Raw genomic sequence first — 288,358 nt, forward strand, 5'->3', positions numbered from 1 at the left:
GGTAACAGATTTTTGCGGTTAATTTTCATCAGCCAAATGCCACCTATATTCTTTCATATAATTTTGTTTGTAGAGAAAATAGTCTTTGAAGTAGAGGAATTTCTATAATAAGTGATTATGAGAAATTTTTAAGCTACCAAGCAATGGTAATTTCATCTAGTTGTTACTTACTACTGCTAGAACAAGAGAAGAGACTGCCTTAAAAATTCTGTGTACTCTACAGTGGATCCAAGAAGAGGGAGGAAGAAGCAAGAGTTTGGATTCCACCCAGTCACTGAGCCACACAATTACAGAGTTTGAGCCCTACCAATCCATTCTAGTCTGAGATACTGACAATGTAAAAAATTGTCACCTTGTATATGGTAGCCATCAGAATTTCTATTCAGATTATTCTGCCCTCTGAAATCAATGAAAAAGGCTAATTAAAATATTTTAATACATTACTTTAAAGGTTTCAAAGAATTATCTTAGTATAAAATTACTCAGAAGCAAGCAGAGCACATCACCTATGTTTTCCCTAAAGATAATTTTCAATCATGATAATATTGCACTGATGCTATTTTGATCTCATAAGACATTGAAACAGAACCCAAAGCTCTAGGCTTTCCCATGATAGGGAGTCTACTGGGAGACATCTACATCTCTCCATCAAGAAAGGTAGGACTTCAAAGCCTAATTTCAGTGCAAATGTGAGTAAGATTAAACTCACCTCCAGTGCCCCATTCCCAAGGAACTTTAAAAAAAATGATTTGACAATAGCAGAGTTGGGAGTGTGTAGAGTATGTGTATGTGTGTGTATGATAAATCTCAGTCTCACTATATCAATACAAACACAAAAATACTGCCTACCACCACAGAAAGACATCACATCTAATCAACATCACCATAGAATGCTTGCCAGTTTTACATGTACCTAAAACTGAAGAATCTGCCTGCAGTGCAGGAGACCTGGGTTCAATCCCTGGGTGGGGAAGATCCCCTGGAGAAGGAAATGGCAAACCACTCCAGTGTTCTTGCCATGGGAAAATCCCATGGACAGAGGAGACTGATGGACTATAGTTCATGGGATCGCAAGTCAGACACGACTTAGCAACTAAACCACTGACACCAAAACTAGAGCTAGACAGATGAGGTACAAGAGCCAGATGTACATAAATCACACCAAGAGTTAACAATTTAAAGTTGAATAATTTACATACTAGACATGAATTTGAGCAAACCTTGAGCAAACTCTGGGAAATAGTGGAGCACAGAGGAATCTGGCATGCTACAGTCCATGGGGTCTCAAAGAGTTGGACACAACTTAGCGACTGAACAATAGCAATTTATAGGCAGGTGAATCTCAGAACCAGTTGGGTAGTATTAACAAGCACGTACACTTATAGCTAGGACCACATTATTGTGACTCACTAAGTAAATAAACCCCAAATATTCATAACTCAATAATACTTGTTTCCACTAGATGGATTTCTCCTCATTCACAAGAGTGGAAGCTCACAACTTTTGTGAAAATCTGAAAACTTTTTTCAAGTATGAAAGGCAAAATGAATACACTTTTGGACAAAATTAAGAAACTTAATCACAAGTGGAGTTGCACTGAAAGTGTCAGTGTTGATTTCTCCTTTTATGTCCATTAATATTTGCTTTATATATTTGGGTGATCCTACATTGGATACAATATATAGTTCAGATCAGTCACTCAGTCGTGTCCGACTCTTTGAGACCTCATGAATTGCAGCACGCCAGGCCTCCCTGTCCATCACCAACAACCGGAGTCTACCCAAACCCATGTCCATTGAGTCGGTGATGCCATCCAGCCATCTCATCCTCTGTAGTCCCCTTCTCCTCCTGCCTTCAATCTTTCCCGGCATCAGGGTCTTTTGAAATGAGTCAACTCTTCTCATGAGGTGGCCAAATTATTGGAGTTTTAGCTTCAACTTCACTCCTTCCAATGAACACCCAGGACTGATCTCCTTTAGGATGGACTGCTTGGATCTTCTTGCAGTCCAAGGGACTCTCAAGAGTCTTCGCCAACACCACAGTTCAAAAGCATCAATTCTTCGGCGCTCAGATTTCTTCACCATCCAACTCTCACATCCATACATGACCACTGGAAAAACCATTGACTGATGTTGAAGCTGAAACTCCAATACTTTGGCCACCTCATGCGAAGAGTTGACTCATTGGAAAAGACCCTAATTCTGGGAAGGATTGGGGGCAGGAGGAGAAGGGGATGACAGAGGATGAGATGGTTGGATGGCATCACTGACTCGATGGACATGGGTTTGGGTAAACTCCAGGGGTTGGTGATGGACAGGGAGGCCTGGTGTGCTGTGATTCATGGGGTCACAAAGAGTCGGACATGACTGAGCGACTGAACTGAACTGAACTAAACTGTCTAGATGGACCTTTGTTGGCAGAGTAATGACTCTGCTTTTAAATATGCTATCTAGGTTGGCCATACCTTCCTTCCAAGGAGTAAGCGTCTTTTAATTTCATGGCTACAATCACTATCTGCAGTGATTTTGGAGTCCAAAAAAATAAAGTCTGACACTGTTTGCACTGTTTCCCCATCTACTTCGCATGAGGTGTTAGGACCGGATGCCATGATCTTAGTTTTCTGAATGTTGAGCTTTAAGCCAACTTTTTCACTCTCCTCTTTCACTTTCATCAAGAGGCTCTTTAGTTCTTCTTTGCTTTCTGCCATAAGGGTGGTGTTATCTGCATATCTGAGGTTATTGGTATTTCTCCCAGTAATCTTGACTCCAGCTTGTGTTTCTTCCAGCCCAGCGTTTCTCATGATGTACTCTGCATTTAAGCTAAATAAGCAGGGTGACAATATACAGCCTTGACATACTCCTTTTCCTGTTTGGAACCAGTCTGTTGTTCCATTCCAGTTCTAACTGTTGTTTCCTGACCTGCATACAGGTTTCTCAAGAGACAGGTCAGGTGGTCTGGTATTCCCATCTCTTTCAGAATTTTCCACAGTTGACTGTGATCCACACAGTCAAAGGCTTTGGCATAGTCAATAAAGCAGAAATAGATGTTTTTCTGGAACTCTCTTGCTTTTTTGATGATCCAGCAGATGTTGGCAATTTGATCTCTGGTTCCTCTGCCTTTTCTAAAACCAGCTTGAACATCTGGAAGTTCACGGTTCACATATTGTTGAAGCCTGGCTTGGAGAATTTTGAGCATTACTTTACTAGCATGTGAGACGAGTGCAATTGTGCGGTAGTTTGAGCATTCTTTGGCATTGCCTTTCTTTGGGATTTGAATAAAAACTGACCTTTTCCAGTCCTGTGGCCACTGCTGAGTTTTCCAGATTTGCTGGCATATTGTAACAATATATAGTTACAATTGCTCTATCTACTTGGTTGAATTCTTCTTTATCTGTTAGTACAGTCTTTGTTTTAAAGTATATTTCAGTTCAGTTCAGTAGCTCAGTCATGTCCGTCACTTTGCAATCCCTATAGACTGCAGCTCGCCAAGCCTCCCAGTCCATACCAACTCCCGAAGTTTACTCAAACTCATGTCCACTAAGTCGGTGATGCCATCCAACCATCTCATCCTCTGTTGTCCCCTCTTCCTCCTGCCTTCAATCTTCCCCAGCATCAGGGTCTTTTCAAATTAACCAGCTCTTTGTATCAGGTGGCCAAAGCATTGGAGTTTCAGCTTCAACATTAGTCCTTCTAATGAATATGAAGGACTGATTTCCTTTAGGATGGACTGGTTGGCTCTCCTTGCAGTCCAAGGGACTATCAAGAGTCTTCTCCAACACCACTGTTCAAAAGTATCAATTCTTCAGCATTCAGCTTTCTTTATAGTCCAACTCTCACATCCATACATGACTACTGGAAAAACCATAGCCTTGACTAGACGGACTTTTGTTGGCTAAGTAATGTCTCTGCTTTTTCATATGCTGTCTAGTTTTGTCATAACTTTCCTTCCAAGGAGTAAGCGTCTTTTAATTTCATGGCTGCAGTCACTGTCTGCAGTGATTTTGGAGCCTAAAAGTCTATTTGGTCTGATATAAATATGGTAACCTGGCTTTGTGTTCATTTCCATCTACCTAGAATATTTTTTTCCATTCCCTTTCAGTATGTCTGTATATTGAGATTTGAAGCGAGTGTCTTCTAGGCACCATGTATATATATGGATCATATTTTTGTGTCCATTCATCTACTCTCTGTTTCTTGATTGAAGCATTTTCCCATGTACATGTAATGAAATTATTGATAGATATATGCTTATTGCCAATTTGTTGACTGACTTTATATTTGTAGCTTTTTGTTCCTTTCTTCTTTTGTTTTTTTCCCATTGTTATTTGAGGAGTATCTTTAATGTTATATTTTGATTTCTTCCTTTTTTGTGTATCTATTATTGATGTTTTGTCTGTGGCTACAATAAGGCTTTTATATGGCAAAATATAAAGGATTGTTTTAAGTTACTGATCTCAATTTTGAAAACACTTTAACAACCCTATATTTTTTACTGCCCCCTACAAATATTTACTGCTTTGACATGACATTTACATTCTTTTGTTTTGTGTATCCCCTAACTGCTTATAGTGGATATAGGTGACTTTACTACTTTTGTTTTTCAATCTTCCTACTAGATTTATAAGTGGTTGAGCTATTACTGTTACTGTATACTTGTCTTATCAACAAATTTTTCCATTTTAAATGTTCACATTGTGGCTCAGTTCAGTTCAGTTGCTCAGTCGTATGCAACTCTTTGTGACCCCATGAACTGCAGCACGCCAGGCCTCTCTGTCCATCACCAACTCCTGGTGTTCACCCAAACCCATGTCCATTGAGTCGGTGATGCCATCCAACCATCTCATTCTCTGTCATCCTCTTCTCCTCCTGCCTTCAATCTTTTCCAACATCAGGGTCTTTTCAAATGAGTCAGCTCTTCACATCAGGTGGCCAAAGTATTAGTTTCAGCTTCAACATCAGTCCTTCCAATGAACACACAGGACTGATGTTCTTTAGGTTGGCTTTTTATCTTCCATTTAGAGAAGAAGCCTCTTTAACATTTCTTCTGAAGCTTATTTTGTGATGTTGAATGCTTTTGGCTTTTTCTTATCTGTTAAACATTTTTAAAAAGTTTATTTATTTTTTAATTGAAGGATAATTGCTTTACAGAATTTTGTTGTTTTCTGCCAAACCTCAACATGAATCAACCATAGGTATACTTATATACCCACCTTTCTAAACCTCCCTCCCATCTCGCCGTTTTAGGTTGATACAGAGCCCCTGTTTGAGTTTCCTGAGACATACAGCAAATTCCCCTTGGCTATCTATTTTATATATGGTAATGTAAGTTTCCATGTTACTCTCTCCATATATCTCACCCTCTCCTCCCCTCTCCCCATGTCCATAAGTCTATTATCTATGTTTGTTTCTCCACTGCTGCCATGCAAGTAAATTCTTCACTACCGTTTTTTTTAGATTCCATGCATATGCATTGCTGCCGCTGCTGCTGCTGCTGCTAAGTCACTTCAGTCGTGCCCCACTCTGTGCGACCCCATAGATGGCAGCCCACCAGGCTCCACTGTCCCTGGGATTCTCCAGGCAAGAATACTGGAATGGGTTGCCATTTCCTTCTCCAGTTCATGAAACGGAAAAGTGAAAGTGAAGTCACCCAGCTGTGTCTGACTCTTAGCGATCCCATGGGCTGTAGCCTACCAGGCTCCTCCGTCCATGGGATTTTCCAGGCAAGAGTACTGGACTGGGGTGCCATTGCCTTCTCCTTGTATATGCATTAGTATATGTGATATTTATCTTTCTCTTTCTGACTTACTTCACTCTGTATAATAGGCTCTAGGTTCATATACCTCATTAGAATTGACTCAAATGTATTCCTTTTTATGGCTGAGTAATATTCCAAACCCTAAAGATACTATCAGAAAATTACTGGAGCTAATCAGTGAATTTAACAAAGTTGGCAGGATATAAAATCATACACAGAAATCACTTGCATTTCTATGTACTAACAATGAAAAATCAGAGAGAGAAATTAAGGAATCAATCCCATTCACCACTGCAACTAAAAGAATATAATATCTGGGAATAAACTTACCTAAGGAGACAAAAGAACTGTACAGAGAAAACTATGACACTGATGGAAGAAGTCAAAGACGACATAAACAGATGGAGATATATTCCATGTTCCTGGGTAGGAAGAATCAATATTGTGAAAATGACTATACTACCAAATGCAATCTACAGACTCAATGCAATCCCTATCAAATTACCAATGGCATTTTTCACAGAACTAGAACAAAAAATTTCACAATTCATATGGAAACACAAAAGACCCTGAATAGCCAAAGCAGTCTTGGGAAAGAAGAATGGAGCTGGAGGAATCAACCTTCCTGACTTCAGATTGTACAACAAAGCTACAGTCATTAAGACAGTATAGTACTGGCACAAAAACTGAAATAATAGACCAGTGGAAAAAGATAGAAAACCCATGCACATATGGATACCTTATTTTTGACAAAGGAGGCAAGAATATACAATGGGGCAAAGGCAGCCTCTTCAATAAGTGGTGCTGGGAAAACTGGACAACTATATGTAAAAAAAATGAAATTAGAACACTTCCTAACACTGTATACAAAGGTAAACTCAAAATAGATTGAAGACCTAAATGTAAGACCAGGAACTATAAAACTCTTAGAGGAAAACATAGGCAGAGCACTAGATGGCATAAATCAAAGCAAGATCCTCTATGACCCACCTCCTAGAGTAATGGAAATAAAAACAAAAGTAAACAAGTGAGACCTGATTAAACTTAAAAGCTTTTGCACAGCAAAGGAAACTATAAGCAAGGTGAAAAGACAACCCTCAGAATGGGAGAAAATAATAGCAAATGAAACAACTGACAAAGGATTAATTTCCAAAATATATAAGCAGCTCATACAATTCAACACCAGAAAAAACAAACAACCCAATCAAAAAGTGGAGAAAAGACCTAAACAGACATTTTTCCAAAGAAGACATACAGATGGCTAACAAACACATGAAAAGATGCTCAACATCACTCAATATTAGAGAAATGCAAATCAAAACTACAATGAGATATCAACTCACACTGGTCAGAATGGCCATCATCAAAAAGTCTACAAACAATAAACGCTGGAGAGGGTCTGGAGAAAAGGGAACTCTCTTGCACTGTTGGTGGGAATGTAAATTGATACATACACTATGGAAGACAGTATGGAGATTCCCTAAAAAATTAGGAATAGAAGCACCATATGACCCAGCAATCCCACTCTTAGACCTATTTATGAGGGAACCAAAATTGAAAAAGATATTTTTCAATTTTATATCCCATTGTTCATTGCAGCACTATTTACAATAGCTGGAACTTGGAAGCAACCTAGATGTCCATCAACAGATGAATGTCTGTTAAACTTTTGATCTCTCCTTCAAATCTGAATGAAAACTTTGCTGGCTAGAGGACTGTTGATTATAGGTTTTTTCATTTCATCCCTTTAAATACATTGTGACACTTTCTTCTCGTCTGCAGAGTTTCTGTTTAAGAGCCATCTGATGGTCACATTGGAGATCCCTGGTATGTAATGTTTCTTTTCTTTTTAATATTATCTATTTATATTCATTTTTGGGTTGATACTGATTGGGATTCTTCAAGTTTCCCCAACCTGAATGTTTGTTTCCTTTCTCAGATTAGGGGTGTTTTAAGCTTGTAGGTGTGTCTAACATTAGGGGTGTCTTCAAACATGTTCTGTACCCATTTCTCTCTTGCTTCTCCTTCTGGGACTCCTATAGTAAGAGTTAAATTGTCCTCATTTTTTTGTTTTTGTTGGCCACTTTATTTTTTAATTGAAGGATATTTGCTTTACAGAATTTTGTGGTTTTCTCTTGTACATCAATAAGAGCCAGCCATTGTCCTCATTTTCCAAAAATTCTTTTTCCTTTTTTTCTGCTCTGCTTCAGTGATTTCCACTACTGTCTCTTCTAGTACGCTGCACTGATAAATTTGGTAAAGTTGCAGAAAACAAAATTAATTTATGGAAATCTGTAGTAACACTAAACTGTCAAAAAGAGGAATTAAGAAAAAAATCCCATTTATAATTGCATCAAAAAGAATAAAATATCCAGGAATAAATCTAATTAAGGAGGTAAAGTCCAACACTCAGAAAACTATAAGATACTTATGAGAGAAACTGAGACAACACAAACAGATAAAAAAATTATCATGATAATGGATTGGGAGAAATCAATATTGTTAAAATGACCATACCACCCAAGACAATCTATAGATTCAGTGCAATCCATATCTAAATATGAATGGTATTTTTCACAGACATTAAACAAAACATTGTAAAGTTTGTAAGGAGAAACAAAGGTTCTGGATAACCAAGCACTCTTGAGAAAAAAGAACAAAGTTGGAGGCATCATGCTTCCTGGTTCCAGATTATAATACAATGCTATACTAATCAAAACAGAATGGTACCAGCACAAAAACAGATTAATAGAACAGAAGAGAGACTCCAGAAAGAAATCCACACATATATCAGAATTAAGCTACAACAAAGGAGGCAGGGACAAACAATGTGGAAAATATAGCCTCTTCAATAGTGTTGGAAAAATCAGACAGTTATATGCAGAAGCATCACAGTGGACTACTTTCTCACATCACATAGAAAATTAAATTCAGAATAAAGATATTTTTGTAAGACCTGAAACCATAAAATTTCTAGTAGGAAACATTGGCAGTATGATCTTTGATACTGAGCTTAATAATACTCTTTGGATCTGTCTCCTCAGACAGGGGAAGCAAAGGCAAAAAGAAAAAAATGGAATTACATCAAACCAAAAGGCACAGTGAATAAAAATATCACAATTACCATGCCAATACTGATTGGTGGGTTGTACATGTGGTCTGACACAAGGAGTCATACAGGAATTACTGGGAATGATACTCTCCCTCCATCTGGAGTTATGGGCATGCAAGATGATGTAATCCTGGGGGAACCAGTTGCCTTTCTTATCTCACTGCTAGAACCAGACTGAAAATGTAGTCATCAGGGAGCACAATGGCATCAGTAAGCAAAAAACCAAAGAAACAGATTTATGATGAATGCTAGAACAAATAATGTGAGCATTGACTTCCCACTTTTTGTTTGTTTAAAGAAATTTGAGTTGGTTTCTGCCACCTGTGATTCAGAAGTATTGACTATCTCAGTTCTTCTAAAATCTTAAATCCAGTATTGAAACCAAAAGGCCTAGAGGAGCCAGGCAAGCAAATGGGTTAAGCAAGGAAGGTAAACAGTTGTCACCCCTTTACTGCCTTATTTCTTTTTTTTATAATTTTTTATTTTTTTTATTATTTATTTATTTTTTTACTTCCTTATTTCTTAAACCCCTTAAAACTATTTTGTCTCTGCAAAAGAATAAAAATATTACTGTTAAAAAATAAGAATTTCTAACTTTTCTTTTGTCTTAGCCAAATGCTGTAAGCAATAGAACACTTGACATTAATGGGTCTGGAGAATTCATTCCCCATCAGAAGGGGCAGCTACTATTAGGCTCCAGCAGATATTTGTCATTCAAGCATGTTGGCTCAGTGTGGATATATTTTATGATTTTTCAAGAGAGGATAGATTTTTTTTTCATTAAATTCCTCTGTTTTTAATTGAGAAAATTAATTCAAGTTTGTTTTAGACAATGGTATGCCAAACAAAACACATCTGGAGACAAGATTCATCTGGGGAGCCAGCAGTTTGGAACATTTCTCTCATTGTAATCATCTTGCCATGACGTTTCAGATAGTTCTCAAGAGTTCTTCTTTTTCTCTCTGCTTCCTTCCCTTCCTCTCTTCCTCTGTCCCATCCTCTCCCCTGCATATCTGCATGTCTACTTGGTACTTAGAAAATCTGACTTGTTAGTGAAGTTAAACAGAAAAAAATAAGTTTTACATGCTGTAAGGAAAAGATACATTCATGGCTTATTTAAGTTAATGACTATTCATTGTTAGTCTTTTTGATTAAAAGAGTAGATGAAGAATAATAGGTTTAAATAACAGAGATATATTGTTAAATATAGAGAAAATATCTTATCTATTAATAGATAAAATGTTGTAATTCTATTATGTGGTCAGGCATATTTTGGAATAGACACAGATACATACATTCATCATCACTTCTGAAATAAGAGAACAGCACACGGAATTAGAATTAAGGAATATTGATTTAGTTCACAAAGGGAATGTCTTTGTTGAGAAATATTGATGAAGGCTTCAACGAGGTGTCAATATTTTGACACTCTGTAAAAATTTTGGCATTCTCAGTATCATAAACAGAAGGGAAAACTGGATAGAGTTTGGAAATAGATGATTTAAGGAGAAAATGTCTGAGCTTATCTGGTTTAAAAACAAAATGGATAAAAGGGGATGTGCGAGCTTATTATTCAAAGAATATTTTAGCAAAAGCACATGCCTCTTTCTCAATGGCATTAATGTAAGGATTGTAATCAAAATAAATATGTGCAAATGTATTTAATATCTTTCAATTCAGGGTGAAGGCCCAGGATATTATCATTACAGCATTTATAACGTGATTTGTATTACTAGTCATAACACTTCAGTACAAAAATTGGAGATATGATTAAGAGTGACTAAATAAATCAAGAAGCTATGATTCATGGACTCGAACTGTTCAAGATACAATCAACCTATAAAGTCACAGTAATCTCACCCACCTAAAAGATGCTGCTAAGATGGTACCTCTGTACTTCTGGCACATAAAGACCTTCATCAATCAGCTACTGTTGCAGTATAAATCACCCCAGAAGTTGGTGGCATAACATAATCTCTGTGTTTTATTGCTTACGAGTATATCCTGTGGGTGGCAGTTCTGGTCTTATCTGGGCTTCCTCATGCATCTGCACTTAGTTGTGGGACAGATATGCAGCTGTGCTAATTTTGTCTAGACTCACATATTTGGAGTTGGCCTATCATTGGCTGTGCAGATCAGCTCCCCTCCATGTGTCTTCTCATGCCCCAGGAGGCTGATCTAGGCTTATGCTCATAGCAGAGGCATAAAAGCAAGAGGGAGATCAAAAGTGTTCAAGGACTCTTGAGTCTCAGGTTCTGAACCGGCACATTGTCACTCCAGAACATTCTTCTGGTCTAGGCAAGTAACTCCCCTGATTCAAAGACCAGGGGAATAAACTCCAGCTTATAATGAAATGAACTGCAAATTCACATTGCAAAATTTGTGAAAACAAGGGAGTTTAGAAATTTTATACCATCATTGCAATAAATCCACCAAAAGATACCCAGCAGAGATAACAGACATGGAAGGTCTTTGAATTTTGTTTGAAAGAGAAAACGTAATTTATAAGCACCTTACATAGTCCATCTCACCCAAACACAAACATACATATACACAGACACATACACACACATCCACTCACTCACTCCCCCTCCCTCCTCTCTCACATTCCTCTTAAGACTGGCGCCTTTTACTATAGCTCAAAAATATCTGAGAAAAGTTTTAGCTAAATTCTACTTTTAATGCAAAATCAAAGAGAACATAAAGAGCAGTGGTGGATCAGTTATAGAAAGGTGCTTCCTATGAACTCAAGCTGCAATGGTAGAACATTGCCCATGGCAGACAGCATCCCACAGTGAAGAGAATGACATGCCTGGGGCCTTGAGAGGGCTGAAAGAACCAGAAATTCAGGTCTGTACCGTAACTAGACTAACTTCATGCATAGGAAATGATGTGTCATTGTCAGGGCACATTGTCTAAGTGTCTGTGGCTTTTGCTTCTATAGCAATACCTGATGGATGTTCAGGGAAATACTAGGTTTCAGATATGCAGATTCCACATCAAGCTTTGTTTAAACAGACAATTTCAGCATTTAATCTTCAGAGACTCTTTGAATGCTAGCTTCACTAATTATGTTATCTGTGAATAAAAACTGAGTCAAATATTTTCCTTACATTTCAGGGTATCAATTATTTACCAAACATGTTTGGAAAAGTCATAGAGGTATTCTGAAACTTACTTGATACTTATCTATGGGAATGTCATCATCACATCCATTATCCCTGTTCTCAAACCTTGGTACCAATTTTGTTTCCCAACTCACCCTCCTAATTCCTACCTTTCTCTCATAGAATCAATCTCTATGTTCTGTTTTCTTAATACGTCTTTAATTTTTCTCCAATTCATCCTTTTCTCTCATTTCTAGTATCAAAAACCCTAATAAAATTACATATTTTCTTGCCCAGAATAGCTCTCCCAACTTTATTTATAGTTAATCCCTTCCAATTTACCTGCATTATTTTACCTACATGTTCTCTCAAAAATACAGATCTTAACAGATCTTTTCACTGTTTTGAGTCTTTCCAATATTTCTTGGAAAAATCATTATCGAGACATTAAAAGTTTCCGTAGCATATTTCTAGCCTGCCTCTACATTCTATCTCCCTCACTTTGTTCTATATTCTTCACCTAGTTTGAAATCTTTGCAGATCTACAACACTAGTATCCACCATTGCCTATGCTAATAGCCTATGCTTTTTTTCTTTTTATGAATTCTAATATATCTTCCTGGTTTCATCTGCAGAGTCATTTCTCCAAAGAACCTTTCTTTGACTCACTGAGTCTGTGTTAGAGTTCCTCTGCTTAGTACCCTACATAACTGCCCCAGTCATCAATAGACTATGTACTGCTCAGGAAAGTTTTCTTGTTGTGTTTGGATGTGTGCATTTATAGCTTTAATATGGTTGTCATTTCACCAGCAGAAGGCAAGACAGAAGTTAAGATTCTCCTTACCTCATATTTTATTTTCAAAAAGTAAATAAAATGTGAATATCTGCATGTCTTTTTTGAGTGTGTTCTTAATTGAGTTTTATGAAGCATCATTTAGAGAATTGTTCAATATATCCATCTTTATTAGATGATTATTCTTATACTGTTTAAGCAATGAGTATTATTTTTAGAACCTCCTTGAAGTTGCTATTTCTTTGTTAACTTCACTATAAACAAAACTAAAATCAAGTTGTCCTGAGCAAGCTTATTCTGTCTGTTTAACAGATTACAATATGCCTTAAATTGACTTTTAATAAAAAAGCATTATTATTCATTTGAATGTGAAGAAAATGAAGCCATGAAAGAAGTAAAATAGCCTCTTTTATTATAAACTTGACACTATGAAAACTCATCTCTGTTTACTACTTATGTTAGAATGTTATAAATTGGATCATAGCCTTAATCCATGTGACATTACAGTAATTAAAAGAGTACTTCAATCATAGACTAAGGGAAAATGATAACCACTCAATTTTTAATCACTTTAGAAAGCCCTAAACACATGATATTGAAATATAAAATACTAGTGCCTACACAATAATAGCAGTGTTCTTCTATTGTTAAAGCAACTTCCAATCAGTCTTAGGAGATATTTCAACAGAAATTAACCTACTGTTATTGAAATAACAAACAGTAATTTCTGAACTTGAAATATTTTGTTATTTTTTTCTCCAAAGCAGATTCTGTACTTCTTGGAAATTTTTATTAATTTATTTTTTAACGTTATTTACCTATTTACACATATATACAGACCACTTATTTGTTGCAGTTTACATACTGTCCCTTCCTCCCATCTCTCACCTGTATGTCCAGCTCTCCGATAGAACATTATATCCTTGTCTTCTAACCTACCCCAGGAACTCCCTAGTGTCTTCGGGAGAGATAGGCAATTGGTGCATTCTCCAAATAAAATTAGTTGTCCAAAGACAGGATGACACATATTCTCCAAAGAACTGCATACAATGCATTTTTTAATTGAAGATTTTGCAGGAGAGACTATGCAGTGAATACAGGTCATATAAAAAGCAAGACAATATTCTTGAGCAGTACCAGGAATTACAGAATATGTGCAGGCAGAAAAGTTGCAGAGGCCAAGTGTAGGCACCTGTATATGAGCTTTGAGCACAGCTAATAAATGCTGGAATCGTTTTTTGTAGTGTCTACCTGTGAAAACAATTTCACTGAAGACATCTTTGATTTATGCCTACAGCTTTGGGTGAGTACATTGCCTGATAGCAGAAAATTCTACCTACTTAAGCGATTAGGAAATATATAACCTCAAAAATAAAAGACACAACAGTCAATGGAGCTCCAGGCAGTATCTGCTGGTGCAGGGTTCCCGCTTCACCGCGCTCCTCTCGGTCTATACTTCTCCTGGTGTGTGGCCATTTTATCAGGTTAGTAGTGAAATGACCATGGGACTCCAAGCTGGACATTTTTGTCAGTGTCGTTTTTTTTGTCAGTATCCTTATGAAAAAATGTACATTTCTTTTTCACCTCTCCTTTTCAGAAGCACATAAACCTTTCCTAGAAACCCTTGGTAGATTTCCCCTTAGTTCTCATCAGTCAGAGTTGAATCATGCATATAACCTGGTTGGATCATGTGACAATTATTATCAATAAAATAGTCATGCCAGGATGGGCTTTGATTAATCACTAGGGATGACATGGATATTAGGAGATTAACAGGAACACACTATAGCAGCATATATTTAGTAATTTTGTGATCTAATTATGAGAGTAAACTTTAAAAAAAAAAAAGAATTTGCCTTTGTTGCTTATCATTGAATGTTCATCACTAAGACCAAAGTGTGTGTATGTGTTTCTCTAAATGATTATGAGAATGGATATTGCAAATGACTGCAACATTCAACCCATTACTGCATGGTGAGAAACAAAACACACACTTTCCATATTGAGTATTTGAGATTTTTTATCATTTCAGATATTTTCCAAAAGCAATGATACTTTAGGGTAAATAGAATTCTCTTTGTAAAGATCTGAGATGACTAAATAAGGAATGAGTGCATCTAAAACTCTGGGTACATTCATTTTATATTCCTGTTAACTATTCGAGGTGGGTGTAACTCAAATCATGAAGGTGAGAGGGGGGAAAACAAGATTTCCGAGGGGAGGCTGGACACACTTCCTCAGTGATGTCATTAATCTACCTTCTCTGAAATTTCTTCAAATGTTAGACTATTTTGGACTGTTTCCTTTTTAAAATTACAAATTTAATAGTAAGCTAAGGCCTTATTCATACCTTCAAGTACATACTGAGTTCTTAATTTTATGTCTTATCCTATTAGAATAGGAGCCTATCTTTAAACCCTATCTGGTTTTCTGAGGCTGGCTGTCCTTAGTCTGGGAAGCTGGAATTGTTTCCTTAGTCACTAAAAGCTTTTCTGATATAATGCTGCAGGTTACGCTATGGCCACAACATTGCCACCCATGACTCTCACACATATACTTCTTCAGTACAGGCATCCTGATTCTCCAAAACACCATATTCATGTCCAAAACAAAATCTTTGTTATATCCTTCTTCATATCTACCATGATTCTTGTTACACTGTCTGCCTCAGAAGATGCCCAGTGAATAAATGTAATGTGTGTACACGAAGAAAGAATTGTAGAAAAATTTCCCCAATATAAAACTAACTAGTGCAGTGTTCTGGCTTTGGATTCAGAGCAGAAGTCATATCCTAAATTCCCACTTACAATCTAATAATTAAAAATAAGCTAATCTCATCAAACACCAGTTCCTGAACCACAAAATTGGCACAATAGTACCTAACAATGCATACACAGCAATAGAATTGCTTGACGATCAAATTAGACAATAAATGAAGTAAATTTGAAATATGCTTGACATGTGTGCTCAGTCACTTCAGTCGTGTGCAACTCTGCAACCCAATGGACTGTAGCCCTCCAGGCTCCTCTGTCCATGGGATTTCCCAGGCAAGAATACTGGAGTGGGTTGCCATGCCCTCCTCCAGAGATCTTCCTGACCCAGGGGTTGAACCCACATCTCCTGCATTGCAGGCAGATTAAATTACCTGCTGAGCCATGAGGGAAACCTGTGCTTGACATATAGGACATACTCAATATATTAATAACATAGTTCCTTACTGTGCAAATCCTAAGTAGTAAAACTTTAAGGTGTACTTGAAAATAATTCTACTATCAAAATCTGGACAGTTTTTTCTTCCTAAAAAATCTGCTTCATACTTATAAAAACGCATTAAGTTCTAAGCAGTTATTCTAAAATGAGAGTGTATGTGGTATCTTAAACTTTGTATGTGCTCTCAACTCTCTTAAACCTCCCCCTCTGGTCTGTGAGTCACATTTGTAAGAGCCATATTAGCAAGCGTCCATATCTTTTGGTTTCAGGTTGGATTTAGTCAACAAGAAACCCTAATAGGAAAACAAAGGAAGACAAAAAACAAAGTGGCCACATTATTTCCCCCTGGTCCTTTGCTGCAGGGAACTGGCTATTTAACATGAACTGAAGGTCCATGTTAAATCTATGCAATTATTTACTTCCAGGTTCCCAAAACCACTACCCTTACTTTCCCCTTTTACCAATGGTACTAGGAATGGTAAGAGGCGTGGTGCTACTAAGTCCAGAAATAAGCCTCTTGGTTCTTCTAAATGCAGACTTTTATAAATAGTCTCCTTCAAAGTGAACTATTCTCAGATGATCCTGTCTTGAGTGTGCAACTACAGTAAGTCTCCTACACATGAGTTAGTTTCATCCTGAGAGCACATTCATAACTCCAATTTGTTCGTAAATCCAGCAAAGTGAGTCCAACAGTTAGAACCATAAAGGGAAAAATGGACTGGTTCAAAGTTGGGAAAGGAATATGCCAAGGCTGTATATTGTCACCCTGATTATTTAACTTACATGCAGAGTACATCATGTGAAATGTCAGGCTGGATGAAGCATGAGCTGGAATCAAGATTGCCAGGAGAAATATCAATAACCTCAGATATGCAGATAATACTGCCTTTATTGTAGAAAATGAAGAGAAACTGAATAGCTTCTTGATGAAGGTGAAAGAGGAGAGTGAAAAAGCTGACTTAAAACTCAATGTTCAAAAAATGAAGATAATGGCATCCAGTCCCATCATTTCATGGCAAATAGATGGGGAAACAATGGAAACCATGGCAGACTTCATTTTCTTGGGCTCCAAAATCACTGCAGATGGTAACTGCAGCCATGAAATTAAAAGATGCTTGTGGAGAGTGAAAAAGTTGGCTTAAAGCTCAACATTCGGAAAACTAAGATCATGGCATCTGGTCCCATCACTTCATGGGAAACAGATGGGGAAAAAGTGGAAACAGTGTCAGACTTTATTTTTTTGGGCTCCAAAATCACTGCTGATGGTGATTGCAGAGATGAAATTAAAAGACGCTTACTCCTTGGAAGGAAGGTTATGGCCAACCTAGATAGCATATTTAAAAGCAGAGACATTACTTTGCCAACAAAAGTACGTCTAGTCAAGGCTATGGTTTTTCCAGTAGTCATGTATGGATGTGAGAGTTGGACGGTGAAGAAAGCTGAGCACTGAAGAATTGATGCTTTTGAACTGTGGTGTTGGAGAAGACTCTTGAGAGTCCCTTGGACTGCAAGGAGACCAAATCAATCCATCCTAAAAGACATCAATCCTGGGTGTTCATTGGAATGTCTGATGTTGAAGCTGAAACTCCAATACTTTGGGCACCTCATGCGAAGGGTTGACTCATTGGAAAAGACCCTAATGCTGGGTAGGATTGGGGGCGGGAGGAGAAGGGGACAACAGAGGATGAGATGGTTGGATGGCATCACCGACTCGATGGACATGGGTTTGGGTAGACTCCAGGAGTTGGTGATGGACAGAGAGGCCTGGCGTGCTGCAATTCATGGAGTCGCAAAGAGTCGGACACGACTGAGCGACTGAACTGAACTGTGCCTTGGAAGAAAAGCTATGACAAACTAGACAACATATTAAAAAAGCAGAGACATTACTTTGCCAACAAAGTTCCATCTAGTCAAACCTATGGTTTTTCCAGTAGTCATGTATGGATGTGCGTGTTGGACAATAAAGAAGGCTGAATGCCAAAGAATTGATGCACTTGATCTGTGGCTTTGGAGAAGACTCTTGAGGGTCCCTTGGACTACAAGGAGATGAAACTAGTCCATCCTAAAGGAAATCAGTCTGAATATTCATTGGAAGGACTGGTGCTGAAGCTGAAGCTCCAATACTTTGGCCACCTGATGTGAAGAACTGATTCATCAGAAAAGACCCTGAGGCTGGGGAAGATTGAAGGCAGGAGCAGAAGGGGATGACAGAGGATGAGATGACTGGATGGTATCACTGACTTGATGGACATGAGTTTGAGCAATCTCCAGGAGATGGTGAAGGACAAGGAAGCCTGGTGAGCTGCTCTCCATGGGGTCACAATGAGTAGAGAGCCTAGATACCCAACTAACACAATCAGCTATATATGCTGTGTTTTAAAATATTTATAATACTTTTCACACACATAATACATAAAAAACAAATGTAAAAAAGAAAACCTTTTTAATCTTATGTTACAGTACCTTGAAAAGCATAGTAGTACCAGCTACATCACTACTGTTTTTACACTTGTTTCTGAACATCCTGGACTTGAAATAAATATACTGTACTTATATAGACTGTACAGTAAAGCATGAAACAGCACAATCACTTGTAGAGGTTGCATGCATGTGACATTGTATGCCAGAAGAAGTGAAGTGAAGTGAAGTCGCTCAATCGTGTCCGACTCTTTGCGACCCCATGGACTATAACCTACCAGGCTCCTCCGTCCATAGGATTTTCCAGGCAAGAGTACTGGAGTGTGTTGCCACGTGAACTAACTTACATGACTGCACAAGTGAACGCATGTTTGCATATTTGAAAGTTTGCAACTTGAAGGTTTGTATGTAGGGGACTTACTGTATTTCCTATTGAGGCCTTTATTGGTAGGATTAAACAGACACTTGTAAAGATATTCCAGGATTGGATTGATTACAGAGTAAGTATATATAGGGATAATTTCACTGTTAGTAGGGGACAGGGTGGAGAAAAGGGCCATGGAAAATCTACATCAAGAAGTGACATCACATCCAATTAAATTATTATCTCTTGTGACATGACTGAAATGCAGGTGAAAGAAAGAGGGTTGGGAGAACAAGTCCCAGTTGGTACAGGCAGTAATGGTTATAAAGATTGGGTGTTCCCCATGGCTCTAGAGAGGACAGAGGAGCCTGATGGGCAATTATCCGTGGGGTTGCAAGAGTCGGACAGGGCTTAGCAAATAAAGCACTCTGAGAAAGATACCTTATGTGCTAATGCCAAATCTTCTCAAGATAATCTCTTTCCACAGTATTGCTTCCAGGACTATATACAGACTTAAAGTACATTTCAATTCAAATAGCTATGGTTTCCTACATGGAAAGAGATAGCTATTATACCAAAAATGTTCTCACTTCTAAGCATCTGTGTCTTCAGGAAATTGGGGAGTATTTTGGAGCTCAATCTAAAAGGGTTGAACTATATAGAAGGAAATATATGTGTGATATAATCATGCATCATAATCATGTATCATGACTTGATCACACTGAATTCATTAACTTGTTGAGCATTCACTGAGAATTTGGGTTTTAGTGTATTGCTGTAAGCGCGTATGACTGATGTTACCATTAAAGATCTTTTGGATTAGTGATCAAAACTTGGACTAAGTACTTACTTACAATCAATGCAGTTAAAATGTAGCAACTTCAAAAGCACAGGATTGAGAAAGAAGTTCATAGGCTGCTGAAAGAGCAGCCTTTTAGAAGCAATATGCTTCTACATCTCTAAGAAGGTCTAGAAAGCACCTCCTTATCAAAAGCATTAAGAGATACCTTGGATTGGGTTATCGGCGTATTTGAAGAGCTCTGTGCCAGTTCACCCCACTCCAAGGTATGACAGTGGGAAATATTTAAATAGATTGGGTTTCCCTATCTGAAGAGGAAAAAGGGGATCCCAGAAGAGAAGAAATCAGGCATCATGATTCAACGCTTAGCATTAAAGAGGGTGTATGTGCATGATAAAACACAAAGACAAAAGGATAATCCAGTGGTTTCCAAATTTCTCTGGACATTAGGATCACCTAGTGAGTTGAAAAAAAAAATCTAATTCCCAGGTCACCCTCCATACAAACTAAATTACAATGTATGCAGTGAGAGATAGGAATCAGTATTTTAAAAATATTTCCCAGGTGATTACAATGTGAAGCTGACCTTGGAAAACAATGGATTAATCTGTTTTTGATCCTAGGAATCGGCGGCAAGAGCCTATTGATCACAGTCTCTCTAGAATTTAAAATTAAACAGGTTGGCAGCCTACTAAGGTATTATTTGATATGCACTGATAATTAGAAGAAAAAAATCTGCATCTCCTGGGCTGAAACCTAAGTTAACATTATCAAAGTGAGAATTTACAAATTATAAATTGGACAGAAGTCAAAGGAGACTCAGGAAATGAAGGAAAACACCAAACATTATATGAAGATGTAGGATTGAAAGTAGCAATAGCGTTTGAAGGGGTTAAATTGTCACAGTTATTAAAGGCTGGTTGGGGATTTACACAGCACGTACTTCAAGTTACGTCCAGTTCTCTTTCATTAAAACACCTTTGGCTATATATTTTTTGTTTACATCAGTAACCTTATGCCATAATTTCAGACTCTTGTTGACTATGAGAGCTACTCCATTTCTTCTAAGGAATTCTTGCCCAAAGTGCTGTGTGTAGTTGCTCAGTCATGTCCTACTCTTTGGAACCCCATGGACTGCAGCCCGCCAGGCTGTTCTGCCATGGGAATTCTTCAGGCAAGAATAGTGGAGGGGGTTGCCATGCTGTCAGAGACCTTCCCAACCCAGGGATTGAATCCAGGTCTCCTGCATTGCAGGAGGATTCTTTATCTTCTGAGCCACCAGGAAGCCCTTTGCACACAGCAGTGGATATAAAGGTCATCTGAATTAAGTTTGCCCATTCCCATCCATTTTAGTTCACTGATTCCTAAAATGTTGATATTTATTCTTGACCACATCCAATTTATCTTGATTCATAGACCTAACATTGCAGGTTCCTAGGCAATATTGTTGTTTACAATATCGGACTTTACTTTCACCATCAGACATAATTAGACATGACAATATATATTAAATCTTATGTATTGTAATAAAGGATATTATCTAAATGTCAGAGTGGTATAAAACTAACTGCTACAGCAGACTTTAGAAACTGCAGACATCATAGGCGAGTAAAAAGAGCCCAGGAACTTTCCTGGAGAGTGTCATACACAGTAGTGAAGCTCTGCACAGATAGTCTGGGCAGGCCTGCTTTTCCCTCAGCTAACCAATATGCTATGTGTCCTCTCTTCCATTTATCCTGGGGATGGTGGAAGTATCAAAAGTTGAGTGACTCTATCCAGTCCCCAAACTTTAAGATAAATTTGTAAAAAAATAAACTGATAAATAAGATTTTATCCTGGCTAATTTCTGATTTCAAATTTACTCATTTCCAAAACAAACAAACAAACAAAAACCTTTCTGACTAGCTGATATGACAGCTCTCTTTCCTTCTTTTAAATAGTCACCCTTTTAGGCTGAGTGAAGGTATTTATTGAATTTTATTATTCTCCTCAATCTGCAGTCTGAGTCCAGCCTCCCATATGTTGCCTGACACTACCTTTTTGAAATCACTGCAGGAACTCTTTGTCAAATACAATAGCTTTTCTAGTTCTCATTATTTTATTCCTTTCTATAATTTGATACCATTGCCCAATCCTAGCTGCTTTTGCTTTCTTTTTCTTCTCTTCTTGGTTACTTCTTCCTCTTGACTTCCTTACTGTGGGCATTTCCTCCATGTACATTTCAAACTTATGCTATTCACTCCTATTCTTTTTTCCTTAGCTTTTTCTTCTTCAAGGCTCCAACATTGCAGGTAACTTTTGTACAGTTAAATTCACTTGTTACTTATCCAGAACTGCAACACAGATTCTTTTATTATACTCCAAATAGCCACAATTTGAGTTGGAGTTTTGCCATAGCTTCAAATTTCCTGTTCAAAACTAAGGTAATGTTTGTTTTTCCTCTCGGATCAGAGGGACTCGGTTGTATGACATTGTTACTCAAAATGTTACTCTTAACCTGCCTCTTTCTTTCCATTCCGTATGACATCCCTTTCATCTCTTGCTGGGATTAATACCGTAACCACTTTACACGTCTGCTTGTCTGCAGTCTCTCCTCACTCCAATCCCGTAACATATGGCCACTCGATTAAACTTCCAGAAACATTGATTTTATTAAGGTATGCCTCTGTATACAAACATGCCCTCAGGATAAAATGTGAACTCTAAGTGTGGCTTTCAGAGTCCTTTATCTAACTCTCCCCACATAAGGAATGCCTCCTCCCACTAGCTTAAGCTAATCACTGTCACATAGGAATAGTATGGTCATTTTGTCCTCATTTTGCCTTTAGTATCTTTGTTTCATTCGGAGATGATTTCTTAGCTAACTGCTCTGTACACTACTATGTCACTGTCTACCATCCAATAACTTTAAGTGATATTTTCTCAGTATTAAGAAATAAATTATGACATAGACATAAAATTGACTTACATGAAGATAAATGGATTACTTACTAATACAGGAAAATGCTCATAGTTAATTGGTAATTTTTGTCAGGCTATGGTTTTTCCAGTGGTCATGTATGGATGTGACAGCTGGACTATAAAGAAAGCTGAGCGCCGAAGAATTGATGTTTTGAACTGTGGTGTTGGAGAAGACTCTTGAGAGTCCCTTGGACTGCAAGGAGATCCAACCAGTCCATCCTAAAGGAGATCAGTCCTGGGTGTTCATTGGAAGGACTGATGTTGAAGCTGAAACTCCAATATTTTGGCCACCTGATGTGAAGAGCTGACTCATTTGAAAAGACCCTGAAGCTGGGAAAGATTGAGGGCAGGAGGAGAAGGGGATGACACAGGATGAGATGGTTGGATGGCATCACTGACTAAATGGACATGGGTTTGGGTAAACTTCAGCAGTTGGTGATGGACAGGGAGGCCGGCATGCTGTGGTCCATGGGGTTGCAAAGAGTCGGACACGACTGAGTGACTGAACTGAACTGAACTGACATATGATAATATATATAGCTATAGTTTAGATACCTAAATATTTGTAGAGCTCTTCCTTTAATACTGAGGTGAAGAGTGACTAATTTAACTTTTTATGCTTTTCTGTAATTCCAGAATTTTTAGCAAAAATATTAATATACTCATATAATGATAAAAAGAATATGTTGGATGAGTAAAAACATTAAAATGTACATGTCACATTTCTTTAACTATATTGAAATATTTCTATGTTACATAAAATTTAGTTTTTGAAAGTTTTTATAATTTCATCTTTATTACTGTTTATTTCAAATTCTCTCTCTACACATATTATTAATTGTGGTTTCCATCCTGAGATTTACGATAGTGTTATAGTTAACATCTGGCTTTGAGGTAGTTAGTATGTGGAATATTAGAAAAGGTTTTATGTCTTCTGTTCTGAACGTCTACGCTATTATGTTGACATTCTTGAGGAAGCACTCCTTAAAATTTTCCTGCAAATGGTTTCTGGGTCTCATAATGCTAATCCTCAAATTGATCATCAGACATCTAGTTACAAAAAGCTAATTTTTTCCTTCAGTGGTTACTTCGATACTTGTAATGAAAAAGCCTGTTTTTGCACCTTCATTACATCTTTAAAAGTCTACATTTACTTAATACAAAGAGCAACTGGAAAAGTAGCCTGAAGGTCTCTACAGTTTAGTCATACAAGCAAATGTTCATTATCCACACTGTCCCAGTATACGAGATTTAATTCAAAAGGAAGCAGCAAGGAGGAGAAAGACAAAATGTGGCCTCTGAATCAATGAACTGAATCAATGGCCTCTGAATAAAGAGACAATTGTCTAATACGTATTCCATATTCAGCTTAGGATATTTTGCAATACTTATTCTAATGGAAACATTTTTCACACTCTTTAGTTTCTCTGAGAAAACTTTAATCAATTTACAGTCCTACAATAATATATAAAAGTGCCTGTCTTACCCTGAGTTATATTTTCCAAAATACATTCTTGATAACTACAAAATCTATGTTTCTATCTCCTCTTCTTCTCATGTTGAGAGCCATATTTCAAAGTACCCAGATGTACCAAAGCCACCTCAGATCTGGTTACAACTAAACTGAACTTATTACCCTCCCTTTAGATTTTATGCAGTTTTCTGTTTGTGTCTCCATAATTGATGTAAGAGATGTCTATTTCCCCAAACTTAAAGCTTCACACTCACCATCAAACACAATCTCACCCATTTCTCCCTGAGACAATCAAGGGAGTCCTATCATTTTGATACGATGCCTTTCAAATATTCTTTTTTCTCCAACTAACATTACTGCTTTATATCTGTTTTTTTTTTTTTTTGTAAACCTTCAAATAGTACATGTTACTGGTATCCTTCCTACCCCAAGTACCTTTTATCCAGTAGCTAAAATTAGCTTCATAAAGAAAATAAAGACATCATAATAGCATGAAAACTTGTACAATACCAGATGTAAAATAGATAGCCAGTGGGAATTTGCTGTATGACTCAGGAAACTCAAACCAGGGCTCTTGACAACCTAGAGGGATGAGATGAGGTGGGAGGTGAGAGGGAGGTTCAAGAGGGAGGGACACATGTATACCTATGGCTGATTCATGTTGATGTCTAGCAGAAAACAACAGTATTGTAAAGCAATTGTCCTTCAATTAAAAAGAAAGAAAAAAAGTCAATCTTCTGCCTAGTAAATTTCATCACTTTCCAATGATTATTAAAATTATGAAAAGTCAAATGCCTGAACATGGCATTCAAGCTGTTTACGATCTAATTTTTTAAACAAGATTTTCTTATTTACCCATCTTACATTATACTGTGTAAGTCAAAGCTGTCTTATAGAAACCATACCCGAACCCTCAGTCCATGCCAGAATCAATTGTAATTTACATGAGTAAGTCATCTAGAATGTTCCCGCCCTCATTAAGCCACTAGATGAAAGCAGTCCAGATGGTAGTAAAGATCTTTCTAGATTTTCAATGAGGATACATCCTGATAAACTCATCTTAAATTGAAAATTTTGTCAAACGAAAACTCATTTAATATGCATAACCTACTGAATGTCAGTGTTTAAGCCCATAGACGGTAAAAGAATCTGCCTGCAATGTGGGAGACCCAGATTCAATCCTTGGGTCGGGAAGATCCCCTGGAGAAGGAAATGGTTACCCATTCTAGTATTCTTGCCTGGAGAATTCCATGGGCAGAGGAGCTAGGCAGGCTACAGTTCATGGGATTGCAAAGAGTCAGACACGACTGAGTGACTAACACTTTAAACGTGCTCAGAACACTCACATTAGTTTACAGTTGGGTAAAATTATCTACAAAAAATCTATTTTATAATAAAGTGTTAAATATCTCATGTAACACATTGCCTACTCTACTGAAAGTGAAAAGCAGAATGTCTGCATTGGTATAACCATTGCCATTACTAAGTGTATTGGTTATTCATCTTGTTTGACTGGAAGTTGTGGCTCATTGCCACTACCCAGTATTATGAGAAAATATTTACCTCACATTGCTAGTCTGGAAAAAGTATCAAAATTTGAAGTATGGTTTCCACTGAATGTATACTACTTTCCCAGCCTCATGAAGTCAATAAATTGTAAGTCAAACCATTATAAGTTGGGGACCTTTTGTATATGCAACAAACAAGAGTAGACCAGCTAAGCCAAGTCAACCCCAGAGAATTATGACAGATAATAAATGGAAGTTATTTCAAACAACACACCAATAAATAGATAGCTAAAATAGTAAGACTCCAAAAATTTTTCATTACCATGCATTTATGAATGATGAACTTATATACGATGCATTTATGTTGAAACCAAACAACCTTCTAATTTATAAGTATTCCTCATCTCATTCAACATTCCACCTCTAAAGATCTGTTTACATTTCTCACCTTAAAGATCTATTTCACATTCAGAATAAAGGAAATATTTTCTATGCACTTTGCCTGGAAATTTTTAAACCTACAATTTAAACCTGCATCATGTAACAGAACTAAGATTTATTTTGTTAGAGGAAATGAGCTTTCCAAGTATTGTCATATATTTACTACTGTTATTCAGCTTTTACTTGCTGAAAAAAATAAAAAAGACAAATTGAAATGAAACCAAATAAAAACAGCAAATATTAACTGAGTCCAGAGAATACACCTTCTAGATGGAGATTGAGACAAGTTAGCAAACATTTGTGGTACAGTGTTAATCCAGCAGAAACATACATGAGTTCTATAGGAGCAAAGTAAGCAAGCATTTAAGTCCCAAAAGGAGGGGAACACTTGTAGGAAAAATTTCTTATAAGGAGGAAACTATTTCATTCTGAAGGACAAGGAAGAAATAGGTAGGAGGGAAAATGTAAATAAGTATATTTCCTGACAGAGTGATTAAAATATAAAACCTAAGGATCCAATCTATAAAATATTTAGTATAACTTTAATATAGGCATGACATATGTTTATCCATGACGAGGATCAGCAATGTGAACAGGGAGCTGGGTGGTAAGATATGTATGCCACAAGAGGAGCTAACTATTGCTATTGTCAGGGTTCTATTTGACAGATAGAAACAAATTGGGAAGCTGTTATAGGGTAGCAGAGATAAAGGTTGGTATCAATATAATAGCTGGGTAAGTAATATAGTAAAATGAAAAAAAAAAAATGTTGGTCCCTCAGTCAAGCCCGACTCTTTGTGAACCCATGGACTACAGCCTACCAGACTCCTCTGTCCAAGGGATTTTCCAGGCAAGGATACTGGAGTGGTTTGCCATTTCCTTCTCCAGGGGATCATCCCAACCCAGGGATCCAACCCAGGTCTTCTGCACTGCAGGCAGATTCTTTGCTGACTGAGTTGGGAAGCCAGGTTAAAATACTATATATAAAATCTGACATATATATATATTATTTCATATATATATAGTATATATATAGTATTACATATATAGTATTATATTTATACATTATTTATAGCATTATATGTAAGTATTATATATATGTGTGTGTGTGTATATGTATATGTGGGTGTATGTGTGTGTGTATGTATATATATATATATATATATATATATATGTATTCAAACAGTGACATTGGGCATGGAGAGAAACATTGCATGACAGTTTTTTTGGGAGGTAGAATTTAAGGACCTTTGGGCCTGGAATTGTGAGTCTAAGAAATTAAGAGTGGTTCCTAAGTTCCTGAAAGGCATTATGGAGACAATTGTGGTTCTTGTCCCTAAGAAGCTGAATTTAATGGGGGTACCCTTGGTGTAGGTGGAAACAGTTTGAAGTGCCCGTGGGATATTTGGTAGATTTTAAAAAGAGTAAATAAGACTTTCACTGGATTTTTCTTTTTTCCATTTCACTATCATCAACCAAAAAAAACACACAAGATATTAGTATTTAGTATGTATTGGACAAACTTTCTGTCTGGGCTAAAAGATTCATTATACATTTATTTCTGCCCTACAAGAATCATATTTTTAATCTCTTGTCCACCTCCATGGTTTACTATTATTGGAAGAAATTACATTAGCCATTACAGATTGTTCTTTGCTTTTCCCTTCAGGGTGATTTTTTAATAAAAGGAATACAACTAATTGAATACATTGCACATATACATTGATGCAATGGAAGCATACATTAAAGTTAGTATTGTATGTATTAGGTGGCAGGGAAAAGAGGCATGCTGGTCTCTCTTAAATAGAAAACATCTATCCAAAATTTTGTTCTCCTTTTATGGACTGAATTGTGTTACAGTCCTTAAATTCATATGGTGAAGTCATAACCCCCAGTTCCTTAGAATGTGGCTATAGTTGAAGACAGGGTCTTTAAAGAGGTAATAACAGTTGAAAGAGGACAGATGGATTGTCCTTAATCCAACATTATTACTGTCCTTATAAAAAGATGAAGAGGTATCAGTGATGTCCACAAATAGAGACAGTCCATGTGAAGACAGAGAGAGAAGACAACTCTCTGAAAGCCAAGAAGAGAAGCCTCAGGAGAAGCTAAATCTTCCATCATCTCAGTCTTGGGCTTCCAGCCTCTAGAACTGTGAGGAAACAAATGTATAGTTAAGTCCTCTACACAATACCAATATAATAGCTCAAGTTCTGTTCTGAGAGGGCATTCATAAGTCCAATTTGTGCACAAGTCCAACAAAGTTGGGCTTCCCTGGTGGCTCAGATGAAAGAATCTGACTGCAATGCAGGAGACCTGCAATGGGTTTGATGCCTGGGTGGGGAAGATCCCCTGGAGAAGGGAATGGCAACCCACTCCAGTATTCTTGCCTGGAGAATGCCATGGACAGAGGAGCCTAGTGGGTATAGTCCATGGGCTCACAATGAGTCAAACATGACTGAGCAACAAACACTTTCACTTTTCCAACAAAGTTAGCCAAGGTTCCCAACTGATGCAATCAGCTATATAGTACTGTACTATAATAAGTCTTTAATACTTTTCACACAAATAACAGGAAAAAAAACACATTTAAAAATCATTTTTAATCTTACAGTTCAATACCTTGAAAAGTAAAGGTAGGACAGTACAACAGCTGGCATCCGGGGACTGGCATCAAGTGAACAGGCTAGAAGTGTTACTGACTGGAGGAGGGAGAGATGGTGGGAGATGGTAGAGCTGAAGGATCTTCAGCAATAGGAGGTGGAGGGCAAGTTGCAACTTCATTCACACCTGACGCTGATGGCAGAGGTTCTGGTTCCTTGCTAGATTCAGTTCTAGCAACCCTCTGAAAAAAGTGACCCAGTGACGTCTAAGTAGCTGCTCTTCTTTTTTCCTCTCTCATCATAGATGACATGGCAGCACTGGATTAAATTCTGAACAGTTGCTGTAATCTCCATGTAATGTTCTACATTCAGTCCTGTGCATCAAAAACAAACACTGCCTCCTCAAACAAAGAACATCCCCTCCCATTTCCTGCATCATGGATCTCTTCAGTTCTTCACTGACTACTTCTTCCCGTCTCCCTTCATCCTTACTCTGGGTTTCCAGTTCCACCAGGTCTTCATTAATAAACTACTCATGTTACATAGCAAAGAGTTCAGTGAAGTCTCCCTCTTGTGGATCTAGCTCCAGCTTCTTGCTGAGGGTCACTAGGTTGCTGAAGACCTCTTTGGACTCCTCATTTGCCTTCTTAAATCCACAAAAATTGTAAGAAAACTGCAAGAAAATGTTCTTCCAAACCCCATTCGTGGTGACTTCAGTTCAGTTCAGTCGCTCAGTTGTGTCCGACTCTTTGCGACCCCATGAATTGCAGCACGCCAGGCCTCCCTGTCCATCAACAGCTCCGGGAGTCCATCCAAACCCATGTCCGTCGAGTCGGTGATGCCATCCAGCCATCTCATCCTCTGTCATCCCCTTCTCCTCCTGCCTCCAATCCTTGCCAGCATCAGGGTCTTTTCCTATGAGTCAACTCTTTGCATCAGGTGGCCAAAGTATTGGAGTTTCAGCTTCAACATCAGTCCTTCCAATGAACACCCAGGACTGATCTCCTTTAGGATGGACTGGTTGGATCTCCCTGCAGTCCAAGGGACTCTCAAGAGTCTTCTCCAACAACACAGTTCAAAAGCATCAATTCTTCGGCCCTCAGCTTTCTTCACAGTCCAACTCTCACATCCATACATGACTACTGGAAAAACCACAGCCTTGACTGGATGGACCTTTGTTGGCAAAGTAATGTCTCTGCTTTTTAATATGCTGTCTAGGTTGGTCATAACTTTCCTTCCAAGGAGTAAGCGTTTTTTAATTTCATGGCTACAGTCACCATCTACAGTGATTTTGGAGTCCAGAAAAAGTCTGACACTGTTTCCACTGTTTCCCCATCTATTTCCCATGAAGTGATGGGACCAGATGCCATGATCTTAGTTTTCTGAATGTTGAGTTTTAAGCCAAATTTTTCACTCTTCTCTTTCACTTTCATCAAGAGGCTCTTTAGTTCTTCTTCACTTTCTGCCATAAGGGTGGTGTCATCTGCATATCTGCGGTTACTGATATTTCTCCCAGCAATCTTGATTCCAGCTTCTGCTTCTTCCAGCCCAGCGTTTCTCATGATGTACTCTGCATATAAGTTAAATAAGCAGGGTGACAATATACAGCCTTGATGTACTCCTTTTCCTAGTTGGAACCAGTATGGTGTTCCATGTCCAGTTTTAACTGTTGCTTCCTGACCTGCATACAGGTTTCTCAAGAGGCAGGTCAGGTGGTCTGGTATTCCCATCTCTTTCAGAATTTTCCACAGTTGATTGTGATCCACACAGTCAAAGGCTTTGGCGTAGTCAATAAAGCAGAAATAGATGTTTTTTTCTGGAACTCTCTTGCTTTTTCGATGATCCAGTGGATGTTGGCAATTTGATCTCTGGTTCCTCTGCCTTTTCTAAATCCAGCTTGAACATCTGGAAGTTCATGGTTCACGTATTGCTGAAGCCTGGCTTGGAGAATTTTGAGGATTACTTTACTAGTGTGTGAGATGAGTGCAATTGTGCGGTAGTCTGAGCATTCTTAAGTGACTTATGCAAAGTCAAAGTATTTTCTGGCCTCATAGATGTTACAGTCCTTCCAAATTGCTGCAAGGTTGTTCGTGATTTGTCATTCACCTTTACAGCCTGACATAAAGTGTGATATAAATAATATTTCTTGAAAGTCGCTGTAACTCCTTGGTCCATAGGTTGGATAAGCAATGTAGTATTTGGTGACAGATCACTACTTTGATGTTGGAATGAAAGTTGTCCATGAATGGGGGGTAGCCCATAGAATTGTTGAGCAGTAAAACAATGCTGTTGGCATATCCTTCTCCAAGCAATATTTCTCTATCTCCAGGTTAAAGTGTTGGAAAAACTAGTTCTGGAAAATGGTACATCTAACCCATGTTTTGGGGTTACTCTTCCACGCAACAGGAAGAGAGCCTTTGGCTATGTTTTTAAGGGCTCTTAGGTTCTTTGAACGATAAACTAACAGAGGCTTCAGCTTCAGTTGTTGGAATCATTGTCACCAAACAACAGATTTATCCTATCCTTTGCTGCTTTATAGTCCGGCATCAACTTTTCCTCCACACTGGTGTTACTTCAGACTGGCATCCTCTGCCAGTACCGTTCTTTCTCATCCACATTAAAAACCTATTCAGGTAAATACTCACCTTCATCACTAATTTCTTGAAGCATTTCAGGAAATCTCTGGGTAGCTAGCGTTATTTGCACTCAATGCCTCACCACTTACTTTCGCATTATAAATGTTGGCTCTAGCCTTGAAATGATGAAACCAACCATGGCTGGCATTAAAAGTTGTGCTCTAGATTCTTCACTGTGTTTCTTCCTCAGGTCCTCATAAAGGCCTTTAGCTTTCTCTTGAATCAAAATTAAGCTGAGTGGGCCTCAACGCTGATGCTGATCCTGCATCAACACACTGAGAAGTTTCTCCATCTCCTCCATCACTTTTCCACGTTTCTTTGATATTATCATTGACATTATTAGCACAACAGATATCACATGTTCCATGATCTTTTCCTTGTTCTTTAGAATAACGCCAGTGGTTGAATGATTCATGTTATAAGAATGAGCAGTGTCTTCCATCTTTTCACCTGTCTCCATTCTCTCAATCAATTTTACTTTTATTTACATTGTTATCATTTGGCGTTTCTTAGTAGTACTAGCTACATCACTGCTGCTTTTACATTTGTTTCTGGACATCCTGGTCTTGAAATAAAAATACTGTACTACTATAATTTATACAGGTGAGCTTCTAAAGCACACAGAAGCACAACCAGTTTTGGAGGATGCACGCACATGACAGGGTACACCAGACACATGAACTAACTTATGTGATTGGATCTGCAAACACACATTTACAACTTTGAAAAAGTTCGCAACTTGAAGGCTGGTATGCAAGGGACTTAGTATATGTTGTTTAAGCTACCCAGACTCTGGAATTTTGTTACTGCAGCCTAAGCAAATGAGTATACCCTTTTTTATTTGGAAGAAACCACTGAAAGAACTTCTGGTGTTTTATTCATTGCTGTGCTTAGTCTCTCAGTCATGTTGACTCTTCGTGACCCCAAGGACTGTAGCCTGTCAGGCTCTTCTGTCCATGGGGATTCTCCAGGCAAGAATACTGGAGTGGGTTGCCATGCCCTCCTTCAGGGGATCTTCCCAACCCAGGGATCGAACCCAAGTCTCCCACATTACAGGCAGATTCTTTACCATCTGAGCCACCAGGGAAGTTCAAGAATACCAGAGTAGGTAGCTTATCCCTCCTCCAGGGAACTTCCCCACCCAGGAATCAAACCACTGAGGTCTCCTGCATTGCAGGCAGATGTTTTTACCAGCTGAGCTACCAGGGAAGCTCTATTCATTCCTATCCTCCAGGAAATAAAATTAATGAATTTGTCCTCAATTTCAGTATATTCTGTGTTTTTCTAGTAAGCTATATCACTCTAGTCAAAGCCAGTATTCATGTATCCAGTTTCCTCTTTTTTTTCTCCCCATATAATAAGCATGCATGTTTTATCCCTTAAAAAGTCTGCTCATACTTGTTCTGCTGCTCAGAAAAATGAACTCATGTCTGTCTTTCACATGCATTTACTCTTATTTTAAATCAGAATAAATTAAGAAACCCTGCTTAGGTCTCTTCCCTGAACTGTAGTCCAAGTTTACACTTGGAATATTGGATATTGGGAAATTGCTTGGTGACTTACAAAAGCATTATATTATTTGCTATATTTGGTTGTTTATTGACTCAGAGAAATTTGGAAAAATAGGGATTTTGGAAATTTGGAAAAAGTAGTATCTTAGCTTCAATACTTTACTGAAATCCCCTATATTTGTTACTAAAGTGTGTGCTAAAGAAGGCTTCCTATTAAAAAAAATAATCTATTTTCCATGTGCTCATGAATAAGGAAAACTTCATGGCTAGATAGAATTTAAGATATCTTAAAAAACATTACTGGGAAGTACTTAAAACTGAGTTTTATTAAAATGTCAAAATGATTTGTTTACCATGGCCAATTACCTGATTGCTTTGTTCACTCACCAGAAAGTTTTATTGTCACAGTAAAGACAATACATTTTAAAACTAAAAGGATCATAAATTGTTATACAATATGGCCTTCAAAAGTAGGCTCTTAAATCAGATCTAATTTAACTGGAATATCATAGATCAAGAAATCATTTTATTTGTGTTAAAGTTATTGACTCAATATACTACATTTGTATGACCAGAGAAGTGAGCCTGAAGGACTGCACTGTATTGTAAGTATGTTAAATTTAGCAAGAAAAAATGTGGCATTATCAAGTTCTAGATTTCCTGAATTTAAAGTATTGCTACAATTTTATTGTATATATTGGGGGAAAATGCACATAGACTAAAATAAGTTTAAGATAATATAGAGTAGTAAAATATAGTGAGTTAAATTACTTCTACCAAATATAATGTACTTTCTAGAGCAAGAGAAGAAAGGTATATTTAATGTTAAGTATTTCCTTGAAAAAAAAGTATTCCATTTAAGAATTATACTACATAGTTTTTAGGGTAAGTGCATTTTATTGCATCTTTTTTTTTTATCTGAAAATTGACTAGTGGATATCTAATGATTGACAGGTTGTGTACATACACTTAACTCCATCACTTACCAAAATCAAAGTCAAAGTCAAGTCGCTCAGTCATGTCTGACTCTTTTCGACCCCATGGATTGTAGCCTATCAGTCTCCTCAGTCCATGGAATTTTCCAGTCAAGAGTACTGCAGTGGGCTGCCATTTCCTTCCCCATTAAAGACGTAGAATTATTAAAAAATGACAGGTGTCTGGTTGCTGTTCTAAGCACATATATTCAGAAATAGCAGCCAAAGGGCAAGCTAGGTATATCCCAGTATGCTTTCAGGACCCTTGGATAAGCTGTAGGTTCTATGTAATGACTCTAGAGGGGGCAACTAAGGAAGACAAAACAACAAAAATTCACCAGAGATAGGGTGGGAGAATAGTCTGAGGCAGTAAGGTGAAGTAAATCTGTTTGGAAGTCAGACCACCTAGATTTTGGTAGTAAAACTCTGCCACCAAGAGCAAATAGGAGTTTCAGATACAAAACCATGATATACCCCCTCATTGAATCTACTGTATTTTATACTAGCATTCTTTTCAAAACCGTCTTTCCAAATTTCATCCCAGGAAAGCTTCTCTAATGCACTGGACACTTTCCAACCCACCATTCTTCCTTTCTTTATTATACCAGAATCAGACATTATGTAGACTATAATGAGTATTTACTAATTTTTTAAGTGTTTATTATAGCTCTGAAGAATGACCACCTGCCATCATGCACTCATATCACTGGGCTATAGTCTATGATTTAGCTTGTCAATTACAATGAAGTGAAGTGAAGTGAAGGGAAAGTAGCTCAGTAACAGTAAAGAAGTTTTTTTTTTTTAATGATGGGTAATGGAACATAGATATGGCAGAAAACAAACATGAAAACAAAGAAACAAAACAAAACTGAGAAATTGGATCAACATGGCAGAAGATTAAAAAAAAGTTAAATTGTACAGTTAAATAAATACAGTAGACTGGCTAATATGACAAAGAAAAAATTAAAAATACCAAGTTTGTACCAGAATGTGGAAAAACAGGATATCATATGTTGCTGGTGAAAGTGTTCAATGCAGTTCAGTTCAGTCGCTAAGTCATGTCCGAGTCTTTGCGACCCCATGAGCTGCAGCACATCAGGCCTCCCTGTCCATCAAAAACTGCCAGAGCCCACCCAAACTCATGCCCATTGAATCGGTGATGCCATCCAACCATCTAATCCTCTGTCATCCCCTTCTCCTCCTGCCATCAATCAATCTTTCCTAGCATTGGGGTCTTTTCAAATGAGTCAGCTCTTCACATCAGGTGGCCAAAGTATTGGAGTTTCATCTTCAACATCAGTCCTTCCAATGAACACCCAGGACTGATCTTCCTTAGGATGGACTGGTTGGATCTCCTTGCAGTCCAAGGGACTCTCAAGAATCTTCTCCAACAACACAGTTCAAAAGCATCAATTCTTCGGTGCTCAGCTTTCTTTATGGTCTAACTCTCACATCCATACATGACTACTGGAAAAACCATAGCCTTGACTAGACGGACCTTTGTTGGCAAAGTAATGTCTCTGCTTTTTAATATGCTGTCTAGGTTGGTCATAACTTTCCCTCCAAGGAGTAAACATCTTTTAATTTCATGGCTGCAATCACCATCTGCAGTGATTTTGGAGCCCAAAAAATAAAGTCTCTCATTGTTTTCACTGTTTCTGCATCTATTTCCCATGAAGTGATGGGACTGGATGCCATGATCTTAGTCTTCTGAATGTGGAGCTTTAAGCCAAATTTTTCACTCTCCTCTTTCACTTTCATCAAGAGGCTCTTTAGTTCCTCTTCACTTTCTGCCATAAGGGTGGTGTCATCTGCATATTTGAGGTTATTGATATTTTTCCCGGCAATCTTGATTCCAGCTTGTCCTTCCTCCAGCCCAGCGTTTCCCATGATGTACTCTGCATATAAGTTAAATAAGCAGGGTGACAATATACAGCCTTGATGTACTCCTTTTCCTATTTGAAACCAGTCTGTTGTTCCATGTCCAGTTCTAACTGTTGCTTCCTGACCTGCATACAGGTTTCTCAAGAGGCAGGTCAGGTGGTCTGGTATTCCCATCTCTCAGAATTTTCCACAGTTGATTGTGATCCACACAGTCAAAGGCTTTGGCATAGTCAATAAAGCAGAAATACATGTTTTTTCTGGAACTCTCTTGTTTTTTCAATGATCCAGCAGATGTTGACAATTTGATCTCTGGTTCCTCTGCCTTTTCTAAAACCAGCTTGAATACCTGGAAGTTCACGGTTCACATATTGCTGAAGCCTGGCTTGGAGAATTTTGAGTATTACATTACTAGCGTGTGTGATGAGTGCAATTGTGTGGTAGTTTGAGCATTCTTTGGCACGGCCTTTCTTTGGGATTGGAATGAAAACTGACCTTTTCCAGTCCTGTGGCCACTGCTGAGTTTTCCAAATTTGGTGACATATTGAGTACAGCACTTTCACAGCATCAACTTTCAGGATTTGAAATAGCTCAACTGGAATTCCATCACCTCCACTAGCTTTGTTTGTAGTGATGCTTCCTAAGGCCCACTTGACTTCACATTCCGGGATGTCTGGTTCTAGGTGAGTGATCACACCATCATGAGTAACTGGGTTATGAAGATCTTTTTTGTACTTCTGTGTATTCTTGCCACCACTTCTTAATATGAAGGTGTATATATCTACAAACATTCTGGAAAAGTTTCATTCTCTGTTAAGTCTGAACTTATCAGTATCTTTTAATCCAGAAATCTTACTTCTTGTATTCTCAACAGAAGCCTCTCTTTCAACAACTCGGCAGGAGACCCCACCTCTGACAGGACAGTGATAATCAACAGAGCAACCAGGAGGCCCTGTGCAGTATCCAGTGCAGGCTCAGGTACCAAAACATCAGTCAACCTCCTATCAAGGGCATAACAGTCACCATATACTGGAGGAAAGAATTTGCAGATATTGGCAGTAAAAATAGCTCTTCCAGCAAAAAATATTAAACCCACACAGGCTACACACACAGGGATATTCCCAGGTAGAAATAGTATGCCTCTAGGATAGATCACATCTTAAGCCAAAAAGCAAGCCTCAGTCAATTTAAGAAAATTGAAGTCATATCAAACATCTTTTCTGACCACAACTCCATGAGGTTAAAAATCGATTATAGGGAAAAAAATGTAAAAAAAAAAAAAAATAAACTCAAGGAAGCTAAATGATGTACTACTAAATAACCAAAGATTCACTGAAGAAATCAAAAAGGAAATAAAAATATCTAGATAAAAATAACAACAAAAATAAGCTGATTTAAGACTTAACAGATACACGAAAACAGTTCTAAGAGGAAAGTTTATAGCAATACTATTTTACATCAAGAAACAAGGAAAGGCTCAAATAAACAACTTCAACTTATACCTAAGGTAGCCAGAGAGAAAAAAGAAGAAACAGAATCCAAAGTTAGTAAAAGGAAAGAAACCATAAAGATCAGAGAAAAAATAAATGAGAAGAAGATGAAGAAAACAATGAAAAAGATCAATGAAATTAAAAACTGGTTCTTTGAGAGCATAAACAAAATTGACAAAACTTTACTAGACTCATAAAGAAAAACGAGAGGGTACAAATCAACAAAAATTGAAATGAAAAGGGAGACATTACAGTGAACACCACAGAAACACAAAAGATCTTAAGAGGCTACTACAAACAACTATATACCAATAAAATGGACAACTTAGGAGAAAAAGACAAAGTCTTAGGATGGTACGACCTTTTAAGGATGAACTAGAAAGAAACAGAACATATGAACAGACCAATAATAAATACTGAAATTGAAACTACCACAAAAAGGAAAAAAAGAAAAAAAAAAAACTTCCAACAAACAAAAGTCCAGGCAAATTCACAGGCAAATTCCATGAAACATTTACAGAAGAGTTACACCTGTTCTTCTGAAACTCTTCCCAAAAATTGCAGAAAAAGGAATCTTCCCATGGTCTTTCTATGAGACAACCATCACCCTGATAACAAAGTCAGACAAAGATACCACAAGTTAAGAAAATGATAGGTCAGTATCACTGATGAAGAAAGAAGCAAAAATCCTCAACAAAATTCTTGCAAATGGAATCGAACAACACATTAAGAGGATCATGCACCATGATGAAATGGAATTTATCCCAGAGATGCAAGGATATTAAAATATCTGCCAATCAGTGTAATAGGGCTTCCCTGGTGGCTCAGACAGTAAAGAATCTGCCTGCAATGTGGGAGATCTAGGTTCAGTCCTTGGGTTGGGAAGATCCCCTGAGAAGGGAATGGCAACCCTCTCCAGTATTCTTGCCTGGAGAATTCCATGGACAGAGGAGCCTGGCAGGCTACAGTCCATGGGGTCACAAAGATTTGGACACAACTGAGCAACTAACAACCAGTGTGATATACCACATCAACAAATTGAAGAACCAAAACCATATTATCATCTTAATGGAGGCAGAAAAACATTCTGATAAAATTCAACACCCATATACAATAAAAATTCTCCAGAAAATGGGCATAGAGGGACCATATCTCAACATAATAAAGGACATATGTCACAAACCCACAGCTAATATCATTCTTGGTGGACACTGAAAGCATTCCCTCTTGATCAGGAACGAGACAAGGATATCCACTCTTACCACTTTTATTCAACATAGTCTTGAAGTTTTAGCCATGGCAATCACAGAAGAAAAAGAAATAAAAGGAACACAAAATTGGAAAGCAAGTAAAACTATCACTGTTTGCAAATAACATGATACTATACATAGAAAAGATGCAAACAGAAAACTAGTAGAAATCATCAATGAATTTGGTAAAGTTGCAAGATACAAAACTGATACACAGAAATCTCTTGTATTACTGTATACTAACATGAAAGATCAGAAGGAAATTAAGGAAATGAACCCATTTACAATCATATCAAAAATAATAAAATACCTAAGAATAAACCTCCTTAAGGAAGCAAAAGATTTGTATTCAGATAATTATGAAATGCTAGTGAAAAAAATCAAAGATGACCCAGAGACACGGAGAGATATACCACATTCTTGAATTGAAAGAATCAACAGTGTCAAAATGACTATACTGTCCAAAGCAGTCTACAGATTCAATGTAATACCTATCAAATTACCAAGGGCATTTTTCACAGAATTAGAACAAAAAAATTTGCAATTTGTATGGAAACACCAAAGACCCCAAGTAGCCAAAGCCATCTTGAGGGGGAAAAAAAAATGGAGCTGGAAGAATCAGGATCCTTGACTTCAGATTATACTGTAAAGCTGCAGTCATCAAAACAGTATGGTATTGGCAGGAAAAAAAAAAACAGAAATATAGAACAGTATAGAAATTCTAGAGATAAACCCATGTACCTATTGTCAACTAATCTATGACAAAGGAGGTAACAATGTACAATGGAGAAAAGACAATCTCTTCACTATGTGGTGCCAGGAAAAGTGGACAGCTACATGCAAAAGAATGAAATTAGAGCACTCTCTAACACCAAACACAAAAATAAACTCAAAATGGATTAAACACCTAAATGTAACACTAATGCTAAGTTGCATCAGTCATGTCTGACTCTGTGCGACCCCACAGACAGCAGCCCACCAGGCTCCGCCATCCCTGGGATTCTCCAGGCAAGAACACTGGAGTGGGTTGCCATTTCCTTCACCAACGCATGAAAGTGAAAAGTGAAAGTGAAATCGCTCAGTCGTGTCCAACTCTTCGTGACCCCATGGACTGCAGCCCACCAGGCTCCTCCGTCCATGGGGTTTTCAAGGCAAGAGTACTGGAAGGGGTTACCATTGCCTTCTCCGAAAGTAACACTGGATACTTTAAAACTCTTGGAAGAAAATGTAGGTAGAACCCTCTGAGACGCAAATTGTAGTAATATCTTTTTTGATCTACCTCCTAGAATAATAAAAATAAACATAAACAAATGGGACCTTATTAAACTTAAAAACTTGCACAACAAAGGAAACCACAAAATAAGAGAACCCACAGAATGGGAGAAAATATTTGCAAATGGTGTAACTGACAAGGGATTAATCTCTAAAATATAAAAGAAACTCATGTAGCTCAGTAAAAAAAAAAAAAATCCCAATCACAACATAGGCAGAAAATCTAAATAGACATTTCTTCAAAGAAGACATACATATGGCCAAAAAGCACATAAAAATATGCTCAACATCACTAATTATTGGAGAAATGCAAATCAAAACCACAGTGAAGTCTCACTTCACACCTGCCAGAATGGCCATCATCAAAGTCTACCAACAATAAATGCTGCCCTGGGGGTGAAGGAAAGCAAACCCTTCTACAGTGTTGGTGGGAATATAAATTGGTACAAACATTATGGAGAAAAGTATGGAGGTTCCTTTAAAAAAAATAAATATCGAACTACCATATGATCCAGAAATCCCACTTCTGGGCATATATCTGGAGAAAACCATAATTCAAAAGGGTACATGCACCCCACTGTTCATTGCAGCAATATTTACAATAGCTAAAACATGGAGGAAGCCTAAATGTCCATCAACATAAGAGTGGATGAAAAAATGGAGTGGACACACACTCACAATGGAATATTACTCAGTCATATGAAAGGAAAAATAATGCCATTTCAGCAACATAGATGGACTTAGTATCATACTAAGTGAAGTAAGTCAAACTGACAAAGATAAATATCATAATATACCACTTATATGTGGAATCTAAAAAACGATAGAAGTGAACTCTTTTACAAGATAGAAATAAATTCACAGATATAGGAAGCAACTTTATGACTAGGAGAGGGGATAGAGAAGGGATAAATTGGGAGACTGGGATTGACAATATACACACTACTATTTATGAAATACTATAGGCAACTAATAAGGATCTACTGTACAGCACAGGGAACTCTACTTAATATTCTGTAATTATTTATTTGGGAAAGAATCTAAAAATGAGTGGATATATGTGTATGTATAACTGATTTACTTTGTGTACAGCAGAAACTAACACAGTGATGTAAATCAACTGTACTCGAATAAATTTTCTTTTAAAAAGTCAGTGGGTATTACCTCCAGGGAAACAGACAAATAGGCAAGGAATTTGAGTATAGATGCTAGTATGAGAGCAGATTAAGTACAATGCAGATCAGGGAGTTTATTTTGTCTGTCAGCTTTACCTGTGAGCTAAGAGGAGTGGGAGTTAAAGGAGGATGAGGCAAGATGAGAGGGATTTGTAATGTTCATTTTGGAAAGAAAACGGGAATGTTGCAATCATGGGCAGTAACATAGTTTTATCACTATTACATAAATTCAAACAATGTTAAGTAATTTTTAGAAATTAAAAGGAACAAAAGACATTGCTCTTGTTTATGAAAAATTATCAATTTATTTAGAAGTGCTTTATTTCTAAAATTAGTATCTGATTAGGAGTAGGTAGGGGCTCCCCTAGTGGCTCAGATGGTAATGAACCTGTCTGCAGCGCAGGAGACCCAGGTTTGATCAGTGAGTGCATCAGCAAGATTCCCTGGAGAAGGGAATAGCTACCCACTCCACTATTCTTGCCTGGAGAATTCCCTGGACACAGGAGCCTGGTGGGCTATAGTTTACAGAGTCACAAAGAGTCGGACAAGACTGAACAACGAATAGGAGTGGCTAGAGATGGTCTTCAAGCTATATCTTAAACTGGACTAAACAAATAACTGAAAGAAAAATGAGGTCACACAGTCATCTAGGTAGATCAGTATAAAATCATTCTGAGATTAAAAAATATGTTGCTAAAATTAAATGGAATTGGTATCACTTCAGCTATATATACAACGCAATTATTGATTGTCTTGTCAGATATTAAAGTACAACTGGAGATTTAAAAGTTATAATTAGGAAAGGAAGTATGAGCATCATATCATTAGGAAGTTTTCTACCAAGTAGAAAAGATATACTTGTAAAGAAATCATAGCACGTACTATAAAGAATATGATAAAACAAGTGGTGCAATGCACAATGCTGGTTGATGGCAACTGTACCAAACTAACTAACTCTTATTTGAGGCAGCTATATATTTCAGAGGCTTACTACAAAAATGACAAGCATCACACTTTGCTCAGTTGGTTTCTAATTAATTTATCTGTTCAACATATATTGATTGAGCATAAACTATACACTGGGAATTTTTTACATGCTGAGGTAAAACAGTGAATAAGATAGATATCCTTGTCCTTGGGTTGCTTATATTCTAGTAGTACGAAGAGACTATAAACACACAATTCATTTCATCTAGAGATAAGAAATATAAAAAAGTTATTAACTGACATACAAAGTTGGGAAGTCAAAGGAACCCATGCGGCATTTATAAATGCAAATAACAAGATGCAAGGAAAAGAAAGGGAGTGGAATAAGATTAAAGATTTAATGAAACCTGTTAAATCTTTTGAATGTTGTATAAAAAATGGATTTTATTCTGATGGCATTGTGAAACTACTAAAGGGTATCAAGCAACAGAGTGACTTAGATTTTTATTTCAAAGTAATTGCTTGGACAGTGGTGTAGTGTTTCATATTTTTATTTCTGGCTGCACTGCACAGCATGCATATTTTAGTTCCCTGACCAGGGATTGAACGTGCGCCCCCTTGCAGTGGAAGCACAGAGTCTTCACAGTTGTGTAGCATTTGAATCACACTAGAGAGAGACTAAAATAGCCTTTTAGGTAAAAAAGTAAGGATGAAAATAAAAAAGAATGAAGGAAAAAGAATGGGGAAAGGGGGAAATAGAAGAAGAAAAAGAGAGAAAGACAGAATTAAGGGCAGAAAAAAAACAACAAAATTCAGCTTAGAAAAGCAAGAAACTATTTTCTGAATGAAATAAAGGGTGAATTCAAGAGCTAATAGCATAGCATAGTATGACTCAAGGGTCTCAAATGCAGGCTCTGTAACAACCTAGAGGGGTGGGATGGGGTGGAAGTGGGAGGGAGGGTCAAGAGGGAGGGGCCATACATATACTTATGGCTTATGTATGGCAGACACCAACACAATATTGTAAAGCAATTATCCTTAAATTAAAAATAAATTTTTGAAGAGAGAGATAATAGCACAGCACAATTATTTACTCATAGGCCCTACTACAGCCAGGCTCTCTGCTTCCTAATTGCATCTTGTCTAGTCACTTCTGCATGATCTTGGGTAATGTCTTCCTTTGTCTCAGATTAGTTGTAAAATAAGGAGAATAGAATATACTTCATTTGATTGTTATTGGGACTGAAATAATTAATATATGTGTTTTTGTTTGAAAAATTATACCCAGCACATAATAAGTGATCAATAACTATTAGAAAATTAAAAAGCAGAATCTGTTGGCTTAAAGGATATAAAGAGAGTCATAGAATAATATGTAGCAGATAACCTCAATTTTCTTGTTCCATTAATTGGACTCATGACAGTAGCACCAGTTTAGAGAGGGAAGCATATTTAAAAGGTAGTAATAAGGTCATTAAAAAAATAATATATTTATTTTACATTTTGATTTTGAATTACCTCTTATTTTGAATTACATCTTATTATGTTTGCTTATTAGGCAATTGGATTCTCAATCGGGAGGTCAGTGAGGACTTCCATATGGAAGACAAATATTTTTGAATCATTTCTGTGTAGGAGCAGTTGAAGTCATTCATCACAGACACCATCTAGGGAGACTATGTAGATTTACAAAATATAAAATTGTGCCCAATACACACAGAATTAAACAAGAAAATAAAAATGGTATAATCAGGTTTGACAAATAAGAATGAAACATGTAAAGACATAAAGGTAATAAAGATTTTCTCGAATAAGAATATTCCATATTATCAAATTCTCCCATAGAAAATAAGACAATATAAAATCTTCCCACTTTTTATAAGTCATTAGTAGCAGAGTCACAAAAATCTATATTTCTCCTATAGGTCTGTTCAAGGCAATTTAGGATTTTTTATTACATTCCTCAAAATTCAAGAGCCAGTTGCTTAATCCAAAAGACACACATTGTTAGGTATTTTTTACGACAGCTCCCCACTTTCAGAAAACAAGATTTATATTGGTTTCCTATTGCTGCAATATTAGTTCCTTACAAATACAGTCACTTGGAACAACACAAAATTATTATGTTACGGTTTTAGAGGTCAGAAATCCAAAAGGAGTTCATTGGATTAAAGTTAAGATATTGTTATGACTGCATTCACTTCTGGAAGCTGTTTGAGAGTACTTAATTTCCTTGCCTTAAACCAGCTTCTACAGATTTCTCGTCTCCCTAGGCTTGTGGTCTCCCTCCATCTTCAAAGCCAGCAATGGTGGCCACTCAAGTTTTCTTATGATGTCATCTCTCTAGTTCTAATCCTTTTCCCCTCTTCCCTTTGGAGGGCCCTTATGATGACACTGGCCCCACCCTGATGGTGGTAGTTTAGTCCCTCAGTCGTGTCCAATTCTTTGACACCACAGGCTCCTCTGTCCATGGTATTTCCCAGGCAAGAATACTAGAGTGGGTTGAGATTTCCTTCTCCAGGGGATCTTCCTGACTCAGGGATTGAACCCAGGTCGCCTGCATTGCAGGCAGATTCTTTATTGACTAAGCCACCAGGGAAGCCCCCACCCTGGTAATTCAGGATAATCTCTTACTTTCAGGTAATTGATTGGCAAGCTTAATTCCACTTGCAATTTTGATTACCTCTTGCTATGTAACACAACATATTGACAAGTTCTAAGAGTAATGATGTGGATATTTTGCGGGGCCATTATTCTACCTACCACAGTATCATTCATGACATAGCTGAATGTAGTTCGAGGAATATGTTTGTGACATAAACCAGATTATATTGTGTCCATGAATGGAAGGATATTCTAGAAGGGAAGATAACCACTTATAAGGAATATGGTGAAGAGAACATGGGAGAAATGGGAGAAACAAATAAAACAACTTTCTTTTTGTTGTTTATTACTAAGATAATTGATACTTCAAAACATGTCCATAGGATGATACACAGTAGTTGGCTACAGCCTTGTAAATATGATTGGCGTCCAGAATTTTAACTAAAAGGTTGAATTGTTTTTAAAAATTGCAGCAAGAATCAATATATGTATCATATAGCATGCCGGCCAGCTTCCTTGCCTTTATTTTAACTAAGTTTCTTTGCTTTTGTGAATTAGAAGTGAAAGTGGTAAAGATTTAAGATTTGACCTGTGTTGAACATGAGAAAATTATCACAGCACAGCAGGTAAGAGAATGTTCTCTGCAATAATATTCTTTCCAAAGTGATATCACAACACATTCACCACAAAGATTGGAATTTAAAAGACTAATATTATCAAGTATTGGCGTAGATGTGGAGCTACCAGAACTCACACACTGCTCATGGAAAAGTAAATTGGTTCAACCATATTTGAAAGTGAATTAGAACTCTTTCAAATAATTCAGAAAATCAGTTTTCCGGACAAATATAGAACCTTTGAAGAACTCTACTCTGGTATATATTACTAACATAAATGCATATATATCTGTCAACCAAACACATGAAAGATGGTTTTATCAGTCTCATTTGAAATAATCTGGAAGCAATACAAATGTATATCAAAAGAGAAATTGTTTTACATTCATACCATGGAATACTACACAAAATTAATTACTGTTATACACAACAGCATGAATAAATCTCACAAATATAATATTGAGTGAAAGTAGATGGATTCAAAATAATGCCCACTTTATAATTCCATTTATATAGAAAGTTGTAATTCAAAGCAATTGATAATTTAAGTCTTGATAGTAAACTTTGGAAAGGAGAGGAATAGTGACTGGGATGGAATGTAAGAGAGATCCTGTGAAGCACTCCTTAGGAAGCTATCTCTAGTATAAAATAGAAAAAATTACAAATCTCTAGTTTGCAACATGATTACGCTAGTGTATTCACTTTGTTAAAATTTGCCAAGGTATATACTTATGATTTGTACACTTTAAATGTTTGCTACATGAATTAAAAAATGTCATGAAATTTTATAATACATAAATTCAGAAGTAGTGAGGAGGTAAGACATATTAATGCCAGTTTGACTTGAAAATATTCAGGGCATTTGGTAATGGGGAAAATGCAAAGAATCACTTATTTTTAAAAATTCCTAAATTCAAGATTAAAAAGAATTGGCAATAATCAAAGAATATCTTCCAAGTCAATCTGTAGCTGATTGCTCATATACTCTGTTGAAATCAGAGACAATAAATGAGAAAACCAATTTCCTTGGAAAATAAATGTTATTTTAGCCTACAAACTAGTAAGATTTCACAATGGTCATTAGAACTCTAAAGAAGTTTTGATACAACTAAGTATATATTGTCATGTGCACAGATGTTACTATAGTTTACCCTATATTAACTAAAATTTTAGCTTGTGATAGTTCTCCTCTTCGAGCAAAGGCTATGATCCCAAATGAAATGCCAGATGGCAAAAAGGTTGTTTCATTCACTCAGGAAACCAAATCCAAAAATTTTGAGGGCTGTATTCAATAGGCCCTTGTTATATTTGGCCTGGATTATTTAAATATTCAGTAGGATGTAAAATGCAGACAAGAATTTATTTAAAAGTCATCTGACGTTTTGTATTACATAATTTCTACACTTGCAATCATTTAAAAAAATTCTCTACTTGTTTTCCTTTTAATTTACTGAGATTGCCATATAACCATTTCATCCCTTTTCTCAGACATGAATGCTGGAATATTCATTGAGCTAAGCTCTGGATCATTTCATAGTATCTACCTTTTGATTTCAAGCGGCTCTAGCAAGTATTGGGTTTAAGTATATTTTGTTAAGGAATTTGGCAAATGAAGAATATAAAAGTTTTTCTGGAATCACCATGTGAAGCCAAATTTTAGCTCTGCTAAGTAAAAGTGATGAATTAATTTAGAAATTTAAATAAGCCTCCCAATTTAAAATAATAAATCCCTTCTACTTCCTAGCAGGAGGGAACCAACCATTTGTAAAGACTTTGATAACTGAGAACATATACAAATGTAATTGGTTCAATTTAAGATGAGTGCGTGAGTGCATGAGAACATGAGTGCATCCATGTTCGATGCATGAGACAAGGGCTCAGGGCCGGGGCAATGGGATGACCCAGAGGGATGGGATGGGGAGGGAGGTGGGTGGGGGGTCCAGGAAGGGGAACACATGTAAACCCATGGCTGATTCATGTCAATGTATGGCAAAAACTATTACAATATTGTAAAGTAATTAGCCCCCAACTAAAATAAATAAATTTATAAAAAAAAAAAATAAGATGAGTGCTTATTTTTATTGAAAGTGTATCAGAGAAAACCATCCTGAACAACATTTTCTCCTGTGAAGTCAAAATAAAGAAATTCAATCACAAATGTTTTGCTTTAGGAGTTTCTTCTGTAAAAGTAAACATGCAAAGTAATAAAATGGTACTGACCAAAGACCAGTTCATTATTTAAGAAACTATGATTCCTATAGACAGAAGCATTATTGTATTTTGAAAAGAACATCATTAGAAAATTTGGGTTCTAATCCTTAATTTAACATTATAAAACACAGCTAAAATTTTGGCTATTTCTTCCTCTTATAGGAATTTTCATTTGATGTTAATAATCTCTGTAATCCTATTATATCTGAAAGTCCATAAATTAACATAAAATATATGAACATATGCTTTTGTGTATTGTTTTTAAATTTATCCTTTATAATATTTATACACTGCAAATAACCAGATCATTGGTTTTTCAAGTGTATTGGTATTAGATACCATCTTTCAAGGGCTTCCCAGGTGGCACAGTGCTAAAAGAATCTGCCTGCCATTGCAAGAGACGTGGATTTGATCCCTGGGTTGGGAAGATCCCCTGAAGTAGGAAATGGCAACACACTCTGGTATTCTTACCTGGAAAATTCCATGGACAGAGGAGCCTGGTGGGCTACAGTTCATGGGGTCACAGAAAGTCGGACAATACTGTACGACTGAGCACAGACACCATCTTTCAAATGAAATCTTAGTACAGAAGGAAAAACAAAGAAAACGGATATAAACTGAAGTGTTCCTGTTGGTGTTCGGGAGATGTAGGTCTCAATCTCTGCTGGACCTTTCTCTTTTGACTCCTAAGGAGAACTTTCCAGAGTTGCAAAAGATTTTTTAAATGCAGCTCAAAAGTTTCTAGTCTATGACAATACATACTTGAAGAAGTGAAAATACCACATTTGAAAATGAGATTTGTTACAGTTGAAGTTAATTAAGCTGAAAGCTAATTTAGGCATCTCGTTTGTGAAATTATTAGAGAGGCTTTCTTTCCTTAATAAATGATAGCTAATTTGATGGTTAGTGTTAAGTGAAGCATAAGAAAGACACGTATTATTGTTCTGTAGAAATTGTAAAGTTTAAAATAGGTAATAGCATGTCCAAGTTTCCAAACCATAATCCTAGAGCTCAAAACTTTCATAGTTAGGAGTTGTCTAGGACACCAGTCATATTGGATTAGGGACTCATTACCTCTTTATGACCTCATCTTAACTAATTATGTTTGCAATGACCCAGGCACAATTCAATCCATTGCACTGGTAGAGGTTCAGTCAGGCATAGCTATGATAGAATTATGAGGGCAAATAGAAGAAGAAACTAATGAGTGTTAGAGCAAAATACTTTCTAAGACATTTAATCTTCCTGGTAGTAGTATTGTTTGCAATTGCCAATCACAAGGATAATGTTCTTGGAGAAATGCAATGTAATTAGTGATCAGAAAAGAAAAGTAAAAATGGGACTTAAAGAGGAGCGTCTAGCCCAGACAAGACAGATGAAGCGTTCAGCACAATTTGAAAGGGGGTATAACTATCATCTATTATGACCAGTGAAAAGGAGCTGGACAATGCAACCACATCATTGAAAAAACTCATACCAGAAGGATGTGAGCGTGAAATCACTACCTCTTGACCATGAGACCACAGTGGAATTCTACAGAAAACTCAATAACCTGAGGCTTATCATTTAGGGAAACAAATCATCAAGAGAAAACTTGAACTTGAGCACAGATGTCTAACGCACAAAATGAAACCAGAGGGAATTTAACTCATTATAAGGTATTCAATGACCAAAGATTTGCAGTGACTAAGAGAAAGCAATTCAAATAAAATAGAGTATCGTTCACAGCAAAAGCTGAAGCATGCTTAAATATCTTGTCTCTGAGAAAATATTTAAAACACCTGAGTGTACCATAGAAATTGAGAAAAGACAAAGTGCAGAAAATATAGCCTAATCAGAACTGATATTTAATTGCTACAAAAATTATAAATCCATTTATGGCATTTATAATGAGCGCACAGAATGAGCCATATAATTTAACAGATGAAATTAAATATTTAGTTCAGCTTACATCAATTGGTTACACTCCCATATCTTTTATATTTCTGAGTTATTTACTATTCATTAATTAGTGTGTTTAGTTTTTCGATACCAAGAGTTGATTATGTCAGTTACTATAATAAGTGCTACAATACAACGATGAATAAAAATTCCTGTCCTCCAAATGCTTATAGTCTAGTAGAAGAGAACCACTTATGTTTCAATATTTAAATTCTGAGACCAAAAGGTTTAAGGAATCCTAGGAAATAACAGCTTACAGAGTAGATCTCATTTAGTTTCCCTCTCCTCAGAACAGTATTTTTCAAGCCAAAGAAGAAACTCTTTTAGTTGCTGGAAACCAATATAGATGACATACCTGGGCCTGCTAATGAGATCAATAGCAAACTAAGATACATCCTGGTACATCCTGTGTACAACCTGGTGCTATGTCTGACAGTTCATGGATTACTTAAATAATTTACTTAACCAAATGTTCAGAAAGGGATCTAGCCCCAGTAAGGAATAAAGACTTACAAAGGACTCAGAATCTACACAGGGTGCATCTTTCCCAGATGATAAGTGACCAATTTTCATTGTTATCACTTACATAGGAAATAACAGTTTCTTTGGGCAAATTCATTAAGCAAATATTTGTATTAATTCAGTAATTCTCTAGATAAGCCCCAAACTTGCGCTCCTGTAGACTATAGGAGAGAAAATGTAACTGCTAATTAGACAAACTAAATGTGCTATGACGTATTCCTTAAAATTCCATGCTTTCTTTTATAGTGAAAATTTAAGAGTGGCTATTTCCTTCCTATTACCAGTAAATGAAAGTGGGAAGGCTGTTAAAGATAGTGCAGTTTTGTAAGAGTTCTAAATGCTAAATATTTAAAAAACTTATCAGACACTCTTAACCTAAAACCATTCACATTTCTGCATAAAATGGGAACGACAATAATATAACACAAAGTGTTACAGTGAAAATTACATGAAATAACCTGCATAAAGCTTTCAGAACAACGTCTGGCACAAAGGAAGTATTATAGAAGAATTAAAATTTTATTCTTTAAATTACCAAGTAAATGATACTATATAATAAAGGATAAAGATCAAAGCCTGATTTCTTATGAGTATCAACTTCAAAAACATGCTAAAAGTGATATCCAGGGTAGAATACATGGATATGGGAACCTTACTTTTAATTCAACTAATTCATGCTTCTAAATTAATTTCACTTTGGTCACGTGGTCACGGTCTGGGTACGCAAAATGGTTATTTAAATATTGTTAAAAATCAGTAGCAAGATATTATATACTTCCTAAATATAATAATATTATATATGATTCATAACCAAACTAAAAAACTAACAAAAATTTTATGTGTAATTTATATAGTCATGCCTCAGAGATATTGTACATTCAGTTCCAGATCACTGCAATAAAGTGAATCTTGCAATAAAGTGAGCCACACAAATTTTTGGAGATGTTTCCCAATGCTCACAGTTATCCTATACTATATTCTATTAAATATGGAATAGCAATATGTCTAAAAAACAATGTGCCTACCTTAATTTAAAAATACATTATTGCTAAAACATGCTAATCATATTTCAAGCCTGTAACAAGTAGTAGTAGTTACATCAAAGCTCACAGATCTCCATGACAAATATAGTAATGAAAAAGTTTCAAGTATTGTGAGAATTACCAAAATGTGACACAGAGACACAAAGTGAGCAAATGCTGTTGGAAAAATTGTGCCAATAGATTTGGTTGATGTGGGTTGCCACAAGCCTTTGTTTAAAAAAAAAAAAAAGGCAAGCTCTGCAAAGATCAGTAAAGCAAAATATAGTAAAATGAGTTATGCGTGGATAGTAAAACCACTATTGTTGATAAGGAAAAAGGCAGGTATGACTGCAAATCTTAATGGCAGGTCATCAACTTCCTTAAGGCATCTATTTCTTTAAGCCCTCAGAGTACATTAGTTTCCCTATGTGTGACACACAAAAATAGCACTTAGGAACACCTTATAGTTTAAATGAATAAAAGTGGATTTATATATCAAAAGGTTCTACTGTCAAAATGCTTTGATTTAAAATTTGTCTTTTGTTAATCTTCATCAAATTATATAAGTTCTCTGAAATCGAGCCTTTACAACAGTAAAGAAAATTATTTAAGCAAAGTAAGGGAAAGAGACAAGCCTTGGCTTACAGTGTCACTGTGGGAGTTGAGAGATGAAATTTAAATTCATTATTACTCAGTAAATACTACTCTTACTCATTGTTATTGAAAGTTAGAAAACAATAAATGACAGAGATAATCACTATCCTCACCAAGCTTATAAAAGTGTTTTAAAAGACATGTGTTTTTTTCCCTCTCATGAATAGAATATATTATCTGTTTGCCCTGTACAAAATTTTAAGATGTCTTTGACTCAAGTTAATTTTGCAAAGGAGAAAAAGATGAATATTAGAAAAAATATAATTACATCCAAGGGAAATTTCCCCATATGCTGTAGTATTTTTTTTGTTATGAAACCCGAATCATCTTATTATTGCAGGCTTTCTGGATATTTGTTTTGCATTTCATCTAAAATACATGACAGGATTAATTTATTATCCTCTCAAATACGAAATGATTACAAAACTACTTTTCAAAACTTTGAAGCTGAAGACAATGCAAACTAAAAGATGAAAAATATGGAATCTTATAGTCAAGATAAAGTGTGACTACTTATCACAACTAGTAAGCATTGTTCTTGATGCATTAGTCTGATTTTTTTATCTGGTAATTCAGAAGGAGTGGAATATTTTTGCATGAGTACTATTGCAGGTTGGTTACTTCATTTCACAACCTATCTTTTGACAGTTCAACAACTCTTTGGGTTTTTTTATTTTCTTATAATTTCTAATGCATCAAGACATTAAGCAAGTCCGGGCTGTTGGGTGCTATTTGTGATTTGCTTTTCTCTTCCTGTGAACAGAGGGAACAATATGGTAGAGCACTTGCTTACATCAATACTTGAAACTAATGAACACCATCTGGAGGAAGAGAAACCTGAATATTTGCATACATCTGGGCATACATAACATATTGCTGCAAAACTGATTAATAATTGTATTTAACAGGCCACAATAAGCTGTATTTACATTTTGGTGCCAGTGGGAAAGTAGAAAATGAATACTTATCATTGCACCCTTGCCTTAGTTTGAACAGGCTGTTAACCAGTGTAGTGTAGTTAACCTGTGTGATCAATATTTCTGAAAACTCTAATGTAAAAATGAATAATTTCCTTCTTTTCATTCTCTGTAGCAGAGGGTACAAAAGCACACTAGATGATTTATTTTTAAAATGGTTTAAACACTGTTTTATTTATATATTTTATAAAAGGAAAATAAACACTTTTTATGGTGAAAGGAGTCAACATGTTACGTATTAAGATCTGTAAAATCCTATTTTCAATTTTAAGCTTTATTTCAGAATAACAAGTATATATTATTTTCTATAATTACATACCAAAGTGTGAACACTTTGCTTTAAATAATGTACCCACACCAGAAACATCAGGTGAAACCTTTTGATTTCACACAACTGACAAAATAGAGAAATGATGCTTCTTTTGAAAGTACCTCAGGCAGAATTTTAAAGGGCAATTTAAGACACTCATTCACTAATCCTTTTTCTAAAGAGAAGAACTGAAATCAATACATTTTTTTTCCTTTACCAACTATAATGTCTTATATTTTCCCCTTCCCTGTCTCCCTCTCTCTCCTCCTATGTCTTAAACACATATACATGTATGTGCGTGTGTGCACACTCACAACCCAAACCCTAAGCTGTAGGACTCAGTGTACATAACAAGATAGTGGATAAGAAAATGAATTTGAACAAATCCATTTCTATTAATAATAACACACTTTTCTTCTATCCATATTTCTGTAAGTATGTTAAGAACAGCACTTAGCGAGGACACATTATATGTAAACAGTCATGTTTTATGTATACTATGCAGTACAACTCACAATTTAACATATATACAAATCACCTGGGGATTGAGTGAAAATGGAGATGCTGATTCAGCAGGTCTGTAGAGAGTTCTTTACTAACATACCCTCAGTGTTTCAGATGTGTCGTCTAAGGACTGTGTTAGAATAGGAAAATTTGAGCCCATTTACAGGAAACTTAAGCACAAGACAATTTAAGCAACTTTCCCAGAGAAGCAAATAAAGTTAAACTAAAAATTAGCAAGGGATGTAATGTGTATTCACATCCAGGAAGTTCCTCTCCAGGCCCTCACACTTTTTTTCCCAACCCTATACTCTCTGGGAGGCAGTTAAGGCTAAGCATCAGAATGTGCACTCACAAGGGTAAGGCAAAGAGAATCTGGGACAAAGGGGCGAAGCGGGAGGCAGACTGAGCTAGAGGGGAGGCAGAAATGAGGGGAAGAGAAAAGGCAAAACAAAGACCAAGTTTATGACAAAACATATGTGCTAATTGCTTCCTTTCCATTCCAAGAAACTGAAATCCATGATTCAATCACCCAGTAATGATAAGCAGAATCATTTGCTTGATAATCCCTGAAAAACAATAACTGGTAACCACTTCAACTAGGTTATCAAATTTGTGATCATAGAGTTGTTCATAATATTAATTTATTCTTCTTTTAATTTCCATAAGATGCCCCCCTCTTATTTCTGATACCAGCAATTTGCTTTTTTCTCTAGTAGAGGCTCATTTATTTTATTGATCTTCTCAAAAATCAAGCTTTTGTTTCGTTTTCATTTTCCCACTTTCAAATTCATTGATTTCTTCTCTATTTTTTTTTTCTTCCTACTTTGGATTTAATTTGCTCGTATTTTCCTAGCTTTCTAAGGTGGAAACTTAGATGATTGAATTTAGATTTTTCTTCTTTTCTAATATAAGTATGCAATGTTATACATTTCCCTCTAAGCACTGCTTTTGCTGCACCCCACAGATTTTGATTATTGTATTTTTATTTTAACTCAAAATATTTTACAATTTTCCTTGAGATTTCTTTTATGACTCATATATTATTTAGAAGTGTGTATAATCTCTACATATTTGGAATTTTTTTTTTCTTATTGGCCTCTAGTTTAATTCCATTGTGATCTAAGATCCGACACTACTCAAGTTCTATTTTTTTTTTTTATTTAAGTGTTTTATGGCCCAGAATGTGTTGTACCTTGGTGAATGTCCCATGAAAACTTGATACAAGTGCGTTTTCTGCTGTTGTTGGATGACATAATCTACAGATGTTAATTATATACAGCTGATAAATGGTGTTGTTGAGTTCAACTATGTCTTACTGATTTTCTGCATGCTGAATCTATTCATTTCTGAGAGAGCAGTGTTGAAGTCTCCAACTATGAAAATCAATTCTATTTCTCCTGGAAATTCCAGCAGTATTTCTACCATGTAGTCTGATGTTCTGTTGTTAGACACATTTAAGATTGTTAAGTCTTTTTGGAGAACTGATCTCTTTGTTATTATGTAATACATTTCTTTGATTACTTTCTCTGCTTTGAAGTCAGCTCTGTCTTAAAATAATATCACCACTCCTGTTTTTATTTTTGTCTGAAAGTGAAAGTCACTCAGTTGTGTCCGACTCTTTGCAACCACATGGACTATACAGTCCATGGAATTCTCCAGGCCAGAATACTGGAGTGGGTAGCCTTTTCCTTCTCCAGGGGATCTTCCCAAGCCAGGGATTTAACCCAGGTCTTCTGCATTGCCATGGTGGCTCAGACAGTAAAGTGTCTGCCTACAATGAGGGAGACCTGGGTTCAATCCTTGGGTTGGGAAGATTCCCTGGAGAAGGAAATGGCACCCCACTCCAGTACTCTTGCCTGGAAAATCCCATGGACAGAGAATCCTGGTAGGCTACAGTCCATGGGGTCGCAAAGAGTAGGACATGACTGAGCAACTTCACTTTCTTTCTTTCTTTCTTCCTGCATTGCAGGCAGATTCTCTACTGCCTGAACCACCAGGGAAGTATATTATTTTTCCTCTACCTATTTACTTTTAACCCATGTCTTTATATTCAAAGTGAGTTTCTTTTAGACAACATACAATTGAGGTCTAATTTTTTTAATCCATTTGACAATCTTTGTCTTTTAATCAGCACATTTACCTCATGGCATAAAAAGCAAATTATTGATATAGTTTGATTAATATATTCATGACTGATGTCTATTTGTTCCCCTTATTCTTTTTCCTATTTTGGTCTTTCACTGTTTACTTCCTTTTTTTGGTTTGAATTGATAATTCTGATAATTACATTTTCTCTCATCACTTAGTGTATCAGTTATACCTAAAAAATGTTTTTTCAGTGTTTGCTCTAGAATTTGGATTCTTCACCAGGTAAGGTACTAGGGAAGGCACATGCACACTAAAATTTGAAATATACATTTTTGACTACTTCAGGTACACTTTTAAATAACACTATACCACTTCATGAATGATGTGAGTACCTTACAGTAGCAAAATAATCCTAACTCTTTCCTCCCATTTCTTGTTTCATTGCTCTCATTCATTTCACTTTTGAATAAGCCTACATAAATATACATATATGCATATGTATACACAAAAGACATGCATAAATCTACATAACTGAAAAAATTTTTCTGTTAGGTCAATTAAGAGTAAGAAAAACAAACATTTTACTTTACTTTTCTACTTATTCAGTGTTCTTCCTTTGTTTAATTAGATCCATATTTCTGATATGTATTATTTTCCTTCACTCTAAAGAACTTTAGCAAGACAAGTCTACTGGTAACATATTCTGTCAGTTTTTATTTGCTAAGGAAGTCTCTATTTCTTCATCATTTTTGAAGGATAATTTTGTAGTCTACAGAATTCTAGGTTGGTGGTTTTCTTTTTCTGTCAATACTTTAAATATTTTACTACACTTCCTTCTTGCTTGACTGTTTTCTAAAGAGAAGATGGATGGCTTATTTGAAAAGATAAAGGTGTTTTTACCTTCTGGGTTCTTTAGGATTGTTTAAGTCTGATTTTCTGTAGTTTAAAGATGATATACCTGAGGCCTTTTTTTGGAGAGGTACTTATCCTGCTTGGTGTTCTCTCAGATTTGTTGATCTGTGATTAGTGGCTATAATTTGGGGAGATTCTCAAGCATTATGGTTTCAAATATTTCTGTTCTTTTCTCTGCTTCTGGTGTTGCCATTATGTGTATTTTATATATTTTTCTGTAGTTACTTCACAGTCCTTGGATACTCTGATCTGGTTAGTTTTAGTCTTTGCCCTCTTGGCTTTTCAGTCTGAGGATTCTTCTGCTATATCCCCTATTTCATAAATTTTTTCTTATCCAATGTCCAGTCTACTAATAAGTTCATTAAAAGCATTCTCAATTTCTGTTAAGTTTTTAAATTCTAACATTTTGTTTAAGATCTTCATCTCTTTTCTTATATTGCTCATCTCTTCTTACCTGCCATCTAAGGTAAGATTATTGTAAGACAGAGCTTCTTACCTGCCATTATTGCTAGGAGCCCTTAGTGTATTAATCATAGTTGCTTAAAATTCTTGGTTTGAAAAATCCATCATTCCTACTGTGTCTGCTTCCAATGCTTCATCTTTCTCTCTAATTTTTTTTTTTTTTGGCCTTTTGGTATGCTTTGTACTTTTGATAAGTGGACATGATGTACTGTGTAAAAGGAGCTCTGTAAATAAGTCCTTACTAATGTGGTAGTGTGGTGTGTGTGTGTGTGTGTTGGAGATATGTGTTCTACAGTCCTTGGTTACGTCTTAGTTTTACTGAGCTTGTGCCTCTAAACTATGAATTTCAAAAGCGTTTCAGTTTTTACTCCCCACTTAGGCAGGGTGGCAGGAGTAGGGTATTCCTCTTCATCGCAGGTAGGCTCTGATAACACCTCAGTAGGTTAGACTCTGGTCAACTTGCTACTCTTAAGGCAGGCCTTATTAAAGAGAACAGAGTGCTCTGGCTTACTTCAAAATGTTTTGTTGTTCTGTTTTGCTTTTCGTTTTTCTCTTCTGGAAGGTTGAAGGCATTTATTTCTAATATTTACTATGAGAAAAAGGTAAAGCTCCTACAGGTCGTTCTCAATATACTGTGGACCGTCTGAGAATGGGGCCCCCTCTGGAGTTCTGAAATCTCACTGCGGTCTGCCCTGAGCCTTGAGCAATTTGTCAGTTACAGTTCCTGCTTTCCTATCCTGGTACTGGTTCCCCAGGGCATTTCCAATCAAGAGACTGCTCTGGTAAGAAGGACTCCTGTACAATCCTGGGGGCAGTAAACTCACTTTTCCTATGGATCTAAGAAGAGTTGTTGATTTTTCAGTCTCTTCAGCTAATGATTACAACAGAGTGGCAAGTTCGTTGGAACCAGAAACTAGAAGTCCCTATTCACTATTTTGAATAGTTACAGTGTTTTGTTTTAAAACTCAACCTAATAGCAGTTAGCTTAATGAAAACTCAATATAAGAAATAACTTAAATGGAGCAATATAAGGAAGGCAGGCCATTCTAAGTGAGTGATGGTTTTTATCTCTAGAATTTCTCAAGCCAAAGTTAACTACCTATCAGTGATCCTGTGAAGAGTTTTCTGACATGTGAGAGAAGAGGGAAAACATAAAATAAATAGCCAAATAAATTTTCATTCAAATTTGGAAAAGTGAAAAAGAGTAAATGGGAGCACAATAATAGTTACGATGAGCAGCAATTGTAAATCCGGACCGACTCAAATGAAAAATGGTCACCCAAATTTGTAAGTCTCTTTTAATGTTATGATTTAGACATTAAGACATGGCAATGTGTAACAACAATATTTACAGAAAGTTTTAATTAGCTTTTATGGAGCTAGATATAGTATTAATTCCTTCTCCAATGAATAGAAAAGTCATAGCCCTGGCAACAAGAATATAAGTTCCAAGATTTAAGTCAGATGGACCAAATCTAAAAACCAATTCTGAATCTTTGTCTTCGATATCATTACTGAAAACTAAAAAGCTGATACAAGAAAATAAAATCACTAAGTCAGAAACACATCAGTGTTCAAAAAACTAAAATGATACCTAGCTTCAAATATCCTATCAGAAAATTGCAAATCATATCCAGAATTAAATTGTAAAATTAGGATAATTATAGATATTTCTGAATACATGAGGAAAATCAAATCTGTGTAGCTAAGAAACAACATATATACAGCAGACAGGTAGAGAAACTAGGGAAACAGAGGAAAAATGCAAAGAATGAGAAGATTCTAATTGCTTAAGGTGAATTATTGCTTTGTGCTGTCAGCTAGAAAGAGAGCTTCAGGTTACCCAATTTCATCTTGATTAATTGGTCTCAGAAAGTTATCCTGCTTACTGTTCTCATCACCTTGTAAGAGGTGTAGGCTTATAAAGCAGAGATTCCTTTAGGCCAATCCCAGTACTGTCTACATTTAAGAAAACACCTAAGAAGAATGCATACTTATTGAAGCTGCTCTAAAATGTAAGTGCAGAGCAGAGGCAGAAATGGAAAGATATCAAAAAGAAGTGATGTATTAGAAATGAATCTCTTTTACAGCTGTCCTTTTCACTTTAATCATAAAAGGACAAGATCAAAATTCAAGGCCTTTGTTTTCCAGTATTTTAGTCCTGAGTAGCAGGCAAGAGAATGGGTTAAACTTTTTTATTCTTCAGTTCAGTTCAGTCTCTCAGTCATGTCCGACTCTCTGTGACCCCATGGACTGCAGCTTTTTATCCTTAGATGCTCTAAATTTAAATCATTCCAAAAGCTTCTACTTTGAGCATGTTTGCTTCTCTGAAAAATGTAGCAATACATGTAATAACAGTACCAATAAGAAATTATAAAATAATTGAAACAATGATTTCCTTTGGAATGATCATGGAATCTGAAATCGGTACTATTACAAGAATTTGCAACCAACTATAGTGGTTACATAAAATGCTGATACAGTTCCAAAGTAAGTTCCATAGTCACATTCTTTATAATATACTCACTTTTAGCAGGTTAATTACTTTTAAAAGGCTAGCATCAACCAAATAATCCAATTGTTTCTTATTTCTCTTTATTTTTTATAGTTTACTTCAACAGAGTTCAAGGAGAATGCTATACCTCCAACTTCTTATTCCTGAAATTCTAGTCCTTTTTCATACTCTCAAATTTAATTTTATATCTCTGACATTTCCCCAACTGCCTGGTTTCCATGCATCTTTATCTGCAGCTGAGGGTATTAGGTTTTTGCTTATGAGGCCAACTACAGACTTCCACTGTATCTTTTTTAGGGCAGGGTTACAGAATTCACTAATGACACTACTTTACCTCCACAGTAAGGATTTTCTGGTGGCTCAGGTGGTAAGCGGAGAAGGCAATGGCAACCCACTCCTGTACTCTTGCCTGGGAAATCCCATGGACGGAGGAGCCTGGTAGGCTGCAGTCCATGGGGTCGCGAAGAGTCGGACACGACTGAGCAACTTCACTTTCACTTTTCACTTTCATGCGCTGGAGGAGGAAATGGCAACCCACTCCAGTGTTCTTGCCAGGAGAATCCCAGGGATGGAGGAGCCTGGTGGGCTGCCATCTATGGGGTCGCACAGAGTCAGACACGACTGACGCGACTTAGCAGGAGCAGGTGGTAAGGGATCTGCCTACAGTATGGCAGACCCAGGTTTGATCCCTGGATTGGGGATATCCTCTGGAGAAGGAAATGGCTACCCATTCCAATATTCTTGCTTGGAGAATTCCATGGACAGAGGAGCCTGGCAAACTAAAGTCCATGAGGTTGACACAACTGAGTGACTAACACTTTCACTTCTTTCAACTGATTATCACAGCCAAAACATCTCTTCTCAGTGTTGTCACTAACCTCCTATTACTAGGAATTAAGTGTTTGTCCATTGGAAATGGTGAGGTTACTCATCCGTTATTTCTGTCCAGGGAAAAATTAAATATATAAGATTGGCAGGTGCATATCTAAACCTCTTCAGCTCTATTTTTACTTCCTAATTAATAAAGCTGGAAACAAGCAGAAAATAAGCAATCTCAGAGTCACAGATTTTTTTTTTAACCTTCAGTTCTAGGACATCAAATGCTGGCCTCCACAGAGAGAGAAGTGGGGCTGTGTAGACGTCATTGACGTGGTTATTTACTCCCTTGACTGACTGCCTCCTCATGGAGAGTAACACTTCACCTAATATCCATTCATTCAACTGCTCAAACATAGGGACTTTCCTGGTGGTCCAGTGGTTAAGAATCTGCCTGCCAATGCAGGAGATAAGGGTGTGGTCCCTGGTCCAGGAGCATCCTACATGCTGCAGAGCAACTAAGCCCATGTGCTACAACTACTGAGCCTGTGCTCTAGAGCCTGGGAGCTGAAACTACCGAAGTCTACATGCCTAGAGCCTGCGATCTGCAACAAGAGAAGCCCACAATGAGAAGCCTATGCACTATATATAGCTAGAGTAACCCCCACTCACCACTAAAGAAAGTCCAAGCACAGCAATGAAGACCCAGAACAGTCAAAAACAAATACATTAAAAATTTAAAAAAAAACACAAAAATATAGTTAGCATACACGGGCATTATAAAAATAAAAATATATAACAGGTAATAGATCAGGCCCTGAGAAAAGGGCAAAGAGAAAAACATGTAGTGACCTCATGAAGATGACAATCCAGTGAATACAGGACATTAACTTCTTACATAGTTACTTATTAGGATGTGTCTGAATGAAAAATAAAAGATGTTTCTATAAAGTAAAAAATGAGTTCCCGAGAAAGTCAGAAAGTAACAAAGTGTGATCTGGAGGATAAATCAATGTTACACAAATAGAGAGAGGAGAGTTGTAGAAAAGCCTAGCAAAAATTCCAAGTTAGGACGTGGATGGCGAGGTGGATACATGTACCAAAGTTCAGTGGGCAATTAATGATTTGTAAATTTATGTTGTTATTCATGTACTCCTATTATCTCTATTATTTTTTACAAACTATGACATCTTTGTAGAGTAAAATGTCTTATATATTATTATCTTTAACTGCATGTAATTGCTGTGGTCTTATGGACTATAGCCCCCGGCCCCTGCCGCCCCCAACCCAGGCTCCTCTATCCATGGGATTTTCCAGGCAAGAATAGTAGAATGGGTTGCCATTTCCTTCTCCAGGGGATCTTCCCAACCCAGGTATCGAAACTGCAACCCTTGCATCTCCTGTCTTGTCAGGCAGATTCTTTACCAACTGTGCCAACTGGGAAGCCATTATTTGCATAATAATTCTCAATTGTTCTCAAAATTAATTCTTAAAAATATTTCAATTTAACAATTTAAAACTTACTTTTTGTAAAATACGCTTATTATTCAAATTGAATATAACTGCATTGCATTTTAAGATTAAAAGAAAGCAGATTTTAAGAGATTATGGAGGAAGTATGACATAGAAATAGATGTCACATGCGAAAATCCATTGAATTTTATAAACATATGAAAAGGCCAGAGAGGTGAGTGTGGAAACTAAAAGGTGATATTGATTTAACCGATGACAAGATTTCCAAAAATGTAAATAATGTTTTGAGGTGAATATTTGAGTGCCAGATTTATTTGACGTATCTTTGTATAAATTGCTTTCCATAAGATGAGGAAAAGAAATATGTATTTCTAGGATTCAGAAGCCAGATATTTTGGCATCTCCTGTAATGTTTGCTATCTTTTATAATTTGCTTCTGAATCCTCAATCTAAAGTTAGAAAAATACCTTTAGTCAAACATGCATTTGCTTTAACCAAAATCTTCTCATAGTCTATAAGTATTGTGAGTTATCTTAAAGAATGTTTATCTTTTTCAATAGGCATGTTTCTAAATAAAATTTGCTTTTTAATCTGGAAGCAATTGATTATCTACTATCAATATTTTTTGAGCTCTTGAGCACATTGAAATTCAACAAGCCATCTGTTTCTGAAGACATCATCTTTGTTTCCTCTTACTGTATTTCTATTAAAGGAGACCTCTCCTTATCTTCTAACTAGAGAGTAGGCAGCGGTAAAGCACTATTCTACTGAAGTAAAAGAGTCAATAAAATTTCTTTGTGCCAAGTTTAAAAAAAAACTGCTTTTAAAATTTTAGACTGTAAGCAAAGCACATCATATGTGAGATATAAACTGATATTCACAGAAAGTGTCATTTTCTATTCTTACCCTACAAGGCAAGTTACAACTTGCTCTGCTTTTTAGGTCTCTTCAGAACAACAATACAAAGCGGAAAGAGTGACTCTCTTGTGATTACAATTCCTTTAAAAATAAGATAGCATATTAAAAAAAAAAGGAAAGAAATCAGGAGAAAAAAATCAGAAGATTAATAAGAAAAAAATCATATCACAAGATCTCCTAGTTTCTTTTTTTTTGGTCTTGTTCAACACTTCAGCATTACTCAGTGCCTGTACATTGCTCCCCTTTGGAACAAGCACTTAAGAAACATATACAAATAAGATATTGATCCTGCCGTCAATGTTTCCTGTCTAGTGAGGAGATTGTGCAGCAGGTTTTGTGGCTCATTTTGAACATGGTAATAGCTCATGAGAAGCACAGATCTCTCAGAAAATTGTCAATCAATCTCAACAACCATTTTTCAATGTAAGAAGCAAAACGTCAGTGTGATTTCAAAGGAAGCTACAATTTAGAGGTAATTATAATTAAATAAAATGTTGAGGTTTTACAGAAAACAACAAAATTCTGTAAGGCAATTTTCTTTTAATTAAAAAATATTTAGGTAAATCATGTTTTAAATAAAGATATCAAAGTATAAAAGTAAGAACATTTACTCACTTAAAGGCTTTTAAAGTATAAATAGAATTTTAGATCATGGAAATATCAGTGAAGAACCACTTTTAATCTACATTCTTGACTCTATAATAGATTAAATATCCTTCTTCATTCTCTCTAAGATACTGACTATACCTTTAGTGCCTTGAGCAGACCTGTGGGAGTGGCTCTCCAGCCTGTCCACACAACTGGGCTGCCTCCAGTGGACTTGAAAGCAATTAATAGACTGTCATGTGTGTTCCTCAAACTATTTTATATTAGATAAACATGTTATCCTAATTACATAACGTAATCAATACTATAACAAAAAAAGTTACATCTATGGTAACTAGGTTGAAAGTTTTGGAAAGTTTTAATAATGAGCTAATTTTAAAATTGCTGTCTAATTAGGATAACAGTAAAAGTTGGAGGAAGAATAAAATATTCAAATATTTCCACATGTGCTCTGTGCAAGGATAACATGTAAATTTGTGATCTTCCATTGTGTAATAAAATAATTCTGCATGCAAACTATTTTATTGTTTAAGTTTTGGGTCTGCTGAGCAAAATCCTAAAAGGGTGCATCACAGATGTAGTTTACATATCAAAAATGATAAAATCTTTTAATCAGACTCAGTTTTTTAAAGTTTTTACCATTAATAAAGCAGCTGATAGAAAATGTGTACTTTTACATTTTAAGATCAAATAACATATTTGAACAATCATGAATATTTTTATCCTGTATTTTAATATCCTTAATTAGTTGATCATTAAACCTAAAGACACCACCCAAAAGAGCTTATTGATGAAGTCTATAAAGTTGCAGGATATATAACTAAGAGAAATCTGTTGCATTTCTGTACACTAACAATGACCTATCAGAAAGAGAAATTAAGAAAACAATCCCATTATTCAAAAGTAATGAAATATCTAGGAATAAATCTAAGAAGGCAAAAGACTTGTAACTGGAAAACTGTAAAACATTAATTTTTTAAAAATTGAAGACAACATGGAGAGAAACAAAATGAATTAATGTTTTTAAAATGATCATACTATTCAAGGCAATCTATAGAGTTAAGGCAATCTCTACTGAAATACCAATGACATTTTTCACAAAACTAGAACAAATAATTCTATTACTTGTATAGACACACGAAAGACCCTGAATAGTCCAAAGCAATCTTCAGAAAGAATAGAGCTGGAGTCGGACTCTCTGACTTCTGAATATATTCTAACGTTATTCAAAAAAGTTTGGTACTGACACAAAAACAGACACATAGATAAGTGAGAGAGAGTCAAGAAATAAATACATACACTTATGGTCAAAGAAACAGAGGAAAACAATAGAATATGAAAGACTAGAGATCTTTTCAAGAATATTAGAGGTACCAAGGGAATATTTCATGCAAAGATGGGCTCAATAAAGGACAGAAATGGTATGGACCTAACAGAAGCAGAAGATATTCAGAAGAGGTGGCAAGAATACACAGAAGAACTATACAAAAAAGATCTTCACGACCCAGATAATCAAGATGGTGTGATCACTCACCGAGAGCCAGACATCCTGGAATGTGAAGTCAAGGGGGCCTTGGGAAGCATCACTATGAACAAAGCTAGCGGAGGTGATGGAATTCCAGTTGAGCTATTTCAAATCCTTAAAAATGACGCTGTGAAAGTGCTGCACTCAATATGCCAGCAAATTTGGGAAACTCAGCAGTGGCCACAGGACTGGAAAAGGTCAATTTTCATTCCAATCCCAAAGAAAGGCAATGACAAAGAATGCCCAAACTATGGCACAATTCCACTGATCTCATAAGCTAGTAAAGTAATGCTCAAAATTATCCAAACCAGGCTCAACAATACATGAACCATGAACTTCAGATGTTCTAGCTGGTTTCAGAAAAGGGAGAGAAACCAGAGATCAAATTGCCAACATCTGCTGGATCATCGAAAAAGCAAGAGAGTTCCAGAAAAACATCTATTTCTGCTTTATTGACTATGCCAAAGCCTTTGACTGTGTGGATCGCAATCAACTGTGGAAAATTCTGAAAGAGATGGGAATACCAAACCACCTGACCTGCCTCTTGAGAAAACCTGTATGCAGGTCAGGAAGCAATAGTTAGAACTGGACATGGAACAACAGACTGGTTCCAAATCAGGAAAGTTATATGTCAAGGCTGTATATTGGCACCCTGGTTATTTAACTTACATGCAGAGTACATCATGAGAAACACTGGGCTGGATGAAGCACAAGCTGGAATCAAGATTTTTGGGAGAAATATCAATAACCTCAGATATGCAGATGACACCACCCTTATGGCAGAAAGTGAAGAAGAACTAAAGAGCCTCTTGATGAAAGTGAAAGAGGAGAGTGAAAAAGTTGGCTTAAAGCTCCACATTCAGAAAACAAAGATCATGGTGTCTGTTCTCATCACTTCATGGCAAATAGATGGGGAAACAGTGACACTTTATTTTTTGGGGTTCCAAAATCACTGCAGATGGTGATTGAAGCCATGAAATTAAAAGACGTTTACTCCTTGGAAGGAAAGTTATGACCAACCTAGACAGCATATTAAAAAGCAGAGACATTACTTTGCCAACAAAGGTCTGTCTAGTCAAGGCTATGGTTTTTCCAGTAGTCAGGTGTGGATGATAGCTGGACCATAAAGAAAGCTGAGCACCAAAGTATTGATGCTTTTGAACTGTGTTGTTGGAAAAGACTGTTGAGAGTCCCTTGGACAGCAAGGAGATCCAACCAGTTTATCCTACAGGAAATCAATCCTGAATATTCATTGGAAAGACTGATGCTAAAGCTGAAACTCCAATACTTTGGCCAGCTGATGCGAAGAACTGACTCATTTGAAAAGACCCTTTTGCTGGGAAAGATTGAAGGCGGGAGGAGAAGGGGACGACAGAGGATGAGATGGTTGGATGGCATCTCCAACTCAATGGACATGAGTTTGAGTAACCTCTGGGGGTTCTTGATGGACAGGGAGGCCTGGTGTGCTGCAGTCCGTGGGTTGTAAAGTGTTGGATACGGCTGAGCGACTGAGCTGAATTGATGTTCAATTAATCTATGACAAAAATGGCAAGAATATACTATGATTAAAAGACAGTCTCTTCAATTAGTGATGCTGGGAAAACTAGACAGATGTTTGCATAATTATGAAAAGAAAGCATTTTCTCATATATATAAAAATAAAACTCAAATAGATTAAAAACCCAAATGTAAGACTTGAAACTGTAAAATTCCTAGAGAAAACATAGGCAGATCACTCTTTGACATGAAAAACAGCAACATGTCTTTTGATCTCTCTCCTAAGGCAAAGGAAACAAAAACAAAAATTAAGAAACTGGACCTAATTAAACTTAAAAGCTTTTGTACAGCAAAATAAATCATTAACAAAAAGGGAAAAATTAACCTACTGAATGTGGTAAATATTTGCAAATGATATGATCTATAAGGGGTTAATATCAAAATCATATAAATAGCTCATACTATATATATATATATATGCTGCTAAGTCACTTCAGTAGTGTCTGACTCTGTGCCACCCCATAGACGGCAGCCCACCAAGCTCCCCTGTCCCTGGGATTCTCCAGGCAAGAACACTGGAGTGGGTTGCCATTTCCTTCTCCAATGCATGAAAGTGAAAAGTGAAAGTGAAGTCGTTCAGTCGTGTCTGACTCTTAGCGATCCCATGGACTGCAGCCTACCAGGCTCCTCGGTCCATGGGATTTTCCAGGCAAGAGTAATGGAGTGGGGTGTCATTGCCTTCTCCAATATATATATATATATATATATATATATATATATATACACACACACACACACACACAATTAAAAAATGGGTAGAAGACATGAACAGACATTTTCCAAAAAAGACAAAGATGAGCAACAGGCACATGAAAATATGCTCAACAGCGCTAATCATAGAAATTTAAATCAAACCCACAATGAGATTTCACCTGGCTATCATCAAAAGGCCACAAATGACAAATGTTGGTTAGGATGTGTAGAAAAGGGAACCCTTACACACTGTAGGACTGTAAATTGGCACAGCTACTATTGAAAACAGTATGGAGATTCTTTAAAAATCTAAAAGTAGAACTACTATATGATTTAGCAGTTCCACTTCTGAATATACATCCAAAGAACGCAAAAACACTCTTTCAAAGAGATACATGCATCCTGATATTCATGGTTTAGTTGCTAAGTCATGTCTGACTCTCGCGACCCCATGGACTGTAACCTGCCAGGCTCCTCTGTTCATGGGATACTCCAGGCAAGAATACTGGAGTGGGTTGCCATGTCCTTCTCCAGGGAATCTTCTCAAGCCAGGGATTGAACTGGGGTCTCCCACATTGCAGGCAGATTCTTTACTAACTGAGCTACAAGGAGACCCCATGGCAATATTTAGGACATAGTTATTAGTTATACTTAAATATTACTCATTGTTTAATGGGCCCTATTTATACTTATATTATTTGTTGTTTATCTGAAATTCAAATTTGATGAGGGTGTCATGTATGTATTTATGGGCTTCCAAGTTGGTGCTAGTGGTAAAGAACTTGTCTGCCATGCATAAGACATGAAATGCAGGTTGGATTCCTGGGTTGGTAAGATACCCTGGAGGAGGGCTTGGCAACCTATTCTAGCTTTCCTGACTGGAGCATCCCATGGACAGAGGAGTCTGGTGGGCTACAGTCCATTGGGTTGCAAAAAGTTGGATACAACTGAAGTGACTTAGCAGGCAGGTATTTATATTTGCTAAGTCTTGCAACCCTGAATTGGCAGGAAAAAGTAAAATCCAGTGATTGTGGACAATTACTGTTATGGAATCAACAGGTGCTTGAGGACCAAGAATCAGGTCTCATAGTGAACCTGCTATGGACCTCAGAGAATTCCTGGTGGGACACTGTGGAAAACCCAAGGGTCATGTAGAGGTCTTCATGAAGTTTATATTTAGCTGTAGGAATGTGGATAGCAGATATCAAATATCCCAGACTTCATTAAGCCAGATATAGTTACCTACCTCAGATACTAAAAATGAAACTCTAATTTTTAAAGTCACATTGGACCTTTCATTTCAAATCCTTTTGAAATAGTTAGGCTTGGGTGGGAGATGATCTTACTTAATTGCGTATAGGGAACAGAAATAAAATCTAGAGGGTCTTTCTGGGTTAAGAAGCACTTAATGAATTCATGACTTTACAGGATGAAATACTTTGCTTTTCAATTGCCTGAGAATACCCAAGATGATTGGGTACCAGGTTATTTTATTAACGTCATAAGTTCACCTATAGAGCACAAATTAGAGTTATCTAAGTTAACTTTGCGGAGAAGGCAATGGCACCCCACTCCAGTACTCTTGCCTGGAAAATCCCATGGACCGAGGAGCCTGGTAGGCTACAGTCCATGGGTTCACTAAGAGTCGGACACGACTGAGCGACTTCACTTTCACTTTTCCCTTTCATGCACTGGAGAAGGAAATGGCAACCCACTCCAGTATTCTTGTCTGGAGAATCCTAGGGATGGCAGAGCCTGGTGGGCTGCCGTCTATGGGGTCGCACAGAGTCGGACACGACTGAAGCGACTTAGCAGCAGCAGCAAGTTAACTTTGAATACCCTTCCCAACTTAAATTGAGTAATTCCAGGATAAACATCACTATGAACACCTGATGTTCATAGCAGCATTATTTAAAATATCCAAGATATGGAAGCAACACAAGTGTCCATCAATAACTAATTGGATAAACAAAATGAATGATATACATACAATGGAATAGTACTCAGCCACAAAAATGAAAAATGTAAGTTTTGCCATTTGCAACAACACAAATGGAGATAGACCTGGAGGGTATTATGCTTAGTGAAATAAGTCAAACAGAGAAACATAAATACTTTGTGTACCACTTATATGAAATCTAAAAAATAGACAGATGAATATAACAAAACAAACAGACTATAGGTATAGAAAACAAAGTAATGGTTACCAGTGCAAGAGGGAAAAGGAAAGGAGTAAGATATGTAGGGGATTAAGACATACAAACTCTCATGCATAAAATAAATAACTTCAAGGGTACTTTGTACAGAACAGGGAATATAGCCAGCATTTTATAATAACCTTAAAAGGAGTAAAAACTATAACAATTTTACATCACCATATTGTACACCTGAAACTAATATATCATAAATCAATAAAAAATAAAGTTTATAGTTTCTGAAAAAATAAATTGGTCATTTACTCGTCCTAATAGCATCACAGTATTTTCATAGAAATTGTTTATTTCTAGATTTATACAGAGATGAAATATTAGAGTATGACATTTTAAAGCATTTTCTTGTCTAAAATATACAATTCATCCAAACCTTTAAGGTAGTTTTAACTGACTTAAAATTGAATGCATGTTACTGTTTGCACAAAGTTAGAAAGGTATGGATCTTAAAACATTAAAATAAACCTAAAATATTTCTCAAAAGATGTTTCCAGCTTGTTATGGTAGACAATATAGGAGCTAATAGACATGTTGAAACCTCTCCTTGATAAAAATCATCCAGTACTATTAGAAGTTTTCCCACCAATATTGTATACACAATAAAAGAATTATTAGCATGGAATAGGAACAGTTTTCTATTTTAAAAATACAATCAAAAGCTAGAGTCAGCCTCTCTCTTAAATTTTTATAATAGTTGGTTATAAAGATTTAAACTTCCTACCACATCGAAGGATATGCCATCATGCTTTTTCCAAAAACTACATAATTCTTAATTTGCTTTTGTGTATCCTTAGTAATTTAACACCAAATTCCTACTTGCAGATTTCTTAATTTCTGCAGCATCTCATCTCTTACAACTGTTCCTGTTCCCTTCTTTCTGTTTCACACAAACCTAGATAGCGAATAAGACAGTAGTACTCACATTGTACCCTGCATCAGAATCACCTAGAGGGCTCCTTAAAATACAGAAATCTAATCTCTACCCAAAGTTCCTGATTCACTAGGTCTGGGTATGGCCCTGATGATTTGACTTTCTAACAATTTTCCAGGCGAATGCTAATATTGCTCTGCCAGGCACATAGGTTGAGAATCACTGAAATATAAGACTTTTCCCTTGATCTCCCCTAAATTATTCAAACAAAGAATTTGCTTATTTGGTATACTCCATTGAAGACTGTGACAAAGGGACTTTTCATTGCATCTTAATGTATAAATTAATACCTAATAGTAAATTTCTGGATTCTAATAGATTCTTTGGCCACATTATAATGAATTTCTTATTCACCTTTATTTTCTGTGAGTACCAGCTTCCCTCACTCTAGCTTGCAACCTCTTTTTTTCTAACTTCTCCCCTCTTGCTGTCTGATCCAGCACTAACATTCTTATTAGCTTTTTATAAAGACAACTTTAATATTGTGTATAAATCATCTTTGCAAACCATCACTTCAGGAACACAAGCGCACCATTCAAAATGGACTTTCCAGGTATTTGGGGATGGGGGTGAGCCTCCTAAAATATTAATACCAGCGATTTCAAAAACATCTTTCACTTTTCTAAAGATGATGAGTCCAGATTTGTTAATCTTCATTTAGAATGCTACTCTTTCAATTTATGATTGAGACACTAGAAAACTTGTACCTGCCTCTTGTGACCTCAGGGATGATAGGAAGTAACAAACTCCCAGGTGAATGAAAGAGAAATGTACTTTTATTTGACAGCTATTACAGTGGTGGCACAGCTGGTAGAAGACTCGATTCTACCAGGTCACTATGGGATTCATTAGTGCCAACATACTCATAAAAAGGGGACAGAAATAAAAACATACAAAGTCATTACTGCATTTGAATGAGCCAAGGGAAGAGTAACCTACAAAATAAGATGAAAAACTTCCCACTAAGCTGAAGGCTAAGTAGACGAAGTTACACGTACAAATTTACTAGGGTGTTGGAGGAGACATGCTTCCTTACATTGACAACATTACACTTGCAGGAAACAAGAAAAGGTCATACTTGGAAATTTGATGGAAACAAGCAATAATCCCATGTACCAAGAAAAATAGCATTTTTATTCTGATTTATGGATAATAGGTCTCCTTGGATATTGATTCCAATTATATTTACAGCAATAATTGCACTTCTCTACTGAGAAATATTTTAAATAATCATATAAAGAATTTATACATGTTTTAAATCAGGGTCCTCAACCTCTGGGATCGAATGCTGATGAAATAAGAATAGAAATAAAGTGCACCATAAATGTAACGCACTTGAATCATCTCCATACCACTCCCCCCTGCCACCCCACACCAGGTGAGTGGAAAAGTTAGCTTCACAAAACCAGTCCCTGATGCCAGAAACGTTGGGGACCGCTGTTTAAAATCGTAAAATAAATCTTGGGCTTAAGGCTTTCTACCTTTTTCCACTAGGATTTCTCATGGGGGAGAAGAGAGTGAACTTTTGTAGCAGGAAGTCTGAGGGCAAAACCCAATGCAGCAACAAGCATGACATTCCTTTGAAACAGCATAATATATCCTAAGTTTTCATTGTAAGTTGGTATTGTAGCCTAATGTATTTTTTACTTTAATGTCATTTGAATCAAGAAAAAATAAAAAAGTTTGCTCTCACCTTGATATCAACCTTGAAAAGGACTTGCATTCAAAGACAGACCTTCCTGTCAGTTGATTTAATGGAAAAGCAAGTGAAATATCTATTGATCTTAAAGAATGCCAAATGGATATCCTAACTGTATCATGTTCACAAATGTTGCGTTAACTTCTTTCTCACCGTCCATAGTGGCTTTTTTCCCAGAATCCCCTTTCTCCACATGTAGATATTCACTGAGATTAATTACCCAAGATGATTCAGCTGGTTTCCCGCGGATCTATGAGATACTGAAAGAAAGACAAGGTCAAGAGATGCCACAGCTGTTCTTTCCTTTCTAATAATCTGCTTATTTGCAACACTAATTATAGGGACAAGATACTTTTTGAGAATGAATTTGTAACTTATTTATTATTTTTATTTCCTTGCAAATACATTGTTTAGATTTGGATTCAAAAGCCCTTAATGTTAATCTTGGCTATTTCATGTAATGTGTGGTAAATCTCATAATTTCTCAAAATTTCTTGTTTACTCTTACATGAAGTTATTATTTCTGAATATTTTAGGAATACAAGGGCAATCACATAAACATGAAAGTAAGGAGATACAAATCATAAATGTATTTTCTAAAATATAGTATAGGTTAATGGAGTTGTTAGAATATCATTTATATATAAAGCAGAAAAGAGACTTGATATAATACACAAATAAGAATAGTTTTTAAGTAGTGTTGCCTATTCCAACCTGAGAAAAAATAAAGCATTTTGCTATCTGCAGTGTTTCAAAATTTTAAAAAAATCAGAATATTTATAGAATTTAAAAAGATATATTTAGCACCAGAAGTCTAACTTAGGTTGAGACATTTTAGAAATATGCATTTATATCATTGTTTTTAAATCAATGTAATTTTAACAAATGTCTTCTATTAATGACTGCTGATACTACTCTACTAGCTTGTTGATATAGTGCCATTTTTCTCAGGTTTTACCATGCAGTAGAATCACCTGGAGAGACAATTGAACCACAGATTTCTGGGTCTTACTGGGTATTTCTAATTCGATACATCTGTACTGAATATTTAACATGTTCCTAGTGATTCAACACTTTGAGGACCACAGATACAAAGGCTAATGGATTTATTATGGTGGGAGCGAAGCACAGAGGAATGGCTATTGAATGCTATGAAGAATCTCATTCCAGTGCTCAGCACATGTGCATTATGATCTTAAAGGTATACAGTGTCCATTGCTCATTCTTCTCGACAGTGCAATAGATATTTATTATTGCTCTCAAGACATATGATTCATTTTGACTCTAGAGTATTCCTTGTAAAATGGAAACTAAGTGTACCGAACTGCTGAGAAAATCCGGAGGGGGTGAGGGGAAAGCAAATGCTGATTTTGCTTTGCACTCATCTTTCTAAAATACTTTCACATCAGTTTTATGCACCAATAACTTATGGCTCAGAGATACTATTATTCTAGGCTTATATACATTTTGGTGTGTCAGGATACAGGGTCAGCAACTATAAGAAAGAGACCTAAGATACAGTGAAGTAAATAAACTGGAAGTTTGTGTCTCTCTCATTTTAGAATATAAATGTAGGCAGGCCGGCTCTGGCTGCTGACTGTTTCTGGGCCAGCCTGCTCTATGCAAAACATGACTTCATCTCTGTCTCAAAGGCTGCATCTGCAGTTGTGGTTGCTTAGCCAAAATGACAGGAAAAAGCCAAGTCAGGGCACACAACTTCAAGTTGAAAACGACCAATAAATTATACACATCATTTCTGTTTATATTCCATTGGCAAGAATTTAGTTAGGTAGACACACCTGTCAGACAGCAAGGGGGACTGAGAAATAAACCAGGAAGGCTAGGGAGTAAGTGAAAGGGGAGAGGGAAAGAGGTAGGTTCCACTACTAAAATGAAAAAAAAAAAAAGGTGAGAATGGATCCTGGGGGACAGTTTAATAGTGTCTACTACAGGTGGAAGCATAACAGGTGAAATAAAGCAGTTGCAACTTTCAAGGAAAATAAATGACCATGAGTAGATTTAAATAACAGTCCCCAGCGTTTTTGGCACCAGGGACAAGATCTTGAAGAAAGTTTTTCTGCTTGGGGCTGGTGCAGGAAGTAACGTGAACAATGGGAGCAGCAGATGAAGGTTTGCTCCCTCCCTGTCATTCACCTCCTGCTTGTCCAGCCAGTTCCTAACAGGTGGAGAACCCATACTGGTCCCTGGACCGAGGGACTGGGGACCCCTGATTTAAAGGATTTTTTAAAGCATTTCTGAAGGAGGCTACTTGGCTAAAGAGGATTGCAATGTTTTAAATTTAACATTCCAGAGATGAATTAATGGTGCACTTTTAAGAAAATGGTTTAACTTTGGGAAAGACAAAGTAGGTTTCTTTTCTTTCCCTGGATGATTATATATTTTTGTGTACGGGTTTGTATTTAGGAGGTGAAAGCAGAAAATAATGATAATGTTGTGAAGTATATCCCATTTTACTTATGACAAAATACAATCCATATATCTAATAATAAAGAGAAAAATATTTTTATTTTATAATTGATAAGTAGACATTGAAATTGTAGTAGAATTTAAAAGACTGCCTCTTCCCCTTATTTTTATGCATGTAAATATGTCCTAGGAGACTTAGGTGAAAGCAAGCACTGTTGCAGGTCTAGTTCCTTCACATAAACCAATCTAATTATCTTTATTTTTGCTTAAATGACTGTCCTGCTCAAAAGTGATTTTATTACCTTTCTCTACTGCTATTTGTTTCCTCACTGTTCTTACACATATCTTTCTTTCTTGTTCCTCTGAAGAGATTAAAATTTAAAAGTGCAGTAAAGAAACTGTTGCCAATATGTTTCACTAGATCAAGGTAAGCTGGTATTTAGAGACACATTTACCTCTTTTCCACTTAGAAAGCAAGGAATTATGTTAGTAGAACAAGAGCGTAAACTATATCTACAGAGTATTTAGTTGTATGGATGGGTCATGAACATCTATGTGATTTCTTCTGAGAAAGTCACAGGACATTGATATATTAAAATAACCATACTTGTCTCAAGTCAACTTTTATGACTTTGTAGAATTGCAGGACATAGGTCAGCTCCTTCCAGGTGTATAAACTTCAGTCTGTGAAATCTGACACTTTACATACACTTTAACACCTGTAAACTCCAGAGGTAGTGACAGTTTTCTGCACTTTCCTACAATCTTCCATTAGCAAAATCTTGTTCTGTATATGTTAAAAGCTGAGATGAAAGTTGGGACACGATGGCAAGATGTGATTCACACGACAGTCTGAGTTGTGTGACATATTGGGAACAGCGTTGTGATATATATTTTATCACATAAAAAGTTGAAAAGCTGACTATAGCAACAGTGATGGCATTGCCCTGCCTCCATCACTGCTGAAATTCTGGCTCAACTCTTGCAAAAATTACAGAAAACATCACCAACCATTTCCTTTCAAATCATGGTAAGAGTTTTAAACTCCAATTCAGCACAATGGACATCTCTGCAATGATTCTGCATTCGCTTAGGGGAAAAAAAAGGCAAATAAACAGTCAACTCAAGTAAACATGTGTCATCATGAGAAAATTTCATGGGCCAAAATTTCCTTTTTAAATCTACATATGGAACTAGAAAGGGGCTTCCCAGGTAGCTCAGTGGTAAAAGAATCTGCCTGCCAAGGCAAGAGACTCAGGTTCGATCCCTGGGTCGGGAAGATCCCCTGGAGGAGAAAATGACAGATACTCCAGATTTCTTTCTTGGAGAATTGCATGAACAAAGGAGCCTGGAAGGCTATAGTCCAGAGGGTTGCAGAGAGTAAGACACAACTGAGCACACATGCGCATAGAAATAGAATAGAGATTGGGAGAGCCAGCCACTCAGAACAAGAAAAAACATATTGACTTCAGTGAAATGGAAATGTTGTTGGTGATAGGTAAAATACATAAATTCAGTTCAGTTCAGTTCAGTCACTCAGCTGTGTCCGACTCTTTGCGACCCCATGGACTGCAGTACACCAGGCCTCCCTGTCCATCACTAACTCCTGGAGCTTACTCAAACTCATGTCCATTGAGTCGGTGATGCCATGTAACCATCTCATCCTCTGTCATCCCCTTCTCCTCTTGCCTTTAATCATTCCCAGCATCAGGGTCTTTTCAAATGAGTCAGTTCTTCGCATCAGGTGGCCAAAGCATTGGAGTTTCAGCTTCAACAACAGTTCTACCGATGAATAGTCAGGACTGATTTCCTTTAGGATGGACTGGCTTGATCTTGCTATCCAAGAGGCTCTCAAAAGTCTTCTCCAACACCATAATTCAAAAGCATCAATTCTTTGTCACTCAGCTTTCTTTATATCCAACCCTCAGATCCATACAGCTACTAGAAAAACCATAGCTTTGGCTAGATGGTTTGTTGGCAAAGTAATGTCTCTGCTTTTCAATATGCTGTCTAGGTTGGTCATAACTTTTCTTCCAAGGAGTAAGCGTCTTTCAGTTTCATGGCTGCAATCACCATCTGCAGTGATTTTGGAGCCCAAACAAATAAAGTCTGTCACTGTTTCCACTGTTTCCCCATCTATTTGCAATGAAGTGATGGGACCAGATGCCATGATCTTAGTTGAACAGTGAATTGCATCATAAATTGCACAGTGGTAATTACAATTCACATTCAAACGCATCTATAACAATAACATTTATACCGATATCTGTATATATGTCTATAATGATGATCACTTCAAACTAAGCATCAGTCCAGGAAAGTCTGCATTTATCTAATTAACCAACGAACTGCAGATGCATGGTAGTGAAAAAGCCACACCTCTGCTCTTCAAATTTAAGGATGGATTATTATGATGATGATTGAATCTTCTCATGTGTGATGGCAACTATAAATCATCTCTCTAAATAGCATATTTTCTTTAAGATATAAGATTTTATAATTGCAAAAAGTAGTTTGTAGAAAAGATAGTTTAATCTGTAAAATTAAGAATATTGTTCCAAAATATTATATTGTCACCCCACTTGTTTAACTTATATGCAGATTACATCATGAGAAACACTTGGCTGGATGAAGCACAAGCTGGAATCAAGATTGCTGGGAGAAATATCAATAACCTCAGATATGCAGATGACACCATCCTTGTTGCAGAAAGCAAGAAGAACTAAAGAGCCTCGTGATGAAAGTGAAAGAGGAGACGGAAAAAGTTGGTTTAAAACTCAACATTCAGAAAAATAAGATCATGGCATCTGGTCCCATCACTTCATGGGAAATAGATAGGCAAACAGTGGAAACAGTGACAGACTTTATTTGTTTGGGCTCCAAAATCACTGCAGATGGTGATGGCAGCCATGAAATTAAAAGATTCTTACTCCTTGGAAGAAAAGCTATGATCAACCTAGACAGCATATTAAAAAGCAGAGATATTACTTTGCCAACAAATGTTCATCTAGTCAAGGCTATGGTTTTTCCAGTGGTCATGTATGGATGTGAGAGTAGGACTGTGAAGAAAGCTGAGAGGTGAAGAATTGATGCGTTTGAACTGTGGTGCTGGAGAAGACTCTTGACAGTCCCTTGGACTGCAAGGAGATTAAGCCTGTCCATCCTAAAGGAAATCAGTCCTGACTATTCATTGGAAGAACTGATGTTGAAGCTGAAACTCCAATGCTTTGGCCACCTGATGCAAAGAACTGACTCATTTGAAAAGACCCTGATCCTGGGAAAGATAGAAGGTGGGAGGAGAAGGGGATGACAGAGAATGAGATGGTTGGATGGCATCACCAACTCAATGGACATGAGTTTGAGTAAGCTCTGGTAGTTAGCGTTGCACAGGGAGGCCTAGTGTGCTGTAGTCCATGGAGTTGCAAATAGTTGGACACATCTGAGTGACTGAAATGCACTGATGAATATTATATGATTAGAAGGATCTTTAAGAAGCTATTGTTTCTGAAAATATAAAATTTCCCAACGAAACTCTTTTCTACATGATAAAGGAGTAAACAGGAAAAAAAAAAAAATGCAACCAAGGGAAATGTTTAAAGATATTGCACACTAAAGTTATGGCATCAATATTTCCATGTGATGGATGATCTGATTTTATATGTAAGTCATACCCAACCTATAATGTAATCCAAAATCAGAAGACAACTGGGGAATACTGTCTTCCATTGTTGTTGCAACATATGACGGCAAAGAAGAAGAAAAGGGGGGAATAGGAAGAAACAGAAGAGGCAGATGAGAAGGAGGCAGAGCAGGCCGAAGAGGAAGAGGAGGAGTATAGGAAGAAGAATAAATCATCAAACTCGAAGGAATGGAGGAAGAGATTAGAGAAATATTGAAAGCCCCAGAATCGCAGAGGTAATGAAAACAAACAAACAAACAAACAAAAAACCTATTGAGAAACAAGAGGCAATAAATGCCTAGATCTGGCTGATTCTGGGAAGTGAAATTTAACAACACGTTATAAGAAGTTTGGAATAAATCTGAATTATTGCCATGGGAGGGCAGTTTCTCTATAGAAAGAACTTGGTACCATATTTAGGGAAACTACTACCTGATCCAAGTATTATAAGCAATATTTAAAATCACTAACATTTAGTGAGCATTTTCTATGCTTTTGTCTCTGTGGAAAGTGGCTTAAGAGTACCACTTATTAGTTCCTGTAAAACTCTATGAGGTAGAAGACTGAGTAAAACTAATACACAATGAGGCAGCGTTCAGTAAAAAAAGGAACCTGACCAGACTATTCTGACTGATAATCGAACTAAAATCTGGAGATTGAACAGGGGTAAAGGAATGAAAATGGTTGAACAGTCTTTGCAGAGAGAATGATACAGTATATGCAAAGTTTCTGTGGTCATGGAGAGCATGTCTTCTTCAAGAAACTGAAAGATTTGCCTGCAGCAAATTTATCCTAGGAAAGAATAATGTGTGTGAATAGACCATTGTTACAGGTTATAGAAATCTTAACAGTCTCTTAACATTCTTAACAGTCTCTTAAATTTTCGTTATAGTAACACAACATAAGAAATATCTAGCTCTGTTCTAGTTCACTGTTCTCTTTTTCATCCATAAGAAGAATAAGCTACACACACGCACACATACACAAATATTTCTTAAGAAGATCTTTGAGGAACTTTCCTGTTGACCCAGGGATAAGACTTTGCCTTCCAATACAGGGGCTGCAGTTTCAATCCTTGGTCAGGGAGCTAAGATCACACATGCCTTGGGGCCAAAAAAACAAACATAAAACAGAAGTGATATTGTAAAAATCCAATAAAAGATTTTAAATCCCAAAAAAAAATCCAATAAAGATTTTAAAAATCGTCCACCTCCAGAAAATCTTAAAAAAAGAGATTGTCTCATATTGACTTACTTAATTGACTTAATAAGTCAATAAGCTTATTGACTTAATAACCCGATGGTTATTTGTCAGTCCCTATTTTATTAAAACATAATTATTTTTGTTTTGGCTAATTCATGTGATGTTTTTCTCCCATATTTGGATCTTTGTCCTCTAACCTTATTTGCCTACATTGCATAGCTGAGATTTATTCCCTTTTTCCTGTTAATAAATCTCCTGACCAATGAAATAATTAACATTAATATGTCCAGCATTTACATCTAATATTCATAAAATAGCACTTATTTAGACAGCAAGGGTATGTAACTAAGTAAAATTACAGCTGGGGAGAACTAATTATTCATCTATGGATAAATTTGAAGTTAAGTAATATATTAAAGATAATTTTTAAATTGGAAACATCACATGGGAAATGTAAGAGAATGAGAATGACTGTGTAACAAGACTGTGGAGAATGAGGAAAATTAACCAAGATTATAAAATCAAAATCAGCAAAGGAGAGGGTTTCAATGATTTTTAATGTAAGCAAAACTGAAACTGATGTCAAAGGATCAGACAAAGTCAGCTCAGCAGTTCATTGTTCCTACATAAAATCAATGAAACCCAGAGATATTTCTTATTCAACCAATTTATTGAATTTTCAGAGCCTCAATAATACCTAATGTAAACACTGAGGTATAGAAAGTTTGGAGAACATTGAAGATGAAATACTAACAGAGGAAATGATAAACAAAAATGATTTTATTTGTTGGTGTTTGGGAAAAGTTGGAGATAATAGCAGATGCAAAATGGCCAGATGTTGGAGCAAAAGCTGTATGCTCCAAAAATACAGTGATAAAGAGAAATGTAACTCACCATTAAACTCTGTGATTAAAATGAAAGCAACGACAATGATGATGACAAAGACTAGGACAACACGGAAGGAGAGAGGGAAGGGATCTCACTTGAAATTAACAATGGCTATGTTCTAGTAGATAAAAAAATGTATACTCTAATTTCAGATAGATTAAAACATAGAGACAATTATCTTGATTGCTTCTTGTCAATCAGGAATATGGACACTTGAAGTGCTATCATGGCCACTACCACCATCAAATCCCCATTTCTCATTACCAACAGTCTGCATTATCTAGTAGTGTATCTTGTAACACAGAAACTTTAATGTTCATTGAGAATCTCAAGAATTCGTGTTAAAATGCATTTCTGATTCAGCAAGTGTTAGGAAGGGCCGAGATTTGTACCTCTGACACTCCCAAAGGTCGCTAATGCTGTTGGTCAATGGACCACATTTTGAGTAGGGAAGCAATAATTCAGACTCCATTTTCCATGACAGCATCAAAGTAGCATAATACATACATGTTTTATTGTGAACTCTGTGTGTAAAGGAGGTAGTCATGAATAGACTTTTGACTTTAATCACTCAGTTTGGAGAGTCAGAGTGCAGCAAAGATGATACAGGAACAAGTGGAGCGAGAAAAGCAGTACTGCTGCCACTTATTCCACTTGCTTCTCAGCAGAATAACATAGGGACACTGAAATCCACAAGATATAGCTTTCTTCCCATTTGGAGTGATACTTGTATCAAACTTTGAAGACAGGAGTATTAAAAATTTATCCAGATGAAAATATGTGCATGTATGCACCTCCACTTACCATATCACTCTGCTTGATTCTCTCAAATTGTATGTAATTATTTTATATTATTAAGTGAATCATGTTCCCATTATGGCTTGCAATTGTAATTAGCTTTTATTTTTTGTCTGGTTATTGATTGTGAAAACTGGATAAACATCTTTTACTATTGTGATTATGTAACTATTACTCACTTAATTCCAAAGTATCATGATTGGTCAACAGAAAAATTATAGAATTCTATATCACCGAAACTACCATTTAATAGAAAAACCTGTAATCACTTTTTAAAATAAAAATATCTGATGGATAATTCTGATAATTCATTAAAATTATCTTGTAATTTTTTGAAAAATACAAATGCTCAGATATTGCCGTTTTTTTTTTTTTTTGGCCAGAGCCCCAGATATGTTTCTAAAAATGAGCAGCCATGTTTAAAAACAACTGGACTATAAGATGATCTTTTATTTTTATCTAGCTTGTTTCACTCTTTCTATTTCATATTCACTCCTCCCATTTCATTTAGTTTTATGTTTTCTAGTTTCTCCATCCCTTCTTCTTTATTTTTTTTTGGATGTTCTTTCTCAAGCCTTTACCAAGAGTAGTAAAAATGCTTTTGTATACATATATTTAATATGTTTAATATATATATTTTAGAAAACTCATGACTTTTTGCCTAACTAAAAAATGTTTGACATTTGATCCTACTTATTTGACTACTTATTTGAATAGTCTGCTGAATTTCTAGTTAAAAAAATAGATATGAAATAAGCAACAAAGAATTACTGCATAGCACAGGGAGCTATAGTCAATATCTTGTAATAACCTATAATGGAAAATAATTTCAAAAATAATATATGTGTATACATATAACTGAATCACACACAAAGAAAAGAATTCTACTCTTTGAAATTTAGTACGGTTTATCTATTTGCTAGTTTTTCTAAATGTCCTATGGACATCTAATAATAACAATATACAAAGTTTTAAGTATATTTGTGTAGGATATTATTAATATAAATTAATTAAATGTAAATCTATTATATTTAAATCATTAATGGCACCACTCAAGATGTTCCTATCCTTATTTTTTCTGCACTTGATAAACTATTCTCAGAGAAATGTTAATGTCTCACTATAGTTTTTGCTTTATGTACCTTTGTTTCTTTGTTTTTCAGGTGTCTCATGGTTTATGATGTCTATCTTCTTTATTAATTGTGCCTTTAATCATTAAAAACATTCATCTTTTTTCATTTAAAAAAGCAAAATTAAAAAGAGTTAACATTTATTTATTGCTTCATATGTGCCAGATATTAAATTTTGTGTGTCATAAGGGTTATCTCCTTTATTCCTGGCAACAACCGCCTAGGACAAGTTAAATGATTATGTCATTGTAACACTGAGGAAATTAAGGCACAGAGGTTAGACCACTTACTTAATGTCACACAGGGGCAGTAAATGGAATGTTTGTAAATTTATAGTCTCATATCTCATATAAACACTTACAATAGTTACTTTCTATGATATCATTGGATTAAATAGAATTATAACACTTGTACCCATGATAACTGAATTCATATTGCTTCTGGGGGGTGGGTTAAGGCATTTCCCTTAAAAGTCCATGTCAAATTAATCCTTGCTAAGATAATAATATTTATCTGTTCCTTAGAAGAGAACAAATATTTAAAGGAATAAGACTCAGGGCAGAGAGGCTGAAAAAGTATATTGGATTTCATAGAGGTTATTTTATACATTTAAATACACAAGCTTTTGTTTTTCTCTTTTTTTTCTAACTTTAACTCTACTTTTCTTACCACTTTTTTTTTCATCTTTTAAAAAAGTTTTTTCAGATCAGTTTTGCAGTAAAAAAGGGTCTAGCTAAATAAATGTAAAATCAAATAAATGCACATTTGTCCATATTAAATGAGCAACTTACTAAGAGATGTAGAGTATGACAACAAAGCCATTCACTAAATTAAAAGTATTAACAATTGTTCATGTTCTAGAACAGCTAATGTGTATCAAACACTCATCAAAAACAAAGCGGCTGACACAAGATCAAAGCTCAGGTATCATTGAGGTTCTTTCCACAATTTCAGTCGGTGGTGGTGGTTTAGTTGTTCAGTCGTGTCTGACTCTGTGATCCCATGGACTATAGCCTGCCAGACTTCTCCGTTGATGAGATTTCCCAGGCCAGAACACTGGAGTGGATTGCCATTTCCTTCTCCAGGGATCCTTCTAACCAAGGGATTGAACCAGGGTCTCCTACATTGCATGTGGATTCGTTACAGACTGAGCAACCAGGGAAGTGACCCTGTGTACTGTAGCCTTCTAGGCTCCTCTGCCCATGGGGTTTTCCCAGCAAGAATACTGGAATGGGTATACCAAAAATGTACTTTCCACAATTTCAGTTCTTTCCACATTTCCTTATCCTTCACATGAAGTCACAAACCAGTTCCTTGTCAGTCCCGTAGGAGGCAAATATCTCATCGCATTTATTCTTCAAAGTCCAATTTAGATCATGTCATGGTGCTCCCACAAGACAAGAGAAGACTCTACATGTGGACATCACCAGATGGTCAACACCAAAATCAGATTGATTATATTCTTTGCAGCCAAAGATGGAGAAGCTCTATACAGTCAGCAAAAACAAGACTGGGAGCAGACTGTGGCTCAGATCATGAACTGCTTATTGCCAAATTCAGACTTAAATTGAAGAAAGTAGGGAAAACCACTAGACCATTCAGGTATGACCTCGATCAAATCCCTTATGAGTATACAGTAGAAGTGACGAATAGATTTAAGGGACTAGATCTGATAGACAGACTGCCTGAAGAACTATGGACAGAGGTTTGTGACATTGTATAGGAGACAGGGATCAAGACCATCCCCATGGAAAAGAAATGCAAAAAAGCAAAATGGCTGTCTGAGGAGGCCTTACAGATAGCTGGGAAGAGAAGAGAAGCAAAAAGCAAAGGAGAAAAGGAAAGATATTCCCATCTTAATGCAGAGTTCCAAAGAATAGCAAGGAGAGATAAGAAAGCCTTCCTCAGCGATCAATGCAAAGAAATAGAGGAAAACAACAGATTGGGAAAGACTAGAGATCTCTTCAAGAAAATTAGAGATACCAAAGGAACATTTCATGCAAAGATAGGCTTGATAAAGGACAGAAAAGGTATGGACCTAACAGAAGCAGAAGATATTAAGAAGAGGTGGCAAGAATACACAGAAGAACTGTACAAAAAAGATCTTCATGACCAAGATAATCACGATAGTGTGATCACTCACCGAGAGCCAGACATCCTGGAATGTGAAGTCAAGGGGGCCTTTGAAAGAATCACTATGAACAAAGCTAGTGGAGGTGATGGAATGCCAGTTGAGCTATTTCAAATCCTCAAAGGTGATGCTGTGACAGTGCTGCACTCAATATGCCAGCAAATTTGGAAAACTCAGCAGTGGCCACAGGACTGGAAAAGGTCAGTTTTTGTTCCAATCCCAAAGAAAGGCAATGCCAAAGAATGCTCAAACTACCGCACAATTGCACTCATCTCACATGCTAGTAAAGTAATGCTCAAAATTCTCCAAGCCAGTCTTCAGCAATACATGAACAGTGAACTTCCAGATGTTCAAGATGGTTTTAGAAAAGGTGGGCGAATCAGAGGTCAAATTGCCAACATCTGCTGGATCATTGAAAAAGCAAGAGAGTTCCAGAAAAACATCTATTTCTTCTTTATTGACTATGCCAAAGCCTTTGACTGTGTGGATCATAATAAACTGTGGAAAATTCTGAAAGAGATGGGAATACCAGACCACTTGACCTGCCTCTTGAGAAACCTGTATGCAGGTCAGGAAGCAACAGTTAGAACTGGACATGGAACAACAGACTGGTTTCAAATAGGAAAAGGAGTCCGTCAAGGCTGTATATTGTCACCCTGCTTATTTAACTTATATGCAGAGTACATCATGAAAAACGCTGGGCTGGAGGAAGCACAAGCTGGAATCATGATTGTTGGGAGAAATATCAATAACCTCAGATATGCAGATGACACCACCCTTATGGCAGAAAGTGAGGAAGAACTAAAGAACCTCTTGATGAAAGTGAAAGAGGAGAGTGAAAAAGCTGGCTTAAAGCTTAACATTCAGAAAACTAAGAAAATGGCATCTGGTCCCTTCACTTCATTGCAAATAGATGGGGAAACAATGGAAACAGTGACAGACTATTTTTTGTTATTCCAAAATCACTGCAGCCATTAAATTATAAGATGCTTGCTCCTTGGAAGAAAAGTTATGACCAAACTAGACAGCATATTTAAAAGCAGACACTACCTTGCCAACAAAGTTCTGTCTAGTGAAGGCTATGGTTTTTCCAGTGGTCATGTATGGATGTGAGCGTTGGACGTAAAGAAAGCTGAGCACTGAAGAATTGATGCTTTTAAACTGTGGTGTTGGAGAAGACTCTTGAACGTCCCTTGGACAGCAAGGAAATGCAACCAGTTCATCCTAAAGGAAAGTAATCCTTAGTATTCATTGAAAGGACTGATGCTGAAGCTGAAACTCCAATACTTTGGGCACCCAATGCAAAGAACTGACTCATTCGAAAAGACCCTGATGCTGGGAAAGACTGAAGTTGGGAGGAGAAGGGGTCGATGGAGGATGAGATGCTTGGATGGCATCACCGTCTCAATGGACATGAGTTTGAGTAAACTCCAGGAGATGGTGATGGACAGTGAAGCCTGGCTAGCTGCAGTCCATGGGGTTGCAAAGAGTTGTACACGACTGAGTGATTGAACTGAACTGAACTGAGAAAATTGGACCTGATAAACCTGTTTGCAATGCAGTAATGGAGACACAGACATAGAGAACAGACTTTTGGACACGGTGGGGGAAAGAGAGAGTGGGACAAATTGAGAATAGCATGGAAACATATACATTATCTTATGTAAAGTAGATAGCTACTGGGAATTTGCTGTATGATGCAGGGAGCTCAAACCCTGTGTTATGTGACAACCTAGATGGGTGGAATGAAGTGGGACATGATAGGGAAGTTCAAGAGGCAGGAGCATATATATATTTATGATGATTCATGTTGAAGCGTGGCAGAAACCAACACAACATTGTAAAGCGTTTATCCTCCAATTAAAAATAAATAAATTTTTAAAAAGTGCTTAGCTTTAAAAAAAGTGCTTAGATTATGTAAAGTGTTTACTCCCTATATGTAAGTACATTTACAAATGTCGTGTAAAGCTCTAAAACAAAGGAAAAAATGATCACTGGCCAGTTTGTTAAGTGATCGTCAGTTTTGCGTTATTAATTAAAAAATGAAGAAACATTTTCAAATAAGTATTCCATTTCCTACCTGCATGCAATTCCTAAATGAATACTGAAAATAACTAAAATTATCATTACATTTAGAAGAAAAGGGATACTATTCAGCTCCTTGTTCGCCTCTTAATAGTCCGCACCCTGCTATAAAATACTTGAATATATGCTGAAGAGCAGAGTGTAATAGTTACTGGTTTACATCTCAGGGAGGTTAATAGGTTTTCAGACTTCATTTAGCCCCACATTTTCAGACCATCATAAGTTTTAAATTTACTTCCATGCTGACAGTTTAATGTTTGAATAAGCAAGGGCTTAATTTACTTTTAACTTCTAAACCTTAGGACCTCTCTCAGAGCTATAAAATTGACTTTTCAGCATGATTTTTTTTTTCATGATGTGTCTTTCAAACGTGCACATGTTACAATATCAAAAACAGCTGTCCATGTTTACATTTAAAGTCTTTCAAATATATATATTTCTTCTTCAAGATGCCATTTGCGTAGAAAGGAAAATAAGCAAATTGACTACTTTTTTACATCCTTTCTCCCCTCCCTTTCTCCTTCATTCCTTTTCTCTCTCTCTTTTATGTTCTGACATTTCTTTCAGTTTTCTTTTCTTTCTCTTTTTTTTTCTTACTTTCTTAGCTACTTCAAAGTAACTTTAGCAATTGTTCATGCAGAGTGAGGAATTCGAGTTTAAATCTGCACTCTGCCTTTAATTCTTGTTAGGGTTTCATCTACATATATCAGAAGTGAAATGTTCTACTATATATCATGCTTAACCAAGTAGAGGTCAAAGAACTAAATCATTGCATTCATGAAAGTAAAATATTGTGCTTTCCAATTGCCATCACTTTGGGAGACTCTCATTTTCAATTACCAAAGTGACCTTCAAATCTGATACTGACCACTTTGTAGTAAAATTTGTTACAATTGGGACATGACAGTACAAAGTAAATGACATGGCTAAAATACCTGTTTTGATAGTAATAAAACAAATAATTTTATATTCAACTTTCTGCTTGATTGTATTTTTCCTGATTTTTAGTTTGCCTTTTGTTTATAAGATTATATTGCTATTTAAATGTGTAAACTTTTAAAAATTCTTAATATCAAATCACAGATGGCTAAGGATTCACATTCTTTGTCAAAAAGTATTTTATATCTTAATATTTCACATTTTATTAATGTGGGAGAGGGGAGTATTTGTAAATTCCAGGTTAGACAATGAAATATTACATCAATGTTTCATAGAACTAATTTGGAATTTCCTTATGATACACTTCTAGGATGTCATTAAGAAGTAAAAGCTAATAATCATAACCTGTCTACTATCTGTGAGTAAGATGAAAATAGATAATAATAACTATGTTCTACAGGTAAGAACTTGGGTTTTTCCCAAGTGCTTTACTGGGAATTTACTCAGAATAACTCAAGCTGTGTTAAAAGAGCAACACGTTCCAGAGAAACCAGGTAACTGTCAAAATCATATAGCTAGGAGGGAGAGGAATTCAAAAGCAGGACTAGACTGCCTGTCTTCAAAATATTCCCGTTGTTATGTATTTGTAACTGGAAGGGGGACTAAAATCATCCAACTCGAGCTTGCCACTTTTATTTGCAGATAAATCCTAAAGATGTAACAAGATTTGACAAAGCTCAAAAAAAAACCTTCTTTTGTGATTTCTTTTTTCACTCCTCTAGCATTTCTTCCTCTATCACAGGCACTAACAGCTCATCACTTAATGAAAACAAGGGGTCATGTAAAGGCCAGAGCAGTTCTGAAGACCCTAGGCCAAAACTCAATGAAGTCACTTTACATAAAAATAAAACAAAACAAACAAACAAAAAAACTTAATGAAATGATGAAAAACATAATATAAAAACTTCTGAATTTGTATTATTTTTCTGTGGATGTTTTTGCTATGTAAATTATATTTATGCTATTAGGCATGAAAGTAACCGGAGAGTGGGGAAAAGCTGAACAGATAGTATATTTAAGGAATACATAATTTCTGCTTGGTTTTGTGTACATTTTTAGAATTATCTTATAGCAGGATCACTGTAGTCTACAGATCAGGTTTCAAAAAGTCAGTATAAAAGTATATGCCCGTTGAAAAATAAAATCAAACCAAACAGTATAAGCAACTAACTTTGAAGCTCTTTTTTAATTTCAACAAAGTTCTATTCCCCTGGTCAGTTTCTATTTACAATTATGTATCCTCTTAAACTATTTGCTTTGTATTTAGGTCACTGGATACATATCAGAAAAAATTATATTGATTAAAAATTTGTACACTAATTCAATGAAAGGTAAAAAAAAAAAAACATAGCAAAAAAAAATATGTCAAGAGGGACCAATAGAGATAGAAAACAAGATGGTAGACTTAAATCCAACTAAAGCAGTAATTAGATAAAATGTGAACAGTCTAAATACTATGGTGTTGCGGAAAAGTTTTGTCAGACGATGCTAAAAACCAAATCCAATTATATGCTGTTTAAAAAAGAAATATCTAGGGACTTCTCTGGTGGTCCAGTAGTTAAGAATCTGCTTTGCAATTGAAGGGACCCGGGTTTGATCCCTGGTCTGGGAACTAAGATCCTGCATGCTGTGGGGCAACTAAAGAGTCCCTGTGCTGCAATGAAAGATCCCACAGGTCAGATTCTGCAGGCCTACAGCCAAATAAATGAATATTTCTTAAGGTATATCTAAAACAAAGGGTGAAGAAACCTTGAGCATTAAAATATGGAAAATGCAGACAATGTTAAAAGATGGATAGACCAAATCTTTCTGTAAATATTTTAAAGACCACTTATAAGTTGAATTTTAAAAAAGCAGAGATAAAGAGGAATGTGTTAGAATGATGAAATATTTAACTTCGCAGAAAGATATGCCAAATTTAAATTTGTATGCATCCTATAACATAGCTTCTAAAAAGAAAACTTAGAGGAATATTAGAAGATTCAGCCAAATCCAAAATCAAGTGCTGATCTTGCTGAGTAACAGATGAGAAAACACAAACAAACAAACAAATTTCATAACAGCAGAAAAGAAATTTTAGGAAAGATATAGAATGTCTGATTAACTTGATGAAAACAAAACCTAAGGGACAAAGACCATTTTTTTTCCACACAAACATAAAACATACATAAAAATTTGCTAATTTTCGAAGCTATAACGAATGACTGATTCAAATGTGGGAAAGGAGAACAACAAGGCTGCATATTGTCACCCTGTTTATTTAACTTATATGTAGAATACATGAAAGTGAAAGTTGCTCAATCATGTCCCACTCTTTGGGACCCTATGGACTGTAGCCTGCAAGACTCCTCTGTTCATGGAATTCTCAAGACAAGGATACTGGAGTGGGTAGCCATGTCCTCCTCCAGGGGATCTTCCCAACCCAGGGATCGAATCCAGGTCTCCTGCACTGCAGGTGGATTCTTAACCAGGTGATCTACCAGAGAAGCCCCATATGCATTATAAAGCAGTTATACTACAATAATTTAAAAAAAAAGAAAAATAGGATACATGCTATTATATGGATAATTTACATGTGTTCCATAAACATTATATACATTGCTACATATGTTTTTTATTTTGTAATAGTAATCTCAGTGAATTTTACTAAGAACCATTTATATAACCTACTCTTAAAGAAGATTACAATAAAAACTAGCTTTTAAAGCAAATAAATAAATATTTGAAGTGTATTACAAAGAAATCACTGTCTCCTTCAAAACACACTTTCTATTGCCTCTTTATCATAGCTTAACATTTAAAAATAGGGTTGTATTGAATATCATTTTATCATAGCCTGTTATGTTGTTTGTTTCCTCAGAAAAACAAAACCAAAAAAAGTCACTGCCATGAAATATTCACCCTCATGAAAGAACAGATACTTAAGAGAAAATAATAAGCATTGCTAGAAATAGCTGTACAAACTACTCCCCCTTTATAGATTAGTAAGCAGTAATCATTCTGCCAGATCCTCAAGCATATTTCAACCAGTATTTTGGAAAATCTTTCTTGAAGAACTCCAACATATTTTCTTGTAAGTTATTTTCCTTTTAAGTTATTTTACTGTTATTCGAGGTCATAAAAGCAAAAGAAGAGCCTGTTCCTAAGCACTCATCCTTCGTTTAAATGATTTAAAATTATTCTAGGTTTCAAAAAAGTAACTGGGCCTGTGAAAGGCATTCTGAAGTAGGAGAGTCTCTCTTTCAAGATGGCTCAATATTTAATCACCTAGAACTTGTCTTTTAATTGAATTTTCAATTCCTTTTTTCTTAGAGACTGACTTTGCTTAGATTGGAACAAACAGTATTAAAAGAGGATGATTTCATTTAGGAAGATTTCATATCTGGATGGAAGAAACATTTAAACTTCAATTTTAAATTTTAAAAAGATTTAACAAAATTGTACTTATTCAGAGACTAACTCATGATTTATAATGGTCTTTATAAATTTATTAAAGATTATTTTGTAGGATATCCTAATGAAATCTGGCAGTAATTTTAAGTAGATTTCCTTTTGAAAATAATATTTGCTGGTAACCTATGGCAATAAAATTACTGTATAGAACCTGGGGTTCAATGAAATAAACCACCCCTTTTCTATTTCAGATTAAGGATTTTTAGTGAAAGGAGAAATAGTTTTGGAGTAATCTTAAATTGTATTGTAGTTTCACATTTCAACCTGAGAGGTTATTACTTATCAAGTCCAAAGATATTATGTTAATTCTACTTAATAGACAAAATCTTCCTTTTATAGCAGTTTGTGTTTTAGGATTTTAAAACAGACACAGTAAGCACACGTTGAAATGCCATTTAGAGGATGGATGATATGTTCATCCCTTGGAGACTGAGGTAATCCTGTGAACATAACAGAACACAGAAATAGTGTTGACCATATTCATACCCAAATCAGAGAACCTATCTAGAGAATTGAATTATTATGTTTCACCTACTTCACCTTAAAATCAATGTGTTACTAGGAGAATACCTGATTCCACAGGAAAAATACATATGAATGTTGAGAAACAGAGAGAGCACAAGAGAGAGTGAGTTCTAAATGTCTTGTCTTTTCACCGGACACTGGAGCCTAAGTTTGGAAAAAGGAGCCAAAGATGATTTCTTTGGATAGAGTCAAGCCATCATGTTGCATTGCTTTGTCAAATTGTTTAAGAGTTTTATTGAATGTCTCCATGTCCCTGTTTCCCCTTAACATTCTTGGGCTTGGCAATATAGCAGAATGTTAACTGCACAGATTTGTTGACCTAATCTTCCTGGGTGTTTGCACCCAGTAACCAAGGGTAGGAAAGTGTAGCCAGGGGTAGCCAAGCCCTGCTACTTCCTGTGTAACTGAGACAGTTATTTAAAATTCTCAATTCTCTCCTCCTGAGGAAAATGAGGATCAGGACGATAACTGTTAGTAGTACCTGCTTTCATAGTATCAGATTAAATGAACAAGATTTGTAGAACACTGTAGGAAAGGCAACATTTACGTCTAACCTCTTAGGCAGGGGTCCCCAGGGTCCAAGATCTAATGCCTGATGATCTAAGGTGGAGCTGTTGTAATAATAATAGAAATAAAGTTCTCAATGAATTTAACACACTTGAATCATCCCCAAACCATCCCCAATCCTACCCTGTCCATGGGAAAATTGTCGTCCAAGAAATCTATCCGAGGTGTCAAAAAGATTTGGGACCACTGCTCTCAGGGCTTTTCAGACGGACCTGAGAATTAAACTAACAGAAGACAGATTAACAAAAGAAAAAACATTCACATTTACATGTTTTAGGTGACATAAGAGCCCTCATAAGGAAATAAAGGCCCTAAGAAGTGGTAAAACCTGAGTGCTTTTATACTAGATCGACCAAAGAGAGGCGATTGTAGAAAAGCAGCTACAATACAGGGAGGCTAAAGGAAGATAAGAATTATTTTAACAAGGTCTCTCTGTATAGAATTCTCTTGACTTTGACTTCTTATCAAAGAATGTTTCTTTTCTCCTGCTACAGAAAAGGCATTTTTCACATGGGAGTTTTTAATCTCCCATTTTCAGGAAGAAAAAGGGAGATTAGAGTGCCCTTCTTGCATCTGCTGTTTTATTAAGTACCTTTGATTCAAACTAACTATTCTGCCAAAGTAGCATAGTTTGGGGTGGTGTAGTCTGCCACATTTCAACACTTAGAACAGCAGTTAGCCCATATTAATACTCAATAAGGGTTATTTACTATTCATTTGGAATATGTTAAGAAAATCTTTGTTTTTTATTTTTTTACTTTTGTTATAAAATTGAAAGAGTAAAATAAGGCTCTAATGTTGAAAAACTCTTGTATGGAAGATACTACATTTTTGGCAGTCTCAGTAAGGGTAACAATAACAACAACAAACATAAAAAAAATTCAAAGATAGTATAATTTTTAACGGTCAGGCACTGTACAAGACATTATATACATACTTAATTTTTCTTTAAACTTTATATATCTATCTTGAGAAATAGCTTTCATTATTCCTATTTTACAGAGTAAAAAAGGAAAACTCAATTATTTTTACTAATTTCAGTAGTCACGCAGTTAGGAAGATAGAAGTAAATAGCTTATTAGATTACAGGCTTACTTCATGATTTTATGTCATTCCACCTTGTGCCCTAGGTAACTGTTGTACTGATCCCCTGAATACCTCTCCATTTACAGCTACCTTCCTTTGTCTGGAATGCAATAGCTTCTTTACTTAGTCTAACTCAAATATGTCTTTGTGCTACCTTCTCTGATTTCTGTAACCAGAATAAATTATATACCACTAGATGTCTGTTGGCAGTATATTACTACTATAATCCATTTTATAACCTGGCCTATATCAAAGTGGGTGTTAACCTACTAGAGGATTAGACTGTATTTTCAGGTACTCAATTTATATAGTATGACTCATAAAGTATGTGGCGTATTTGTTAAATAATATACTTAGAATGACCAAACTGAGAAGTCAGAACAATCAGCGCTATAATAGACAGGGACATTACATTATGATAATGAGATCAATTTACCAAGAAGGCATTATGATCATAAATGTGTATGTTCCTAACAACAGGGCTTCAAAATTCTTGAAGTGAATACTGGTAGCCTGAAGGAAAAATGGGCAAATCTACAGTTATAATGGAGATTTAATGTCTCACTGAAAAATCACTAGAAAAAGTGAACAGAAAATAGTAAGGCTATGTAAGACTGAAACATTATCAACTTGGCACCGATACTTACCGAGTACCTACCCAAGAAAGGCAGAATACAACTCAATTCAAGTACACTAAAATGGAAAGTTTACCACATGGACGATATCTGTGCCATAAAAATAAATCCAACAAAGTTAAAATAACTGAAATTCTACAACTCATTTTCTCTCATCACTGAATTAAACTGTAAATTAGTAACAGGAAGATATCTTGAAATGTCCCAATGTTTGGAAACTTAATGACATACTTCTAAACAACTCATAAATCAAAGAGAAAATCAAAAGCTAGTTTAAAAAATATTTTGAATCGTGTACAAGTTTTCCTGGTGGCTTAGCCAGTAATGAATCCGCCTGCAATGCAGGTGACCCGGGTTCAGTCCCTGGGTTTGGAAGATCCTCTCAAGAAGGAAATAGCAACCCATTCCAGCATTCTTCCCTGGGAAATCCCATAGACAGAGGAACCTGGCAGGTTACAGTCCATGGGGTCACAAGAGTTGGATACAACTTTGCGACTAAACCATCGCCACCACCAAAAACAACATTTAAAGTATGCAAATCTTATGATAGGTTCTGGGACACAGTTCCAACCTGCAGGGGAGGTGAAGGTAGAGGGGTGGGAGGGACAGTTTCCCCACACCCACAAGCAATTCTTGGATACCAGCAGGATGTCTGAGGATTCAACTCAGCTCAGATACTACCTATCTGAAGATAGCATCAGTCCCATCAGTTAAGGGCTCAGTCCTACAAACTGATATAGAAGGCTGACTGTAAAATTGTAATCAGATTTTCAGCTTCATGGGGGTTGATGCACCTAACCCCTTGAGTTGTATAAGGATTAACTGTAATTCAAAAACAGCCATAGAGAAGAAATGGATAAGGCAAGTTAGGAGGAAATAGCACAGAATTTCCATACTCTCTCAGACCACCATTTTCTTCAATCAGTTCACCAACTGGAAGCTGTCAGAATCCTGCCTGTTTTTGCTGGGGTGGGATGGGGGGGCTATGGAAGCTTCATTACAAAGGAAGGATTAAGTCATTGACCAGTGATGATTAATTCAACCTTCAGGCCTTCTCCCCTGCTGGAAGTTCAGGAAAATAGGACTTCAATTTCCTACACTGTCATCACATGGTTAGCTCCCCTGGCAACCACTCCCAATTCTTAGATGAGATCCAAAAGTCACCTCATTAACAAACAAAAGACACCCTTCTTGCTCTCATCACTTAGGAAATTCCAAGGGTTTTAGGAGCTTTGTCCCATAAAGTGGAAGGAAGAGGAAACTTACATTTCTTCTTATAAAACACAATATCACAGCAGGGCACAGATAAAGCAGTACTTGGAAAGTAATCAATGCAGCTAAGAACATAAAGACAATAGTGAAAAAATCAGTAATATAAAACTTGTACATTAAAATTTATTGTTATTATTGTGCTCAGCCTTGTCTGACTCTGTGACCCCCATGGACTTTAGCCCACCAGGCTCCTCTCTCCATGGGATTTTCCAGGCAAAAATACTGGAGTGGGTTGCCATTTCCTACTCTAGGGGATATTCCCAACCCAGGGATCAAACCCACATCACTTGTGCTTCCTGAACTGGCAGGTGGATTCTTTACTTCACCACTTTGAAAGCCCCTTTACCACTGTGCCACTTGCGAAGCCTCACATTGGGCTTCCCTGGTGGCTCAGGGGTAAAGAGTACCCCTGCAATGCAGGAGAGGAGATGCAGGAAATGGCATCCAGATGAAACACAGGATATTGGAATAGGCGATAATTCCTTAGATATGAAATAAACCATAATACTTTATAAATTAGGTATAATCAAAATGTAAAAACTGCTCCGCTTTAAAAATCGTTATTATAAAACCTGTATGTAATCCTTAGCATAGGAAAAAACTTTGCAGAACCCATATAAAGGCCTCTCTTCAACAATATATAAAGAAATGTCAAAACTCAGTAATAATGAAACAAACCATTCAACTTTAAAAGGGGCAAAATCTTTGAATACATAGCTCACCAGTGAAGATACAAGAATAGTAAATAAGCACACAGAAGTAATTGGAAGGATGCACAGCATATTTAATCATCAAAAAATGTAAAGTAAAATCACAATGTTGTATCACTTCAGACTCACTAAAATGGCTAAACACAAAACCAAACTGAAATTAAAAAAAGGAAAAAGAAAATATTAAAAGTACTAACTGCTGACAAGCATATGTAGTAAGTAGAGAAAACACTCAAACACTGCTGTTAAAGATACAGTGAAAAATACATGTCCATAGAAAGCCTGTAAAAAGAAGTTTACAGCAGCTATGTGCTTAATTTCCCCAGACTAGAAATGGCCAAAATGGCCATCAACTAGAGAATGAATAAAACACTGGGGCTTACCTAAACGAGTAAATTCTACTGAGAAAACACAGATATGAGCTACTGAGACATGTAATAATATTGATGAATTAAAAAAGCATTATTCTTATTAAGAGAAGACATAAAAGGCCATATGCTGTATGATTACACATATAAAATGTCCAAACTGCCATGTCTATAGAGACAGAAGATAATGGTTTCCAGGGTCTTGGGTGGGAAGATAATTGACTACAAAGCAGTATGAGGGAACTTTTGAAGGTAATAGTATTATCCTATATTCTGATTGTAGTGGTGACTTTATAACTTTACATATTTGTTGAAATTCATAGATTTTTGCAGCTAAAAAGAGTGAATTTTACTGTATTAAATTATATAACCATAAACCTGATATTTAAAAATATTAGAAAAAAGAAATATAGAGGGTCATTTATATGACATATAAATATTATAATTATTTAATAAAAGCTCAAAAATATGGATGGAAGGCAATTATCAAAGATAGAAAAGATAGTCCAACAGCTAGAGAACATAATTCTCTACATTCAAAAAAGAACTACATGTGTGCCCACATGCACACACAAATATAAACACAAGATCCACACTGATGCACTCTTTGTGAAAACTCATGTCAAGAAGTGTAAGGATGGAAATCATGAAGTCTTGAGGAAAAATAAAAGACCATAAAGAGTATGTCAAAAATCAGAAAGGTATCAGACATCAGCAAAGAAGAAAGAAGAAGACAGTAGTGCTATGACTTTGGAATTCTGAGAATAAATGATTTCTACTTAAATTTACACTTCACTAAGTATAAGGATAAAATAGGCATTTTTAAAAATTATGTTTTCAACAGTTTACTCTGTATAAATACATTCTTAAGAGGCTATTGGAAGATATGTTTATCACCTTAAGGTAGTAAATTATGAAAATAGACATATGCTCCATGTATCAAAAGTTCTAGCATCAAAGAGATGAAAGAAATTTCCAGTACCCTAGAAATTTTATTTTTCTACTCTTGAATTTCTTTCTTCATATATTTTATCATATCAGCTAAATAAATTACTGGATTTTTAAATAACTAACATTGTGTTCTTTGTAATTCATAGAAATGATTTATAAAGAATAGAATTATTTTCAAACTAAGTTTTCTATTCCTCCTCTATCAGCAGTATACATATTCTTGGATACATAAGTTCAATTTCACAGGTAGCAGTGTTTCAACTCTTTAAAACAATTTAACAATGTATAATTATGAGTTTGGAAAACTCAGCAGTGGCCACAGGACTGGAAAAGGTCAGTTTTCATTCCAATCCCAAAGAAAGGCCATGCCAAAGAATGCTCAAACTACCGCACAATTGCACTCATCTCACACGCTAGTGAAGTAATACTCAAAATTCTCTAAGCCAGCCTACGACAATACATGACTGTGAACTTCCAGATGTTCAAGCTGGTTTTAGAAAAGGCAGAGGAACCAGAGATCAAATTGCCAACATCAGTTGGATCATCAAAAAAAACAAGAGAGTTCCAGAAAACATCTATTTCTGCTTTATTGACTATGCCAAAGCCTTTGATTGTGTGGATCACAACAAACTGTGGAAAATTCTGAAAGAGATGGGACTACCAGACCACCTGACCCACCTCTTGAGAAATTTGTATGCATGTCAGGAAGCAACAGTTAGAACTGAACATGGAACAACAGACTGGTTCCAAATAGGAAAAGGTGTATGTCAAGGCTGTATATTGTCACCATGCTTATTTAACTTACATGCATACTACATCATGAGAAACGCTGGGTTGGATGAAGCACAAGCTGGAATCAAGATTGCTGGGGGAAATAGCAATCATCTCAGATTTGCAGATGACACTACCCTTATAGCAGAAAGTGAAGAAGAACTAAAGAACCTCTTGATGAAAGTGAAAGAGGAGAGTGAAAAAGTTGGCTTAAAACTTAACATTCAGAAAAATAACCTCATGCCATCTGGTCCAATAATTTCATGATAAATAGATGGGGAAACAATGGAAACAGTGACATACTTTATTTTTTAGGCCCCAAAAATCACTGCAGATGGTGACTGCAGCCATGAAATTAAAAGATGCTTGCTCCTTGGAAGGAAAGTTATGAGCAACCTAGACAGCATATTAAAAAGCAGAGACATTACTTTGCCAACAAAGGTCCGTCTAGTCCAGGCTATGATTTTTCCAGTAGTCATGTATGGATGTGAGAGTTGGACTGTGAAGAAAGCTGAGAGCCTAAGAATTGATGCTTTTGAACTGTGGTGTTGGAGAAGACTCCTGGGAGTCCCTTAGACTGTAAGGAGATCCAACAAGTCCATCCTAAAGGAGATCAGTCCTGGGTCTTCATTGGAAGGACTGATGTTGAAGATGAAACGCCAATATTTTGGCCACCTGATGCGAAGAGCTGACTCATTTGAAAAGACCCTGAAGCTGGGAAAGATTAAGTGGGAGGAGAAGCAGACAACAGAGGATGAGATGGTTGGATGGCATCACCGACTCAATGGAGATGAGTTTGGGTAAACTCTGGGAGTTGGTGATGGACAGGGAGGCCTGGTATGCTAAGGTCCATTGTGTCGCAAAATGTCAGACATGACTGAGTGACTAAACTGAACTGAATTATATCTGCATCTACTTAGAAATCTACGTGAGTGCATGCTAAGTCACTTCAGTTGTAACCAACTCTTTGCAACCCTATGACCTGCTGCCCACAAGGCTTCTCTGTCTCTGGATTCTCCACGGAAGAAAATTGGAGTGAGTTGCCATGCCTTCTTCCAGGGGATTTTCCCGACTCAGTGCTTGAGCCTGTCTCTTATGTCTCCTGCACTGGCAGGCAGGTTCTTTACTACTAGTGCTCCCTGGGAAGCCCTAGTCTATAAGTTCATTTAAACACTTTATTTTTCTTTAAAATAATTATGAAGTCAAAAAATGGTATATTTAACTTATGAGCAATGCCTTTTGCTTTTTTGAAGGTTAGTTGCTTGGAAATATTAAAAATAATCTAATTCATCAATGCCTTGTCAGTTTTTAATATGTGATGACAGCTTGTCAATTGACAAGAATGTAGGAAAGCATTTTCATTACTAAGCTGACATTATAACTTGATGAATCCTGTGTTTCAATGACAGTCATTTCTTTGCCTTTCAACCAGCATGTTCTATTTGAAATTCAGTTTATGAGATACATTATGATAAAGGGCATTGGTTTAAAAACTCTGTGACCTTTCTTGTCTTTTGACTTTAAATGGAAAACAGAAAGCACAATTTATCACATTCAGAATCTTATATTTTTAGAATATCTTTTATTAGTTCACTTACATATTGAAAATTTTAACAAAAATCAATACCCTATTATCAACACTATATATTGCAGAATTATTTACTTATATTTACTTTGAGAAACTTTGTCAAAGTGAGTACCAAGCGAAATAAAAATTAATAAATGAAAATACAGTGGCAATTTACTATATTGAGTAAGATGGCTTAATTCTTTTTCAAGGCTCTAGATGTACCTTAACTAATAAAATAAGGTAAACTTGATTCCAAGTCATCTTAAATATAACTTAAATTGTAGAATTGTTATTGCCCAGAATAGGATATAAAATATCTATAATTTATTTTAAATTACACCCTCTTCCTTCAAGCCTCAATTTTCACAGAATCTCATCCCTTTGTTGTCAATATCAAGTGCCCCTACCTTATATTTGATTGACTAGTTTGTGCCTGAAATTACTTTGATGCTCCCAAATAATATCTTTATTAAGTGAGGTTGTTTTTGTTAGCTTCTTCTTCAAAGAATGGAAGACAAACCCAAAACACTCTAGGGAGATCGCACTTAAGTGACTGAAGCTTCACAATGAATGTTTTGACTCTATAAACCTGTAAGGATGAAGGAAATTATATGTAGAAAGGATTGAGATACTGAAATAATCTCCAAGAAAATATCTTGGGACTGAGAAACCTACATTGCTTCCATGTTTTTTTTAAGCATCGTTGTATTTAAGCATCACCTAACAACGAAATCTTCAAGAAGAAGCCAATATTCACTTGCTGAAATATGTTACTGAACAATACTCACACACACACATATAAATATTTGAATAATTAGGCAACAACGTGATTTGTAGCTAATTTCATGTTTAGGGACACAGACTTTGGACACAGAAAGACCTGAGATTGAAGATCTGCCCTGGTTAGCTGTATATACTTGAATAAGTTATTTTTCTACTCTGAGCTGCTATTTCTGATCTGTGTAAAATTATTTTCTGGATAATTGTCCATCGTCACACACTACAGAACACAAAACCTCTTCAGCCGTACCCAGTTTTTCGGAGGCCATAGGAATGTCTTAAATGTGTTTATAAAGACAATTCTTATATTCTTCACCTCCAGTCTTGCCATGATTTAGTATCATTGCAAATTAAAAAAAAAAAAAAAGATTTTGGTGGGGTTCCCGCTGGTGCCCTCTGTAGGGCACTGTCTTCTCCCATTACTCCTCATTTTATCTCCCTCTTCTTTACATGCCTCCATCTCTATGGAAAATCAGTTAAGGTGAGTTGGTACCCAAAGGCTTCAGTCCACTAGGTCTTCAATAAAACCAGACCCTGAGTTCCATCTGAGGTCTAGTCAGGACCCATGCTGCTGCTGCTAAGTCGCTTAAGTCGCAACTCCATGTGATCCCATAGACCGCAGCCCACCGGGCTCTTCTATCCCTGGGATTCTCCAGGCAAGAATACTGGAGTGGGTTGCCATTTCCTTCTCCAATGCATGGAAACAGGGTATAAAACTAGCACAAGAATACATATTGTGGAAGCTTGTGTGAAGGTTAATGAGATGATTTATGTACAGTTATTACATTTCTTCTGTTCCAAACACTGCAACAGGTATTTTTATTCAATATTTAAGAACTTATATAGTGTTGACATATTTATAACCTATACAGTGCAAGCTATGCAGAATCACTCTTTTGCCCATTTCACAGATGAAGCCACTAAACTTAGAGAAATTTGTACAAATGAAACGAGCCAGAAAATAATCAAACCAGACTTGAAAACTTGTCTGCTGTCGTCAACATATATATCGCTGAAACAACATAGCCGTTTCTTCTCACTCTCTCTTTCTTTTTCTCTGTCTGTAGTTATCTATCTCGAAATGTCTGATCCAATAGACCTAACAATGCAAGAGGGCGGGACAAGAAAGCTGAAAATGGGCCTCGGGGTGGGAAGAGGGGGGTGGTCAGAGGGGCGGGGTCAACGTCGGCCAGCAGTGCTGTCCCAAGCAGCGCCTCCCAGTTGTTCCCCAGAGCCTGCTTGGTTAGGTCCAGCTTTATCTAGGTAGCCAGGACGGCTGGCAATTCGAGCATGAGCCAGGCAATGAGCGGCAGGAGGAGCACCATGTGCTATTGAGAAGGGAGGGGTGAAAGAGAATGATTGCTTTAGCAATCTTAATCTGCCAAGTGCTTACTAAGTGCAAAGCACTTTGTTGTCAGTCGCTAAGCCCAGTCTGACTCTTTGCGACCCTATGTACTGCAGCAAGCCTGGCTTCCCTGTCCTTCATCATCTCCCAGACTTTGCTGAAACTCATGTCCATTGAGTCGGTGCAACAAGGCACTATTCTAAGGGGTTCCAGGTATTCATTCAGTTAATCTGCAAAATAACTCTAGGGGGTGAGTAAATTACATTTCCTGTGGTTAAACAGGAGATCGCAAGAGTAAACATCGACATTTTAGGAATCAGTGAACTAAAATGGACTGGAATGGGTGAATTTAATTCAGATGACCATTATATCTACTGTAGGCAAGAATCCATTAGAAGAAATGGAGTAGCCATCATAGTCAACAAAAGAGTCCTCAATGCAGTACTTGGATGCAATCTCAAATCAACAGAATGATCTCTGTTTGTTTCCAAGGCAAACTGTACAATATCACAGTAATCCAAGTATATGCCCTGATCAGTAATGCTGAAGAAGCTGAAGTTGTAAGGTTCTATGAAGACCTACAAGACCTTCTACAAATAACACCCCAAAAGATGTCCTTTTCATTATAGGGGACTAGAATGCAAAAGTACGCAGTCAAGAAACAACTGGAGTAACAGGCAATTTTGGCCTTGGAGTACAGAATGAAGCAGGGCAAAGGCTAACAGAGTTTTGCAAAGGGAATGCACTGGTTATAGCAAACACCCTCTTCCAACAACACAAGAGAAGACTCTACACATGGACATCACCAGATGGTCAATACTGAAATCAGATTGATTATATTCTTTGCAACTGAAGATGGAGAAGCTCTATACAGTCAGCAAAAACAAGAACAGCAGCTGACTGTGGCTCAGATCGTGAACTCCTTATTGCCAAATTCAGACTTAAATTGAAGAAAGTAGGGAAAACCACTAGACCTTTCAGGTATGACTTAAAATTAATCCCTTACAATTATACAGTGGAAGTGACAAATAGATTCAAGGGATTAGGTCTGATAGACAGAGTGCCTGAAGACATATGGATGGAGGTTCATGACATTGTACAGGAGGAAGTGATCAAGACCATCCCCAAGAAAAATAAACACAAAAAGGCAAAATGGTTGTCTGAGGAGGCCTTACAAATAGCTGAGAAAAGAAGAGAAGCCAAAGGCAAAGGATAAAAGGAAAGATATAACCATTTAAATGTAGAGTTCCAAAGAACGGCAAGGAGGGATAAGAAAGCCTTCCTCAGAGATCAGTGCAAAGAAATAGAGGAAAACAATAGAGTGGTAAAAACTAGAGATCTCTTCAAGAAAATTAGAGATACATTAGGGAAATTAGGCAATATTTCAAGTAAAGATGGGCACAATAAACGGCAGAAATGGTATGGACCTAATAGAAGCAGAAGATATTAAGAAGAGGTGGCAAAAATACACAGAAGAACTATACAAAAAAGATCTTCATAACCCAGATAGCCACAATGGTGTGTCACTCACCTAGAGCCAGACATCCTGGAATGTGAAGTCAAGTGGGCCTTAGGAAACATCACTGTGAACAAAGCTAGTGGAGGTGATGGAATTCCAGTTGAGCTATTTCAAACCCTAAAAGATGATGCTGTGAAAGTGCTGCCCTCAATATGCCAGCAAATTTGGAAAACTCAACAGTGGCCACAGGATTGGAAAATGTCAGTTTTCATTCCAATCCCAAAGAGAGGTCATGCCAAAGAATGTTCAAACTACCACACAATTGCACTCATCTCACACACTAGCAAAGTAATCCTCAAAATTCTACACGCCAGGATTCAATAGTATGAGAACCTTCAAGTAGTTCAAGTAGTTCAAGCTGGTTTTAGAAAAGGCAGAGGGACCAGACATCAAATTGCCAACATCAGTTGGATCATCGAAAAAGCAAGAGGGTTCCAGAAAAACATCTATTTCTGCTTTATTGACTATGCCAAAACCTTTGAGTGTGTGGATCACAACAAACTGTGGAAAATTCTTCAAGAGATGGGAATACCATACCACCTGACCTGCCTCTTGAGAAATCTGTATGCAGGTGAGGAAGCAACAGTTAGAACTGCACATGGAACAACAGACTGATTCTAAATAGGGAAAGGAGTACGACAAGGCTGTATATTGTCATCCTGCTTATTTAACTTATATGCAGAATACATCATGCAAAATGCCAGGCTGGATGAAACATAAGCTGGAATCAAGATTGAAGGGAGAAATATCAATCACCTCCGATATGCAGATGACATCACTCATATGGCAGAAAGTGAAGAACTGAAGAACCTCTTGATGAAAGTGAAAGAGGAGAGTGAAAAAGTTGGCTTAAAACTCAACATTCAGAAAAACAAACTCATGCCATCTGGTCCAATAATTTCATGATAAATAGATGGGGAAACAATGGAAACAGTGACATACTTTATTTTTTAGGTCCCCCAAATCACTGCAGATGGTGACTGCAGCCGTGAAATTAAAAGATGCTTGCTTCTTGGAAGGAAAGGTATGAGCAACCTAGACAGCATATTAAAAAGCAGAGACATTACTTTGCCAACAAAGGTCCGTCTAGTCAAGGCTATGGTTTTTCCAGTGGTCATGTATGGATGTGAGAGTTGGACTGTAAAGAAAGCTGAGCACTGAAGAATTGGTGCTTTTGAACTGTGGTGTTGGAGAAGACTCTTGTGATCCCTTGGACTGCAAGGAGATCCAACCAGTCCATCCTATAGGAAATCAGTCCTGAATGTTCATTGGAAGGAATGGTCCTGAAGCTGAAACTCCAATACTTTGGCCATCTTATGTGAAGAGCTGACTCACTAGAAAAGACCCTGATGCTGGGAAAGATTGAAGGTGAAGGAGAAAGGGACGGCAGAGGATGAGATGGTTGAATGGCATCACTGAGTCAATGGCCATAAGTTTGAGTAAGCTCTGGGAGTTGGTGATGTACAGGGAAGCCTTGTGTGCTGCACTCCATGGGGTCGCAAACAGTTAGACATGACTGAGCAAATGAACTGAGCTGAACAATGCAAATTATTTTAGTTTTTTTGTTTTAATATTTCCAAGATGCTAAGTATCAATAAAGCAAATATAATGTTTTTGAAACACAATTTTATGCTGAGATTAGTTTTAAAATAAATATAAGTAAAGATGTATTTATAGCATTGTCTTAAAGTTGGAAAAAGTATAAATGTCTATTAATGGGGGAATATTTAAATATGTTGTGGTAGATCCAAATAATAATAAAACTAATATTAATATATCAGAGAAGTTCTCAACATGTGTCTTGCAGATTTTTAAGGTCCCAAGATCCTTTTATGGGTTTTCAATGTTAAAATTATTTTCATAATAATGATGACCACTGCATTTTCATTGTGTTTACATTTTCACTGATAGTGCTAACATCATGCTGAATATGTTAACTACTGTGTAACAGATCATCCCTAGGCTTGGTGACCTAACAAAAATTACTTTACTTCTTACACTTCTGTGGGTCGTGAATTCTTGAGCAGTTTGCCTGGTGATTCTGGCTAATTTCTCATGAAGTTCAGTCAGATGTTGGGCAGGGCTAAGTAGCATGAAAAATGTCTCATTCACATGATTAGCAAGATGATGACAAATACTGGTAGCATACCTGAGTTCCTCCCCATGTGGGCCTCTCCGTGTTGAGTGTTCTCACAAAAATTTTATGACTATCACCTTCACAATATCCTATTTGTCATACTCATACCTATTCAGTGACAAAAGGTACTAGTCAATGGTGTTAATAGCAGAAAATGAGAAGTATGGGGGGTCATTTGGTGGCTGGATACCACAGTTAATCAACTGACCTCTTCGCATGAATCAAGACAGTAGAGGCAAATAGTATCAGCAATCACTGCATTCTTTACATCCATGTGTATAATCTTAAAATGTATATTTTCAATTTGGCTGATTTGAATATTAAATAAATGGAACATCACATATATTCTTTTGTGTCTTGCTTCTTTCAATTAAGATCATATTTTTAATATTTGAATATCTATCTTCCTTTGTCTTTAAAGCCACAGAAGGTAGGTCAAGTCATCCTCAGTCATGTATCACTGACCCACTCTACTGTCTTCTTCTACCTTTAAGGACTCATGTGATTAAAGTTAGGTGACCAGGATAATTCAGGATTATGTCACATCTCAAGGTTTTTAATATCACACCTGCAGGTCTCCTTGGCCAGGTAAAGTAACATATTCAAAGGGTTCCAGGAATCAGGACAAGGACAACTTTGAGAGGCCATTATTCTACTTAAGCCATAATTCCAGAGAGACATAGAAATCTATGAAACTTTCAAGAAATAAAACATTAAACAATACAAGAAATCATGCAGTTATCCAACTCGTTTTAAAAGACCATCATAAATGTAGCCCTAAAATTAGAGCGGGCTTTCCTGGTGGCTCATTGGGAAAGAATCCACCTGTCAGTGTAGGAGATGTGGGTTCAATCCTTGGATTGGAAATATCCCCTGAAGAAGAAAATGGCAACCCACTCCAGTATTCTTGCCTGGGAAATCCCATGGACAGAGGAGCCTGGTAGGCTACAGTTCATAGGGTCACAAAATATTCAGATAGGACTTAGGAAGTAAACAACAAGAACAAAAAAATTAGAGAAGAATAGAACATACACAGAAAAATTTTAAATAACTTTAATCTTTGCAAATGCCCTTATTATATTAGTAGCAAATCAAATTGAGCAATAAACTAAGGGAATAATAAATCCTAATTATATTTAATTTATCTCAGCAATACAAAGATATTTCAACATTAGAAATATTTCAATTCATGTATCTTATTAACAGCTTGAGGCAGAAATACATACATATAAATGTGTTTATATATTTAAATGTAGGTTAAGAATTTAATGAAAGTGAATTCAAATCACAATTAAACAAAACATTTTAGCAAACTAGAACTAGAAATGTGCTTAAAATTCTATCTACTGTATAACAATTTGCATACACTTAACAATACTGTGCTCTACACTTAAAAATTTCAAGAAGGTAGATTTCATGTTATGTGTTTTCTAATAAAATTAAAAAATATATATATACACCACAAAACTATTTGCAAAATTTATCCTCAGTGGTGTAATGTCAGAGATATTCCATGAAAATGAGAAAGAAGGCAAACATTGTTGGTAGTGCTACATAATTTTATATATAGTGGGATTCTGGCTGGTATAGATAACAAAACAGAGTTTAAGATTAGTAATTAAGAGACAAAGATACTAGTTGTAGACAATTTTTTTTTACTGGAAAATACAAAAATTTAGTTATGAGTTCTTTTAAGCTTTTCAGCTAAATATCCAGAAAAACAGAATCAATTGAACCCATAGCAATAACTTAATCACAGACAATGTTATTTAGAGTATAATAGGAAAAAAAAATATTCCTTTAGGAAATAAAGACATCAATGTACACAGGAATGGTATTAGCTATAATAATACAAGATATTTATAGTTTCTGACATGAAAAAGACAAACTCAAATATATAAAGAGAAATGTCATTTTCATGGATGAGGCAACTTAGCACTTAAAAATGACAGTTTTCTTTTAAACAATTGATAAACATAATCATCAAAATTAAAAATTCAAGAGTTGAATATAAATGCACATAAAGTTCAATTTTCTTTTCTACAATTTATTTCTCTACAGTTTATGTAAATGTTATCCCCTTGTGTAGGGCATTCCTGCTACAATATGATACTATCATGGGTGAAGGTGTAATTCTTACTCAGAATTAGAGGGAGAGGGTCATAGCTAAATGGATGCTCAGAGTGTGCATACAATTTTTATGAAGTCAGTGTTCAAGACAAAGAGAGGAAGAGAAGAAAAAAGTGGAAAAATAAACCATTATTGATAGTTTATCATTATGCCAGACTTTTTCTTGATAAGACATTGATGCTTACATCTTTATTGATTAGGAATTTTTATCCCTCTTTTATACAAGAACCCTAAGGCTTAGAGATGTTAGGCAAATTACACAAGATCATGGGCCTAGAGAGTTGTAAAGATTTAAACTCATTTTTGGCTTTGTTAATTTGGTTTTTATCTGATGCCAAAGTACATTCCACAGAGGCAAATATGAGAATAAATTTCACACATAATTTTTGTAAAAAAGAATTCGATATTTCAAATGTAAATATTGTAGAAGAACAAAAAGGTAAAAACAGGAGATGTGTGTTCAAACACCCACTACAAAGTAAAATATGTTATTTAAGGGTAGTCATAGTAACTTACCAATGTTGCCATTAGTGGGGAAACATTAATACCCAAAATGTTAAAAAAGAAGGAAATTTGGAATAGATAATGATAAAAAGTAGACATACCACTACAAAGTAGTGGTAGCATAGACAATGGATTTTGTTTATTTAAATGAAACAGATATTTGATATACACATAAACATAGAACATTAAAATATTTTACCTGAATTTTATATACAAAAGTCTCTAAAGTGACATAAGGATTTCTTTCAAATTCTACATGATAGAAAACACAAGATTTAATTTCTTTATGCCACCAGAGAGAGACCTAATTTAGAGGTTTAGGTTTCCTTAAAGAAATGTATGTAGGTGAAGGTGTGTAGAAAACAGCTAAAAAGCTATTACACCCAGTGGTCATTATGATGAGCATGATGGGAAATGAAATTTATTGGGATTCATGAGTGGAACTGTCTCTCATCAAAAACAAATTTTAACAATCAAATATTTTGTTTTGTTCAACTTCCATTTAGTTTTTATTTTTATTTTATATTAGAGTATAGTTTATTAACAGTGTTGTACTAATTTCAGGTATACAACAAAGTGATTCAGCTATTCATACTCATGCATGCATTTTTTCAAATTTTTTTACTATTGAGGTTATTACAGAGCACAAAGCAGAGTTCCCTGCTGCTATACACTAGGTCCTTGTCAGTTATTTATTTTGAATATAGTAGTGTGTACAAATACTTTAAAAAGAAACTGCTTTATGTTAGAATATGTAATTACACAGTTTTCATTAAAAATTTTTCAGAGCCTGAAATTATCTAAATTACATAATGAAGTTTATACATGTCTAAATAATAAAGCAATTTACAACTGTTAAAAAGAGCTGTATTAAATTAATAATTTGAATATGGAAATTCCATGAGTTGCAGGCAGATATATATATATTGTTCTATAATTGATCAATGTGGCTTGTTAACTGGATTTTTCAGGCACGTATAAAGATAATCATCATATAAATGTCATACTTGGAATTGGCAGACTATATACTTTATAAATCAAAGAAGTCAAGAATCATGTAAATGTGTTTTAATTATTAATTGAATGTGTTTAATTATCATTTTAGGCATCTTTACAATTAATGTTACATACTGAATGCCTTTGCATTTATTTATTGAATGATAATACTAGCTCTTGGATACTGGGCAAATCAACCATGAGACTTTTTCTCTATGACTTACTCAAAAGTTACATTTTTGTAAACTAGTTTTTGTTATATATGAATTTGTATACAATTTATATTTTCTTAATGATATTTTTGTGATACAGAGGTGATTTTGAATTTATATTTTTATATTTTTGTAATAGAAATGAAGGGTTGCATTGCTAAATGATAAACGTTCTATCTCTGCGCTAGTTCTGTAGCAACACTGGAAATTCTTTTTAAGAATACGGACTGTGTCAAATTCCCTGGGTTTACTTTCCAACTGTTTCAATTATGAACTTTATTACACTGAACAAGGTACTATTTAAGTTCTTTAAGCTTTGCTTTTTCCATCTTTGAACAGGAAGATATAGTAACACAACCCAATAGATACTTAACCCAAATAAGAGTAAATGAGATATTTATAATGTCTGGAACATGGATAATATTCAGTAATTATTAGATTTCATTTTCCCATGTATGTTTTTATTTTTATAAAATATGTTTCAATTAACACCCCTGACAAACTTTATTTCAGTTTATTAAGAAATACTGTGAACAATCCTACTTTCTATAAACATACTCACTTTAGTGCTATAAATCAAATAACTAAAGAAAGACATTACATTTTGAATAGACATAATGATTGAAAGACAAAATTCTCCCTTTGCATGTTTACTTCAACTACAAGTGATGCCCACTAAACTTTACCTTTGTTTAACCATACAGAAACAGTAAGGGGACATGGATTTTTCTGTCTTGGGTTTTTCTCCCTTAGCTTTGTGAAAAGTTTCTTAATTTTATGAAATTTTATTCACAGCATACTTTTATTGAATCATATCTTATATAATTGATTTAACCTGTGTTCAAATTATTAACTATATTTTTTAGATCAAATCTTTGTTTCTTCCATAACAAATTTTTAGCAAGCTTTTTAAAGTTTCAGGTTTCTAGAAAACTTGAGCAGAAAGTACAGAAAGTGAAAGTGAAAGTCACTCAGTCATGTCTGCCTCTTTGGGACCCCACGGACTGTATGTAGCCTGCCATCTCCTCTGTCCATGGAATTCTCTAGGCAAGAATACTGGAGTGAGTTGCCATTTCCACCTCTTGGGGATTTTTTCAACCCAAGGATCAAAACCAGGTCTTTTAAATTGTGACAGATTCTTTACCGTCTGATCCACCAGGGGATCTTCCTAATCCAGGATTCAAACTCACATTTCTTACAGGTCTCTCTTGCATCCTGGAGACATAAGAGACGTGGATTCAACCCTTGGGTTGGGAAGATCCCCTGGAGGTGGGCATGACAACCCACTCCAGTATTCTTGCCCGAAGAATCTCATGGACAGAGGCACCTGGAAGGCTACAGTCCACGGGATCACAGAGAGTTAGATATGACTGAAGCAACTTAGTATGCATGCACAAAGTCCATAATTTACCTTAGGATTCACTCTCTTATACATACGGGTTTTGACAAATGTATAATAACATGTATCTGTTAAAGTATCACACAGAATAGTTTCAATGCCTGAAAATTATTCTGCATTTTACCTATTAATCATTACCTCTTTATCCCAGACCTTCTGATAACCACTGATCTTGATACTGTGTTCCTAGTTTTTCATTTTGTACCTCGAAATATACAATATGTAATTATATATATATATATATATATATATGGAATCATGCTATACATAGCCATCAGGTTTTCTTCTTTTACTTAACAATATGCTTAAATATGCTCCATGTCCTTTTGTGGCTTGATATCTCATTTGCTGAATAATATTCCACTGTGTGAATGTACCACCATTTGTTTATCCATTTACCTATTGAAGGACATCTTGTTCGCATTCAGGTTTTAGCAATTATGAATAAGTGAAAACGTTAGTCACTTAGTCATGTCCCACTATTTGCAACACCATGGACCATAGCCTGTCAGGCTCCTTAAAATATTTCTTATGATTATTTCAATCAAGAGACTTATTTTTATTTCAAACTGGTTCTGGTTCTGTGCGTGCTACGTGCGTGCTAAGTTCATGTCCCGACTCCTTGCGACCGTATGGACTGTAGCCCACCAGGCTCCTCTGTCCATGGGATTCTCCAGGAAAGAATACTGGAGTAGGTTGCTGTGCCCTTCTCCAGGCGATCTTCCTGACCTAGGGATAGAACTTGCATCTCATGTCCCCTGCATTGGTAGGCAAGTTCTTTACCACTAGCACCACAGGGGAAGAGCTTTTGGTGCTGGGCAAATTCAATTTTTATGTACATATGGCTTTATTTATTTAAGAGTAACAAATTAAATATTTATGCTCTGCAGGCATTCAAGTGCTCTACTTAATACAAGTTCTGCTCAAATGAAAGAGAAGAGTCGATCATATCTCACTGTCATTTTGGTACAGCAATAAAAGTAAGTGGAAAATAAATTATGTGCTTTAGTGCACGTAGTATATTGATATAGTGAATCACCTAATACCATTTATTATTTTTAAAAATAATGATGATTAATAAAGTGACTCTGGGGTGCCAGATTTTATTATGTCCCTTTTTTATGAATTTCAAAGTATTATACTTTCCTTTTATTCCCTCAAGAATTATCTATAAATGTTCTGTTCTTGATGACTGAATAATAATCTCTGTCTTACTTGAGACACAAGTTATTGATGAGAAGGGAAGTCATCAAAGTTTGGGCTATGGAACCAATATCCTAGATTCAAATATTGGTTTCCTAACTTAGCCTTAAGAAAATCACTTCTAAAACCTCGCTAAGCTGTATGTTCCTCAGCTGTAAAATGTGAACACTTCCCAAGCTTTCTTGTGAGTGCAGACTGGCATGGAGCACCTATCTTGCTAAGTGGCATAATAGGATATATAAACGCTGACTGCTGTTACTGTAATTATGGCAGTGTATGTAACATAGTACATATTTGATGAGTATATGAATGAACATATGGAAAGGAAAAAAAGACATTATTATTGCAAAAAAAACTCTGTTATATTTGAAAGGAAAAACTCTACCAAAATATTTTCTTTTATCTTCTATTTTCCAAAGGAAATAAATAGACAGAACTGGTAGTTTCCATCTGATGGAAAATAGCCTTGCTATGACTTCATCAATTTTCCTCTAAAAACCATCCCTACATGTAATTTTTTTAGTGAGTTCCCTGGGCATGTTTGCTGATACTTCCTTTACACATTGGAACATTTGAGTCAACACAGACAAACTTTTCCCACATAAAATATCAACGTAAATTGTATTAAAAATACATTTTAGTTCTTGAATTGGGCCCATAAAATATACCCTCTTCATGAAAGTTTTAAAAATGTTGGCCAACTTCTTTGATGGCTAGAAACCTTCTGTCATTCACCCACCTCACATCTTGAACCTCATTTTCAGTGTGGAAAATAAGTTTCAATTGTGCCATATTCCAAATTTCCTATCCTTTGAGGGCCTTGGCAAAAGAGATTTTATCCTTTGCTGTTCATGTGATAATGCTTCCATGATTTCATTGAAGTTACCTCATAAAATATAATGATAAACAGAAGGTTTACTCTTTTTTTCTAGTGAGAAATCTTCATATAAAGAAGTATAATTTCCCTTGTGGTTTAAAGTACCATATGGCTTTTCCCCACTTGCTTTAGACTTTTTTTTGAAAAAAAAAAGTAAAGATTAGATTTATCCTTTAAGGTTTAATAGACCCCAAAACTTATCATAGTTTTCAACATGAGACCACACCATGAAGTGTATATTATATACACACACTGTGGAAAGCTAAGATAAAGTTGCAATGTTAACAGGTTCTGAGAGCTGACACGAATATTACATCAGTGTATGGGTTGTTCAATATCAGGTTTTCTTGTTGTTTCTTTTCATTTAAATAGATTTTTCAACTGTGATAAGTTGAATGATTATTTATACAACATTTATAAATGGACACTTGTTTGACTATATTTTTAAAAGCCACAAAACACCACATCAAAGCCACGCCAGTTTAGCTAGCAACATAATTGTAATATACTGGCTTTTCTGGTGCATCTTATTTGAATTCAAAAAAAGTATTTCTCTGATTAATTTTAAAACAAGATTTGGCAGCAGCATCCTAAACCCTACAAAGCCAAAGTGTCTGAGTAAGCATCTTGTCCCCCCCAAACATATCTGCCCTGATTTGTAAGCACACTCTCTTAAGCCACAATTATTTTGTTTTTGAAGTTCACTGAATTTTTACCACTAAAACCTGTTTACTAAGCCATGAAGCCCTCAAACATTCACTCTCACTGCAGCATGATGGTGGGGGAAGGGAGGCTAAGTGGCAAAGGTTTACTATTTCACGTATCAAATTTCTGTCATCCTGAGCCCTATCACTTGTTCCTGTGTGTCATTAGGCTCAGTTCCCTGCTTGTCACAAGTTTCTATATAATCCTGTGGTTCTCTTGAGCTGTAGTGTTCATACTTTGCTTGTGTCATTACCTCCTTGACTCAACTTTGGCTCTTAAAAACAACTTTTTTAAGAAAAAGTGGCCTTTCTTGTGCCATTATCATATCTTTGAACTTTTACTGATTGTACTTAAGCTCTGCCTCATACCTCCATTGCATGTGTTAGTACACTTTCAGGCAAAGCTGATGCAGGAGTTCAGTTCAATTGCTCAGTTGTGTCCGACTGTTTGTGACCCCATGGGCTAGCTATAGCACGCCAGGCCTCCCTGTCCATCACCAACTCCTGGAGCTTTCTCAAACTCATGTCCATTGAGTCAGTGAAGCCATGCAACCATCTCATATCCTGTCATCCCCTTCTCCTCCTGCCTTCAATCTTTCCCAGCATCAGGGTCTTTCCAAATGAGTCAGTTCTTCGCATCATGTGACCAAAGTATTGGAGTTTCAGCTTCAGCATCAGTCCTTCCAATGAATATTCAGAACTGATTTCCTTTATGATTGACTAGTTGGATCTCCTTGCAGTCCTTGGACTCACAAGAGTCTTCTCCAACACCATAGTTCAAAAGCATCAATTCTTCGGTGCTCAGCTTTCCTTATAGTCCAACTCTCACATCCATACATGACTATTGGAAAAACAATAGCTTTGACTAGATGGACCTTTGTTGGTAAAGTAATGTCTCTGCTTTTTAATATACTGTCTAGGTTGGTCATAACTTTTCTTCCAAGGAGTAAGCGTCTGTTAATTTCACGGCTGCAGTCATCATCTGCAGTGATTTTGGAGCCCCACAAAATAAAGTCTGTCACTGTTTTCACTGTTTCCCTATCTATTTGCCATGAAGTGATGGGGCCAGATGCCATGATCTTAGTTTTCTGAATGTTGAGCTTTAAGCCACCTTTTTACTCTCCTCTTTCACTTTCATCACGAGGCTCTTTAGTTCTTCTTGCTTTCTGCAACAAGGATGGTGTCATCTGCATATCTGAGGTTATTGATATTTCTCCTGGCAATCTTGACTCTGGCTTGTGCTTCATCCAGCCCAGCGTGTCTCATGATGTACTGGAGAGTGCCCTGGAATAGAATTTTTGTTAATTTGTTTTTGTTTTTTATGTTTTTCTCAGAATCCTTGAAATTACTTGGTCAGGAACAACATGGAAGAAAAATACTACACATTATAAATTTACTCAGGAAATTCAGTCCTAAAATGTTTTATTTAAGGATGCCTGCTCTGTTACTAAGTCATATCCGACTCTGAGACCCCAGAAACTGTAGCTCGCCAGGCTCCGCTGTCCATGGGATTTTCCAGGCAAGAATACTGGAATGGGTTGCCATTTCCTCCTTCAGGGGATCTTCTTGAATCACAGATCAAACCCATGTCTCCTGCATTTCTTGCATTGGGAGGCAGATTTTTACCACTGAGCCACCTGGAAGCCCCTTATTTAAGGACATCAATATATAAAATTACCAAATGTCTTTATGCACTTTTTATCCTATAGTGTGACTATTTTATTTCCTGGTCTCCAGTGTTCTTATTGTGCTCTTCTTTTAAACATCCTTCATATTTCATTACTCTGACATCACTTAATCACAATTTTCTTAAGCCAAACCTTTTAAAAAAAATACAATTCCACATAGCCAGGGAAGGTAAACTTTGTATGTATAAAGAACAAGTGCATGTATATGTGTTCATGTGTCTATACAAATGGAAATTTAGAGCATAGAAACAGCTATTTGCCCAAATTCCATCCTAATTTATGATTTCATTAATTCTCATGTTGGATATTCAATCAGAAAAAGTTTAAATCTGTTCCCCTACATTTAAATATTCCATAGCAGGGAAGGTTTCCATCAAACAAGAGTATATAATCATAACAGTGGCTTAGGAATAGAATCCATGGCAGAAAGTCAAGAAAAGATTAAGATTATTCCTTGTACATGTATGTATAGTATACATGAGTTCTGTAAAAACTTACTTTGACCAAGGCTTATATAAACTCAAAGGAAAACAGAATAAGAAGAAACAAAGAATAATATAAAAATTCTATGAGTTGTTAAGTTTATTCTTTGTACCTCAGATAAGAACTACTCTGAGACATTATAATACATGACCATTTTGATCCTTTTTGTTTTTAAATCTTAAATTTTAAGGAAATTTTTATCATTCCAATATTTAATAGACCATCCATTTTTCCATATTCATTAAGTATCTTTTTACATCAAATACTGGACTATGATTATCATGACAATGCATTCATAAAAGCCTTTAGAATTAGCCTAAATTTGTAGAGAATCATTCATTTTCTCTCTCTGTGTATTGATTTGTTGGATATAAAGCAGGTCAGTGCATTATATTAATTTAAAGTTATTTCTGTTTCTCTTTTTGTAATTCAGTGGTTCTAGTTTTTTCTCTAAGGCATTATTTCCAATGTACTAAATTCCAGACCATGCTCCTTGCAACTCCATGTACCTGGGGAAGCATAAGGTTCTAAAAAAGTTACCAAACCCCTAAAGAAACTGAATAAAAAGTCAAGGCAAAATTATTTTTCACTCATTCTTTTATTTGATTTTCATTAGGTCAACATCTTTTCAGAACTCCCCAATTCTGTAAGACATTTAGATAAGGGCTCTGTTGTGTCCTAGAATAAACATTATCACAGAATGCATGGCACTTGGCTTTTAGTACCAGATCTGGCTATGCAATTCCTGTCTTTTTAATTATTGAGGAATATCGTTTCACTATTTTCAAAAGACTAAACAAGATGAACAATAGAATTCATGTTCTGTCTAAAGCATTGAAGAGATTTTTATCAGAGCATTTTAGAATTTAAATATTCAAAATCCTTCCTTCAAAAAAAATGTGTACAACCACTTAGAAACTGAAGAACACATTTGGTAAGTTTAGCACAATTTAATAATTAATTTTAGATAATAAAAAGAAATAGGGCTTTTTTGAACACTTTAGCAAGAGCTATTTGGTTTATTTATTTTAAAATTGTTTATCATTTGTTTCTCTTGCTTGAATATAGGTCACCAAAAGAAAAAGACAATGCTTTCTTTATGTCCCCATTGAATTCACAAAAAAGTACTTGGCACTCGATGGTAGCTTAATAATTTTTGAATAAATATATATAAGTGAAAATTAAAGAGAGCAATCCTTCATCACGTATTTTCAAAGCTGGTGGAAAAAAATTATGGAACCGAGATGGGTAGAAGGAATATTATAACTTATTTACTTGAAGTTTAATAGAATCTACCTGCAATGCAAAAGACTGGGTTTGATCCCTGGGTCAGAATGATCCCCTGGAGGAGAGAGTGGCTACCCACTCCAGTATTCTTGCCTGGAGAATTCATGAACAGAGGATCCCAGCAGGCTACAGTCCATGGGGTCACAAGACTTGGACACAACTGAGCAACTAACAAACATGTTTTATTTATATCTTTTATCACATATTGCTTATATCAACGTTTTAATTTAATTCAATTCACTTTTTTAGTGCCTGCCTTATTCCTGGCTTCACCAATGGCTCAGCGGTAAAGAATCCACCTGCAGTCCAGAAGCCACAAGAGGGCATGGCAACCCACTCCAGTATTCTTGCAAAGAGTTGGACACAACTTAGCATGTACACATTCCATTCATGCATTATTCCTGGCCAAAAAAAAGGATTTTAGAACCATTTAGAACCATAAATATCATTTTTGACTCTTCCCTTCACTGCTTGCATATACTTCAATTATTTTGTATATTTCTGCCCAGGGGAAGCAAAACTAATCAGAGAACTAGAGCAGTTATTCAAATTATTCTAATCATTATGTTCATCTCAGTTATTGTGGTGCCTACTGTCTTTGTCTGCCTAGCACTCTTCTTCTTCTGTTCTGGGGACAGAATCTATTCCCTGACCCCAGGAGCAGGCAATAGTGACCTAATATGGAACACTTATAATCTATAAGCTAGTTTCAAGAGATTTGTCCAGAGGTGGGCACAATAACCCAAGAAAGGACAAGTAGAATCATTTTCCTGGATTTTTAACTGGAATGAATGCACTTGTGTATAAGGGTTGGAGGTACTGTGTGTCCATACATGTGGAGGGGGGTAGGGAAACCTTGTTTTCCTTTGGTCATAGAGATGTATGGATATAACCCCAAGAGCACATTCCCCTATCACACAGGGAGCACGAAGCTGCAAAAGGAGAAAATCAGAGACAGACACCAGAGAGCATCCTGAGAGTGTCAAGTTTCAGTATTCCAAAAATGCACTAATGTCTACAGGCTTTCTTCAATTCTATAAAGTATGTTAGTGTCCATTCAAGATATTTTCATCTTGCTTAAAAAACAAAAAAATAAAATAAAATAGGAGAAATGCCAAATATCTAGTGGTAGGCAACAGGACTCTTCATATTGTTTCACTTCTCCCTTGGCTCCTTATGTGTCCACATATTGACTCTAATCATTAAAAATATACATGCATACTATTTCCAAAATTTCAGACATTTTCTTTCCCTTAATACTGTACACAGAGGGGTTCTATCTATTTCTCAAATACTCAGATTGTAAGTATGTTAATAGATCACTTTTTTTTTCCCATTGTTGACAAAATTTTATTATCTGAATAAATCATGCAAAAGAAAACTACTTCATAACACTGGAAGATTAACGAAAGTTACATGGTACATTTCTATCATGATTCAAGGAAAACAGCTCAGAGAGTGCAGTAAACAGGCTATAGTCAAATCCCCTTGTAGAGCAGTAAAGTATCAATGTGGAGCAATGGCCTTACTCTAACAGAGAGAAAATATTTTCAAATTGGGAAGCATTGGCTTTGGTGGTAGGCAGAAGATCCTGACCCACTCAGAGAACACAACATGTGAGGTTCACTTGTTGTTCACATAGGCAACTCCACCCGTCTCTACTACATCCCAGCAGAGTTCATATCCTCAATCTTAGCCAAGACTCTTTTAGCATCTTCCGCCACGTATTGATGAATTTCAAATGTAGAAAGTAAACTTTGCAAAACTGGAAAACAGAAGACGGGAGTCCAGTAAATGATAAAATGACTTCAACACGCTTCTTGACGTCTGCTCTTATGCTATCATTCTTCACAAGTGAGTTGAAATCTATGGACTTCATGAGGCTCTTGATCTCTTGCACAGATGTGCCCAGGTTCTGGGCAATCTTATTGAGCGACTGCTCATCCAAACCAAAATAGCTTTGATAATGTTCCAAGCACCTCTTGTGTTCAGGCAATTGACAGCAACAGGAGAAAGGCTTCAAGGGGATGAAGCCCAAAAGGGCTGCCTTGAAGGCTTCCAGCCAGAGCTTCTCCTTGATTATAGCTCTGTTCATCTCAATGAAAGACTCAGACAAATTTGGCAACAAGAGGAGAGTGGTGTAGCGCTTGTGAGCAGGGAGATCCTGCAGCAATATCTCCTGCAGTTTTAGGAAATCAAACTTCTTCTTTTTTTTTTTTTTGTTTATAGTAGCTTTATTAAAAATTTCCAAAAGTTGGAGACAGCTAAGATAGTCTTTTTTTTTTTCTTAATAAATTTATTTATTTTAGTTGGGGGCTAATTACTTTACAATATTGTAGTGGTTTTTGCCATACACTTTCTTTTAGTCTTAGGTCAGATTCCCTCGATACAGACTCTGAGATGGAGAGGAATTGAATGCGGGAGGTATTTTGGGGGAATACTCTCAAGAGCAATACACGTGAGGAAGGAGGATAGTATGCCAGCAAAGAAGTGGAATTGTAAATCAGTTGGAGCAGCACCCTCAGCCCATCCCACAGTGCCTCTGGGGAAGAGTCAGTACTTTAGAGCTGTTCTCAACTAAGGCAAATGGCCAAGCATTGCAGCTCACTGTGGGCCAGTCATGAGTACAGGTTTCTTTTGAGCAAGACAGCTCCTTTTGGCCGAGGGCAATTTCCACATAGATGCTTCTGTGAGTTGTAAGAAGCCAATATTTCTACTCACAGAGGCAGCAGGTGCACTGGTTTTACAAAAGAGAAAGAGAAAGTACACAAAAGCATTATACTATTTTACTAATCATTCATATTAGATATTATTGTTAATTGTGTTTCCCCAATTGGAGTATAAATGTGAATGATCATAAGAAGGTGGAGAAATAGCAGCAAAGTGGGTATATATATATATATATATATATATACACCTCAAAGCTGATATAAATTTAACTATAAAAAACTTTAGAAGAAATACATTTATATTCATATCTTATATTTATGTAGCCACCAAAGATATTATTTAAAATTTTTCTTCTTGAAAGTCTTGCCATAATACAATTTAGAAAGAATTATCACGGTGGCCTCAGATAAGAAGCTATGAGTGATAAATTCCACTCAATTTTATCAGCATTGTCCCTACTAAATTTTTATGCAATTAATTCATGCATTTGTAGTTTTGTAAATGCTAAATATACTTTGTTTATTTATATATTTGTGCAATATAAATATTTATATTAAATATATTTAATATAAACATTAATTACATTTATGCCAAATATGTTTCTTGAATTAATATTCATCTAGCCATCTAAAAATAAGTTTATTTGAGAATAGATGCTGAGTCTTCACTTTCATTTGTGGTTCTACACACTCAGCATCAATCATTTATTTAATTACCATGTTGACTCACTTTATTATATTTTTCATGTTTTTCTCTTTTACTGCAGTCCAGAATCGCTGCCCACTTTCTCAGTGTGTATGGCTTAAACCAACAAAAATGTATTGTCTCACAAATCTGAAGTTTACAAGCAAAAATCAAGGGCCATGCTCCCTTTGAAATTTGTACATGCCAAGTTGCTTCAGTCATGTCCAACTCTGTATAACCCTATGGATTGTAGCCTGCCAGGCTCCTCTGTACATGGGATTATCCAGGCAAGAATACTGGAGTGGGTTACCATGCCCTTCTCCAGGGGAACTTCCAGAACCAGGGATCGAACCTGCGTCTCTTATGTCTCCTGCATTGGCAGGCAGGTTCTTTACCACTAGTGTCACCTTGAAATTTGTAGGAGGGAAATCAATCCTTCATCGCCTCTCCCCAGCTTCTGGTGGTTTGCTGGCAATTTTTAGTTTCTCTATTCATCTTTTTTCAGTACTAAAAGATACTGTATACTTGAGGACATCATTTGACTTTAAAATGCATATGAATTACACAGTTGACTCAATTCGATGGCTCGATACATGAATAATAATTCTAGGACTAATGAACACGTGATAATAGAGCATGACAAACTGATAAACTCAATAGAACTGATAGTACTCCAGTTAATCAGGATGAAATTGTTAGGGCTTTCCTGGTGGCTCAGTGGTAAAGAATTTGTCTGCCAATTCAGGGGACACAGGTTCGATTCCTGGTCCGGGAAGATTCCACATGTCACAGTGCAGATAAGCCCTTGTGTCACAACCACTGAGCCTGTGCTTCAGAGCCCAGCAGCTGCAATTACTGAGCCCATGCTCTGCAACAAGAGAAGCCACAACAATGAGAAGCCCACACACTGCAACTAGAGAGTAGCCCCCACTCATAGCAACTAGAGAAAAAACCTGCACAGCAACAAAGACCCAGCTCAGCCAAAAATAAATCAATGAAATAATTTTTAAAAAGGATGAAATTTTTAGTGCCATATCTGATTTAGTCATGGATATATTCATTTACGTGGTTGCCTTGATGGCTAAGTGGTAAAGAATCCACTTGCAGTGCAGGATATCCTGGTTTGATCCCTGGTTCAGAAAGATCCCCTAAAGTAGGGAATGGCAACCCATTTCTTGCTGGGAGAATCACATGGACAGAGGGGCCTTGCAGGCTACAGTCCATGTGGTCACAAAGAGTCAGACATGAATGAGCACACAGGCATGCACAAGATATTGTTATAGCCTTTGTAACTGACCATAACTGAGTAATTTATGCTTGGAATTAAATCATAGAACCATTGTTGTTAGCTTATTTAATATTTGTTCACTAAATAAAGTCAGTTCCAACCATTAATAAATATCATTACTGACATAAAAATCAACAACTTAAACTATTGTTTGGAGAAGGAAATGGCAACCCACTCCAGTACTCTTGCCTGGAAAATCCCATGGATGGAGAAGCCTCATGTGCTGCAGTCCATGGGGTCGCAAAGAGTTGGACACGACTGAGTGATTTCACTTAAAGTATCATTGGTAGGCTATATCAATTAATGTTGCTTTGTCTTTAAGTCCTCAAAGTATTCAACAATGTTAAAGGAGTAATTTGATTCAGTCTTGAGGAGCTCAAATGATGTGCTCTCCATTTTGTTACAGATAGTACAAAACTTACTGTTTTTCAGTAACATTTGTTATTAGAAGATTGATATACTGTTTTCTCTAGAAAATTACATTTTCTGTGCATTAAATAGTACTCCAGTGACCTAAATGTTGATATTCTGTTGCTCTTCAGACCTTACCATACCCTGAAGTCTCTATGGAATTAAGAAAGAAAACCAGTGAAAATTAAAGTTGTTTCATAAAAGGAGATTTTTTTTTCTATTGTTGCTTCAGTAAAGATAAATTTTGTATCATAAATGTGAAAGTACGAAAGCTTGATCAATCAGCTTTTCTTAATTTTCCTTTCTCATTCCCTATTAAAATAATATATATTGATAGGAATGAAAGAGATATGAAATATTTCATTCCACATTATGTGAAGTAGTCAAACTTTTTGCCAGTAAGGTAAATGCTACTTGAAGTCATTAACTGACTTAATCAATATTTGTTAAGTTTTTGTTCTGTGCATTGTACTGCTTGATTGTTAAGAAAGTAACAAAGTACAGGGTAAATTCCTACTTTGAAAATGTTATGAACCTGTTGATAAGACAAGCTATGCATATGGAAATACGTAAATAATTCTAAGCAACGATATGTGATATTGGTCATGAATGATAAAACTAAGTTCTATATTAGTTTGCTAGGGCTGCCATAACAAAAAACATGGACTTGGTGGTTTAAGTAACAGAAATTAATTTTCTCACAAATCTGGAGGCTAAAAGTCCAAGACCAGGGCACTGGCAGATTTACTGTCCAGTATGGTCTTGTTTCTTAATTAGTAATGGATGTAGAATATGAACAAATTCCTTTCTCATTTGCAGAATGGTGACAAACAGAAACATGTGGAGATCCTGTAGACAGAAGAGACAGCAGTGCTGTCGATGTGCATTCCTTGGACATGTCAAAGAGTCAATAACCAGTATATTGACAATCACTAGAATAATCATACTAGACAAAAGTTTGACCAACAGCATCAATGCCTTTAGGCCCAAGGGGAAAATTAGGAAGGTAGGAGGTCCTTATGCAAAGATAATATGACTAGAATTGATTGTAATCTTCACACTGGAGGAAGGTGGCGGTAAAGAATGGGCAGATTTCTAGCTCTCTCACATGACAAAGAATCCTCACAAAAAGTCTTGGCTTGTCAAGACCTAATGTACAGAAGTACAAAGTGCAGAGAATGTAGCAACACAGATGACCAAAAAAGCAGAAACAAGAGCACAGAGAGTGTTTAGGGATAAAACACATTTGAATTGCTTGATTTTGTGAGTGTTGGTTGAGCTCTTTGGAGGTATCAGATGCAGTTCAGGGTAAGGGGAATGTAGAGTTAAATTATATATGGTCTTAGGAGTCGAAGGTCTTCCAGGTTAGTGGGGCAATATTAAGTGTATTATACATTTAAAAGTGTTCTAGTTTCTATGACAGAAGTGTACAGGGTATAGTAGATACATCAAAGAAAGAGTGGTCAAATTTAGGTATCGACAGAGACTCCCTCAACATGTTTTCTGTTAAATGATAATGTATGCTGTTAAAATTAAAGGGTGATCAAATGCTGTAAGTGTCTGAGAATCCTATATACCAGAAAAAAAAAATATTGTGGCAGGAGCAAGGGCAGTGTACAGAAGAGCAAGACAGTAAGGACTAATACCGGAATTATTACCAGATAGCACAGGGGCTTAGAGCAGGAGATATGGTGACAGAGTGGCTCCTGAAACTCTGGGTTTGCCATTCATTATGTTGGCAAGCTTAGTCAATATCTCTGTGCCTCTGATTGATATTTATATGTAGTCACACCAGAGCGCAGCACTTTCACAGCGTCATCTTTCAGGATTTGAAATAGCTCAACTGGAATTCTATCACCTCCACTAGCTTTGTTCATTGTGATGCTTTCGAAGGCCCACTTGACTTCACATTCCAGGATGTCTGGCTCTAGGTGAGTGATCACACCATCGTGATTATCTGGGTCGTGAAGATCTTTTTTGTACAGGTCTTCTGTGTATTCTTGCCACCTCTTCTTAATATCTTCTGCTTCTGTTAGGTGCATACCATTTCTGTCCTTTATCGAGCCCACCTTTGCATGAAATGTTCCCTTGGTATCTCTAATTTTCTTGAAGAGATCTCTAGTCTTTCCCATTCTGTTGTTTTCCTCTATGACTTTCCACTGATCACTGAGGAAGGCTTTCTTATCTCTCCTTGCTATTCTTTGGAACTCTGCATTCAGATGGGAATATCTTTCCTTTTCTCCTTTGCTTTTTGCTTCTCTTCTTTTCCCAGCTATTTGTAAGGCCTCCTCAGACAGCCATTTTGCTTTTTTGCATTTCTTTTCCATGGGGATGGTCTTGATCCCTGTCTCCTGTACAATGTCACGAACCTCTGTCCATAGTTCATCAGGCACTCTGTCTATCAGATCTAGTCCCTTAAATCTATTTGTCACTACCACTGTATAATCATAAGGGATATGATTTAGGTCATACCTGAATGGTCTAGTGGTTTTCCCTTCTTTCTTCAATTTAAGTCTGAATTTGGCAATAAGGATTTCATGATCTGAGCCACAGTCTGCTCCTGGTCTTGTTTTTGCTGACTATATAGAGCTTCTCCATCTTTGGCTGCAAAGAATATAATCAATCTGATTTTGGTGTTGACCATCTGGTGATGTCCATGTGTAGAGTCTTCTCTTCTGTTGTTGAGAGAGGGTGTTTGTTATGACCAGTGAGTTCTCTTGGCAAAACTCTATTAACCTTTGCCATGCTTCATTCTGTACACCAAGGCCAGATTTGCCTGTTATGCCAGGTGTTTCCTGACTTCCTACTTTTGCATTCCAGTTCCCTATAACTGAAAAAGGTCAGTTTTCATTCCAATCCCAAAGAGAGGCAATGCCAATGAATGCTCAAACTACTGCACAATTGCACTCATCTCACAATCTAGTAAAGTAATGTTCAAAATTCTCCAAGCCAGACTTCAGCAATACATGAACCGTGAACTTCCAGATGTTCAAGCTAGTTTTAGAAAAGGCAGAGGAAACAGAGATCAAATTGCCATTATCCACTGGATCATTGAAAAAGCAAGAGAGTTCCCGAAAAACATCTATTTCTGCTTTATTGACTATGTCAAAGCCTTTGACTGTGTGGATCACAATTAACTGTGGAAAATTCTTAAAGAGATGGGAATACCAGATCATCTGACCTCTCTTGAGGAACCTGTGTGCAGGTCAGGAAGCAACAGTTAGAACTGGACATGGAACAACAGACTGGTTCCAAATAGGAAAAGGAGTACGTCAAGGCTGTATATTATCACCCTGCTTATTTAACTTATATGCAAAATACATCATGAGAAACGCTGGGTTAGAAGAAACACAAGCTGGAATCAAGATTGCCAGGAGAAATATCAATAACCTCAGATATGCAGATGACACCACCCTTATGGCAGAAAGTGAAGAAGAACTAAAGAGTCTCTTGATGAACGTGAAAGAGGAGAGTGAAAAAATTGGCTTAAAGCTCAACATTCAGAAAACTAAGATCATGGCATCTGGTCCCATCACCTCATGGGAAATAGATGGGGAAACAGTGCAAACAGTGTTAGACTTTATTTTTTTGGACTCCAAAATCACTGCTGACGGTGATTGCAGTGACGAAATTAAAAGACACTTACTCCTTGGAAGGAAGGTTATGACCAACCTAGACAGCATATTGAAAAGCAGAGACATTACTTTGCCAACAAAGTTCCGTCTAGTCAAGACTATGATTTTTCCAGTAGTAATGTATGGATGTGAGAGTTGGACAGTGAAGAAAGCTGAGCGCCGAAGAATTGATGCTTTTGAACTGTGGTGTTGGAGAAGACTCTTGAGAGTCCCTTGGACTGCAAGGAGATCCAGCCAGTCCATCCTAAAGGAGATCAATCCTGGGTGTTCATTGGAAGGACTGATGTGGAGGCTGAAACTCCAATACTTTTGCCACCTCATGTGAAGAGCTGACTCATTGGAAAAGACCCTGATACTGGGAAGGATTGGGCGCAGGAGAAGAAGGGAACGACAGAGGATGAGATGGCTGGATTGCATCACTGACTCGATGGACATGGGTTTAGGTAGACTCCAGGAGTTGGTGATGGACAGAGAGGCCTCACGTGCTGCGATCCATGGGGTCACAAAGAGTCAGACATGACTGAGCGATTGAACTGAACTGAACTGACACCAGAGTGACTGGTTAATCTCAGACAGCTCTTCTTCAGGAGAACAATTCCTGTGGGAGACAGAGGAGGAAGTTCACTAAGACCCCACATAGACACTTCGCTCTTTTTGGTGAGGCCGTTTTACTCAAATGTTGGGCAATGTTATGTGGGGGAGTACTTTTTCCCCCCTTTTTATTAAAAATAAACTGTGTATGGTCTAAATATAATGAAAAAATACTCAGGACAGTGGCCCATTCACCTAAGCTCTAAGTATTTCTTTGTTGGAAAAGAATAATCACAGTACTAACTAGGTTCTGGAGAGATATTGATTTTTAGTGTAAAGGAACTGGCAGTCAAATAAGATCAGGGCTGTATGATAAATATTTAGTTAATTTAGTATATATGATTCAGTTCAGTTCAGTTCAGTTCAGTTGCTCAGTCGTGTCCGACTCTTTGCAACCCCGTGGACTGTAGCACGCCAGACCTCCCTGTCCATCACCAACTCCCAGAGTTTACTCATACTCACGTCCATTAAGTCAGTGATGCCATCCAACCATCTCATCCTCTGTCAACCCTTCTCCTCCTGCCTTCAATCTTTCCCAGCATCAGGGTCTTTTCAAATGGGTCAGTTCTTCACATCAGGTGGCCAAAGTAATGGAGTTTCAGCTTCAGCATCAGTTCTTCCAATGATTATTCAGAACTGATTTCATTTAGGATGGACTGGTTGGATCTCCTTGCAGTCCAAGGGACTCTCAAGAGTCTTCTCCAACACCTCGGTTCAAAAGCATCAATTCTTCGACACTCAGCTTTCTTTACAGTCCACCTCTCACATTCGTACATATGTATGGATGATTACATTTATGCAAAAAATCTTTTCTATGTAGGATTTTTGCATTGGGTTGTTTGGGATTCTGTGTTATTTTCTGAAGTCTCAGATTAATGAATTCATATTTTAAACCAAAATTAAATAAATTTAATACAAGTAAGTATAGGTTTTTTTTCTTCCTGTTATTCTCGAAATTTCTGTTGAGCTCCAAAATTGATTATCAGTAGTCACAAAAAACAAAGTTAGTGGAGGTGATGGAATTCCAGTTGAGCTATTTCAAATCCTCACAGATGGTGCTGTGAAAGTGCTGCACTCAATATGCCAGCAAATATGGAAAACTCAGCAGTGGCCACAGGACTGGAAAAGGCCAGTTTTCATTCCAATCCCAAAGAAAGGCAACACTGAAGAATGCTCAAACTACCACACAATTGCATTCATCTCACATGCTAGTAAAGTAATGCTTAATATTCTCCAAACCAGGCTTCAGCAATACGTGAACCGTGACCTTCCAGATGTTCAAGTTGGTTTTAGAAAAGGCAGAGGAACCAGAAATCAAATTGCCAACATCCGTTGGATCATCGAAAAAGCAAGAGAGTTCCAGAAAAACATCTATTTCTGCTTTAGTGACTATGCCAGAGCCGTTGACTGTGTGGATCACAATAAACTGTGGAAAATTCTGAAAGAGATGGGAATACCAGACCACTTGACCTGCCTCTTGAGAAACCTGTATGCAGGTCAGGAAGCAACAGTTAGAACTGGACATGGAACAACAGACTGGTTCCAAATAGGAAAAGGAGTACGTCAAGGCTGTATATTGTCACCCTGCTTGTTTAAATTATATGCATGAGCATATAACTTATTTAAGTTATATCATGAGTAATGCTGGGCTGGATGAAGCACAAGCTGGAATCAAGATTGCCGGAAGAAATATCAATAACCTCAGATATGCAGATGACACCACCCTTATGGCATAAAGTGAAGAACTAAAGAGCCTCTTGATGAAAGTGAAAGAGGAGAGTGAAAAAGTTGGCTTAAAGTTCAACATTCAGAAAACTAAGATCATGGCATCTGATCCCATCACTTCATGGCAAATAGGTGGGGAAACAGTGGAAACAGTGGCTGACTTTATTTTTCTGGGCTCCAAAATCAGTGCAGATTATGATTGCCGCCATGAAATTAAAAGACGCTTACTCCTTGGAAGGTAAGTTATGACCAACCTAGACAGCATATTAAAATCAGAGACATTACTTTGCCAACAAAGGTTCGTCTAGTCAAGCCTATGGTTTTTCCAGTAGTCATGTATGGATGTGAGAGTTGGACTATAAAGAAAGCTGAGCGCCAAAGAATTGATGCTTTTGAACTGTGGTATTGCAGAAGACTCTTGAGAGTCCCTTGGACTGCAAGGAGATCCAACCAGTCCATCCTAAAGGAGATCAATCCTGGGTGTTCATTGGAAGGACTGATGTTAAAGCTGAAACTCCAATACTTTGGCCACCTGATGGGAAGATCTGACTCATTGGAAAAGACCCTGATGCTGGGAAAGATTGAGAGCAGGAGGAGAAGGGGATGACAGAGAATGAGATGGTTGGATGGCATCATCGACTCGATGGACATGGGTTTGTGTGGACTCTGGGAGTTAGTGATGGACAGGGAGGCCTGGTGTGCTGCGGTTCATGGGGTCGCAAAAAGTCAGACACAACTGAGTGACTGAACTGAACTGAAGTCACAAATTAGCTATACTGAGTGGCAAGGAACTGCCAAAATTCTTCATCTAGATTACTAAAATGTAGCTAATGTAAGCCCTTACACGTCAGCCTTTCAATTCCATCCTTTCAGCCTATATGAAGAAGAGATGAGGAAAGATAGTCTCTAAATAAAAGCAACCGGAATGCTATATTAAATCTGTATTTATATACACTGGTAGCAACAAAGGTCTAAGAATGTAGCTCAGCTATTGCCCAGGGCTGATTATGATGTCTTGTCAGATCTCTGCAGGGCCTTTAGCATCAGCTTCTGAAGAATGCAGCCTGATAGACTGGCACTAGCTAAGATAAACAAGGACAGACACTGGGATGACTTCAGGGTACAAAGGAAAGGCACTGAAATAATGAAATGTAGAGATGAAGACAGGGTCCGAATGAGAAGACAGAAATTTCAATGTCATTTGTGGCTCCAGAAAGAGCTGCCATGATTTAAAATATGGAAATTGAATCTTTCAATTCTGAAAGTTGTTAAGTGGTTTCTTAATTTCTCTCTAGGTACCATGGATTGCAGTTTTATTTTTATTTAATCTAAGCTAAAATTTACTTACATGGAATCTCATATTCAGAAATAATAGTCTAGATTGTTTGAGACTTCAATAAACTGGACAAAATATGTTTTTAAATCTCTTTGGAAGCCTCAGGAAATTACTCACAGTGAGAATATGCTTGGCAAAGAGAAAAGAAGATGAGAGAAGTTTACTCAAACCTTGAGGCCACTTTTTCCCCTTAAAGCAATTGCTGATTCTAAAAGTGAAATTGGTGTGAGAAAGTACAGTAAGTCAAGTAGAGTTTTCAGAGGTCTCATATGATTTAGGAGAAAAAATCAGAAGTCTGAGAAAGAGAAGGGCCTCCGGTTAAAAAAAAAAAAAAAAATCATAGGCTTCTTAGTGCGAGCACTAAAGGAATAAGGGTGAACCAGAAATAGATTAGTTGTCAGTAGGAATAGACTGAGTAACCCTCTCAGTTCTGCTTTGGACTGAGGGTAATTCACCACCAGAAGTGTTCAGGCCATAAAGAAAAATCAGTCTTCTCTCAAGGAAAATAATATTGATCAGACTTGCCTGGAAGTTACACATTTTATTAGTACATCCTTTCTTCTTTTGTATTTTTGATCCTGTTTCCTGGATTGCTGCCCTTATTTTTTGGCTTTTTTAAAAAAAATTTAATATGTTGGGTTTTTTTTTTTTTTCCCTTAACTTCTTGAGAATGGTGCTCAGATCAATAGATTTTGTCTTTCTCTTTTTCTCATGTATGCATGAAAAGCTAAACATTTTCCTTAAATCATAGATTAAGCTTAAGTTTTCTGAGTGGAAGTTAAAAATTCACTATTATATTGATAGACATGTATATATACACACAGGCATATAGTAAATATCTAATAAATCATCTTTATTAATTATATAATTCTAAGTCTTTATGACTTTTCCTATTTGATAAACAATTGATTTGGTCAAATGTTGAGAGGAATGCATTTAGATTTCCTCCAAAATTATTCTATACCTTTGATTTTTCTTTTATATGTTACATATTTTGCTCCAGAATTACTCTTGCCAAAACTTTCTTGGAAGCTATATTGCCCTCGCTCATTTTGCTCTTGGTTATGATGAAGTGGGGCTACCCAGGTGATGCTAGTGGTAAAGAGCCTGCCAGCCAATGCAAGAGGCTTTAGAGATGCAGGTTTGATCCCTTAGTCTGAACGATCCCCTGGAGGAGGACACACCAACCCACTCCAGTATCTTGCCTGGAGAATTCCATGGACAGAAGAGCCTGGCGGGGTACGGTCCATAGAATCACAGAGAGTCGACACGACAAAGCAACTTAGCATAGCACAACACATGATAAAGTGGCTTTCTTTGTCTCATTAAATGTATTTTGTACCTTGTTGACAAAATTGTTTTAATACTAATATCACAATTGTTATTTCCTAATATTAAAGCATTTGCTTGGATTATTAGCCATGACACCTGCATTTGCAAGTATCAAAATAAGTCTAACAAGGTTAAGGGTAAAAAAAAAAAAAATTCTTGACCCAAAGAACCAGAGCAACTCACAGGATTGAGGAAGCAGCTATAAAAATGCAGTCTTGATGACTAAGATTCAGCTTCACCAATATTTGCTTATATCCAGTTTCAATTACCCCTTCACCTTTCTTGCCTTTCTCTCTTCTAATTGCAGCAGCTTTTCCCCACATGACAAGTAATGCAGCAGACCCCACATCATATTACTCCAGCATGGAGTACAGCAGCAATGCCTGCAAATTTAGACAGGTAATGAAAGAGCAGAGCATTCTTGGGCCTGTCTTGCATGAAATGCATCTCCTCCCCTCCTGACCCCCACCCCAGGCCTGAGAATTTAGAAGGGAAGATGGAAGGAAAGTGATGAGGAATTTTGCTCAGCAGTTGAAGATAATAAACACAATAGCACACAACGCCTAATGTGCAGTTCACATTTGCTTCCAATTCCTTGATTCACTGGTTTTAGATGTGTCTCTCAAAGAGAGCATACACATGGTTTTGTTTCTCTAAGCCAAGCGAAAAGCCTGTTTTTCTCCTTTTCAAGATGACTTTACCTTATCAAGTTTCACTTTATATTTTTTAATTTTATATAATTTTATGTGTAATATTTTTAACTTCAGCTTTGTGACTACTTTTTCTTTTGCCTTTTCCATATTTTTCCTTATTTATCTTCTCCCTTTTCCTTTCTCTGTACAGACATACACGGTATAGGCTCCTTTTCTACCTCTTATGGTGAATGCATGCATGTTTATTTAAATGCATGAATCTATATTTCTCAATTCATCAATTTCAGAAAAAAAAACAAGTTTTTTTCTCCTTATTATAAAGGACAAAGGAATCATCAGGTTAATTCTATCAATACTTTTCCTTTCACCCCACATTTATTTTTAATTGATTTTTCCAAGGAGAAAGTGTCTTTTAATTTCATGGCTGCAGTCCCCATCTGCAGTGATTTTGGAGCCCAAGAAAATAAAGTCTGCCACTGTTTCCCCATCTATTTGCCATGAAGTGGTGGGTCCAGATGCCATGATCTTCATCTTTTAAAGGTTGAGTCTTAAGCCAGCTTTTTCAATCACCTCTTTCACCTTCATCAAGAGGCTCTTTAATTCCTCTTCGCTTTCTGCCATAAGCTTGGTATCATCTGCATATCTGAGGTTATTGTTATTTCACCCAGCAATCCTGATTCCAGCTTATGCTTCATCCAGCCTGGCATTTCGCATGATGTACTCTGCATATAAGTTAGATAAGCAGGGTGACAATATATAGCCTTGATGTACTCCTTTCCCAATTTTGAACCAGTCCCTTTTTCTATGTCTGGTTCTAACTGTGGCTTCTTGGCCTGCATACAGGTTTCTCAGGAGACAGGTAAGGTGGTCTGATATTCCCATCTCTTTAAGAATTTTCAACTGTTTATTGTGATTTACATGGTCAAAGGCTTTAGCATAGTCAATGAAGCAGAAGTGGATTTTATTTTATTTTTTTATGGAATTCCCTTGTTTTTGCTATGATCTAACAGAAATTGGCAATTTGATCTCTCTGGTTCCTCTGCCTTTTCTAGATCCAACTTGAACATTTGGAAGTTCTCAGTTCATGTACTGTTTAAGCCTAGTTTTAAGGATTTTAATCATTACTTTGCTCGCATGTGAAATGAGGGTAATTGTGAGGTAGTTTGAACATTCTTTGGCATTGTCTTTCTTTCGGATTGGAATGAAAACTGACCTTTTCTAGTCCTGTGGCCACTACTGAGTTTTCCAAATTTGCTGGCATATTGAGTATAGCACTTTAACAGCATCATGTTATAGGATCAGACATAGCTTAGATGGAATTCTATCATCTGCAATGGCTTTGTCTTAGTGATGCTTCCTAAGGCCCACTAGACTTCACACTCCAGGATGTCTAGCTCTAGCTGACTGATCACACCATCGTGGTTATCTGGGTCATTAAGATCTTGTTTTGTATAGTTCTTCCGTATACATCAAAGGATACTCATACTGATAACAATTATTTCCTTTGGGAACAGGAAGATGTCTAGCAGGTAGGATAGTAAAAATTAGGATATCATCTGTAAATTTAATTTTTATATGTGGTTAAAAGAACTAAGAAATTATATCACAGCCTTTTTCAAATATTTAAACTACCTGGAATTTACAATGCTCTATTGTGTCCTCATTGTGGATGTATAGAAATAAGAGATACCATTGATACTTTTATATTTGTAAATGATCTTTTTTTCTGCTTAGATGTTTATAGGATTTTATTGCTTTTGTTTTAATGTTGAATAAAGTCATCAGGATACCATGTATTTTGTGGCTTATTGTTCCTTTCATATTTTCTTATTTCTAATACACATTACATCCTTTAAATCTGTAAAACTGTCTCTCTAACTCGCAAAAGAAGTTCTTCCATTATATATTTTAATATTTTCATATTTATTTTTGCTTTTTAAAAATACGTATTTTTTATGTATTAGGGCTTCCCCTGTGGCTCAGCTGGTAAAGAATCCTCCTGCAATGTGGGAGACTTAGGTCTGATCCCTGGGTTGGGAAGATCCCCTGGAGACAGGAAAGGCTACCCACTCCAATATTCTGGCCTGGAGAATTCCATGGGCTGTATAGTCCATGGGGTCACAAAGAGGAGGGTACTACTGAGTGACTTTCACTTTTATGCATTAAATGTTCATATCATTGTCTACCTTCCACATATCATGTTCTTTACCTTCACTTTGAGTTTTTTGTACTTTACTGAATTTTGACAGCTTTTTGATCTTTTTCTATTTTTTCTCAAGTTATCTTCTATGACTAACTTTATTTTAGTAACTTTACATCTTACTACTTGTAATTTTTTTAATTTAATTCCTGAAATGATTTTAATTTTTTTTTTTTTTTTTTTTTTTTTTTTTTTTACTTCTCTTACATTTTTATTTATTTTACTTTTTAAAATAACAGTCTCAAAAGGTTATGAAAAATAGACATGATAGTATAGTGTGTCCTACATATTAGTTTCTTAGCTTCAACTATTCTCACTAAGGTTTATTTCTTTTTTTTTTTTTTTTTTTTTTTTTTTTTTTATAAATTTGTTTATTTTACTTGGGGGCTAATTACTTTACAATATTGTAATAGTTTTTGCCATACATTGACAAGAATCAGCCATGGGTTTACATGTGTTCCCCTTCCCGAACCCCCCACCCACCTCCCTCCCCCTCCCATCCCTCTGGATCATCCCACTGCCCCGGCCCCGAGCCCTTGTCACATGCATCGAACATGGAATGGTGCTCTGTTTCACATATGACAATACACATGTCTCAATGCCATTCTCCCAGAACGTCCCACCCTCACCTTCTCCCTCAGAGTCCATAAAATTGTTCCATGCATCTGTGTCTCTCATTCTGTCCCGCATATAGGGTTATCGTTACCATCTTTCAGATTCCATATATATGCATTAGTATACTGTATTGTTGTTTTTCTTTCTGGCTTACTTCACTCTGTATAATGGGCTCCAGTTTCATCCATCTCAGTAGAACCGGTTCAAATGTATTTTTTTTAATGGCTGAGTAATATTCCATTGTGTATATGTACCACAGCTTCCTTATCCATTCATCTGCTGATGGACATCTAGGTTGCTTCCATGTCCTGGCTATTGTAAACAGTGCTGCGATGAACATTGGGGTACACGCGTCTCTTTCAATTCTGGTTTCCTCGGTGTATATGCCCAGCAGTGGGATTGCTGGGTCATACTTAGGAATATATCTACCTAAAGAAACAAAAGACTTATATATAGAAAACTATAAAACACTGATGAAAGAAATCAAAGAGGACACAAACAGATGGAGAAATATACCGTGTTCATGGATTGGAAGAATTAATATAGTGAAAATGAGTATTCTACCCAAAGCAATCTACAGATTCAATGCAATCCCTATCAAGCTACCAATGGTATTTTTCACAGAACTAGAACAAATCATCTCACAATTTGTATGGAAATATAAGAAACCTCGAATAGCCAAAGCAATCTTGAGGAAGAAGAATGGAACTGGAGGAATCAACCTGCCTGACTTCAGACTCTACTACAAAGCCACAGTCATCAAGACAGTATGGTACTGGCACAAAGATAGAAATATAGACCAATGGAACAAAATAGAAAGCCCAGAGATAAGCCCACGCACATATGGACACCTTATCTTCGACAAAGGAGGCAAGAATATACAATGGAGAAAAGACAACCTCTTTAACAAGTGGTGCTGGGAAAACTGGTCAACCACTTGTAAAAGAATGAAACTAGAACACTTCCTAACACCGTACACAAAAAAAAAAAAAAAAAAAAAAAAAAAAAAAAAAAAAATAATTTTTTTAATTATGTTTAGTTTGCACCACAATCTGTCATTTTGTTCTATTGTCTTTTCATCTTTTAGTTTTTATATATTTTCTCTTTTGTTTTGTTGCAAAAGACCTTTATTATTTTAAGATTTACTTTAGAAAGTAGAGTTTTTAACTTAAAATTCTCTTTAAATTCCTAGACTAATTCTTCTTGCAAAGTAAATTATTTTTAGACTTTTGATGTATTATGTTTCTCTACTTTTTATTCTTTGTGTGTGTTGCTTTAAAAGCCATTTATATATAGATCCTACTTTGGATTATTTCTGAGCACTCTATCTTTTAATGGGGATGGTTATATCCAGATATGCTATTTTTCCCTGAGACATGTCATTGTTTTCTTTAAGTTCTATCTTCATTTATGGAAATGGTCTCCTAACAGTTATCGGGAAGATTCCCTGGAGAAGGAAATGGCAACCCACTTCAATATTCTTGCCTGGGAAATCCCATGGGCAAAGGAACCTGGTGAGCTACATACAGTTCAGGGGGAAGCAAGAGTCAGACACAATGAAAGAGACTGAGCACCATTTCGTATCCTTTTAACTGTATTTCCAAAGGTATGTTGTGCTTAAGATAAGAGATGAATGCCATCATCTTTTAGATCCAAATTTTGATATATTTATGCATTTATTATGTACAAGCTTATTGTCATGTTTATACTCTCATTTTAAAAAGACTTATGGACACGGGGAGAAGGGAAGAAAGGAAGAGATGTATGGAGAGAATAACATGGAAACTTACATTACCATATGAAAATAGACAGCCAATGGGAATTTGCTGTATGTCTCAGGAAACTCAAAGAGGGGCTCTTTATCAACTTAGAGGATGGGATGAGGAGGGAGATGGGAGGGAGCTTCAAATGGGAGGAGATATATGTATACCTATGACTGATTCATGTTGAGTTTTAACAGAAAACAACAAAATTCTGTAAAGCAATTATTTTTCAATTAAAAAATAGATACATTTTAAAAAAGTAATAAATAAAAAGAATTGAAGATATTTTCATTTCTTTGAGGACAAAAAGGAACATAAAACCAACGTATTTCTACAGCACAAGTATTTACTTTCTTATTCTCCCACATTGCAGGTGGATTCTTTACCAGTTGAGATACAAGGAAAGGCCTTTTTATTCTTAGTATTTATAATTTTAATATATTTACAATTTTTTATAAAATTTTCTTATAATTTGCCTTAAACTGGTGATATTAAAACTAACGATCTATATTAGATTAAAAAATCTTTTTCCCCATAAAGTCAGATCTTTGTTTCTGTCACATTTTGCTCTTTTACCCTCTTTATGAAAAACAAGGGAGAAAAGATTGTTTTTAAATGTATCTGTATTTTGTTTTCTACTTTCTGTCTCACTTTTTCAATTTTCATGTTTTTGATAGCTTTTTATCTTTGTACACTGATTAAATATTGTAGGCATTCTTCTCAAGTTTTTTTTTTTTTCCCACATCATTGTTTACCTTAGCAACATTGCTGATTCTATTTTATTTGGCTTCCAGTAATTTTTAGGTAATATGCAGGTTATTTTCCTCAGAAAGACCTGTTTATAGGGATGGTCCTTGACTCTCCAGGATATTGGCTTTTGAACAATTTCCTCTATTGGTAAAATTATTTTGCCCACTTGGGGCACTAAACACTTACTTTCCTTTCTGGGAGTATAGAGTTGCAATAGTTATGGTTGATTTTGTGTCTATGTAACTAGCTCCCAATGAAAACAATAGAATCAAACAACTTTTTCCTGAGTAGAAACACTGCACATATGTTATTATACATTACCCTGCTGGAAGGAGGGCATGCTCTATGAGGCCCCCTCAGGGAGAGCTTGGGAAGTCTGCCCACAAATTCATCCAGACTCTGTTTAATGTGTCTTTTTCCCTTACTGAATCAGCTCTGTATCCTTGCTGTATCACCGCAATAAATCTCAGCCATTCAGTACTACTATATGCTGAGTCCTGTGAGTCTTTGAAGCAAAGCACCGAACCTGTGGCTGGTCGCAGGGCCTTTGCCATAATTCTCACTCTAACAATTTGTACTTAGTTCAACTTGTTCTATCTTCATAATATCTTCTTAAATCATTTTAGGAGCAAGGAACTGGTATTTGGTAAAATACTTGATCCTGTCCTAAATGTGTTTTAAGGAAAACTTCAAATATTACAGAATTTAAATAGTGTTGTCTTCAGAGTAATGATTTACTGTTGTCATTGTCTTATTATCTAGGGTGCGTAACAATCCTTATGCTATGGTCTTTTGCCTATTCATCTTATAAAGGGAGATGGATATAGGTCTAATGACCATAAGTTTTGAGAAAAAAGAAAAGTGATGAATAAAGTTTATGCTAGAACACTGAGGAAATTCAAAATACATGGCTAAACAATCAATAAGCCAGTTCTGGATCTAGATCTCAAGGAATCTAGAGCTCTTCTTGGAATGTTGCCTCTGCCATGAGACAAACCCAGACTTTTCGCCTAAAAGATGAGATGAATCATTCACAGATGATCATCCAAACTGATGTTACCACTGTCCACAGATGCATGAAGAAAGCCTAAAATGTTCGGACATCCAGCCCTATCAGCAGCACCACACAATCAATACATAGGCTCATGAATAATAACAAGGATTTTTTTTTGTTTCTTGTTTTTTGTTTTTTTTTCTCTTTTTTTGTTGTTTTTTCCTCATTTTTATTTTTCTTTTAGTTGTTATATTTTTCATTTTCTTTATCATAATTTAAATTTTAGCATAATTTCTTTTATTTTACTTGTTTAATTGTTTTTTTAAATCCACTAAATTTTGGGTAGCATATTACAGCAATAATTAACCTATATGGTCAGGAACTGTATTAAAACATTATTGTGGTTTAGAAGATTGATTAATAATTTCATGAACTGTAAATCAAAGAAACTAGCCAGAGATGTGTTTTAAATTCAGGGTACTTTAAAAAAAAATGAAGAACAATTATTGGCATATCACATCAGTAATAAATCTCCAAAGAGTAATGGCATAAACAATCTCACACATCACAAGTTCTCACCTGCTCTTTATAATGGTATATCAGCTGGCTTTATTATTCTCAGTTAATACACTCAGAGTTAAACAGCATGTGTAAGTATGTTGGTGAGGAGTCCAGCTGAAATACTTGGACTTAAAATATAAATTCTAGAGTGGTAAGCATGTAATTAAGTCCTCAGAGACAAGAACAGGAGATATGATTTTCTTTGAAATCAACAGGGTTTTTATACATATCGTAGCATAGTGGAACAATATGATAACATTTGAGCTCTGTTGTTTATGCTTTCTTTTTATGAAGTTTACTGCAAGCACTTACTCTGAGATAGAGGGTAACAAAGAGAAGTAAGGAGATCTGAGGACAACTTCTAATTCTGCAAAAAAACAACTTAACTGACAGACCTGACATGTCATTTTGCTTAACCCAAGCCTCAATTTTTCTCATTACACTGAAGTTTTCAAATCTTATCCTTTAATATCTAGGATAGCTTTGTGTGTAAGTAATAGGAAACCCACCCAAGGTTCTAAAATTAGAAATTTGATTCTTTCATATAATATGAAGTAGAAAGGGGTAGAAAATTTCAGATTCTGACTGTAATTTCTATGATTTTATTGAGTCTGCTTTCCTCTGTGTATTGGTTTTATCCTCGCGTGGGTGATTAAACCCTTGTAGCTATTTTGAGTCCTACTTTCATGTATAGCACCTTCCAGAAGAGGGAAAATAGGCTGTTTCAATCTCAGCATTCCAATCAAGCATCCTTAGCTTTATAGGTTGTTCTGGCCATGTGCCTCTACCGAATGGGTGACTTGAAGGTAATGCAATGATGACTTCACTGAAACCATCTGAGGCTCACTCCTGGGACTAATTTCCCCTGAGCCAAATAGATTCTGCATGAGAAGAGTAGAAATCCAGAAAAAGTCAAAGTTCTGTTAAGAGGGAGGAAAGGCATATGGGAGATTACTTGGTGAGCCAGAGTGCCCACAATATGGTTTATGTAATTAACACTTCATTTTTGCTTTAATACACCTGTGATTGACTATATTATAAAGCACTATGAAAGCATCTACATATTTCAAAGAATGAGTCAGTTTTAAGGAATTTCTTAAGAAACGAAGAACATAATATTTCAGCTGTCATTATTTCTGGACTTATGGAGGATAAAGAAAGTGGTTACCCTTTCAAACTCTGATCAACTCTCATACTAGATTTTTCTATTTCTTCTTTTCTATAGAATGTCTTTGAAGAATAAGTGTAAAGGAGACGTATAGAGAAGAATAAAAAGTAAAAGAAAAGGAAAGGGGTAGAGCAAACTCCCTGTAATGGGTAGCATATGTTTAAAGTGGAAACCAATTTAAAAAGTAACAGAATAATGATAGTAATTCTCCTATTCCCCTATCCTCTAGTTACCCTGCATGAAATAATTTAATATTTGAAAGCAGGCATGACTTTTTCCATTTCACAGATGATAAATTTGAGACACAGGTAAAGAATTTCCCGCTGATCCATAATTATAGAAAATTTCACATCTATATGATACACCATCCTTACTTTTTCCACTCTTCATGTCAATACCTTTAAAAACTAATACAAAGCTCATGTAAAAATTTATAATTTTTTACCCAAATGAATATAGTCTCAGGAATTTGTTTTTCAGCTGCTTAGAAGGTTTTTTTAATTATTATTATTAGAAAAGTTTATTGGATCATCAAAGCATACAACTGAAGGTAAAATATTGAGCACAAAGTATATCATATTGATTTAAAAAAATAATAAGTGTTGTTGCAGGCCAATATAACAGTATATTGTTTAGGTTATTTCAATTTTTAGCTTCAAAATCAATTTTTATAAATATTTAGCATCTGAAAATTTTAGTTCAGACTCTGAAAGTCATGTTAGGGAGTGAAGAGAGTATAAATATTTTGTCAGATGAAAATAAACTTCACTGGATATTTCAGGGTGTGTGTGCATGTGGAGTGTGTGTGTGTGTGTGTGTGTGTGTGTATTGTGCAGGTTTTAGCCTATCAATAAGTAGTGTTGTGGTTGGACTTGCTTCTGTAACCCCTATTGTGATTGTGAGATGGCCTTCAGTAAAAACCATCAGGAAACTGAAACAAAATTGAGATTTATTACTGACAAGACCTGGAAATTACACAGCGCACCTGGGGCCATACAACAAGGTCAAGGGTAGAGAGAGAGAGCACAGGGGCCTAGAGTTCTGCTTTTATCGGAGTTGAAGGTGGTGGTCTAGGGTTTTGTGTGATCACTCATTGATGAATTTAAAACATAGCAGAATTTACTGTATAGAAAGAGAACCAAAAACAAGCAGCCCATATGGTCAGTTATTAAAATCAGCCAAGACCTCTAAAACAAAAGAGGCTCAGTTTGGGAAGCTGGCATGGCTCTTTATCTAGTCCTGTAGCTGGTGATATGTTTAACCTTTGAAGCAGCTGCCTCTTTGAACAGATGTGTCTGCAATCAAAGCTTAAGTCAGGCACTTGCATTACAAAAAAAGAATAGAAAAAAAAAACCTGTCAGGGCTTATGCTCCAATGTGTGTGAGTGTGTAAGTTCTGATAGCAATGTAATACCTACCATAATATCCCCATAATACCACTGCTTTTCCATTATCCTAGCAATGTATCTGGGGAACATTCTAGAAGGAGCTTAATCTATCAAGATTCATGTTTAAAATTTCCCTAGAAGATATTAATAATACATACCTAAGATAAGATCTGATCATAAATATAGCATATGATAAAGAAATGAGAAGAAGAAGATGGAGGTTAATAAAGTGATATTAAGACAATCTTGGTCTGTCTGAGAAAAAGAAGGAATAAAATTGATAGCTTATCATAGCAATGGATCTGATAATATGCAATATGCTCATTATCACTTCTGCCTCCAGGGAATATTAGGATTTCAAAGATAGTCTGTGGAAAATGAGAAGTAGGTTCAGGAAATCTAGGTTAACATTTCCTCACCAGTGTAATTTTGAAAAAAATCTTTATGCTTTCTGATTCACCAGTTAGCATCATTTTTGTCATCAGCAAACACAATCATTACTCAAGAAGGTTGAATGAATATCTTGGGATTGTGTTTTGGTTCACTAATGAACACCATGGACTATGTCTATGAAAGGCAAGCAACACATTGCTAGGCATACACAAAAGAATCTTAACATATACTTGTTGACTGAAATATTTTTGTCATTGCTGTTTATTTGCCTCAAATCTGAACACTTAATCCCCAACCACACAAAAATAGGTTTATTTTTACATGCATTTAAACTATTGACAAATAATGTAACACATGGTATTACTAGCCAAATAATGATTCTGCCAGGCTATAACAATTATATAAAATTCATTTATAAACACTTCTGATTAGAGATCTCTTACTTTATCACCAAGTTACTTAAGGACAAGTCCCTGAATCATATACACACACTCAATAATGTGTTGTTTAAAATTATTTAACTTGAATTCCTTATAGTCTGGGAAATTAAAAGGTGCTTAGAAGTATTTTGCCTCATTAATTCCAATTCTTTACTGAACAGTACAATTTGTGTATTCAAATTCCTTGAATTCAACATTTCTACTACCTCAAATTCAATGTGTCTTAAACTGAAATGGTTTTCTTCATGTCTAAGTAGTAACCCTTTAAAATTATCTCCCTTTATGATCACAAGTTTCATATTTTCCTGTTTTCCTAGGTTTTTAAATCTTGGTATAGAATCTCTTTTGTACACTGATGACTCAGCAAAGTATTGTAAATTTTTTATTTAAAATTTTGATTTTGTGATAAACAAAAATGTACCATAGAGGAATGTTCCTGAAAGATTCTGTTCTATCATCAATACTCTCCACTTATTTACAGCCATATTTTGATTACACTGACAAATATAAATAAAAGTATTTACCCCAGAAAAGCCTTTAAAGCAGTTTAGGAAGTGCGTGAAGAAAATAATAATCCTTACTTTAAATATTTCAAAAAAGATTTTTCAGGACTTCCCTAGTGGTCCAGTAGGTAAGACTCCATGTTCCCAATGAAGGAGGCCTGAGTTCTATCCCCAGTCAGGGAAGTAGATCCCATATGCCTCTAAGAGTTTCAATGACATAATGAAAAGATCCTGCATTCTGGAAACTAAGACTTGGAGCAGCCAAATAAATAAATATCAAAAAATTAAAAATCTATCATATTTACCTTTATATTCTTCATTCATTGAAGCAGAAAATAAAGATATTTGAAAGTAGCAAAGTATCACCCTCATTGCCTTATATTTTAATCTTGCAAAATTGTTTTTTGGATACCATATTACTGGAATGGATAATTCTTTGATATTCATTGTCAGGAAGCAATAGATAGAACAGGACATGGAACAACAGACTGGTTCCAAATAGGAAAAGGAGTACGTCAAGGCTGTATATTGTCACTCTGCTTATTTAACTTATATGCAGAGTACATCATGAGAAACACTGGGCTGTAAGAAGCACAAGCTGGAATCAAGATCGCTGGGAGAAATATCAATAACCTCAGATATGCAGATGACACCACCCTTATGGCAGAAAGTGAAGAGGAACTAAAGAGCCTCTTGATGAACGTGAAAGAGGAGAGTGAAAAAGTTGGCCTAAAGCTCAACATTCAGAAAACTAAGATCATGGCATCAGGTCTCATCACTTCATGGCAAATAGATGGGCAAACAGTGGAAACAGTGGCTGACTTTATTTTTCTAGGCTCCATAATCACTGGAGATGGTGATTGCAGCCATGAAATTAAAAGACGCTTACTCCTTGGAAGGGAAGTTATGACCAACCTAGATAGCATATTAAAAAGCAGAGACATTACTTTGTCAACAAAGGTCCATCTAGTCAAGGCTATGGTTTTTTCCAGTAGTCATGTATCGATGTGAGAGTTGGACTGTGAAGAAAGCTGAGTGCCAAAGAATTGATGCTTTTGAACTGTAGTGTTGGAGAAGACTATTGAGAGTCCGAAGGACTGTAAGGAGATCCAACCAGTCCATCCTAAAGAAGATCGGTCCTGAGTGTTCATTGGAAGGACTGGTGTTGAAGCTGAAACTCCAATACTTTGGCCACTTCATGCGAAGAGCTGACTCATTTGAAACGACATTGACGCTGGGAAAGATTGAAGGCTAGAGGAGAAGGGGACAACAGAGGATGAGATGATTTGATGGCATCACCGACTCAATGCACGTGAGTTTGGGTAAACTCCGGGAATTGGTGATGGACAGGGAGGCCTGGCTTACTGCGATTCATGGGGTTGCAAAAAGTCTGACACGACTGAGCGACTGAACTGGACTGAACTGACACCTAACAATTCAGCACTATCGTCATGTGCTTTGGTATTCAGAAAAACTAATTTATTTTAAAAATAGTGAGAAAAGAAGAGCTGTGGTTTAATTCCTGGGCCTGCAACTTACTACATGTGTTAACTTGTACAAATGATACCGTGATATCTCCTGGCCACCATTTTTCTTCTCTCTAAAGCTGGACAGTGCTCAATTTAGCAGTTTACTGTGGAGATTGGCTAAAATAATGTAACAAAAGTATGATATGACTCACCACATCCTCAATAAAAGCTTACTTACAACCTTTCAATTTTCCTTCCATTATTAACAACAGTTATGAATGTTTCCAATCATGCAGCAGATGCTCTTTTTATTTTCTTTAATTTCCTCTCCATCTCTTAAATATGATTTTGCTTTATGTGTTTTTGAAATGCACTAGGTATCTTTTAAATGTGATGCAACAATGAAAAATGGAATAGTAGCTATAAGAAGATATTTTCTATTGCACTCCAAAATTGCAAAGTCATTACCACATCAATATTTTCATAAAATACTTTCTTATTTTCAATTTTAGATGCTCATATTAATAATGCAAGTGAGGCTTTTACAAGTCCTGCTTTTCAAATCTATTAATTTTCAGAGAAAGAAATGAGGTAAAGCTTTAATTTACTTCCTACAGGGTCAATTAAATTGGTTCACTTTATTATTTTATTTCATTATCGACATCTTTTGTCAAAAAGAAACATTATTTTTAATGCCAATCCCCAGATGTGGAAATTACACAATTGAATTTACACTAGTATTACTCAAGAAATCATAATTACAATCCTATCCTTAAAATTGTAATTCCTTTTCTGGAATTGATGTAGTACTAACCTTCCTAAACTTTTGAATTTTATAAAAGAGGCTGGAGACTATATTTTGAGATTAGCAATCATATTTTCTCCTCAAATGCATGCACATCTCACTTATTGGCTTCAGCAGTTAAGCCAATATGTAGCAATAAATTACAGACAGTGAAGGTGACATCAAGGTTTGAATGTATTAAACATATACATAGACAAAAGGAGACAGAGAGAAGGACTCAGCAATACGGGTTATGTTTTGAATTGGGATAAATATAGAGGAAATATTTTCCTGTAATTTATGTGTCAGAGTGTGTGCTAAAGAGTAAATAGCAGATAAAATCATGCTTGAAACTTTGAATGGAATGTTAACCATTATGAAAGAAGACAACTATGGATTACTGAGGAAAAAATATACATATTAGGAAATGTGCTTGTTGCTAGAATACCTAGCAGTCCAAAGTTAAAGAAACCATGAATGAATGAGATGAAATCTTCATTTATTTTTGTTAACTTCTTATTTGACTCAAAATGCATTAATTAATTCTTAATAGTGATGAGAACTTATCAGTTATACAGGGGCTTCCCTTGTAGCTCAGTCAGTAAAGAATCTGCCTGCAGTGCAGGAGACACGGGTTTGATCCCTGGGTTGGGAGGATCCCCTGGAGAAGGAAATGGCAACCCACTCCAGTATCCTTGCCTGGAAAATCTCATGGACAGAGGAGCCTGGTGAGCTAAAGTCAGAGGGGTCACAAAGAGTCGGACATGACTGAGCGACTAACACCTACTTAATTACCTACCAGTTATACTATTGTTAAAAAGAATCCTGTGGATAATCTAATTTGACTAATCAACAATTTCTAAAAGTACTGCAACAGCCAAAATAGTACACAAAACATCTGGGGTGGGGGAGAAAGACATCTAAGGCCTCTGAAAACGTGGCATTAGAATAGAGATGAGACATAAAAGTGAAGAAGAACTAAAGAGCCTCTTGATGAAAGTGAAAGAGGAGCTTGAAAAAGTTGGCCTAAAGCTCAACATTCAGAAAACTAAGATCATGGCATCCGGTCCCATCACTTTATGGCAAATAGATGGGGAAACAGTGGAAACAGTGGCTGACTTTATTTTTCTGGGCTCCAAAATCAGTGCAGATGGTGATTGCAGCCATGAAATTAAAAGATGCTTACTCCTTGGAAGGAAAGTGATGACCAACCTAGACAGCATATTAAAAAGAAGAGGCATTACTTTGCCAACAAAGGTCCGTCTAGTCAAGCCTATGGTTTTTCCAGTGGTCATGTATGGACACGAGAGTTGGACTGTAAAGAAAGCCGAGTGCCAAAGAATTGATGCTTTTGAACTGTGGTGTTGGAGAAGACTCTTGAGAGTCCCTTGGACTGCAAGGAGATCCAACCAGTCCATCCTAAAGGAGATCAGTGCTGGGTGTTCATTGGAAGGACTGATGTTGAAGCTGAAACTCCAATACTTTGGCCACTTCATGCAAAGAGCCGACTCATTTGAAATGACCCTGATGCTGGGAAAGACTGAAGGTGAGAGGAGAAGGGGACAACAGAGGATGAAATGATTGGATGGCATCACCAACTCAATGGACATGGGTTTGGGTGGACAACGGGAGTTGGTGATGGACAGGGAGGCCTGGCATGCTGCAGTTCATGGGGTCGCAAAGAGTCGGACAGGACTGAGCAACTGAACTGAACTGAACTGAGAAATAATTCCAAAACTATTACATAAACTATCAAATAAGTTCCACAAAAAGGTAGAAAAAAAAAAAAGTAGTGCTTTGCAAGAAGAGTCAGCAATTTTTTGCAGTGATTTGATAGGGAAAAAAAATGTGGAGTCAGATGACGTATGTGTTGGACTTGAAGTCATATACAAGCTTTGACTATCAGAGTTGGAGAAGGAGGGTTTTCCAGGTGGCCCTAGTGGTAAAGAACCCACCTACCAATGCAGGAGACACAAGAGATGTAGGTTCTATCACTGATTTGGGAAGATCCCCTGGAGAAGGGAATGGCAGCCCACACCAGTATTCATGCCTGGAGAATCTCATGGACAGAGGAGCCTGGTGGGCTACAGTTCAAAGGGTCACAAAGAGTTGCACATGACTGAAGCGACTTAGCATGCATGCATTCATAAAGGAGAGGGAAAGTCTGTTAGGTTTAAGAAATCCTCTACTTTATACCCAACATATCCTTGAAACTCTGGCTGAAAGCCAAATGTATAAAAGTTAAACAATAGACTGATATATTATACAAATAATTCAAATATGTATGTAGATATATATGTGTGTGTATATATATATGTATATATATATATACATGTATATAATAGAATTTAACATGCTATTTTAATGGAATAATTCTGTCTCAGCAATATTTGAAATGGCTTGGCCAAGCTGAAACAGTTAGGGCAATGATCAGAAAGCATCCCCACTGGCTGGTCTCACAGGAAGCTTCTGTTAACTACTCCCAAAGGAGGACAATCTCTCCTGACAGGACACCTACACTGCTTGGACATCCAGAGAATCTCTTCCCCTTAGTGAGGCTGCTTCTATTTCCCCCTCTCCACCCTGACCTAGAAATGGGATATGCCTTTCTGCATGAAGCCAGATCCCAAAAATGGAATATGGAAAAAAAACATAAGATCATGGAATATGTATACATATATGATGAAGAACAGGAAAAAGGAAGAAGAGAGGAAGAGGAGAGTATGGGGAATGATATGATTTCCAATTCTGATTTAACATGGTCTTGTTTGTTGGAGAAGGAAATGGCAACCCACTCCAGTGTTCTAGCCTGGAAGATCCCATGGACAGAGGAGCCTGGTGGGCTACAGTCCATGGGGTCACAAAGAGTTGGACACGACTGAGCAACTTCACTTTCACATGTCATCTCAAGGCAAAATATTTTCCCTTTAAAATTCAATAATTACAAGTAAATTTATGAGTGTGCGTATGTATGTTTGTTGTAGTGTAGCTTCTTTATCTGCACTAGCACAAAGGTCACAAATTAGCTGAATTCTAAAAGAATTTGTCTCATAGATAAAGTTTGAACTGGTGTCAACAATTATATAGATGGATGGCTAGACAGATAGATAGATACAGAGGTAAAGAAGCAGAGATTTTGAGACACAGAGCTGTACCTGTAGATGGAGCCTGCACTCTTCAATATGCCTTTGTTGCTGATACTCCATGTTATACATACTGGTGTACTGACCTTCATTATATTATTCTTACCCTTGAAAACATTTGTGTTTGGAACATTGATCTAGATAGTTTTAATACAGGGTCAAAAATTCCTGAGGTTTGATCCTGTCTAATTAGTTTGTTTATATAAATTTCTGGACCATGATATTAAACTTCTTTTAAGGCACAATTTTTTGTTTTGTTTTGTTTTTGTTTATCTTAATTTCCTTCAGTAAGGGAAGCCTTAGGGGCTTCCCAGGTGGCACTAGTGGTAAAAAATCCACTTGCCAGTGCAGGAGACACAAGAGATTGTGTTAAATTCCTGGCTTGGGAAGATCCCCTGGAGGAGGAAATGGCAAAATACTCCAGTATTCTTGCCTGGAGAATCCCATGGACAGAGGAGCCTGGAGGGCCACAGCCCATAGGATTGCAAAGAGTTGGACATGACTGAGCGGATGCACATGCGCGCGTGCGTGCGCGCACGCACACACACACACACACATATGAGGGAAACCTTACACAGAAGCTTGATATGCATGCTACATAAATATATTCCTATCCCTTCAGGAAAGGACACTGGAATATAGCGTGAACAAGAGAAAAATCTTTATTTTATTATGCTCTTGAAATTATTTTGAAGATCCAGTTTACAAAATCTATAGAACTGTTTTTTAACAAAGGAGGAAAAAATCATGAGAAACAAGTCATTCTGACTACCAGAAACTGACTGTTAAGTAGTATCCTCTAAACAACTTAGAAATGGTTATTGGTCATATGACTTACAGAAAGACTGGGTTTAGCTTGACAAAGATTTAACTTGAAAAGTACCTTTTCATTTTTAATGTAAATTAGTAGGAATTGTACAAATGTAGGAAAGTCAAGGACTATTTATCAACAAATTTAGTGAAAGTACCACTTCTGAAAGGGGTATTACAGGACATAAAGCAGGAGGAATGGATGAAAGCAGGTTAGCGAAGGCCTTGAACATCAAGCTAAAACATTTTCAGTAGGCAATGAAATATGCAGCAAAGACAGCAACTAGCACCAATTAATTTACTGTTTTCACTGTGGCAACCACTGCATTTCCTCTTACCTAAATCTCACAAGCAAACTATAAAATTGATGCTTTTATCCCATTTTGCAACTACAAAATCAGAGGCAAAGCAAAGCTAAGCAACTTATCTAGAGATACACATTTAGAAGTAGCCAAATCAAGGTTTGTCCTCATGTGTATTGGTCTTCAAATCCCAGAATTCTTTCCACATTGGTGAAACTGGACTCATATGACACAGTTCTTATCACTATACTACATTCTTTTGGATTAATGAATATGAATATGCCTTACCTTAGATTTAATTGATCCATACATTTTCTTGTTTCCTTTAACTCTGACTTGACTTATTGGAAATTTGTATATCCAACAAATAAATTAAGCTGTTTCTTTGCCTGATATCAGAAAAGGATCTAGAGTCTTCACATAAAATTGGGAAGTATATTTCATTGATACTGAGTTTCAGTATAAATTATGAGTTTCAGACTCATGCACATCATGTCATCTTCATATTGAGTTGGCCAAAACGATTGTTCAGGTTTTTCCATAACATCTTACAGAAAATCCCAAACGAACTTTTTGGCCTACCCAATATGTTGCATTCCCTCTACATTTAAGGTTACTTGACTGCTCTCAATTTTTTTCCTACTATTCATTAGTGTACTACATATTTTGAGTTAATAGACTCAATATTGATTGTGCTTATGGGGTTTAGAGCTGGTGCTAAAAAATATGAATCAATATCTTGCACTCCATTTTCCCCTCCAGTGTGATTTGGCTATATGCACTTTAGTATAAACAGTTACAGGTTGGTTATAAATCATTCTACCTATCTTCCTACTGACAGTCTGCAACCAGGTTGGTGGGTTTGCCCAAGGGAAATGAAATCAGGGCAACTCTCGGTCATGACATGCATTCCAACTGCAAGTGCTTACAGCTGGAATGTGCCTGCCTTTTAAGGAACAGAAGGAAATGTCCACAGAGAGCTATTTTAAAAGATGCAATTCAACTTTAAATGTATCCATGCATTTCTGTTTAGGGACTTTAAATTAAATTACCATTTAAAGTAACATAGATATCTTATTAATGGCATTGAAGCTGTCAGCTTTAAAGTGTTTAAAGAGCAGGCCAAGAATGTTTAAGTAAAGGAGCAGTGTTTATAATTGTAGTTGTGTGCAAATATGATTATACATGCCTATCATATCTTACTTGCTAAGAGCACATATTTTATCAATCCTCTATGAAAGTAAGACATAATGACAAGAAAAACCAATTCTATAAATTGCATGTAATAAACATTAGGCAAACCAATGTGCCATCTCTCAGATATGAAATAACTTAAAATTACATAGGGCTTTTACTTCTTTCCGGAGAAGGCAATGGCACCCCACTCCAGTACTCTTGCCTGGAAAATCCCATGGACGGAGGAGCCTGGTAGGCTGCAGTCCATGGGGTCGCAAAGAGTCAGACACGGCTAAGCGACTTCACTTTCACTTTTCCCTTTCATCCACTGGAGAAGGAAATGGCAACCCACTCCAGTATTCTTGCCTGGAGAATCCCAGGGACGGCAGAGCCTGGTGGGCTGCCGTCTATGGGGTCGCACAGAGTCGGACACGACTGAAGTGACTTAGCATTAGCATTTACTTCTTTTCAGTCATGTCTAACAGCTCACAGAATCTTATTTCCTCAACCAGGGATAGAACCTGGGCCCAGCCCATGGTGGTGAAAACACTGAGTCCTAATCACTGGACCACTAGGGAATTCCCAGTTTTTACTTTTTTAAGTACTTTCAGGTCACTGTGACAAGTACTCTGGTTGTTTTAAAGGTGAAGTGCACTTTTGTCCATAGTTCCTCGTCTGACGTTTGATATGCTTCTTTAAGGATTACGGATACAGTATCTCCTTGAATAACATTTCCTCTGGAGAAGCTAATGAGGCAAGAAAAGATCAAGTGTAACCCTCATCTCAAGATGACCACATTCTGAGTAATCTCTCCTGACTGTATAATCTATTTTAATAGAAATACTGAAGCGAAAGCTCCAATAGTTTGGTCACTGTTGTGAAGAGCAAACTCATTGGAAAAGCCTCTGATGCTGGGAAAGATTGAGGGCAGGAGGAGAAGGGGGCGACAGAGGACGAGATGACTAGATAGCATCACCAACTCAATGGACGTGAGTTTGAGCAACTTTGGTAACTGCCTCATTGATTAAATAATCAACCTATGCTAAGGCAACCCAGAATATCAACTTCCAGGAGAAAATGGTTAAAAATGTAGTATATGCAGAGGTGAAGGTTATGGTAAACTGAATTTGACTACCAGGATTCACATTCTTGCTCTGACACTCTCTAGAGTAAGCTTGAACACAAATTTTATTCTTTAAGTGTTAGTTTCCTTATTTTCAAAACAAAGATAACATTTTTACCCACATACATTTGTGACTGTGTAAATTAAACATGAAAATGTGAGACATTTAGCATAGCAGCAAAATAAATGCACTGCCATCAATGGATTTCCATGTTACATTTGTAAAGAATGAAAACCAAAATAAAGTTGATGTTTTATTGTTTGTTTAGTTTAGATGGGATGTATTTTGGTCTCTTATTTAATGAGGGTTTTTGACTGTCAAAGGCTATCATGTGAATGCTTAGTATCAAAGTTCCCCAGACTGCTGTCTTTCTCAAAGGCAGATGGTAAATCTGTCAGCAGTAGCATTCAGGACAACAGCAACCCAGATGCTTTTAAGCACTGTGTGTGAAGCTGCTCCTCCCATGAAGAGCACCATTGGGCAAGATGCCAGAAGAAGGTCCCCAAGGCAATTTGGCTGTTTCTGAATCCAGCTCTGGCTGTCTGGAAAGTCAAATGAATCCAGCTCACTTAGCCATACACTACTTAATGCAAAGAGTATGCTCCTTATTTATAATCAAGCCAATTTTCCATATTTCAATCTAGCTACATTCTGAGAAGACTGATGCTTGTTCTTTGATCTTTATTGTGCATAGAGGAAAGTTTTGTATTATTTTATAGATATTAGTGTCCTATGTGAAGAACCTAAACCTATTAGACCTAGTGCCCACTCATCTGTAATTATTTTGCACATGCACAACTACCTTTAGTGATTCATAATAAACCTAATATTTAAGAGTACCTAGGTGTGATCTGAACTTTGTACAATGATATAGTAAGCAAAGGAGACCTACTCATAAGTGCTGGGTAAAGTCCTCAGACTCTTCTTAAATATGGCTGGAATAGTCTATAAAAATGATAAAGGAAGTAGAAAACAATGTCATCTAATAGAAGTAAAGTAATATTTGTATTTATACCAATATCCGCTATATTTAGAGAACACGCTTTTAAAGTATATAGCTTAGTGACGTGCTACTTATAACTTCAGTAACATTGAACAGAACTGAAATATTCATCGCATATTTACTGTGTATCAAGTACTGCTCTAGGCACTCAGGATTCATTTTCTGTAAACTTTAAAAGAGAATTTTAAAAAAGCTTTATTATCCTTTGTGCAGGAAAAGGGACTTGACCTTGGCCACAGAGCTACAGCAGGTGATTTTCCAGGCAAGGGTACTGGAGTGGGTTGCCATTTCCTTCTCCAGGGGATCTTCCTGACCCAGGGATCAAACCTGGGTCTCCGGCATTGCAGGCAGATGCTTTTACCCTCTGAGCCACTAGGGAAGCCCATAGTAGGTGCTACAGGGGAAATTTGAATCCTGGGAGCTTCTTGTTCCAAAGACAGTACCCTTTTGATGATACCATCCAAAGAAGAAACAAGAGATTTTTACTCTTTACTGTGATGTGTTCCTCATGTTTGAAGGCAGAATTTATTAAAACAAACAAACAACAACAACAAAAAACTACTGTCAAGACAACTAGCCTCATGCTGAAGCTATGGGTGGAAGTCTGGAAGAGTTCGAAGTAGAAAACACTGACTTTAATTACTGACGACATGACATCTCTAGAGTACTCTGTCCCTCTCTATGAAACAAGATAAAATTACTTGTCTTAGAGGGGTGTGACAAGGACTGAAGAGGACGATTAAGGGTTGCATGCTACCAGGAATATACAGACTGAAAAGTGGAGCTCAGCGGATTTAAATAACTCAATTAGGGTCACATGTATTACTGGCAGAGCTGTCTTCAAAGTCATATCTTCCAGGTGCCTTCAAACTGAGATAATATGGATTGCAATAGTAGATTATAAAACCTGAATATTTTATAAATGCATTAGATAGCATTCACTGTTGTAAGCATGACAATATTATCAAAACAATAAAATAATAAAAGGAAACAATATCCCACAGAATACTTAATAAAAGTACTATAATGTAAGATGTCACTTATCCTAAATGGGTGCCATTATATATCCAGTAGAGATATTATAGCCAAAGAAGTAAAAGAGAAGTCTGGAAAGACATACCAGATTATAGCTTACTTTTATTTCTTTCATCATGTTTTTCTTATCTGTAGCTTGTATCCATATATTTTCCATAATGAAAGGATATTACTTGGATTCTTACTCAAAGAACATGGTCTGAAAGTAATTACATTCTGAATCTCAATTTCATTTCTCTAAATATGCTTTTTCATTATATCCTGCTCATTTTATCTTGAAAGCTGAAATGTTCTTAAACTTCTAATTTGCATTGCAAGTTAATTTTTTGTTGGTGCTTATGGATGTCACCAGAATGATATTAAGGTAACACCCAGAAATAAACCCTGCCATGCCTCAAGGAGAAAACTGAGCTCAGGATTTAGCTGTGGAAGTAAATGTTGCCTTTTACTATCCATGGTATTAATTCTCAGTTATGCATGCTGCACTCCTTAAAGGTATCAGAGAATATCCAGATTCAATGTCCCATTTTCAGAGATTTTTATCTGGTAGATTTAGGGTGGATGGCAGACTCTTTTTTTTTTGTAAAGCTCCAATCTGATTCTGGCAAAAGGGTCTTAAAGTCTCTCAATTCTCCCTAAGAATTGGCCTTCCAACTATTGTGGCATATCAGTGAATAAAACATTCCAATCATGTATCCATGCACAAAGAAGCAGGTAACCGAAGAAAAAGGCATGGGAATGCTATTTTTACCAGAAGAAGAGTTTCTTGTTATATCAGGATGGACTTGATTCATTTGCAGTAATACAAAACCTCAATATGTCAGTGACTTACAATAATTTTTTTCCTCATTCATGGTATAGGCACAACAGAGAACAACATTAGGGTTATGCTTGTAGTCACTTCAAAGACTCAGACAGATAGAATTTTTCAAATTCTTGTCAGGAGTGGTAAGAGAAAAGACAGGTCACAAACCAGCACTTAAAGCTTCTGTAAGAAAGGACACCAGCACTTCTACTTATATTTTATGTCAGAAGAAATCAAATAGCCATGCTAAGATCAAGTTGGGTGGGAAAATTCAATTGGATCATGTGTCCACACGGAAGATGGTTAGAATGATGAATATTTCGATGACTATCTCACATGCCAAACTCAAGAAGTTACAACAAAGTATAGCAGTTACAAACCCTGTATGGGGAGTCTTAAAACTCAGAAATTAAATTTTAGCTGTATGACTCCCTGAATCGGGACAAGTCTCTTAACCTCCATAGCCCTTAGCTTCCTTATGCCTTTGAATATCCGAAGTCAGAAACCAATACGAAAAGGTGTATAAAGTATGCTGCACAGAGCCTGACATGTAGTATGAAATCATGATTATCAGTCTTACTCATAACTATGAATTATCATAGATGCATCAAAATATTTATATACCAAAGTGGTGGTGGTGGTTTAGTTGCTAAATCATGTTTGATTCCTGCCTGTAAGTGCCAGGCTCCTCTGTCCATGGGATTCTCCAGGCAAGAATACTGGAATAGGTTGCCATTCCCTTCTCCAATATTCTAAAGAAAGTTAGCATTATAATGTAAATGATACTCTTTAACACTAATACAGTACATATTTATTTAACTATTCGCTATTCACAAGGCACCAAGTGAGGAAAAGTGAAGGATATAAAAATGAATAATAAACAGTCTCTAATATAAAGAATCTTACCATCTATTTAGAGAGTCAGGAAATTAGGCAAAAACACTAGGCAGGTAGTCTAGTATGTGATATAATGGAGAAGCCATAGAGAGGTATGGAAATGAAATCGACTTGAGAAAATGGTAAGCCTTTTTTGGAAGAAGTGGCATTTCTTTTAGTACTATGCTGTGAAACATTTAGAAACCTTTAAAGATAAATTGGTAGCTAGTAGAGATAAATGGAGAAACACTGAAAGACAAGTTATATAGGAGATAGTTCTAAGGAAAGTAGATTTATTTAAATATTAATAGATGATTAATAAAGAGATAGATAAATCATAGGATGGATGGCTACAGGGTATAATCTACAGGAAGTCTTATTGAGATAACAGTAGGCTTAATTAACATCATGTGCACTCACAACTTGGCTGGAATCTGAGCAAGACTCATTTACCAAAGCAGTATAAATTCTAGATTTCCATATGCATCTTTGAGTATAAATAGATAACTGTCACAAGTGCATTGTCCTCACTTTAGTAATCGGGTTATTCTGTTTTTCAAATTTTATTTTTATGGTGAGTGATGTCTATGCAGCCAGATCACTTTCCAAACATTACTGTTTCTTTCTTGCTGTACCCTCAGCACTTGACTTAGGGGAAAGAAGTCCTGTGGAGGGTTGGAAGTTGCAGAAGTGTGTCTCAGGGATTCAGGTGTGTGATAATTTCCACAGATGTCAAGCATGGCAATTTGCCACAGGGAGAAATAAAGCCATTTTGTTCACCATCATCAGGATGTGGTACACAGGTTGTGACCAGACAACTTAATGCTTCTCTCATTCAGTCAATCATTCTTCTTGTCTTCTAAATGCTTTGTATTCAGTCGTCACTGAACTCTATTAAGTTCTTTGAATACACAGAAACCATTAAGTTATAGTATCTTCTTTATTAAATTGAAAGATTGAAATCATTCAAATTCTGCTCATAAATGTCTGCCAGCTAGGGCACTATTTAACTTGATATATAACTTAAATGGGCCCAGACACCATCAGATATGAGATTGAGGCCTCAAGCTATTATCTAATGCAAGAAGAGAAATTCACCCTTTTCAGCAGATGTGGTATTAAATATAAAAACCTTTATTTTCAATTATGGCACTTGAGCTCCTAATTGAACCCTTTCTATCGCTGCCTAGGAGGCATGCCAACTTTGCCTGTGATATAAATCAGTCAATCATATTTCATTTTGCTGCTTTTCAATTCAAGAGTCTTGGGGTTCCTTAACAAGATATTCACATTACAAACTCCTATATTCAAAGAGTGAACCTTAAAAAAAAGGCAAGGCAAAAATTTTGATTTAAAAGGTAAAATGAAATGGAGATTAGAAATTACAAAAATATGGCACACAAGACCTAAAAATTGAAATAAATATTAATAATAAAATGTAAACATTGTTCTCAAGTATTTTTATTTTTCTATAAATCTTAAACTTATCTTAAAATAAAGCCTACTAATTTAAAAAACATGCAGCCATCTATTGCTTACAATGTATACCTAGAACTGTCAGATCTAGAAAGTTACCAGAAAATATTGGCTACTCTTCACATCCCTATTGCAGAATTTCCTGTTCAGTTCTGTTCAGTTCAGTCACGCGGTCATGTCCATTTTTTGCGACCCCATGGACCACAACATGCCAAGCCTCTCTGTCCATCACCAACTCCAAGAGTTTACCCAAACTCATGTCGCTTGAGTCGGTGATGCCATCCAACCATCTCATCCTCTGTCATCCCTTTCTCCTCCTGCCATCAATCTTTCCCAGCATCAGAGTCTTTTCAAAAGAATCAGCTCTTCCCATCAGGTGGGCAAAGTACTGGAGTTTCAGCTTCAACATCAGTCCTTCCAGTGAACACCCAGGACTGATCTCCTTTAGGATGGACTGGTTGGATCTCCTTGCAGTCCAAAGGACTCTCAAGAGTCTTCTCGAACACCACAGTTCAAAAGCATCAATTCTTTAGCATTCAGCTTTCTTTACAGTCCAACTCTCACATCCATACATGACCACTGGAAAAACCACAGCCTTGACTAGATGGACATTTGTTGGCAAAGAAATGTCTCTGCTTTTTAATATGCTGTCTAGGTTGGTCATAACTTTCCTTCCAAGGGGTAAGTGTCTTTTAATTTCATGGCTGCCATCACCATCTGCAGTGATTTTGGAGCCCCCCAAAATAAAGTCTGCCACTGTTTCCACTGTTTCCCCATCTATTTGCCATGAAGTGATGGGGCTTGATGCCATGATCTTAGTTTTCTGAATGTTGAGCTTTAAGCCAACTTTTTCACTCTCCTCTTTCATTTTCATCAAGAGACTCTTTAGTTCTTCTTCACTTTCTGCCATAAAGGTGGTGTCATCTGCATATCTGAGGTTATTGATATTTCTCCCGGCAATCTTGATTCCAGCTTGTGCTTCATCCAGCCCAATGTTTCTCATGATGTATTCTGCATATAAGTTAAATAAGCAGGGTGACAATATACAGCCTTGATGTACTCCTTTTCCTATTTGGAACCAGTCTGTTGTTCCATGTCCAGTTCTAACTATTGCTTCCTGACCTGCATACAGGTTTCTCAAGAGGCAGGTCAGGTGGTCTGGTATGCCCATTTCTTTCAGAATTTTCCACAGTTTATTGTGATCCACACAGTCAAAGACTTTGGCATAGTCAATAAAGCATATTTAGATGTTTTTGGACTCTCTTGCTTTTTTGATGATCCAGTGGATGTTGGCAGTTTGATGTCTGGTTCATCTGCCTTCTAAAACCAGCTTGAATATCTGGAAGTTCATGGTTCATGTATTGATGAAGTCTGGCTTAGAGAATTTTGAGCATTACTTTGGCAGTGTGTGAAATGAGTGCAATTGTGCGGTAGTTTGAGCATTCTTTGCCATTGCCTTTCTTAGGGATTGGAATGAAAACTGACCTTTTCCAGTCCTGTGGCCACTGCTGAGTTTTCCAAATTTTCTGGCATATTGAGTGCAGCACTTTCACAGCATCATCTTTTAGGATTTGAAATGGCTCAACTGGAATTTCATCACCTCCGCTACCTTTGTTTGTATTGATGCTTCCTAAGGCCCACTTGACTTCACATTCCAGGATGTTTGGCTCTAGGTGAGTGATCACACCATCGTGATCATCTGGGTCATGAAGATCTTTTTTGTATAGTTCTTCTGTGTATTCTTGCCACCTCTTCTGAATATCTTTTGCTTCTGTTAGGTTCCTACTATTTCTGTCCTTTATTGAGACCATCTTTGCATGAAATGTTCCCTTGGTATCTCTAATTTTCTTGAAGAGATCTCTAGTCTTTCCCATTCTACTGTTTTCCTCTATTTCTTTGCACTGATCACTGAGAAAGCTTTCTTATCTTTCCTTGCTATTCTTTGAAACTCTGCATTCAAATGGGTATATCTTTCCTTTTCTCCTTTGCTTTTTGCTTCTCTTCTTTTCACAACTATTTGTAAGGACTCCTCAGACAGCCAGTTTGCTTTTTTGCATTTATTTTTCTTGGGGATGGTCTTGATCTCTGTCTCCTGTACAATGTCACAAACCTCTGTCCATAGTTCATCAGACACTGTCTCTCAGATCTAGTCCCTTAAATCTATTTCTCACTTCCACTGTATAATTGAAAGGGATTTGATTTATGTCATACCTGAATAGTCTAGTGGTTTTCCCTACTTTCTTCAATTTACGTCTGAATTTGGCAATAAGGAGTTTACAGTCTGGGCCACTGTCAGCTCCCAGTCTTGTTTTTGCTGACTGTATAGAGCTTCTCCATCTTTGGCTGCAAAGAATATAATCAATCTGATTTTGGTGATGGCCATCTGGTGATGTCCACGTGTATAGTCTTCTCTTGTGTTGTTGGAAGAGGATGTTTGCTATGACCTGTGCATTCTGTTGGCAAAACTCTATTAGCCTTTGTCCTGCTTCATTCTATACTCCAAGGCCAAATTTCCTGTACATACACACAAATGTTAAACATATTCATGGTATCAGAAAAGCAATTGAAGCAAATGATGAGGTAAATTGGAAAAATATTAACAAAATATTACCTTACTCATACACTTTAAGTAATTTGAGGATTTCTAATGCAAAGGAACATTTTCAGGTCCAATTATCTTACCCCAAACTCAGATTTCTACCTTTGATGACATTTGCATGTTAATTAAAATAATGTGATCTATTGAAACAAAAGAAATATCTAGCATTAACTGAATATGGTATTCAATAATGTATTTGCAAATATTTTCAGATACCTTCCTTTTGAAAGTTTCTGTAAGGAAACAAAGATGAAAATGACATATTATGCAGGTTTTATGTTTGTAATCTAGGATTTTAGATTAAAAATGAACATCTAAGACTAAAGATGAATCAGTATTTGGAAGCTTTAATGGTTAAATATCATGACAGTGGAATTCATAAGCACTATTCAAAAGCAAACACTAACCATGGCTGTTTGTCTCAATACTGAGATTCAATAAATCATTACCTTAGCTTTAATTCCAGACAGTCTATATTGAAATGATCAATGTACATGGATAATTATGAAACTGAGGAAAAGAGCACATTTTGCAAGACAAAATGCTTAATGGTAAAAGAGTCAGTACTGCCAGAAACTATAAATATCCCAAGAGACCTAAAGTATGTTCATCATTTAAGTTGGAGGATATGGACATATGGCAATCAAATTCCTGATCAAAATGTTTGGAGACACTTTGATGCCAAAAATACTCTTTTGAGCATCATCTATTTAGACACTCATATGCCTCCAGAACATGTTGGCCAATGAACCGTATTTCCATTTATGTCCTGCCAAGTCACACTCATTAGCTAAAAATTCTCATTTTGCAGTTTTATAAAAAGGACTTGCAGTACCATGTTTCAAAGTTAAAATATTTATGATTTGTTTTGTTTGTTTCTATACTGCAATATTATCCGGAGTATTACAACTTAATTTTGAGACATTAACTTCATCCTTGTCCTTCACTAAATCTTTGATCACAGATTCTAATAAATTTTAAAAGATATTCATAGATAATGTTCTCTAGCAGTGCTCACTTCTGCTCATAGGCAGTGATATAATCTGAAATCGGGAAGAAAGAAAAAAAGATGTAGGACAAGGATATGAAACAAATGGATCTGAATAATTCACTGATAAGTAATAGAATTTAAATGTGTTTAAAAAAGGGTTTAATTACTAGGTTATTTGCACTATCTTTTATCTTATACTATATGTTTATCCCATGCTTTGAAGGATTGATTACAAAATAAATTAACATCTTTTAGTTTTTCCCTTGTAAAGTGAGGGTTTGACCCAATAGAAGTTAACCCCTCTTTAAATTTCTAAGATGTTACATACTTCTAAGCAGGATAGACCTAGGCCTTGTATCCTCTCCTTTACTATATTTAGATATATGTTCAAGATTGAACATAAAACTGGGAACTGACAGGAATAATAATTCCTTGAAATGCCAACTTTCACTGAGTTTCTGTTATGCTTTAGAATTGGGAATTGTTAGAGAAAAGGTATCATATTAGTTTTCCATTGCTGTGTAACAAGCTACCTCAAACCTAGTGACTTTAGACAAGTTACCCCAAAGGAATGGTTTAAAACAACACCCATTTGTTATCTCCTATTTTTCCGTGGATCTAAAGTCCAGGTATGTTGTAAACTGGGTTCTCTTGTGAAGGTCACTTTTTAGGACTCTCTTTTCAAGGTGTCAGTCAAGCTATATTTTCAACTGGAGCTCAGGGTCAATTTCCAAGGTCATTGGTTATTGGAAGAATTTAGTTCCTTGTGGTTTTAAGACTGAGGTCTCTGTTTTCTTGTGGGACATCAACTAGGGGACATTCTCAAGTCCTAGCTATGTAGCCTTCTCCACAATATGGCAGTTTGCTCTTATAAGGCCAGCAGGGAATCTCACTTTGGATCTCTCTCATCACTTCTAAGGGCTGATTTCAGTAGACCAGGTTACCCAGAATAATCTTCCTCTTGATTAATGGAAAGTCAACTGACTAGGAACCTTAGTTACATCTGTTAAATTCCATATGACCAAATATAATAACCAAAGTGATTTGTCATTCTGCACAAATTCAAGAAAAGATGATTACACAAAGGGGCAGTAAATTTGGGTCACCTTAGAATTCTGCCTACCACAGACAAAAAATAAATAAATATCATAATACAATAAAACTTCTCCAACATAGAAATAAAAACAGATGTGACTTGAAAATAATTTTAGGCAAAGAAATTAGGAAATCTTTTGTGACTATGGAAACAAGTTAGATCTCATAATTTTTTCTTCTCATATAGATATAGAATTTAAGAAGATAGAGTTAAGCTTAGTAATATCATAGCAATCTCATTTTATTTTATGGAGATCAATTGTAAATCCTATAACTTGATGAAGATCAGGTACTTTCAGTTACAGTGATTAAAAAGATGAAGTATCAGAAATCAGAAACCACCTTATCCCTTGACTCAATATTTGTCAATAGACATAAATAATTTGTAACTTCCATTCATATTTAATTTGTGACTAATATGTTTTTTTATGAAATTTTCACTTGGGCCCAGGACATTTAGGTATATTATTGAACAAATGTATTTGTTTAGGAAGCATGCCATTTAATTTATCTTAACTCTCTCTGAAGTCAAGTCAGTAGTGAGGGTCCATTCTCTTACTTACTTTGAGATAAAGATAAAAATAGAATATCAATATCTAGATTTGGGAATATATTAGCATCCTCTTGTCAGTGTCCACATAGCATAACTGTCAGATAACTACCATGAGTGAAATTACAATTCTTTCTTATTTTTGAATGAATAAATGATACGCTTTATCTTCTCTTTCATAAGATTATGCTGGGAAATATGAAAGGTTTCTTCATGCCATATAGAGAAATAGCCTTAGGTGTATTAATTACCATTATTAAGATTTATAAGGTGATATATATTTTAATGACAATGCTTACATAATTAACCTTTTAATTTCAATATTTATATAAAATTATCAGCTGCTGAGAAGACTCATAAGAAATACTAAACTAGAGGAGAGAAGATGGAGACAAAATCAAGAGTTCAATGCAAAAAAAGAAAACACAAAAACACTTCAGTCAGACATTATCAAAGAGATGGTCAAAAACAACTTAATATGAAAAAATGAAATTTTCATAGAGTTATATTTGTAGCTCAGTAGCATCAGTAAATTGGTAAATGCCACATAGCCCATAAGAACCCATATTTAGCCCATTTCTAAATATGTTAAGTAAAAGAAATGTTTGTGAAAACTCTGGAATTATTTAACAAAACATGATATTTAAGAATAAAAATTGGGTTTTGACTCAGCTTGTGGTTTTTAAGGAGTATAGTATGCTTCAGTTCAGTTCAGATCAGTCACTCAGTCATGGCTGACTCTTTGCAACCACATGGACAGCAGCATGCTAGGCTTCCCTGTCCATCACCAACTCCTGGAGCTTGCTCAAACTCATGTCCATTGAGTTGGTGATACCATCCAAACATCTTATCCTCTGTTGTCCCCTTCTCCTCTTGCCTTCAATCTCTCCCAGCATCAGTGTCTTTTCCAATGAGTCAGTTCATCGCATCAAGTGGCCAAAGTATTGGAGCTTCAACTTCAGCATCAGTCCTTCCAATGAATATTAAGGACTGATTTCCTTTATGATTGACTGTTTTGATCTCCTTGCAGTCCAAGGGACTCTCAAGAGTCTTCTCTAACACCACAGTTCAAAAGCATCAATTCTTTGGCAATCAGCTTTCTTTATAGTTCAACTCTCACATCCACACATGACTACTGGAAAAACCATAGCTTTGACTAGACAGACCTTTGTAGGCAAAATAATGTCTCTGTTTTTTAATATGCTGTCTAGGTTGGTCATAACTTTTCTTCCAAAGAGCAAGCTTACACTTTTTAAAATTATAGCAACTATAACATGCCTGTTCTAGAATATGGAAATCACATTCATAAGCACAAACTTTGATGGGTTGTTCATTTAGAAACCAAAAATGAATGTGACTGGAATGTGGCTGGAACGAAGTTACATGGAGGGGTAAGATTCAATTTGTAATCCTAAATTCAAAATTATACCAATGCAAACTTAATGAAATAAAAGTTTGTTCACTATATATATTATACTGGCTTGTATAATATCAATATAATAACTATGAAAACAAAAATGATAATAATAATCAAAAGCTATATGTTATAGTATGTAATTTTTGTAGTTCATTCACATGCAGTGCCTCTTTTGATATAAGGCCTAAAAATAAATATCAATATTATTATCATACATTTACCTATTCAACAAGTAATTAGTGAGACCCTAATATATGCCAGAATCTCTGGTAGTAAGTAGACATATCATGCCTTGGAGGAATAAGAGATTTTTTTCCACTCCTTAGATTATGTAAATGTGGCTTTTGACTCTTATTAATAAAAAAACAGAATGAAAGAAGTAAAAAATGCCAATTTTATTTATGTTAATGTATTTTTTATGTACACATGGGTTACATAAAAGTGAAGAATTTAAAGAAGTGGTTAAACTCAAGAGCTTATATATCTCTTTAACAAAGTATGATAAATTGTGGACAAGCCACCAGAAAAAGGAAAGGGGGTTTGGGCTTATCAGGGTGTTAAATTGTAGGGAAGTAAATATCTGAGGGAAACCAATGGTAAATAGCTTCTCTGGAGGCTGAGAGGTAAAGAATCTGCTTGCTAGTGCAGGAGACATGGATTCGATCCCTGGGTTGGGAAGATACTCTGAGGAAGAAAATATCAATCCGCTCCAGTATTGCTGTCCAGAGAATTCCATGGACAGAGGAGCCTGGTAAGCTACAGACCATGGGTTAGCCAAAGAGTTGAACATGACTTCTTGACTAAACCACAGCAATGGTAATTCAGGGTTATTTGGTAAGGTTACTTTATGCAGACTCATCTCCATGCTGCCCGTCTCCCTCTTTCTATTATGGGAGAGTGGAGGACTTCTTCACAAGCGGGTTTATGTCCTGCTTTAGAGCTCCTCTTGTGTCACAGCTGCATCAGCTCCAAGTAATTCATGTACCAAAGTAACAGATCTTAGTGTAACATTCTGATCTCCTTCGACAAACATACACAGTCACTACAGAGTGGGAGAAAAAGCCCATGTACTGTTTTAGATAGACCTTGAGGTCTTTGCGCTTGCTTTTTTTTCCCTCCACAGACCACGCTTCATCCCAAGACTTCCATTTTTATTTTTTAGTGCTTCATTTTACTTGTCACTTTTGTGAGGTTTTTTTTTTTTTCTGACCAACCAAATTAAATTAATTTCCATGGGCTATTTTCCCTAATCATAGACTATTTACTTCAAAGGCCATGTAAAGGAGTTAGCATTTGACTCTAAGCTTTTTTAAGCAGTGGATGAAGATAGTCCACAATTTTTAAATGAGAGAATGAAATCCCAAAGAATAAAATAACACATTAAAAGTCATTCTAGTATGGTATGCTGTTTCAATAAATTCCTTAGAGCAGCCGTTCTTAACTGCATCTAGTTTTTCTCTCCAGGGGCCACTGGCAAGGGCTGGGGACGCTTTTGGTTGTTAACACATAGTGTGTATGGAGGGAGTGGGCTGAAGCATCTTGTGAATACAGTATAAGGATCCTGCATTCTACAATACACAGTACATCTTCCACTACAAAATATTACCCAGCCCAAATTAACAAACGTATTACTGTTAAGAAACGCAGCATTAGAATCTTAAAACAATAAAAGCAATACTGAATTATGTCATAATTTTTTTTTTTTACATACAAAGGATATAAAACACCCAAGGTCTTTCTATTACTTTCCAAAGACTAATTTACCCATATCATTATTTAACAAGATAAATTACAAAGACAACCAGAAGTCTCAAATTAAAGTCATGGTTTGATTTGACAAATATGTTATCTCCTAAGTGTCAAAAAACATGGAAGGTATACCTGCATTTTGTAGCCCTTTGCTACAGGATTGTTCTGAGTCTCCCTAGCTTCCTGAGAGTAATCTAGACTCACATACCAGATCTTTGTAGGGATGCATATGTTAATTTTAAATTTAATTTCTAATTTTGTCATACAGAAGATTTGAAAATGAAATTGTCAGTGAAATCAATGAAAGTATAAGTGAGACTTATTTTAAAATCAATCATCTATTATAAACTATCATGTAAAAATCACACACATTTCAAGCCTAGGATGTGGCCCAGAGTATTCTATTTTATTTTTTATTTTTTCCTATCACTGTGAATAAGTGAGCAACTTACATAAGAAATGGATGAAAAGATTCACTCAGAACAAACAGAAGGTCAGATGGCGTAGGACATCTGCACTCACTTTGAAAGGTGCAGTGTCTTGAGTGCAAGCAGTCTCCTGCGTGCAGGCTGCCTGCAGATGCTGAGAACAGACAGGCAGCCCTGCAGGCACCATCAGAGCAGAGAGCTTCAATGCTCAAAGAAAGGTGCAGGACCACCAGAGTCAGATAGGTGAGGGGTCGGCAATAGCAGACTTTCTATCTAATGTTAGTCGCTCAGTCCTGTCACAAGATCCCATCTAGTGCTGTTCCTAGGAAAGCACAATCCTGTTGGCTTTAGCAAGGAAAGCCTTGATTGTATATTGGTCTTCACATATTCTCTCTAATTAGATTTCCCATATAACCTCTCAAAAATCGGCCATCAGAGAGATGAAGAAATCAGCTGAAAGGGTTAAAGTACACAGGAGATTTGCTTATTTACTGGATTAAGCCAAATCAGTTTGCACGTATATGCACTGCTACAGAAAGCTGCTCTTTACACTTTAATCTATTTTTTTTACTAAAACAATATGCTCCAAATACAGTCACATTCTGAGGTACTGGGGATTGTTGGTGGTGGTAGTTTAGTCACTGTGTCATGTCTGACTCTGTGACCCTATGGATTGTACCCCCCAGGCTCCTCTGTCCATGGGATTTCCCAGGCAAGAATACCGGAGTGGGTTGCCATTTCCTTCTCCAGGAGATCTTCCTGGCCCAGCAATTGAACTCAGGTCTCCTGCATTGCAGGTGGATTCTTTACCAACTGAGTCAACATATTAATCATATTAATTTGGAGAGGGACACAATCCATCCGTTAACAAAATCTATCACAAAGTGCCCTCTTTGTGCAGTATGCAGTTGTTATTCAGGTGGCTGTTAAGCACATATCATTCCACTACTGTACTCAAGTGTCTGAAGTTTTGTAGATTAAAGTTAGTAATGAATACCATACAAAGTGATTGTTTTTGTTTATTGGTTTCATAATAAATAGCAACCATTCTTTTCACAGGGTCCAAAACAAGAAGATCAACTATTAATTAAACTTAAGGCAAACAAAGTAAAGTTTAAGAATTAGACTTCTAAAAGTACTTGCGTTTAAATTTGCTGGAAATGTTTAGTTTACTATTTTAATATATTTGCGTATATATAATATATAAACATTAGAGATTATGAAGCACACTGACTAGAATAATGGATGACTTAAATATCTGATACAATGCATAAGAAGAAAGTGCCTTATTTACCCACTTAAAATACTGTATTTATAGAAAATAAATATACTCGGCATTCATTATAAAAGACTATGGTTACAATCTTAGATCATTTTTGATGTTATATAATTACAGACAGGTATTAATCAATTTAAAGGGAAAGTCGCTCAGTCATGTCAGATTCTTTGCAACCCCGTGGACTATACAGTCCATGGAATTCTCTTTGTGATTCCACGGACTATACAATCTATGGAATTCTCCAAGCCAGAATGGAGCAGGTAGCCTTTCCCTTCTCCAGGGGATCGTCCCAACCCAGGGATCAAACCCAAGTATCCCACACTGCAGGCAGATTCTTTACCAGCTGAGCCACAAAGAAAGCCCAAGAACACTGCAGTAGGTAGCCTATCCTTTCTCCAGGGGATCTTCCCGACCCAGGAATTGAACCAAGGTGTCTTGCGTTGCAGGTGGATTTTTCACCAACTGAGCTATCAGGGAAGCCCAAACAATTTAAACTATATCCTTTTTAAGAAAAAAAAATGTACTATCTTAAAAAGACAACCAAGTGTATCTTTTGGAGAGAGATCATAATTTTCAGACTTAAAATTTGAAATTTAAAAACTTGACATACTTTTAATTCTGGTGAATTTTTTTAAAGCTACCTCCAAAATAAGGTAAAAATTTAGCATGTTTGGGTTTTAAAGGATATAAAAAGTTAGAAAAAATGAAATTACCTGAAAATATAGTGAGAAATTAGAGATGAAAAAGTGATAATTTACAGAATTAGTAATAAAACTATGTTCTCTATATGAACCACTTGTAAAAATATTTTGCAGAACAAAGATGAGACAAAGCAACACATGTAGTACTCACTACAACACAGAAGAATCTAATTATGGGTTAAATGAAAATGGCACACATATAATTTTATAGTTTCTGCAGTAGAAAGAGTTCATTGTAATAATTATCACATCCAAATTTTAGCATCATCCTTCTGACATCTCTGAAGATTTTCAGTTGAATTTGTGACCCTATGGAATTGTAATCTGCCAGGCTCCAGGCAAGAGTACTGGAGTGGGTTGCCAAGTCCTTCTTCAGGGATTTTCCTGACCCAGAGATGGGATCCGCATCTCTTATGTCTCCTGCATTGGCTGGTTGGTTCTTTACCATGAGTGCTACTGGAAATCCCTGGTCTAGGTTTAGGTTCCTTTAATTTAGTATTTTTAAAATTTATTTATTTTAATTGGAAGATAATTGCTTTACAATATTGTATTGGTTTCTGCCCTACATCAACATGAATCAACCATAGGTATACATGTATCCTCTCCCTTTTGAACCTCCCTCTTTCCACCCACTCCTCTAGGCTGTCACAGAACACCAATCTGAGCTCTCTGCATCATACAGCAAATTTTCACTGGCTATCTGTTTTACTAATTTAGGGTTTTGTAAAGGTAAGAAAAAGATAACTGAGGACTTTAATGATCTAAAATTCTTATGCTGAAATCTTAACTCCAAGTACTTCAGAATATAACTATATATTTGAGATATGGGTGGGCACTAATTCAGTATGACTGATGTCCTTTAAGAAGAGAATAGATTACAAATACGCACAGAGTGAGGAAAGTCAGTATGAGGACATAGAGAGAAAGCAGTTATCTGCAAGTCAGAAAGAGAGGCCTCAGAGGACACCAAACCTGCTGACATTTTGATCTCAGACTTCTGGCATCCAGAGCCATCAGAAAATAAATTTCTTTCATTTAAGGCACTCAGTCACTCTACCAAACTAACGCAAGGATCTGCGAGCCTACATCATAAAGATAAAAATATGTATATTTAAATATATAGCTAAAGTATGAATATTTATAAACAAAGTAAAATAATAATGTTTTTCTGATGTTAAATACTAATTGCTCCTTTACAAAAGTTGTGGAAATTTTAATCCAGGTAATATCTTTACATCTTTGTCTTGTTCTTCATTAAATCTTCTTTTTTGCAATCTATCTTGACATCGTGCACAAATCTATGTTCCCATTGTCTGCATCCCACTCTAGCCTATACCGAAATAATTCTTTAAAATGATATGACTACATTTCTGTCAAATTCCAGAAAATGCAAACTAATCTGTGAGTGAGAGAAAGCAGATCAGTGGTTGCCTGCACCTTGGAGGGCAGGGAGGTACATGAGGAGAGAAATTACAGCATGAGTTCTAATATCAGTTGCAAATTATCTTTTGCTATTAAATCAGTCTTTAAACGTCATTTTTTAAAAGACACTTAACTATTTCTCTGTGATTGATTTATACAATTATATAATATTGGAGTATAAACTCTTATTTTTCAGTAGCACTGAAAATGCCTATGCATCTACCTACTATCTCTCTCTCTCTCTCTCACACACACACACACAATGGGCTTTCTAACTCTAGGTTAAATTTCTCTACTTCATACTATTATTATTCCAAGTGTCCATTTCTGCATTTATTTCAATGTATTTTTATGGGAAATAGAGTATATAAAAGCATCATTTTTTATGGGACAAAAAACTTTTCAGATTGAGAACAAGTGCCAATAGTTTGGCTAGTATTTGGAATGTTGTATCATTGTGAAGAAATTTTTGAATTCTTTGATAAATTTTTGTACCTAATGTCCCGACCTCCCCAGAATGGAATTCACTAGACTTGTGTTTAACTTTTTAGGCTGTCTTCTTCTTCTTCTTTTTTTTTTTTTCAGAGTTCATGGAGTTTAGTATTCTTTTTTTTTTTTTTTAATAAATTTATTTATTTTAGTTGGGGGCTAATTACTTTACAATATTGTAGTGGTTTTTGCCATACATTGACATGAATCAGCCGTGGGTTAGGCTGTCTTCTTATCACCTACACTCTTAATGCATTGTAGAATTTTTCTGTACACTAAGTTTATAAAGTGATACTTTCTTTTCTTATTTTGTACTTCCCTGCAAGGTTTGCTGAGAGATTGTGACTTGCAGTAGTTTACCTGAATATTATGGTAATTATCAAACTTGCCAATATAATTTATTCTAATATAGTTAAATTTTTTTGTTCATACATCAGTTTATACTATTTACCACCCATAAAGAATGTTCTGGTGTCTATTTCAGCAATCTGTATTTAATTAAGGTCACTAATATATGTAGAAAAACTTAAATCAATTAAAGACTATTCAGATGCCTTTAAATATTTTTTACCCACAAATAACTGTAATTGATATGATAGTTATGCCCTTGCATAATATAATTATTTTTACTCTTATCCTATGCTTTGGGCTTTCATTTCCTTAAGAGGAACAGAATTTATTTTTGAACAAGCCTCCTAATTCCATAATATGTATTGTGACTACTTAAATTTTGTAAATTTAGTAAGAGATATTCCATAAAAATGTATAATTCCCATAAACAGCAGCATTGATGTATAAGATGAATATTTCCACTATTATCCTCTTGTAGAGATATCAATTTTTTATTCATTTCTAAGAAGGAGACTTAAAAATCAGGGTTTATCTCTTTTTATTCTCAATAAAATGTTTTTTAACTATCTGAATAATAAAAGTAGACAAGCCAGCTTCTAGGCAGAGGCCTTCATTTCTACTTTTAAATTACATTTTTCATATCTATTTATACTTTATAATGTACCTCCAAGGGTTGAATTCGCCAGAAAAAAGTCAAGGACAGAATGGGCCCTTAATTATTAAATATGCCTCATACATAGTTCATAGCTAATTTGATTTAACAAGGATTCAAAAATTGCAAGTGCTTTTTTTAGAACATGACATTCTAATTGTAATTCCATGAACTTTGACTTAAAACATTGCAATCATCTTTATGAATTAAACTGCCATTACCAACACAACATATAACCTTTTTCAAAGCTCAGAGAAGGTTTGTGATTTGTGATTTAAAATATCTTTTCTTTGCCTCTCACAGCCAAAGAGTCCTCATCTGACCTGAAATTGGCACCATTATTTTCCTTTTGGTTAAACAAAATCTAAGTGACTGTATTTTTAAAGATTCTATGAAAAAATATTCTTACCAAAAAGGGAGTGGTGGTCTTTAGTAGCCACATGAAGCAGAGATGAACTTATCAGATGGGTGAGTCAAACTTTGAAAGGCACAGAGGAAAAACCCATGAGTAGGTGACTCAAAATACTCAAAGCCTCAGCTTCATTGACTGTGATGAGGTGAGATGACCTGAGAAAGCATCCCACAGTACTTGGGACTTAGTATTGTTGAATCTTAAATCTTAAACCATGAATAGGTACACTAATAGTGAGGTACTGGATGCAGGGGAAATGAATACAACCTTAGATGGTGCTCATGGGTTCAAACTCTTGATATTGGGAGAGTAACGTAACACCTGGTACAAAGCAGAGATGTCCTGGGTGATGAGGTGACTTGTGAGATGGTGGAGGAGGCCTAGTAACAACATAATAAAGACAGACTAAGGCGTGTCAACTGAAAAATAATGCACAACCTAAAATTTGAGAATTACATTTTATTCAGCAGATATACTGAGGGCTTAAGCCCAGGAGACAGCTTCTCAGATAGCTCTGAGAATGGACTATTCCAAAGGGACTAGAGAGGAGCCAAGACGTATAGGAGTATTTGAAAACAAACAAGTACAGGTGGTCAGAATATCAAAAGATTACTGTAAATTAAAGAAAAACAAAACACCTCAAGTCAATGCATTTAACACTTATTTAGGTATGGGAAGATGCAAGTGTCTGGACTCATTGAAATAATTCCTTTGATATGTGCCTTAACTGTCTAGGGCCACTATCCTGTTTTTTGGGCCCCCCAGGTGGCACAGGAGTAAATAATCCTCCTGCCAATGCAGGAGATACAAGAGAAACAGGTTCAATCCCTGAGTCTGGAAGAACCCTTGGAAGTGGAAATGGCAAGCCAATCCAGTATTCTTGCCTGGGAAATCTCCTGGACAGAGGAGCCTGGTGGGCTACAGTCCATAGGGTCACAAAAAGCAGGACAAGACTGAGCGACTGAGCACAGGCTGTTTTCTCCATGCTGAATCCCCTCAGGGCGCACCATGGGATGGGGTGGGGGACAACAGGGCCGCAGGGGCTGATAGCTTGATGGCCACAACATTTTTTGTTTACTCATATGGCAGCGGCATTCTTTCTTCCAAGGAGTCATCCAAAAGAAACATTCTACCCCAATATAGAACTTTTTTTAACTTAAAACAAAAGTTTCTCTAAATACTGTTGTAAAGATTTTCTTGATAGTCTGCTGCTGCTGCTGCTAAGTCGCGTCAGTCGTGTCCGACTCTGTGCGACCCCAGAGAGGGCAGCCCACCAGGCTCCCCTGTCCCTGGGATTCTCCAGGCAAGAACACTCGAGTGGGTTGCCATTTCCTTCTCCATCTTGATAGTCTGAAATATACACTATTAAAGTCATATTATAATTCACTTAATTTTTATTTTATGACTGCTCAGTGGAATCAACAAATAAATATTTAAATCTCAATAATAACGCTATACACATAGAGAACTCTACATTAGAAACTATGCATGTGGTTTAATGTAGTATCCCTCTTTCTAGTGTTAATTGTCAAGGTGTAGTATTCGGCTTTAATGTGTATTAACTTGACATTCAGCCTTTGTAAAGTGGTGCTATAATGGCTAAGGCACCAAGAGAAAACATTCAGTATAGAAGATAGTGAGGAAATAGTGAACAGTTACTACTAGGAGAATGTAAGCTATAATTAAAACTGCAGCTGTTAGGGCAAAGGGATTCGTTGTTGTCATGGAAACATGGTTTAATTAATTCATGTCTTTCAACAGACAAAATCAACTAATTCTCTGTAATTGTCAACATAGAAATACAGTTTTTTACATTATTTAATAATTTTAACAATATTAGCATACAGTATAAACTGTTTTACATAAAAAAATACCTTGAAGCTAATAACTGAGTTTGAGATGCAAAGGTGAGTCCATTTCCTGATGCTTTTGTATCAATAGCCTTCTAAAATACCATACTACATTGCATAGATATTATAAAAATTGAGTATTGAGTAGCTAAGGTGAGGCAGCAACAAACCATAAATGGACCAAAAGATCATAAAGTACCCCACCACTCTGTCACTCTTTCCAGAGATAGAAAGCAAAGCCTAACACATTTGTCATGCTAGGAGAATCTAGACTTTATATGTCTCATTGTCCTGATAAGTACTACTCTGCTCAGTTAGTTATCTTTGACAATTATTTTTTTGGAACACATGGATATTACATATATACATATATATGACAATTGCTATACTAATTTTCTCACTTTTAGGAATTATCTTTTCTATTGTAAAATAAAATGCTGTGTTTATATCCCTTTTATATTTCTCTCTAATATTTCCCTGGTGGCTCAGACGGTAAAGCGTCTGCCTACGATGTGAGAGACCCAGGTTCGATCCCTGGGTCGGGAAGATCCTCTGGAGAAGGAAACGGCAACCCACTCCTGTACTCTTGCCTGGAAAATCCCATGGACGGAGGAGCATGGTAGGCTACAGTCCGTGGGGTCACAAAGAGTCGGACACGACTGAGAGACTTCACTTTCTTTCACTTTCACTTTCTAATATTTTAAGCCCCCAAAGTCCAAACTATCCTGTAGATTATTGGTTCTCAGTGCCTTTTGGGTGAACTTTGGCGATGTCCAGGGATATTTTTTTGATTGCCACACCTGTGGGACTGGCATCTACTGAGTAAAGATCAAGGATGCTGTTGAGTATCTTATAACACATAAGACTGCCTGCCACAATAAACAAGTATTGATTCCAAATATCAACAGTCCCAAGTTTTAGAAATTCAGCTGCAGAGTAACAAGTAAAAATGAAACAACAAATATCAAGAACAACAAATGAAATCTATGTTTTGACATGGAGAATAGAATGAATTGGAGAAGAAAACGGTCACACATTCCAGTAGTCTTGCCTGAGAATCCCGTGGGCAAAGGAGCCTTGTGGGCTACAGTCCATGGGGTCGCAAAGAGTTGGACACCACTGACTGAATAAACAAACAACATAGAATGAACAGGTCAATTTTTAAGTTAAACAATAATTAAATTGCCCTATTCTTTAGGAATGGCAGTGAGTTCTACTTCCTTATTATCAAGATTTGGTACTGAAGAAGAAAATCTTACCATCAAAAGTAATGAATAGAAATGAGGGGAATGAAAAATAGCCACAATAGTGCTACTCATGAAAATGGGTGGTATCAAAAGAATCTGTGATGTACTTTACTCTTTGCTAAATGTATGAAACCAATGCTTTATTTTTCAAGATTCATCTGGGTTTAAATTTTCTCTAAATTTACAAGTTGACATCTTGTGATTGCCAAAGCTTCCTAAATCAGGGAAAGTTAGTTTCATCCTTTATTTTATCCTCTGCAGAATCTATAGCTCCAAAACCATGTCTTATTTATCAGGAGCAGTTCTTAAAGGTTTTACCATATTTATACAATGTTTAGACTTGGTAGCTGATATAAATGATTACATTTTCCATCACAACCATTCTGACATTTATTTAGCATTGGCTGCAGCTTTTAAATTTATATAATCATATATGCTAACAACTCACAAAGCTATAAAATCTTTTATACAAATCTCAAAGCAGGATACATTAAATATAAATATTATTTTTAGAAACATACCACCACTGCAAATATACTCACGTGACAAACTGGCTGGGAATTTGCTTTCATGTATTTTGAGAATCTCAAGATATATTTTTAGAAACTGTAAAAAACTAAGGAAAAATTGTTGCCAGACACACCAATAATAAGGAAAAATGTACAAAATGACTACTTTGAAAAGTTGCCCTTGAAAGTCACCTATATGCGTGTTCAAAATTGGGACCTATCTCCAAAAATATTCTCAAAGTTCAAAAATGTTATAAATTAATTATTCTTGTCCTCTAATGCAAGAGTGAGCATTTTCTAGCATCTGCTTGCATGTTATTGCAGTGGTTTCATGTGTTTCTACATATGTTCACTGAATTTAAATATATATATCATAGAAACGGCCATTACAGCATTATAGATCCATTGAATGATACATTGTTTCAAAGACATGATATTCCCCAACCTGTGAATAATATAAGCCCTATTAAAATACGTATTGAGAAAATTATTCCCAACACACTAGCACAAGAAAAGCCAAATGAATAACACTTTTAAATGAAATTATATTAAACAAAAAACAAAAGAAGACCAAAATAGACATATTCAAAATGTGCCAACCCTGGGCCAGGCAATACACTGGGTTCTACAGAGAAATGCAACAGAAAGAAAAATATTATTGATATTTTAAGACAAAGGCCATGCTGCTGACATATCAATTGTTGTTGTTAAGTCACTATATCATGTCCAACTCTTTTCTTGAACCCATGGACTGTACCCCGCCAGAGTCCCCTGTCTGTGGGATTTCCCTGTATTCCCAAGAATACAGGAGTGGGTTGTCATTTCCTTCCCCAGAGAATCTTCCCAACCCAGGGATCAAATGAACCTGTGTCTCCTGCTTGGCAGGCATATTTTTTATTGCTGTGTCACCAGGGAATGTCTATATATCAGTATGTTCCCTAAAAATAAGTGTGTGTAAGTGTTAGTTGCTCAGTCCTGCCCGATGCTTTGTGACCCCATGGAGTGCAGCCCACCAGGCTCCTCTGTCCATGAGATTTTCCGGGCAAGGATACTGGAGTGGGTTGCCATTCCCTAAAAATAAGGTGAGGCTATAATGTCTTAGGGATTAAAGGGCTCAGTTCAGTCGCTCAGTCTTGTCCGACTCTTTGCAACCCCATGAACTGCAGCACGCCAGGTCTCCCTGTCCATCACCAACTCCTGGAGCCCACCCAAATTCATTTCCATTGAGTCGGTGATGCCATCCAGCCATCTCATCCTCTGTCTTCCCCTTTTCCTCCTGCCCTCAATCTTTCCTAGCATCAGGGTCTTTTCAAATGAGTCAGCTCTTTGCATCAGGTGGCCAAAATATTGGAGTTTCAGCTTAAAATTTAAATTAAATGGGTCTTCCTTCTAGCTAGTGTGACTTGGGCTTCCCTGGTGGCTTAGCTGGTAAAGTATCCACCTGCAGTGCCAGAAACCTGGGTTCGATCCCTGGGTTGGGAAGATTCCCTGGTGAAGGGAACCTGGAGAATTCCATGGACTACAAAGAGGGGTCCAAAGAGTCGGGTATGACTTAGCGACTTTCACTTCTGGATCATGGCATAAGATATGCATTTAGCATGGCTCTCTAATTGCAAGATTATCATATTTTAGTATTCATTAATAGAATAATATCCAGAAGCAGTTTCATGTTATAAAGTAAGAAGACAAAGAATGAATATTTAATTGCTACTCAGTTCAGTTCAGTCGTTCAGTCGTGTCTGACTCTGCAACCCCGTGAACTGCAGCACACCAGGCTTTCCTATCCATCACCAATTCTAATTGCTATTGGAAGGGAAAAATAAACATATCCGATCTCCTTATTATCAGAGCCTTAATACTGGGATTCTAGTATAGTTTTGTGAGTTGTTAACACATATGATTGGATACATGTAAGAAACTGCAGCCAGTATTAAAAGAATGTCAGACACCACTGTTACAATGCCAGAGGGTCAATATCTTTTGCTGGACTCAAAAAATCTGTGCAATCCTTTGACAGTTTCATTGACTCTTACAGCTCTAAGAAGATTAAGGCCTAAATGTTACTGTTACAGAAGCAGCTTGTTTTATCTGACCATTTGGTTTTTAAGCTCCAAATAAAATTGATCACTGGAGAAACTGGCAATAGAATGTTTAGGAGGGCAATGCTTGAAACTTTATTTTCCATCCAAGATACTCAATGATCCATTCCTTTGTTTTAGTCACATAGGAGCTTCTCTTAACCCACATCAAATTTCACATCTTCTATCTCACTTTTAAAGATGTTGAAACAAGTAGACTGAGTGAAAATTGGGCTGGGTCAACATCCAATTTTCAAAAAAAAATAATTCCATGAGGCCAGAAAATTTGCTTTTATCAGAAAAATTCTGCAAACTTTTCACTTATTTCGCAGAGAAAACGGATAGCATTTCTGATGGTGATGAGCATCATCATAGTGGAAACATTACTAATTATTTTCTAAGTATTACTTGACTAGATGATTGACTTATTCAAAATCTAGATAAATTCACTACTATAAAATCCCAAGTTTTTTGACTCCTACTAAGAGGCATACTTGTTTCTTCCGAAGATTTGGCTTATCCTGAGATGTTGATCATTTGGAGTTTCTTGAACTTGAAGAGTGGCACACCACTCAGATCATCAAAGTCACTGATCACACTTTAAACTGAAATGGATATGGGAGAGTGGCACACTTCACCCGATTCTATTTGGATCAGCAACCCACTAATGTGTCATTTACTTCAAATTAGCTCTTTTCATTGCTCCATTAGTTCTGCTAAAGCAGATGGTATCATGTAAGTGTCACTATTTGCTATTGGCATACTGTATTTCCTTCTGATGACCAGATGTGTCTTTTGGGCTTTAGTTCTGAAAGGTCTATGTGTTATTATTCCCTGTATACTAACTAGGTTAAGAGGACAAAAACCACAGAATTAACGAAATAATTGTACCTGACTATTATGCTGGAAAGAAAAAAAAAAGCTTCTTATTTTTCACACAAATTGAAAAACACACTTTGTAAAGAATAAATATCTTGATGGTTAAGCTGAAATATTTGTTGATCTGTTGATATAGGCCTCGCAAAGTTTTCAATGTTTTACTTTATCATCATTCTCTCTTGTCCCATGGAAATTGCCCCCTGCCTGAGAGAACAAAAACATAAGACCACATACACCAAAAGAATTTTTAAATTTCAAGTAGAATTTATTTTTTAGGGAAAAAATAATGAAAAAGATTTAATAAAAGAAGTAACCTAGTTGTATGTTCACCTTTCCATGACTAATTTTTAGAAATTTAAAACGATGTATATTTTTGCTGAAATATTAGCCTTGTCTCTTCAATGATCTCTGTTCATTTCCAAGGCAAACCATTCAATATCACAGTGATCCAAGTCTATGCCCTGACCAGCAATGCTGAAGAAGCTGAAGTTGAAGGGTTCTAGGAAGACCTACAAGACCTTCTAGAACTAACACCCAAAAATGATATCCTTTTCGTTTTAGGGGATTGGAATGCAAAAGTAGGAAGTCAAGAAACACTTGGAATAACAAGCAAATGTGGCCTTGGAGTACAGAATGAAGCAGGGCAAAGGCTAATAGAGTATTGCAAAAAGAATGCACTGGTCATAGAAAACACCCTCTTCCAACAACACAAGAGACGACTATACACGTGGACATCACCAGATGGTCAACTCCAAAATCAGATTGATTATATTCTTTGCAGCCAAAGATGGAGACGTTCTATACAGTCAGCAAAAACAAGACCGGGAGCTGACTGTGGCTCAGATCATGAACTCCTTATTGCCAAATTCAGATGTAAATTGAAGAAAGTAGGGAAAACCACTAGACCATTCAGGTATGACCTAAATCATATCCCTTACAATTATAAGTGGAAGTGAGAAATAGATTTAAGGGACTAGATCTGATAGACAGAGTGCCTGATGAACTATGGATGGAGGTTGGTGACTTTGTACAGGAGACAGGGATCAAGACCATCCCCAAGAAAAAGAAATGCAAAAAAGCAAAATGTCTGTCTGAGAAGGCCTTACAAATAGCTGTGAAAAGAAGAGAAATGAAAAGCTAAGGAGAAAAGGAAAGATATATCCATGTGAGTGAAGAGTTCCAAAGAATAGCAAGGAGAGATAAGAAAGTCTTCTTCAGTGATCAGTGCAAAGAAATAGAGGAAAACAATAGAATGGGAAAGACTAGAGATCTCTTCAAGAAAATTAGAGATACCAAGGGAACATTTCATGCAAAGATGGGCAAAATAAAGAAGAGAAATGGTATGGACCTAACAGAAGAAGATGATATTAAAAAGAAGTGGCAAGAATACACAGAAAACCTGTACAAAAATGATTTTCACAATCCAGATAATCATGATGGTGTATCACTCACCTAGAGCCAGACATTCTGGAATGCAAAGTCAAATGAGCCTTAGGAAGCATCACTATAAACAAAGCTAGTGGCGGTGACGGAATTCCAGTTGAGCTATTTCAAATCCTGAAAGATGATGCTGTGAAAGTGCGGCACTCAATATGGCAGCAAATTTGGAAAACTCGGCAGTGGTCATGGGACTGGAAAAGGTCAGTTTTCATTCCAATCCCAAAGAAAGGCAATGCCAAAGAGTGCTCAAACTACCGCACAATTGCACTCATCTCACACACTAACAAAGTAATGCTCAAAATTCTCCAAGCCAGACTTCAATAATATGAGAATTGTGAACTTCTGGATGTTCAAACTGGTTTTAGAAAAGGCAGAGGAATCAGAGATCAAATTGCCAACATCCAATGGATCACCAAAAAAACAGGAGAGTTCCGGAAAAACATCTAAATCTGCTTTATTGACTATTTCAAAGCCTTTGAATGTGTGGATCACAATAAACTGTGGAAAATTCTGAAAGAGATGGGAATACCAGACCACCTGACCTGCCTCTTGAGAAATCTGTGTGCAGGTCAGGAAGCTACAGTTTCAACTGAACATGGAACAACACACTGGTTCCAAATAGGAAAAGGGATACGTCAAGGCTGTATATTGTCACCCTGCTTATTTAACTTATATGCAGAGTACATCATGAGAAATGCTGGGTTGGAGGAAGCACAAGCTGGAATCAAGATTGTTGGGAGAAATATTAATAATTTCAAATATGCAGATGACACCACCCTTATGGCAGAAAGTGAAGAAGAAGAACTAAAGAGCTTCTTGATGAAAGTGAAAGAGGAGAGTGAAAAAATTGGCTTAAAGCTCAACATTCAGAAACTAAGATCATGGCATCTGGTCCCACCACTTCATGGCAAATAGATGGGGAAACAGTGTCAGACTTTATTTTTTTGGGCTCCAAAATCACTGCAGATGGTGATTGTAGCCATGAAATTAAAAGATGCTACTTCTCGGAAGGAAAGTTGTGACCAACCTAGACAGCATATTAAAAAGCAGAGATATTACTTTGTCAACAAAGGTCCATCTAGTCAAAGCTATGGTTTTTCCTTTAGTCATGTATGGATGTGAGAGTTGGACTATAAAGAAAGCTGAGCGCCGAAGAATTGATGTTTTTGAACTGTGGTGTTCGAGAAGACTCTTGAGAGTCCCTTGGACTGCAAGGAGATAAAACCAGTCCTTCCTAAAGGAGAACAATCCTGGGTGTTCATTGGAAGGACTGATGTTGAAGTTGAAACTCTAATACTTTGGCCACCTGATGGGAAGATCTGACTCATTGGAAAAGACCCTGATGCTGGGAAAGATTGATGGCAGGAAGAGAAGGGGATGACAGAGGATGAGATGGTTGGATGGCATCACCGACTCAATGGACATAGGTTTGGATATACTCCAGGAGTTGGTGATGGACAGGGAGGCCTGCTGTGCTGCAGTTCATGGGGTCACAAAGAGTTGGACACGATTGAGCGACTGAACTGGAACTGGAACTTCAATAGTCATTTACATTTTACAAACCTTGATGTTAATTAAAAGGAATTTATCAGAAATAAAAGTCAAGGACAACAGGTGGCCCCTGGATTAGAAATTGGTTATGCAACTCATTCAAAGTTTATTTTGTTTTGTTTGTTTTCTCTAAACAGAAACCAAAACGACAAAAGGTGCTCCTAGTTACAAAGAACATGAAGCTAAAAGTGGGTCTTTGTAGGATGAAAGATATAACAAATGGTTCATATGCTCATATGAATGATCATAATGGAAATAAAAAGTGGATGATTCAGATTAGAGTAGGGAAAACTGCTGAAGAGATATTCTTGAATAAGCAAGAGATATCTGGTGTACATGTGAAAAGTTTGGACTTAGATTTCAAAATGGAGAGATCACCCATTCTATAGGTACAGAAAAAAAATATGAAGGTAAATTTCTATGTCTACTTTTCCAAAATAAAAAAAAAACACAATTGCAAATGACAACATAATTTCATGAAAACAACTGATTTGAGAAAAAGAGTTGACATCTTGTAAAATTTAATTATCACACTGTGATGATAATTCTGTGGAAAGAAAATTTTAGGTGTGGCAATGGAAACACAAATCATTTCTGTACTTTATTTCTTTCAGTGAAAAAAAAATGTTCAGTTGTCAGTTGGAAGGATGGATGAGAAGGAAACAATGAATGCTGGAAAAGAGAAAATTATCTGAAAGAGTGGCGAAGTATTAAACCAGACAATGTTATAGGATTCTTAGGCAGCACAAAAAACTGACTTGAGCGTAATGATTCTGAATTTAAAATGATTCCAGTCATTAGAGTTGGATGGTTTTCAACTAACACACTTAAAAAAAGAGAGAGAGAAAAAAAGATGGATTACAATTTAGATAAGAAAAGCAACTCTCAGGCAGATTCATACTCAGAAATATTTGTTGTTATTGTTCAGTCTCTCAGTCATGTCCGACTCTTTGCAACCCCATAGACTGAAGCACATCAGGTTTCCCTGTCCTTCACCATCTCCCAGAGTTTGCTCAAACTCATGTTCATTGACTCAATGATGTCATCCAACCATCTCATCCCCTTCACCATCTTCTAATCCTGCCCTCGATCTTTCCCAGCATCCATGTCTTTTCCAATGAGTCAGTTCTTCCTATCAGGCAGCCAAAATATTGGAGCTTCAGCAACTGTCCTTCCAATGAATATTCAGGGTTGATTTCATTAAGGATTGACTCTTTTGATCTCCTTGCAGTCCAAACAAGTCTCAAGAGTCTTCTCTAACGCCACAATTTGAAAGCATCAATTTTTCAGTGCTCAGCCTTCTTTATGGTCCAACTCTTACATCTATACATGACTACTGGAAAAAAAATAGCTTTGAGTAGACAGACCTTTATTGGCAAAATGATGTCTCTGCTTTTTAATATGCTATCTAGGTTCATCATAGCTTTTCTTCAAAGAAGCGAGTATCTTTTAATATCATGGCTGGAGTCACCATCTGCAGTGATTTTGGAGCCCAGGAAAATAAAGTCTCTCACTGTCTCCATTGTTTCCCCATCTATTTGCCATGAAGTGATGGGACCAGATGCCATGATCTTTATTTTTTGAATGTTGAGTTTTAATCAGCTTTTTCACTCTCCTCTTTCATCTTCATGAAGAGGCTCTTTAGTTCCTCTTCACTTTCTGCCGTTAGAGTGACGTGTGCATGCTAAGTTGCTTCAGTTGTGCCCGACTCTGCAACCCTATGGACTGTAGCCCTCTATGCTACAGGTCCTTGGGAGTCTTCAGGCAAGAACACTGGAGTAGGTTGCCATGCCCTCCTCCAGGGTATCTTCCCAACCTAGGGATCAAACTATCATCTCTTATGTCTCCTGCATTGGCAGGTGTGTTCTTTATCACTAGTACCACCCAAGAAGCCCTATTAGGGTGGTGTCATCTGCTTATCTGAGATAATTGATATTTCTCCTGGCAATCTTGATCCATCCAGGTATTCCACATGATATACTCTGCATATAAGTTAAATAAGCAGGGTGACAATATACAGGCCTGATGTATTCCTTTCCCAGTTTTGAACCAGTCCATTGTTCCATATCCAGTTCTCACTGTTGCTTTTTGACTTGCATACAGAATTCTCAGGAAGCAGGTAAGGCGGTCTGGTATTCCCATCTCTTTAAGAATTTTCCACAGTTTTTTTGATCCACACAGTCAAAGGCTTTAGTGTAAGCAGAAGTAAATGTTTTATGGAATTCCCTTGCTTTTTCTATGATTCAATGGATGTTGGCAATTTGATCTCAATTCCTCTGCCTCTTTGAAATCCAACTTGTACACCTCAATCAATCAGTGGTTGATTCACATACTGCTGAAACCTAACTTGAAGGATTGTGAACGTTACCTTGCTAGCATGTGAAAATAGTGCAACTGTTCAGTAGCTTGAAGGTTCTTTGGCATTGCCTTTCTTTGGGATTGGAATGAAAACTGACCTTTTCCAGTCCTGTGGCCACTGCTGAGTTTTCCAAATTTGCTGGTATATCGAGTGCAGCACTTTCACAGCATCATCTTTTAGGATTTGAAATAGCTCAACTGAAATTCCATCACCTCCACTAGCTTTGTTCGTAGTGATGCTTCCTAAGGCCCACTTAACTTCACATTCCAGGATGTCTGGCTCTAGGTGAGTGATCACACCATCGTGGTTATCTGGGTCATAAAGACATTTTTTTTTTTTTTTAGTACAGTTAGTTCTTCTGTGTATTCTTGCCACCTCTTCTTAATATGCACTGACTTGTCTACAAGGAGTGGTGAGTAAATGCCTTTGTGTGTGTATTATTTAAAATGTTTAAATATAGGTTCATTATTTTTAAGATCTCTTGTTTTAACTAAAGTTTTCTGTTGATGACCCTATGACATTGAGAACTTTCTTCAATAAACAAGCTTCAGGAAAATTTAAAATACAGAATTCTGAAATATAAGACAACTCAGTCAAGAACCATATTTTACTTATACTCTTAATACTAAGAGATCACTGGAAGCTATGTTTTAACATATTATTCATGTTAGTAATATAAATATAAAAGAGATCAGAATAGAATTAATAAACTACTACAAAGCTGGTGAAACTAAAGTAAAATTTAATGTCAAATGAGATTAAAATTTACCTTAGTGTGAAAACTGATTTTGCAACATGTCAACTCTTTTTGTTAAATTAATTTCTTTTTTGAAGCTCTATTGAAATTTAGAAATTTATAATTGTATCTTTTATTAGCTTATTTTATTGTGGTAAATTATACATAACAGAATTTTTACCATCTTAATCATTTTTTTGTGTGTGTACAGCTCTGTGGCATTTAGTTCTTTCACATTGTTGTGCAGCCATTACTATAATTCTTCTCCAGAACTTATGCTCTTTCCTCAACTGAAAATCTGTACTATAGTCCCTGGAAACCATCATTCTACTTTTTGTCTTTATGAATTTGACTATTCTAGGTACCTCTTATAAGTAGAATCATACAATCCTTTTGTAATTGGTTTATTTCACTTACCATCATGTCTTCAAGCCTCATCCATGTTGCAGCATTTGTGAGAATTTCCTTATTTTTAAGAGCTAAATAATAATCGATTGTATATGTATACCCCCGTTTTTTATCCATTCATCAATTGATAGATATTTGGGTTGCTTTCACATTTTGGCTATTGTGAAGAGTCCTTGTACTTACATAGGTGTAGAAATACACAGGTCCCTGATTTAAGATGTAGAAGTGGCAATTATGTTTTTAAACCATATGAAATAGAAATTGTTCTTAATGTAGAACAATTAAGAAACAAAGAATATACACAAGAAACATGTGTAAAAGAAGGATTACACTGAAAACTGGAGATGAATGTTAAAGCATATTAAAGAACTATAATAATAAAAATATATATCAGGTGCAAGGAAAGATACATATCTCAGAAATAGAAAAAGGACTTTAAATACAACTTTTTACCCATTCAGTTCAGTTCAGCCACTCAGTCATGTCCGACTCTTTGCGACCCCATAAATTGCAGCATGCCAGGCCTCCTTGTCCATCACCAACTCCCGGAGTCTACCCAAACCCATGTCCATCGAGTCAGTGATGCCATCCAACCATCTCATCCTCTGTCGTCCCCTTCTCCTCCCACCCCTAATACTACCCAGCATTAGGGTCTTTTCCAATGAGTCAACTCTTCACATGAGGTGGCCAAAGTATTGGAGTATCAGCTTCAACATCAGTCCTAATGAACACCCAGGACTGATCTCCTGTAGGATGGATTGATTGGATCTCCTTACAGTCCAAGGGACTCTCAAGAGTCTTCTCCAACACCACAATTCAAAAGCATCAATTCTGTGGCGCTCAGATTTCTTCACCGTCCAGCTCTCACATCCATACATGACCACTGGAAAAACCACAGCCTTGGCTAGACAGACTTTTGTTGGGAAAGTAATGTCTCTGCTTTTAAATATGCTATCTAGGATGGCCATAACCTTCCTTCCAAGGAGTAAGCGTCTTTTAATTTCATGGCTGCAATCACCAACCGCAGTGATTTTGGAGCCCAAAAAAATAAAGTCTGACACTGTTTCCACTGTTTCCCCATCTATTTCCCATGAAGTGATGGGACCAGATGCCATGATCTTAGTTTTCTGAACGTTGAGCTGTAAGCCAACTTTTTCACTCTCCTCTTTCACTTTCATCCAGAAGTTCTTTAGTTCTTCTTCACTTTCTGCCATAAGGGTGGTGTCATCTGCATATCTGAGGTTATTTATATTTCTCCCAGCAATCTTGATTTCAGCTTGTGTTTCTTCCAGCCCAGCGTTTCTCATGATGTACCCTGCATATAAGTTAAATAAGCAGGGTGACAATATACAGCCTTGACGTTCTCCTTTTCCTATTTGGAACCAGTCTGTTGTTCCATGTCCAGTTCTAACTGTTGCTTCCTGACCTGCATACAGGTTTCTCAAGAGACAGGTCAGATGGTCTGCTATTCCCATCTCTTGGAGAATTTTCCACAGTTTATTGTGATCCACACAGTCAAAGGCTTTGGCATAGTCAATTAAGCAGAAATAGATGTTTTTCGGGAACTCTCTTGCTTTTTCGATGATCCAGGGGATATTGACAATTTGATCTCTGGTTCCTCTGCCTTTTCAAAAACCAGCTTGAACATCTGGAAGTTCATGGTTCACATATTGCTGAAGCCTGGATTGGAGAATTTTGAGCATTACTTTACTAGCATGTGAGATGAGTGCAATTGTGCAGTAGTTTGAGCATTCTTTGGCATTGTGTTTCTTTGGGATTGGAATGAAAACTGACCTTTTCCAGTCCTGTGGCCACTGCTGAGTTTTCCAAATTTGCTGGTATATCGAGTGCAGCACTTTCACAGCATCATCTTTCAGGATTTGAAATAGCTCAACTGGAATTCCATTACCTCCACTAGCTTTGTTCATAGTGATGCTTTCTAAGGCCCACTTGACTTCACATTCCAGGATGTCTGGCTCTAGGTGAGTGATCACACCATCGTGATTATCTGGGTCGTGAACATCTTTTTTATACAGTTCTTCTGTGTATTCTTGCCACCTTAGGGAAATGCAAATCAAACCACAAATGAGCTACTATTTGACACCATCAAGGATGGCTTTAACAAAAAACAAATATGAAAATAGCATTGACAAAGATGTAAAGAAATAGGAATGCCCTTACGCTGCTTGTGGGAACATAAAATGTGCAGTCACTTTGAAAAACTAATACCTCCTTAAAAGGTTACACACAGAGTAACCATAAAACCCTGCTCCTAGGTATAGTCCAATTAAAATGAGAGCATATTTCTACCCCCAAATCGTACAGGATTATCTATAAGAGGCATTATACTATTAGTCAAAAAGAAGAGAACTTCCAAATGTTAATCACCTGATGAACGCATAAAGAAATAAAGTATACTTCTAAAACGGAAGATTATTTGGTAATAAAAAGTAATGTGATACTGATACATGCTACAACATGGATGCATCTTCAAAACATTCTAGGTGAAAGAAGACAGTCACAACATAGTGTATGATTCCATTTATGTGACATATATAGAATAAGTCAATCTCTTGAGGTAGAAAATGGATTAATGGTTGCTAAGAGCTAGCTGAATCTGGGGAAATGATGAATGACTGTTGAAGGGTATGAGGTTTCTTGCTGGGATAGTGAAAATGTTTTATTCACTGTGGTATTAGTTGCACAACAATGTGAATATACTCAAATTCGCTGATTTGTGCTTGGAAGGGATGTGAATTATCTTCCTTTAAAGCTATTAATCAAAAAATAACTTTAATATTTAAAAAATATAAATACCTGAACAAAAGCAAAAAGTGACTTATATTCCTGGGTAACTTATTTAAAACTTGAGATTAACATTATTTTGAATTGTTCCCATTCGTGAATAGATACCCATGAAGTACTAGACCAAATCTGAGGTGAAGTTTTATATGACAGGGAAATATTTTTAACTTAATGTCGAGAGAAACTCACAAAGAAAATTATCAATATATTTCACTATATGGACTTTGTAAAAGTCTTCTTTGCAATATTGTGTTAACACATATCAGGAACTATATAATCATTTATATCATATTGTCCTAGGAATTCTACTTCAAGTTGTAAGTTGTAATAAAATGACTCAGAAGCAAAGATATGTGCAGATCTACTTTCATTGTGTAATTATATCTGACAGTAAAATAGTGAAAAATATGCTTAATAGTGTTATCCAAGTAAATTACATCATATTTACTTAGTTAATAGATTGCTATTATTTAAAAGATTACTAAGTAGTTACTAGAATTCATAGGGCTTCCCTGGTGGCTTAGTCATAAATTCATCTGCAATGCAGGAAATCTCCTGCAAAGGAAGAGACACAAGTTCGATCTCTGGGCCGGGAAGACCCCTGGAGAAGAAAATGGTATTCCACTCCAGTATTCTTGCCTGGGAAATCCCATGCACAGAGGAGCCCAGTAGGCTACACTCTATGGGTCTGCAAAAGTTGGACACAACTTAGCAACTAAACTGCTTAGAATTCATACTTAAGTATTAAGGGCATGGGATGAAACTGATGTTTTAATGATAAGTGAAAAAATACACTGTTGAATATAAACTATACAAATAGTATTTTGAAAAGACAGAAATTAAAAAATTATAACAGTGAAAACAGTGGTTGATTTTGATTAATAGGATTTAGCTATACAATTGTCCTACTTTATTTTTCTACTATTTCTAAGCTTTTACAATAAACATATTTACATAAATAAAAAAACAATATTCAAATTTTTAAGAATTGTTTTAACTAGTGTCACGTAAGTACATGACATTATAGTACATTATCGTGAATGGGGAGCATAAGATATTCAGAATATCACTTATTAATAGAAAATGACAATAAACATAATTTGGCATATATTTGTATAGATAAAACCTATAACAATCATTTTAATTAAGCACATACAACATAGTTTATAGTTTTACATTTCTTTAAGGAATTCTCCCAAGGATTGTCATAATAGTATAGTGAAAAAGAGATGTCTTCTTTTAGTCATGATTTTTAGTTCAGTTTAGTAACTCAGTCATGTCTGACTCTTTGTGACCCCATGGACTGCAGCACACCAGGCTTCCCTGTCCATCACTAACTCTTGAAACTTGCCCAAACTCATGTCCATCGAGTCAGTGATGTCATCTAACCATCTCATCCTCTAATGTCACCTTCTCCTCTCACCTTCAATCTTTCCCAGCATCAAGGTATTTTCCAACGAGCCAGTTCTTCTCATCAGGTGGCCAAACATTTGGAGCTTCAGCTTCAGCATCAGTCCTTCCAATGAATATTCAGGACTGATTTCCTTCACGATTGACTAGTTTGATCTTCTTGCAGTCCAAGGGACTCTTAGCGGTCTTCTTCAACACCACAGTTCAAAAGCATCAATTCTTCAGTGATCAGCTTTCTTTATGGTCCATCTCTCATATCCATACATGACTACTGGAAAAACCATAGCTTTGATCATAAAGACCTTTGTTGGTAAAGTAATGTCTCTGCTTTTTAATATGCTGTCTAGGTTGGTCATAGCTTTTCTTCCAAAGAGCAAGCATCAGTTAATTTCATGGAAGCAGTCACCATCTGCAGTGATTTTGAGTCCAAGAAAATAAAGTTTGTCACTGTTTCCAAAACATAATTTTTCCAGTCCCTAAATTAAATGACTGGCCATATAGGCAAAGAGTGGACAAATGGACAAATTGGTTGAGTGTATTTTAATGTAAATTAAAGCCTCTTGTCAATGTGCACATAAATGGAGTTTTTATAGACATAAACAGTATTTATAATTTTTATTATACTTTACAGCCTGAGTACCAAAACAAGAAGAAAATTTAATAACTTCCCAATCTACAACAAAATTACTAAAAAATACTATGATTTTGAAATAATACAATCTTTTAGAAAGAAAGGCAGAATAAAGGGGCATGTGTTTCCATCCCTAAGGAACTCTCAAATATTCAATTATACTATCTTCTACTAGAATGATAATAATATAAAATAAAGAAGCAATGTCTATGTAATTTACTATCAAATGTTAACAAATGTTCAATAGCAAGAAAAATTTTTCAGATAAAATATGAGCACAATATAATAACATGGCAAGTGTATTTTATTGCAAAGATGTCTCATATAAAAATTACTAAAGATGGTTTGAAGATTAACTATACACACATAAGTCAGGGTCTTTAAAATGAGTCCATGCAAGAGAAAAGATTAAACAATAAAATGAACAAAGTAGGTAGAGAAAAATATGCTATCATAAAGAAAATAAGAGTAGACATGAAACAGGGGAATAATATAATTTGAAGCATCATTTTATTCTAAAATAATGATAACCCATATCACTATGGCTTATGGTTGAGAAAATTTCAGTTATATTAGTAGATGACAGCAAATGAAGATTAATAAGCAAGTAATCAATTTATCTTATTAAATTAAGAAATTTCCACACCATAGTATGATCACTAAGAATGATTTAATGATACAAATCTACTTAATCATATTGGATATAGTGCTTCAAATATGTGGGGGAACGTTCATTGTCTTAAACACAGTTGTCTCTTTTTATTTAAATAATTGTCTTGAGAAATAAAGAAACATGCTATATTCAAGATGATAGAGTAGTAGAAAAAGTCCCTAATAAATATCACAGGTAATATCCTAGTGGTTAATGAGACAATTAGTCACACAGGCATCATTTTTAAGGTCCTCTGATTAAAAGTAACTATATAGTCTTTTAAAAATCTATTGAAAATGATATGATGCTTTCCACGTGTTTCACTGTTTCCATTGTCAATTTAAAATTACATTCATTATTTATTCAAGCATTCCTATTTAAAAGCTCTCTGGCTAACAAACTTCTCTATAAATATGGGGTTTTTTGTTGTCGTCTTGCACAGAGAAAAACTGAAACCAAATCATTATGGAGCTAATGCATACAAACCCAGATACTTAAGACCCTAATTACACAGAAAAGGCTGATATATAGTTGTCATATTTCAATTTCATTAGTTTAAAACAGATCAATTTATTTAATGGAATTATATATGTAAAAGAAATTGAAAGAGTATAGATGTGCAATAAAAGAAAAACAATAGTCAATTTCTCAGTTTGCTATACTCACAGTACTTAACCATGTCCATAACCACTAACAATATCTTATATAGATTTTGATTTATATATGTATATTTAGAATAAAAATCATGTATATATATATGACTGTTTTCATGTGCAGTATGTTATTGTACCCTATGATTATACAGTAATTGGTTTAACTGTTTTCAAAATAGAGCTTTAGATAAACCTAGTTTTGTGTCCCCTGGTGACTCAGATGGTAAAGAATCTGCCGGCAATGCAGGAGACCTGGGTTCAATCCCTGGGTTGGGAAGATACCCTGGAGAATGGAATGTCTACCCATTCCAGTATTCTTGTTTGGAAAATCCCATGGTCAGAGGAGCCTGGTGGGCTACAATTTGTGGGGTCCAAGAGTTGGACACAACTCTTTTAAAATTTTAAGTTTTGTGTTATATATAAATACTACAATAAACATCTTGCTATAAATTTCTTTGGATAATCATGTGAATTCACCTGTTCAGTTCACTTCAGTCACTTAGTCATGTCTGACTCTTTGTGACACCATGGACTTCAGCATGCCAGGCCTCCCTGCCCATCACCAACTCCTGGAGATTACTCAAACTCATGTCCATCGAGTCAGTGATGCCATCCAACCATCTCATCCTCTGTCATCTCTTTCTCCTCCCACCTTCAATTTTTTCCAGCATCAGGGTCTTTTCCAATGAGTCAGTTCTTTACCTCAGGTGGCCAAAATATTGGAGTTTCAGCTTCAACATCAGTTCTTCCAACGAATAGTAAGGATTTATTTCCTTTAGGATGGACTGATTGGATCTCCTTGCAGTCCAAGGGACTCACAAGAGTCTTCTCCAACACCACATTTCAAAAGTATCAATTCTTCGGTGCTCAGCGGTTTTTATAGTCCAAAACTCACATCCATACATGACCAATGGAAAAACCATAGCCTTGACTAGATGAACATTTGTTGGCAAAGTAATGTCTCTGCTTTTTAATATGCTGTCTAGGTTTGTCATAACTTTCCTTCTTAGGGGCAAGCGTCTTTTAATTTCATGGCTGCAGTCACCATCTGCAGTGATTTTGGAGCCCCTCGCCCTTCCCCCCCCCCCCCAAATAAAGTCCGTCACTGTTTTCACTGTTTCCCCATCTATTTGCCATGAAGTGATGGGACCACATGCCATGATCTTAGTTTTCTGAATGTTGAGTTTTAAGCCAACTTTTTCACTCTCCTCTTTCACTTCATCAAGAGGCTTTTTAGTTCGTCTTCATCTTCTGCCAGAAGGGTGGTGTCGTCTGCATATCTGAGGTTATTGATACTTCTGGCAATCTTGATTCAGGTCGTGCTTAATCCAGCCCAGCATTTTTCATGATGTGCTCTGTGTATAAGTTAAATAAACAGGGTGACAATACACAGCCTTGATGTACTGCTTTCCCATTTGGAACCAGTCTGTTGCTCTGAATACAGTTCTAACTGTTGCCTCTTGACCTGCATACAGGTTTCTCAAGAGGCAGGTCAGGTGGTTTGGTATTCCCATCTCTTGAAGAATTTCTCACAGTTTGTTGCGATCCACACAATCAAAGGCTTTGGCATAGTCAGTAAAGCAGAAATAGATGTTTTTCTGGAACTCTCTTGCTTTTCCGATGTCCCAACAGATGTTGTTAATTTGATATCCGGTTCCTCTGCCTTTTCTAAATCCAGCTTGAACATCTGGAAGTTCACAGGTCAAATAATGTTGAAGCCTGGCTGGAGAATTTTGAGCATTACTTTACTAGCATGTGAGATGAGTGCCATTGTGCAGTACTTTAAGCATTCTTTGGCATTGCCTTTCTTTGGGGTTCGAATGAAAACTGATCTTTTCCAGTCCTGTGGCCTCTAGTGAGTTTTCCAAATTTGCTGACATATTGAGTGTAGCACTTTCACAGCATCATCTTTTATGATTTGATATAGCTCAACTGGAATTCCATCACCTCCACTAGCTTTGTTCATAGTGATGTTTCCTAAGGCTCACTTGACTTCACATTCCAAGATGTCTGGCTCTAGATGCGTGTGAGTGATCACACCATCTTGATTATCCATGTCGTGAAGATTTTTTTATATAATTCTTCTTTGTATTCTTGCCACCACTTCTTAATATCTTCTGCTTCTGTTAGGTCCATACCATTTCTGTCCTTTTTTGTGCCCATCTTTGCATGAAATGTTCCCTTGATATCTCTAATTTTCTTGAAGTGATCTCTAGTCTTTCCCATTCTATTGTTTTCCTCTATTACTTTGCACTGATCACTATGGAATGCTTTTTATCTTTCCTTGCTATTCTTTGAAACTCTGCATTCAGATGGGTATAGCTTTCTTTTTCTCCTTTGTCTTTCACTTCTCTTCTTTTTTCAGCTATTTGTAAGGCCTCCTCAGACAACCATTTTGCCTTTTTGCAAAAAAGGACAAGGCCATGTGATCAGATTGGTTAGTTTCTGTGATTGTGGTTTCAGCCTGTCTGCCCTCTGATGGAAAAGGATAAGAGGCTTATGGAAGTTTCCTGATAGGAGAGACTGACTGAGAGGGAAACTGGGTCTTGTTATTGGGGCCATGCTCAGTAAGTCTTTAATCCAGTTTTCTGTGTTTACTCCTTCTTATTTACCTGGGGCCAAACCATGGTGGAAGTAATGAAGTTAATGATGACCTCCTTCAAAACGTCCCATGCATGTACTGCTGCACTCAGTGCCCCCAACCCTGCAGCAGGCCACTGCTACGGGCAAGGCTGGGTCAGTCTCTTGTGGGGTCACTGCTCCTTTCTCCTGGGCTCTGGTGCACACAAGGTTCTGTTTGTGCCCTCCAAGAGTCTGTTTTCCAGTCCTGAGCAAGTCTGGTGGCTCTATGGTAGGGTTAATGGCGACCTCCTCCAAGAGGGCTTATTCCATACCCAGGTCTGCTGCACCCAGAGCATCTGCCCCTGCAGCAGTCCACTGCTGACGTGTACCTCCTCAGGAGACATTCAAACACAGTTCTGTCTCAATCTCTGTGGGGTCTCTGGGTCCTGGTGTGCACAAGGTTTATTTGAGCCCTCTGAGCATCTCTGGTGGGTATGGGGTTTGATTCTAAACACGATTTCACCCCTCCTACCGTCTTGCTGGGGCTTCTCTGCCCTTTGATGTGGGGTATCTCCTCACAGCTGCTCCAGCGCTGCACAGCTAACATGGAATTATCCAAAAAGAAGAAAAGAAAAACTTGAAGGTACTTAAAAAAAAAGAATTTTAGTGTTTTTTTTAAATGTTTATTTTAATAATTTTACAAATTATCTTCTTATACTTTAGCTCAGTCTGATTTATCTTCCTTTTATTTTATTGCTTTTTTCTGTTTTTATGTATGTTAGTCAAGAGTCTAAGTCAATATTTTCGAAGCTTTAAAAATATTATTTTTATAATGTTTCTTATTGTCTTAATTGAGAGCCAATTATTTATTTGAGACAGAAATTATAGGCATACAACACTCATTAAACACATTACACAAACTGACATATAGCCAGTATTCTTGCCTAGAGAATTCCATGTAAGATCAAACCCGCATCTTTTAATGTCTACCTGCCATGGTATCTGGATTCTACAGCTGTGGATCGGACAGTAAAGTATCTTGCCCACAATGTGAGAGACCCAAATTCGATTCTTGGGTCAGAAAAATCCCTTGGAGGAGGAAATGGCAACCCACTCCAGTGTTCTTGCCTGGAGAATTCCATGGACAGAGGATTCTGGAGGGCTATACAGTACATGGGGTCTCAAAGAATCAGACACGACTACACTTTCAGTTTTACCACTAGGACCACCTGGGAAGACATGCAGAGTACATCATGCAAAATGCCAGGCTGGATGAATCACAAGCTAGAATCAAGATTCCCTGGGGAATATCAATAACTTCAAATATGCAGATGACAGCACCCTAATGACAGAAAGTGAAGAGGAACTAAAGAGCCTCTTGAAGAAGGTGAAAGAGAAGAGTGAAAAAGCTGGCTTCAAAACTCAACATTCAAAAAAACTAGAATCATGGCATCTGGTCCCATCGCTTAATGGCAAATGGTGAAAAAATAGAAAGAGTGACAGGTTTTGTTTTCTCGGGCTCCAAAATCACTGTGACTGGTGACTGCAGCCATGAAATTAAAAGATGCTTGCTGTTTGGAAGAAAAGTTATGACAAACCTAGCCAGACTATTAAAAAGCAGAGATATCAGTTTACTGACCAAGGTCCATATAGTCAGAGCTATGTTTTTTCTAGTAGTCATGTATAGATGTGAGAGTTGGACTATAAAGAAGGCTGCATGAAAAAAGAATTGATGCTTTTGAACTGTGGTGCTGGAGAAGACTCTTCAGAGTCTCTTGGACTGCAAGGAGATCCAACCAGTCAGTCCTAAAGGAAATCAACCCTGAATATTCATTGGAAGGACTGATGCTGAAGCTGAAGCTCCAATATTTTGGCCACCTGATGTGAAAAGACAACTCATCGGAAAAGACCCTGATGTTGGGAAAGACTGAGGGCATGAGGAGAAGGGGGCAACAGAGGATGAGATGATTGGTTGGCATCATTGTCTCAATGGATATGAGTTTGTGCAAACTCCAGGAGATAGTGAAGGATAGGGAAGCCTGGCATGCTGCAGTCCATGGGGTCACAAATAGTCAGACACAACTGAGTGACTAAACAAAAGCAACAGTAACAGAGGGTCACAAAATTTGAGAATTTGCATACAATCTCCCATTTATAAATGCAGTTTGCTTTAGAAAATTGTGATATTGCATAGATATTATTACTATTTGTATTTAAGTTTTTTAAAAATGAAAATTGATTAAAACAATACTTTTCACATTTTACTATTTCTTTTGTGGAAGTTATATTTATCAGGTATTGGTATTATGCTATTAAATTTAAGAGCCCATTATAATAAAAAGTAAATTATATAATCAAATCTTTGTTTGTTCATGTCATGCAAATATACTTTATATGGCATATCTTCAAAGCTTCAAAATATATGTTAAGTGAATATAACAACTTTAAAGACAAACTAATATAAAACTATGAGAAAGTGACAAGTAGTTATTCCTGTCATCTTTTCACTTAGCACTGAAATGTTTTGCTTATGGTCATGATTGCCATAAGGAGAGAAAGCTAAATCCTAGAACAGAAAAGAACTGAGTCATCTAACATTTTAATTTGTAAACTTTTAAAGGACTTTTGATAAAATACTATCTTATGTCAAATTTGAACAATCAGGCAAAAGGAATAGCTATCATTGAAGCTTTTCAGTTTACATCTGAGTTTTAAAAATATTGATTTAATAGGCCTCCTTCTGATACATAAATTTTGGTTATTGTTCAGTAAGCTTGATAACTGGTTATTGCTTTGACTCCACCTAATAGGAAATCCTTTTTCCCATCATAGTTTTCCTACACATTGCTATTATCAGTCATCATCAGATCTACTAGAATTTGAGAACAATCACGTAAAGTGACATATTTCAAATGTGGTCTCACTAGATTAAAATTGATTTTTTTTCCTCTGTATGTTGGAGACTGTGACAATTATTGTAGTCTATGGGATTCCCTGGTTGTTCAGTTGGTAAAGAATCTACCCTCAATACAGGGGCCCCAAGCTCGAGCCCTGCGTCGGAAAGATCCCCTGGTGAAGAAAATAGAAACCCACTCCAGAGGTCTTGCCTGGAAAATCCCATGGACAGAGGAGCCTGGTGGGCCCCAGTCCAGAGGGTCACAAGGGTCAGACAAGAGTTAGCAACTAAACTATTGTCACAATTTAAGGGCTTCCCTGGTGGCTCAGACAGTAAAGAATCTGCCTACAAGGCAGAAGACCCAGGTTCAATCGCTGGGTTGGGAAGATCCCCTGGAGAAGGGAATGGCTGTCCACTCCAGTACTCTTGCCTGGAGAATTCCATGGACAAAGCAGCCTGGCAGGCTACAGTCCATGGGGTCACAAAGAATTGGACACAACTGAAAGACTAACACTTTCACTTTTTTTTCATACAAGGTAAATATACTTTAACTTTTGACAACCACCAAATAATTTATTAAAGCTATGTATCAAAAATATTCTTAATATCCTAATAATCATAAGGATAGTAAATAAATGTCCCCATCTTCCTTAACTTTTTCCATACTACCCACTTTCCCCCTATTTTGCTTCATATACTTACATCTAGATAGACATGGATACAGACTTACATATAGATTGCTGTGCTTAGTTGCTCAGTTGTGTCCTACTCTTTGCGACCCCATGCTCTGTAGCCCACCAGGCTTCTCTGTCCATGGGGATTCTCCACACAAGAATACTGGAGTGGGTTGCTGTGCCCTCCTCCAGGGGAACTTCCCAATCCAAGGATTGAACCCAGGTATCCAGCATTGCAGGTGGATTCTTTACCCTCTGAGCCACCAGGGAAGCTCATACTACCATACTACCCACTTTCCTCTTATTTTGTTTCATATACTTATATCTAGGTAGACATGGATACAGATTTATATATAGATATGATACAGTAAATAATCTTCGGAGTACCTGCCAAATTCATGATTCATCCTTTTCTGGAATTATTCCAGAAAAGGGGCTATTTGTGTCCATGTCTGTACCACTTGACCATACCTCCCTGTGTACAATGAATGATCCATGGATAAACACTTCACTTACCTGAGATTTTTGGCTAGTATTTTTTTTTTTTTTTTTTTTTTGGCTAGTACTTTTAAGGCAGGATTTAGGGAAAAAAAAGCCTGGTCTCTCTCTGGTGTATCTACTATGTGATTTCATTCCTTACCTTCTGAGGGAAAGTCAAGTCTAGAAGTTTTCTTTTGGATTTAACTTCTGCTCTAGGGAGGAACAATGACCAGTACAGAGGTTTCCAAACATCAGACTGCATGTGTTCCCCAACATGAGTTTTTAGTAAAGGCAGCCAAGAGTCAGTGTTGGAAATGAAGAACAATGTCAGTCTCCTTTATCTGACTCAGATCGGCTCTGCAGCTCATTTGTTAGAAGGAGGATTAATCGAGTGTCAGGTCGGAGAATTCTGCTTTTCATATTTTATGATTCACTGACTTAAAGTTTTACAAAGTCCTTGGAAATGGCCCTCCTATTATAAAAGATCTCCAGAATAATAAATATGAAAGAAAAAGCAAGTTTTGGACTTGAATATAACAAGTTCATTACCTTCTTAAGGTGAGTGTGTGAGAGGCATCAGAATACTTCAAGACTGCCAAGACTTGGGGTTGGAAAGGGGAAATGTAAATCAAGTTCTAAAATCTTTTAGTACATTTTCTCTGAGCCAAATATAGCTGCCTTTAGTGTTTTTAAGTTTTTGTGAAAAAAGGATGGAAATTCAGAATCAATAACATAAAGACAGTCCTTTTCTCAATGAAATACTCTGAATGAAGTACAGTCTTTCTCAGTGATTTATTGAAATGCTCATACACCTCAATAGCAAAAAAAAAAAAAAAACAGGCAAAGGACTGAAATAGCCACCTCTCCAAAGAAGACACACAGATGGCCAACAGGCACTCAACACCACCAACCTTCAGAGAAATGCACAGCAAAGTCACAATGAGATACCCTGCCACACCTGTCAGAATAGCCACCACCGAAAAGACAGGAACCAACAAATGCTTGCAAGGATATGGAGAAAAGGGAACCCTCATGCACTGCCAGTGGGAAAGACAACTCATGCAGCCACCACAGAAAACAGTACTGAGGCTCCTCAAAAAATAACAAATGGAACCACAGTACGATCCAGCAATTCCACTTCTGGGCATCTAACCAGAGGAAACAAAAACACTATTTCTAAAAGATACATGTACCCCCAACGATCACAGCAGCACCACCTCCAGTAGTCAAGACATGAAAGCAACCCAAATGGATAAAGAAGAAGCAACACATTTATACATGCATGCATACAAACATACACACAATGGAAATATTACCAGGCCATAAATAAGAAGGAAAACTTGCTGCCTGTGACAAAATGGATGAATATCGAGGGTGTCACACCAAGTGAAATAAGTCAGATCGAGAAAGACAAATACTGCATGACCTCACTTCTATGTAGAATCCAAAAAAACAAACCCATAGAGAACAGATTGGTAGTGGCTGGAGGTGAGAGTAGGGGGCTGTGGGTGAAATGGGTAAAAAAAGTCAAAAGATACAAACTTCTAGTAGAGAATAAATATACTCTGTAGTGTCATGTACAGCGTGGGACTTTAGTTAACAATACTCTATTGTTTATCTACAAGTTGTTAATAGAGTAGATTTCAAAAGTTCTCATTGCAAGAAAAAAGTCCAACTCTATGTGGATGTTAACTTCTGATTGTGGAGATCTTGTTTTACCTAGGCAGCAAAGTGTCATGTTGCACACCTGAAACTAATTCCTATGTCAGTTACACCTCAATAAAAAAGCAAAATTGGCCCATCACCTCATGTTGCTCCAGCTGAATCCTGAGTTAATCAAGAGAATTGTTGACAACCATGATACAAACTAACAGTGGCCGGAGATCTGCAGTAGGAGACAATGAAGTTGTTTTTTAGACAAAGCAGATAACAGAGGGGGAAAAAAAGAGAAAGTGAGGGAGGAGGAAGGAAGGGAGAATGCTAAATATCTGATTCTGTATATCCATAGCACCTAAGCAGATTCATGCCTTGCTTTTGGTTTGGTTATTACATGAGAAAGTCAAATATGGTTTCAATAAATTTCCTTGTACTTCAGGAAGCTCAAGTCAGCCTTCTGACATCTAGGATCAAATAAAAAAATGTCTAACAGTATATATATTTGTTCTCTTTATACAAAATATTCATACTATACATATTATTCCATTTCCTTTTTTCACATTTAACAATGTGTCTTGGATGTTATTCTAGGTAGTTGAGTTTTAGACATTTATTTTTAGTAGTCTTTTATCTCATCAGGTATTGCTGTACCCTGAGACTGCCTCTCCTGTCATGTTTATTTCTTTCCTTATCCCTGTCACCCACAAGTAGTTTTTACAGTGCTGTTCATGAATAAGAGAAAGGTAATGTAGCCAAGTTTTATTATTATTATCATTTTCATTATTAAGGAAAACGTTAATAGATTTCTTTATATCTAAATGGGTTTCCCTCATAGCTTAATTGGTAAAGAATCTGCCTGCGATGCAGGAGACCCTGGTTCTATTCCTGGGTCAGGAAGATCTGCTGGAGAAGGGTAGGCTACCCACACCAGTATTCTCGGGCTTCCCTTGTGACTCAGCTGGTAAAGAATCCGCCTGCAATGTGAGAGACCTGGGTTCAGTCCCTGGTGTTGGGAAGATCCCCTGGAAAAGGGAAAGGCTACCCACTTGAGTATTTGGCCTGGAGAATTCCAGGGATTATATAGTCCACGGGTGGCAAAGATTTGGACATGACTGAGTGACTTTCACTCTCACTTTATATCTAAATAGGTCCCTTTATATCACAGAAATTTCGAACTGTAGACATCTCTCTGTGATATCTATAGCTGATAAATCAGGTATAGTGCAAGGCAAAAAACAGTGACTCGTCAGACAAACAGCAAGAATAATAGCTACCACTTACTGAGTTTTTATTATATGACAAGAGTGTATGTTCTTATACATATTTTAAGTTTTACCAAAAGCTTTTAAGTTAGGTATTATTTTCCTTATTTCACATTAGGAAACTAGCTTCAACAAGATTATATTTCTTATTCAGGGTTTGGGACATTGGGACAGAAATAGAATTCAAATCAATATTTTTCTGACTACAAATGTTTATTGAAAGAATGTACAGTGAATACAGACAGAAACACCCGACATCTCTGAGATAAATTATAGATGGTAATTTAAAACTCATGTTTTATAAAAAATCGAAAGTAGGGTGGTAAATTTAACTAAACAGAAGTTAAAATCAGACTATTTGCTCTGCGTTTGGAATTCAAGCTAATTCTGAACTAACTCAACTGATATCCTTATTGTTTGCATGGATCTCATAACTTTGTGGGGCACTTCTATTTTTTTGTTTTCAAAACTATAAATTATGATTATGAGGGCTCTCTCAATTATCAAAAGAGAAAAATTTAAAAATGACTAAAACAATGCTTAGAATGGAGGAAGCACATTTGTGGAAATAAGACACAATCAATGAAAACTAAGTGAATATTGCAACTTTTTCTGGTAGACAAATTAAGCCATAACATGAAAAAGACAAAGCATGAGCAGTGGGGTAAACTGAGAGACAGACTGTTTTCACAGTCTCCATTTGGAAAGAATTTCCCACTCTATCTTCTCTATTCTCCTCTCTCTCTCTGTGTCTCTCTCTCACGCACACTACTATAAACTGTTTTATAGGTATCTCATGAAATTATTAGTACACAGAAAAATAAATAAGGCAGTTCATTGAAATTGTTCTAGTACCTAAATTAAACATATACTCAACAAGCTTTGGAATTTGAACCTAAATTTTTTATATTACCACTTCTAGAAAATTGGAATTAACATTTTTGTTGTTTGGTAAGGTTAATAGAACATTTGTGTCTCTCCATACTCAGTTTCATATACAGGGGAACATTTCAAGCAATAATTGACTGTAAGGAGAACTATCCTGCAGTGCATTTGAAAATTACAAACAGCACTGTCGTGTGTTGAAACATGTTTGGCCTTTGAAAAGCTGGCTAACTTCAACTTCAAATACTAGTTTGACCACTTGCTGGCAATGGGATTTGGGCAGGTGAATTAAATCTATGAACTTTGGTTGCTCATGTGTAGAATGTAATTTATAATCAAGTATAGTACTGTTGGGAGGACTGGATGTGATAAAGTAGATGAGGAATGGAGCCAGGGAATTCCTGAAAAGATGATAGTTAGTAACAGTCAACAACTATCAAGTATTTACTAAACAAGTGTACTTATTATAAACTCAGTATAGGAATAGGCCTATTTAATCCTCAAAACAGTATCATAAACTGGTTACTAATATCCCTATTTAAAAGAAAATAAAACTGAGACTTAGCTTAATAACTATTCTAAGTCATAGAACTCAGGATTTGAACTATGAGAGTCTGCTTAAAAGTATATAATCTTAACCAAAATGAAAAAAAAATTGACATTTATTTTAAAATAAACAATGAACATGCAATCAACAAGTAAAAATTTACAGCAAGGAAAACATAATTAAAAAGGAAAAACTTCATGTATTTACAATCATCTACTCATATCCAAGATTAACTGCCATATATTTAATGAGGACATACCCAAAGCAAGATTCTCATACTGAATCACAGTCCCCAGCTTAGAAACATAGTGAGTTATGGCAGATTAGAAAACAAAATAAATAATTAAGATTCCTCCAATAAATAACCAGATTGTCAGGACAAAGCAGAAGATGAATGTGGGTTATATGAAAATCATGAAGCCTCTCTTTTGGAACTAATTATTCCACTGCAATTGCACCCCACTCCAGTACTCTTGCCTGGAAACTCCCATGGAAGGGGGAGCCTGGTAGGCAGAAGTCCATGGGTCGCTAAGAGTTGGACACGACTGAGCGACTTCACTTTCACTTTTCACTTTCATGCGTTGGAGAAGGAAATGGCAACCCACTCCAGTGTTCTTGCCTGGAGAATCCCAGGGATAGGGGAGCCTGGTGGGCTGCCGTCTATGGGGTCACACAGAGTCGGACATGACTGAATGACTTAGCAGCAGCAGCAGCAGCATTCCACTGCAGTTGGCAGAGAAAGCAGCCTTGGAGAAGAAATTGTTCAGCTAGTATGTTTTTCTACCTCCTCCCAAATCAGTTTCCACTTGCTCCTTGGAAGAAAAGCTATGACCAACCTAGACAGCATATTAAAAAGCAGAGACATTACGTTGCTGACAAAGGCCCATCTAATCAAAGCTATAGTTTTTGAAGTAGTCATGTATGGATGTGAGAATTGGACTATGAAGAAAGCTGAGTGCTGAAGAATTGATGCTTTTGAACTGTGGTGTTTAAGAAGACCACTGAGAGTCCCTTGGACTGCAAGGAGATCCAACCAGTCCATCCTAAAGGAAATCAGTCCTGAATATTCATTGAAAGGACTGATGCTGAAGCTGAAACTCCAATACTTTGTCCACCTGATGTGAAGAACTGACTCATTGGAAAAGACCCTGATGCTGGGAAAGATTGAAGATGAGGGGAGAAGGGGACGACAGAGGATGAGATGGTTGTATGGCATCACCGACTTGATGGACATGAATTTGAGTAAGCTTCAGCAGTTGGTGATGGACAGGGAAACCTGGCATGCTATAGTCCATGGGGTCGCAAAGAATCAGACACAACTGAGTGACTGAACTAAACTGAAATCACTTTCCTAACTGGGAGAAGTGAGCTGTGTTCACAATTCTGCTTTTCAACTGCAAAAATGAGGCATCTGTGAAATGAAAATTATGTACTGAACTACAAACTGTACAGCCCATGAAATACAAGGCCATCACTATCACCAGACCTAACCAATCTAACAAAATTGGCTGTTATCCCTCAGCAAGAGGTCAAACCAAACACAAGTATTTTCCCATCCCTCAGATAACAGGTTAAGTTTCCTACCTGAAGGAGCAGGCCCCACTCTTAGGGCTCAACTGAAACTTTAAAGTAAGAGGCATAGCACAAAAGAAGGCACAGACTTCTCACAAAATTATTTTCTCTCTCCTGACATTGTTTATGATACTGGCAATATTGAATTACATTGGGAAAAGAAGCCCTGAATTTATCCAGGTAGTGATACAAGCTCATTTTAAAACTATAAAAAAAGTAAAAGTGACTTCCTGATGACTTTAACTGAAAAGAAAATAAAACAATATCTCTTTTGTTTGCAGTGCAAAAATTTCTTCGATTGGCTCTCCATATCTAAATTACACATTTTCCCACTCTGATATCTAACCAGGATGTAGATATTTATAAATCACATCTCTGTAATCTCAACTCTTTGCCTTCAGTTTGAGTTGTGTCAATAGGACACAGATCAGAAAACCTGGAAAGGAGGAGCAAGAAGTCAAGTAGTCTCTCCTTATTATCTGAGGATAGGTTTCAGGATCCCCACTGGATGCCTGAAATCACAGATAGTACCAAACCCTATGTATAATATGTTTTATTTTTCCTATGGACACATACCTATTATAAACCTTAGTTTATATATTAGGCATAATAAGAGATTAAAAACAATAATAACAAACAATTTTAACAATATATTGTAATAAAAGCTCTGGGAATGTGGTCTCTTTTCTCTCTCTCCCTCTAAATACCTCGTTATTTAAATTTAATAGTTTTTCCATCTTAACTCATTCTTGTCCAGGGGACTTTTGCAGAAACTAACATCTGTGGCTGGTGATTTTTATTTTGGTTAGCCAAAAATTAATTCTAATATTTCACGACCACCTTGTGGGATATTACATTAACAGTAACACCTGAAATACCTGTAAAGTCTAATTTTCAGGAAATGTTGTCTTCAATCCACTCTTCTGTAGAAGCACAGGAGCATTCTCCACCATTTCATTTTCACTTTTTGCATCAGAATCAATCACTAGGGTTTTGTGGTCTTTTTGTTGTTCTAGTATTCCCATCAACTGAATCAGAATAGTATCCTGAAGAACTAACATCTTCTGAGACACTAGTATATATGTTGCTCAGACAATCAGAGAAAAAATCTGCATAAGATTCACTGAAAAATGCTTTACCCAAAACTTCACAATGCGTCATTTTTGAAAATTTTATGTTTATGATACACACAAGGTTGGAACAAAAACGTAATGGATCAAAATGTGAATAACAGTAATCACAAGTTGTATAATAAACCTTTGATCAATTTTAAGCTCCAACAACTTTGCACAGTGATTTTAATTGTATCACTCTCTAGAAACATATTGCTATGTCTCCAGCCAATAAGCCTCATTAACAAAAGATGGATTAATACATCTCTGGTCAATAGTTTGTTAACTAAGCACTTACCTCTCACTGTGGCCATAACTTTTGCAGTTTGGGTTGTGACATCAAGAGTAGCACAAATGTCTTTTTTCTTCTTCCAGTTTCATGGATAGATTTATTCCTGTGGTAGATCTTGGTGGGCACAGGATACAATTTTTTTCTTTCCTCATTAAGTTGATAACTTTCATTTTTTCACTTAAAGGAAGCACTTCATGGCTTCTCTTTGGCATCTCTGAATTACCAACGTCAGTGTTCTTGTGCTTTGAGACCATTATTAAGTAAAGAAATGGTGAGGTGAACCCAAGCACTGTGCTATGTCGATATGAGAACCAAGATGGCAAATAAGTGACTAATGGGAAAATCAGACAAAGGGATTATTCATGCTGCAGGTGCGAGCAGCATGAGATTTCATTAGGCTACTCAGAATGGTACATAATTACACCTTTTAAAAAATATGAATTCTTTATTTCTGAAATTTTCTATTTAATATTTTTGGACTATGGTAGACTGTGCATAACTGAAATCTCAGAAGGGCAATACTGTATTTATTCCCTGGTTGCCTGAGGTCACCAGGACCGACTTTTATCAAAGGGAAGATCACTGCTGCTTTCAGTGAGGTCAGCTCTATATGGACCGTCTTCTTTCTGGTTTGCAATTGTGTCTCTCCCCTTGTTCTTTGGGCCTAGAAGTGATGTCAGTCCATTGGTGCTAGCTCTTTGCTTCTGTACTATCCGTTTCACTTCCTGTATACTGTATTCATACCTGCATAATTAATTCCTTATCCATAAACTCTCTTCTAACTAAGCTAATGTGAAAATGCCAGCTGTTTTTATTTGGTTTCCTTAGAGACTAAAAAAAGCAAAGAAACTAAACCAAGATATACTTTATAAACTGTGCTTTACCTTAATATTTTGAATCTAGCAGATATTACCAAGTATAATTCCTCCATAATACTGTAGAATTGGAGATGTGAATTTTGATTTTTTGAGTCACTTCATCTAAAATGTTAACATGTATTAATTATGTTATAGTTTATGAATAGCAAGCATAGGTATAGTTCCAAAGGCAATACTTTTTTGGTAAGAAATCACTTATTATTCTTCCATATTTTGCAGACAGAAGAGTATGAAACAACAGATGTTGAAATTATTAAGAGTATTCTGACAATGTCAAAATTTGGGGCTTTTATTTGATTTGGCTGGAGACCATGAGCTCAGATTTTATCTGAACCTTGTGTGAACTAACTTAAGCAAAACTTACAGGATTTGGTTCACAGAGATGGAGTTGAAACTTTCCTTTGTGTGTGAATTCATTTTGTCATCCATGAGTTTTACTTAGAAGTTTGGGTTTGTTCCCAAAGTGATTTTCAAAATTACTTCTAAAACCTTAGAAACTTTAAGCTTCTGTCAATAGTACAAGAAAAAATGAACATATAAGTCTTTAGAATAAAATATAGATTATTGCATTTTAAAAATTTTATAAATTTTATTATGAACATTTTCCATTTATTTCTAAATATCAACTTGATTACTTCTTTCATGCATGCATTCTGTGAGTTGAGCATAATAATCAGGATTATTTCAATTCTAATTGAACATTTTAAATACACTAAATTATGTATTACTGCTGTTGTTTTATACAATCAGTATTTATTTAGTTTATCCATAGGTTAAGTATTTTACATGCTAACCATTTCATTTTTTTATCTCTGTCCTATCTTTAAGAGGACTTCCCTGGTGAATCAGAGGTAAAGAAGCCACCTGCAATGCAGGAGATGCAGGGCACGTGGGTTGGATCCCTAAGTCAGGAAGATCCCCTAGAGGAGGGCATGGCATCCCACTCCAGTATTCTTGCCTGGAGAATTCCATGGACAGAAAACCCTGGCAGGCTACAGTCCTTAGGGTCACACAGAGTCCAACACAACTGAGTGACTAACACATTCATGTATCTTTAGGAATTGACCTGAGCCAAGTTCTAGCTGGGTGTGCCTCCCCTCCATGGGACAAGTTCTTTGCTAATGCACCCACTAAAACTGTTCTTCCTCATAGAACTTGACCTTTTGGGAGTGATTTTGTGTAAGACTTCCTTTTTTCTGCCCATCTCCTCCCTCCATACCCACAGGTCAGATGCCAAGCTTTGGGTCTATCCTAGGTTCATTTGGTTAATCAAAGGCATATTTTCGTGCTCCAGAAACAGGTAGGTACACCCATGCTGACAATGTTTCCAATGTTTTCTTAATCTTATGGATTGGTGCTTTCTTGTGATTTTTGACACTTGATGGGAAGAACTGACTTATTGGTAAAGACCCTGATGCTGGGAAAGATTGAAGGCAGGAGGAGAAGGGGATGACAGAGGATGAGATGGTTGGATGGCCTCACTGACTCAATGGACATGAGTTTGAGCATACTCCAGGAGTGGTGATGGACCGGGAAGCCTCATGTGCTGTAGTCCATGGGGTTGCAAAGAGTCGGACACAACTGAGCAACTGAACTAAACTGAAATATTCCTTGTTTACTGCCCCAAACAAGAGATTAGAAACTATGTTTAAAACTGTATTTCAAAACTAAAGAGGATTATAAAGACAAAAATGCCCCTATATTTAAAATACATGTATCTTTATGTCTTATCCGGGGTTTATAACTGTGTTTAAGCTTTTCTCTGAATATCTAGCTTTTTCCATCTTTTCTCTGAACATCTAGCTTTTTCCACCTATTTTTGGAAATATGTCTAAACATATACGCTTCAGAAGTATATTAAATAATTATTTTATAAAATCTATGTGCTCTGTGCCCATATTATGTAATTTTTGAACAATATGTTCATGAATACATTCTCAAATATACTCTATTTTTTTCTTTTGTATATATACATATATATATATATTTTTTTTTTTCTTAATTGAAATACAGTTGACTTGGACTTCCCTGCTAACTTAGCTGGTGAAGAATCCGCCTATATTTCAGGATACCCTGATTTGATTCCTGGATTGGGAAGATCCCTTAGAGAAGGAACAGTATTCTTGGGCTTCCCTGCTGGCTCAATTGGTAAAGAATCCGCCTGCAATGCTGGAGACCTGAGTTTGATCCCTGGGTTAGGAAGATCCCCTGGAGAGGGGCATGGCAACCCACTCCAATATTCTTGCCTTGAGAAGCCCCATGGACAGAGGTGTCTGGCTATAGTCCATGGGGTCACAAAGAGTTGGACAGGACTAAGCAAATAACCACAGTATGGTTGATTAATAATGTTGCAAGTGCACAACAAGTTAATTTAGTTATACATATACACTTTTGTTATTTTTCAGATTAAATATACACTTTAATACAAATAATTTACACTATAATTATAATATATGCTGTGTGTATTTATATGAATATTTTTAAAGGAAATGGTTAAAAACAACGTAAGTGTGCATGCTCATTTGTATCTGACTCTTTGTGACCCATGGACTGTAGTATTTTATGCTCCTCTGCCCATGGTATTCCCTGGGCAAGCATTCTGGAGTGGGTTGCTATGCCCTCCTCCAGGGGATATTCCCAACCCTGGGATCGAACTGCATTTCCTCTGACACCTGCAATGGCCGGCAGACTCTTACCACTGGGCCATCAAGGAAGGCTAAAAGCAACATGTAAATTTAGCCAATTAATCATTTCACAAATTGACTAGTTAGTAAATTGGCCATCTGGAGAAATTAATTGGTTTTTCATAAATTAACTGTTGTGGAATTGGCCATGCAGCAAATCAAAAAGTAAGTTGGCATTTTGGTGATGTCATTTTGTTGAATGAGCCTATAATGTATCTCCAGAGTTGAGTCTTCTTTTCATCAGCAAAATGAAAAGAAAGCCAGTTTTCCCTGCTCCAGGGCCTAGTGGAAGAGATCTGAGATTCTTAACTGATCCTCACACAAATTTTCAGTCGTTTGTGGCTTTAATTCCATGTTTTCTTTATCCTCCAAATGTTCTTGTTGAATCAATTATTCATCCTTCCTGGGGTTTTGAATCAGAAATGTACTTGCTTCTTGCTGACTTTGTCCTGCAGTAGGCACTAATTCCAGATTTCTATTCTAAGTCAACTATCAAATACTCATCTCCATTCATCTTTCCCAATTTTGTTGCCATCTCTCCTCTGCTATTACCTTTTCTACCATTTTTTTTAATTTTTATTAAAAGAATTCTTCCACTGCTGTTTTAATAGGGTAATGACAGGAATTAGAAGTAACTGTTTATTTAATCCTCCAGGTTACTTTGTGTCTTTCTCCACTAGTTGACCGACTTTAAAACATATACTAACTAATACAATGATAAGCCTTGTTATATCAACATCTTTTGCATAATAATTTTTAAAAGAGGTTGACGTTCTAAGTATTAACTTAAGTATTTTGATTAAATGTGTTTCATAAAAAGTATTTAGGTAAGTATAGTGCATATTTTATTTTCATATACACATTTAACTGCATAACAATAATAACTAGTTCCAAGTGCTTTCAAGACCTCTTGAAAATTTATGTGATGGGCTATACATCTAAATATTTTAAATGTTTGTTCATTTCTAGGAAAAGGGTCTTTTATTATAGATTTCAAGGAATTCTATACCAGCAGCAACAACAAAAGTTGGTATATTAGATAAGTAGAATTGGGATTAAAATTTACCAATTATTTCTGTTTTTTGGAATTATTAATGAACAATTACTCTGCGTAAGAAAATTCCAGGGCTTAATACAACTCGAATTATGTGTGTTTAAATTTTCATGAGTGTCACTATAATAGGTGATCGTCAAGATGCTGTGTCCTCAACTGTTACCTGAGAAAAGGTGAAAGTGAAAATGTTAGTGGCTCAGTCCTTTCTAAGTCTGTGACCCCATAGACTATAGCTCACCAGGCTCCTCTGTCCATGGAGTTCTCCAGGCAAGAATATTGGAGTGGGTAGCCATTCGCTTCTCCAGGGGATCTTCCTGACCTAACCCAATTTTAATAAATATTTGATAAAATTTGGTCCAGATTAGCAGTAATAAAATTATCACCCACTGTAAAAAATCTTCACTGGATTATTACTTATATCAAGAACTTAATTTGTATACCTCGTCATTAAATACATTTTTTTTTCCTCAGACTGATATGAAGTGTTTTAAAATGTACTTCCAGCAAAACTACTCAATATTATTATAAGCTGGTAAAAATGTTGAGATTGGTATTTTCAAGAGTATAAATGATTTACTGGATGCTATTCATCATGTATAATATTTATTTCTCCTCAGCTAGTTAAGCATGTGGTTAATTTTTTTAAAAACTTATTTTCATGAAATATGTGGACGGTTTTCATTTATTCATATAACTTAAATTTTGTGATTTAATTTTACCACCATGATAAAACTCCATCTATATTTGAAGTTTTTCTTTTTATAAAATCAGAAACTTTTAACTAAAAATGTCTATAGAAATACAAAAACTTGTAGATGATACAGCTTAATTATATCAACATTTGTAGTTTAGGTAGGACAAAATGTTTAACATTGCCAAATCCAAATTCATTTATTGTAGTTTTTAAATGCAACACTTTAGAAGGTATATAAAATTTTAAAAAGATGAAAATAATACTGGATTTATTAAAATAAAATCTTCCTATTTAATAAAATAATACTGTTGAAAAGTTACAGCTATTTTATCTGGTAATAAAGGCAAGTTGGCATACTCCTCTCATTTGTCTATTCTACTATCTTTTTTCTGGTTGTTTAGTGGTGACATTTTTAAGTCTAATTTTTTCTTTTTTTCATAATTACTTTGGTCAGAAAAAAGAAACCAGTGTCTATCTTATTTGATAAAATGAAGTCTACCTCTTCAGTTAAAATAGCATTGAAAATAAAGAGAAAATCTCCAAATCCTCACAATATTAAAATTGAGACAGTTATTATAAACATTTAACATATTTTTATTTTGCTTAATAATATACACATGTTCCCATAGAATGATTTTCTACTTACAATCTTTTGTTGCTTTTTGTTAATGTGTAGGAATATATTCTATCCTATCTGATTAATATAATTTATTTAACCAAGTTTATTTTTTAATATTTTCTGTAATATAAATAAGGATATAGTGAATATCTTTAACACTGGCTTTCACTTACTGACTGCTCACTCACACAATTACCCTATAACACAATTGCCCTTATTCTTACTGTGTAGGTGGAACCAAATTTTGCCAAAGCCCTATGGTTTTATAAGTGATCAATCTGAGACAGTAACCTGAAATAAAATGTTAACAATCTTACTCTTTGTGAATAAATTTTTGCTGAAGTTTCAGATTAATTCTTTATGACAGATTCTCAATCAAGTGACTAGATATGAATATTTTTATTTGTCTCTTAGAAAATACTAACATACTTTTCCAAAATAATTGTAATAATTTACATTTCTGTGACCTGTTTGTAAGCATGGCTTTGAGTATTCCTACTACAGGAGAGAATGTTCATTTTATAAGAAAATGGTGAACATTTGTTATTTTGCTTAGTGATGCTTTCATTTTCTCTTCTTTTGGTAATATTGCTATAGCTCCTTTTTTATTTTATTTTATTTTTTAAAACTAGATACTCTGCAGTTGTCTTCATTCATGGTGTTTTGATTTCTCCCAAGTAAGACACATAACCAAAGTTAGAACAATTAGGCCCTCTGCTTTGGATTTTGAATTTTTTTAACTGTTCATTAAAAACTAGATTTTATTGATTTCTTTCTTTTTGCTTACTTTCAGTTTTAATTTTTTCTTCTTTTTCTGGTATCCTAAGGTGGAAGCTGAGATAATTGATCTGAGCTCTTTCTTCTTTTCTAAAGCAAACATTCAAGGCTGTAAATTTCTAAGCACTGCTTTAGTAGCATTCTACAAATTTTGATATATAGTATTTTTATTTACATTCAGATCAAAACATTTTCTAATATCTTTTGTGATTTTTCTTTTTGATCCATGGGTAAATTTCCAAATACTTGGAGATTTTTGCAGATATATATTTGTTACTGTGTTCTAGTTCAATTTTCCACAGATCAGAGAACATATTTCATATAACATTAATTCTGTTAAACCTATTGAAAGTGTCTTATGGCTCATAATATTGTCTATTTTACTTAGTGCTCTCTGTCCCTTGAAAAGAATGTGCATTTTGTTGTCAGATGGCATGTTCTATAAGTGTTAATTAGATCAAGTTAGTTGATAGTGTTGTTCCACTCTTCAATATCCTCACTTGATTTACTGCTAATACATTTGCTATTAATTATTAAGAGTGAGGTGTCAAAATTTCCAATTAAAATTGTTACCATAGAATTCAGGTATCCATATAGCTACACCATCTTTGATTTGCTTAGGGTTTGCATGGGGTAACTTTTGCCATTCTTTATTTTTTATTAAAATCCATTTGTTAAATGGTATCTTTCAGGCAGCACAAAGCTGGTTATTGTCTTCTTACTTAATCTAACCATGTTTGTTATTTAATTCAAGTGTCTAGATTTTACATTTAATGTGATTGTGGATATTATTGGTTTTAAATCTCCCATATTGTTATTTGTTTTACCTTCCCTTTGTTTATCCCTTTCTCTATGTTCTTTGGTATTACGTGCATATTTCTACTATTCTGTTTTATTTTCATGATTGAGTTGTTAGCTATAATTCCTCTTACTTTTTAGTGGTTGTTCTAGGGTTTATAGTACAGATTTTAAATTTATCACAGTTTACCTTCAAGTAATATGATAAAACTTCACACACAATGTAGAACCTTACAACATTACATATCATTTCTCCTTCCATACTTTATTTGTTGCTATAACTTACACTTTTATTTATGACATAAAGTCCAGAATTCATCACTTTGTTTTTAACTTTAAAGAGTTGCAAAGATGTGCTCATTTGTTAAAAAGGTGGAAAATAAAGGAAAAAATTCTGTTCTCTTTATACCTGTATGTTATCCATTTTTGCTGTTCTTCATTTCTTTGGGTAGATGCAAATTTCCACCTGTTTTCACTTTCATTTGCTTAGAGAATTTCCTTTAATATTTGTTGAAGTGAACATTAGTTGGTAATGAATCATCTCCCCTTTTTTTTTTGCCTGAAAATCTTTATTTGTTTAATTTTGGAAAAATATTTTCACTATTCAAAAAATTCTTGATTGACAGTTTTTGTATATCAGTACTTTAAATATATTTTTCTACCATCTTTTGGTTTGATACTTTCTGACAAAAATTCTGACTTCATCCTTACTTTGTTGCTTTCTATATAATTTGTTTTTCCCATGTTGCTTTTAAGATTTTACTTTTATGATTGTGATGAGTTTTTTGTTTTTTTGTTTTCAATCTCATTGTTTTCTTCTGGAGAAGGAAATGGCAACCCACTCCAGTATCCTTGCCTGAAAAATCTCATGGATGGAGGAGCCTGGTGGGCTGCAGTCCATGGAGTCACAAAGAGTCAGGCACGACTGAGTGACTAACACTTACTTACTCACATTGTTTTCTTGGATTATTTTTTTTTTAAGATTTTTTATTTCTGCTTCAGATTTATTGAATTTCTTGCATCTTTGGGTTTAAAGTTTATAGTTTTCATCAAATTTTGAAATTTTTAGCCATTATTATTTAAAATATTCTGTTGCCTATTTCTTCCTAGAACTCCAATTTTATGTATACTTCCCAATGGAATTGTCCCATACCTCACTGATTTCTTGTTCACTTTTTGGTCTTTTTCTTCCTCTCTGCGTTTATTTTGTATTATTTATTTTGTTCTATGTTCAAATTCACTGACATTTTCTTTTACAGTATCTAGCTATAAATCACTCTAGTGTATTTTATAACGGATATTTTATTTTTATTCTCTGGAACTTCCATTTGTATATTTTTCATATTTCAGCTCTTCATTATGCTTATCTTTACCTTTACCTTATGGAACATATGGGGAGTATTTATAATAGACAAATTTTGAATAGAAATTATTCAAAATAGAAAAACTAAAACATGTCAGAACCATACTAATTGGCAAAGACACCCTGATGTGACTGTAATCATTTTCTGCTACCTCAATTGCAGAGCCTTTCTAAACTTGTCTTTTCTTAGGCCTGATTCTTCACTATTTTTAAATTTTTTTTGTTATCACATATTTGTTGAATAATATTATTTTTAGTTATGTTGGCTGAAGTGACTTTCTATAGCACAATCTAAAGTTATAATTGTGTGTGTGTTAGTTGCTTTGTCGTGTCCAACTTGTTGGGACCCCAAGGACTGACTGTAACTACCTCCATGTTCCTCTGTCCATGGAATTCTCCAGATAAGAATACTGCAGTGAGTTGCCATGGGCTTCTTCAGTGGATCCCGGGGCTCCCACATAGAAGGCAGCTTCTTAACCATCTGAGTCACCTTTTTCTAATTACATTTATTTATTAAATAATACCTTACTACAATTCTTTACCAGTGTTTTGTACTGTCACCTTCATAATACATTAAATCCTCAATTTATGCTTTTTTATTTCTTTGTATGTTCCTCTTCTATTTAATAAGATTATATTATCATTTTAAAGTATTAAAGAAATTATCTTCTCAGACAATTCTTCATTAGTTTAAGTTTTAAAAGATTCATTTCATTACTTTGTATGGATATTCCTCCATGTAGCACAATACTAAAATTATTCTTTGAATTTTATAAAAACTCTGTATTTAAACTACCTACCTTTTTAAATTAATCTTTTAGCTATTCTTCAATGGCCTTTAGAGGAGAAGGCAATGGCACCCCACTCCAGTACTCTTGCCTGGAAAATCCCATGGACGGAGGAGCCTGGTAGGCTACAGTCCATGGGGTTGCTAAGAGTCGGACACGACTGAGCGACTTCACTTTCACTTTTCCCTTTCATGCACTGGAGAAGGAAATGGCAACCCACTCCAGTATTCTTGCCTGGAGAATCCCAGGGACGGCGGAGCCTGGTGGGCTGCCGTCTATGGGGTCGCACAGAGTCGGACACGACTGAAGCGACTTAGCAGCAGCAGCAATGGCCTTTAGAACTGTTTTATAATTATTAAATTTATACAGTAGTTTATGCTAAGCTGACATCTTTGTAATATTGATTCATGAACTGTTTTATTTGGAAGATTTCAGAAAGGTCCTACATATGTGGATTCTATTGGTATTTTTGTGTGTGGCTATTTTAATAAAATATTCAACATGTAAAAATTTGGATTACTTAGTATATGAAAAGAAAGCACAAATATCCAAAATACGTACCCACTCCAGTGTTCTTGCCTGGAGAATCACAGGAACAACGGAGTCTGGTAGGGTGCCCTCTACAGGGTCGCACAGAGACGGACACGACTGACGCGACTTAGCAGCAGCAGCATGCACATATACAATCGTATGTATAAATCATATATACAAAATACATGTATATAATCTAGGCTGCCTTATTTTCCTACTATTTTCACCTGTAGTAATCCTAAGAGCACTGTGCTATAAATCTACAAAGTAAAATCGATCTCTGAGTCCATTTCCTAGGGAATCTGACTGAAAATATGGGCATTTACATAGCTAGCCAAGTGTGACCTTTTGGCTTTAATGGTCTGGCAGGGAAACAGCAGTGCAACCTTAGGGCCTCCCTAAGGTGGAAAGATTAACAGGAAAACTTTTTCACATTAAGCTTAGACCTAATGATCTACATCCAAAAGCAAAGTGAGTCTGAAAACAAAATAAAAATATTCTTCCCAGACCCTCAAATATGCACACACGCACACACATTAGTATAAAATGTTGCTTTGATGCTAAAGAGAGCCAGGGGTAAAAACATCTATCTTTAGGTTATTGTACACACAAACTAATAAAGTGATTTTTCAGGGCAGGAACCATGTTTTTTATATACTTATATACATAACACAATGTTAGAAGAGTACTAAATATTTGCAAAATGGACACTTAGAAAAAAATATGTTGTGTTCCAAGGCCTGAAACCAAACAAATATATTGAAGGTAGTAAAGTACATTTCAGATTACTGCTAATACTGTAATGGAAAAGTGATGGTGTGAGTTTTCTTGTTAGCATGGTAATAACAAATCTAAGTTTTTCAAGGTATTGCCCTAGCTTCCATGTTAAATAAAGTTAATGTAACAAAACGTACAATGTAACTTTTCTTGTTTGAGAAATAATTTGTAGTAATTTGAATGACGTACTAATGATCGTCTGGATATATTAGCATAACATCTGGTCAATATACTTAGTTCATGTTATATTTTAGATGAGTAACAGAAGGTAAAATCATTTTACAAGGAAAACACAAAAGTAATAGTTCTTCCTTGCAGAACCTTAAAAACTGTTGTTTAATACAAACAGCATCTAGTACAAGCATATATGTCTCAATAAATCATAAAATAAGCATCTACTAAACAAAAGTAAAACTCTAAGATCATTGAAAACTTTGAGTGCATTCAGTGGGTGTGTGCATGCATGTACGTGTATTGTAAAATTTAATTTTCCCATTCCATGAATACTAACTAAATTTAAGTCTCTAGAGAGAAACTGAAGAAACTGTATCATTGTTCAGGAAGCAGGAACTGGCTTTTGATAAAAGGTTTCCCTTTCTCTTCCACAATGCATCTGGGACCGTCAGAGTAGATTACTGTAATATTTATATAATATAGCTTTGACGTACAATCGAGAACTATAACATATTTAATAGTGGAAAAAGTTGGCCAGCATCAGATATTTTTAATGAATTGGAAGACAGCCTATTTTATTTCATCTGAAATCAAGAAAGAGTGCCAGTTTGGTCACTAAACTCTAGTCAGTTTCTTTTAAAAAGAATGCTTTGGATTAAAAAAAAAAATTGGATGCAGTTTCAAAAAATCCTTCATAAATACACTAAAAAATGAAAATGAAAATAGTGCTTTTTTACAGACCCCATTAACTGGAGCATCAGATCGATGGCCAAGCTTCTACAAGCACAAAGATCATTGCACTATATTGCTGTTTTATTTTTTTTTAATCACTGCATTTCTTTGTATGACTATATAGAGTAATTTTATTTCATTCATTTGAAAGGCTTAAAAATGATGAGAATTCTTTTCTTTTTGCCATGTCTCTATTTATTTATAGCAAACACTATGCTATTCTAAATGAACACTCTTCAGATGGGTATTCAAATAAGAAAATTAAAAAGGAAAAAATAAGCTGCAAAACCAGGAATCTATTTAACATCAAGGGGTATAAGCGAAGTTGGTAATGACTACATCACCTCCAAATTTTCATTTACAGCTCCTTGTTTTCATTGGTTATATAACTTGTACATGCTTATTATATATTAATATTAATATTTTATGACAATGGAAAATATATATTAAAATCTAAGTTCTCATAAGTCATACTGATATCCTGCACCCTTGCTGGGTTGTATTGATGTATATTACACCTGTGGTACTCTTGCCAAAAATGTGCAACTTGAATTCAATTACAAGAAGATATCAGACAATCCCAATGGAAGGTATTCTGCAAAGATAACTGACCAGTATTTCTCAAAAATTGTGAATGTCTTGGAAGATAAGGAAAGAATAAGAAATGTCACAAATTAAAGGGGACAAAGAAGACATGAGGACCTAATACAATTTGTGATCCTGATTGGGTCCTAGGAAGATTAATATTAAAAATTCAACAACATAAATTACTTGAATACAAATAAAGTCAGTTGCTTAGTTAATCATATTGTTCTGATTTTCTGTATCTACATTCAACTCACATCTTTGTAGGGGATCATCTGTGCTATTTTTTATAATAGACAACTTTTTAAAAGCCATTTCTACTTTCTTTATTAACTTAATTCATCCTCAACCAAAGGAAACAACTAAATGACTTTCCTTCTGTACATTTCTATGTATAATCATACACAGAAACTGTCACACACACACACAGCTTAGAGAAGATTCAGTATGATTATTTTGCGAGTAATATATCATATATTGTTCAAGCAACATTTTGTCTAACTTCAAAATTACCTTGTGAAATATCTTCAAGTCAATGGCACAGATACAAGTGATTATTTTTATAGGGAAATATTCCATGTTATTCAATAATGTATTAGTGGTTTTTTGACCTTTCCCCTAGTAATGGCCATTCATTATGTTTATAACTTTTCTTTCAACAAGCAATTTTACAACAAACTACATTTTACTTTTCTGTGCATGTTGATGCCTTTTCTTTCTGAGATAGAGGAGAATTGGGAGTATTGAAGAAAAAAAAGTATTTATTTTAGCTATAATTAACTATAGTTGATATTAGTAGATTGTTTAATTTGAGATAATGAATTAAATTTCTTCTTCCTTTTTAGTTTTATGTTTTAATTAATTTATTGAATTGAAAGATTATTTTACAATAGTTTGATGGCTTTTGCCATGCATCAACAGGAATTGGCCATAGGTATACATGTGTTCCCTCCATCCTGACCCCTACTTCCATCTCCCTCAACAACCCATCCATCTAGGTTGTCACAGAGCCCCAGCTTTGGGTGCCCTGCTTCATGCATCAAACTTGCCCTGGTCATCTATTTTACATATGATAATGTATATATTTCAATGCTATTCTCTCAAATTATCCCACCCTCACTTTTCCCCAGTGAGTCCAAAAGTCGATTCTATACAGCTATACAATGTCTTTGTTGCCCTGTGTGTAGGCTCATTAGTCCCATCTTTCTAAATTCCATATATATGGTCTGTCCATGAAATTCTCCAAGGAAGAATACTGAAGTGTGTTGCCATTCCCTTCTCCAGGAGGTCTTCCTGACCCAGGGATCGGACCTGGGTCTCCTGAATTGCAGGCAGATTTTTTACCACCTGAGCTACCAGGGAAGCCCATATATATGTGTTAATATACAGTATTTGTATTTTATCTTTCTGACTTACGTCACTCTGTATAACAGGCACCAGGTTCACCCACCTCATTAGAACTGACTCAAACATGTTCCTAGCTGAACATGTTTATATATACCACAACATCCTTATCAATTTCTAAGAGTAATAGGTATACATATGTCCCCTCTTTCTTGAACCTTCATCCCACCTCCCACTCCCTCCCACCTTTCTGATTAACATTTGTGAATATTTTAAATTTCAGATGTAGAATTTCTCAGATAATGTGATAAGACACTAATTCCCAGAATTAAAAGAAAAATATTTAAATTTTCATTTCAGTTCAGTTCAGCCGCTCAGTCGTGCCTGACTCTTTGCGACCCCATGGACTGCAGCACACCGAGCCTCCCTGTCCATCACCAACTCCCAGAGTCCACCCAAACTCATCTCCATTGAGTCAGTGATGCCATCCAGCCATCTCATCCTCTGTCGTCCCCTTCTCTTCCTGCCCTCAATCTTTCCCAGCATCAGGGTCTTTTCAAAAGGTTCAGCTCTTCACATCAGTTCGCCAAAGTATTGGAGCTTCAGCTTCAACATCAGTCCTTCCAGTGAACACCCAGGACTGATCTCCTTTAGGATGGACTGGCTTGATCTCCTTGATCTCCTTGCAGTCCAAGGGACTCTCAAGAGTCTACTTCAACACCACAGTTCAAAAGCATCAATTCTTCGGCCCTCAACTTTTTTTACAGTCCAACTCTCACATCCATACATGACTACTGGAAAAACCATAGCCTTGGCTAGACGGATTTTTGTTGGCAAAGTAACGTCTCTGCTTTTTAATATGCTATGTATGTTGATCATAACTTTCCTTCCAAGGAGTAAACATATTTTAATTTCGTGGCTGCAATCACCATCAGCAGTGATTTTGGAGCCCAAACAAATAAAGTTTGACACTGTTTCCAGTGTTTCCCCAAATATTTCCCATGAAGTGATGGGCCCAGATGCCATGATCTTAGTTTTCTGAATGTTGAGCTTTAAGCCAACTTTTTCACTCTCTTCTTTCACTTTCATCAAGAGGCTCTTTAGTTCTTCTTCACTTTCTGCCATAAGGGTGGTGTCATCTGCATATCTGAGGTTATTGATATTTCTCCTGGCAATCTTGATTCCAGCTTGTGCTTCCTCCAGCCCAGTGTTTCTCATGATGTACTCTGCGTAGAAGTTAAATAAGCAGGGTGACAATATACAGCCTTGACGTACTCCTTTCCCGATTTGGAACCAGTCTGTTGTTCTATGTCCAGTTCTAACTATTGCTTCCTGATCTGCATACAGATTTCTCAAGAGGCATCTCTTTCAGAATTTTCCACAGTTTATTGTGATATATTCATTTAAGATCAGTCTAACAGCAGGGGACTAAAAGTGAGTTTGAAGAAATCAATCATTTCAGCTTGAGCAATAGTCTGTGATTGTCCAACCAGAAGAATTTTAAATATAAATGGGAATACTTTTGACCACCTACATGTAGGATATTAAAAACATTCAATCAATTGGACAAGAGATATGACCAAGTTTTTTGAAAGTACAAATGTCATCATTAAAAAGTTTAAGCTTATTTGTTCTTCTGCATTCCAATCATGGAGTGTTACCTATCTAATTTCAGATATAGATGGCAAAATTGGTTTTTTCATTTTATATGTACATACTTTCACTAAAATATGTATATTTTTGTAACTAACTTTTATTTTTATAGTCCAGACCCTATAACATTACATTGAATCTACTAGAAACTCAATAAATGTCTACTGAGTAAATGAATGAATTTTACATCTATCATTTAATTTCTCATATTGTTATCTCAAATTTGCATAGGTCTTATTTTAAACATTTAGTTTTATAGTTAATGATTTGTGAGCCAGAATCACTGTAGATTACCTTAATGCCAGCTAATAATAGCTATTAGCTAACAGATGACACAAACATACAAATTTATTAATTGACTTTATACTGAAAAATATTCTTTAGCTACTTAGTAAAGGTATATCTTGGCTCACATTGTGAAATTATCTCTTAACCAGTATATTGATGTTAATATTTATATACATTTCTGTAAATCATCTCAAATACCTTCTCAAATAAGGTAGATCTGAGTGGTAACTTTCTTCTTGTCTGTAAAATGCAAATCAAATTTGTTTCTCAAATCAATGAAATAATGTCAAACACTCTTTTATATCCCTATTCTTGTTGCACTTCTTTCTTCTGTTCCTAGGAATGCCAATTCAGAAAGTCATCACTTCCTGCTTGGATTGGTATGATTGTCTTCTATTTTGTTAGTTTCTAGTCTAAACACCTCAATTTTATTTGCACTCATCACTTTTTTGAAAACATAAATCTGAATTTGTTCAAGTCATCTTCTGCTTATAAATTATTAATGACTTCTCTTTGCTCTTAGGCTAAAGTACAAAAGACTGGACTCATTTTATAACTGTTGCCTCAATTTCATTCTCCCGTCTTATCTCTTAGTGCTTCTTCCTCTGCATTCTGGTACTCTTGAATGTTTTTCAATTATCAAAAAATGCCATTCACTTTCTTTTTTTATGTCTTCTATTCCTTTTGTCTTGAGCATTCCAATACTGCCCTCCTCACTCTATGGGATGTAGTTAAAACCAGAGTCAACGCTTATTGCTATACCTCAGCAGAGGTGTTATTTTCTCAAGACCACATTCCTTCAAACTTTCCATGATAGATCAGTAGCAGTGTGCTTCTTTACACCTTGAACTTCTCAAGCATGTGAACTTTCACAAAAAACCCTAAAAGATACAAAGAAGAAATCAAGCAATCAGGATTGTATGGGTACTGATTGAGTATGAAGTCAAGAGGGAAGCCAAGTCTTTATAATAAGTAGAACATCTCTGAGTTCATCAAATATATTATTCATCTTTCTAGTTCCAAACTGATGATTATGTATATTTTGTAGTAAATGTCCAAATAATTATCACTATATGAAGGTCAGAGTGTTAACCTTATACTCATTGTTCATTAATTCATTAAGAATTTATAAAAACTTAATATGAGTGGAGCTCTATGCTATGTTTATCAGCAATAAACTAAGTTTGAGACAGTCTTGGACTTAAAAAAAGTAGGGTTAAGTGGTAATAATATGATTGTTTTCTAGTATAGTATAACAACCTCTTTTCTATACTGGGAAGTAGGTAAGGTCTAGATTTAGTTATGTGGGATTTTGTTAATTATATGACATTTCCAAATTCTCAGTAGGTAATTCTGAGCAGAAAAAGAAAGAGTTAAATCTTTGAGGCAGTCACCATGATATTTTCCCATTGGATCATCAAGACATTCATTTAGATAAATACAATAGAACAAATGAATCAAAGAGTCATTGGATCAGAATCGAGACTTGACAGTATTCATTGTTTTAAATTTTTACTGTCACTGCCTTTAGAGTAGCAAGTATAATTTATGATTAATTATGAAAACAATTTCCTCAGATTCATGTCTTTTTTGAGCAATATATTGGAAGATCATTGACTATGAAAGCTCAGAAAGCAAAGTCTATGACTATTAACAATTTAGAATCTGAGGAATTAGTATTGTTTTAAACTAAATTGACATTCCTCACCTGCCTAAATTAGCATTTAATGAATTTTTTTCTTTTGTTTCCTTTCATAAATTTCATAATAGCTCATGTTTTAGGCAATGGATTCTTTAAAAAATTACATTAGCTTTTGTGAAATTTGTAGTAGATAATAGAATTAAAACAATTTTAAATAAAAGTTTTTTTGAGGTGACCAACTTTCATGTAGCTAAATTCATATTAACCCAAATTTCCCCTAGTTGAAATTATATTATTTCTAACTTCAATAAAGGCATAAGAAACTGAACCAATATAACTTAAATCCTTCCTGATGTTTGCACTGAGTGTTTTCCTTATAAAAAAACCAAAAATTGTAGATAACTGCTAATGTAAATTTTTTCACTTTGTTTAATATAATTCCAAACTCAAAGTAAAGGTACAAAAACAATAAATAACCTCCCCATGACCTTTATCTAGAGTCACCAGTTATTTACATTAGGCATGAAGTCTTTCTCTCTCTCCCTTTCTCTTTCCACACTCTTCCTCTCTCCTCTTTCTCTTCTTCTCTCTCTAGATAATTAGATACATAAATATCCAATATCTATATAGATAGATATTTAAAGAGAAAGTAACCTATATCTATCTATCTAAACTGGTAAAATATCTGTAATCTACAGATTATATTCAAATTTTGTCAAATGTATCATTAATATTTTTTCTTTCATGTTTTGGATCAAATATAGAAACATGACTTTCATTTAGTTTAATAACCTTTTAGTCTCCTTTAATTTGTAGCACTTCAATTTTTATTTTTCTTAACTTTGATATTTTTAAAGAACCACTGTTTTGTAGAATGTCTTAAATTTGGGTTTCTTCGTCAAGAGAAGCACTGAATCCATCGCAGGGCATTGTTATTAGGAGGCACAAAATGACTGCCCAGTTATGGAGCATGGATGGTTTGATCATCTGTTTAAGGTGATGTCTACTAGATTTCCCCAGAGAGGAGACAAGTTTTCCATAGGAATTAGTAAGTTACAAGGATATATTTTAAGACTATGTAAGTGCCAAGTTTCTCATTAAGCATTCATCATTTCCTTTTAGGATGTAACAATGGTTCTCTAACCACATTAGTCCTTCTATATTTATTAGTTAACTTTCTTAAAGTAATTGTACTTTAAGAAAGTACTTCCCAGTATCTTCTGTGCATTTGTTTTTTTTTTTTTCCACAAAACTTCTTTCATGAATTTATACATGCATATTTACCCAGTGAGACCCTCTTCAAGTTGATATTCTATCCAAAATATTAAAAGTTATTCACAGGTTGGAATAATGGAAAGAACTCCCAAGACTCCACAGAGCATATTTACACAGGCTTAAAAAATGTAAAATACAAATAATACAATGAAGCAAGTAGAAGGCAAGTACAGGTTCTTAAGATACATTCACTGGGAAGACTTTGTGTCTGGATTATCATCTATTAAGATATGTGTTAGAAATCTTTGTTTGAGGAGAACTTAGACAAATATTTCAAGTAGGGTCTCAGATGCCTTCCTGGTGGGATTACCTGAATTAGCAAATAAAATACAGGGTACCAGCTATATTTGGGAGAAGGCAATGGCACCCCACTCCAGTACTCTTGCCTGGAAAATCCCATGGGGAGAGGAGCCTGGTAGGCTGCAGTCCATGGGTCGCTAAGAGTCAGAAATGACTGAGTAACTTCACTTTCACTTTTCACTTTCATACATTGGAGAAGGAAATGGCAACCCACTCCAGTATTCTTGCCTGGAGAATCCCAGGGACAGGGGAGCCTGTTGGGCTGCTGTCTATGGGGTCGCACAAAGTCGGACATGACCGAAGTGATTTAGCAGCAGCAGCAGCAGTTATATTTGAATTTCAAAAAAACAACAGTTTAAAATATACACATATATTAGTGTCAAATAATTCATAGGTATTCTCTTTTTATCTGGCAACTCTATCTACTGGTCAAGTAGACAAGTCAATCAGGACAATTAAAACAAGTTGTAAGCCATCAATTAACACATCTTTAAACAACATAAACAAGCTTAATATCCTATTCCTTTTGAGGTGAATTCTAAGTATACAATACACTGCTTGATATTGTCCAACAGTTTATTGAGGCTTTGCTCGTTTTACTCTAATAATTTCCTGAGCTTTAAGTTTGATATCTTAATTAACAAATTTAGGCCATCTCAGACATTCAGTTCAGTTCAGTTCAGTTGCTCAGTCATGTCCGACTCTTTGTGACCCCATGAATCACAGCACGCCAGGCCTCCCTGTCCATCATCAACTCCCGGAGTCTACCCAAACCCATGTCCATCGAGTCGGTGATGCCATCCAACCATCTCATCCTCTGTCGTCCCCTTCTCCTCCTGTCCCCAACCCTTCCCAGCATTAGGGTCTTTTCCAATGAGTCAACTCTTCGCATGAGGTGGCCAAAGTATTGGAGTTTCAGTTTCAACATCAGTCCTTCCAATGAACACCTAGGACTGATCTCCTTTAGGATGGACTGGTTGGATCTTCTTGCAGTCCAAGGGACTCAGACATTGGATTTTATCAAATATGCAGCTAATTTTTAGTATGCTTTATTGATAGTAAAATTTTACTTTTGAATGCCCCATCTGCTAAATTAATGTGATATTAGTTGCCCCACTCCAAGTTTAAAATGCAAACAAATGGTTTACTTTGATACACAACAATTAATTTAAACTAAGATTATTTTTTCTTCAGTTTTATCTATCTAGTACTTGTGTATGACCTGAAATAACCATGGAATAGAGCATTATAAATATTAGACTAGAAATTCACTCATTCTTTCTCCTAACTTTCTTCCCTTTGTGAGGGGTATTTTATGCTTGATGAATATATATTTCTACATTTTTATATAAAATCATGTGTTTCAATAATATGTATGGAAAATAATTAAATTTTAAGTGCTCTAAAAGCAGTAAAATATCAACAGATTTAATAAAATCCTTTAAAATTATGCAATATTTTAACATCACATAAATGTCAATTTTAGTTTACAAAAGCAACTCATTTTATTCAATCTTGTACAAGGTAAATCAATTAAATTCACAGATTTAATTATCTGGAAATGAAAAGGACACAAAATTAATCCCAAACAGACAATGAAAGAAATTACTTGAATTGGCTCTGAAAATACCACTTTGTATTTTTCTCTCAGTAGATTTACTTTCTCAATTGATCATGTCAGTTAATTTTATCATTGATTTTGTATTCCTTAAGAACATAGTAGCTAGTGGAACCATCATGTTGCATAAAGGAGCAGTGAGTAAGTGTGTGCTTTTGTATACACAAGGTGGGCGTTTTGGAAGGAGCTTTCTTTATAATAATCAGATAGCATTTTCTTATTCAATACATTTATTGGGCATCCTCTGTGCTTGACTGTAGTCTCTATTAGGCTCTAAGTTTTAAGAGCGAAAAGAACAGTAAGGAAAAAAAATTCTATTCACAGGGAGTTTGTTTATATTCCAGTCGGCAGAGGTAAACAATTAGTAAATAAGCAGATATTTACTACCATATGTTCTGCTGCTGCTGCTAGCATCTCAAGGGCTCCGGAAATAGGCATCAAATAGGCACCTTGGAACCCAATGAAGAAGTGATATGTCCCAAAGGTGCTGGTATCTGAAAAGAAACACATGTACTCAGATGGCATAAATGTTATGGATCAAAATAAAGGCAGGTAAGGGATACATGGAATGCTGGTGAAAGGGGTGTTACTTTATGTTGGATGGTAAGGAAAGCTTTAGCCTGTGATTATGATTTGAGAATAAACTGGATTTAAGTAAGTGTGTGGATATATGAGAGAATTACACTCCAGACAGTGGGAAAAACTAGTACAAAGTCTCCAAGTGAAAAGAGTTCTTGGCCTGTTCGACTAACAGCATGGCTTCATCAGAAAAAAAGAATATTGGGAATAAAAGATTATGAGGTCAGAAAGGCCATAGGGGGTCAGGTGATTTCAGCAATAATTTTGGGCTTTAGTTAGAGTGAAATGGGAAACTGAGATGGTGTTTGAACAGAGGATTAAGTTAACATGTTTTACATTTCAAAGCAATCACTATGGCTCCTCAGTTGAGAACAAGCTAAGGGGCAATGCTTTTGCTTGACTTCAGGGCTTAGTTGAGAATGCCTTAGACTGGGGTGGAGCAGTGGATACAGTAACTCATGACTGGATGATATAACTTAAGCATATCTTGTTTAATCTATTCCTGAAAACCAGTCAGTTTGCAGGAAGTTGCTAAGTTCTTAATTCTTACTATTTGAAATTTAAAATATTTTAACAGGTCACAATCAAATCAAAACCATCAACAAATATCCTAGACATAACTGCAACCCAGTAAATTGTGTAAACATATAAAAACTATCAAAATAGAATACAAGATGTGCAGCATATTGCTTCCCGATCATCACACAATTAATATGCTTTCAACAAACCAAGTCACAAAAATAACGAAGAAGAATGATGTGAGAAAATATAATTAAAGATAATTAGAATCAGTATGTATATAGAGGACATAAAATAATTAAAAGACCATATTAGGAAAACCTCATGGGAAGATTGCCAAGAAACATTTGGAAAACAAGAATAAGGTTAGAGAATCTAATCTGATGAATACATATTTTAAAAACATTTTAAACACTACAATAATTAAAAGACTATAGCTCTGAAACCAAAACTGACCCAACAAAAAAAGTGGAAAGGACAAGATAATATTTGAGCAAATACCACTCTCAGCATTTTATCCTGGTGGTGATTTAGTCACTAAGTCTTGCTGGACTCTTCCAAAGCCATGGAATGTGTAGCCTGCTAGGCTCCTCTGTTCATGGGATTCTCCAGGCAAGAATACTGGAGTGGGCTGCTATTTCTTCCTCCAGGGGACCTTCCTGACCTAGGGATCAAACCCAGGTCTCCTGCATTGCAGGAAGATTCTTTACTGACTGAGTTATGAGGGAAGCCCTGAGGTGATAATTAAAGATGAATACAAGTCTATCAATGTAAAATTACGTAAAATAATGATGAACTAAATGTAAATTAAATTCTATACAATGGCCTGTCAGGGTTGCTTAGTAAAGTATATTTAACCACTTGATAGGTTATTCTATAGGTTTATGTTTGTTTTCAACACATTTTTCAACACATATTTAATAATATAGAAGTATGAGGTAATATTTGGGAAATAATAATAGCTATCATATTTTCATATTTATAATACTTATTGTGCTAACAGCTTCACAATTTTACAAGAAATAAGACAATCTTCACAAGGTTGCATAATCGCTGCTTCTAAAATGCAGCCAAGTTTCAATGCTGCTGCTGCTAAGTCGCTTCAGTCATGTCCGACTCTGTGCGACCCCATAGACGGCAGCCCACCAGGCTCCTTCGTCTCTGGGATTCTCCAGGCAAGCATATTGGAGTGGGTTGCCATTTCCTTCTCCAGTGCATGAAAGGGTAAAGTGAAAGTGAAGTCGCTCAGTCGTGTCTGACTCTTTGCGACCCCATGGGCTGCAGCCTACCAGGCTTCTCCGTCCATGGGGTTTCCCAGGCAAGAGTACTGGAGTGGGGGCCATTGCCTTCTCCGAGTTTCAATGCTAGAAGCCCCATATACTCTACCAATCTCCTTTGCCACCATTCCATCACTAAAGCAGAAAGCAGAAGTTTTTTTCTTTCCTACTATTTTCACCCCACAAAGTAATGTTTCTACCATGGAAAATATCTGAAGAAATAACACTAAAATACTAATTATAGTGCAGTGCTAATCATCACAAGTATCTACTTTCTCTTTTGTTTGATGTTTCTTTTTTAATTATATAAAGAGAGAAAAAAAGATAAAGATGAAGTAAAAAAATGTAAAAAGTTTTCACTAACAAATGTCTAATAGTCAAGATTATTTATATACTAAATGTGAAGAATAAAGGCATTATTTGATTTTACAAGGTGAAAATATACAGTCGTACTTCTATTCAGTTAGCTCTCCACATCCATGGGTTCAGCAACTAGGAATTCAACTAATTATGGATGGAAAATAGTTTTTAAAAATTTCTAGAAAGTTTCCCAAATCAAACTTAAATTTGCCATGTGCTGGCAACTATTTACATAGCATTTATATTGTATGAGGTAGTGTAAGTAACTTAGACATGATTTAAAGTGTAGTAGAGAATGTGTGTAGGCTATACACAAATACTACACTTGAGCACCCTTGGATTTTCATGGTATTCATGAGCGTTCTAGAACAAATCCACCATGGATACTGAGGGGTGACTGTATGATATCCTAAAGTGTTTCCAAGTATCTGCAAGAAAATCGAGAAAAAATGGACAGTCACCAGCATGAAGAGTAGACGAACTTGTTTTCTAAAGTAGGCACATTCTCCTAGTGAAGGTTTTAATGTAAGTTAGACCACACTGCAGAAAATCTTGAATATCAATTTATAAACTGATGTTTTGAAAAGTGTATAGCTGAGTATCACTTTATCTGTTTCATGATAGTGGCACTTTGGGCATCATGGAGTCCATGCCAGTAAACGAGGACATCAAGTTCCATGAACTTTAGACGTTTTCAATACAGCCATTTGACTCGGGAACTCTGCTACTCCCCTTTCTTCTTTATCAAATAGTTTCTGATGTAGGATGTACCATGATGTATCACAGACAAATATGCTCTTTTCCAGCCTTCAGCATAATATCAGTACCTGTCAGTGTTTCTATTTTACTTTTATTATTTTTGGTGGTGTTTTTATTGTTTTTGTAAAGTGCAAAATGGTATATGTGTTTTGAATAAAAACATTTCACTTTTCATAAAATCCTAGTGAATGGTAGAACATTTAAATAAAAGGGACATACAAAAAAGTAAGCTGCATAGACAGAATATGCGAGACATATGCGAGACAGAATAAGAGACACAGATGCATAGAACAATTTTATGGACTCTGAGGGAGAAGGTGAGGGTGGGACGTTCTGGGAGAATAGCATTGAAACATGTATATTATCATATGTGAAACAGAACACCATTCCATGTTCGATGCATGAGACAAGGGCTCAGGGCCGGGGCAATGGGATGACCCAGAGGGATGGGATGGGGAGGGAGGTGGGTGGGGGGTCCAGGAAGGGGAACACATGTAAACCCATGGCTGATTCATGTCAATGTATGGCAAAAACTATTACAATATTGTAAAGTAATTAGCCCCCAACTAAAATAAATAAATTTATTAAAAAAAAAAGTAAGCTGCATAGAAAGAAATTACCAGCTACATAATTAATTTGAGTATTTTTACATTACTGTAATATGTGAGTCTTTTCCAAACATTTCACTCCAGCAAACATGTGTACTTTAAATACTGTATCTATAATATCCACTGGGGAATAATAAGCTTATATTTTCCTTGGTTTTATTCATGGGACTCTTGAATCTCCAGAGCTAGTCAGCTAAAGCCACACTTGAGGACAATTATAATTTTCTTTAAAGAGGAGAAAAGCATGATTTTATTCCATGGATAATAGATATAAATTATACAGATTTAGGTATGATCTGGAGGCACTGAGCACCTATTAACAATACATGTGTTTTTGAAATAATTTACATGGCGCAGGACATCCCCTGCATATGGAAACAAATAAGGGAAATCAGAGAGTAATGAGTTCCTATTAGATGTGGATCTCAAAAATACCGATTGATTCAGAAAGAAAAGTAGAGGAGGAAAAAAAGAAAAACAGGGATAACTTTTAAGCATATGGTACTCCCCCAAATTTATTCACATGTGTTGGAGTTTTCCTATGCTGACAATGAGTAAATAAATTACAAATGAGAGAATAAAAATATCTGTTTTTTAAACAATAGTAAAAATTATGTATACGGACATCATAGAGTATGTTATACATATATGTTAATAAAGTACTGTGACTTTTTACAATCAGTTCAGTCACTCAATCATGTCCGACTCTTTCTGACCACATGGACTGCAGCATGCCAGGCTTCCATGTCGATCACCAACTCCTGGAGCTTGCTCAAACTCAATGTCTACTGAGTCGGTGATGCCATACAACCATCTCATCCTCTGTCGTCCCCTTCTACTCCTGCTTTCAATCTTTCCCAGCATCAGGGTCTGTTCTAATGAGTCAGCTCTTCACATCAGGTGGCCAAAGTAGCGGAGCTTCAGTTTCAGCATCAGTCCTTCCAATGAATATTCAGGACTGATCTCCTTCAGGATGGACTGGTTGGATCTCCTTGCAATCCAAGGGACTCTCTAGAGTCTTCGCCAGCACCACAGTTCAAAAGCATCAGTTCTTTGGCACTTAGCTTTCTTTATGATCCAACTCTCACATCCATACATGACTCCCAGAAAAACCATAGCTTTGTCTAGACGAACTTTTGTTGGCAAAGTAATGTCTCTGCTTTCTAATATGCTGTCTAGGTTGGTCATAGCTTTTCTTCCAAGGAGCAAATGTCTTTTAATTTCGTGGCTGCAGTCACCATCTACAGTGATTTTAGAGCCCCCCAAAATTAAGTCTGTTTTCATTGCTTCCCCATCTATTTCCCATGAAGTGATGGGACTGGATGCCATATTTGTTTTTTGAATGCTGATCTTTAAGCCAGCTTTTTCACTCTCCTCTTTCACTTTCATCAAGAGGCTCTTTAGTTTCTCTTCGCTTTCTGCCATAATGGTGGTGTCATCGGCATATCTTAGATTATTGATATTTATCACTATCAATACAATATCAATATCAAGATTATTGAAATGTAGTATCAATATTATCTTACAATAATGCAATTTTAATCATGCTGCTGCTGCTGCTGCTAAGTCGCGTCAGTCGTGTCCGACTCTGTGCTACCCCATAGACGGCAGCCCACCAGGCTCCTCTGTCCCTGGGATTCTCCAGGCAAGAATACTGGAGTGGGTTGCCATTTCCTCCTCCAGTGCATGAAAGTGAAAAGTGAAAGTGAAATCATTAAGAGTTATATATATTTTTCACAATCATTAAATTCAAGTATGAAAGAAGGAAACCTTTTTTAAACTCTATAGTACTTTGTATTTAACTGTAAACTTACAAGGCAATTTTTTCTAAGGTTTGATTCTTAATATTTTTAAACTAAAATGCTGCCATGTGCACGTGCCTTACAATGTTTAACTTGACTTTATGTGTTTAGTTATACTGCTAATAGTTTTTCCTGCTGTGACTTCTAAAATTGTAAGTGTCCTTTCATCATGCCAGAAAGCTTTTTATATAATCTTATCATTGCTGGAAACTCATTCTTTGTGGAAAGTTTATGTGCCTTATGCCTTAATCTCTATAGTTTCACTTGTTTCTCTCCCATATATAAAACAAGCATACACGCACACAGACTGTGTAGGTTTCCACAACAGAAAAGATTAGAGTTTCACTTTGGTATGATGATTTCACATTATCTTTATTTTATGTTTAGAATTGTTTTTAATATTCAAATTCTTCATGAATTAGTGATAATTGAAAACATTCTTGCTTACTTAGGATTTGTCCTCTGAAATTCCCAAATTTTTGTTATTTTAGAGAACTAAATATCATGAATCCTTATCACAGTGTTTTACTGAATATATTTCATTTACATATTCCTTTCTTCTTTTACTTACTATTCATTGAGTGTTTACTAGATAGCAGGTTCACTGCTAAGCAAGGAGTTAAAAGATTAGCAAACAAACACTATAAGAAGCTTATGATAATGAAAAAGGAGTCACTGTTTACAAGGCAGAAAAAGGTCATGTTGTGTGTGTATCTCTGTATGCATGTATGTGTGAAAGAGAGATGAGGGAGTAAAAGGAATATGATTCTAGGCAGAAGGCCCAGCATGAACTGGAGCCATATTCAAGAAACATATGTAGTTTGATGTGGCTGGAGTGCATGGTGTAACTTGTTTTGACAAATACTGAATAACATCTTACACTGTCTTCCAGGAAATGATAAATATAAAAATGCTTTTCTTACACATATACTTTATTTATGTATAGTGTAGAGAATCCGAAGTGCAATCTGCATCTAAGATAAACATTTCATCATCTTAATAAATTAATGTTTCTCATTGACTTAAATTTCAGATGTTTTCTTCAGCTACTTTTTCAGTGGTACACCTAAGGTTTAACTTGTCAATTGCATAAGGACATTTGGTATAATTCACAAAGTACAATATATCTGAGTTTATACACATTTCCTATTTAAAATCAATCACTATCAACTGCAATTTGTTTGTATGAGAGTGGATCTCTTTGGTAGAAACATTTCAGGAAAAAAAGAAAGAGTTTTCAATGAAATTTGAGTGGCTTGCTCATGTGCAAAAGCAGAGGAGCCAGAGCTTGAGGTTGAGGGTAAGACATTGATTGCAGTTGATGTTGGACTTTAGATAGGGCATATGTCACGTTCTCCCTGGGGATCTCAGTGTCTACTATATTTTGTTTTCAGTTAGAATTATCGGCTGATCTGAATAGGGGTTGGCCTTTCCGCATCACCTCCTAATTTGAAGCACAGGCATTCACTGAGAAAAGCCTATATGCTTTACTGCAAAGTGGAAAGAGTAGGAATTTGAAATTCCAGAAAGATTAAAGCATGCAATTTCAACCACTACAGACACATTTATACACAGGTTTAATTTTCTCTTACTGAAACCCACTCCAGTACTCTTGCCTGGAACATCCCATGGACGGAGGAGCATGGTAGGCTACAGTCCACGGGGTGGCAAAGAGTCCGACACGACTGAACGACTTCAGCTCAGTTCAGTCACTCAGTCGTGTCCGACTCTCTGGGACCCCATGAATTGGAGCACGCCAGGCCTCTCTGTCCATCACCAACTCCCGGAGTCTACCCAAACCCACGTCCATCGAGTCAGGTATGCCATCCAACCACCTCATCCTCTGTCGTCCCCTTCTCCTCCCACGCCCAATCCTACCCAGCATTAGGGTCTTTTCCAATGAGTCAACCCTTCGCATGAGGTGGCCAAAGTATTGGAGTTTCAGCTTCAACATCAGACCTTCTAATGTACACCCAGGATTGATCTCTTTTAGGATGGATTGATTGGATCTCCTTGCAGTCCAAGGCAATGGCACCCCACTCCAGTACTCTTGCCTGGAAAATCCCATGGATGGAGGAGCCTGGTAGGCCACAGTCCATGGGGTCGCTAAGAGTCGGACACGACTGAGCGACTTCACTTTCACTTTTCCCTTTCATGCACTGGAGAAGGAAATGGCAACCCACTCCAGTATTCTTGCCTGGAGAATCCCAGGGACGTCGGAGCCCAGTGGCTGCCGTCTATGGGGTCGCACAGAGTCGGACACGACTGAAGCGACTTAGCAGCAGCAGCAGCAGCAGTCCAAGGGACTCTCAAGAGTCTTCTCCAACACCACAGTTCAAAAGCATCAATTCTGCGGCGCTCAGCTTTCTTCACCGTCCAACTCTCACATCCATACAAGACCACTGGAAAAACCATAGCCTTGACTAGACGTACTCTTGTTGGCAAAGTAATGTCTCTGCTTTTAAATATGCTATCTAGGATGGCCATAACCTTCCTTCCAAGGAGTAAGTGTCTTTTAATTTCATGGCTGCAGTCACCATCAGCAGTGATTCTGGAGCCCAAAAAAATAAAGTGTGACACTGTTTCCACTGTTTCCCCATCTATTTCCCATGAAGGGATGGGACCAGATGCCATGATCTTAGTTTTCTGAATGTTGAGCTTTTAGCCAACTTTTTCACTCTCCTCTTTCACTTTCATCAAGAGGCTCTTTAGTTCTTCTTCACTTTCTGCCATAAGGGTGGTGTCATCCTCATATCTGAGGTTATTGATATTTCTCCCGGCAATCTTGATTCCAGCTTGTGTTTCTTCCAGCCCAGCGTTTCTCATGATGTACTCTGCATATAAATTAAATAAACAGGGTGACAATATACAGCCTTGACGTACTCCTTTTCCTATTTGGAACCAGTCTGTTGTTCCATGTCCAGTTCTCACTGTTGCTTCCTGACCTGCATACAGGTTTCTCAAGAGGCAGATCAGGTGGTCTGGTATTCCCATCTCTTTCAGAATTTTCCACAGCTTATTGTGATCCACACAGTCAAAGGCTTTGGCATAGTCAATAAAGCAGAAATAGATGTTTTTCTGGAACTCTTTTGCTTTTTCAATGATCCAGCGGATATTGGCAATTTGATCTCTGGTTCCTCTGCCTTTTCTGAAACCAGCTTGAACATCTGGAAGTTCACAGTTCACATATTGCTGAAGCCTGGCTTGGAGAATTTTAAGCATTACTTTACTAGCATGTGAGATGAGTGCAATTGTGCGGTAGTTTGGGCATTCTTTGGCATTGCCTTTCTTTGGGATTGGAATGAAAACTGACCTTTTCCAGTCCTGTGGCCACTGCTGAGTTTCCAAATTTGCTGGCATATTGAGTGTAGCACTTTCACAGCATCACCTTTGAGGATTTGAAATAGCTCAAATGGAATTCCATCACCTCCACTAGCTTTGTTCGTAGTGATGCTCTCTAAGGCCCACTTGACTTCACTTTCACTCTTTTTGAAGAATGAAAAGACTAGAAGAGTCATTAATAGAAAATGAGGATGTCTTTTCATTTTTTCCTTTTTCAAATAAAAAAACAAACTTTCGATGCCCCTTTCCCCATGCTCCACCTCTGGAATCCACAAATCTGATATCTTTTTTCTGTGAGTTTGTTTCTTTGTTTTTGAAGTATAGTTGACTTACAACACTATGTTAGTTCTTGATCCACACCATAGTGATTCGGTGTTTCTATATGTTTCCTGGGACATCCCTGGAGGAGGAAATCACAACCTGGCTCCAGTATTCTTGCCTGTAGAATCCCAGGGACAGAGGAGCCTGGAGGATCCAGTTTATAGGGTCACAAAGAGTCAGACATGCGCATGCATACATACATTTCAAGACTGTACACATGCAGACATTTCAAGATGATTACCATGATAAATCTAACTATGATATGTCACTATGCAAAGATATTACATAATCATTGACTATAGTCTCCACATTGTACATTTCATACCTATGATCTATTTATTTTGTAACTGTAAATTTATATTCTTAATCTCCCTCACCTGTTTCTTTCATTCCCCCACTCTCCTCCCCTCTGGAAATCACCAAATATAGTTTGAAAGTATTTTATGATTTCACCTATGTGTGGAATCTAAAAAGAGTAATGAACAAAAATTTAAAAAAAAAACAAGAGTTATGACCTGGGGGATGTCTTCTTAACTAAATTTTTTACGTTTATTTTCTGAATGTTCCTGAATTAGAACACAGTTCTGTGTTGTTGTTTTTTTAAACAATGGGTTATGCCTTAGTAGTCTTTGTATATTCATAACTTAGGGAGGAACCTGGCACATGAGAGGAACTCAGAAATGTGTTAACCAATTGATCATATCAAGTTTAAACATTTTTTTCCTAACACTTACCTGCATTTTAAATGTCTAAAGAAGTGTTAAAAATTCTATAACTAAGCATCATTTCCTATGTTTGGGAGAAGGCCAACAATGTGCTAATGTTTGAACTGTGTTGGTTGAAAGTCAAAGCAAGACAGGGTTAGCAGCCCCACTCTGAGCAAAGCCGAATGGGTGATACATTTGCTCCTTCTATGCTATTTGGCTAGAAATAGTAATTTCAAGTTTGCTGTTGGAGTGCCTATGGGTTCAGAGCTTCACATGTAAGTCCTATACAAGTGTTTGGTATGAAATTAGCAATGAACGTGAAAGTGAAGTGAAAGTGTTGGTCACTCAGTTGTGTCCGATTCTTTCAAACCCCATGGACTGCAGCCCACCAGGATCCTATGTCAGTAATTTCTCCAGGCAAGAATATTGTAGTGGCTAGCCTTCTGCTCTCCAGGGGATCTTCTTGACACAGGAATCGAACCTGGGTCTCCTTTATTGCAGGCAGATTCTTTACCATATGAGCCACCAAGGAAGCCTGAAATTAGAGATATCAGTAATTAAATAATAATGTAAATAATAATATCCTAGGGACCAAGCCAGAGACAATGTAGGGTGTTTACCTAGAAGTGATAGAATACATTTCAGTTCAGTTCAGTTCAATTCAGCCACTCAGTCATATCCGACTCTTTGCGACCCCTTGAATCCCACGAGTCGCAGCACACCAGGCCTGCCTGTCCATCACCTACTCCCGGAGTCTACCCAAACTCATGTCCATCGAGTCAATGATGCCATCCAGCCATCTCATCCTCTGTCATCCCCTTCTCCTCCTGCCCCCAATCCTTCCCAGCATCAGAGTCTTTTCCAATGAGACAACTCTTCGCATGAGGTGGCCAAAGTATTGGAGTTTCAGCTTCAACATCAGTCTTTCCAATGAACACCCAGGACTAATCTCCCTTAGGATGCACTGGTTGGACCTCCTTGCAGTCCAAGGGACTCTCAAGAGTCTTCTCCAGCACCACAATTCAAAAGCATCAATTCTTCGGCCCTCAGCTATCTTTATAGTCCAACTCTCACATCCACACATGACTACTGGAAAAACCATAGCCTTGACTAGATGGACCTTTGTTGACAAAGTAATGTCTCTGCTTTCTAACAATAGGGTTACTGTGGTAGGAAGATCTATGTCACACATTTTTCTGTGAGTCTAAATCAAATAATTTGAATGATTTTGTAAATTATACAAATAAAAATGCTGCAGTTTCTTTTTTATTTTATGCGTGATCTAATTTCCTCCTTTTTAAATAGGAGATCCAATCTTTACTTTCAACACGACAATCCTGCTTCTATCATGAATACAACATTCTTTGTGAACATTGATAGCTTAACCCAAATATCCTTTCATTTATCATTTGATATGTGAAAACATTCTATGGATTTTATATTCCTTCTCACAGGGGTGATGCAGTAGTTTAAATGGTATCAGACTTGGGTAAATTAAAAATAATGGCATTCATAAAAGAATTTATTGTGAAAATTTTTCATACTTTCATTTATCAAATTTTAGTAATAGAGTAGATTAGAAATGAAAATAACCTCAAATATTAAAATACTGAAATAGAAGACAGTTCTAGGAAATTATTTGTAAGTCTCTTGTTATCTAGCCTTTTTTTCACTTTTTGGTTTGTTTTACATCCTATTGAATTATAGCATACATGTTTACAAATTATAAATATACATATCAATCTTCATAAAGTTAACTCATATCAAGAAGCAGAATATTTACAAAGTGCTCAGAAGCTTTCTCAATGTTCCCTTCTTTCCACTATTCCACTCCCTCTCTAAGGGTAAAATCACACAGATTTAAGCTTTAATAGGCATGGAAGTATGAAAAAGAAGGCCTTGAGTCTACAGTTTGATTAGTGCAATGTTGGGAGGCTGAAACAAGCAATCCTACCTAAAGAAGGACTGCTGTTTAATAAAATGATAAACTTAACCAGCACCATCATGACAAAATCCAGTCCACAGAGGGAACTTATGTGTCTTGGTCTTGATTTGTGAGACTCCCCTGAAAACCTGAAATCATAAGTATCCTTCAGAACTCGTATTCATATTACCTGAATCTCCAAAATAAACTATGGCCAATGAAATTTTCTGAAAAGTTTTCAGGTGTTTTATATTCTATTGTAATTTCCAAATTTGGTCTCACCAATATATATACCTTGTCTCCACCCTCTTCTAAAATAGTTCCCTCCTCTTACCTGGATATATCACTTAAACTTCTTATAATAGGACATGACAGAATTGATACTATGTGATTTGTGAAGAAAGGTTGTAAAAGGCACACAGACTCCACCCAGCCCTCTCTTTTAGAACAAGTGCATTTGGAGCTCTATGCTTCAGTATAATATGTACAAGTACCCTGAAGCTCTTAGCTGGAGAGAACACATACATATGTAGAGAGCTAACTGAGGAGTCCCAGCTGTTCCCAGTCTCCAACTATTTAAGACTTTCCATTTAGATACCATACATGTGAGGAAGTAAGTCTTGAGATGAGTCCAGCTATTGAGCTGCCTAGGCAGCAGGCTGAAGTATTAATAATACACAACCTTTGAGTGAAGACTTCAAGCAAGATGTCATGTCTTTGTAAATCCTCAGATATATAAAGTTTAACACATCCAACACAAATCAACTTGCATAGAAACTTCGTTGCATCAAAATCAAGAACATCTTAATAGCATACAGAGAAAAAAATCAGTATTGCCTGCAAAAGAATGTCAGACTGAGTTGACTTCTTGGCAGAACATAGATGACAGAAGAAATAACAGTATCTTTCAAGTACTAAATAAAAATATCATACCTATATGTATATACAGAGAGACTATATATAATATAAAACACATAATATCAAATTTTATAGGCTAAAACCAAAATTCTTCATAAGAACTCATAGCACTTAATGAATATATTTTAAAAATACTAAAGATAATATCATTTGACCTTAATTTAGATGTTAAAAATAAAATGCAGGCATTTCTCCTTTTATTGTGCCTCCCTTTATGTCACTGCACAAATATTGCTTTTTTTTTTTTTTTACTTTGAAGGTTTGTGCAAGTTTGCCTGCCTTGAGCAAGTTTATTGATGCCATTTTCCCAGCAACATTTGCTAACTTCACATCTCTGTGTCACTTTTTGGTAAGTCTAGAAATGTTTCAAACTTTTCATTATTATTATATTTGTTATAGTGATTTGTGATCAGTGATCTTTGACATTACTACAGTTGTTGTTACTGATGTTACTACTGATCACTGTTGTTACTGTAAAACACTTATGACTCATTGCCCCTTAAGAGACTTCCCAGGTGGCACTGGTGATAAAGTATCTGCCTGCCAGTGCCAGAGACACAGGAGACACAGGTTCGATCCCTGGGTTGGGAAGATCCCCTGGAGGAGGAAATGGAAAGCCAACCCAGTATTCTTGCCTGGAAAATCCCATGCACACAGGAACCTCGCAGTCTATAGTCCATGGGGTTGCAAAGAGTTGACACAACTGAGTGACTGAACATGCATATGTAAGTTTCAACTCCCTTATATAAAAGATGTAAGGTAGAGAGTTAAATCTATTAAGATGCTTGGAGAAAAACTCTGTTACTATAATTTGAGGGTAAATTCCGTTCCTATAAACTTAGATCCTTCACATGGTATTTTTATTTTTATGAAATAATGGTGAGAGGTATTTAATTCAGTAATCCTACGTTTCACTCATTTCTTGCCTCTACTATTAGAAAAGAAATGCAATGAGAGATGGAACTTGAGTAATGCTCTAGTAACTATTAATGTTCATGATTTCAGTAATAATTGTACTAAAATTTTTGTCAAGGTTTTTCTCATTTGTTTCTCTATAAGGAACACTAGCTCAGGTGTTGCCTGACATATATTTTACTATATTTAAAATATAATTGGTGAACATTGACACTTTTCTTTCTATATGCAGCTGCCAGAGGAAGGGTTTCCCCAAAAATGGATTTCCCATACCTCCCGTCTGCCACGTATTGTAAAATTGCTCCCTCTAGGTATTTTAGCAGATTTAGGAAACAATTTTGTTACCATTAGCTTCACCATATTGGGTCAGAGGCGCTTCATAAACCCTTGCATGGTCATTTTAATTTTATGGTTTTTATTGAGAGAAAGTCGTAAAGCAGTCTAAGCCATAAAAAGAATCAAAGACTAACATGCCTGTGCTTTACAAAGGTATATTGCCCATTATTTGAATATTTCGAGGTCTGAACAAATTTACAGAATATGTCATAACCTCTTTTAAATTTCTGGATCATTAAGACAGGAAAGAAAAATGAAAAATGCCAAATGAAACCACATAGGAAATTGCCTGAGCAAACACAGCAGAGAAATATTAAATAATGTTAATATTAAATATTAAAATATGGTTATTTTAAATAAAGTGTTAGCTGTGGAATGTTTATTATATGAACTGTCTTAATAAAAAGATGATTTATGTTTAGTCAAGAAGAAGTTTTTGTTTTAATTAATTAAATATTCTCTTTTGTAGTGAAGAGGAGTTGTATGAAGGAATAGTCGTAGATAAAATATTCAAGATACAAGTTGTTTTTTGCAATGCAAGTAATCATAGCTATATTAAATCACATTTTCTTCTACCTCCAAGCTAGATATCCAATTAGATATAAAAGTATCGTGTTTTCTGAATTGACAGTAAAATATAGTCACATAGATAACTTCACTTCATGAGTCTGCTATTATCCTTTAAAAAATGAAGGTTTAAAGATTTCATTATTAAATATTTCATATGCAAAACAGAATAAGTACAATATATAATATAAAATATACTATGAATACTTGTGATGTCTTCCCTGGTGGCTCAGTCAGTCAAGAATTTTCCTGCAATGCAGGAGATGTGAATTTGATCTCTAGGTCAGGAAGATCCCCTGGAGAAGGAAATGGAAACCCACTCCAGTATTCTTGCCTGGAAAATCCCATTGACAGAGGAGCTTGGCGGGCTACATTCCATGGGGTCGCAAGTGTCAGACTCGACTTAGAGACTAAACCACCACTACCATGATTACTTGTGAATTCATCAAACAGGCTAAGAATAAAGAACATTACACAACTTTTGAATGTCCTTATTTTTATCCCTTTCTTTCCCACTGCCTCAAATTTATAATCATTTCGTTTCTTATCTTGGTCATTTTAACAAATAATACACTATAAATTTTACCTTTTGTTGATTTCAACCTACTTAAATTATGTAATACATAGTTTTGCCATGTTTGTTTGATTTTTGTATTGTTTTCCCTACTGTGTCTATAGTTATGTCTTCACTCTTAAAAACATTTAAAATTTCTTTTCTGTTTTTTCTTTCCTGATAATTCTTGTGAGACTTTGTTAAATTTTGTCCAATTATTCAAAGATACAAACTCCTGTTTGTCAATTCTATGTATTTGTTGACTTCAATTCATTAGTTCCTGCTCATCTTTCTATCATTTTATTTTTTATGTTTTTGCATAGTACTATTTTTTGTTCATAAGAACAAATGAAATATAGGATAGCAATATGCATGAATTTGTAACTTAAACTTTCTGCTCTAAGTAGCTGGATATACACAACAAATTGTATCAAGCATGCATAACTGAGATCTTACAAGGAAAGCACAAGTCTTCATTTTCTATAAAGAAGATAGAGTTCGAACTCAGTTAGCATTCAAGGCTGAGGCTTATGTTATAGCTTTCCTAAGTTGGTGGGTATGTGAAGATGAATGGGAGCTTTTCTATAGCCTAGAGATTTGGGACTTACTATCTATACAGGAAGAAAACTCTGTATTTGGACTCTGAAAGGTCAATGTTTGAAAATGAAACCCCTACTGTAACACAAACCTTCAGCGGAAAAAACTGGCTTAAAATCAACCCACAGGTAAGAAAAATAAAAAGTAAATATGTGTGTTATTTGGGCTCCAGCTGGGTTGTCTTCTACAAGTTTGTAACTACATGTGTGCCATTCAGTAGGTGTGGGTTCAGTGTATGTCATAATTTGATTCAGAAGTCTAGCTAATAAATAAGTATAAAATTAAATTCCAAACTAGTTGAATTTCTGTGGCAGCACAAACTCTAAACCTAGACCACACAAGAGTTTTAGGATAAAGCATTACAAATTTTTAACTTATAACATAAATGTAAATTTATAAGCCTATTAGAGTTACTGTTGCTATATAACAAATTCCCACAAAACTATTGGCTTAAGAAAACCTTTTCATTCACTCATGAGTTCTGTGGGTTTAGAATTCAGAAATTTCACCATATAAGAATTTTACCTGTTGCATGATGCCTGAGATATAGGCTTCTGAAAACTTGACAGGCAGGGGTGACTCCATAGCTGTGGCTGGAATCAACCAAAGTCTTCACATGTCTGTGAGCTGATTTTGGCTGTGGTCTAGAAACTCTGGCTTAGCTTCATGGAAGCACCAACATATGGCCTTTCCATGTAATATGGGCTTCTCCACTATATGGTAGCCTCAAGGTTCCAAATGCGAATGTCTTAGCAAACAAGTCAGAATCAACATTGCCATTTATAATATAATATAGGTTCAGAAGTCCTGCAGCATCATATGTACTACATTCCATTTGTTAAAAGTGGGATATTTATATCAGCCAAGATTCAAACAAAGGGCGTACAGAAACTATGCATTGAGAGAAGTGTTAAAGGATTTGCTGTTGTTGTTGTTCAGTCACTAAATCCTGTCTGACTCTTTGAGACTCCATGGACTGCAGCACGCCAGGCTTCCCTGTCCTTCTCTATTTCCTGGAGTTTGCTCAAATTCTTGTCCATTGAGTACATGATGCCATCCAACCATCTCATCCTTTATCGGCCCCTTCTCCTCCTGCCTTCAATCATTCCCAGTATCAGGGTCTTTTCCGATGAGTCAGCTCTTCACGTCAGATGGCAAAAGTATTGGAGCTTCACCTTCAGTATCAGTCCTTCCAATGAATATTCAGTGTTGATTTCTTTCAGGATTGACTTGTTTGATCTTATTGCTGTCCAAGGGACTCTCAAGAGTCTTCTCTAGCACCACTGTTTGAAGGTGTCAATTCTTTGGCGCTCAGCCTTTATGTTGTCCAGCTCTCACATCTGTACATGACTATTGGAAAAACCAAAGCTTTGACTATATAGACATTTATTGTCAAAGTAATGTCCCTGCTTTTTCATATGCTGTCTAGGTTTGTCATAGCTTTTCTTCCAAGGAGCAAGCGTCTTTTAATTTCATGGCTGCAGTTACAATCTGCTGTGATTTTGGACCCCAAGAAAATAGTCTATCACTATTTCCATTGTTTGTGGGCATGTTTTAAAACCATCACAATCTGCATTTTGGTTAAAAATTATTTATATTAATTCCACTTGAAAAACATATTTACTTTCTCCCAAGATGCCTCAAAAATTATATTTCATAACAGCATTATGCTCAGTAGATCTCAAAATACAAATCAGATCCAAATAGGATGAAATTTGTCAGATACTGTTATTCTTGATATGAAGACCTGTGAAGGAGAAATAAATTTTCTCCATCCTCTGCCCACACTTTTTTCCCCAGCATATGCAATATATATGGTGATACAGGAATGGATAAGTTCTATTGATACAACCACTTAAAAAGATGGTAAAAACAAGTTGCATAACAATGATTGGTCCATATCCCAGGTACATGATAGGAGTTTTCTGATGAAGACTCAGTCCTGCTGTCTGTACTTTCTGGAGGATTTCTGACCTGCTTTCCCTGTGGTGCTTGGCTTTGATCCCTGGGTTTTTGGTCCTACTCTCTGACAAGGTGTATTATACAATATTTCCATAGATAAAACACAACATGTTATGAGCTAAAAAAATAAAATTACAAAGGGCATCAAGAAACTAATATGACTGAATATAATAAATATAAAATAAAAATAGGTTTAGAATGCCAGTAATTTATAAAAATGGTTGTTGTTTGGTCGCTAACTTGTGTCTGAATATTTTGCAACTCCCATGGACTGTACACCACCAGGCTCTTCTGTCTGTGGGATTTCCCAGGCAAGAATATTAGAGTGGAGTTGCCACTTCCTTCTCCAGGGAATCTTCCTGACCCAGGTACAGAACGCAAATCTCCTGCATTGGCAGGCAGATTCTTTACTACTAAGCCATCAGGGAAGCCCATAAAAGAGCTATGAGATATAATAAAACTAATATTTTAAACAATTAGGACACAATCTTAAAAATAAGATATCATCAGACAAGGGATGTAGGCTTAAAAATGGAATTTGAGAAATAAAAATTATTATTAAAATTTAAAGTATATTTCATGGGTAAAGTAGCAGTTTAGATAAAACTGAAGGGGGAATTAATTAACTGGAAGAAAGGACTAACAGGAATGCAGAACAGAGTGAAAAAGAATAAAAATATGTGAAGTTTAAAAGACTTGTGGGATAGAATTCCATGGTTTAACATAAACTAATGGAATCTCATTAAGAAAACAATAACAGCAATTTATACACTTAAAACATTTCACAATATTCCATAATACTTAATATTATCAAATACTAGGAGTATCATCTGTCTGCATAAAGATAAATAACAGTAAACCTATCCTTAGAAATATTATAAAGGAAACTTCAGAGAGATCTTATAAGCAGCCTGGTGAAAAGGACAGGATAACTATTGAGAACAATAAGCTTGACATTAAACTTGACATCAGCAAAATGTCAAAAGATATGTATGTGGTGGTCAGAAAAAAAATAATTATCAGTTTAGAATTGCAAGCCTAGGTAAAATACCATTAAAAACAGTCATGAAATAGACAATCTCTAAAGAAACAATGAGTGAGGATTCACCACACATAGACATTCATAAAAACTTACTAAGAATATTTAAGAGGAAAGGATTCTCTATACATTTGGAATAAGTAGGATACTAGATGCAGTAACTGGAGAAGGCAATGGCACCCCACTCCAGTACTCTTGCCTGGAAAATCCCATGGATGGAGGAGCCTGGTAGGCTGCAGTCCATGGGGTCACTTAGAGTCGGACATGACTGAGCGACTTCACTTTCACTTTTCACTTTCATGCATTGGAGAAGGAAATGGCAACCCACTCCAGTGTTCTTGCCTGGAGAATCCCAGGGACGGCAGAGCCTGGTGGGCTGCCATCTATGCAGTCGCACAGAGTCGGACACGACTGAAGTGACTTAGCAGCAGCAGCAGATGCAGTAACAATCAAAGCATATGTTAAATATATGGATAAATCCAGTTAAGGTTTACCTAAAATTTGGAGATCTGAAAAGCTGTGAACAAGAAAAATGTGTAAGACAGTGGAATAATTAGAGGCAGTAGATAAAAAACATATTGTATATCTTGGCAGGAGACTAATCATAACAACTAACTTTAAACAATGTGGGATAAATTGTGTTCATTTAAGCTGTTAAAATATCATGAAAGTAAGAGAAAGAAGATACAAGGGAAAAAATTGTTTCAGAAATATAGAAGATAAGGTACTTTGAAAATCTATGACAAAACATTCAGTTTTCTCATAATTTCATCAGAAGTGAAATTCTCAGGATTTTAAGTACAACATCATGGATCCAAAAACAAATAGTAAATTGAAAGCTAGTGCAGAAGATGAGAACAGCAGCATCACACTGAAAGTGAGACACAGCAGTTGTGCCAAGAGACATGTTTTTATAGTGGTAACCAAAGATTTGGCTGATAAAGTTCCAAAGAACAAAATGTAAGTTGAAAACTAGGGCAGAAAATGTGAATAGTGATGCTTCAACTGTGCTTGGTGACATTCATTGATAGTTATCATCAAAGAGATGAGTGCTTATGGCTATGCAGGTACAGGATCAAGGTAGGATATGAGAATTTGAGAAACAGACATGTGAAGCCTTGACTTTCAAAGGGTCACTGCCCTCTGCGTAAATGAGGAAAGAAAAAAAAAAATGCCTGCTTTCAAAAAGAAATGAAAAGAAATACTGTGGGTTTCAGTTTGGGCTGTGGATAGGGTAGAAAAAAATATTCCCCATGACATTTTGTGACCACATGCTTCCATTCACATGGATTTTGTATTAATATTTATACTACTTGACTTGTGAGGTCTGGGAACTCAGACAACACAGAATTTCTGAGATAAAGTCCCACTAAATATAATCTTTTAGTCTAAAATAACAAAACACAAGAGGAAGCAATACATAAGGTCAGCAGTGGGACAGAAACAAATTGCATAATTAATCTGTCAAGAACTGTTGAATGGAATTATTGTGGTGTTGACTGGCAAGCTGCTCTCCCAACCTATTTCATCTTCTTCTTGGATTCAGAGAGGAAGTGATTATATGTCCAAGCTTCCCTTGTAGTTGGCTATGGCCATACAGCCAAGTTCTGGCCTATGTAATATGTCTAAAATGAATATATGTGACTTCTTGGCCTAGTTGATAACAGACTTCCAACATGCAGCCATCATTCTCCATTTTTTTCATCCTTGCAGAATGGAAAAGACAGTATGGGTTAGGAGGAGGGTCAGCCAGGATATTGAATGAGACTATGTACTCAAACAGGCAAAAGGAAGACCACTCACTCAAAACACCTGACCAACGTAATCTACATCTACAAGAAATGTATGGCGCGTATATTTTGTGGGTTTGTTGTATGCTTGTAACAACAGCTAGCACTAAACAATTTAGTAAACTGTAAAGTATATAAAAGCAGTTATAGTGGTAGAAGGAATTGAAAATAAGGAAAAAAGCTCTTTTAGTAAGGACCAGACAGATTTGAAAAAGAACCAAAGCTAATACCTATAAATTAAATATTTAGGCATTAAAATTAAATGCAGCATTTAAATTCAGATTAATTGGAATTGAAGGGAGAAGTAGTTCACTGAAAGAATTGCACAGAATAGAAATTATGCAGAAAGCAGCACAAGAGATAATGTGGTGGGAAAACGATAAATTAAGAGATATGGAGAAAGGCCAAAGATATTTCTGATAGGAGATCTTAAAGGAGAAAAGTGAGGGAAAGAAGGAGAGGCACAATTTGATGGCAGAAAGAATAAACTGTTTCAAATCTGATGAGAGAACCATATTAAGGAAGCACATTTTTTCCAAACAAGTAATAAGAAATCTTATTTAGATAAGAAATGAAGATAACAAAAGTTAAAATATAATTTTAAAATCTTTTTTTTCAAAAGACATAATATCTAGAAATTACACTGACAGCAGATTCCCAGTTATAACAATGACAGCCATAAAAAAGTAAGAAAAAAAATCACCAGAGTGAGAATCATTGTGTCAAAACAGCTAACCTATTATTTAAACAGAATGATAGTTTTATTATTTTTATAAACCAAAGATTTTTGCCATCAATATGTCTTCATTAAAATAAATTCCAGGAAGAAGAAAACAATATACTGAAGGAAGAACTGAATTGAAAAAATCACTGGTAGGCAAGACACACACACAATATGTATATACTCTATGTGTATATATAAAAATATATCTAATATATAAATACTTTGTGTGTATATATATATGTGTAGATATATAGATGTGTATATATATATACTCATATATATATATATATATATGTTCCGATATCTCCCAAACATCTATTATTTGCACAATATTCAAATAGTAGCTGAGGACACTACTTGAAAGATGAATAAAGAGAAAAACTTTTAGCCTCAGAGAACTTAGACTCTAGAGGGAAACAATAAAACACATTTTTTAAAAATATACATTGCTAAGTGAAAGTGTTAGTCACTCAGTCATATCCCACTCTTTGTGACCCCTGTCTCCTTTATCCATGAAATTCTCCAGGCAAGAATGTTGAAGTGGGTAACCATTCCCTTCTCCAGGGGATCTTCCCAACCCAGGGACTGAATCTGGCTCACCTGCATTGCAGGTGGATTCTTTACCATTTGAACCATCAGGGAAGCCCCTATATGTCGCTAAGTGCCTCATTTAAAATTAAAACAGAAGACAGAAAGAGAGAGTGTTAAGAAGGAGCTTCAAGCTTCAAAAGTGTGATCACGAGAGTTAAACATATTTTTCCTCTTCACTGACTAAAGGCAAAACTTTTCTGTACTCTTACAATATTCTTACACCAAAAATGTGGGGATTTCCACACAGCAACCAATTCTCCCACCTTTGGTGGAGACCAGCTTGTTGTGCTACAGTTTAATTTATTCTGACACTAACTGCCTAGTGTTAAAAAAAAAAAAAAAAAAAAACTGTTCCACAAGACTACTCCCCACTTCGCAAGCTAGTGACCAGATTGTCACCTACGCAGCTAATTGACCAATTATAAATTGGGAGCTCCCATGACTTCCTTCTCTGGTTTGATAATTTGCTAGAATAACTCATAGATTCAGGAATATATTTGTTTACATTTACCAGTTTATTATAAAGGATATGCCAAAGGATATAGATGAAAGTCCAGATAAAGAGGTATACAGGACAAGGTATAAGCTAGGGGCATGGAGCTTCCATGCCTACTCCAGCATGCCACCTCCCTGGCACCTAAATGTGTTCACAAACCCAGGAGCTCTCTGAATCTCTTTGACTATAGTTCTTCTGGAGGCTTCATTATATAAACATTATTAGTTTAATCATTAGCTGTCTGTGATTAAATCAATCTCTAGCCATCGTGTGGTCAGTTTCTCTGGGTTTAACTAGCCCTCATCCTCCAAGAGTCACCCAACTACTATAACCTCAGGACTGGTTGAAAGGTGCTTATTATAAATGACAAAAGACTATTCTCTCATTTCTGTCACTAGGGAACTTATAAAGGCTTTAGAAGTTCTGTGCCAGGAACCAGGGATGAGAACTAAATACATATTTCTTATATCACAATATCACACTGGCAAATATAAATTTAGAAAAGAGACCAAAGCTTAGCTCTTTTGAGTATTGATTTAATTTATAGTTCAAATTGGGCTTCCCTGGTGGCTTAGAAGGTAAACAATCTGCCTGCAATATGGGAGACCAGGGTTTGATCCATGGGTCGGGAAGATCCCCTGGAGAAGGGAATGATTACCCACTCCAGCATTCTTGCCTGGAGTATTCCACAGACAGAGAAGCCCGGTGAGTTATAGTCCATGGGGTCACAAAGAGTCAGAGGCGACTGAAGGCTTAACACTTTCACTTTTCATAGTTCAGATGAGCTGTATTTGAGCACTGAGCTGGGTGCTATTAATAATTATTTTGGTACAACAGGTGAAAATAAGGTTTGTGTTGGCAAAGTTGGACAAAGAGTCAACATACATTGTTTCAGTCGCTCAGTCATGTCCGACTCTTTGCAACCCCATGGACTGTAACCTGCCAGGCTCCTCTGTCCATGGAATTCTCTATGCAAGAAAACTGTAGTGGGTTGCCATTTCCTTCTCCAGTCAATATACATATATTATGGAAAATGTTTTGGCAATCACTTTAAACTGTTATGTCCTTTTCCTTCTGGAAAAGTGAACTTTGCCAAAATACTATTATCATACCATAAGTGAGTTTAATGTAAGGTAATAAAGACCGGAATGTACGTGTCAAGCAAGATTTGCATTATTCTATGCAGTCTTAAAGTGGATGAAATTTAAAATGAATGATAAAGAAAAATAATTAGTCTGCAACTAAGAAATATCTAGAATAATTTAAACTGAAAAATAAGAGTAAAATAAAGTGATCTAGGTAAACTGAATAGGAAATGGCAACCCACTCCAATATTCTTGCCTGGGAAATCCCATCGACAGATGAGACAGGTGGCTACAGTCCATGGGGTTACAAAGAGTCTCACATGACTGAATGATGGAATTGAAATACAATTTTAAGTAAGATTAAAAACAGAAGGCTAATTAAGAAATTAAGCAAGTATTGAAAGAATAAGGCTAAATTGAAGTGAATCCTATTAGGTAAGTAATAATCTAGGATAACTAGCAGAAAAAAAAAGAAAAAAGAAAAGATTAATTAATCAAAGAAAATAGGCATAGAGGGAGTTCCCTGGGGTGCAGTGATTAGGACTCATCTCTTTCACTGCTGTGGACCCAAGTTCAATTCCTGGTCAGGGAACTACTATCCTCAAGCTGCCTGGATTGGTGAAAAAATATTAGCCATGAGAATTCATAAGAAAGTCTTTGGAATGGCTCAGCAGTCTCAGGAAGTAGCTTTTCTTGGGGTGTAGCTTGCTCCTCTTTAGGTTCCCATCACTACATGGCACCTACAACCTCTTCCATTGTCATCTATGTGTATCCTTTCTGTTTTTACCCCAATATACATCTTCCTTTTCCTCTACCTATAGAAGAAAGACTCGTATTTGTAAATCTCAGGACACAAACTACAGCTAGTAATTATTTTGAATGTGAATCTTTCTTTCCTTAAGGAATGCATAATATATCCACTTAATTTTTCTCCACTCTCTTTTCCTTAACTATAAGCTTTCCATGTTCTCCTGGATCAGGTATTGAAAGTCCCTCCAAATAAACCTTTTCTAACAAAAGAGAATTTTCATTATGAGATATACATTTCAATCAATTAGGAAGAATAGATACACGAAGACTATATGAACACTGAGAGCTAATTCTTTCTTCCACTATGGACAACATTACCACAGTCTTTCTGTCTGTGTTTTATAGGAATATTTTATCCACAGAATCTGTAAAATCTGAGTATCTTATAGGGAATGTTGTTAACTCCAGTGAGGCAGTATTGTTCAAAAGTTGAGTTCATTTATATTTGGCACCTATTCCAATGGCTGTGAGTGAGTTCATCTCCCCAAATTTCAATTTCCTTCTCAATAAAATAAGAAAGATACATCTGTATTGTTAGTGTGTGTACATGTGGTGAAGTTTAATAATAGACTCCACAAAAATTGATTGATATGATGCCACAGAATATGTGCTTATCACTGGTAAGAGGGTGAAGAGAAAAAGAAAGAGGAAGAGAAGAGGAGCATTAGAAGAAAAAACAGCCAATATGCTGCACATTCATTTCAGAATGAAACACAATATTAAAATTTTCTAAAAACACTAAGCAACACTTTTATATTTCTTATCCAATTTTTCACTGTAAAAGTAAATAATGGTATTAATAAAAACCTGAAGTGTTTTTTTAAGTAATGCAGTGATTAATTATTTCTGTTAAACTTAGAAATACATTGCATATACTATTTAAAACTAGGCAAATACTATGCAAACACATCTTTATACAATGAGATATTATAAATTCTAAGTATGAGAATAATTATGAAAATATATTATTTGGTTTATGTATCAAATATATATGATATTTAATACACGGTAATTATTTCTCATTTTTCCCAATTTTGAAATTTTAATCTGAGGCAATTGAGAATAAAAGATTCTGCTAATTTTAAAGAATTAAAAAAGTGTTCCTAGTTACAGACATATAGGAAGTACTAAACAAAATCACTTCCTATATGACTATTTTTACAAATTAAAAATTCTTGATGATAAACTCTGGGCTTCCCTGATGGTTCATTGGTAAAGCATCTGCCTGCAATGTAGGAAACACAGAAGAGGAGATTTGATCCTTGGGTCGAGAAGATCCCCTGGAGGAGGAAATGGCAACCCACTCTAGCATTCTTGCCTGAAAAATTCCATGGACAGAGGAGCCTGGCAAATGGTCACAAAGAGTCAGACACAACTGAGCAAAGCACAGCACAGCACTGATAAACCCCATGTTTTTTGGAAAGAATCCACTTGTTGCCAGGAGCCAGCTCACGAGATCCCACCCATGACAGGGTCATGAGGAAAAGGACTGATCTGAGCAAGGCTTCTCAGGCCTCATGGATTCTTGGAAGGCTGCCTCAGTGCTCACCTTAAAGATGATATCTGTCTTTCTGATGTTTACTATAATAAACCTCTTCTTATTTTCTATGGCTTAGGCAAAATGCCTTTCCTGATTCCCTTCTAAAATAGATCATTCTGAAACCTCAAATCAACAAGGCCCCTGAAAGGTAGCACCCTAAATAAAATTATCTGGGATATAGAGTATGCTGATCTAAATTCCTTTTGCTAACATATTGGTTTGTTTAATAAATATACCTGTGTCTTTGGAGCTAATGCGCATGACTGCTCCCTAGTAATAAAACAGCATTGAGAGCCTCCGCACAGAAAGCCCCTATGGGCACAAAACCCTTCACAGGAAAAAAAAGGCTTGTTAGGAAATATAAAAATTATTGCTTTGTGAAACTGTCACTTAATCTATATTTACTCACTTTGTTTTTACTCTTAACATATTTAGCCTATATAATGAAAGCATAATAGTTAAAGATTTATATAAATAGAAGTTTAGCTTTAATACAAATAATAAGACAATTGTTGATTTAACTGATGATTCTTACTTAGAGCTGAATTTAAGCTTGCTGTTCTTTGACTTTATGGAACTACATTCTTTTCTGTTAAGCTCAAGGCATAGAGTAAATTACCAAAAACAGGTTTTACCTTAAAACTGCCTGTTGATGAATTCTTTCCTGATGTGCCCGATACAAAAGTGTTCTGACTGATCAACCCTTATCAATGGAGAGTCACAAGGTGTTAGCAGGCCACCAGGCCAGAAGATGATGTAAACAAAATGAAGCTTTTTGTAACTAAAGACATGTAAACGACTTCGTTGAGAGTCGAAACTGCTGGCCCATTGAGCTAACTTGATAGGCCCATTAAGATATACCCATTGAGCTAAGTTGGTATGTCCCTTAAACTGAGTTGGTATGACTCTATACTTTACATTTGTTTCTATATACCACTAAAAATATAAAAGCTGTCTTAAAAAACAATAAAGTAGAAGACACTTGGAAACATCGAGACTCGCTGTGTCTTCTCATTCGTATCGGTGAAGCCATCCATCCTGAGGGAACCCCTGGACCTGCTGGAGCTGGACTCCGGCAACCTGTAATGTGGGAGACCTGGGTTTGATCCCTGGGTTGGGAAGATCCCGTGGAGGAGGGCATGGCAATCCACTCCAGTATTCTTGCCTGGAGAATCCCCATGAACAGAGGAGCCTGGTGGGCTACAGTCCATGGGGTCGCAAAGAGTTGGACACGACTGAGCGACTAAACACAGCACAGCATGCTGTTTTTTAGAAATGCATTTCTTATGTTAAAAAGTCAAATGATAATAATGTTACCTCAAACCCATTTTCTTTAATATGTGTTATATGGGGAGGAAGGTAGAAGGGGGGTTCTGGAAGGGGAGAACATGTATACCCATGGTGGATTCATGTCAATGTATGGCAAAACAAATACAATATTGTAAAGTTAAAAAATAGAAAATAAACTAATTAAATAAAAAAAATATGTGTTATATCACATTTACTTAGCACTACTTTTAAGTTCTCTTTTACATCTACATCTATCTGTGGAGGGCTCAATCGTTTTCTTCTGATACATAGAAATGTGGAGGAATTAATGTTATCTGTTTATCTCAATCTTTCTTGAATGAAGTGAATGAAGTTGTATTCTCTGCTAACGTAGTTGAAACAATTTGCTCATGTTGAAATGGGAAGAAAGAAAAGAGATCAATACATAGCCATTAATTCAAAGAATCCTTAGAAAACTTGTAGAATAGTGATTCATGAGAATATGCTGACTGGGGACATGCCCACACTCTGTTGACATGTAAAATAAATAGCCCTGATCTAGAGGCTTCCCTGGTGGCTCAGAGGTAAAGCGGCTGTCTACAATGCAGGAAATCCCGGTTTGATCCCTGGGTTGGGAAGATCCCCTAGAGAAGGAAATGGCAGCCCACTCCAGTACTCTTGCCTGGAAAATCCCATGGGCGAAGGAACCTGGTAGGCTACGGTCTATGGGGTTACAAAGAGTCGGACCCGACTGAGCGACTTCACTTTCACTAGGCTATGAATTCCTGCCAGTTCTCAGTATGGGTTAGAGGTGTTTTGACTATTAAACAGCAGATATTAACACCTGGAAATGTGAAGGGTAAAGGTCCTTTTATTCATAAAACTGCACCAGCAGTATTCATAATAACCTGTATTTGACCTTTGTGTGGGTTGAGGACTGCTGCTAATATTGCTGTATAAATAAATAGAAACTTATTCTTTCATTCTGTTGTGATTTTATTTTGGTGAATTGTGTTATTTAATCAGTAAGGAAATGGCAACCCACTCCAGTATTCTTGCCTGGAGAATCCCATGGACATAGGAGACTGGCGGGCTACAGTCCATAGTGTCACAAAGAGTCGAACAGGACTGAGCGACTAACACATACACATAGAATTAAAAAAATTCCAAATGCTGCATCCTTATGTTTAGATTGAATAGTATCTATTTTTGCTGAAATTCATTCCATCGTACATATGTTATAATAACATTTGGCAGACAAGTTTTGTTAAAGTAAAAGTGTTTTTATATTCAAAGTTTGCATGCTATTTTCTGCTTCTTGTGTTGATAATTGAATGTATTATATTTACATCTGAAAGAATGCATTACTTTAAACAATATTTAAAACAGAACTCCTGAATTTTCTTTTTTCCTCATTATTTCTCTTATCTCTCTCAACATACTTGTTAAGGACTGGTTGTTTTTGTCTCCACAAAATTCATTCGCTGAAGTCCTAACTCCCCCAGGGTAGCTATTAATAGATTTTGAGATGGGCCTCCAAGAAAGTAAAGTTAAATGAGGTCACTGGGTGAGTGTCTGATCTCCCAGGATTAGTGTCACAAGAAGAGAAATCAGAGCTCTTGTTCTCTCTCTCCCTCTCTATCTCCTCTGCAAGAAGGGGTCATGCGAACATGCAAGAAGATGACAACTGCCTACAAGCCAAAAGAGACCTTATCAGAAAAGGACTGACTGGTTCCCTGACTTTGGACTTATAGCTCCCAAAACTGTAAGAAATAAATTTTTTTGTTTAATCCACCAGTCTGTAATATTTTGTTATGGCAGCCTCCAGATGACTAATGAAAAATTTACTTGAGGTTATTCAAATTAAAGTATGCTTACTACTACCCTCCCAATGCAATAAGACATATGGTTGGGGTGTATGTTGTTCACAGCCACTAAATAACACTGAAGGAGAATGGACTATTTCCAAAGAAAGCTAATTATGATGTTTCGAATGATCATCTCCATATTTGCAGATCTTAGAACTGAGCAGTAACTATAGCTAAGCCTTATCTTCTAGCTGACCAGTTTCAAAGATTATATGCATCTGAATAAAATATCATCTTGCAGAAAACAGAAAATAAAAATATCTTAAGAAAGCCATATATAGAACTATTTTTGCAAGTAATTAAAGCAGAAATAATTTATTCTCCTTTCTCCTCCCCACCTTTCAAGATAAACTGTGGCTCCATCTGTCTCAGTTGAAATGGCTGCATAAACATAAAATCCTTTGATTACAGTTCTGTTGCACCTTTGATCGCAGAAATCAATCTGAAAAATTTCAGCAGTAGTAGTGGGTTCGTTTGGAAAGTAGAACTTCCGGAGAGCAGATGTTCCATAAGTGTGTCAATTAGATGCCATTGGCAAACCAATGTCCTACTTCTGCTCTCAGCTTCTTTCTTTTTCTAGTTCTGATTACTCTTTAGCTATTAGACTACTGTTTGCTGCTGCTGCTGCTATTGCTAAACTGCTTGCAATTTATTGAAAGGGTAAGTCTCTGGGGAGACTCACTTTTAAAAATCATGGTTTTATCTCAATTGTGTTGTTTCTTACTAGAGAGAAGAAAGCTTGGACATTCAATGATGGTGATCTCTATAGTGACTGTGACTGATTTATTACTAAATTGCATTGGGTGGATAATGGTTAGCTGTGATGGGCTTGCTCAAGAGATTGTCATTCTAGCTGGTGAACTAAAGATAGTGATTTTTCCTAATTAAGTTAAGAGGTTGCTCCTAGGGTAAAAGGTTGGGGGGAGATTAACAGTGTTAAATTTTTTTTTGAAATAATCATTGGTTTATTTAGTTATATTTCCATCATAATATTTTCTTGTATTTGAAAAGGGCTTTAATCAGTATCTTTCTATTGAGTTTTACTACAGAAAAAGGCATATGATCTCTGATTACTTGTAGATCTTATTCAATAAGTACCAGGTGCTTGTCAGTTAACATCTGTCAGTTTGCTATCATTATCTGTGAACAAATGTTCCTAGTTAAATAAAATAGGTGAACTGGGGACCATGAAAGGTTGAGTCTACACTTGGGTCATAGTGGCTTCACTTGATATGTTAAAGCTGATGTCTGGTTTCTTTAAACAACATATTAAAACCAAAGGATTGAGAAAGGAATAACAGGTTTTAACTTTAGAGGCATTAGCAGATGAATTTAAGACACTGCTTCTGTACGATTTTTAAAAGTGCAAAAAACTGGTTTGACAAAAGAAAATTTAAATTGTAATACAATTGGATGTAAGTCAACATATTTTTGTAACAAACATATTTTTATATTTCTGTGTTATTATATATTCTTAAGAACTACACATTACTTAACTGGAGTGCTAAAACTCATGATCAAATATCTAAGGAAGAAGAGAGATACACAGTGGAAAAGAACTGTAATCAATAGACCCTGATATTAATCATTTTTCTTTAAATTGAAGCAGTCTTTAAATTTAGATTGCATATATGTGTATGTGTGTATATCTTATTGTGACAGCAGGTTTCCAATGCCCTACTGGTAAAGATATGACTGGTGAGAATTTATTATCATGTAGAAGTGCTTAATTCTAGAGTCACTGCATGTTATAGACTTTTCTCTAGTATCTAACTCACTTTGAAAAAGAAGCGCACCATCAGGATCTTTTTTTTTTTCCTATGACTTTCTGCTATTGTTCTTTTTCTTTTCTTCACCTTTCTCCATCTTTCTGTGTTTTATTTCATGAATTAATTATTGAATTTTGATTTCATTTTTAAACAGTTTATTTAAAAATTCAGTGTATTGGGAAGGTTATTATCACTGGGTCAGACTAAGAAGAAATAATTCTGTTGATTCCCATGTTATCATTATTTTCAATTCCTGACCAATGCTCCAAATACAATTCAAGCGCTTACTTGATATATTTATCCAGTTTACTTCAAAAGTAATAAACCACTCCTATCTTCCTTTAAAATTTCACTCACTTTAGTCAATTGCTATAGCTTGTGCTTCACAAATAGATTTTTAATATTACGCTAAGTATAATGTAAGTGCTTCTCATTTAACACAAAAACTTTCTCCCATGGGAAAAATAGATTGGAGGGGAGTTACAATGTAGAATGTTGCAGCAATTGAGTAGTGAGATGAGTCACTACAAGTAAAGATACAATAAAGTGGGACATATAAGTTAATTTTGGAGTTGTAATAAATAGCAATTCAAATAGGACTAAAATTTGGGGAGGAGAGAGATTAAAAGCTAATAACATCATCTAGTTTATTGGTGTGGGCAACTCAGAAAAAGAGATACTATTTATTAAGGGGGAGAAATATGAGGGAGAAACAGTTTGCAGCTTATTATTCCTTCTCCAGCATTAGTGGAAAAGCATGGACTTAAGCAGACACAAGACTTACAGTGCTTCTGGCTGTTTTCCCCACGTTGCCTACCTCACTGGTGGAAGCAGTTATAAACATCCTCTGAAGATCCCTGCAATTGCTACAACTGCCTGACATCCTGGGTGTGTGCATGTGCTCAGCTGTGAAGACGTGTCTGACACTTTGTGACCTCATGGACTGTAGTCCTCCAGGCTCCTCTATCCATGGGATTTTCCAGGGAAGAATACTGGAACATGTTGCCATTTCCTCCTCCAGGGAATCTTAACAATCCAGTGACTGAACCCACATCTCCTGTGTCTCCTGCATTGGCAGGTGGATTCTTTACCACTGTGCCATCTGCGAAACTTGCCATCTTGGGAGGAAGCAGCAAACTGGAGAGTTAACAGTGACTTTCTGTACCTTTATAGATTCATTAATCAACAATTTTATAAACATCTAAATATCTGTATTAGAGCTCTTGCTTTAAATAGCTCTAATTATTTCTGTTTTACTGACACAAACTTGATATTTTTTATCTCAACTCTTTAAAATAGAAATACAATAAAAGTATACTAAAATAAAGTATGCCAAAAGTTTCCATAATATCTCTTGGAATAACGGTGGAGAATGATGATTCTTGATAGTACAGTTTTTGCCACAGAGTTTATATCCTGAAATTAATAAATTTACAAGCAGTTATAATTCAACAATCAGAAAACAAATGTATGTATTCTGAATCTTATTTAGATAATGATTATGATAACAATTAATTAATTAATATTAGTATCTACTGCATTCCAGGCTTTGTTCTAAGCATTGGGCTACAATTTGGAATAAAAAAGAGTACCTTTGCTCATTAAGCTAACAATACACATCAAGCAGGGACATGTAAATAGATTGAAAGAGAAGAGTAAGGTAAAAGAGACTGTATGAATTTTGAGCAGAGCCCTGAATGAACTGAAATAATGATACTACTTCTGGGCAATAACTGACAAAATCAAAGATGGTAAGTGCAAAGGTCATGAGGGGAAAATTTGTTTAACTTATACACAGAGTATACAACATGGGAAATACAGGCTGGATTAATATCAGCTGAAATCAAGATTATTGGGACAACTATCAAAAACCTCAGATATGCAGATGATACCACTCTAACGGCAGAAAGTGAAGAGGAACTAAAGGGCTTCTTGATGAGGGTTTAAGAGGAGAGTGAAAAATCTGGTTTAAAATTCAATATTCAAAAAACTAAGATCATGGCATCTTGCCCCATTGCTTCATGACAAATAGAAAGGGAAAAAGCAGAAACAGTGACAGCTTTTATTTTTTTGGCTCCAAAAATCACTGCAGATGGTGACTGAAGCATGAAATTAAAAGATGCTTTCTCCTAGGAAGGAAAGCTATGACAGACCTCCACAGCGTATTAAAAAGCAGAGACATCACCTTGCCAACCAAAGTCCATATAGTCAAACTATGCTTTTTCCAGTAGTCATGTATGGATATGAGATTTGAACCATAAAAAAGGCTGAGTGCCAAAGAATCGATGTTTTCAAATTGTGGTGCTGGAGGAAACTCTCGAAAGTCCCTTGGACTGCAATTAATTCAAACCAATCCACCCTAAAGGAAATAGTCATTGAAGGACTGATGCTGGAGCTGAAGCTCCAATACTTTGGCCACCTGATTTGAAGAGCTGACTCACTGGAAAAGACCCTCACTGGAAAAGCTGATGACAGGAAAGATTGAAGGCAAAATCAGAAGGGGGTGGCAGAGGATGACATGGTTAGATAGCATGGCAACTCAATGGGCATGAGTCTGAGCAGACTCTGGGATATAATGAAGGACAGGGATCCATGGGGTCGCAAAGAGTTGGAGGTGACTGAACAACAGATTCAAGTAACATTGAGAAGATGAAAGTAGATGGTTTGTCACACACAAGTAGAAGAGGAGTCATGTCTTATGAAAGATTTTCAGTATTATTCTAAATGCCATGAGGAATCACTGCAGTACATGAATAGTTGAGAGAACAGATGTGGGGTAACACAATTCAGCTCACATTTTAAAACCATTCTGACTAGTGTGTAAGAATAGTCTGAAAGGGGAGAGGGTGCAGGAGTAAAACCGACTGATCTGTCAAGACAACTTTGCAGAGAGCCCAGCTCAAAGCTGTTGGAAGGTTGAACTACGATAGTGCAGTAAATGGTGGGGAAAAGTGGACATCAGTGCATATTTTGAACATAGATCCAAAATGATTAGTTTGAAAAAAAGAGTAAATGATGACAACTAAATTTGGGTCTGAATAACAAGTTCACTACGGAGAAGGCAATGACAGCCCACTCCAGTACTCTTGCCTGGAAAATCAAATGGATGGAGGAGCCGGGTAGGCTGCAGTTCATGGGGTCGCTCAGAGTTGGACACAACTGAGCGACTTCACTTTCACTTTTCACTTTCATGCATTGGAGAAGGAAATGGCAACCCACTCCAGTGTTCTTGCCTGGAGAATCCCAGGGATGGCGGAGCCTGGTGGGCTGCCGTCTATGGGGTTGCACAGAGTCTGACATGACTGAAGCAACTTAGCAGCAGCAGCAACATACTACAGTTGGTAAGTGTCATCTCCTTATATTTTCAGAACATTGTGATTTTGACCTGGAATTCCTAAAGGGAACTTGTTCTGTCATGGTAACATTTGTATACATTCTTCAGGAAATGGTAGGATTCATACTACTGTAGAGGGAAGGATAAACTTTTGAGACACATGATACACCAGTAGAGTGCCTTATTTTGTTTTAAAACAAACAATAGTAAAAACACAAAAAATTTATAGAGTTGTTTTGTACATTCACATATATATTTGTATTTTGTGTTGATTTCCTTTTTGCATCTTAGTTTTACTCCCTAGTTTCTGAAAGATTTAGTTCATTATATGTAGTTGTGAATAGCCTTGGTTACCCTTGACATTTCTCATTTCCTATTCTTTATTCAAGTGTGGAAATTGTGAGGAGCTTATATTGCTTGACCTTAAGATTATATAACTCCAAGACTGCATTTTTTTGAGTATTCACTCTCAGTTTTAAGATGGTATGTGCTTACTTTCTGTCATAGAACTCATAAACATTAGAAGTCAAAATATAATACACAGAATGTCAAGAATATGAAAATAAATGGTCTGTGATCTCCTAAGGTGAAGAATGGGTATTCACATATATTTTAACACATTCACAGAGTAAGCTTAAATGTCACTGCACAATATTATATAATGATTATATACTATTTTTGTTGATTAATGAAATTATGTAAAAAGGAGCAGTTATCTTTGAAGGTCAAGAAAGCTCAAACTGATACAGATTTTGCTGGATATTTCACTATTTTGAATTTGTATTTCAGGAACAGTGTATATTTATAAAACATTAATTTAAACAAGAAATGCATAAAATGACCCTTCAACAGTAGTAATAATTAGAATTTATGAACATTAGTATACAAAATTTGTGTTCTAAATATGTAAAAGCACTATTCTAGGCTTTATCTTTTTCAATATTTATGACACTCTTATTGGGTAAGTGCTGCTGTTATTTATTTATTATTTGCAGAGAGAAATTAAGTAACTTTGACCAGGATGCAAAAATTAAACTAATAGAGATTGGCCACAGTGTCTACTCCCTCAAGAAATAGCATTCAACCATCCACAAATAGCAACTTATTTTCTCTATTTTCTTAACCAAAATTTAAAATTACATCCAGCAGTTGCAAAGTGCTAGTTATGTTCTAAAAACAAGAGTGATCAGATTTAAAGCTCTCCATGAGAGAGAGAGAAAGACCTGGTTATTACTCTCAATTTACAAAGGAGGAAGCTGAGACTCAAAGAAATAGTAAAACACATCCTCGAATCAAAAATATTGTCAAAGCTTGTATTCAAATCCAGACAATCTGGTAATTGAGTCTACATTTAAATATTATCTTCTGCTTCCCAACAGTTATTTATGTGATGATATTTTCATACTATGTAATCATATACTACATATAACTTAGCATTTTAAGATTCAATTGTATATTTAGTCTAATATTATAAATATTTTCCTACTGAGTATACAGTATGCAGTCATTTTATGATTCAATTATGAGCCATGGAGTTTGATAAGCAAAAATTTTCTTAGTTTATTTTTTAGGATGAGATAGGTAATTATTGGATAGATGATGCAAAGAATGTCCTTATTCAATTTTAGTTTATAAAATATATTACTTTGTCCTATTTAACTTTCCAAAAATATTTGAGTTCGTTGAGCCATAGGTTTCTACCCATAGGGACTTTAGTGGCTCATTCTCTGCTTTTCTAATTGATTTCATCCTTCTTATTGGCTCCTACCTCCACATATAATATGTGATTGTCAAGTCTCTTTTCCTGGTCTTTCTCCTCAATGTCATCACCAGATATTTCTAAATGCTACCTAGACATCTTCATTGCATTCATGCACAGGCACCTGATGGCAAGATTTCCAAACTACTTTTTTCTTTTACACACTTTTTTTCTTATACCCATTATCTCAAGTATAACATTTTTTATTCTCCTAGAAAGTGAACATATTATTTCAGAAAGATTGGCTACTCTTTACATCAGAAAAAAAAAAAAAACACTTTATATAGTGATTTTGATCATGAATGGCAAGCCCAGATAAAAGACACTTGGACAACAATAACAAAATATTACTGATATTATAGTGGTTTTGTTATATGGATTTTGATTAACTGCTTAGAGGTTGGGTTAACAAGACTTGGAGACCCTGGAACTGACTGGAAAAAAACAGTATAATCAAGAGAGGACAGAACTGAGTTGTCAGAAAAAGAGACCCAAGTAAAGAAGTAAAGTCTTAAGAAAGAAAAAAATTGAAGGAAATATCCAATAGTGAGAATATAGATGTTACCTTGTCAGTGATTTGTTATTTTTTTTTTCAATCTCTCTGGTATATATTCTTAGTGCTTCTTAACTTATAAAGCAATTATTGAATGCCAAGAATTTCTAGGTACTAACTAGTAAGATTGCAAATAAAAAAAAAACAAACTCACAGAACTTGCATTCTAATGAACAGCATAAATAAAGGATATGCAACTTAACTTTTCAACTTCTAGGGCATATTTTCAAATACCTCATTCTAATTACTCAATTATAAATAATTGGTGAAGAAAAATACAGGGTTTGAAGGGACAGATGAATGTCTATTCATGTGTGTCATTAGACAAATTATATAGCATTCTTTCATTTAACAGTTTTCAAAATTTTGGATCTCAAGACTCCTTTACACTGGTAAGATTATTGAGAGCCCCCCAAAATTTTTGTTTATGTGTGTTAAATATGCTGATAGTTACCATGTTAAAGATAAAACAGTAGCATTTGAAACATATTTATATATTAATTCATTTAAATGTGACAATAATAAACTTATTACATTTTAATAATTATATTTTCCAAACCCGCAAAAATTTAGTGAGGAAAATGGCATTGCTTTTTATTACTACAAGGTTTCTTTAATGTCTTGCTTAATATATTCATATCTGTTTTGGTACTTATTGTGTTATATTATTATTTTGCTTACAATATATGAAATAAATCGAGCTTCACACACATATACACTTTTCAGATGATTATAGATATTCTACTTTGATACTAAACACTAACTCATATATAGTTTCTGAATGGTCACTTGCAATATGGAAACTGAAATCATATCAAAGACAATTTGTTGCTGTTATATTAAAATCCATTGGTCTATATTACACTTTCAATGACTTATTTTATTGTCATTGTTCAGTCTCTCAGTTGTGTCCAACTCTTTGAGACCCCATGGACTGCAGCACACCAGACTTCCTTGTCCTTCACGATCTCCCAGAGTTTGCTCAAACTCATGTCCATTGTGTCAGTGATGCCATCCAACCATCTCATCCTCTGTCATGCCCTTCTTCTCCTGCCTTCAATCTTTCCTAGAATCAGGATCTTTTCCAATGAGTCAGCTCTTTGCATGAGATGGCCAAATTATTGCAGTTTCAGCTTCAGTATCAGTATGTCCAATGAATATTCAAGCTTGGTTTCCTTTTCAATTGATTGGTTTGATATCCTTGCTGTCCAGGGGACTCTCAAGTCTTCTCCAGCACCACAGTTCAGAAGTATCAATTCTTCAGCACTCAGGATTCTTTATGGTATAACTCTCACATCCATATACGACTATTGGAAAAATCATAGCTTTGATTATACATACCTTTGTCAGCAAAGTGATGTCTCTGCTCTTTAATACGCTGTCTAGGTTTGTCATAGCCTTTCTTCCATCTTTTAATTTCATTGCTGCAGTCTCTGTCTACAGTGGTTTTGGAGCCCAAGAAAATATAGTCTGTCACTGTTTCCATTTCTTCCCCATCTATATGCAATGAAGTGATGGGACTGGATGCCATGATCTTTGTTATTTGAATGTTGAGTTTTAAGACAGCTTTTTCACTCTCTTCATTCACCTTCATCAAGTGACTCTTTAGTTCCTCTTCACTTTCTGCCATTAGGTTGGTGTTGTCTGCATACCTGAGTTTATTGATATTTCTTTCCCCCAGCGATCTTGATTCCAGCTTGTGCTTCATCCAGCCTGGCATTTCACATGATGTACTCTGTGTTTAAGTTAAATAAGCAGGACGACAATATACACCCTTGTTGTACTCCTTTCTCAATTTTCAACCACTCCACCCTTCCATGTCCAGTTCTAATTGCTGCTTCTTGACCTGCATACTGATTTAGCAGGAGGCAGGTAAGGTGGTCTGGTATGCCCATCTCTTGAAGAATTTTCAACAATTTGCTGTGATCCACACATCAACAGCTTTAGCATAGTCAGTGATGCAGAAGTAGATTTTTTTTTAATTCTCTTGCTTTTTCTATGATCCAATGGATATTGGCAATTTGATCTCTGGTTCCTCTGCCCTTTCTAAATCCGATTTGTACATCTGGAAGTTCTCAGTTCACCTACTTTTGAAGACTAGCTTGAAGGACTTTGAGCATTACCTTGCTGGCATGTAAAATGACTGCAATTGTGCAATAGTTTAGACAGTCTTTAACACTGCCCTTGTTTGGGATTGCAATGAAAACTGACCTTTTTCAGTCCTGTGCCACTGCTGAGTTTTCCAAATTTGCCAGCATATTGAGTGCAGCACTTTCACAGTGTCTTCTTTTAGGATTTGAAATAGCTCAGCTGGAATTTCATCAACTCCACTAGTTTTGTTTATAGTAATGCTTCCTAAGGACCAGTTGATTTCACACTCCAAGATATCTGGCTCTAGGTGAGTGATCATACCATCGTCATTATCCAGGTCATTAAGATCTTTTTGTATAGTTCTTCTGTGTGTTCTTGCCACATCTTCTTAATATTTTCTGCTTCTGCCAGGTCCATACCATTTCTGTCCTTTATTGTGCCTATCTTTGCATGAAATGTTCCTTTGATATCTCTAATTTTCTTGAAGATATCTCTAGTTGTTCCCATTCTTTTACTTTGCATTGTTGACTTGAGAAGGCTTTCTTGTGTCTCTTTGTTCTTTGGAACTCTGCTTTCAGATGGGTATATTTTTCCTTTTCTTCTTTGCCTTTCAGTTTTCTTCTTTTCTCACCTATTTATAAGGTCTCCTGAGACAACCATTTTGCCTTTTTGCCTTTCTGTTTCTTGGGGATGGTTTTAATCACCTCCTCCTGTACAATGTTATGAACCTCCATCCATAGTTGTTCAGGCACTCTGTCTATCAGATCTAATACCTTGAATTTATCTGTCACTTCCACTGTATAATCATAAGGAACTTGATTAAGGTCATAACTGAATGGTCCAGTGATTTTTCCCTACTTTCTTCAATTTACGTTTGAATTTTGCAATATGGAGTTCATGATCTGAGCCACAGTCAACTCCTGGTCTTGTTTTTTCTGACTGTATAGAGCTTCTTCATCGCTGGCTGCAAAGAATATAATCAATCTGATTTCGGGGTTAACCATCTGGTGATGTCCATGTGTAGAGTCACCTCTTGTGTTGTTTGAAGAGGGTGTTTTCTATGGCCAGTGCATTCTTTTGGCAAATTTCTGTTAACCTTTGCCCTGCTTCATTTTGTATTCCAAGGCCAAATTGCATGTTACTCCAGGTATCTCTTGACTTCCTACTTTTGCATTCCAGTCCCCTATGATGAAAAGGACATCTTTTTTTGTTGTTCAGTCTAGGAGGTTTTGTGGGTCTTCATAGAACCATTCAGCTTCTTTGGCATTAGTGGTTGGGACATAGACTTGGATTACTGTGGTATTGAATGATTTGCCTTCGAAATGAACTGAGATCATTCTGTCTTTTTTGCGACTGCATCCAAGTACTGCATTTTGGACTCTTTTATTGACTAAGAGGGCTGCTCCATTTCTTCTAAGGGATTCTTGCCCACAGTAGTAGCTATAATTGTCATCTGAATTAAATTTGTCCATTCCCATCCATTTTAGTTCACTGATTCCTAAAATGTTGACATTCACTCTTAGCATCTCCTGCTTGACCACTTGCTATTTACCTTGATTCATGGACCTAATATTCCAGGTTCCCATGCAATATTATTTCTTACAGCAACGGACTTTGCTTTCACCACCAGACACATCCACAACTGGGCATTGTTTCTGCTTTGGGTCAGACTTTTCATTCCTTCTGGAGCTATTTCTCTGCTCTTGTCAAGTAGCATATTGGACACCTGAGGAGTTTCTTTCAGTGGCATATCTCTTTGCCTTTTCATATTGTTCATGGGATTCTCAAGGCAGGAATTCTGAGGTGGTTTGCCATTCCCTTCCTCAGTGAACCATGTTTTGTCAGAACTTTCCACCATGATCCATCCATCTTGGATGGCCCTACCCAGCATAACTCATAGTTTCATTGTTACACAAAGCTGTGATATATGTGCTCATTTTGGTTAGTTTTCTGTGATTGTGGCTTCATTCTCTTTGCCCTCTAATGAATGAAAAGAAGAGGCTTGTGCAAGCATCCTGATGGGAAGGATTTACTGTGGGGAAAACTGGGTCTTCCTCTGGTGGCCAAGGCCATGCTCAGTAAACCTTTAATCAAATTTTCTGCTGGTGGGTGGGGCTATGTTTCCTCTCTGTAGTTTGGTCCTCAACAGTATTTATGCTGTGCTTCACAGGACTGCTACTATCAGTGTCCTGACCCCATGACAGGCCACTGTCAGCCCACACTTTTGCATAATTTTTTTACCCATGTATAATTTTGGAAAATATCGGTTTCTTGAATCATGTACCTCTTCCAAGCATTGCCACATTTCTTATGTACTTCAAAATTCATATTAATATGATTATCAATATCATCAGAAAAGTCTTTAAATATTGAGAATATGTCAAGGTCATAGAGGTAGACACAAGTTTATCAAGTGTTTAATTTTCCTCTGACATTCCTAAATAACATTCTCAGTTTTGGGTCTTTTACTTCCTGTTCTGATTTTCAGATTCCTGTGCACTCCAGTAGATCCTCTGTGCTTTCCTTCAAACAAAGCCTTATATTTAGCTATTTGTATTTTTTAAAACATTTTACATAATTTTTGGTAGATTTTGAAGTTCCAGAAACTAAAAATCTTTCAATCAGTTATTAGTCTTCAAAAAAGGGGGAAAAAAAAATCCATACCTCTCATAGGCTGTGGTTTACTCTCTATCCTTCTGTGTGTGGATTTACATCCTATTTTTTCTATTTTATTCATTGTTTTAGTGAGTTTTGAGAAGCATATTTCTCTAAGTAGTGTTAGTTATATCTCATTTAATTACTAGTCCTTATTTGTTTCATATTCTATACACTGTCATTCTAGCTCATTCTTAGGAAGTGTTTTGGCATAAGAATTAAACTTTTATTATAATATCATAAGTATTTTAAATTTTGTATTTAAAAATAAGACTTTTTCAATTTCCTAAGGGAATAGAAATAAAAATAAATGAATTGCAGTTAATCAAACTTATAAGCTTTTGCACAGCAAAGGAAACCATAATCAAAACAAAAAGACAACTTATAGACCAGAATAAAATATTTGCAAACAATGCAACTGACAAGGGCTTAATTTCTAAAACATGCAAACATCTCACATGACTCAACAACAACAACTCAATCAAAAATGAATGAAGACCTAAATAGACATTTCTTCAAAGAAGACATACTGATGGCCAATAGGCAAATGAAAAGTTACTCCATATCAGTAACTATTAAAGAAATGCAAATCAAACCTACAATGAGGTATCATTTCACACCAGTCAAAATGACCATCATTAAAATGTCTACAATAACAAATGCTGAAGAGGATGTGCAAAAAGGGAACTCTCCTACTTTGTTGGTGGGAATTTAAATTGGCCCAGCCACTACGGAAAACAATATGGAAGTTCTTTAAACAACTAAAGATAAGAGTTTGCTTATGATTCAGCAACTCCTCTCCTGGGCATATATCCAGAGAAGACCATAATCTGAAAAGATACATGCACTCCAGTGTTAATAGTGCATTATTTACACCATCCAAGACATGTAAGCAACCTAAATATCCATCATCAGATGAACTGATAAAGAATACATGGTACATATACACAGTGGAATATTACTCAGCCATTAAAAACAATAAAATCATGCCATTTTCAGCAATATGGATGGACCTATAGACTATCATACTAAGTGAAGGAAGTAAGAGAGACAAATATTATACGATGCCACATATCTGGAATATGAAAAATGGCACAAGTGAACTTATTTACAAAACAGGAACAGACTCACAGATAACAAATTTCCTGTTGCCTAAGAGAAAATGGGGTGGAGGAGGGATAAATTAGGAGTTTGGGATTAGCATAACAGGTAAAAACTGTTATACATAGAGTGGATAAACAACAAGGTCCTTATTGTATAGCACAATGAGTTATATTTAAAGTACTATAATAAACCATAATGGAAAGGAATATATACATTTATTATATATATGAATATATATAACATATATTTATATGTATAATATATATATCACTTTGCTATACACTAGAAACTAACATAACATTGTAAATCAACTATGAAAAGTGAAAGTGAAAGTCAAGCAGTTGTGTCCAACTCTTTGCAACTCCAAGGCCTGTACAGCCCATGTAATTCTTTAGGCCAGAAATGGAGTGGGTAGCCTTTCCCTTCTCCAGGGGATCTGCCCAACCCAAGGATCAAACCCAGGTCTCATGCATTGCAGGCAGATTCTTTACCAGTTGAGCCACAAGGAAAGCCCAAGAATATTGGAGTGGGTAGTCTATCCCTTCTCCAGCAGATCTTCCTGACCCATGAATTGAACCAGGGTCTCCTGCATTGCAAGCAGATTCTTTACCAACTGAGCTATCAGGGAAGCCCCCCAAAAACTATACTTCAATTGAAAAAAAAATAGACAAGAATGCTTTCAAATTTTTATATATATATATATATATATGATTTAAGTAGAACCACACAGAATGTGGTGAAATGGTAAAAATAAATGAAGTAAAGAAGAGTCCTAGAATACTTCATTTTGTCTTAAAGGTAATGATGTTAGAAATTGTTTCATACTGTATAATAATGACATAGATTTTCACTTTTGTACACTATCAGGTTTATTTTCACTTGTATTGCTATGTCTGCCTGTAATAGTAAGGGTAGTTAAATATTTTCTTTTTGTCCTTCCTTGAGCAAAGCTGGAAATCTACAGGATAATCTTGGATTTTTGAAATCACCAGTTACAAAAAACAGTAAGAGATTGGAAAAGGCTAAGGAAACTATTGTAATCTATGGAGGGCAAAAAATCTAATAAACTTTTATGTAGAAAGATAATTTTTTTCATTTATGGTGCTGATTTTCTAAGTGTAAAGACAAAATGTAGGCTGCATGGTGAGTTAAGGTGGCTTTCCATTTATATTTCAGTTAGAACCAAGGAAAACTAGGGAGAATGCAGAGTAGATGAGATATTGAGATTATTGACAGTGAGCAAACGTTCAAATCTGTTGAGAAAGTCATTGCTTTCAACCTTCATTTCTTCATGATCAGTAGTCTTGGAAGTGTCTCCAGATTTCCCTGGCTATACAGGAGGAAATTTTTAACACAGATGTTTGTTTCACAAAACATATCACCATGTAATTTCTATATTTATCAGTTTTTTGGTAGTTCAGAGGGAAAAATTTTATTTGACAATGTGGCACAAAGAAAATCTGGATTTGGGGATTTTTACTTTCAGTTATGTTTCTATCATTATCCCTGTTTAAATTAACCCAAGAACAGTGAAAAGGAGGGCAATTGGGTTTTGTCTGCTATGACTTACGTGATCTCTTCTGATCTATGGTACTGATTAAGAAAGTTTTTAAACAATTTGGAATGCATTACTGTCAGGTAGTTAGAATAGGAAAAATGAGTCCAAAATGGCGGTGGCTAAAAGACAAGGAAGAGAATAGCCCATGAAATAGAACAAAGGAAGTTCTGAGGACTGGAGTAAGGACCTCGAGAACAAACAGCACTCCTGGCTAACCCAATTTACATAGAGCAGGCCCAGGGGAAGGAGCAAAAACATACAAAAAGAGTAGCCAAAGGGCCGGGGTCTCTCTCTCTCTCTCTCTTCTCTCCGTGTCTTCTGGGTCGTCATGTCCTCATGCCTTGAAGATGTATTTCCCTTTATTTTCTAAATAAAATTGAGCCATAACACGGAACTGTAACCAAGAGCTGTGAAACTGGTCTGTCTGTCCGAGGGCTGTAACGCTGTTCCGTGCTTCAAATTTTTGTTGTGATGAGACAGAACCGAGGAAATTACACACTCCCTCAACATTACCAAGTGATGTTGTGAAAAATCTTTTCTTAAGAGCTTTCAGATCATAGTTGATTTTTTTTTTGTATATCAGACAATGAAATGAACAAAATCAAAGATCTAAACCTTTTGAAACTGTATACCAAAGTTTGTGAGTGGGAGCCTTGGTGTATTATTCTGAGGGAAGGGTACACAGCTTTCATCAAGAGGGTAAGGAACTCTCACAAAAAGAAAACAGACACTCAAACACAGCATTTTTCTAATTACATAATTGTAAAATTATGCTTATATGTTCAGGTTAAAAAAAAAAGTAAAACGTAAACTGGTAAATAAGAAGAAACAGCTTGACTACACAGGACTTTTCAAAAGTAAATATTTAGAAATAAAGACATGTTTCCTCAGAACAATTGACTCTGGCAGGTTTTTATAATTTAGAGAGGAATGTTATTTACTTCATTCACTGCAAAAGAAACATATAGAAATATATACTTGCCATTCACAATTTCTTTGTTTTGTTTTAAAAATCCTTACTAAAGCTGTAAGTTTCCTTGGTGATGGTAGTCTAACATTAAGATACTCTGACAGAGAGCATGCCAAGAAAACTAAAGATAGGACTTGCTTTCCTTTTGTATTCTTTTGAGAATCTACATGCTATTGTGCAGAAACCATTTTCTATTTAACACAAGGAAGGAGCAAGTTTACTTAAAGAGCTCACTTTATTAAAGGTGATTCATTTCACATTATTCACAATGAACCAAAGAGCAAAGTTTTATGAACCACCAGGGAATAACATACTGCACACTGAAGCCCACATAGTTGATATCCACACTTAGAGACTTTTGTATATGTCAATCATGTTTACAAGGCTGGAATAAAATGCTATTACTCTCTTCTTAAATTTTCCACGTTTATTAAATGCATTTAGCTTAATGTCTCTCATATATAGCTCTATCAATTTGACTTGCCTTGCAGTAGAATCTTTCAAATACTAATTAGCTTCTTTCAAGAATATAGCAGTATTCTTATTGTTACATCTTAAGCACTGGGACAAAGACACTGAACACCAAAGACAACAAGGTCTGTAAAGATTATTTCTCACATCATTGATTTACTTCATCTCTGAAATTTAAGCAAGTTCTTGGAATTCAATAATCCAGTCTGCCTGTACTTCTTCAGATCTGATATATTGCATCTGTGATATTGACTACTCTGAGTTTCCTTTAATTAACTTTATAGAAGTTGCAATATGTATGTTTCCATTTGAATTTACTAACTTTGCTAAAATTGCTTTAATGTCTAAAGTAAGTAAGCTAATGAAGCTTGATGAGATAAAGTCCCATAATCCTGTAAGTCTAATGTGTCCTTGGATACTATTTTATCAGGGTCATTTATAAGAATCTCAACTATTCCTTAAAGTAAACAAATAATGACAAATAATATTTAAAAACCTCTTCACTGAAAAACTACTTGTTAAAAAATAACAACTCATGCCAGTTAATCCAGAAAAAATTATTTAAAAAGTAGTATAATATATATCTCAGGATACCTAACATGTTAAAAATGATTACTAATATATGTAAATATACCTAATTAAGTGTTTCAAGGATACATGAATGAAAGATATGGCCCTCAGTCTCAAGGAAATTATCTGCTAAATACCTGGAAACCCTGCTTGATTAACATAACACAGAGACCAGTAAAATCCATAATCAAATTGTAAGATGATAGCAGGTACACTAAATAGAAGATAGGATACCAACAAATAATTATGAAGTTTTATTTTTTATTTTTATATGGTGTTAGAGAATAAATTAACTCATGTGCATCTACATCTAGTTTGTGACCATCCTGAACACATTTTAGAAGATAATGGTGTCTACCTGTCTGTCTGAATTCATTTTCTGCTACTTCCCCCTCCCCACCCATATTATGTTCTAATAGCATATATCTTCTTTCTGATACTGAAATAGGTCAATTTTGTTACCATGTCAGGGTCTTTGCAACTGCTGTAACCTCTGTCTGGAATGTTTCCCATTCCCACCTCCACTACCAGTTTTAGCTCGGCTGGCTCCTATTTAAAAATAATGCCTTGATTCAAATGTTATCTCTTTAACCAAGATCAGCTGATCAGCCTTGGTCTGTCCTATGTCTGAGTTTCTTTCAATCATATTACTCTCCTCTATTATTACCCATTACCCTCTTTTATTTCTTTATATCACTTTTTACTAACCAAAATTATAGTATGATTTATTACATTGAATATTTATGTATCCATTTGTGTGTATACTGTATCTCTTCTGATTAGAATATTTAAACTTCCCTGAAGGTTTTCAGTTTCTTTCAATAAAGAATCTCAGCCCCATTTCTCTCACTATTTAAACCCCCAATGAATGTTTTTTCCCAAACAGAACTTACCAATTAATATAAGTCTTAAATATATTGAAAATATTTGAAGGGCTAAACAATCAAGGAGAAGCAGAGGAAGAAAACTCCATACATTTGGCATAGCTTATGGAAAGGGAAGATGACAGAGAAACTGAGGAATAGCAAGTAATGAATTAGGCAGAATCACAATGTTTATATGGAAAAAAAAAGGGAGATAAGGCTGAAAAGGAGAGAGAAGATAAGATGGGTTAAATTCTTTTAGGCTAGCATATTGAAATTTTACAGAGATGATATTTGAATTCAGGCATAAACCATGGATAGAATTTAGGAAAAGTTTATTTTAGGTATAATAAAGAATTTTGTAATGTAAGCTCAGAATGAATTAGAAAAATATCTGAATGCCATTAACACAACCTAAGAAAACATTGAAATTACCCATTTTAACCCATTTCCACTGTGAAAACTTTTCTATTTCCCTTGACTATATTAGTTTTTCTCATCATCTCCTTATGTACTTTATTTTTATATTTGTTCTATGGGATTCCTTTTTCCCTAGAATTTGTGAATGTTACCTTATTTGGAAAAAGGGTCTTTGCATATGGAATTAAATATCTAGAGACAAAAAATCATTTTATATGATCCATGTGGTCCCTAAATCCAATGATAATTGTTCTTACAAGAGTCAAATACCAAATTAGAAGACAGACATAGGGGAAGAGGTGATATGAGAACAGAGGTAGACTGGAGTAATGTGGCTACAAGCTGAGGAAGCTGTCAACACCAGAAGCTAGAAGAGGCATAAAATGGATTCTCCTCTAATTTGAAAACTTTTTGCCTCCAGAACTGTGAGATACAAAATTTATGTTGTCTTAAGCCACCATGTTGTTGCAATTTGTTACAATAGCCTTGGGAAGTTAATATAAATATCAAGAATTAATTCATAACAAAAATATTTTAGATTACATGGTAAATGACACTTAATTAAGAGGAGTTTGCATCAATTAAATAAAATATAAAGTAATTTTGTTTTATAATCCAATTAAGAAAGGAATCATATGAACACATAAAAATAAAAACTCTTACCGATTTGATATGAAATACTGACATAAAGATTTGTATAATTTAAAATATGCCACTATAACAGAAATATATGATAAACAGTTTAATTAATGTTATCAATTTAAAGACTATCTAGAATTAGTCAATGACTAAATGAACTTAGGGCTTCCCAGGTGGGATACTCATAAAGAATCCACCTGCCAGTGAAGGAGACCCAGGAGACATGGTTCAATTCCTAAGTTGGGAAGACCCCCTGGTGTAGGACATGGTAACTCATTCCAGTATTTCGCCTGGAGTCTTCCATGGACAGAGTAACCTGGTGGGCTGCAGTCCATGGGGCTGCAAAGTGTTGGGCATGACTGAGTGACTGAGCATAAAATGAACGTGAAATACATGAATAACTTATATCTTAATAGAGGTTTTCCAAAATTGACAATAATTCTAAAAATATAGATGATGCTATTAACAAAAAGTTTTGAAGAATTTTTCAAACTATCAGATGTAAAAATTAAATTTTTATTGGTAATCCTGTAGAAGACTAACTTTTCTTTCTCAATTAAAATGAAAACCATATTTTGAAATAGTTTTTATACAAGGAGAGTGAAGCTCTACAAAGTCAGCAAAAACAAGACCAGGAGCTAACTGTGGCTCAGATTATGAGTTCCTTATTGAAAAATTCAGAATTAAATTGAAGAAAGTAGGGAAAACCACTAGGAAAACCACTGATGAAGTATGGATGGAGGTTCATGATGCTGCACAGGAATTGGTGATCAAAAACATACCCAAGAAACAGAACTGTAAAAAAGACAAAATGGTTGTCTCAGGAGGTCTTACAAATAGCTGAGAAAAGAAGTAAAAGGAAAAGGAGAAAACTAAAGATATACCCATTGGAATGCAGAATTCCAAAGAATAGCAAGGAGATATAAGAAAGCCTTCCTAAGAAAACAAAAAAACAAGACCAAACAAAACAAAAAACAGAGGAAGACAATAGAATCCAAAAAACTAGATATATTCAAGAAAATAAGAGACACCAAGGGAACATTTCATGAAAAGACAGGCATAATAAAGGACAGAAACAGTATGGACCTAACAGAAGCAGAAAACATTAAGAAGAAGTAGCAAGAATACACAGAAAAACTATATAAAAAGATCTTAATAACCTGGATAAGTGCTGCACTCAAAATGTCAGCAAATATGGAAAACTCAGCAGTGGCTACAGGACAGGAAAAGGTCAGTTTTCATTACAATCCCAAAGAAGGACAATGCCAAAGGATGGTCAAACTACTGCACAATATTACTAATTTCTTGTGCTAGTAATGTTACGCTCAAAATCCTTCAAGCTAGGTTTCAACAGTATGTGAACAGAGAACTTCCCCGTGTACAAAATGGATTTAGAAAACACAAAGGAGCCAGAGATCAAATTGGGAACATCTTCTGAATCATAGAAAAAGCAAGGGAATTCCAAAAACAAAAACAAACAAACAAAATCTACTTCTGCTTAATTCGCTATGCTAAAGCCTTTGACTGTGCGGAGCACAACAAACCTTTGGAAAATTCTTGAGGAGATGGGAATACCAGACCACCTTACCTGCCACCTGAGAAACCTGTATGCAGGTCAAGAAGCAACAGTTAGAACCAGACATGGAACAACAGACTGGTTCCAAATTGGGAAAGGAGTACGACAAAGCTGTATACTGTCATCCTGCTTATTTATATGCAGAGTACATCATGCAAAATGCCGGGCTGGATGAAAACAAGCTGGAATCAAGATTTCTGGGAGAAATACCAACAACCTTAGGTATGCAGATGACACCACCTTCATGGCAGAAAGCGATGAGGAACCAAAGAGCCTCTTGAAGGTGAAAGAGGAGAGCAAAAAAGCTGGCTTAAAACTCAATATTCAAAACACTAAGATTGTGGCATATGGTGCCATCACTTGATGGCATATAGATGGGGAAACAATGGAAACAGTGAAAGTCTTTATTTCCTTGGGTTCCAAAATCACTGCAGATGGTAAACGGCAGCCATGGAATTAAAAGACGGTTGCTCCTTGGAAGAAAGCTTTGACAAACAAGACATTGCTTTGCCAACAAATGTCTGTATAGCCAAAACTATGGTTTTCCAATTAGTCATGTATAAATGTGAGAGTTGGATCCATAAAGAAGGCTGAGTGTTGAAGAATTGTTGCTTTTGAACTGTAGTGTTGGAGAAGACTCTTGAGAGTCCCTTGGACTGCAAGGAGATCAAATGAGTCAATCCTAAAGGAAATCAACCCTGAATATTCATTGGAAGTATTGATGCTGAAGCTGAAGCTCCAATACTTTGGCCAGCTAATGGGAAGAGCCAAATCACTGGAAAAGACCTTGTTGCTGTGAAAAGATTGAAGGCAGGAGGAGAAGGGGGCGACAGAGGATGACATGATTGGATGACATCACTGACTCAATGGACACGTGTTTGAGCATACTCCAGGAGATGGTGAAGGACAAGGAAGCCTGGTGTGCTGCAGTCCATGGGGTCTCAAAGATTTGGACACCATTGAGTAACTGAACAAAATGTATATACATATAGTATAATTCCCCCAAAAAAAGACTAGAAAAATATTACAGAGATGTAATAGGATATTTAATAAAATCCTATTCTATTATTTTGAATTTGTATCATGCTATTTGTCAGTTTTTTAAACATTCATAATTTATTGGAATTCTTTTTAGTTGATAAACCTGTAATTTAGTAGTATATTCATATTTTCCTATTTTTTCCTGTAAGAGTTACCCTGTTGGAATTTGTATAAGCTTCACAACATATAAGATTTCAATCAGTCCCTGCCCTTAATGATATTTTAATGTCTGGGATGCTTTTTATATCTGCATCTAAAAATAATCAGTTCATGATTTCCTGAGTCATGGTTTCTGCACTTAAGGAATACCTCAGTGTTCCCTTCTCCCTTCACGTGGTCTCTATTTCTCATGGCCCAGGATTCTTGGCTAGTATGAAACAGTCCTATTTGTTACAACACAACTATGTCTTTTTTTGCTCAGTCGTGGAAGAACAAAACTCTCTTATCTTTCTTCTTGGTGCAAAGAAACTCTATTCCTTTCTCATCAAAGCTCAACTTTTCTTCCTGTAAGAATAAGGGGAAATTGACCTCCTACCTTCTATCATATCATGAATTACTGAGGAAAATTAAAATCAAACATTCTAAAATCTTCCCTGGGACATGATGCAACACAAGGTACTGGATTAACCAAATTCTGTTGTTCAGTTGCTAAGTCATGTCTGACTCTTTGCAACCACATGGATGACAGCACACCAGGCTTCCCTGTCCTTCACTATCTCCCAGAGTTTGCTCAAATTCATGTCCATTGAGTTGGTGATGCTATCGAACCATCTCAACCTCTGTCATCCCCTTCTCCTGCCCTCTTCCTTATAGGTTGAATGTCAGAACATTTCCCTGATAACCTTCCCATCTCCACATCCCATTTCTTCTCCCCTAAGTAACATTTGATTCTAATTTCCTAATGAATGCAGGAAATCTTCATTTAGATAGTAATATCAGTAATACTCTTTTATTTTGAACCACCCATTTGGAATTAGTAAGCTTTCAAATCATATAAGAAACTAAAAAACAAAAAAGCTACATTTTTTTCCTTGACAGCAATTAAAACTAACAGCAGTCCTTGATGTTCATCTACATACATTTATTTTCCTCTAAGTCTTCACCAGCTGTTAAAAGTTCTGCCTCATGGTTCAGGCTTGACATTGCTATTGACACATAGCTCTCCTTTCATTGTCACAGAGGTATGGCTCCCCTTGTCACTGCCAATCTTTCCCGCAATTTTCATGTCACGGCTGAGCGACTTTCACAAAAATGACTGAAGCACTGTTCCACTTATGAGCCTACTACTTTCTTGTTTTAAGCTTCCTTTGTCCAGAAACACATCTCATCCTCTGGCCAGGGAATATTTGAGTGTCACTCAATATGTACTAGAAAATATTTTCTATGTTCTTTTAATCATTGATAAAATGGTCTCTGTTGTAAGCACACACAAGTTTTCTTTCTCTTCATCCACTGGTATTATCTCAGAGAGTAGGGGTGGTCTTGCCCCAGTCCTAACATTAAGAGATTCTGCATCAAATTCTAACCTTATACATTTCCATGTATTTCTATATATTTTTTTTCCTGATAGGAAGCTTATCTGGCGGACATTGGCCACAAAGAAAACATGATGGCTCACCCGTACATGCCAGTACGAATGCAGAACAGCTTCTGCCAGAGAAGTAGAGTGTTCTTTTCTTTGGTAGAACCCATGCTTTTATAATTTTTGTATCTCCACAAAAATCATTTTGTCTTATACTTAATGTTTATGTATATACCAGGTATATATACTATGGATCATTTACATTAATATACTAATCAATTAGATATATATATATATATATATATGTGTGTGTGTGTGGAATATCCTACAAGACTCTTCTAATGATATTTCTTACCTCATTTAAGCCTCCCAGAATCCAAAATTAAAATGTTACCATGTCCTATACAAGATAATAATATTGATATTTTGAAACACTCCATAGTTTTAAAATTGCATCAAATTTACATGGCATGACATAAAAATGTTAGGAAGAAATCATTGTTATAAAAATAAAATTTTAGAGATTATTTTAAAAATTAATAAAAATAATTTTCCTTTTAGATCTTTATACAGATTAAATATATATTACACATGTTGAAGAAACTTAGGGACACATGGAAAAGTACAAAACTATGTGATTAATATCTAAAGTCTTACTTCATAGAGATAACTATTGCTAATTTTCTCTTTCATGTAGATCTATATCTATAACCACAAACACGCACACAACTGGAATCAATCTCAGTTCAGTTTAGTCCCTCAGCCGTGTCCGACTCTTTGCAACCCCATGAACTGTATAACGCCAGGCTTCCCTGTCCATCACCAACTACCAGAATCAATCTAGACCTTCCTATTTTCAACTTACTGTAAATATTTTTTCCACTTAAATGTTACAAACTTATTCTCAGTTTATTAAAATTCTTCCAACCTATGGCTTTTAAAAAGCAATGCTATCTTTTTAAAGTTTATAAAATAAGTTATTACTTCAGTTCAGTTGGTCAGTTGTGTCCAACTCTTTGCAACCCCATGAAGTGCAGCAAGCCAGGCCTCCCTGTCCATCACCAACTCCCTGAGTCCACCAAAACCCATGTCCGTCGAGTCAATGATACCATCCAGCCATCTCATCCTCTGTCATCCCCTTAGCCTCCTGCCCTCAATCTTTCCCAGCATCAGGGTATTTTCCAATGAGTCAGCTCTTCGCATCAGGTGGCCAAAGTATTGGAGTTTCAGCTTCAACATCAGTCCTTCCAATGAACACCCAAGACTGATCTCCTTTAGGATGGACTGGTTGGATCTCCTTGCAGTCCAAGGGACTCTCAAGAGTCTTCTCCAACACCGTAAGTTATTACTTAGTGGATATAAAGAATGGGAAAATGCCCAAGCCATAGCTAATCAAAATGATTCTTTGATGAGATATAGTCTTCAATTTCTTTTTTCTTCAGGACTAGGTACTTGATAAATAAACTTGTACATAGTGATTCTAGCCCTGAAATCTCAAACCACACAGATTATCAGGAGCAAAATTCCATAAAATCAAATCATGCCAGAATATGCCAAACACTATTACTGACTTACAAATTTGAAAGAAAGGAAAACAAACATATTTCCCAGGTAACTGGTTGCTGTATGTGGTCAACTATTATTAAGCAAAAGTTCAAGGTATTTATTAATTTCGCAAAACCAAAGGAACGTTTTGAATGTGCTACCAATGTATCTGAGAGTAATATCAGAATTATTTATAATTTCAGATTTCACATTAAAAACCAATACTTTCATGTGATAGAATCATTTAAGCAATAAATACTTTAGAAATTCCTCATGTCAAAACGGAGAAGGCAATGGCACCCCACTCCAGTACTCTTGCCTGGAAAATCCCATGGATGGAGGAGCCTGATAGGCTGCAGTCCATAGCGTCGCTAAGAGTTGGACACGACTGAGCGACTTCACTTTCACTTTTCACTTTCATGCATTGGACAAGGAAATGGCAACCCACTCCAATATTCTTGCCTGGAGAATCCCAGGGAAGGCAGAGCCTGGTAGGCTGCCGTCTATGGGGTCGCACAGAGTCAGACACGACTGAAGCGACTTAGCAGCAGCAGCAGAAGCATGTTAGAAGTCAAGCAAGTCTTAAACTTACTAAGTAGAGACTTTTATTCCAAAGGATTATTCAGTTCAGTTCAGTCACTCAGTCATGTCCGACTCTTTGCGACCCCATGAATCGCAGTATGCCAAGCCTCCCTGTTCATCACCAACTCCCAGAGTTTACCCAAACTCATGTCCTTTGAGTCGGTGATGCTATCCAGCCATCTTATCCTCTGTCGTCCCGTTCTCCTCCTGCCCTCAATCTTTCCCAGCATCAGGGTCTTTTCCAATGAGTCGAATCTTCCCATCAGGTGGCCAAAGTATTGGAGTTTCAGCTTCAACATCAGTCCTTCCAATGAAAACCCAGGACCGATCTCCTTTAGGATGGACTGGTTGGATCTCCTTGCAGTCCAAGGGACTCTCAAGAGTCTTCTCCAACACCACAGTTCAAAAGCATCAATTCTGCAGCGCTCAGCTTTCTTCACCGTCCAACTCTCACATCCATACATGACTACTGGAAAAACCATAGGCTTGACTAGACAGACCTTTGTTGGCAAAGTAATGTCTCTGCTTTTAAATATGCTATCTAGGTTGGTCATAACCTTCCTTCCAAGGAGTAAGCATCTTTTAATTTCATGGCTGCAGTCACCATCTGCAGTGATTTTGGAGCCCCCCAAAAATAGTCTTTCACTATTTCCACTGTTTCTCCATCTATTTGCCATGATGTGATGGGACTGGATGCCATGATCTTAGTTTTCTGAATGTTGAGCTTTAAGCCAACATTTTCACTCTCCTCTTTCACTTTCATCAACAGGCTCTTTAGTTCTTCTTCGCTTTCTGCCATAAGGGTGGTGTCGTCTGTATATCTGAGGTTATTGCTATTTCTCCCAGCAATCTTGATTCCAGCTTGTGCTTCATCCAGCCCAGAGCTTCTCATGATTTACTCTGCATAAAAGTTAAATAAGTAGGGTGACAATGTACAGTCTTGACATACTCATTTTCCTATTTGGAACCAGTCTGTTGTTCCATGTCCAGGTCTGACTGTTGCTTCCTGACCTGCATACAGATTTCTTAAGAGGAAGGTCTGATGGTCTGGTATTCCCATCTCTTTCAGAATTTTCCAGTTTATTGTGATCTACACAGTCAAAGGCTTTGGCATAGTCAATAAAGCAGAAATATATGTTTTTCTGGAACTCTCTTGCTTTTTCGATGATTCAGCGATGTTGGCAATTTCATCTCTGGTTCCTCCGCCTATTCTAAAACTAGCTTGAACATCTGGAAGATCACAGTTCATGTATTGCTGAAGCCCAGCTTGAAGAATTTTTAGCATACTTTACTAGCATGTGAGATGAGTGGAATTGTGCGGTAGTTTGAGCATTCTTTGGCATTGTCTTTCTTTGGGAGTTGTATGAAAACTGACTTTTTCCAGTCCTGTGGCCACTGCTGAGTTTTCCAAATTTGCTGGCATATTGAGCGCAGCACTTTCACAGCATCATCTTTCAGGATTTGAAATAGCTCAACTGGAACTCCATCACCTCCACTAGCTTTGTTCGTAGTGATGCTTCCTAAGGCCCATTTGACTTCACATTCCAGGATGTCTGGCTCTAAGTGAGTGATTACACCATTGTGATTATCTGGGTCGTGAAGATCTTTTTTGTACAGTTCTTGCGTGTATTCTTGCCACCTCTTCTTAATATCTTTTGCTTCTGTTAGGTCCCTACCATTTCTGTCCTTTATTGAGCCTATCTTTGCATGAAATATTCCCTTGGTATCTCTAATTTTCTTGAATAGATCTCTAGTCTTTCCCATTCTATCGTTTTCCTCTATTTCTTTCAACTGATCACTGAGGAAAGCTTTCTTATCTCTCCTTTCTCTTCTTTGGAACTCTGCATTCAAATGGGTATATCTTTCCTTTTCTGCTTTGGTTTTCACTTCTCTTCTTTTCATAGCTATTTGTAAGGCCTCCTTGGACAGCCGTTTTGTTTTTTTGCATTTCTTTTTCTTGGGGATGGTCTTGATTCCTGTCTCCTGTACAATGTCACAAACCTCTGTCCATAGTTCATCAGGCACTCTGCCTATCAGATCTAGTCCTTTAAACCTATTTCTCACTTCCGCTGTATAGTCATAAGGGATTTGATTTAGGTCATACCTGAATGGTCTAGTATTTAGGTCATACATAAAAGGATTATTACAAGGGGAGAAAATGACAATTACAATAAGGAGAATGCTCTGACACAAGGTCTACAAACAGTTCAAGAGATAGAAAAAATATTTTGTTGTTGTTTGGTTTTTCATGGAGAGAAAACAATGCTAGGAAAAAAAGAAAAGTGTGAGGAAGTGGAAGTAAAGAAATGGTGGCAGGGACCATTTATCTTTGAGGGCTATTTTCAGGAAGTGGTGCAAGCTGGCTCAGTCAGACAGTGAGCCAAAGTTCAGGGTCCTGAAGGACAGAGAGGAGCTGAACTGAAACTTGGTTGGAAAGCATTTGGTTCTAATTGATCACTGGAGACAAGCAGTTCAGATAATCATTTATGAGGCAAAGAAAGGGAATACTGAGTCTGTATCTGGCCTTTTCACAGGTGGACAAGGGTGGCTTACAGTAGTAAGTCCTTCAGGAAGGGTAGTTCTTTGCAGGAAACTATTTTCCAGAACACAGCATGGTGGGAGTGGGGGCTCTTTTAATCTTTTCTGTTTCTAAGAGCACAGAGATCAGGTAAAATTCAACATTATTACTTGATATAAAAACATACTGACATTGTTGCTATATGTAGTAGTATTTATACATGCACCTATCAAACCCTACTTCCCCAAAAGATGTGCACATAATAAATTAGTAGATAACATGAATGTCAACTTTTCCTTGTGATCAAAATCATGTTAATGTCACCTTTTCCCAAACTCATAGTGAATTAAGTCAAGGCGCACAATTGCTGAGCTATACAATAAGAGTATGTTTAGTTTTCTAAGAAACTAAACCATTTTCCAAGGTGATTGTACTCTTTTGCTGCCCAACCAGAAATTACAGTTCCTGCTACTCTACAGCCTTATTGGCATGGCATTTGATTCAACATTCCTGGAGTTTGGACTTTCAAACAGGGATTGGGTGCTTCCTCATTGTTAAATTCAGAAATTTGTCAATTATTGTCAATTACTGTCAATTACAGGTTTGGCTACCCCAGCTCTGCTTTCCAGTGAGATTGCAGCTTGTTTCTAGGTTTCTTCTCTAGTAAGTTGCGGTTATTTCTATTAGCTTGTTGGTCTAATTTGAGCAGCAGTGGTTTGCCTCATGACCCCTCTTATTATAGATCTAAGAAGAGTTGTTGATTTTTTAGTTTGCTGAGCTTTTTTTCTTGTTTCAGTATTGAGTTATTACTTACAGGCTTCTAACTTGCCAGCTTGGCCTCACTTTAAAAAAAAATCTCAACATATGAGATTTTAGTTCACCAACTAGGGATCAGACACATACCCACTGCGGTGGAAGCACAGAGTCTTAACCACTGGACCACCAGGGAGGTCCCTTGGCCTCACTTTTAAATACTGTGTTGCCATGTCTTTTTATATATTTCTTTTTCTGTTTTCAGTCCCTTTGGGGTCTCTTCATCAGTCTAGGGACCTCTTTCTCTAGTAGCACTATATACCAAACACACAAGTCCTGGTTTGGTATCTAGTTTTTAATTACAATACAATCTAAGGATATTTATGAAGCAGATAATAAAAATGTAAAAAAATGTACTATGTGATTTCATTTGAGTAAACTAGGCACTTGTTCATTTCTCTTTCCTCCACCAAAATCATTCATTATTTTTTTCTTATAATTATGACTAGTTTTATCAAATAATAGAGACAAAAGAAGAAACTGTTTTAACTAACTCTACAGGCAAATCTCCTTTTCCCCAGTTGTAAATGTATCTCTAGCTACAGACAGACATTCTCAATATTTTAAGAACATTCTGGGTGGAACATTGAAAGGCATTCAGAACTCCATCAGAGTTTTAAAAGTGGAGCAGTATGCCCAGGCACAGGCCTCAGGGTTAGCTTGTCAGAAAAACAATATAGTTGAAACTAAGCCAAAAAGTCTATCTATCTTCCACCTTGTTTAAGGGAGCATCCTCTTAGTCAGAGTTCCAAAGAAACAGAACCAATAGAATATATCTATACATAGATATGCCTAAAAATAGTATAATACTTTAATTAAAAATATTACTTCACCTGAGTTTTCAGTGAGTTGTAATTGTTTTGCAATAGTAACATCAAAAATCACTGATCACAGATCACCATAACAAACATAATAAAAATGAAAAATTTGAAATATTGCAAGAAATGTGACACAGAGATACAAAATGAGCAAATGCTATGCCTGTGAGGCATGCTTTGTTTTATTGTGCATCATGTCACTCTGCTTCATTGATACTCCTTTTTTTTAACAAACTGAAGGTCTGCACAACCTTGCATCAAGCAATTCTATGGGCACCACTTTATAATGGTGTGTTATTTTTTAATATAAAGATATATGCATTGCTTTTTTTAGGCACAATGCTATTGGTGCATACTTAATAGACTACAGTATAGTATAAATATCACTTTTATGTGTGCTGAGAAACCAAAAAAATTGTGTGACTTGATTTCTTGCAATACTGACTTTATTATGGTGGTCTGGAACTGAACCCATAATACCTCTAAGGTATGCCTGTATATGAGATGTATTGTAAGAATTGGCTCACATAGTTATGGAAGCTGAAAAATCCCACAATCTGCTATCTGTGAGCAAGAAAACCAGAAAAAGTTGGTGGTATAATTCAGTTTGAATCTGAAGGCCTAAGAATCAAAGGAGCTGGTAAAGTAAGCACTGGAATCTGAAGGCCCTAGAGCTAGGAGTTTCACTGCTAGGAAAAGACGAATATCCCACCTCAAGAAGAGAAAGAGAGAATTCACTTTTTTTTCTTTTTTTCTTCATTCAGAATCTTAATGGATTGGGTGATACTTCCACTTTGATGAGGGTGGTTCTCTTAACTCAGTTTACTGAATCAAATGCTAATCTCTTCCAGAAACACCCTCACAGATATACTCAGAAATAGTTTTACCAGATATTTGGGCATTCTTTAGCCTAGTCAAGCTGATACATAAAATTAACCCATCACAATGGGACTTCCTTGGCAGTCCGGTGGTTAAGACTCCATGCTTCCAATGCAGGGAATGTGGGTTTGATCCCTGGTCAGGGAACTAAGTTCTCACATGCCATGCCTTGTGCCACCCACTCCCAAATTAACCATTCCAAGGATTAAGCTCTACACTTGAAGGAATCTTATATGATGCCTACTCATACCTACCTATTTCAACCAGGGAAGATTCCTTCTGTTGTCCATTCTGGTCAGCTGCAGTGCTTTGGAGAGCTCTTCTGGGGAAATTAAAAACTGTCCTATCTCAATACTGAGGAAACCCTCTCCTGTTAATTTTATTCCTTAATCTAAACCTGAATTTTTGACTATAAGAATATAACAGCTGAAGAAAATTCATTTCCAACCAAATTTAAAAAAGAACAAGTTATCAGATAAAATGTTTCTCACAGAAGTAGAACTAACTCAGGAAATAAGCTGATACTTTGAAAATATTATGAGTAGTATTCTGAGTGTGAGGTAGGAAAACAATACACTCATAAAACACAAATATTCAGCTATGAAGAAGGAATAATTGTATCTTTAAAATTAACCAAAAAAGTCTTAGATATTTAAGAGAAATCTGTCAATAGGATTTGTATTCAGAGCACACGTTAATTTAGATTTGAAGGCATGAGTTAGGGGAGGGCATCTGAAATGAAACCAGAATTATAACTAGGAAATAGTCAAATGAAGGACTAATGAAAGACTCCACATAGTTGAACAAAACATGTGCTGAAAATGAAAAGGTTTTAGCCTGCCTGAAAAACCATAAAAAGCCAGTTCAGTGGGTGAGAGCTATATTGCCAGATAAATTCAAAGAGGAAGGAAGTCTGAGGTTAGACTTTAGGGCCTTGTAGGTCTTATAAAAGAGTTTGACTCAGACTTGTAATGGTACACCACTGAAACAACTAAAGCAAAGGATCTGACTTTTTATTTTTTGAAATCATGCAGTATGCATTGTAGAAAATATACATGGGGTGGGGCAAGACTAGAATGGGGGGCATTGTTTAGAAAGCTACTGTTTAGCCAATTAAAAAAAAAGTCACTTGGACTAGAGTGATGGCAGTGGGATCAAAATGAATTCCAGCTGTATTATTTATTATGTTTGGCTGTGCTGGGTCTTTGTTGCTGTGCAGACTTTCTCTAGCTGTGGTGAGCAGGGGCTACTCTGTAGTTGTGGTGTATGTATGCGCTTGTCATTGCGTTGGCCTCTCTTGTGAAGCACAGACTGCAGGGTATGCAGGCTTCAGTCGTTGCAGCACGTGAGCAGTTGCATCCCCCAGAGTACAGCACAGGCTCAATAGTTGTGGTGCATGAGCCCAGCTGCCCCATGGCATATGGGATCCTCCCAGATAAGGAAACAAACCCATGTCTTCTGCATTGGCAGGTGGATTTTTTTTTTAACCACTGAGCAACTAGAGAAGCTCCCAGTTATATTTTAGAAACAAAATTGGTAGGAATTTTTGATAGCTTGTTTATGAAGGTAAAGAAGGTGTCAACAAAATGGAACAGGAAGTTTAGGAAGACAGCCTAGGATTTGGAGAAATTTAGTATATTATAAAGATGTCAAATCTGATCTATGGGAATGTATAAAATAACCTTTCAGTGGCTTGGACCAATTGAATCAGTTTTTGGAAAAGTAAATTATATACCCACCACTCATCATTCATAAATCTCAAATGGATAAAATATTGAAGGTTGAAATTTTTTAAAAAAGATGAAAATATAAAAGAATACTTTCATAAAATTGAAGAGGAGAAAATTCTCTAATTTTGACACAAAACCAGAACTCATAAAGAAAAACTTAAAAAATTTTCCTCTAAATAAAATTGATTACATACAAACTAAAAATATCTGTAGAGCAATAAACACTCTAATAAATATTGAAGGAAAACTACAAAGAAAATATCTCAAGATACATGGTAGGCAAAGAATCTCTTTCATAATATATGAACTAAATCAAATCAAATATATGAAGATAGAAATAATAAAAATGACAAATTATGAATTGTATGCCTATTACACTAGGTTTTGTGCTAAACGTGTCATGTGTGCTAAGTTGCTCCAGCCGTGTCCAACTCTTTGCGACCCTATGGACTTTAGCTTGTCCAGCTCCTCTGTCCATGGGATCTCCAGGCAAGAATATTGGAGTGGGTTGCCATTCCCTACTCCAGGGGATCTTCCCCACCCAGGTATTGAACTCACATTTCTCATGTCTCCTACACTGGCAGGCAGATTCTTTGCCACTAGCACCACCTGGGAAGCCCAAACATGTCATATACATTATTTTATTTATTCCTCACAAAATATCTATGAAAAGGAAGTGTTTTGAATCCTTATTCTACAGATGAGGAAAGTGAGTTTCTGCAAGTAAAGAACTTTTTTTAGAACATGTACATTATGATAACTCCCCTCCTTGTTAGCAAAAATTATTTCCTATTTCTACCTTATCCTCTATGTACAAACATGTGCATACACACACACATACACACACACACTGCTTAGTATCTTTCAGCAGTACTACGGATATTTAATGAAAAATAGCTTCTATTGAAATTGTGGTGAGTAATATTTGTAATGATTATGTATTTCCAACATGATTCATTGTTATATTTCAGAACAGAAAATGATATGTACAGATAATTTGAAGGCCACCAATTCAAGAAGATAATTATTCTATATTAAAAAGTTTTATTGACCTCATGAACTAAAAATATTAATATACAACTTAATAATAAACACGTTGCTTTCTTGATGTGACAATATTCCTTTTTATAAAAGCATTTGTTTACTGGTTTAATAATGATTTTGAAATAATCATTTACACAACACAGTGCTGCATAAGCATCTAAATATTCAGTTCAGTTCAGTTAAGTCACTCAGTCGTGTCCGAATCTTTTTTTTTTTTAATAAATTTATTTATTTTAGTTGGGGGCTAATCACTTTACAATATTGTAGTAGTTTTTGCCATACATTGACATGAATCAGCCATGGGTTTACATGTGTTCCCCTTCCAGGACGCCCCTCCCACCTCCCTCCCCATACCATCCGTCTGGGTCATCCCATTGCCCCAGTCCCGAGCATTTGTCTCATGCATCGAACATGGAATGGTGTTCTGTTTCACATATGATAATATACATGTTTCAATGCTATTCTCCCAGAACGTCCCACCCTCACCTTCTCCCTCAGAGTCCATAAGACTGTTCTATGCATCTGTGTCTCTTATTCTGTCTTGCATATAGGGTTATTGTCACCATCTTTCAAATTCCATATATATATGCATTAGTATACTGTATTGGTGTTTTTCTTTCTGGCTTACTTCACTCTGTATAATGGGCTCCAGTTTCATCCATCTCAATAGAACTGATTCAAATGTATTCTTTTTAATGGCTGAGTAATATTCCATTGTGTATATGTACCACAGCTTCCTTATCCATTCGTCTGCTGATGGACATCTAGGTTGCTTCCATGTCCTGGCTATTGTAAACGGTGCTGCGATGAACATTGGGGTACACGCGTCTCTTTCGATTCTTGTTTCCTCGGTATGTATGCCCAGCAGTGGGATTGCTGGGTCATATGGCAGTTCTATTCCCAGTTTTTTAAGGAATCTCCACACTGTTCTCCATAGTGGCTGTACTAGTTTGCATTGCCTCCAATAGTGTAAGGGGGTTCCCTTTTCTCCACACCCTCTCCAGCATATATTGCTTGTAGACTTTTGGATAGCAGCCATTCTGACCGGTGTGAAATGGTACCTCATTGTGGTTTTGATTTGCATTTCTCTAATAATGAGTGATGTTGAGCATCTTTTCATGTGTTTGTTAGCCATCTGTATGTCTTCTTTGGAGAAATGTCTGTTTAGTTCTTTGGCCCATTTTTTGATTGGGTCGTTTATTTTTCTGGAATTCAGCTGCAAGAGTTGCTTGCATATTTTTGAGATTAATTGTTTGTCTGTTGCTTCATTTGCTATTATTTTCTCCCATTCTGAAGGCTGTCTTTTCACCTTGCTTATAGTTTCCTTTGTTGTGCAAAAGCTTTTAATTTTAATTAGGTCCCATTTGTTTATTTTTGCTTTTATTTCCAATATTCTGGGAGGTGGGTCATGGAGGATCCTGCTGTGATCTATGTCGGAGAGGGTTTTGCCTATGTTTTCCTCTAGGAGTTTGATAGTTTCTGGTCTTACGTTTAGATCTTTAATCCATTTTGAGTTTATTTTTGTGTATGGTGTTAGGAAGTGTTCTAGTTTCATTCTTTTACAAGTGGTTGACCAGTTTTCCCAGCACCACTTGTTAAAGAGATTGTCTTTTCTCCATTGTATATTCTTGCCTCCTTTGTCGAAGATAAGGTATCCATAGGTGTGTGGGTTTATCTCTGGGCTTTCTATTTTGTTCCATTGATCTATATTTCTATCTTTGTGCTAGTACCATACTGTCTTGATGACTGTGGCTTTGTAGTAGAGCCTAAAGTCAAGCAGGTTGATTCCTTCAGTTCCATTCTTCTTTCTCAAGATTGCTTTGGCTATTCGAGGTTTCTTATATTTCCATACAAATTGTGAAATGATTTGTTCTAGTTCTGTGAAAAATACCATTGGTAGCTTGATAGGGATTGCATTGAATCTATAGATTGCTTTGGGTAGTATACTCATTTTCACTATATTAATTCTTCCAATCCATGAACACGGTATATTTCTCCATCTGTTTGTGTCCTCTCTGATTTCTTTCATCAGTGTTTTATAGTTTTCTATGTATAAGTCTTTTGTTTCTTTAGGTAGATATATTCCTAAGTATTTTATTCTTTTTTGTTGCAATGGTGAATGGTATTGTTTCCTTAATTTCTCTTTCTGTTTTCTCATTATTGGAGTATAGGAATGCAAGGGATTTCTGTGTGTTAATTTTATATCCTGCAACATTACTATATTCATTGATTAGCTCTAGTAATTTTCTAGTAGAATCTTTAGGGTTTTCTATGTAGAGGATCATGTCATCTGCAAACAGTGAGAGTTTTACTTCTTCTTTTCCTATCTGTATTCCTTTTATTTCTTTTTCTGCTCTGATTGCTGTGGCCAAAACTTCCAAAACTATGTTGAATAGTAGTGGTGAAATTGGGCTTCCTTGCCTTGTTCCTGACTTCAGGGGAAATGCTTTCAATTTTTCACCATTGAGGATAATGTTTGCTGTGGGTTTGTCATATATAGCTTTTATTATGTTGAGGTATGTTCCTGCAATTCCTGCTTTCTGAAGGGTTTTTATCATAAATGGATGTTGAATTTTGTCAAAGGCTTTTTCTGCATTTATTGAGATAATCATATAGTTTTTATCTTTCAATTTGTTAATGTGGTGTATTACATAGATTGATTTGCGGATGTTAAAGAAATCTTGCATTCCTGGGATAAAGCCCACTTGGTCATGATGTATGATCTTTTTAATATGATGTTGGATTCTGTTTGCTAGAATTTTATTAAGGATTTTTGCATGTATGTTCATCAGTGATATTGGCCTGTAGTCTTCTTTTTTTGTGGCATCTTTGTCTGGTTTTGGAATTAGGGTGATGGTGGCCTCATAGAATGAGTTTGGAAGTTTACCATCTTCTGCAATTTTCTGGAAGAGTTTGAGTAGGATAGGTGTTAGCTCTTCTCTAAATTTTTGGTAGAATTCCGCTGTGAAGCCGTCTGGTCCTGGGCTTTTGTTTGCTGGAAGATTTCTGATTACAGTTTCGATTTCCGTGCTTGTGATGGGTCTGTTAAGATCTTCTATTTCTTCCTGGTTCAGTATTGGAAAGTTATACTTTTCTAAGGTTTTGTCCATTTCTTCCAAGTTGTCCATTTTATTGGCATATAGCTGTTGGTAGTAGTCTCTTATGATCCTTTGTATTTCTGTGGAGTCTGTTGTGATCTCTCCATTTTCATTTCTAATTTTGTTGATCTGATTCTTCTCCCTTTGTTTCTTGATGAGTCTGGCTAATGGCTTGTCAATTTTGTTTATCTTCTCGAAAAACTAGCTTTTAGTTTTGTTGATTTTTGCTATGGTCTCTTTTGTTTCTTTTGCATTTATTTCTGCCCTAATTTTTAAGATTTCTTTCCTTCTACTGACCCTGGGGTTCTTCATTTCTTCCTTTTCTGGTTGCTTTAGGTGTAG

The sequence above is a fragment of the Giraffa tippelskirchi genome, chromosome 4 (assembly GCF_054371585.1).
Source record: "Giraffa tippelskirchi isolate mGirTip1 chromosome 4, T2T-mGirTip1v1.2.pri, whole genome shotgun sequence".
Classification (NCBI taxonomy): Eukaryota; Metazoa; Chordata; class Mammalia; order Artiodactyla; family Giraffidae; genus Giraffa; species Giraffa tippelskirchi.